Source organism: Halichoerus grypus, chromosome 1 (assembly GCF_964656455.1).
Source record: "Halichoerus grypus chromosome 1, mHalGry1.hap1.1, whole genome shotgun sequence".
NCBI lineage: Eukaryota > Metazoa > Chordata > Mammalia > Carnivora > Phocidae > Halichoerus > Halichoerus grypus.
This window is the reverse complement of record NC_135712.1, coordinates 40219340-40507697: the sequence shown is the minus strand read 5'-3', so window position 1 is coordinate 40507697 and position 288358 is coordinate 40219340. Positions and strand designations below refer to the sequence as shown.

At 36.1% G+C, this 288358-nt stretch overlaps 3 protein-coding genes and 1 long non-coding RNA gene across 15 annotated transcripts; 2 read left to right on the top strand and 2 right to left on the bottom strand.

Annotated features, from left to right (window-relative positions):
• Positions 1 to 149888: 149888 nt before the first annotated feature.
• Positions 149889 to 186806, bottom strand: C1H3orf38 (chromosome 1 C3orf38 homolog). Of its 4 annotated transcripts, XR_013443361.1 has the most exons (5): positions 186504 to 186806; positions 183704 to 183942; positions 181277 to 182209; positions 163778 to 163905; positions 149889 to 149995 (listed from the first exon to the last, which is right to left on the bottom strand). XR_013443361.1 is itself a non-coding variant. In XM_078060487.1 (3 exons), the coding sequence occupies exons 1-3, from the start codon at positions 186628 to 186630 to the stop codon at positions 181529 to 181531; spliced, it is 1047 nt and encodes a 348-aa protein (XP_077916613.1). In that variant the 5' UTR covers positions 186631 to 186806; the 3' UTR covers positions 173390 to 181528. The 4 variants fall into 4 exon arrangements, 2 of the variants coding, with proteins under 2 accessions (XP_077916613.1, XP_077916686.1); XR_013443366.1 differs by lacking the exon at positions 163778 to 163905; XM_078060487.1 differs by lacking the exons at positions 149889 to 149995; positions 163778 to 163905 and having other exon boundaries at positions 173390 to 182209.
• Positions 186807 to 186866: 60 nt separating this feature from the next.
• Positions 186867 to 246006, top strand: LOC118549906 (uncharacterized). Of its 3 annotated transcripts, XR_004924293.2 has the most exons (4): positions 186867 to 186999; positions 194877 to 194958; positions 233311 to 233515; positions 245898 to 246006. It is a non-coding gene; the product is annotated as an uncharacterized LOC118549906 (long non-coding RNA). The 3 variants fall into 3 exon arrangements; XR_004924290.2 differs by lacking the exon at positions 233311 to 233515; XR_004924291.2 differs by lacking the exon at positions 245898 to 246006 and having other exon boundaries at positions 233311 to 233651.
• Positions 191167 to 275495, bottom strand: ZNF654 (zinc finger protein 654). Of its 4 annotated transcripts, XM_036114499.2 has the most exons (9): positions 275204 to 275494; positions 250610 to 250755; positions 228277 to 228358; positions 213959 to 214094; positions 211150 to 211352; positions 210352 to 210491; positions 200866 to 201007; positions 194907 to 197253; positions 191167 to 194310 (listed from the first exon to the last, which is right to left on the bottom strand). In XM_036114499.2, exons 1-9 carry the CDS (start codon positions 275390 to 275392, stop codon positions 194303 to 194305), a joined length of 3393 nt encoding a protein of 1130 aa, XP_035970392.1. In that variant the 5' UTR covers positions 275393 to 275494; the 3' UTR covers positions 191167 to 194302. The 4 variants fall into 4 exon arrangements, with proteins under 4 accessions (XP_035970392.1, XP_077916531.1, XP_035970395.1 ...); XM_036114498.2 differs by lacking the exon at positions 191167 to 194310 and having other exon boundaries at positions 194324 to 197253; positions 275204 to 275495; XM_078060405.1 differs by lacking the exons at positions 191167 to 194310; positions 213959 to 214094; positions 250610 to 250755; positions 275204 to 275494 and having other exon boundaries at positions 194323 to 197253.
• Positions 275496 to 275693: 198 nt separating this feature from the next.
• Positions 275694 to 282346, top strand: CGGBP1 (CGG triplet repeat binding protein 1). Of its 4 annotated transcripts, XM_078060197.1 has the most exons (4): positions 275696 to 275896; positions 276502 to 276705; positions 278205 to 278548; positions 278700 to 282346. In XM_078060197.1, the coding sequence occupies exon 4, from the start codon at positions 278719 to 278721 to the stop codon at positions 279220 to 279222; it is 504 nt and encodes a 167-aa protein (XP_077916323.1). In that variant the 5' UTR covers positions 275696 to 275896; positions 276502 to 276705; positions 278205 to 278548; positions 278700 to 278718; the 3' UTR covers positions 279223 to 282346. The 4 variants fall into 4 exon arrangements, with proteins under 4 accessions (XP_035970400.1, XP_077916323.1, XP_035970398.1 ...); XM_036114507.2 differs by lacking the exon at positions 278205 to 278548 and having other exon boundaries at positions 275694 to 275794; XM_036114505.2 differs by lacking the exon at positions 278205 to 278548 and having other exon boundaries at positions 275698 to 275896.
• The last annotated feature ends 6012 nt before the right edge of the window (positions 282347 to 288358 follow it).

The following is a 288358-nucleotide window of genomic DNA, read 5'->3' as shown; positions in this document are numbered from 1 at the left end:
CAAAATGAAATAATGAATATGAGCTTATCACATAAAGGCTTATTTAAGAAAGTTATTATTTTCTATTTCTGCACCAATATCTACAGAGTCAAAAGCAAAGCTATAGCATGAGAAAAAACAGGTTTCCATGGGCTGTTCAAAATGATGAATAACTCCCAGGATAAAGCCTATGACTAAGCAAGCACAAGAAATACCATTTAGGCCATATGCTGGTGAGTAAACAGTAAAGTGGCTCCCTGAGTGTCCATCTGTAAAGGGAGCAAACAATAATGGAGAATTAACTGTGCACCAAACATTGTGCTGAGTATTTTGTCTGTATCACCCCCTTAGTACAACACTCTGAAGTATACATTGTCCACATCATTTTACTGCTAAAAATTCTGACCTCAGAAAGATAAGATATTGCCTAAGATTTCATAAATAGTGAATGATGGATCTTAGATTAGAAATATGTCTGCCCAGCTCCAAAGCCTATATTCTTTCTACAATATCACATAACCTCTTTTGTTTTCTATTTCAGTAAGTTTTAAAGTTAGTGTCCTCTGAATCTAAGAATTAAGGTATAGGCCGAAAAGAGACTTACAGGAGTCCTATTTTTAATGTCCTAAAGTACCTCCAAAAAAAAAAAAAATCTCCTGAGAGGAGAAAGAAGGGGAAGAAAAACACTTGAGATTAATTTTTTGTCCACAAAGGTAAGCTGTCATGCAATGCCACAAAGTTAGTTAATGGGAAAGTGTGAGAGTAGAAACCAGCTTCTAGACCTAACCTAGTATTCTCATCCAAATAACTCAATAATATAAACTAGAAATATACAGCTACATAATAGTGTAAAAATGAAAGATTAGGTTTTATTGGGCACAAGTGAACCAAATCAGCAACAGAATCTATTAAAAAAAATAAATGACTGATATCAGACCTCTTGGACATGAACTTTCAAGGCCCAGAACTGCTTTAACCATAGGGACAAAAATGCTCAGAGCATTGATGAGTCCATGATTTATTTCTCCTGGAATCTTCCATCTTAAGGTCTTCACAGCTGAACCCAGTACCCCTCTCCTACCCAACAATGGGTTCAGACTCATTCAGGAGTATTTTGTCAATGGACAGACTAAGAAGCTTCCAAAGGTTCCTGTAAGGTAGAAGCCACAACAACAAAAAGAGCAGCAACAAAATTAAGAAACAAAGAAGCTTAATAGGAAAAGTCAGAACTGTTTTAGAATTTTGTATATGTATTTTGCAGATTAATATATTTTGATTAAACATTCAGAAGTACCATAATATTCTCAGTGCTCAGGGGCTCTGGAAGTCTTAATTAAGCCCAATCTATTAGGAGCTTCTGCCTAGCTATCCCTAATCTGGTAAGGCTATAGTACCATCATCCTTCTGTATCTCTCAATTGTAAATTCATGGGGACAAGTTTACCCTTCAATTTTTCAATACTGATATCCTGACTACAGAGGATTGTACCAAGGATCAGTTCCTATCTCAAAGGCAGTCATCCTTCATGTAAGAAGCTAACTCTGATATTGCTTATTAGCACAAGAACCATATCCAATAGAAATGTGCTATACTGAGTAGTGACTAAACAAGTTAGATCCTCTCTCACAAAGTATCTGAATGAAAGGGGTACAGAGCAAGTCCTCATTTGGCAGGAAAATTGGGCGAAGAAGCAGGTGGAAAGAGAAACAAAGAGGACCAGAGTAAGGGAACTGTGACCACTTTTCTCAGAATGAGCAGAAAGCACTAATAGTTGATCCTTGGTTAGTACATGTTAGCTTTTTAGTTCTAATTGATTGATAGTTATTTCTATCATTATACCTGAACTTTTATGAAGTACCATGTATAATTTATCTCCTTTTACTTTTCTAACTCATTGTTTGAACCCCTATATACCTTATCAGAAGGAAGTCCAATTTCTTCCAACTATGACCCACTTTCGTGCAGGAATGCTAAGGGCCAAACCCAAAGAATGAAAGTCAACCCTCTTTGGAAATCAGGCTTATAGGACTCTCACATTTAATCCTTCCACTACTGACATTTTCCTCATTTTTTAAATTGTGCTACTGCTGAAGTTTACTTTTGCCCAATCTTACGGATGTTTATTCTCTCTGCCAATATAGCCACAGAGGGTCTCCATGCTGGAGTGTGAAGACACACCTCTCTTTGGAGTGACTCACATATTCTAGCAATTGTTCCCCACACAATAGTACCAAAGCTGGGCTTATGAGGGGCAACAACTCCATGTTGTATCCTAACCAGTAAAACCTCACCCCTCCCATAACAAGAACATAAATATTAGTTCATTGTATACCATCTAAAGAACCAGCCCATACTACTCCTGTCCTACAGGAAATTTTATTTCAGGGGTCTCATTGCCCTCCTCCTGCCACAAGGTCTTGGCCAGGACCATTCAGATCCATTCAACTTGGTCTCCTATACTAGGAGTTCCAAATAAGATTATTTAGAATATTTATCGGCATCTTCCCTTCCAGAAGGCCTCAGATCTTCATTTACAAACAGATATAACTCTCCCACAAGGAACACACTTCCTGACCAAGGACATTTGAGAGCGGTAGCCTTGATAAACAAAGTTTCTGCCACACCGTAACTTGTTGGTGGCTGGACCCTAGCCCTACCCCGACACACCTGCAGCACCACCGAGGTGTCTTTCCTCTGTATTAGAGGCTTCCTGTCTCCACCGGAACAATCAAGAGCCTGTCATTTTAAGTATCCTCTTCCATGGGGAACCTATTTAATCTCTACTTTGACTGACACCCTGTTTACACATCTATAAAGGAGATACTTTAAGCCCAAACTTTCTAATATCTAAGCTCCTTGGCAGGAATAAATTAAACACGAGCAGGAAGACATTAATTCTTAATGGCTCAACATGTGAAAGGAATAAAAATAAATCCATGAATACTTTGCCTTCTAAAAAATTTAGATGAGTCTACAACTAATTCATTTTCTTTTCCTAGCATAAAGCTCTTATTCATTTTTCTATTTCTTATAGTTATTATATTCCTTTCTTGCCTTAATTCTGAATCTATTTTAGAAATGTTAACCTCTTCATTCCCTTATACATGAGCATTGCCAGTCAACAAAAATATAACTTGAAAACCTTGTTTTCTAAGGGATGCTATTTAGAAATAGTTACTATTTTTCTAAATTGGTTTTATACTTTTTACTAGTGATATTTAGTTTTCTAAATAGTGCTATTGTCCCTAATGATTTTAATAAGTGATATAAAAATTAAGTGTAATACTTAAGAAAGACTTAACATGTAGCTTGATGCCTTTGCTACCAGATTCCTTCTGTAAGCTACTAGAATTTACTGACATAATGAAATATTCTTTCTGGCTAATTCTTTTGTCTCTTACAACATTGCAAACATTTGCTTTTTAGCATTACTAATTTGGTTGCCTTAGCCTACTGTATTGCGATTTTAATCTAAATAGAATTGTTTACATTTTTTAAGTTGAAAATTATTTTTGCTTTCCTTTTTAAATACATTTTTCTAATCTCCCATTTATTTGTATAGTCTTCCCTCAATAAATATTTATTACATAAATATAAATTTATTATATAAATATAATATTTATAATAATAATTTCATTAATAGTTTCCAGAGCATATATGTTTTCAAAATCCCTTTCACAAATTGATAGCCTAAAAATGTACTAATACATTTTAAGTTCATTGAAATGTTTTACAGACTAAAATGATATACTACAAATATAATATAATGTTTACATAGTAGCTATAATAAATGAACACCTAACATTAAATTGGATGATGAGAATCACTAGTGAAGATGTTAGATATCTACATGAGATAACCTTGGCATGCTAAAATAAAAAAATAAAAATAAATAAGTCTCCCTGGAAAATAAAAAATCATAGTCTGCATTTCTATCAGTAACAACAAACACAACTAGATTCTGAGGAAATTTTGAATACACACACATACACAAACTTTCAAATGTTCTTAAGGTCAGCCTAACAATGCCAGGGACTGCCCTCACAAATTTAGGGACAATAATTAAGGCGATCTCAAATCCAACCCTCTTTCCCTATTCTCTTTGAACTGAGTGAGATTGCACACTATCTTTTGTATTTTTCAACTATTAATTTACAGGACTGAAGGGGGGAAGACCTAGAGGATGAACTTGAAGATGATCCAAATAATTCAAACCGTACAAAGAAAAGTTTATCTGTCAATTTGAAAGAACTTTAAAGACATTGTGATATGAAGCAGAATTATCACTACTATTAATTGCACAGGCATATTAAAAGGACCCCAGAAAGTGACCTCCTCTAAAACAGAGAATGTATGTAGAAAATATGTCTTAATCTTCTATTATGTACTTAGATAAATGTCAAGTATATCTACAACCTCAATTAACCATAGGAAAAAAGCTGTCAAAATCTAATTCTTTTTTTTGACAAGGCGTTTATTCTGAAACCAGCAGAGGGAGAAGCAGGCACTTGCATTAGAAAGAGATGAGCGTCACAGGGGTCTGAGCCACATGGGGAGCTTTCCATGTGCAAAAGGCTGATTAGAACCATGGTGAATACAGGCAGACATGTTACAGGGTTTGTCGACTGAGCTACAGTAAATCTAGGGCTTTGCAGTCTGGTTGACCTTGAAATTGAGCTTGTTAATAGATGTTTTCATTTCTAGCAATGTCAGGAAAAAATAAGGATGAACTGATGAAATGAAAGCACTTTATATTAAAGAATCATATAAGCAATTGCAAAGATGAAGGCCAGTTGTTTATTATTATAAGCATTTATTTTACTTGTTATCTTGAAAAAATTAAATTACTGAACAGCTTTTGATATCATTAATACTAACACAATTAAACAAAGTTAACAGATGGTCGTCCATTCAGTCACATAACAAATACCTATTGTGTTCGTTTACACACAAAGAAATGTTCTAGATACATTAGAATACACACACAAAAATAAAATTCAGATTCTTCCTTCCAGGAAACTATAAACAATAAGATAATATAGTTATATGCTCCAGTAACATAAATTTTTTAAATATATTGGTCATTCAACAATACCAATGTATTGAATTGGCAGTTTAGAACTGTACTATCTATTACAGGAGCCATTAGCCATCTGTGGCTTTTTAAATTTAAATTTAAATTAATTAAAGTGAAATAAAACCAAACATTTAATTCCTCAGTCTCACTAGCCATATTTCAAGTGTTCAACAGCCATATGTCGTTAATGGTCACTGTATTGGAAATATATTTCCATCATGTAAAGAGGCTCATTAGAAAGCACTGGTTTAGAATATAGAAATATCCTATCCAGTTTCAGGAATCTATTAAAACCACTTAGTTGAATCTTCATTAAGTGGAAAGAATGGAACTAATTTTGACCTTCAGGGGCACCTATTTGACTAGTCAGAAGAACATGCAACTCTCGATCTTGGGATCTTGAGTTTGAGCCCCACACTGGATGTAGAGATTTACTAAAAAATAAAATAAAATAAATTTAACAATACATTCAAAAGTTCAGTTAATAGAGTATTAGAGATAAGGAAATGGCCTGAACAAAGTCAAGAAACCAGTAGTGGAATATATATAGGAAGAACTGCATTATTTATTTATTTATTTTTACCTGCAGGAGAATAAAGGGTAGAAGTGGGAAATAAAATTACATATTTAAGTTGGAATTGTCATCATTAAAAACGAGCGGTAAAAAAATTTGCATAACAGCATAATGATTTTAACTTTGTTTTGCAGGTAAGTATGTCCTAAAGTATGGTATGTAATATGATTTTAAGTGGTACATTGATGGCATTTTTTATTTTAACAGGTTTATATGTATTTTATGAGTATGTGAAAAAAATTATTAGCACAGAAAATCTGTTATATCACTGATAGTATTGCTTAAGACAAAAGTGAATTCTTTTCAGTTAAAACAGAGTGAATGGAATCAAATTCACAGATAGTCCTGGGTGGACAAAGAGTCTTCAAGTTTCATTGCTAAGGCCGTACATAGTGTGCTGGCTAAAATCATTAAATACCAGCCTTAACACTGTGTCACCATGGGCATATTACTTTTTCCTGTGTTTTAGTTTCCTCTTCTGAAGAAAGATATTAAGAATGGAGACATTAAGAGTATCTGGGTTACAATATTTGTGTAAGAAATAATTGAAAAGCATTTAAAGGAGTGGCCTAGCAAGTACTAAGCACTTAATAAGTTTTTGCTATTATTACTATTAATAGTGAAATTTGCAACATTATTAGATTGGTGTTTAGTAAAGTTAATCCATCTGCCAACTGCAAAATGGAGGAAAGAAGAAGACAATGCATCTGGAAATAACAGAATACAGAGTCAATCATTCAAAGGTCAAAGGAAGTGCTGTGCCTGAACAGAGTAGCGCCATTGAAAATGTAGAAAAGGGAAAAGTTTATAGATCTAACAGAGCTAGAATAAATAGAACTTGATAAATAGTTTAATAGGAAAATGAAGAAAGAGAGAGATCAAAGGAAATACCACAGTTCCAAGGTCTAGGTAGAGGGGCACCAATGCATAGTGAGAAGCAGATGTTTGGGAAGAATGATGATGGGTTTCATTTCAGAAATACTGACTTTGAGGTTATGGCAAGAACTTCAAGTCAAAGTATCCAAAAAGCAGTGAAAAAAAGGATCTGGAACTCTGCAAAAAAGCTCAAACTGCAGGTTTATAGCTATTGGCACATTGTTAATTATTAAAACCATGACACAAAATGAAGTTGCCAATGGAAAGAAGGTGGAAGAGAGGATCCTTAAAGAACATCTTCTCTTTGCAGGTAAAATGAGGAAACTCAGACAATGACTGAGATTGAGATGGAGAATTCAGAGAATGGGATGAGAATCAAAGGACAAAGGAGTTGCAAAAAGGAAAGGATAAACAAGAGTTATTAAGTGCTGCAGAGTGGCTGAAGAGGGGGAATTGAGAGAGGTCGCTGAGCTTAGTAACTAGGAATTATTGGTAAACTTAGAATAAAAATCTTGGTATAGGTCAGAATCAGTGCTTGAGCTTGACTTTAAGGTCCAATGTTGATACTCTTTCAATAAGTTTAGTCACAAAAGTAATGAGGGAAAGTATGTTAGCTTGAGGAAATGGCACGAACAAGGGAAAGTCTTTGCTTGTTACTGTTTCGAATGTTATCAGAAGGCTGAAAAAAGACGTGAATTAAAGGGTGACTGAAAACTAAAACAGAATTTAATTCAAAGTGCTAGCACGTGAAGGTAGTGAAATAGTGGATCAAGAAAACATCAGAAGAGTTAGTCTGGTGATGGGTATTAAAGAGGGCACGTTCTGCATGGAGCACTGGGTGTTATACACAAACAACGAGTCATGGAACACAACATCAAAAACTAATGATGTGATGTATGGTGATTAACATAACAAAAAAATTTAAAAAAAAAAGAAGAGCTCAGTCTTGGAGAGGGTAAAGAAATTCCTCATTGGGAAAAAAAGATAGATGAAGGTAGGTGAAAATGTATGGAAAGTCAAACTGAAATTAGTCATTTTAGGTAACTAAGATCAAAAGTCCTCGATACTCACTCACGTATTCAAAACACATTTGCTGAGCACCTATGACACCTAGACACTGTTCTAGAAGCTGCTGATACAGAAATGAACAATACAGGTAGTAAACTAAACTCACTGAGTTAATACATTCTAAAGTAAGAAGAAATACAATATAAAATAAAAGAAGGTTGAAGTCAGATCCTGGAGAAAACAAATATTTAGAAATAGGGGAAAAGAAGAAAAAAGAGGGAATAAAATGCCAATTAATAATCAAAAATTTTTAAATAGTGAAATGGTTTTAGAGAAAAGTAAATCAGACAATAGGATAGAAAGTGATGGAGTAGCTTTTTGGTCAGCAAGGGAAGACAGGGAGGCCTCTGTGAGTTTGGAATAACATGAACTGAATTCTGAATGTGATCAAATCTACTATATGGGGAGACCAGTGGAAGGAATGCTCCAGAAAGAGAAAATAGCAAATATAAAAGATCTAAAGTGGGAATGATTTTAGCCTGGAGAGATAGGAAAAGCAAAGGATGACCACTGCATAGTCAAAGTGAAGAAAAAAAGGATGGTGTCTTGAGTGAATATGGCTAGCAGAAGTAATTTTTGAGTGTGAAATAGAATTTCGGACGAGACATAAAGAAACAAAGAATATTGAATAGAGTCACACAATTTGCTGTCTTCTCTTGCTCACATCTGCTTCTAAAAGATGAGTAGACCTTAGCAATCTGTTCACCTCCATCTACATTCATTGCCTAGATGATCTCATCCAGTTCCTTAGCAAAATTTTCTAAATGCTGATGATTCCTAAATCCATGTATTCATCCACAATCTCTCCACTAAACACAAGATCCATTCCATCAACTATTCCCTTGGAAATCTCAGAAGCATCTCTAACAAAACACATACAAACTAGAATTCTTTGTTACCTTCTCACCCTCAAATGCACTTTTTTCAAATCTCCGGTATTGTAGTTAATAGCTCTCTCATGGACTTCATTGCTTGCAACAAAGACTAAGGAGGCAGTGATTATTCTCTAATATCCCACATCTATCAAAACTCAGTAAGTCCTACCTTTTTTTTTTACAAAATATATCCCCATTTAAACCACTCTCTCGAAGTCCACTGCCACAACTCAAATTTGATTAATCATCAATTTAATGTGTACTTTATAAACAAACTCCTACCAGTCTCCCTGTTTCAACTCTTGCTCCTCTACAGTCCATTCTCCAGCAGGCAGCCTATAAGGTAATCATTCTTAAAAGAATCTGCATAAATTGGTGGTACATATTTCTTAAATACTTGATAGAATTTGCCAGAGAAGCCAGATGGGCCTAGAATTCCTTAATGGAAAGATTTTAAATTATAAATATCAATGATCTATATTTATTGATATGAAGCCATTCAGGTTTTCTATTTCATCTTGAATCTTTTTCGGAATTTTTTATTTTTCAAGAATTTTGTCCACTTCATTAAGTTTGTGAAATTTATTGGCATTTAGTCATTCATAATAGTCTCATTTTTTTTATTCTTGATATCGGTAACCTGTGTCTTCTAACTTTTGCTTGATTAGTTGAACTAGTATCAAATTTTTTCTCTTTCAAAAATTCAACTTTTGCATTCATTAAGTTTCTCTATTTCATTCCTTTTTTTTTCTATTTTTATTTCAGTAATTTCCACTCTTACACTTACTATTTCCTTCTTTTGACTTACATTAGAGTTCATTTCCTCTTGTTTTTTGAGCCTCTTACTTAAGGTGGAAACTTAATTCTCATCCTGTCTTCTTTTGTAAGAAAAACATTTACTGTTACATTTCCCTACAAGCACCATGTTAGCTGCATCCCACAAATTTTGATATATTTTTATTCAGTTCAAGATATTTTCTCATTTCCTTTTATTTCCTTTTAACCTACAGGTTATTTAAAAGTATATTATTTAATTTTCAACTATATGGGGATTTTCCAGATACCTTTAATACTGATTTCTAATTTAGTTATATTATGGTCAGAGAATGTACTTTTTATGACTTTTAAATGTCCTTTTAAATGTATTGATACTATATTTTATTGCCCAGAATATGATCTACATTGCTAAATATTTCCTATAATTTTGAAAATAAATATTCTTCTGTTGTTGAGTAGAGTATTTTATAAATATCAATTAGGTCAAATGAGCTAAGGGTATTGTTTAATTCTTTCATATCTTTACTGAATTCCTGTCAAGTTAGTCTATCAATTACTGAGTGGTAATATAATCTCCACTGTAATTGTTAATTTGCCTATTATTCTTTGCAGTTAAGATTTTCTTTAAATTTTGGAATTCTGTTATTAGATGCATTCACATTTATAATTGTTATATCTTCCCATTGTATTGACCCTTTTATCATCATGAAATCTCTACCTTTGTCTCTAGTAATAATCCTTGTGTTAAGTCTACCAAATCTTATATTAATATAGTCACTTTAGCTTTCATATGCTTCTCTTCGCATGTTACACTTTTTCTATTATTTTATTTTCAAAGATACGTATATAAAAATATGAGGGTTGCTTTTTTATTTAGTGTAGTAATCTTTATTGACTGAAGTCCATTTACACTGAATGTAATTATCAGTGTGACTGGATCTCTTTGTGACATTTTACTATTCTTCTTTTGTTTACCTCACTTCCTCTGTTCTTTTCCACTTTCCTTTCTTTCTTTTCTTAATTTAAATTTTCTTTTACCTCTTTAGCTATAATTTTTACATTTTTAAATGGTCGCTTTAGGAATTAAAACATTAAACTTTAAATTATTTCAATCTATTTAAATATTGACATTTTTTGATGATATATGGGAAACATGCAACAGCGTAGTTTTCATTTAACACACTCCATCCTTTGGGCTCTCATTGTTATGCATAATACATCATCTATACAAGCCAAATAATACAGTGTTAAAAATTTCCTTTACATAATCATAGGTATTTTAGAGAAATTAGGAAATAAAACTATAAATAAATATTTTCTTACTTACAATTATTTATAATTTCTAGTCCTCCTTATTCCTTTTGTATAGTTGATTACCTTTCAACTTGAAGGCCTTCCTTTAGTGGTGTGACACATTCTCTCAATTTGTCTATTGGAAAATCTCTTTCACTTTTGAGGGACAGCTTGGCTGAAAATAGAAATCTTGGTTGATTTTTGGTTATTGTTGTACTTTCAGCACTCTGAATACGTCATTCTAATGTCTCCTGGTCTCCATTATTTCTAATAAGAAGTCAGCTTATAATTGTCTCATAACTGTAAGTAATGAGTCATCTCTCTCTTGCTGCCTTCAAGGTTTTCTTTTATCTTTGATTCCTAACATCTTAAACATGAGGGGTGTAGGTACAGCTTTTCTTTATTTTCCAATTTAGGGTCATTGAGCCTCTTGTATCTGTAAGTTAGTATTTGCCCTCAAATTTCAGAAGCATTTTGTTCATTTCTGGAAATATTTTTTCTGTCCCTTTCTCTTTCCTTTTGACTCTTGACACCAATTACACATAAGTTGGACCCCATGATACTCTGCACTGTTCTCTGAAGAAGCTTTGTTCATTTTTCTTTGATCTATTTTTATTTCTGCCCTTTGGAATCTATAGTTTCCAGCAAACTACATACAAGTTAACAGAGTCTTTATTATGCTATCTTCAGTCTGTTTTTGAGCTCACCTAGGGAATTTTTATTTTCAGTTATTATAATTTTCAGCTTTAGAATTTCCATTGGCTTATTTTTTAGTTTCCATTTGTCTGTTAAAAATTCAATAATTCAATTTGTGATAACACTTTTTTCTTTGAACATATTTTTCTTTTAATTCACTGAATGTAACACCTACTTTGACATTTGTGCTAATATCTTGACCCACTTGCAATCAGTTTGTATTAATATATTTTTCTTCCTGCATATGAGTTACATTTTCCAATTTATTTCCATGGCTAGTAACTTTTTGTTGCAAACTTGTCATAACAGATAATGTATTCGTTAGCTCAGTAGCTCAGACTGCCATAACAAAATACCTTAACTGGGTGGCTTAGACAACAGAAATGTACTTTCCAGTTCTCATAGTTCTGGTGGCTACAAGTCCAAGATCAAGGTTCAGTTGATGAGGAATCTCCTCCTGGCTTGAAGCAGCCATCTTCTCACTATGTTATCACATGGCTTTTCCTCAGTGCGTATGTGGCAGGAGGGGGCGGGGATCGTTTTCTAGTCTCTCTTATAAGAACACCAAGCCTTTTTGATCAGTTCTCCATCCTTATGACCTCATTTAACTTTAATTACTTCCTCAGAGACGCTATCTCCAAATACAGCTACAGTGAGGGGGTGAGGCCTTACATATGAATTGGGGGGAGATACATTCAGTCCAATATGTTGTAGTGACTCTGAAATCTCTTTTCTTCTTAGGATTATTGGGTTTTGGTTCCAGTAAGTCACTAACTTGCCTGGATCCAAACTAAAATTTGTCTTCCTCGTGGTCTGGAGAAGACAGTAACTCTGGCCAAGTTTTCTTGGCTTCCAGCTGCTGCTTTTAAGCCTAGCCTCCATGTTGGTCTCCACTGTGCCTATTTAGTTTAGATGTCTGCCAAGAAATTTAGCTGAGTCGATGCTCAGATTTGGGGGTTCACTCTTTTGGTGGTTTCTTGCCTCCAGGCCCCCCTTGTAAATTTCCAGTTGCTTTTCCATCTCAGAATTCTGCCTTCTGACAAGTCAATCTAATAAGATTTCTATTCTCTGCCGTCCAGGCTCTCTGTGGACTAGGGAATGCACTCAATAAGAGGCAAAACAAACTACAATATTTCCCCAGAGGCAATTCTGTCATTCAAGAGCAAACCCATCTCTATTTTCACCCTGCTTTTTCACCAACCTGCCTGGGGCCTTATTTTATTGATCATCCAGGAATTTGCAAAAATATTATACTCAGACTTCTAGATTTCAGACCTTTGTGGTGCTCCTGCTTCTACAATTTTCCCTGAAATTGAGTCATTTAGGCTGAGGTTTTCTAAAAAAGCCACCACATTGTACTTTCTACCTGATGTAGTAGCACTCTTTTAGTAGTAAACTCTTCTCAAGTTTCTACCTGCCTTTGGTCATTTTCCAGTATCTTCAAATTTTTGTTTTGATCATTTTCCAGTTACTATAATTGTTTTCTGTGGGAAGAACTGCCCGAACTTGCCACACCACCTTATTATCAATGTTCAATCTAACACATATATCAGATCATATCTCACACAAACATACACACACACACACACACACACACACACACACACACCAGTTTAAAAATCCAGAAATTGCTCTTCCCTTCAACTGGAGTAGAATGCAAACTCAATATCCTATAAGACTCTGCAAAATCTACCCTCTGCCTAAATGCCTGGCCTCATTTCTTTCCACTCTCCACTTTGTTTACTATAGCCTTAAGAGCTGTATCAGACAACCAATAGGTTGCCTAACCAACAGTTTGACCCAACCTCTTGGATTTTTTTTTTTTCATATTCTTCTTTCTTACATGCAAGCTACATATCTCAGGAATGTGGAAAGTACAGGGTTTCCCACATTCCCAGACATATCCAGAGGTGGGTCTGATTTACCTAAGGGTAATTCTATTCCCCTCACCAGTGATTAATTCAGCATTGATCATTTGGAAGATTTTGGTAGCATTTGAGGAAAGGTTGACAGAGCTTCTGAGAAATTTCTTCCCCTTTCTTCTAAGACAGAGTCAGGAATTAATTTTATTGCCCCCTGAACTTGAATGAGGAAGCTCTGACATGTATCCTATAGTCACAAAGTGAACTGACCTTCAAGAATACTGATCAAAGGTTAATGCAAACATGTCGAAGAGTAAGACAAAAAAAAGGAAAAAACTCTGGGTTTATGATGATGGGATCTATTGGTAAAGGCAATCTCATGCTTGCAGTCTTTCCACCTCATCAACTGCCTAAGGATGGGCCTTGGGCCTGGAATATTTCTTCACCAAGAGATCAGGAGTCCTCACAGTCTCTGCTGGGTTTATCACCTTGTGTGGGAATATCTTTCCCTGTTTCTGCTTAAGCATGTGCATCATACGGCACCTGGACAACCCCACTGTTGTATCTGCCCCCTTGCAGGCTGCAGCACAACAGGGGTGTACGCAGGCCAGTCACTCTCTATCAGCTGCCAAAAGGGACCAAGGAGAACCATTGCCACTAGAGAAACTCTCTTGCACTGTCTCTATGCTATAGGCAGTCCAGTGCTTGAATGTGTTGTGTTTTCCCTGATGACTCCATACCAAGATGTGGGGCACAGAAATGTTTGAACTTCTACTCCTGATAAAATAGGCAACAGATGTCATGTGGTTGACAAGATCAAACAATCTTGGAAACTACCTGACCTTTGAACTTCTGGCTATAAGAGGCAAAATGTGTTCTAATCATTTTTAACTACTGGAATTTTTTTTTTTCTCTCTTTCTTGTGAAAGAAAGCATACTGGCCTTCTTTCCATTCCACAAAAATGCCAAGCGTGTTCCTGTCTTCATGCTATTTTAATTATTATTCCTTGCTTTTTTAGGCCTCTTCCCCAGATCTTAATTTAACTGCATCCTTTTCATCATTCAGATCTGAATTCAAGTACAAACTTTTCAGATAGTCTTTCCCCAACCAGCCTAGCTAAAGTAGCCTCTCAATCACTACTTAGTCAAGGTTCCTATTTTATTTTATTTATTTATTTATTTATTTATTTTACTTGCAGAGATGGAATATATAGTTGGGGGAGAAATTTTCTTTTCCTTTTTTTTAAGTCTCTTTTCTTTTTTTTTATTATGTTTTGTTTTTATTTTTTTTTTAAGATTTTATTTATTATTTGACAGAGAGATAGAGAGCACAAGTAGGTAGAGCGGGCAGGGCGAGGCTCGATCCCAGGACCCCAGGATCATGACCCAAGCTGAAGGCAAACGCCCAACTGACTGAGTCACCCAGGCGCCCCTTTTATTATGTTATGTTAATCACCATACATTATATTATTAGTTTTTGATGTAGCGTTCCATGATTCATTTTTTGCGTATAACACCCAGTGCTCCATTCAATACATGCCCTCTTTAATACCCATCACCAGGCTAACCCATCCCCCCACCCCCCTCCCCTCTAGAACTCTCAGTTTCCTGAGAAACAAACTGAAGCTCGCTATTTTAATTTCTCCTTTCAACATATTATCACTATTTGATATACTGTTGTATTTTTCTTTTTATCTATTTTTCCCAGAAAGTACATCAATCTAGGAAAGCAAATATTATCTTGTTCACTACTGTATTTTTGGTGCCTAGAAGAGGATTGGGCAGCTAATAGACCATCAACAAATGGTTATTGACCGAAAAATAGCAGAAATGAGTCAATTTAGCTGGAAACAACTAACAATGAAACTCATTCATTAGAATAGAAACCTTTCAAATTTACATTATAAAACTGGTTTACTCATAAGAGAAAAATGTCAGTAATATCAGCTTAAGTCCATATGGTTTATCTCATAATTTTTTGCTCCCCATAATTCCTTGGAGATGTGTATTCTCCAAAATATTTGTATGTGAATTTTCACAATAGAACAGTCTCTTCCACTTGAAAACTAGGTTTAAAGGTCATTTTTCCATCACTCAAATTCCTGGAAACAAATCTGTTTACTTGGGAGAAGAACCAAATACTATAATCTTACCATTAGGCAAAAGACTTGCATTTTTTATTAAATGCTATCCAAGTGAGGTTTTTTTTTTCAACCAGCCTTTGCAAATTAGCATTAGTTCATATGCCCAGAGAACAAAACAAATAATTTAGATAACACCAAAATTCTTCATTACTTTAATATTCATCAGCATCAGAAGAACTATTCTTGAGTGTTGGAAAGGAAAGTGTGCATTTTGTTGGTGTGAAGGGTTTGCATTGACCTTTTCAAACTTAGGAATCTGTTTCCAAAACACTGTCTGCAACAAAGTTAAAGTCCAGTTTTGAAAACACAGATTTTCTGATAAGGAAATGTAAGTATAAAATGTGGGGTTCCCTTAGAATTTTTTGTTTTTAATCTCTAAAATCTTTGGAATTCTTTTTTTTAATCTTAATTACAAATACTACAGGGTAACAATGCATGAAATATAAAACTCATCATGTGCTAAGCCACTGTGCTCAAGCATTATCTTCCATGTAGCCTTCCCTGACTCCCTGCCTCTGTCCCTACATGACACTTTCTCTACCTCGACCTTAAACATCTAGTGCCCCATCACCGATTAAGACACACTCTAACTACAACTTTCATAAATGAAGCCTCAGTGTACTCAGCAACTATGTGACTCTTACATCACTTTGGTTTCCTTTTCTATTCCGTCCTGTGAATTAGAAAGCTCCTCTTGAGAATAGTAAGGGGTTAGGCTGAGACACAAGCTGTTTTTTGTTTTTCTTTTTATTTTTTTTTAAAGAACACTTTACTTACAGTATTAATTATATTTAAGAAACATTCTCTTGTTCCCTGCACTGGCTCCAATTACGCATTTCACCCTTACTTAACCTCTCTCTCCCCCTTCAATGACTACTACCTGTTTCTCTTTTTTAATCCTAGAAAATAGTGATCACTTTAACACTCTATTTAAATTATCCTGTATGTAGCCATTCTCTATTAAAATATAAACGTGATGGGGGACACAGAATTATTGCTTGAGGAAATAAAATATTTTGTTTTCAACTTTAAGACTCATTTACAAACCAAACTTTAAGACTTGCTGACATGAAAACTTCAAATCTCTTTTAGAAAAACAAATTTCTTTCCTAATTTGCCTTATAGGTTGATTTTATGCCTTCCCTGCCCCATTTGGTTTTTGGTCAACTCACTCTAGAACATGATGACAACATGATATCCACATACATCTGTGGCTTAACCATTACACAAACTGACGGCACTGGAATGCCAACATGCCTTGTCACTGATATGCTCTGAAGCATTTTAATCACAGAACTGGCCACAAATGGAAACTCATGACCTGGCACAGGTCTGTGGGTCTATGGGACCTCAAAGTGCTAGAGCTTAAAATCCACTGAGGACCAAATTCCTGCAGAGCAAGAAACCCACGCTAAACAAAATCAGGGGAAAGAGAGTATTGCCAAAATGCAATTACTTTTGGACTAATTTTCATATTATAATCTCATCAGGTATAGTACAGAATCCATAATGGTCTCCTTTCTCAGGCAGAAATTGGCACCAACTTTTCCTTCTCTCCAAGGAGAATTTATATAAAAAAAATAAGACTCGTAAAAGAGTTTGTTTTAAAAATATTAACAACAATAATGTTATATTAAAATAATACTATGAGTTAAGACAACATTGGAGAGCTAATACTCCATGAGATTACCTGACAAATATTAAATAAGCAGCCAAGAAACTGAGGGATTCTACAACTTTTGGCCCTTCAATATAGACTTATTCTGGTGAATTCCCCTATTACAGCAGGAAACTCCAGATGACCTTACTCCTAGGATGTACTGAAATTCCTCTCTGGCACTGATGAAGTACCTGAACAAGGGAGCCAAAAGGGCCACAGCATGGAGATTAAATCCCAAACAATGACATTAAGACCTTTCCTTGACTGAGGCCCAGATAACTTCAGAAGTTATGACAAGTAGTGGACACCAAAAAAGCAAATATACCTATTTATTAGATTGTCTGCTGGCAGGTTGAGGACTTGGGAACCTTTCCCTGACTGATTAAATACAGCGTCTGATGTTAGGGTTCCTCAACTTCTTGAATTTTCCTAAAGATTTAGAGAAATCCAGTCAGTATGACAGAATAGGAATATAAAATTTCATTAGTCTTACTTTCAACCTCAAATTCAGCCAGTATCATGGGTGATTTTAATATCCATGAACATGCATTACCCTGCCTAAACATTCTTAAATTACCTTAATTCTAATTACATTAACTTCAACTCTACTCCAGCCACCCACCTTAGATCCAACATCACCCAAAGCAGCTCTGTCTCCAACATCTTTAACATTAATATCCTGCTTTCTGACCACAATCCTCAATCCTTCCAGCTCTCTTGTGTATTTTAATTCATTTCCATTTTAACCTCATTGGCAATATAGTCAGTGGTTAAGTGTGTGGGCTCTTAAATCAGTCTACTTGGATTCTACTTGGATCCACATCCTGGATCAGTTGCTTCCTAGTTGTGTACACTTAGACAGGCCTCAATTTCCTCATCTAAAGAAAATGGAATTATGTTTAATCAAGCAGATACTCATGCCCACCTAATATAGTTTTTATGAAGATAAAATGAGATAACCTAGAACATTTAGCATAGTGTGTGAGGAACATAGTAGGTGATAAATAAATATTAGTTCTTTTTTACCCATTTATTTAGTCCTAAGTTTGTTATTTTTCACCTATTTTTTCATATCTGGCCTAAAATCTGTACTTCATTATTTTATTTTCGCCAAATAAGACACACGCAAATTTAGCCAACTAGCTGCTCTGCTCCACACCAAGACTGCTAAAAACTGATGGGAAAATATATACCTGGGTTTTAAGTATCAAAACTGTAAGACCCCCAAGAGCAATTGTGCTATCGTTATGGTTCAGTAAGCCTTCTACATGTCAACAAACAGCGACATCTCTAAATATTGACAACACTTTTTATAAATCACATTCTTCAAATATCCTATATTATCTATTTTCTATAAAACTTTTAGGAATAATACTTCCTTCCCTTTTGAGACCTTGCTATTACATCAATTATCCCTTTTTCCCATCTATTTTAAGTCTTTTTCCCAGATACACCATTATATTTGCTGAGTCCAGGGCAGTGGTACAATTGGAGGCCCATATACAATATTTTTAACTATTTCAAAGTTATGAATCAAGCTAACAGAGCCTTCTGATTCTACCCAAGGTAGAGTAGCAGCAACTAGATTTACTATCCCACCTAAAACAATCTTCCCTTTTAACAACTACAACAGACAAAACACATAAAACAATTTTTAAATACATAAAACAGTTTTTTAAGATTTTGGACACCAGTGAACAAATGACAGTGATCACTAACAGATGGGGAACAAATGAGGTGAGCTCTACATCTTTTCTAATTTACTGTCTTGAGAGAGGTCTCAGGCCATGATATGGGGAGGGAGAAGCCGGAGGACCCTAGCGGACCCCTTGAACTGAGGAGATGGCAAGAATAAGACAGGAAGAATACGGCTGCTGCAGTTCACTGGACAGAGTCCTAGAGAGGAGAGAATTTCACAGGGACAGAATCCTGGATGTCTGTAGAGGATCCCCTCAAGTATTCAGCAGAGAAATTATCAGTGCATGCACATGAGGAAATTACCCAAAACTAGGGAGAAAAAAACATCAGGAACAATGTCTGGAACTAACACAGGGTCAGAAAAAGGCCTTTTCACATCATCCAGACTAAGAAATCTCATCATTTACAGGTAAAGAGATGGACCACCCAGGAAGGTCTTCCTCAATGGTAAAGAAAAAAATTAACCCTACTTAACCCCAGCAAACAAGTATAAAAAGGAAAACCAGAGAGGATCAAACTATTTCAAAGAAACTTAACTGTATGCTGGAATAAAGTTCAAGAATAATTATAGGAATACATGGGCGCCTGGGTGGCTCAGTCGTTAAGCGTCTGCCTTCGGCTCAGGTCATGGTCCCAGAGTCCTGGGATCGAGCCCCGCATCGGGCTCCCTGCTCCGCGGTAAGCCTGCTTCTCCCTCTCCCACTACCCCTGCTTGTGTTCCTGCTCTCGCTATCTCTCTGTCAAATAAATAAATAAAATCTTTAAAAAAAAAAAAAAGAATAATTATAGGAATACAAAAGATATCTAACACTCAAAAATGTAAAATTCACAATGTATGTCAAAGATTACCAGGCTTGCACATAAGCAAGAAGGCATGCCTCATAAAGAGGAGGAGAATCAATAAAATGAAACTGACCCAGAACTAAACACACCCAGAACAGGTGTGTTAGAATTAATAGAGAAGGACAATAACATGGCTTTAATAACTGTGCTTGATACATTATAAAATTCAGTAGAAACATGAAAGATATGAAAAACCCGGATCTACTTTCTAGAGACAAGTACTAAAATGACTGAGATGAAAAATTCACAGAATAGAATTAAAGGCAGATTAAACAATGTAAAAGAAAAGCCTAGTAAAATTGAGAACACAATAGAACCATTAAAATGAAACAGAGAGAGGAAAAAAATAACATTAAAAAAATAAAAATCAATTTACTGTGGAACAACTTCAAGCAACCTAATATACAAACTTAAAAGATATGAAACACTCCATTCAACATCAAAATACACATTCTTTTCAAGAGCAAGACTATTTGCAAAGAAAAATCATAGTTTAGGCCATGAAACAAGTCTCGATAAATTCAAAAGCATTCAAGCCATAAGAATCTTCCCTGACCATAACTGAATTAAATTAGAAATTAATAAAGAACAATCTCTGGAAATCATCAAATATTTAAAAAAATATTAATATAATTCTGTATTATCCATGGATCAAAGAAGAAACTTAAAGAAAAATTAGAAAATATTTTAAACTAAGTAAATTTTTTTAAAAATATCAGAAAGCAGTATTAATGGGAAAATTTATAGCACTAAATGCTTATATTAGAAGTCAAATCAATGAATGACCTCAGTTTCCACCTTAAGAAACTAGAAAATCAAAAAAGCCCAAAGTAAGTAGAAGGAATAATAAAGACCAATATTCCTCATGAACATAGGTGCAAAAATTGTAAACAAAGTATTAAAAAATACAGAATATAAAGATTAATGTGTCATGACTAAATAGGGATTAATCCTAAAAAGGCAGGCTGTTGTAACCTTTGAAAATCAATGTAACTCATCATATCACCAAAATTTTAAAAAATTATAATCTCAGTAGTAGTAGTAAAAACTTTTGACAGAGTCTAATATTCATTCCTGATTTTTAAAAAGTACAGCTAACATAAATCCTGCACAAAAACTAAATACTTTTTAAGTTCAGTAACAAAACAAGCATGTCCACTCTTAACACATCTATTCACTATTGTACTGGAGTTTCCAACTACTGTAATTATTCACCTGAGAAAGGCATCTTTATGTAAAGAAATAAACTTGTCTATTTGCAGCTGATATTATCGTCTGGAAGAGAGTCTGATGGAATTTATCAAAAAGCAGCTAGTCATGATAAATTACTTACCAAACTGCCAGATACAAAATCAATATATAAAGTCAACTGTATTACTAAATACTAGTAATAAACAAGAGAAAACTAATTAAAAAAACTATTTACAATATTATCAAATGAAACTGATAAATCTGACAAAAGATGTGAACTGTACACTGAAAAAGCAAAATGGTACTGAGTAAATTATTAAAAGATCTAAAGAAATGGAGACATAAAAAGTTGTTCATGGATCAGAAGACTCAATATTGTTAAAATATCAATTTTCCCCAAATTGATCTATAGATTCAATGCAGTCACAATCAAAATTCCGTCAGGCATTTTAGTAGAAATTGAAAAGTCAATTCTAAAATTTATATAGAAATACAAAGGACCTATAATATCCACAACAATTTTTGAAATGCCAAAATAAATTTGGAAAGCTAACACTACTTGATCTCAAGACTTACAAAGCCATAGTATTCAAGATAGTGTGGTACTGGCTTCAAGATAGCCACATAGATCAATGAAACGGAATAGATCTCTGCAAATATCAAAAAAAAAAAAATGATTTTTTTTTTTGAGAAAAGTGTAATGCAATTCAATGGAAAGGGATTGTCTTTTCAAGAAATGGGACCAAAAATTTGAACCATTCCTGGTATCATGTATCAAAAAAACAAAAACAAAAATAAATTTAAAAAAACTCAAAATGGGTCATAAACCTAAATGTAAAGCCTAAAACCATAAAATTTCTAGGAGAAAACCTATTTGTGACCTTGGGTTAGGCCAACATTTCACAGATAGGACATCAAAAGCACCATTTCTTAAAAAAAAAAAATTTCTAAAAGAAAAAAATAAGTTGAGCTTTACTTGAGGGAAAAAAAAAAAACACCTTCTGCTCTTCAAATGACTATTAAGAAGATGAAAAGACATGCCACAGACTGGGAGAAAACATTTGCATAGCATATATCTAATAAAAGACTTTCAGCCACAATATATAAAAGAACTCTCGAAACTCAAGAAGAAAACAAACAACCCAATTAAATTATAAACAAAAGATTTGAATAGGCATTACCAAAGAATATATGTGTATGCCAAATAGTGAATGAAAAAAAATGCCCACATCATTAGTCATTAGGGAAATGCAAATTAAAACTATACTGAGATACTGTTACACAGCTATTATAATGCCTAAAATTAATGACTATACCAAACGTTGTTGAGCATGTGGAGAAACTGGATTTCTCATGTACTGCTGGTTAGAATATCAAATTTCCACTTTGGAAAACAGTTCAGTAGTTTTTTAAAAAGTTAAACATATATCATATAATCCAACCCTTTCCTTGCTAGTATTTATCTAAGAAAAAGAAAGAATACATCCACACAAAACCTTGTATGAGAATGTTCATAGCAGCTTTATTTTTTATAGGCAAAAACTGAGAACAAGTGCCCATCTGCAGGTTAATAGCTAAACAAATTATAATATATCCATATAAAAAAATACTACTCAGCAATAAAAAAGATAAAACATTAAAAAATCAACAACATGAATGAATCTTAAAATAATACTGCTGAGTAAAACTAGCTAGACCAAAAGCAAACAAACAAAAAAGAATGTGTGGTATATAAAACCCTAGAAAATGCAAACTAATCCAGAGTGACAGAAGCAAATAAGTACTTATCTGGGGACATGGCAAGCAGGCGGGCCTGGAGGGTGACATTATAAGGGGCACAGGGAAACTTTTGGAGATAATGGATTTGTTTACTATCTCGATTATGGTAATGTTTCATGGGTATATAAACATGTCAAAACATCAAACTGTACAATTTGAATATGTGCAGATTATTTTATGTTAACTATTAACCTCAAAGCTGTTAAAATACAAATCGATCCAGCTAACAAACCATTAAAATAAATTTTCTTATCTTGACAACTATAGCTCTGTAAAGACCTGGAAGGCCAGGTTTGAATTTAGAATTCCTCAACTCCTTGGAGTTCCCACCCACCCACCTCTCCACCTTCCCAGCAGCTATTCCATAGTCACCCCAGCCTCAGACCTAGCAGCCTATGATTGCAGGAGGACAAATTCAGGGAAGAGGTCTATGTAGCTTCTAGAAGTGTAATCAGAAACACTTGGGCCCAGAATTCTCCTCAATAGGGTGCTGAGGACTGCAGACTCCTTGCCCTGGGTAAAGATTTGGCCAATAGGACAGAGGGGTTCTTTTTAAAGTGAAGACCCTGGGCCTGAGCTCCATTTGCCTGGGTTTAAGAGGGATACTCCACAGTAAACATTTGTTGAAGTCTCTCTTATTTAAAAGAAACCAAAAAAACCTTTCTTCACTCTGTATGCCCACTTTCCCCCTATCATTCACAGCCAAACTTCTTGAATTATAGTCTATACTCCCCCACTCTACTTTTACACCCCCATCACCTAGTATCATTGGGCCAGTGTCACCCATTCTATACCAAATACAGATTTAGAAAATGATGATATTAGTAATAATTTAATAATAGGAGCTTTCTTTTCCTGAGTTTTATACAAAAGTCTACATTTAAATATGGTATTGTGTAAGAGCAATAAATTATCTGTCTGGAGAACTGCCTAATTTAAAGGCTCCCCATAAATGTCTATGGAACTCGGGAAGGTTATGTATCCTCTTAGTTCCACTATTTCTTTATTTATAAAAATAGAAGGACTATGTCAAATAATCTATAAAATCAACTTCATTGTTCTTTAAAAAAAGTTCTGATTGCCTACTTATAAAGTTTTTATCAAGTGTTAAAACAAAAAAATTCTCAAACACATATTTCCTAAATTCCCCTACCATCTCCTTTCCTACAACCTACATGCTTAAATATAAGGTAAATTTCTTTTCCTCAAAATGATCCCTGAAAAAAAATGAGGAGCACCTGGGTGGCTTCGTCGGTTAAGCATCCAACTCTTAATTTCGGCTCAGGTCATGATCTCAGGGTCATGACATCCAGCCCCGTGTCAGGCTCTGCACTGGGCATGCAGCCTGCTTAAGATTCTCTCTCTCCTTTTCCCTCTGTCCTGCCCCAAAAATGAGTTAGCTTAAAATCAATATTTCCAAATGGTGCTTTCTTAATTTGTCTTGAATAGCATTGCAGGAATTGGGAGAAGACATTAGCCCAAAATTGTCTTCATCAATGTTAGTTAGTTTATGTATATATTTAAATAGATGATGATAGATGGACGGACAGATAGATATAGAGAGACAGATATGATAGGGAGTTAACATGACTAAAACCAAGAAACAGAATTATAGAAAATTAACACATTGAATAGTTATTCCCAGAGTCCGACCACAATTCCAAGTGTTGATATTGTGGTAAACAAGATCACTTTTAAAAGCAATATGATAAATGATTATATGGTGGAGATTAACAAAAATACTATTAAGTCTTAATGTTATGTAAACGAATACTTATATCATGGGATAAAATTTCCAGTAACAGCATCATAAACTGATACAAAGTACAGATTATGGGCTCTAAAAAGCTGGTGACTCAAAAGAATGTCTCCAATGATGAAAAATTAATGGCATTTCATGAAATATAAGGTTTTTTAAAATTGGCATTTTAAAATGAATTTAGTATTTGCTAAAATATGTGATTTTAAGTGTCTTTGTAACTAAATAAATTGGCCTTCTAATAGGGCAAATGAGAACTACCTTACATTTAGTGTTGTTTTAAATTGGGCATTAAAGCTCTAGTATAATATTATTCTGACATGAAAAATGACTATATATTGTTAAGTAAAAAATTTTATTAAACAGCATAAATGTGATATCATTTTGTAAAAAAATAATGTCTATCGATACAAAACTACCTCTTGGTAAGATAATCACCAATATATTGACTGGGGTTATCACTTGGTGGTAGAATGAGAGTAAGTTTCTTATTTTGTGTTTTGCTCTCTGTCCAAATTTTCTATAATAAGCATTGTAATAATTTTGATATCAGAAAAATAAAAGACAAGAAATCAATATCTCTGAAGCCATGTCCATTTTGCCACTCATTTATTTGATGTCATAAGATGCTATTTATTTGTAATTTCAGTTTTGTATATTACTTTTAATTTACTCTACTCCATACTTTTTAATATAAATGATATTTATGTTGCTTCAAATTGGTTATTAAAGGATAAGAAAAATCCTATACTGTGTATGTTCAGGTTATAAAGATACGCTTAGTGAACCAAGGGAACCCAGTGATCAACATTTGTTTTCTAATATTAGATAAGTAACTCAGTTGTAGCTCTTACCTTATTTTTTTTTTTAAAGATTTTATTTATTTATTTGAGAGAGAGAATGAGACAGAGAGCATGAGAGAGGGGAGGGTCAGAGGGAGAAGCAGACTCCCCGCTGAGCAGGGAGCCCGATGCGGGACTCGATCCCGGGACTCCAGGATCATGACCTGAGCCGAAGGCAGCCGCTCAACCGACTGAGCCACCCAGGTGCCCGCTCTTACCTTATTTTTAATTCATCAGAATTAAAGGTGTTGTTAGTCCTTCAATGAGAATCCAGAGTTTTGTGTTAAGGATTTACAGGAGAAAGTATCAAACTGCATCCACTATCCTGATGCCCTGACTCACCCAAAATATAAAGCTTTGTTTCCTTCCTTGTATCCTGAAAATATAAGTGTGCCTGTCTACCGAGGGAAGGAGAGGGAAGTAAAGGACAGAGACCAGAAGATCCTGATGGGAGCAGGACATGCAGCAGCAGCCTTGAATTAAGAAGGGACACATTAACAATGGCTCCCTGGGTATGTCTTTTATTTTGAAATCTATAGCTCTGCATTCTGACTTAATATCCTCTATGGTTTCTTAATGTTTATCTTGGCTCTTTGTTGTAATTTGTCTCTAAGAGATGAAAGATGAAGATGGCTAGTCTGGTAAGATCCTCTTTCAACATCTGATGTTTACTACAGCTCTGTGAAGTTTACTTTTTTTTTTCTCTTTGAATTTAGTGTATTTGCTTCCTTAAGACCAACAATTTTATAGACATTGCAATAAAATAAAATATTCAATTCCCAAATTTTTTCTTTTACCCATCTCCTGTTTTTGCCCCCTGTCAATCCCAATAAACACAAACAGTCTTAGCAATGAATCCCTCAAAGAAGGCATGCGAATTGATCAACCAATGTATACTTTTCATTGAGTCACTCTGTGAATCAGACCTTATTTCACAAGATTAAGATCTTTATGAAAACTCAAAACTAGTTCAGAAAATACGGTATGAATCAAAACTGAATTGACAATTCAGACAGGGAAAAGTGAGAAAAGAAAAAAACCACATCATGATGAATCTGGCCTTTCAAGAAAGGTAAAGCGTTTAGTGAGAAAGCCACCAGAGCATCCTAGGCTGAAGGAAGAGCATGTAGGTGATGACAAAGGTGTGTATTTTGGCATGAAATGAATAATCCTGCCAGGTGGAGGCTGCGTTTAGTTACTGAAAGACATTATGAAAGCAAGATCATATCACTAGCTTTATTGAGGAGTAGTGAGAAGAAGATGCTTAGAGATTACGGGTGATCCTGAAGAACAGACCTAAAAGTATGGCTTTGTATAATAGACAATTTATATCTATCACAATATTTTAGGAAATAATGTGTCATAATAGCATTATTATTTTATATTAGATTGGCAGTGAATTGAAGAGAATGGAAAGGGGAGAGAAGAGTCAAGAAAATGTATTAGAAAACAACTGTAATAATCTGGGTATGAGGTAATGGAGCCTGGATTCCAGTGGTGATGATACATGGAGCAGAGAGAGTATGTAAAGAAAAAAAATCAAAAATAAAATTAATAACTGGTGACAGATTGGGTTAGGGGAATGGAAAAATTGTTAAGGAGTTGAAAATGTTCCTAAGGATAGAAGGGTAGTGGTACTAAGGACAGAAATGGAAACATTGGGATGGGACTCGCATCACAGGATTTGTGCCTACCCATATTTTTCTTGCTAATATTTGGTTCTCTAAGTAGCTGCCAGCTAATTCTAAAAAGGACTTTATTGTACTGACTTAGAAGTGGTCCCCCCCCCAAAAAAACCTGGCTATTCATTTATAAGAGAGTGTCTACACAAAAGAATACAAGAGAGTTTTCAGGAAACCTAAAAATTACATTTTCCAATACACAGTTGAATATTCCCATACCCTTTAGATATATCTGTCATGTCAAATGTTACCTTTTTGGTCTTATTTAGATGACATTAAAATTCATACGTTTCTAACAATTATTTTCACTTAACTTGAAATAATAAATTATGCCTATTTTCTATAGTTTCTTCTGGTTCTATATGCAGAGCCTGTGAGTTTTAACTGTCCTTTTGAAGTCTAAGTGAAAGAGGCAATACACTGTGTTCACCGATATCATTTTGAAACTGTCTGACCCATTATTACATAAAGATGAGCATTTCACTTAATAAAGCCTTAGAGTAACACAATTTGTTACACCATAATTAAAGATGGACACATCTGTTCCATTTTAATTCAAACCCCTTTGAACATAATTACATAAAGCTGCAAGAACAGAAATTCTCAGTCTTAGAAATTTACTATCAAAAAAAATCATTGTCTACAGAAACTACGTGGTCAAAGGACAATTTGTAAAATGAAGTCAAATAGATGTCTCTCACTTTGTATCAAAGCATGAAATAAAGCTAAGACCCCAGATTAAAGTACTGTCCCCAAATGAAAGCCAGAATTAGTTAAGGAAACCCAGGTGAAGGACAATCTTTATAGTAAGTACTAGAATTCCATCCCTGTGTAGCAGGTACTATCTTTTATTCTCTGAACCCATAGATAAATAACAAAGGAAGAAACACTCAGGGAGAATAGTTAAAGGGAAAAAAAAATAGGAGATATTCAACATTTATGCATCATCTTTAAGCCACCTACTAACTTCTAAATTTCCATTCAAAAATAGTGTATCTTTTTTATAAAGATCTAGTCATCATGACCAAAATAGTTCTTGGGTTAATAATAATCAGATGTATAAATAGAGAAAACAGAGGTAAAGGAAACCCTATAATTTCAGAATGAATTCCGAGAATTTAATAACATGAGTTAAATGGTAAACCATGCACACAAATATCCCTGAAATGTAGGCTGTTAGTCTGTTTTATTTATGTTTCCATATCCTGAAGATGGCTTAATGAGGAGATGCAATCAGGATTAGCTAAGCAGTGAGAACTTGGAGGGAACAGGGTGGCAGTAAGATTTATATAAATATTTGCAGAGACTGGGAAGAGCAGATGCTCATATAATCCAGACAATGTGTGTGCACTTCATTTTAAAATAAAATAAAACAGTTGAAAGCCAAAATATAATTAATCAGAGGAAACGCTTTAATCAACATCTTCCAAATCCTTAAGCACTGCTAAAAAGATTAAAGAAACATAAAAGAAATTAAAATATGATATTCAAAAGGAAACCAGAATTAATCTATTCCTGACATTCTCCTTTTATTTCAGATGTGGGATGGAGCATGCAATTAATATGCATTTCCAATTGCTGCCAACTAGTGAAATTTCCTAGGTGTTTAAGCTACTAAATAAATCACCTAAGACTTACTGTATAATTTACAGTGTAGTAATGATAGCTCTCTCTTCGTTATTAATTTATTAGGAGTAATGTGTATGCTTGCCCTTATATCCTGTAGTTCTAAACAGGGATCTTTTCAATAGAATAGGAGACAGCAAATTTAAATGAGTGTCAGTCAGTTTTATATTCATAGATTACCTACAAAGATAAAAAAGAAGTTACATATCAAGAAAGGAATTAGTATATCAAATCCATGTAGATATCCAAATTGGACATTTATTTAACTTTAAACTCGGTTTGGGGCTCAGTTCTTCCAAACTCAGAAACTCTCTTGCTATTATTTCTGTTCTTTTCTGCCCAAGATTTGATGAGCTGCTCTATATGAACCTATAATTATTACTAAAGCTCAAAGAACATTTTTAAACAGAGGATTTTAAAACAATGTCTCAAGGAAATAAAAAGCACATGCCTTCATGGCAAGTTCAAAATATACAAACATTTAAAGCTCAGAGCATTTTCCCTTTCCACAAACAAAATTTTATTGGTGACAGGAATTATTTCATATATATCACCAGAATATTATAAACCGTTTTTAACATAAGATGGGCCTGCCCCTACAGATAGTTAACAGTTTACTACTGTTCATTTCAAGAATACCTTTTCAATAGAACTTGAGCATAGTTCCAATTTCTAGCAGAAATATTATTAGTATCTACTAAAATTCTACCAAAAAGTCTTTAGCACTTGGGACTAGAAGTCATGAAATCTTAAAAATTTAATCCTGCAAAACACTGCCAAAATTATTCTTATTGAAATGCCAGGGATCAGAATTTCTTATTATGCGCCCTCCTATAAATAAATCTTAATAATAGAGAAGAATGATTGATTGACCTGGGAGATCCATTGTGAAATCTAAACTGGGAAAATGAAAACAATTATGTGGCAATTTCTTTTGTGTTCCATCAGAGTTAAGGTAACTTTGAAGTTCACATTGCCATTATTTGCTTCTTAGATGCTAGCTGCTTGATATGCTGTTCTAGCAAAAGAACAAAATATCAAGCAGCTAGTATATAACTGAAAAGAGGACATAAAGATTTCTGTCTCAGTCTCTAGATGGCTTTTGTCATTTGTTTAGTAATTTATGTGCAAAGGCCCTTTGATCCCCAAATTACTGACTCTGTGTACTTCATTGTAACATGAATTTGCTATTATTAAAATAGTCTATATTTTATTATCAGAAAATCCTGAAAAGTTGTCCACTTTTATACATCAATGTCATTCTTTATCAAATAAGATTTTGTTACTCAAATTAGTGACTTTCACGTAATGAACTCAGTTAATGATTTGTAACCAAGCCCAGGGATAATAATGCTTATTAAGAATATGGCCATTTCTGTCAACAGACTCACTGGAAAGATAAGAAGCAGAGTCTAGTTATAAAAATGTTCCCTTTATTCTGTCTCCTTTTTCTCATTTCTTATCAGCATGCCACAGAATGGGACATAGAGTTTAATTATTGTGGTTGTTGACGATCATTATCGCCATGTACCAAGTTTATCACTTGTCACAAGGAAATCAGAAATTAAGTTCTGTTGGGGATTCTGAGACTGGGATACAATACCTGGAGATCTGAGTCTCATCTCTGCCTTTATGCTGCTTTGCATTCTTCTGCATGGGCCATGTCTATAAGATGAGGAGACAGGTTTGGGATATGCCACCCAAGGCACTTCCTAGGCTGGGCATTGTCAACAGCAAGCCACGGCATAAATGTAACCACATATGAAAACTGCTCATGAATCTGGAACCGTGCTGTCTGATAAGGCGTCCCCTAGCTGCATGTGGCTGTTTAAATGTAAATATAAATAAATTAATAGTAAATAAAATTTATAATTCTATTTCTCAGTCACACAAGCCAAACTTCAAATGTTCATAGTTTCATGTGACTAGTGGCTACCAGTAGAAAAGAAAATTTCACATAAATGGCTGTATATATCCAACAATTCCTGGAACTGGGAATAATATACACCAAAATTATCAACTTGCAAAATTAATCAACCTGTATCCAAGAACTAATGGATGTAACAGAGTCATTTATATACAGTTTGGTTTTTTAAAAACTATGACTCTTACTCTCTTTATTTTCTAACAATGGGGGAAGATACATGCAAATGACTCTACTTCCTTTTTAATAAAAAAATTCTTTTATTAATTAAAAAAATTCTGAGTATAATATATACTTCCCAATTCTAAAGGATTTTTTAGTAGTCATGCAGAACCCTCAAATCATATATCTATACAACCTGTAGCAAAGATTTATTTCAAAGATTTTTTACTATGGTATATTAGTTGCTAATGCTCAAAAAAAAAAAAAAACAAAACATATAAATACACACACACCCCCCACATCTTTTCAAATAAAAACTATCAAACAATACTAACACCAAAACTTGCTTGGCTAGTATATAGGCAGGCAATCTGAGAATGATCTAAGTTTGGTGACTTAGATTTAATAATACCTATTTAATGACTTATATGATTTTACATAGTCTACTTAAGAGGCAGAATACAATGAATAAAAATATGCAATATATAACTAGCTATAGAACATCACCATTGTTTTCAAACATACCAAAATGTATACATTCAAAAATGGTACCTGCCTCAAGTAATTACTTTTCAGAAAAATGAATTACCTTCAGATTTTATGAAATATTCTTGTAAATAATATTAATGGTATCATATCTTAATACTTCAGGGACTTACTTTATTTTGGAAATAATTTAAAGTCATCTTAAGCCAAATCTGGATCATAATTTCTGGTTATAATCAAGCTGAAACTAAAAAGTAATAAGGCATTTCTTATGATAATGACAATAATAGTTATGTTAATGATAATAAGGTAGCATTTACTGACTGTCCATGAAATATTAAAGGAGAGGTGTTAAATACTTAAGATAATTATTGTAGTCTTCATAATTTTTTCCCATCTTACAGATAAGCAAACAACTATTATAAAAGTGTCATAACTTGCCAAATGTCACATGGCAGTCACACTGCAGAACAAGGATTGAGACTCAAATATCTAGCTGCAAATCCAGGATCCTAAGGTTAATTCTTAATGAGAAATTCCAAAAAACATTTTCTTATTTATATTGCTTTTTACTTCCACAGTTTCTCCGTTGTAACAATTTATATTATATCCTGATTTTGATCAATATATACTGTACATTTTATGTGATTTTTTTATTTTATTATTATGTTAATCACTATACATCACATCATTAGTTTTTGATGTAGTGTTCCATGATTCATTGTTTGCATATAACACCCAGTGCTCCATGCAGAACGTGCCCTCTTTAATACCCATCACCAGGCTAACCCATCCTCCCACCCCCCATCCCCTCTAGAACCCTCAGTTTGTTTTTCACAGTCCACCGTCTCTCATGGTTCGTCTCCCCCTCCGATTTCCCCCCCTTCATTCTTCCCCTCCTGCTTTCTTCTTTTTTTTTTTTAACATATATTGTATTATTTGTTTCAGAGGTACAAATCTGTACCTATGTGATTTTTTTAAAGGAAAATAAGCTATGAACCCAATTATTCCTCCAAATACATCTTATTTTTAATGTAGAAAATCAATAAAACCCTCCAATGAAAATTAAGTCTTCAAATAATTGTTCATTGTAATTAGATATTAGATCATTTGGTATGGTTTTCATAAGTTTAACATGGTTACTTTTATTTTAATTGAAATATAAATATGTATCCATATAAATTTGCAATGTGAAAAAATAGGAAAAATCATTTGACTGTGTAAGTTTTAGTATGTTTACAAGACTAACAAAATTTGATATGAAATATTAAATTTGCTTATCTATCATACAAACACTGATTCCAGAGTTTTAGTTTTTGAAGCTGGTACACAGCTTTAAAATATAACTTAGAATGATTATCTCATATACAGTTCAATACGACAAAGGCTCATATAAATATCATGTACCATCAAACACTATCAATTAAGTATATAAACCTAAGATAAAGCTGTTCAGGTGGCATACTAGACAAAGTGGAATTATTACAGACAGTTTGTATCAATTAAGAAAGTTCAAGCAGTTATTTAAATACTTGGGGCTATCCATTAGCCTTCAAAGCTCAAAGAAATCACCAAAACGTAATTATATCCAGCCTGGTGATTGGCACTTAAGTTTATAAGAGGTTATGAAAGCCCCACAGGTCATGATTGAATAAATAGCTCCTGATCACAGCACCAGTGATATCTTAGAAGAACAAGATTATAGAGAAGAGATCTTGATATTTAAGAATGTCTGTGCAGCTTTTGAAAAGAAAGATTTGAAATAGCAACTACTATTTTAGAAACAATGCCAATGAATCAGCATAAAATATATCATTTGTGAACAATTCAGTTTCTAAAAATGTGTACACAAACCATATACAACTTTTTTTAAAAATGGGGAATGCTATAAATCTTAAATTCAATCTCAGGAGCAGCATTAACCAGTACATCGCTTCTTACTTAGAGGTTTCCTTCCTACAGATGTCTTAACCCATTTAATCATGCTCCTCAGTACTACCTCGTGGCAGGCAATTAAGACTCTGTAAGTATTCAGACTATACCTCTGTGTACCCATTTCTTCTGAAACAAGAAAAGAAAATTACTTAGCTATAATTCTTACTCTCAGTGAATCGTAATTACAATGACTCTAAACCTTTTGAACTCAAGTGCTCCTCTAGTGCACCTGAGATGTGTGTGTGTCTGTGTGCGTGTGTGTATCCCAACCAGCAAGTCATTCGGTGTCCTCACAAATAGGCAAATACACCTCCAAATCTTAAAGTCCAAAGTATATCTAAAAACTATCAGCTTTACATCAAGATAGGCAGAAAACAGTTAATGGAGAGAGTTATAATGATGACTCAGAAGATCAAGAATAAAGTTTAAAAAAAAATTACTTCAATAGGTCTAAATAAAGTGTCTCTCCACTTAAGGACACAATCTTAAGTTTTCACCCCTGTAGTTGGGAGCTGTTCTAGTTAATATTCCTTTTACCTAAGAATTATATGGTTTATCAATGTTCAAAGATTTATAAGAGTACTGAATCTATGCTGAAAATAATTTAATTATGGGTGACTCAGAATTTCCTTCAGGATTTTTTCCCTGCCCTGAGCATCATCATTAAACACATACATCATTATCACTGCATAATCTTATAGGTGCAGAAAGCACAGGAAATGGAGTTTTCCTCCATATACTTTAAAATATATGTGGGAATAAATCTGCTTCTAGTTTCCTTAACGGACATGTCTCTCAACCATAAGAGCAAAGATGGGAACAAAAGTTTATTCATTGGCATTTTTTACAAGTTGCGTTTTCAGGTCAACAGGACTTCAGTATACACAGAATAACAGCATACACATGTGCGCGTGCACACACACACATGCACAGAAAGACTTTAACACACCCTTATATATATGGTATAAACAGCCATGTAACCAAGAACTCACCAACACACTCTAGCTGTTAAAACTTCCTTCTCGTCACTAATGCTGTAGTAACTCCTGGGTCTTCATTAATTTTCACTGGTGAGAAAATAAATGTCCAGGATCTCCATTACCCCATTGTTTGAATCCTTGGTGCCATGAGAACTTTGATGGCTTACCCTCACTGCTGGAAGATGAGGGTGGGGAGTGTGACGAGGAGGCTGTGTTTCCACTCCCACCTTTAAGTCCACTTCACAATGGAAGATGTGTTCCAGAATCTTGGGTTGAAAACTAGAATAAGTTTTTCCATAGAAATAAAAAGCTGAATAGCTGAGACTTCTCAGATAATGAGTATTACAACTCAGCTACTTCACAGGATTTTGTAGACTGGTCGGGATAAACTACCTCATATGACATCAATGTTATTAGAAAAATATACTCAGAGTTTTAAAATCACTTAAGAAATAATTTTTGAAATATATACTGCTCATATTTTGGGGAATGTCCACAATTAAAAACACAAAGAAATCAAAGTTACTATTTTATAAAATCATAGAACTTTACATAATTTTTAGTGGACATATTTTTCAAATATTTGCATTGACAAATGATTAAATTGTAAATAGTAAAGCCTGGGGAGCAACAAGCCTTGCCTAAGATAGAGGGGATAAGAGAATAAAGTCATATATTTATGCACATGATTTTTATTCCAACTCAACTGGCTATTTTTTTTTTCTTCTACAGACCTGTTAACACTGCACAGTTCTTTCCCTTTTTATCAAAATTATCACTTTTGTTTTACTTTTTACTGGATTATTCTAATTAGCATGTAACAAAACAAAACAAAACCTTCTCTTGACCCCAGTCTCCACATTAACTACTACTCCATTTCTTTTATATGCAGCAAAACTCTTTGAAAGTTGCCTATACTTATAATTTTCGATTCCTTTCCTCTCATTCTCTTAAACCCACTCCAATCAAGCCTTCAGCCCACTATTCTACCAAAACTATCCCTGTCAAAATTATTACTGACATCCTTGTTGTACAATCCAATGGTCGTTCTCTGCCCTTGACATAATAGAGCATTTGACACAGCTGACTACAGCCTCTTTCTCGAAACATTTTCCAGGATACTTCCCACTCAGTTTTCCTTCTTTCTTATCATTTCATCTAATTTCTTGCTTCCTCTTCTCTACTTCCTTAGTGATCCTATGTAGTTCCAGGACCTTATGTTAGCACTCTAAGGACATTGTTCCATCACTTTATGGTGTCTATAGTTTCTGATTAGAAGTTTGTGGTTTTACAAATCATTACTACCCTGTAGGTAATGAGTCATTTTTCTATTGCTGTTTTCAAGATTATCTCTTTACCTTTGGTTTTCAGATGTTCGACAATGATGACCATAGTTTGATTTATATTTACCTTTATCTGGCTTTGCTTAGCTTCTTGAATCTGTAGTATTGTATATTTCACCAACTTGGAGAAACTTTCAGCCATTTTTTCTTCAAATACTTTTTCTAGCCCATTCTCTTTCCTCTCTTCTGGGCTCCAATTACAATTGTGTTAGACATTTTGCTATTGCCCACAGATGCTTAAATCTCTGTTAAAATTTCTGATCTTTATTATTTCACTTTTTCAGATTGAATAATTTCTACTGCTCTTTCTTCAAGTTCATGGACTCTTTCCTTTGTCATCTCCATTCTGCTGTTAAACCCATCCAGGGAATTCTTTAATTCATAAACACTGTTTTTCAATTCTAGAATTTTCACTGGATTCTCTCTTCGTGTTTTTTTGTTTTTCTACTAAAATTTCCTATATTTTCATCCATTATAAACATCTTTACTTCACCTCACTGAGCACAGTTAAAATAGCTACTTTAAAATCCTTGCTTGTTAATTCTAGCATCTTCATTATCTGAGTTGGCCCCCACTGATTGTTATTTCTCTTTAAAATCGTCACATTTTCCTGATTCTTCATGTGTTAAATAATTTCAGATCGCATTTAGGTAAGGTACTGTAAATGCTAATTTGCGGAAACTCTATTATTTTATTCCTCCAAAAAGTAGAAAAATTTTTCATCAGAGAGTTAATTTAATTGGATTCAAAAGACAAACTATCTCCACCAAGGTAGCTCAAATGTCAGTTCATTTCTTTTGTCTTTAGCTGAAATCTTTTTCAATCATGCATGGTTCAAGTGTTAGCCAGAGATTTCATAGAGTTTGTACATGGAGAGTAGGGCTCCCCTTTTCTGTCTCTGTTTCCTCATTCACTCTTTACTCTGTGTGGTTGCCCCAAATTCTGTCTTCTAATTCTTCAGGACAGAAGAACTTAAGGTTTTCTATCACAGCTTAGAACAGGCCTTGCAGAAACCCTGAAGATGGTACTCAAGCTAAAAGCTATAAAAATGAGGAAACTCACCCAGTACCATTACTTCTTACAAGTTTCAATTTTCCTTCATAACCTGCCTGGTTTGTTAACTCCTCAGAACCTTTGTAGTAGTTGTTTTTAATATTTTATTTAGAATTTATAGCTGTTATTTGCAAGATGGAGATCTGTTAGAAGATTATTCAAACATATTATTGGGGAACCAGCCTTCAATTCAGCCTCATGACTTTAAATATTATCTCTATGTTGAAAGCTCCTTAATTAATATCTCTACTCAAGGTCCTTTCAGACTCACGTAGCTAACTGTATGCTCAAATTGCAATTGGCTGTCTGATAAACACTTCAAATTTAATATATCATATATCAAAGATCAATCTCCTGATCTCTCCTCCAAACTCAGCAGGTTGCAACTTCATCCTTCCAGTACCTCAAGACAGACATTGTTTTCTGCCAACCTTGTAGTTCTCTTGACTCCTTCCTTTCTCTCATATCCTTAATCTAGTCCAGTAGGAAATCCTGTTGGCTTCACCTTTAAAATACATTCAGAATCTAATCACTTGTGCTCAACTATCGTCCCTTGCCTGGATTACAGCAATAGCTTCCTAACTGCTTTCATTGTGACTATCCTTGACCCTTCAGTCAATATTTAGCATAGTTGGCAGAATGATCCTTTGAAAAGACAAAGGACTGCATTACTCCTCAACATTTTTACAGCATCCTGTTTAACTCAAAGTAAAAGACAATTCTATAAAATGAGTTGTAAGCCCTAGCTTACTATCTTCCTTTTTCTTCTGTTCTATTCCCTTCTACAGTTCAGAGGAGTTCTGGCAGGAGTAGGGGGACTTCTGAACTGGATAACAAATATTCATCCTAAATACTTCCTTCTTGTATAGGAAGTAAAGCTTTTGAGTTTAAAAGCCAAGGATTTGCTGCCTTTCTTTTTTTCTTCCAATCCTACAATGATAACATTCAATGACCAATTTCTGGATGTCTGCACTGGAATGAAGGGTCCTAAGGCCCAAGAAAAGGAAATCAAAGAAGTTTAAGTGTAGGGGAATGAAGTCAGGCAGAGAAGGAAATAAGTGATGTTAAGGAGGATATTTCAGTCAACACTTCAATATATTCACAAATATTAGCTCTAATTTTTATCAGTTGAAGAACTTATTATATCTGACTCAGTCTTTTGCTAAAAAATAACCATGCAGCAAAAAGAATAAAGGAAGATGAGAAAATGCAATTAATCTTTTCTCACAATATAGATTTCCACTGTAATGCTGAACTTACCTGGCGTTTTCATGAAACCAAAGATCATATACTAGCTCTGAGTCCTGATGAATTAAGAAAAAAATCAAATTGGATCAAAGCGTGAATGCTTCTCTGTCTGAGCCTAAGTATGGTTTAGAGATTGGGGAACACATAAACGAAGAAAGAAAAAGAATTATCCTCCTTTGACATAAAGTAATGAGAAACAACCTGACGTAACATATTAGCATCAAATAAAGCCAAAATCTAAATGAAGAAATTCTTAGCCTTAATGAAGGTCATATGTAAACATACAGAGAATTCCACACTAGCTTTAAAAGGAAACTTGGGAAATTAACTTCCATACATGATTAACTTTGAGGTTTTTAGAGGAAAGTAACTGCCTATATCCCAAGTAGTATTATTTAAAATTTAGTTTCTTTTATAATTAATGAAGCAATTGAAAGTGATTACCTTTTTATTGCAAGGGAGTAAAAATTTTTTTTAAAGCTAAGTCCTCAGGATATTTGTACAGTCTCTTCCCCTTGCCAGGCACAATCTTCCCAGCCCGGTCTCTGCCTCGGCCGAAACAGCACTTCCTCAGAGACTTTCCTGGACGTCCTGCTTAGGAAGGTCAATGCCATCTCATTTCTATTATTCACTAACTCTATAGTCTGTTTATATAATTTTGTAATTATATGCTTGTTTATATATTTATTCCTTTATCACCTGCATTCTACATCAGATTATAAACGCCACAAAACAAGCTGTATCTTTACTTAATTCCTCAAAGTGTATCAATCACTTAGCATAATGCTTAGTACAGAGCAGATGACCAATTAAATATTTGCTAAATGAATAAAAGAAAAAAAGCAATAAAATTTGCAGCTAACTACTCTGAGGATTTTTTAAGTGATTCATAGTTTTCTGAATGACAAATATACTCTATGTCATTAAGTACTTATTAAATATAACGATCTTTTCTGTTTCTATCTTCCTCCAGGACTCCACTGCTTCTGAAACTACTGTACAGGGCTGTTCTGGGAAATGCTTAAAAACGTGCTCTCTGCACGAAAAGTAACGCATGTGTATATATACATAATTTTATTTTAAATTTTACTGACATAAAAAATACATAGGATACAATTTACAAATAATAATGAAACATATAATATTCTTCATTGAAAATTCCATCTGGCCAATTGATTCTCACAGACGGATTTTGTTGATTTTTTCCCTAACTCTTGTATCCATAGCTAATCCATATTTGAGATTGACAAATGAGTGTAATTCCAATGTGGGTGTTGTTTGACATTTTTGTTAACGTTTTTGAGTACAATAAAAACAACAAAACAGAGACATACGTCAGAACTTCACACATTTGTCAACGGTGTTAGTAACTTTTTTGCTGACTCAGATAATAGTTTACAAATACTACAAGAATATTTTCTCAGATTCTTACGGTCTTCACACCGTAACACCTGTACACACAACACACTTTTAAATTTAATCTGCAGGGCGCCTGGGTGGCTCAGTCCTTAAGCGTCTGCCTTTGGCTCAGGTCACGATCCCAGCGTCCTGGGATCGAGCCCCGCATCGGGCTCCCTGCTCAGCGGGAAGCCTGCTTCTCCCTCTCCCACTCCCCCTGCTTGTGTTCCCTCTCTCGCTGTGTCTCTCCCTGTCAAATAAATAAATAAATTTAATCTGCATTATGCATACGTTCTCCATCACTTTCTTATGTGTAGACCAGCAATAGAAAACTTTCTCTGTAAGGGTCAGATACTAAATATTTTAGACTATGTGGGCCTTATACTCTTTGTGATAATTATTCCTATTTGCTATTGTAACACAAAAGCAGCCATAGACAGCACATAAACAAAAGACTATGCCTGTATTCCAATAAAACTTAGACTATGCACACTAGTCTAACTATGTGCAGATACTCTAGCAATGTACAAAAACAAGCAATAGGCTGAATATGGCCCGAGGGGTGTAGTTTGCCAATCTTTTGCCTAGATAATCAACAGAACTATAAACTGGGCCTAAATTTTAGCACTTGCCATTTTAATTGTTCACATCCTCCCTCATTGCTGATTTCAAGTTACCAATGTGATATCACTGCATGCTGAGTTGGGAAGAGATGGATAATAGAATAGAACACAATTAAATAGTATTTCTACCATATAGTTACCTATAATATATATAGATAACATAAAGAGTATAGATAACAGTGAAAGATACTAAAATAATTAGAAAGTGATAAGTTGTATTTATTAACTTTGCTTTTAATATATTTTGTTTAACTGAAGTTTATGTAATTTAATTTTTTTGAATGGCTGAGTTTAATAATTGAGCCATAAAATTCCCCCAAATTTAACAATCTACTTTCCTGAGCTGATAGGAATAGGCTTCTGACACTACAGCTCTATCTCATTCCTTCAAACTCTCTCTACACTCTGCATCTCCTACTTCAATCTGGTTCTCTTCTTTCTTTTTTGACTCTATTTATTGTCAGGTAGCTCCTTCTCCTACTCTCATTTCCAATTTATAGTGTTCAGTGTGACTCTGTCCTTCCATCTCTTCATAATCCTGTAGCATGCTCTCTTACCATAACTTCAACTACTCCTTCATTGTTGATTATGCTCAAAAATATATAGTTCGCTCTGTACTGTCATTCACATTTCTAAATGGACTGCTGTTATATATATTTCCATCTGGATGCTTTGATGCCCTAGGGTCATATCAAATTTAACAAAACTAAAATCAGTCATCAAATTTTCCAGTTCCCTCTCCCTCATGCCTTAGTCATTCAAGGTATTTCTGTCAGTGAGACCAGCTTGAGATTTCTAATTCACCTTCTCCTTGGCCTATATTCCTTCTTTAAAAAAAAAAAAAAAGATTTTATTTATTTATTTAAGAGAGAGAATGAGTGGGGGGGGCGGGCAGAAGGACAAGCAGACTCCCTACTGAGCAAGGACCCTGGGATCATGACCTGAGCCAAAGTCAGATGCTTAACCTATTAACCCCACCCAGGCACCCTGGCCTATATTCTTTCCTATCAGTATTTCCTGTGCGATATATTCTATCACATCTCTCTCTATTCACTTTTCCACCATACAGTTCACAAAAGAATTATAGTCTCTTGGTTGATCTCCCTGTCTTCAACTTTATCATCTGTTTAGGGTTTCTTATTGTGCAATGAGGCTCATTTATTCTAAATCCTGAGTTTATCATACTTAAACCCTTGATTAAGACTTAAAATATATCCGATTGCCTACCTCAATGATTTAAGCCTAAATTTCGTGCCTCTCAATTTCAAGAGCTTCATTATCTTCAACCAAATTTATCTTTACTAAGCAATGCCATTATTCAATATTTCCCCAAGTAAACAAAATTCTTAGATATTGTAACTTCATTTTCATATGGGTAGGCAGTAAATAACTTGTTGATTTATTTTTTATCTGTTAATGATTTTTAAATGAGTGGAGCTGCAAAGGGAAACTCAAAAGATATGCTTCCACTGGAACAATAAAGATACAATATATTAAGGAAGATACAGATACCCTAAAGATGTTTCATAAAGAAAAACTTACCATTCATCTATATTCAATAGACTGAATAAATAGGCTGAGTCCTATGAATTGTGCTATGCTAAGGACACTAGGATGAATAAGACACATTTTTTTGACTTCAGAAAGCTACAGTCTACTCAAGTAACAGTATGATCAACATATTTTTAAAAGAACATTGCCTCAGAAAGTCTACAAGTCTTGATGAAAAAGATATTAAAAGCTAAAAATCCATGTGTCATTTCAAGGGCTACATAAAGGGCTTACTGAAGATATCCCTTCATTAGGTAAATTAGATAAACTAACAAGATATTTTTTAAATTAACTTTTAAAATATATATTGAATTCCAGGCAATATTAAATATTATGTAGATAATTAAAAATATTTTATCCATTTCAAATTTTAATAGAGATTTTTATGGCCTAAACATTTGACTTAACCCATATTTTTATGAGAATTTCTTTAAAGATTTTATTTATTTATTTGAGAGAGCGAGAGAGAGCATGAGCGGGGGAGAGGTAGGGGGAGAGACAGAAGCAGACTCCCCACTGAGCTGGGAGCCCAAAGCGGGGCTCGATTCCAGGACCCTGAGATCATGACCTGAGCTGAAGGCAGACACTTAACCAACTGAGCCACCCAGGCGCCCGGAGAATTTTTACATTTCTGTATATTTTTGGATGTTTTAGAAAGCATGAGCAAGTTTGGGCTATAATGTGTTCTATCTAGTAAATCAATAATGCTCCATCTACAATAACATACATTCTTATATGTGGTGAAAAAGAATCTTTTGTTAATGACTACATAGTCCAGAAAAGGAAATTGAAGGGACACCTGGGTGGCTCAGTTGGTTAAGCGTCTGCCTGCAGCTCAGGTCCACGATCCCAGAGTCCTGGGATCAAGCCCCTAGTCAGGCTCCTTGCTCTGCAGGGAACCTGTTTCTCCCTCTGCCTGCCACTCCCCCTGCTTGTGCGTGCTCGCTCTCTCTAGCAAATAAATAAATAAAATCTTAAAAAAAAAAAAAAGAAATTGAGCATGTTTAAAAGCACTTCTTAAGCATTTTCGACCATCAGTAATCTCTTGAACAGTCACAAATATTACATAGGATGCTACAGAAATAAAAAATATTGTAACATTTAAAAATTATTACTTAGTTGGCATGTCTAAATAAAAGTATTTGCTACTTCCTTCCTCATTAATAAAATGGGACAACTGTATAGTATTGAGAGTGTTTCTCCTAATATAAATTCAGTAAAAATTCTTAGTCATAAGAAAATTAAAATTCCATTTTTTCCATTATAAACAACTTTCAAAATTTTAGAAGTGACTGTCCATTATAAAGATATTAAACAATACAAACATATTTAACTCAGCTATCAGGAAGCATAAAACATACAATCTTTCTGCATCATAAAAATCATAGTAATGAATAATGATTAAAATCCAAAGTATTTAAGTCCTCACTTACATTTTAAAGTGAAATTAAAACACACTTAAGAAAAGGTATGAAAAAGACATAATATAGATACTGTTTGTCCATCTGGATTTCATGAAATTCTTAATCTTCATTGTTATATGAAGCCTTATAAATTAGCTTTCCTTGGTTCAAGGAGATTAAGTAAAAATCTGTCTTCACTGTTCCATTAACTCTAATGGTGGACATTAAATCTCCTTCTTGGAATTAAATGTCTTAAGAATGTGTAAAGACGGAAAATGAATCTTTGTGGTGAACATTTTCTTGAATAACTTTGTGTTTCTAATGTGATAATCTGTATGTTATCTTTAAACCACACTTAAACCACTTAAAAGTAACTTTGAGCTGAGTAAGGAAGTTGGACAAAGATCTGTTTCAGCTCTGAAATGCTATGATCTCACACTATAAGCCTTTTTTTTAATTGCCTCAAAAGCTTATAACATTTTTTCTAAAGTCAACGTAGATGTCATATCTTTTATACATTAAGAATTTTTTAAATTACCCACTAGTTGTCCAGTACCAAACCTCATGATAATTGTCAGTGACCAAACCAGTGCCAATTTTAGACATGTATGATGTGACGAGACATAAAATAAAACTCTTCTTCTCATATGGCTCACTTTGAAGGCAAATGCCAAAAGGCATTCTAATTTGTTTTGTAAAAAGTAATACTATTAGAATATCTGCACAAAGCTATTACTTTAGAAACAAAAGATACCAGCTTAAATCTGTACATTATGTATATTTGTCAAAAAATCAATACCCCTACTTTGGAAAGAAGGTAGAAAGAGAAGGATACAGAGGGAGAGAAAAGAGGGAAACCTGCATTTAAAAAGCAACTCTGCAACTCAATTGCCTTACCTTCAAAAATTACTTACACATTTCAAGCATCATTTTTCTCATATGATTGCTATGAGAATAATTTATTGTATACTGGCTTCTTTTACCTTAAAACTGAAATAAAAAGTAATTTACTACCGATCCCTTTTTTACTGAAGTTTACTATATACAGGCAATTCTAAATTTTTAAATTATTTATAAAGAAGCTACATGATTCACTTGTTCAGCAGCAGGAACCCAGAAATTTGGCCATATACCTAGAGTGTGGGTTACTTTCTGGGCTAGTGAATCATAAATCTATATTAAAGTGAGCCCAAAGTGAAAAATTTCAGTATGAATACATTGGTTAAAGACACACAAAGTCTTTAAAAGAGCAGCAACGATACAGCTTGGATTCTCTACTTCTTTCTATGTCTCTCTGTGGGGCCTGCCCTTCTTGTCCTTCAAAATTCACCAAAGTGAGAATAAATACCCCTTCTGGAACAGCAAGATCACAGCATGCAGAATTCCTCTAGTGCCTTTGAAATAGATCAGTACCAAGGCATCTGAGACCACATGGGCATCTGGTCCAGTTTTCAGTCACCACAGATCTCTGTGGAGCTACCCATTGCTCCTGCTGCATGGCCCAGGCAGATCTAAAGGCTCTGCTGCCTCTAAGCCATGCTTAGGGGTCACAGGAAACTTTGTTGAAGCTGCCCATGCCCATGATCCCTCCTGCCAAGACTCCATAAGCCATTCTACCCTCAGATCTCACAGCCTCACCAGCAGTGCTACTGGATATAAGGAATGGTTGTTACTAATTTCAGGACCCAGAGATTTCCTCCTCAGCTCCTTCCCTGAACTTATAAAGCATGGAGAAATCTCGCCAAGTCTAGAGAGGAAATATCACTCTCCAATACAATATGTTCAAGACATTTTGTCTATACCCATGAACTTCATCCTTTTAACTCCTCCATTATCCCTCCAAATTTTTCTAAAGACTTAGGTTTTCAGAAAACAAAACCCAGACAGGCTTGCAACCTCCTTTCCATTCTACCCATGCCTGGTTTGATGACCATGGTAGAGAAATAATAACCTCCTTAAACGGACAAAAGAGGAAGAAAACCAGAATACAAGATAAAAAATACAGATTAACATTCCAAAATTTTATCAGTCCATTAGGGTATTACTTTACTTTTTTTTCACTGAAATAATTTAAAGTATATGAAGGGTCTTGTGAAAATTCTATTGCCCTACCCAGATTTATTGCTTTTTTTTAAGTAATTAATTTAGAACTCACCATGATATATTTTATATAGGAGAATGAAAGGGAGGTAGAGTCTTTGACAAAAAAAAAAAAAAAAAAAAAAGTCCTTTTTTCAGTTATTTTTACCTCCTCACCTTTCACATTATAGAAATCTGGGTAAAGAAGCAAGGAGGGCAGTAGATAAGGCCTACTATCTCCCTCAACTAATCTTACCTGAAAAGTGAATCCCAAAAGATGCTCAGTCTATTCCCTACTTCAGAAATGATACATAATTCCTACCTTTACTAGCCCATGGGTTTCATTATTTATTTCCATACATCTGTATGCCATTGCGTATTGTGACTTGTCCAGTATCCTCAACCTTTACCAGAGGTTAGCATTTGAACAAGATTAACTCCCTTCAATCTTGAATACATAAGGCTTCCCTCCACTGATAAGCCCTCAGTAAATTACCACTCCCCATCCTTCTTCAATCATCAGAGCCAAACTTGATTGAAATTATCTATAGTCAGTCTCCAATATCTCTCTCTCTTTCCTCAAACCACACAATGACTAACACTTTATTGAAGCAGCTCTCAGCGAAACTTTCTCCTCATTGCTATATCCAATAAGAATTTCTCAGTTCTTATTTCATTTCTGGTTTACTATTTTCTGGTCTGTGTCCCCCGTTCAACTATTATCTCTATGAGGGCACCTATGTATACTAACTAGCATATGACACCCACCCAAAAATCCATTGTCTAATGAATGAATAATAGGAAGGAATAGAAAGAAACAGTCCTACCTAACTTATAATTTCCAGCAAGGAAGACACGTTCTCTTGAAAAACAAAGATTTAGCCTTCAGTCTGAAACAAATTCAGATATGCCTTGGATTTTACTTTTGTGTTGTCTTTGTTATTTTGCTACTGCTGCTTGATCTTGCAATACATTTCCTTCACTGGATCTTAGGGAGGATTTTTTTTTAATATTCTCTTCAAACTGATTTTCCATCCACACTATTCTTGGGAATCAATTCCAAAGTAAGAACAGCAGACCGTATCAAGTATTTCAAAATATTTAGCTGTAATTAATCTCTCATAGGCTCATCATAAAACAAATCTTCATATTATAAGATTTCAAGCTATTTTTACCTTGGTGATTATATTACTTTTACATTTACAGTATAGAATTTTCATGGTAGGGAAACTGTTATATCTTATGTTCCATTTTATAATACAAGTGTCTTATTTTTGTAGTAATTCAATAGATATTACACAATTAATAGAACCAAATTAGCTTGTCTAAAGATAAACTTAAGAAAGTAATCTAAGACAAAAATTAATTTTTTCCAGTATCTGTGAAATATTACTCATATATTTCTTTTGTGATTATCCTTTCCACAAAGAAAACTTTCACTGTAACACCATTAACTTTATAATAATTCAAAAATCATTGAAAATAAAAAGAATAGCACATATGATATTCAGGAGGGAGGAAGACAATCTGAGAAGAGGGGTAATTTAAAATTCTGAAGAAAATAAAGAATGCATTTTTATTTTCTTCTGGTTTGGAAATATAGCAACCAAGGAACTCTAATGATCAGTTTTGCTTCCCAGATAAAAAGTTCTCCAAAAATGTATTTTAAAAAATAACATCAATAGTATTAAATATTTATTTTACACATAAATCAACTGCTTTGTTTAGCTTTTCTACCTCTAGCTAAACCACAATCCTCTACTGTCTCACAGGTGAGGGGTGGAGTGGACAGAGAGTGAGATGGTGTGAGAATTATCTACATCTGAGTAATCATAACAGACCTTAAAAAATGTGGCAGTAGAGACAGAGAAAGTGAAGGGAGAACATCCACATAATTCATGCAATTGACGCATGAATTCATTTAAAATTGTTGTTGAACTAGTAAGGAAAATCTGTGTCCTAAGATGGCCGACCAAGCCAGCGAGAGAGTCCCAGTCCTTGCCCTGGGGCTCTTCCGGGTTCTTCTCCCTGCACACATCAAAAGTGCCAAGTATGTGGAAGTAGAAGTGTATAAATTACCCCCTTTCTTTGTGCTCGGGGCTCAGACCTTTGGAGACCACTCTCCTCTGAGCCCACAGGCGTTAAATAAACCTCCTATCCTCCAAGGTCTCCGAGTGCCGCTTGGTTCTTCCATTGGGTGATCCAGTCCAGGTTCCATAACATTTGGTTCCCTGACCGGGAAACCCAACCACGCTGCCCCATTGTTGCCATCAGTTTGGGGCAACAGTGGGGTGGTGACGGAATGAGGGATCATAACAGAGAAGGCGCACCTGCCTAATTTTTGGCAGTCACCCACCCCGGTCACCTCGGGCTGGCCCTGCTCCGCTGTTCCCGCCAGACTCGAGGAGACTTGGCAGGTGAGGACCTGGTCCCCACATTGGATTCCAGTAAGGCCTGGGGCCCCAGGACCCAGACAGGCCCACCCCCATTGGGGTGGAAGGGGAGCCTGATCACCTCCCAGAGACCTCTTAGCCGTCTCACAGGTAGGGATTCCCAGGGAGGGAGTGTAATAACTTCTGGAGTGTAAATGTGTGAGTGAATGTGCAGTCCGACCTGGCTTGCTCAAGTGGACAGATTCTGTGACTCCACAGGCGGGCACCCTTAAGGTCCCCAGAAGCCTACAGAGTCTGAGTGGGCCTATCTGCAATTCCATGGTGAATGGCAAACAGTCTATGGCGGCACTGGAATAGATTCCAATCGTAAGTCACAACACTGAGATCGCTACGGCTAAGCCTCACCTAAGCTCCTTCAGGACACAGCCAGACGGGCATCTGACTGGTCTCCTCATCTCAGGAGGCACCCCCCTTTTGTCTGTCTGTGTGCTACCACACACGGGGACATCACCATGGGATCAGGGCAGAGTAAAGCTACGGTTCTAGAGACCATGATCAAAAATTTCAAGAAGGGGTTTTCGGGAGACTATGGAGTCAGGATGAACCCCAGCAAGTTGAGAACTCTATGTGAATTGGAATGGCCCACCTTTGATGTCGGGTGGCCTTCAGGAGGGACACTGGATGTCCCAACGAATCATCGAGTATGGCAAGTCGTAACAGGAGAACCAGGACACCCTTACCAGTTTCCATACATTGACTCCTGGCTAGGAATTGCTCAGACCCTTCCCTCCCATGGGTGTGATTCGCTTGCAATAGGCAGGGACAGGCCAGAGTCTTAATCTCCTTGTCCAAATGACCTAAAGAAAATCAGCAAAAGCCCCAGTCTCCACAAATCTTAGCCAGAGATCCCAAGGATGAACCGAACCTGCCCCCACCATACATACCCCCAAAACTGCCTACACCTGGCCCTTCAGCTCCAGACACTCCGCCGCCATCGGTTTCACCAGTGCCCCCTGGCCCAGAGTATCCACCAGCTCCCCCAGGCCCAGAGGATCCACCAGCGCCCCCAGGCCCGAAAGATCCACTTTCTCCAGGACCATCAGCCAGGCTGCGCCCCAGGCCAGGTGCAAGGGCCCTCCAAATGCCAGTATGAGAGACGCAGGAACCCAAGAGGCAAGATGAAGACGGGATGGTCCAACTCGGCCATTCCATGATGTATTATCAGCCCTTCTCCACCACCAACCTCCTCAACTGGAAACATAACACCCCATCCTATCCTGAGAAACCACAGGCCATGGTAGACCTCACAGAATCCCTCTTCCAGACTCATCGGACAACCTGGGAATACAGCCAACAGTTACTCCGCACCCGGTTTAACACAGAGGAAAGGAGGAAAATAAATCCACCCCTAGCGTCTGACTGCTGGATCTGTATAAAGCCTGGTCCCGTCCAATACCTAGATGTCATCTTCAACCAATTTACCGTGTCACCTCCCACCTCAGCACTGGGGACCTCAGATTATCCCCTTCTGGCTCCGGTACCGCTGTATGGCAACTCTTCCTCTCCCATCACGGGCCACAGTCGGGTCTGTGCGCCTAACAACACTTTTCTGGCTTGTGATCAAGGTGTACACATCTGCATCACCCCCTGCAATCAATCATGCACACTTGTCAGTCTCTTACCCGATCTTTCAGTCCTTCCCCGGGAGCGATGCCCCACTCATATGGAGACCTCCTAGGCACCCTTGATGCTCCCCCACAGCCATCCCTCTTATCATGAGCCTGCTGGCCATATCAGGTGTTGCCCTCGGTGCCACTGGCGTCGGGATGTCTCAGGTTCAATACCAGGGGTTAACTCAACAACTCACAGCGGATTTTTCCACCCTCACTCAGTCGGCCCTGGCCCTGCAGCGCCAACTCAATTCACTGGCCTCAGTGGTCCTCCAAAACAGGCATGGGCTCGACTTACAGCCGCGCAGGGTGGCCTCTGCCTCTTCTTACAGGAGGAATGTTGTTTCTATGCTAATGAGTCGGGGGTGGTCCAAGAAACTCTGGCCCAATTACAGGAACGAGTACATCGCCAGTGGGAAACACTCCAGTGGACAACTTGGTGGGATACCCTCTCTCAATGGTTCCCTTTGTTCGCCCCCCTCTTCGGCCCCTTCCTATTGCTTCTCCTCATAGTAGCATTTGGTCCTTGTATTCTAAATGGCCTTACTAGGTTTATCACTACTCAAATTGCTAAAATCAGACTCCAGTTACTCCTTACTCACTATTGCCCGTTAGAAGATGAAAATGATGCCCTCTAAACTAGGTGTTTAAAGGGGCATCAAAGGGGGGAATGATAAGGAAAATCTGTGTCCTAAGATGGCCGACCGAGCCAGCGAGAGAGTCTCAATCCTTGCCCAGGGCTCTTCCAGGTTCTTCTCCCTGCTCTGCTTCCCACGCGCCCCAATCCGGGTCCTTCTCCCTGCCCCGCTTCGCGCACGCGCCAAAAGTACCAAGTATGCAGAAGTAGAAGTGTTTAAATTGCCCCCTTTGTTTATGCTCGGGGCTCAGACCTTTGAAGACCACTCTCCTCTGAGCCCGCTGGCGTTAAACAAACCTCCTATCCTCCAAGATTTCCACGTGCGACTTGGTTCTTCCGTCGGGCAATCCAGTCCAGGTTCCGTAACAGAACAATTCCTTTTGATGGTTTTCATCTACAAAAAAATACACCTTTAATCATTTTACTTCTATCACTAATATCTCCACTATCTGTAAGGTTAACACTAATGCCTCCATTGTCTGTTAGGATACTCTGCTGGGAGCACAGAGCACAGCAGGGTCTGGTTTCTACCTGCCTCTCTTGCCATCCACACCCGCTACTATAGCAGTATTAAAACAATTTACCGGGGGCTCCTGGGTGGCTCAGTAGTTAAGCGTCTGCCTTCGGCTCAGGTCATGATCCCAGAGCTAGGATCGAGCCCCTCATTGGGCTCCCTGCTCTGCAGGAAGCCTGTTTCTCCCTCACCCACTCCCCCTGCTTGTGTTTCCTCTCTCGCTGTGTCTCTCTCTGTCAAATAAATTAAAAAAAAATCTTTAAATAAATAAATAAAACAATTTACCTGCTTTCTTCATGCTCTCTCACATTCCTCTGCTTTTCCATGAGCTAAAACCTATTCAAGACTGTTTAACATGTTAAAATGGCCAGATCAGACCCATAATGGAATCACTCGTGCTCAGCCCTTACATCTGCAAACCAAAACTTAACTACATTTCTATGTTAGGCTCTCCCAGAAAGGGAAGGCCTAGATTAACCAGTCAGTACTTGCTCACTGAGAACAAGTTACCTGACCAGCTTCAAGGCAGTCCTTTGCTCCACATAAGGAAAGTAACCCTGTTTTAACCAATCAGCAAATGCCAAATAGAACTTCCTTGTGCCTGCCCACTTCATTGTGGAAAAATCTGTCTCCTTGGACAGCTCTTTGGAGCACCATTCTGTCTACTAGATTGGATACTTCCTGATTCATGAATTGCTGAATAAAGCCAATAGGACCTTTAAAATTTACACAGGTGAATTTTTCTCTAATGAATGTTCACCTTTCCTAAGAAGGCTTCTCTTGCCCCCATAAGCACTCCTTCTCTGCACACTTTCCATACCTTTATTGTCCTACTGATCATGTCACAAGGCAAATGTTTATTTCTTTCCATTTTATTTCAGGCTGCAGAAGGAAAGTTTATTCTTCATCATCGGTGTTTCCTTGTGATCAACGGCAGCATCCTGTATACACCTCATAATATAAAGGGATGAAGATAGCAAATTTATGATCCACTTCACTTCACAATTATAGTGATATGGTCTAAATGAAACATTTATTAATAATTGAACTGTCAGTATTTGATGATATAAATAACACCCAAATGTGAAGTACAAATTATTGAGGGAGGCAGGTCATTGGCAGAGAGGGCAAAATGCTTCTCTTGCCCTTGAGTCCCCTATCCACTGTGATTTCCCACTTTGCTTTTTTGACTTCTCAGTCACCCCTCAGAACACGGGCAAACTGTTTTCAAATGTCCCTGAGGCCCCACTGAGCTCTCAGTGAGCACTCCGTAAGAAGGCTCTTCCTACACTGTCCTCGCACTGCTCTAAATTCGCCAGAGGAAAAAAAACACTTAGCACCAAAGACCCTGAGAGATAAGCCATGATAAAACCTTTCAGTTGTGTTCCAATGTTGAAGAAACCAAAAAATCTACAGTCTGAGAAAGTGGCCCCAGGATTTGGAGATTTTCATCCCTAGAATTAGAGAAGAATATACCATCCCTGAGCTTGCATAGTATAGAATCTGATGAGCAGATTCATAATCTGGTTCTCCATGCAGGAGCAGAACACAGCAAGGAGCCTCTATCTGGTAGCCTGATACCCATTTGATTACCTCTGTCCTCTAAATCTTACTTGTAGGTGTAAAGCCAAAGGCCTTATATTGTACTCAGGTATATACGTATCCAGATGTTCTCTGGCTGAATAAATTCTCTCCATCTGGTCCCAAACTCCTTCTCTTTACTGGCTATGTGATAGAAAAATTCAGCTTTATGTAAAGTGCCATGATAGGCCTAGTCCTGAAAACCCCACGTACAAAACCTCCTCTGAGAGTATGATCAAAGGGAATTTTAAAAGTTTGAATAATCTCTAGGCTCCCACACCCCCACCACAACAATGACCAGCCAAGGCTTTGTCATATATTTCCCAGACTCTTTAGCTCAGTCTTAGCTTCTCTCATCTGATCTCCATTAAGTCCACACCAGCTTGGACTGTTATCTGTACTTTGTATGTCTTCACTGTCTTTTTCTACTGCATGTCTTCACTGTCTTTTTTCTGCGTCACTTCTTTTTATCATTTCCATGGCCATCAAGCGACTCTCATCTTTCTCAATTCTCTGGAGGGGGAGGAGCATGGCCAATGACTTCCATCACCACCAAAAGCATTCACATCACACCTTGAGAACGCAAAACACACCTCACTTTGAAATTTACTCAGTCACCCTCCATTGTCTGAGCTTAAGGAAAATGCAGGGGTGAAGGGAGGGTTTTCCTTTATATAGTTCTTTCCTTTTCCATTTTTTTGTTTGTCCTTGTTTTGTTTTACTGTGGTAAAATATACATAACATAAAATTTACAATTTTAATTATTTTTAAATGGACAATTCAGTGACATTAAGTACATTCACATTGTCATGCAATCATCAGTACCACCCATTTCCAAAACTCTTATCATCTTTCCCAACTAAAACTTCATACCTACCTACTAAGCAGTAATTCCCTGTCCACCCCCTCTTCCCAGTCCCTGACAGCCATCATTATACTCTATGGCTCTTTGAATGTGACTACTTTAGGTACCACATATAAGTGGAGTTATACAGTATTTGTATGATTATTTCACTCAATCCAATGTCTTCCAGTTTTATCTATATTGTAGCATATATCAGAATCTCTTCCTTTTTAAGGCTGAATAATACTTCTTTGTATGTATATACCACATTTGGTTTATCCATTTATCTGTCAGTGGACACATGGGTTGTGTGTACCTTTTTGCTATTGTGAATACACTGCTATGAACATGAGTGTACAAATATCTGTTTGAGTCCCTGTCTTCAATTCTTTTGGACATATACCCAGAAGTGGAATTGTTGAGTCTTGTGGTAATTCTATGCTTAATTTTTTGAGGAACTCCGTACTGTTCACATTAGTTTTTATATCTACCATACCCTAAAATGTCTTCTCCTTAGGTCAAATATATACATTTGAATATAAACAATGAGGGAAAATGTATTAGTTATCTATTGCTATTTATCTATTTACACCTAAAGCTTAGCAACATAAAACAATAAATATTTATTATCTTACCATTTCTGTAGGTCAGGAATCTGTGTACCGTTTAGCTGGGATACCTTTGATTCAAGGTGTCCTACAGGCCACAGTCAAGATATTGGCAGGGGCTGTAGTCAACCAGAGGCTCAATTGGAGAAGGATCCACTTCCAAGTTCAGTCTATTTGGGAAGTCTCCAAAGATACACTTCCAGGGTCACTCCGATGGCTGCTGTCATGCACCAGGTCCTCACTAGCTACTGGAAAGAATTCTCAGTTCCTTGCCACATGGGCCTCTCCATAGTGCAACCTGCAGCCTGGAAGATTGCTTTTCCCAGAGTGTGGGCTCCTGGAGGGAAAGAGAAAGAGAGCCAGGAGAGAGTTTGAGTAAAACAGAAAGCAGTCTTTCTGTAACCTAATCTCAGGAATGACATCCCATTACTTTGGCCATAGTCTGTTCATTACAAGTGAATCATTAAGTCCAGCAAACACTCAAGGAAGGTAGTTATACAAGACTGTGAATATCAGGAGGCTGAGGTCATTGAGGGCCATTTAGAGGCTACTTACCACAGAGATGTGTTTTGGTTTGGTTTTCATTGCTGTAGCATGGAACAACTAGCATCTAGAAGACATTCAGAATATTTGTTCGATAAATGAATGAATATTAGTGGAAATGGAACATCTGCCTTTTCACACGTTTATATGGTATTTGAAATCTGAGAAAATTTTACGATGATTTTAACAACTAAAATATATTTTTACTTCTATTTTGTCATATTACATTAAAAAATCAGAATCAAATTCAGCATCTCTCTTGAAGACATTAGGAAAATAATACCACTTACTGACTCCTTTTGTATATTTCCTGGTATTCTGGTAGAAACTTAGTCATTTTATGACATATGGAAATAGATAATATGGTTGAAGATAATGTAGTCTATTTTAAGAATTTAACATCCGTTACTGAAAGGCTTTTATGCTTCAAGTTAAGGAAATCAAAGACTATTACAATGAAGATATGCATGCTATTTATTCTTGGGATTCTTTTTTTTTAATAGAATATTGATCTTCTAGAGGCTTCTTGTTTAAATTACAACAGTAATAAGGAAAAAAAATACATCTTTATTAAGAATGGACGAGCTGCTACATTGGGTACTAAAGGTATATCTAAATGTGCCCTCATTTTTTAGTATCTTTAAATAAAGTTAATTGGTTTTATTTCCTGGAGTAGGTAAGTTATACTGAGAATTTTAGGATTGTTGATCATTTTTAGGCTTCCTGAAAATTATTAGACATTTGAATAACCTCTAGCCTTTTAATATCTTTAAATAAAGTTAATTGGTTTTATTTCCTGGAGTAGGTAAGTTATTCTTACCAACAAACAGATAAATTTTTGGATTTATTCATAGGCCAGTTTAAGGAGAAAGTTGGAATATTTGGCACCAGTACACTGGGCAATCCCAGAGAAAAAGTTATACAATAAATACATGGCGAAATCTTCAAAGAAAGAAAGAGAAGAAAAGAAAAAAGAAAAGAGGAAGGAAGGAAGGAAGGAAGGAAGGAAAAGAAAAGAAAAGATAAAAGAAAAGAAAAGAAAAGAACTCTTAGCCAAGATTATAAACTATCTGGAGGGGGTTGTACTGCAAGAAGAAAATGATAAATAACTTTCACCTATTAGCCCACTCAGATTCATAGGAGGTGACTACTTAAGGAATGTGTTGTAAAGTATTTTGAGGCCACTCTCAGGGTTTAGCAGATATATGCAGTTTTCAGCTAGTGACTGCCAGTGGTGAGGGAGAAGAGAGCAGCGGCAAAATACTTCTGTATCATGCTGTTTGTTGTGATTATAATAAAATGGTGTCATGTATTTCTTTTACATTACATGGTGCTTAGCAAAGTTATTTTTGGATTTTTTTTATCTCAATATTGAGATGTCCTAAACAGTTGTTTATTGTACCTAACTTACAATGAAATAAACTCTAGTTCTTCTATCTCTAGAAGTTTACGATTCTACAGTAGCCATCTAGACTAATGTTATCTTAAGTATGTAGGAATATTTCTTTCATTTTTAACAATAAAATGGTATTATTGTATTTTATTTATTTTATAAACACAAATTCTGATTTTGCTGCTCATGTTTCAAAATTATTTTATAAACATATAAATGTTGTTTAGCTTCTTAAAAATTCCAAACTCAAGGGGTGTCTGGGTGGCTCAGTCAGGTAAGCATCTGCTGTCAGCTCAGGCCATGATCCTGGGGTCCTGGGATCGAGGCCCACATCAGGCTCTCTGTTCAGCTGGGAGTCTGCCCTCTCTCCCTCTGCTGCTCTCTGTCTCTCTCTCTGTCAAATAAGTAAAAACTAAAATCTTTAAAAAAAATTCCTAATGCACTACGACTTTTAAAAATTAATTTTTTAAACCATAAACTCCTAAAAATTAGAATTCTAAGTATGTTAGCTATATTCCAAAATTACATGATTACTAAAATTTCTTTAGAACTTTCCAACTTTGTTATAAAAACACGTAAGTATACCTAGAAGAGTCTAAATTCAATTTGTTCTGTTCATAGCAAATAAATTTTACTCTTCCTGTCTCAGAGGGTTTATAACCAATATTTCAGTTGAAATGTTTCAATTATTGTTTTAAATTTGGGAGCATTAATTTAAAAGTTGAATTTTTCACTTATAAATGATTAAAGATTAAAGGCTGAAAATAAAAACAGAATTGTGTTAGAAATAATATTATAAAAGGAATATAAAACAGTTATATAGCCAAGTAAAAACCACACCCTTCATTGTTGCTTACACCTAAAATGATAAGCAGACTCATAGTGCAATAAATAGACTTTGTCTTAACTCTAAGGTCAAGAACTTCTTAGCCTCAGGCAGGGATTTTGTACATTCAACAAACTTTTTTCACAGTCAATGCAAACTTCAGTTGCATTAACAATGCAATTTCTAATTGTATAATGAAAATTTACTTGATTACTATTAATTAACTTGCCAGAGAACAAGGTTCCCTGTGAATCTTAAAAAAAAAAAAAAATCCAAGTTTCTAATGTCTCTTTCTTGTATACGTGATAGGTAGCATTCTTTTCATATTGCAATTTTAAATTAATGTTTAAAGCCTAATGAGCCACAGAAATCCTGTTTTTGGTCATGTTATGAATATCTAAGTTCTCTAGAATCTCATAAGGCAGACCTGAAGTTCTTTATCTGATCCTTAAGTTCTTTCATGACAGATTTTCCATGTTAAGACTTTCTTACTATCAACACTTGAAGAGAAAATGAGAAGTATAAATTAAGGTATTATTTTCTATTGATTAAAAGAACCAACTATTGAAGTATTATCTATTTGTTAGAAAATGAATCATGTTTTATTTTGTATCATTTTATAATAAAAACTTTCACTATAAAGCATAATGTGATTATAAACCTGGAAGGGGCATTTTATAGGGGTTCTGAACCTAAAGTCCATAAGTGTCTGGGCTTCAGGGCATCTGTGAAACTCCTGAAATTATATGATATTTTATGTTGATGAATATGTTTCTCATTAGAGGATCCAGACAGAGAAGGAAAGACAATGCTGAAGGATGACTCAAAGGTCTGTGGCCCAAGAAACAGAAAGAAAGGAATATGTCATCAACTAGAAAAGGATGATTTCAAATGATCTGGGAACTTCAAATGGGGCTGAGATTGTGAGGGTCAAGCTTTCAGTTTTGTATGGGTTAACTCTGAGATGTCTATTAGGTAAATTAAGCCAACCTGAACCAACTGGACACAGGATGGCAAGACAAGTAAACAAGCAAGCAGAAAAATGTTCCAGTAAGTGTACAGGTAAGTAACAATGCTGTAAGAATATAGTACAAAAATCCATGGACACATTTCTCCTGAGGGCCATTTCCAGTTTTGTGCAAAAATCTGATTTTCCTCCCAAGTCCACTGAAAGGCAAAGATACCAGTTTTGCCTTTGAGAAAGAAACCATTTTCTTTCCATATGTATTTTTTGTTGTTGTACCAGTGATATATAGCTATTAAGTATGGTTATAAATATTCAAACTATTAATGGTTGTGTTACACATTATAAATAGCTTTATGAGCTCACCAAACCCTGTAAGTGATATACTCTAGTTCCCCAAGGAACTGTGGATAAAGTCACTGTCACGGTGTGGGACATAATATGCATTTACCAGTGACAAATGGGAGCCACGTCAGTAACAGATACTATGTTGAATTTATTTTGGTCAGTAAAATTGGTGGCAAAGACAGGATATTATGTAAACTGACCTCATCTAACTGATAGTACACTAAGACTGAGAAAAAAAGTTCAAATTCTTATGGAATTAACTTTACACCAGAGTAACAAAATACCAGTTTTTCAAATCCTATAATTAATGTAAAGAATGTATCAGTGGCGTTGGTTATTCAAGAATCCTACATACTGCATTCTGAATTTTTCTACTCTTATCTATTTCTTTCTCGTTTTTCTGCCCTCATTTTTCCCTTCTCTTTTCTCTGGGGGCATTTCTCCTGCTTATATTTAGGATCACTACTACAGGATAAAATTAATGAGTCATCTAGGTAGACAGCAATAGCAGAAGGTGCAGAAGGGCAGATGGGCCAATTTGACAGAGGTCCAGCTCCCCGGGCACAAGCTGTGCGGCCTTTCATGGGTTGATTACTTAATTTCTATGAGTCTTGATTGTGTTACACATATCCCATTACTCTAAGTCTTAGCTTTCTCATATGTAAAATAGAAATAAAACAGTTGTTGAGAAACCTATCAGTTGTTGTAAAATTAAATGAACAAATGTACAGAGTTGCTGCATGTAAAACAGTATATCCGTATAGTTACTGTAATAATCGAGATTTTCTAACGGACATAATATATGTAAAAGGACCATAAGCCACTTATATTATTTGACCTTCAATTATTGAGCTGACTATATGTCAGGCTCCTCCCTGGGTACTTATGGTGCCTTATCTGTAATCCTCACAGCAACCCTGAAAAGCATCAGTTCTCCATTCTGTAAGGCACTGAAACTGGTATTCAGGAAGGGATGTGCTCAAAGTCACACACGTGGAAAGTGACAAAGCCAGACGTTGGCCCCAGGCCAACTCTGCCTAATTCCAAACCCTGTACCCATTCCCTCATCCACAAAGACAGTGAAGAGGTGACCAGGGTGAGGCCCCAGCCAGAGCAGTGCGGACTCTACCGTCTGGTGCCCCAGGCAAATCCAGGGAATGTGTTTAAGCTCAGTGTTCTCATCCATAAAATTATACTAGCTGATCTTTAGGAACCCAGGAAAAGTAATTTCCCAGAAGAAGTGAAGATTCTGGGATCTGCATGTTTTTTAAAGCGTGGTTTGTTTTTGCAAAGTCAGCTACCTAATTAAATCTTTTGCTGTTCTCAGATTATTCTCATGCAAGTACTGACGTCAACACAGAGAAGGAATTTCCTTAGGTCTACAAAGGCAAGAGAAAGCTGTCTAGAATACAGCTGTGTTTGCTCTTTCATTTTGTTCACTATCTGCCTTAAATCTTCACCCAAAAGAATGAAATTACATGCTGCAACAAAGAGTGCAATACATTTTCAGGTACTTATATTTATTTCAGGTATTTTTTTAAGAATAGTAACTATTTTGAATAATAAGGAATTATTTTCAAGTTATAATTGCCCATTTCTATATTAAATGTGGATAAATACACTGGATTTAACTCTTAATTCCTGCCCAAAGAACATGAATGTCCTCTGGGTTTTAAGGAAATGAAAAAAAAATTATGGTTCTTACCTCGTTAATTATTCTGTATATCTCGGCTTAGAGTCAATATATCTGGATAATATCAAACCTCTTTCAGCCAATCTTAGCCTATCCCTATTAAACAGAAAAGTTGTCTAATATTACCTAAATGCCATATTACAAAATTCTTGCCATTTTTTATTAATGCAAAGCCACTTACTAGATTTTATGAAGAAACAGGGATAAATTCATTAAAACTCCGCCCTCAGATATTCTTAAAAAGAGATCAATAATACTTTTGGAAATGAAATATGATATTCAGAATTGAGGATGGCTAAGGAGACTCTAGCACAGATTATTTTTATGAGTATTTTTAATATGTAAAATTAAAATGGAAGTTGAGGTGAGAAGTTTTAATTCTTTTTGATTAAAAATGAAAAATGAATACAAATTAAACTCTAAATAAATAAATCAATATAATTCTCTGATCCCTACTGCATCTTCATAATTTATAAAATTTCTGCCGATTTTGTGATATAGTTGTAATTTCATAAGAACTCTCACATTAACTAAATTAGTATACTGCATTTGAAGTAACACATGAGATTCTGTACAATAAAACATTATATTGATTGACTGTGATACTTACCAAGGCTTAACACTTATTTAGCACTTTACATCCTCAAAGCACTTTACAAACATTAACTAATTAATCAGCATGTCACTGTGATGTCAGGAAGGCGGTAGAATTCCCATTTCTGAGATGAAGGAATTAAATAAAGTGGCTTATGGCAATGAAAGACTTTAAAAAGTCTAAATATCAATACCTCAGGAAAGTTTCAACTAAATTACTAGAGCAGTGAATTGACTATGTGCATATGATCTAAAGAAAGCTATGAAAGTTAATCTCCTATTACAATCCGAGCCACTTTTCAGCTATGGTGCTTAGAAGAACAGATAGCCATTGCCAGCAATCTAGATTTCCTTACTAACGTTTACTATTCCCAAGAGCTGTTATGTAATTAATTCTGCCTAGTATTTTACAATTTAAAAATATATCTTTTCATAATTAAAAACTCCCTGTGAACTAAAAAGAAAATGTTCAGGATTTCCAATTTCTCATCATTAATCATGTTCGAGAAAAAAATATCAACTACTAGAAATGTTTTTCTTTTAATCACTTAAAAACAACATTAACTAAGAAGTTTAGGTTATTCCCAAGTCAGAATGATTATTTTTTAAAATACTGATTTTCAAAAATACTATCTTGAAGAATGTTATGCAGAAATGTCACTATTTCAATTTTAAGATTTTTGTCACATGATACAGTACTACTGATCCTACTTACATTAAAATTCATGCTATGCGGACTCTAAAAGTATACAAATGTTTCATTGAAGTATACCACAGGTACGGAAAGCAATACAAATCATACAGTCCAACAAATTTTTATAAAGTAAGCACAACTGGGTAACCACCATAACTATCAAAGAACAAAACGTCAGACGTCCCCCCAAGCCCCCTACCCTATTCACTGCCTTCCAAAAGTAATCTCTACAATGACTCCTACCACCATCAATACTTTGAGTGCTTTTGAACTTTACATGAATGTAATTATGCAGTATGTACTATTTCTTACTATTTTATAACTGTTTTTTCCCAATATTTTTTGCAAGAATCATCCATGTTATTACAGGAGGCAGTATTTATTCATTTTCATTGTCTTGTAGTATTACATGACAGTGTATACGTGTGTGCCTGTATGTCTATAACATACCACAATTGATTGATTGATGATTCTACTGTTGAATTTTGTTCCAGTTCAAAGCTATTACATAGTGCTACTATGAACATTTTTATATGTGTGTTTTGGTGCATGTATTTATAAATTTCTATTTAAATCTAGGAGCAGAATTTCTGGATTATGGAAAATGCCAAACAATTCTTCAAAATTCTCATTCCATTTCATATTCCCACCAGTAGTATATGAGAATTCCCTGCTTCACAGTCTCTCCAAACTTTTGGAAATAAAACTTTATTAGAACACAGGCATACACATTACTTTACTATTGCCTACGGCTGATTATATGCTACAAATACAGTGTTAAATAGTTATGACAGAGATCATATGGCCCATTTCGTGGCTGCCATGACAAACTACCACAAACTGAATCACTTAAAACAGCATAAATTTATTCTGTCATAGTTCTGGAAGCCAGAAGTCTGAAATCAAAATGTTGACAGAGCTGTACTCCCTCTGGAGGCTCTAGGGGAGAATTTTTGGCATTCCTTAGCTTCCTTGGTTTGTGGCCACATTTCAATCTCTGTGTCCTTCTCCTCTAGTATGTCTGTTCTCTTCTATGTGTCTTTTAAAATACTTAATTGTATTTAGATTCACCTGGATAATCCAGAGTGGTCTCATTTTAAGATCTTTAATTATATCTGAAAAACACCCTTTTCCATGTCAGGTAATATTCACAAGTTTCACAAATTTGATATGGATATCTTTTGAGGGGGTATTTTTCAGTTACCACGGCCCATAGTATTTACTATCTGGCACTTTACAGCAGAAATTTATGTATCCCTGTATTAATGCATCTTTTTTATGTTTATTGGCCACTTGGATGGTTTCTTTTATGAAGGTCCTGTTCAAGTCTTTGCACATTTTTCTACACACACACACACAAATACAGCAAAATTTTCTCTCATTTTGTGGCCCAAGGCTTGCCTTTTTAACCTCTAATGTGTGTATTTTGATAAACAGAAGTTCTTTATTTTAATGTAGTCCAATTTACTATCATTTATTTTATGGTTAGTATTTTTTATGTCTTAAGAAATATTTGCCTACCTGAGGTCAAGAAAAGTGTTATTTTTTCTTGAAAATTTACTGCCTTACCTTTTATATTTAATTTTATGTTTTTTATATTTAATTTTAAAGTCAAAAATTATTTTTGTGTGACATGATTTAAAAATCATGATCAATTTTTCATATAGATATTCAATTAACCTAGCACCATTTATTTAATAGAACATCCTTTTCTCGTATCACTGAAATTAACTTCATCAAAATCAAGTGACCATGTGGTAAATGTTTATTATGGACTCTATTTTCTGCTTCATTTGTCTGTTTGTTTCTTTTTTTTTAAGATTTATTTATTTACTTTAGGGAGAGAGAGAGCAGAGGGGGGTACCACAGAGGGTGAGGGGGAGAGAAAATCTCAAGGAATCTCAAGCAGACTCCCCACTGAGCATGGAGCCCTATACAAGAGGCTCAATCTCATGACCCTAAGATCATGACCTGTGCTAAAATCAAGAGTCAGATGCTTAACCGACTGAGCCACCCAGGCACCTCTGTCTGTTTGTCTTTGTGCAATATCAGACTTTTTAAATTACTGTAGCTCTATAATATATAACATATAATATAAAATATATAATATAATCTTGGCAGTGCAAATCTCCCAGCTTTATTTTTATAATTCAAGATTTCTTTGGTAATTCTTGGCCCTTTGAACGTTCCATGCAGCTTTTAGAATTAGTATGTCAATTTACACACACACACAAACTTCCAGTTATTTAATTAAAATTGTTTTGAATACATAGGTCAATTTTTATCATATAGAGTCCTTCAATTCATGAACATGATGTGTTCATTTTATGTTTATTTAAATATTCTTTAATTTCTCACAATAATATTTGTAGTTTTCTGTATAAAGGTCTTGCACACTTCTTGTTAGATTTATTCCTAGGAATTTTTTTGATGCTTTGAAAATAGTATATTTCATTTTCTAATTGTTGCCAGTATATAAAAATAAAATTTACTAAAATTTACAATACACCTTTGTATATTGACCTTGAAATCTGTCAACTTGCTAAAACAGATACTCTCCTGAAATCACCACACATTTTGGGAAAAAAAAATCTATATATAAATATACAGATATATACACATACATCAATACACACAACACACACGCATATATACTGGTCCTCATCTAGACAACTGCAATCCAAATCAAAACATTTCCAAAGGTAAATTAAGATTTCAGTGACTGCTTTCTTGTGCAACCATTAAGTAGTCTTAGTTTCTGGGCTTTGAATGGACTGCTAACTCAGGGTATCAGCCAAATGAGCCCTAAGAGAGGTATTTAACCACCAGTACCACTGCAAAATGGATGCTGTCATCAACTCAGATGCAAGGTTTTTTTCAAATATCCTCTTTTGTAGGTTCATACTACTGGTCAGTTGGTTCCATATCCTAGCCAAATGCAGAACAAGAAGACAAAAGCAGTATTAACAGAATTTGGTTATTTTATTATACAACTAGAGAAGTCATCTAGATTCAAACTTTATCCTAAATTTTGGGGGCTTCATAATTGATTGTTTTTTCAGTCTTGTATATGTTTGACACCTTGAGAAATAGGGACTTCAAGGAAGAGGAAATGCAGATGGAGTACATGCAAACATTTGAAAGGTGTTCTGGCTCATTAGTATTTAAAGAAATAAAAAATCACATTATCATAAGACTGACAGAAATTAAGAATGATAATCAGGGATGATGAAGGTATAAGGAAATGGCTCTTCTTACAAACTCTTTATGGAACTGAAAGAAGTTCAACATTTTTGGAAGTGATACAAACAAATAAGCAAACAAAAACAAAAAAATAAACACACTAGCACAGAAGCATCTGTCCCAGGATTCCCACTGAAGCACTGTAACGGGAAAAACAAAAAACAAACAAAAGCCTCTGATTATATATCAATAAGGAAATAGTTGAATAAATTATGGTAACTTATTTTTTTACATGACTCCATTTTTGAAAAGTGTGTGAATACTTGTATATATGTATGTGTGGGTACTTTTTAATAAAATGAAGAAAAAATTTAAAACAGGTACTAAAATTTTAAGTAGTTACCTCCAGGGATTGGGATTTTAAGAACAGTGGGCAGAAGAGGCTATTCTCTTATTACTTTATTTAGTTTTGTCTTAGGATTATGGGTAATTTTTATTTGTTTTTTTATTAAATAATATTTTTAAGAAATTTTAGGATAGTTGGATATTCCTCTAGACTACACCATTATCTTTATAAGTTTGTTATCTGGGGGGTGCCTGGTAGCTCAGTGGGTTAAACTTCTGCCTTTGGCTCGGGTCATGATCCCAGGTTCCTGGGATCAAGTCCCGCGTAGGACTCCCTGCTCAGCAGGGAGCCTGCTTCTCCCTGTGCCTGCCACTCCCCCTACTTTGTGCTTTGTCTCCCTCTCTCTCTCTCTCTGACAAATAAAATCTTAAGATTTTATATATATATAAAATTATTTGGTCAAAAAATTTCTAAATAATCACACTGATTAATATTGCCTTTTATAAATGATAGAGGAAAAACAATCTGATGGTTAATCAAGAAAGTATAATTTGGGAATCTAGAAGCTAGCTGATACTTAGAAGCACCTCAAACTAAAATTTGTAGTAGGATGGGAAAACAGACCACTACTCTATTCATCTCACTAGAGTATTTCCCACATAAACCACATTTCAAAGACCATCTTGGTTTTATTATAATTTCTCACTTCCCACAGTAATAATTTTTTAATTGCATTTTAGTCATATATCAATATGATGATAAAGGGCCAGGTTGTCACGGAGCAAATATACCCCAGAGAACTAACTCTGAAAGGCAGAGAATGTTGACATAGCCTTATTTCTATGAATATCATGTCTATGTCAGTCCTGAATTTTGCAAAATTGAGCTCTAAAAGTCCTGTAAAAGCACTTGTTAAAAATCATTCATTTAATAGTTATGCTAAAATTTCTGTTCCTTTGATTTTCCAAATACCAAATAGCTTTTTCAATACCAAGGAATTTTAGTGATTTTTCAAACTCTATTATTTGTTTTAAATGTAAATATTTTAAACACATATACTTGGGCATATTCCATACCTGGGTCGGGCGGGGGTGGGGGAGGAAGGAGGGAAGAAGGAAGGGAGGACAAACAGATAAATTCACTGGAGCATAGCTCATCTGAAAATTTTCAGTTTCTTACTTTGCTCTCCCACATCTTCAGATATAAAATTGAGTTCTGAGATTTGAAATTTTTTTAATAAAAAAATAATTGTATCTTTTCAAATCAGTATTATGTTTCGCATCCCTGTGTTCATTGCAGCAGTATTTACAATAGCCAAGATATAGAAACAACCCAAGCATTCATCAACAGGGGAACGGATAAAGAAGATGTGATATAGATATATAGATATATGCAATGGAATATTACTTAGCCATAAGAAAGGAAGAAATCTTGCCATTTGCAACACTATGGATGACTAGAGGGTATTAAGCTAAGTAAAATGAGTTAGAGAAAGACGAATACCATATGATTTCACTGCTACATGGAATCTAAAATAAATAAATAAAAATAAACAAAAAGCAGAAACAGACCCATAAATACAGAGAAGAAACTGACAGTTGCCAGAGGGGAGTAGGGTAGAGGAATGGGCAAAATGGGTGAAGGAGGGTGGGAGATATAGGCTGCCAGTTGTGGAATGAATAAGTCATGGGGATAAAAAAAAATACAGCATAAGGAACAAAGTATTATATTAGAGTTCTATGGTGACAGACGGTGACAGACGGTAGCCACATTTGTGGTGAGCACAGCATAATGTATAGACTTGTCAAATCACTGTTATACATCTAAAACTAATGTAACATTGTGTGTCAAGTATACTTTAATTAAAATAATAACTAAGGTATACTCTAAATTCTGCTCAATAGCTATTCTTTATTATTAGATTCTAAGAGAAATTCTGAAAAAAATTCTTACAAACGTGTTGGGATGAACAGATTCCATAACTTAGAAAAATAAATCACTAGATATTTTGACGAAGGAAAACGGGAGTTTTTTTTGTTTTGTTTTTTTGTTTTTTTTTTTATGAAATGTCAGGAGGTTGTGTTTGTGTTAATGAGAAACATTATCTTACCAAAGAATCCTGGTATCCTCATTTCCATTTATATAGGAAATTGATTAATACTTAACTAATTGGCACATGCAAATGGGGATTAACTGAATTCACTTTTCTTCACAATTCAACGACTGTAATTTAGATCCTTACTTAGATTTAAATCTTTTATTATTTTTGAAGGTAATCATCTTCCTGTTGTTAGAAATAAAATATCAAAGCACCATACTAATTATAGCTTATTTGTGTCTCACAAATTAGCTAATTAACATTACTGAAAAGTAAATGTACAGTGAGCAAAGTTTAAACACCTGAATTGGAGTCAATCCTTTTATACAATGAGATATATGCTATCGAATGCCATTGGGTCAGATATACTTTGGAACTAATAACTATAGTTATTCCGTTTTACTTCAAAAGAATAGCTTTTCTGATGTTTCAATGCAATTACATTTGTGAACTTTTTGCAATTAGCTCTCCTAGATAGATAAGAGACATGAGAAGGTGGGAAAACAGAAAGATGTGCATGGCTAGGAAACCAATTTTTTAAGTAAAATCTCAAAAGGTTTACAGTATGCATGATTTGCTTGGGGGAAACGCTATAAAATCTGTATTCATAGCTTTGGGCTAGCTGACTAGTATATTTTGAAACCTAAGTTTCTGACAATAATTCCTTAGGTTCAGGGCAAGAATTTTGTTTACCAGTTTATAAAGAGAGAAATGGCTAAAAACCTATAATTTCTGAGAGGTCTAACTCCAATTCATTCAGATGCAAATTTAATATAAGATAGGATTATCCTATAAAATCAGAGACATGTTTTGAGGAACAACCCTTAGTCAACAGTGATATAGTCTTTATCAGAAGTATTGGGAACAGGACTTGCCCTTGGCTGTTTGCATATCAAATATTTATTGAGTAGCTACTATGTGTCAGGGACTATACTACAATCTCAATACAGAAGAGTAAAAAAGAATGGCAAGACTATCATCTCAAAAAGAACATATGGGTAGAGGAGACAGACAAAAGTTAATTGCATGCCATGACAAGTACCATAAACAAACAACAACAACAACAAATTGAGAGCTGGGATAGCACTAAAGTCAAAAGCTTGATAAATAGAAAGATCTGGTCATGGAAGAAATATAAAAAAGGTCATTTCAGGCAGATGTTCCAAGACGCAGAAGAGCCTCAAGTGACCAAGGAGCTGAAAGAAGATCATTATGCTTGGAGATAGTGAATAGTGAGTATGAGAGAGAGTGTTAAAATGAAACTCTAGAAATGGAGGCTGGGCCAGGTCACACCAGGCCTTGCAGACCTTGGTGAGAAGCTGATTTTATTTTAAATTCAACAGGAAGACACTGAAAATCTTTAATCTAAGGAATGATACAAACCCCATTCACATCTATCCTTGACTAGACTGTGGAAAAACAAGAGTGGAAGTTGGCAGACATATAAAGAGAGAATTCTATAATGTAATGTAGGTAAAAGATGTCAATATTCTTGTCTTGTGGGGCGCCTGGGTGGCTCAGTCGTTAAATGTCTGCCTTCGGCTCAGGTCATGATCCCAGGGTCCTGGGATCGAGCCCCGCATCGGGCTCCCTGCTCTGTGGGAAGCCCGCTTCTCCCTCTCACACTCCCCCTGCTTGTGTTCCCTCTCTCACTGTCTCTCTCTGTCAAATAAATAAATAAAATCTTTAAAAAAAAAAAAAATATTCTTGTCTTGTGGCAGTTGTGAAGACAAAGAATGGATTCAAGAGGTAGAGTCAGCAGAAATCCCCAATGGATTAGAAATAGGGGTGACCTTTAAGAAGTATCATACATAAGTAGCATAAACAGCTGGGTAAATCATAGTGTTACCTGATAAGAAAGGAAAATCTGAGTCCTAATCAGGGACACCAAAAAGCCCTCAGAGTGGGAAATCAAGCAGTCTTGGCCAATCCATGAGTATTACCTAATCCTAATTCCCACAGGCAGGAAGCTGAAGCTAATGCGGGGTACCAAAATGTACCACACTATAATATGTTTCTTTGGCATAAGGATTATTTTGAGCTAAAGGCCACTGAGAACCATCAGAGGCTGGAAAAGCTCTAAAAATAGGGCATAAGTGCTACCTTGGTAAAGGAAATTTGTTCGTAAAGGTGTCTCTCTCTCCAGCACAAGAAAGAGGTAGGACTTCTAACAACTCTGATCAATAAAGAAGGCACTGACTTAAATCTACACAGCAAACCTTATTAAAAAATCCTTGTTTACCATACTTTTCCTGGACACGTTCTCAAAACTTGCCTTCCTATCCCAGAAGCCCCATGCCCCTTTTATTTTAGCCTAAAATGGTATATAAGCCTAAATCTAATCATCCCTTTGAGTTACTCATCTCTAGGTACTCCCAAGTACATGCACATGTTAACAAATTTGTATTTGTTTTTCTCTTGTTATCTATCTTTGCCCTAATTTATAAGGCCTCAGCTGGAGAACCTAAGATAGGGGTAGAGGAAGAGATTTTTTTTTTCCTCCACTTACACTACTGTTATTCTGTTTGCTCAGAAATAGAATGAGTGGAGCAAGAAATGAGGGCAGGGGTAAGGAGAGATGGGGACCTTGGTAGAGGCACATGTGGGAAGTGCTTGGAAAGGGGAAAAGCTGGGCATACAAGGCAAAGGGCATATGAAACCAGACGTTCAAGACTACGCCCTGGCTCTAGCATACTCCATCAGGAAGACAATGTGACAAAAGTCTGATATTTACCTTAGTGTACCACAGGCCAGGCTGTATCTAAAGGATACACGCTTCAAAGATCCAGTCTTACTGAAATTCTAAACGGTGCTCCAGATTTTCTTTTGGGGGAATACAAAGGTCTTGAAATATTTAAGTTACTCCAACTTTGCATGATGTAGCCCCATGCCACATCTGAACTCTCGGAATCCCGGAAGTAGCTCTCTCGCAAGCCAAATGTCTTGGCGAGTTAGACACGGCTCACTCTAGGCAACCCCAGACAGGGTCTTCCGGTCAGAGAACAACACAAAGTTGTCATGTAGGCACTTTGTTTTGGGAGACCTCATCTTTCACATCTGTCTTTTCTCACTTATTAGTCTTCTCCCCCTTCACAAGGCATCCATTTGGCTGCCTCCAGTAAAGATCGTCCCCCTATTTTCCATCATCCAACTGGATAGTGCATCAAACTCCTCATTTACCCTTTCTCTCTCCCCTATAAAAATGTATGCATCCACTGTCCATCCCTTCATAGCTTTTCCAGATAATCAAATAAACTAATCTGTGTTCAAGCTCACAACAGCTTAAATCAGAGAAAGCATTAGTAGCAGCATTCTAGAGAAATCTGGTTTAACCAAAATGTTCAGGGCTAATTCTGGGAACAACAGCTCCTTGTAGTGGAAAACAAGCCCTCTACAGCCTTAAAATTAGACCAAATAAAGGATTGCCTCAGCCTGCTTTACAATGAGCTTCAGGTCTTGGAAGCTGGCTTCCTAAATTATGAAATGCTTGTTCTAAGAAAGAAGATTTGCCTCAAATAAAGAAAAGGGCTTCAAATCATCATGTGAATATGGAGGGGGAAAAAATTATTACTGGAAAGGGAACAAAACCTTTCGTCTTTGACCCAGTGTCCCACCAAGTGGTAAACATTTACTTTGAGATTCCACACACAGGTCAACGTACCACAGAAGCCAAGAGTGGTTTTTAAAAACAATAACACTAACCATAAGCCACCCAAGAATCAGAGACACTTTTATATAGACCAGTTTCTTCCTTCACATACTCATTTTCAAGGCCACATGGGTTGAGGAAAAATTGTGCATCCTGCTTAAGTGGTTTTCAGTGTGTATGTGAATGTGTTTTAGTCCTGACATATTTTCCTATCAGTAAGGGTAAAAAAAAAAAAAAAATGTTAAGGAAAAGAAAAGTTTTGCTGCAATTTAAATGTATAATGGAAATTTTCCACCACCTTCAAGCCTTTAGATAGAATGCTTATGGAGCAAGTTTTATTTTGGCATTTGCATTTTAAATCCTATTACCTACTGAACAGTATATAAAACATCCCAATATAAAAGATCAATTATGTACCTTACCTTTAATACTTGACTGCTTCTTAGCCAATGCATGGCATTCATTTTTTTCCAATCTTTGACTCCAAGAAGACTTCCCTGACCACCATAAGTCATCTGTTTTTGTTGCATTGCATCAATATGTAGCCTTATTTTCCAGTTGTTTGATTCTTTACATGCCCCAAGTCAACTTCTCATTCAATCTTTTACCTCTTTTATAGATTTTAACATAGTAACATGAAAAAATCTAATGAATGAACAAGCACATGTATGAAAAAAAATGAACGATAAATAAATGAACCAAGTCCATTTACTTCCATAAATTCAGAGAGTTTTTTATATGAATGTCATCCTTTGATTTAAGAACCACGTCATATGAAGGTAGAAATAAAATATCATAAGAAGAGTAAGTGACAGAATCAGTTTTTGCTGGGATCATTAGTTAATAACTCCTCTAGGTACATATTAAATCATTTGAAAAGTTTTCTGAGACTAGTAAGATACCTTTTGGTACAATAACCTACTCATTTACTAAATAATATCCTGTATGTGTGAAAAACCATGTAATTTGACTCTTTCATAATCAGAAGGCAGTTAAGTCTCTGGAGAGTAAAAACTGCCTTTCAGAACTATGGTAATCAGCAAAGAACTGCTTTTCCAATTTTGCAGATTCATAAGAGAAAAAGATTATCTTTTGTAAAAATATCAATAATGCTAAATGAACTTGTGTGGTTGGTACATTCAATGAAGCCTCCTTATTAATTCTCATTTTAATAACATGCTACCTTTGAAGGAGATATCAATAATTCCCTAATATTTTAAGTGATGTAAGCTGCATGTAATAAATTCTAGAATATTACTGGTATTAGTCTATTCAAAAAAGCATTATCTCATTTAATTCCCACAATAGGGGCTCCTGGGTGGTGCAATCAGCTAAGCCTCGGACTCTTAATTGCAGCTCAGGTTGTGATCTCAGGGTTGTGAGATCAAGCCTTGCATTGGGCTCCATGCTCAGCTCAGCGCAGAGTCTCCTAAAGTTTCTCTATCCCTCTACTCCCCCCGCCAAATAAATAAATCTTTAAAAATAAAATTTTAAAAAACAAAAAAAATTCTCACAATAAACCTAATATGAAGGTATTATAATTATCCCTAACATACACATGGGGAGAGTGAAGCATAGGGAGGAAAATTAACCAAAGCTAAGTGAGGTTAGAGCTGAAATTTGACCCCAATTTTGTTCAACTTCTGAACTTAAGCTTTTAGTCATTATGATATGTTCCTCTTCATCATGTATAGGCAGAGAATGTAAGCTCTAGGAGGGCAAATTTACTTATCTGTTTGGTACACTGATATCACAAGTGTTTAGTTCAATGGCTGTCTCACATAGTGGGATAAGATGATAGATGATAGATAGATAGATAGATAGATAGATACATAGATAGATACATAGATAGATGATAGATGATAGATAGATAGATAGTCACATATATATGATTAAAGGCATTTAAAGTAACAGAGGTACAGAAGAGCCTTCTTGGCCAGTTTATCTATGAATGCAGGAGGTCTGTTTCAGCAGGCCTTGAAGAATGTGCTAGATTTGAATGGGCAGAAAGCAGAAGAGGCTGTTTTATTTTATTTTTTTTTTTTAAAGATTTTATTTATTTATTTGAGAGAGAGAGAATGGGAGACAGATAGCAAGAGAGGGAAGAGAGTCAGAGGGAGAAGCAGACCCCCCGCCGAGCAGGGAGCCCGATGTGGGACTCGATCCCGGGACTCCGGGATCATGACCTGAGCCGAAGGCAGTCGCTTAACCAACTGAGCCACCCAGGCGCCCGAAGAGGCTGTTTTAAACAAGAGGAAAATAATTTTAAGTTTCAGGAGAAGAAAACAGATAAAATTGGATAAGTATTGCTAGGAAGATAGACTACAGACAACAGGAGAAAAATAATATTAGGGTCATCAAGGGCTGTTGATGAAAGAACTCCAAGGTCAAATAAATGAGTTAGTACTTTTTGAGAGAAGCTTTAAGACACATTAGGTTCTTTTTTTTTTTTTTTTTTTTTTTTTTTTAGCAAGAGAGAGAAAGTGCACTGTACACATGAGCAGGGGGTGGGGCGGGGGGCAAAGGGAGGGAGAGAGAGAGGATCCTAAGTAGGCTCCATGCCAGGCGCTGAGCCTGATGCAGAGCTCGATTCCATGACTGAGATCATGACCTCAGCCAAAATCAAGAGTCAGACACTTAACCAACTGAGCCACCCAGGCACCCCAAGACATGTTAGGTTCTTAATCATGGGAACAGCATGAGGAAAGTGATATTTGTCAGCAGTATTCACTTCTCATCTTTCCTCTCCATCTAAATTGTACCTTTTTTTCAAGGCAAAAACAAGACTACTTAGAGGTTATTGCAAGAGTCATTGTGAAGACAAAAATTTCCAAGAAACCAACAGCCAATAAAAATCTGAATTTAATTATATGAGGAAAAATCAAAACTTGTGTAAAACAAAAATAAATGTTACAACTGGCACACAGTAATATAGAAAAACTCACTAATGAAAAAGCACATTTTTTTTCAGGCAATAAAACTTAGGCAATACTTATGTGGTGGAAAATCCCAACCTACATCCACTCTGCCAGTATTATTGGATAGTTTTAATTATCAAGACCCCAGAGATTTCCCTCATGTAAGGAAAATATTACTTAAAGATATAGGATATCAACTTTCACCTTATATATTATAATATATAGATGTTATTTTCATAGGTTTTCATCATGGGAGAAAATCCTTTCAAACAAATTACTTTCCAGTTTAGAATATTTTTCTGTACATCGGGGGCCAACTCAATAATTCTGAATGCTTTGAGAAGTGAAGCACAGGAAATTCTTTCATCTTTGAGTTGGCATGTTTCCTCCTCTACACCATAATATTGCACTTAGTATTGGTTGGATAAGCCCAAGCTGCCTGCGCCTCTGCCCTCCACAAACCACAACCATGATCATATTTACCCTATTTGAAAGGCCAAGTTCAAGTAAAAGGTTCTCAGATCAGGGTCAAAGGCACTAGCAGGTTGGCAAGATTGATTGTGGTAAAACAGAAGTGCCCTTTGTAAAATAACAAAGAAGCAAAAATGTCCATTTACTCCGTGTTTTGGTTTAAAAATAATTTCCTACAGTATACCTGTTCCTTATTAAATACCAATAGCAGATTGTAAGTAAATTCACCAAATCAAACATTATTTGAATCCCTTAACTGTTTTCCATATTCTATTTCATTACCAAGTCAATAACCATTGCTTTATTGCACAGAATTTGAAAATCATATATTCTAAAAGTCTTTTGGACCTGAAGATGATTTTTGTCATAACTAATATTTAGATGGAATTATCCCTAGATGGAATATATTTGTTCTACTGATTAGTAAAATATTAAAATCCATTTAGGGTTGCATAAGAGTACACACTAGCTTGTACAAATAGTAAGCTTAGTAATTAAAGTACCAGAATGACACCATTAAAAAAAACAGTTTTATATTACATCATAGGGAACTGTACCTTACCTCATAGGATATAATTACTTATACATTTTTTATATATTATTTATTTTCAAAAATACTTATATTTATTTCAGAAACATGAATAAAAATAGAAATTCCATTGCCCATGTTAAATGGATCAGTTATAAGTTCAGGATATATTAGAAATAAAAACATTGTAGGGGCACCTGGGTGGTTCAGTTGGTTGAGCATCTGACTCTTGGTTTTGGCTCAGGTCATGATCTCATGATCTCACGAGCAGTGAGATAGAGCCCCACATGGGGCTCTGTGCTCAGCAGGGAGTCTTCTTGAAGATTCTCTCCCTCTGCCTCTCCCCAAACTCGCGCACACACACACACACGTGAGCTCTCTCTCTCTCTCTCTAAAATAAGTACATCTTTAAAAAATATTTAAAAATTAAAAAAAATAAAAACATTATAGATAAACAATTGTGGCCTATAATCACTTGAACATTTTGGTTTTTTTCTTATTCTAATGGAAATTTATACTTAACAATCAAAGATTATTGTAGAATGTATTCTAAAAATAGACTTCCCAACTCAAAAATAATAATTCAGAAACAGAAGCCCTCCTCAGTTTGACAAAAGTGATCACACACATATCCTGTTTCACTTTCAAGTTAGCTACATATTTTATTCAAAGATTAACAAGTCTCACTAGTATTCCTTGGGAGAATCATTAAATAAATGAATCTCAGGTACAGTTGCTAAATCACCTTGGCTATATTGGAGTTGCCCATTAGAAAAGCAGTACATTTGCAAATCGTTATCTGCAAATCAGGGCATCTGTCCTTGACATTTCCATAAAAGGCTCTGTTTGCTTTCTGTGTCCACCATATTTCAACATAGGCTTCTGCTATGGCCAGTCCCTTAAGATTTTTGTGGTACTTCAGCTTTAGCTGCCCTTATAGATTATAAGTACCATACAAACTTCATAGAAATATGCACACGAATCTTCTATTACGTGCCCTTGAGGAAATCCTGGGATAATTCTAGTGAAAACTACTGCTTTAGCATCTTCAATAAAAACCATTTGAACTAACAGTATGTTGAAAGCTATGAAAGAATATTATTTTTACAAAAAGACTTCTAAACAGTAATACTAGCAAAGAAAATATAAACAATTTATAATTATTAAGAACTATTTAATATATTTAAAAATAAATAAGACAAGGTTTTCTAGAGGATGGGGTCTATAAAATTTTTAAACTGACAGAAATGGTTGAGTGAATAAAGAGAGTGGGGGAAAAACAAGTTAAATTTGCCAATGAGGACAGGATTAACAACTTGAAAGAGAAACATTAGTAAGGATTTTTAAAAGATAAAAATCATGGGGCACCTGGGTGACTCAGTGGGTTAAGCATCCAACTCTTGATTTAGGCTCCAGTCATGATCTCAGGGTTGAGGGATCAAGCCCCACATGGGGCTCCTCACTCAGCAGTCTGCTAGAGATTCTTTTCTCTCCCTCTCCCTCTGCCCCTCCCCCTGCTCACATGCTGTAAATAAATAAATATATATATATATTTTTTTTTTTAAAAGAAAGGCAAAAATCACCAGATTTTTCTTTCTATATATAAGAGGTACCAGTGAATTTATCTACTTAAAGAACCATTATAAATTTGCAAGACAATATAAGTAAAAACTGTTTGGTGATAGAATCAACAGCTCTTCCCTTACATTCCTCCTGGAACCATGAGATACCCAGTTATTGAAGCCAGATCCCCAGAATTCATCCTAGAATCTTTCCCTCTCTCATCCCTGACATTTAATAAATTATCATTTTTTTCTAAATCTTTTCAATCTCTCATATCCCACACCCTCAAAGAATTCCACCAACTACCTATGTCATTAGTATTTCTCACTGCCCCGCCTCCTTTTTCTCAATGCACCTCCTTCTTTCAATAGAGTTTAATATTTTTTAAATTTCATATAAGATCCTGTATCTCATATGGAAAGAGCCTAGATGTCCATCAACAAATGAATGGATAAAGAAGATGTGGTGTGTGTGTGTGTGTGTGTGTGTATATATATATATACACACACACACACACACACACACATACACACACACACACAATGGAATATTAGGCAGCCATCAAAAAAATGAAATCTTGCCATTTGCAATGATGTGGATGGAACTAGAGGGTATTATGCTAAGCGAAATAAGTAAATCAGAGAAAGACAAGTATCATATGATCTCACTGACATGTGGGATTTGAGAAATAAGACAGAGGATCATAGGGGAAGGGAGGGAAAAATGAAACAAGACGAAACCAGAGAGGGAGACAAACCATAAGAGACTCTTAATCTCAGGAAACAAACTGAGGGTTGCTGGAGTGGAGGGGGGTGGGAGGGATGGAGTGGCTGGGTGATGGACATTGGGGAGGGTATGTGCTATGGTGAGTGCTGTGAATTGTGTAAGACTGATGAATCACAGACCTGTACCCCCGAAACAAATAATACATTATATATTAATTTAAAAAAAACAAAAGAAGGGAAAGAAAAAAAGATGTTGTCTCTCAGAAATCCATATTCTGGGGCACCTGTCTGGCTCATTTGGAAGAGCATGTGACTCTTGATCTCAGGGTCATGAGTACAAGCCCCACTTTGGGTATAGAGATTACTTAAATGAAGAGATGCAAAAACTTAAAAAAAAAAAAAAAGAGATCCATATCTTATAGTATAAAGTCTAATCTCTTTGCACTGGTGCCCTACATAGTCTGCCCCTTGCCTAAATCAATCTCATCCTCCATATCCCTTCTTAACACGTTAAGCTTGCAGTGGTCTCCCAAAGACACCATGCTTTTGTGTGTTTGGAAAAAAAAGAATTTTTTTCTGTCTTTCTTTTTTAACTGGCTAGCAAATCCCTACTGATAAACATGTAGCTCAATTGTCACCTCCTTTTTGAAGCCTCCTGACCCCACCTCATTCCAGACTTCTTGCTCTCTCCTCTATCAAAGCATGTATCACTCTGTAAGGACCTGTAAGGTGTTCTTCCCTCACCAGAACCTGAGTGCCTCAAAAGCAGGAATTATTTCTTATTCAATTTTGTACATGAATGCACAATGTCTGCAATCTGCAATAAGCATTCTAGAATTGAAGGAGTGAAATCAATGCTGTCCTAGATCCAGTTGCCTCAAGGCAGAGCATGGAATTGGTTTCCATGCAAGGGACTCACTGGGGCAGTGCTCTTGGAGAAACCTGTAGGGCCTTGGAGAAACAGGTCAAGAAAGAAGCTGAGCAAAGGTGTGGTTTTAGTTGAGTCCTAGCCTCAGCCTGATCCCATCAGAAGCTCGGGAGCATTAATGGCCTATCATAGTTGTGTCCCTTTAAGCCAACGGGGCAAAACTTTGGGACTTTTGTGTTAGCGATCGGTTGAGCTCTGCCAAGGGTTGAAGGCAGTGATGGTGGGAGATATAACCTCCCTCTCCATCTCCAGACAGCAACTATGGCAGCCCAGGGGGTAAAAGGAAATAACTGTGAGCCTCTAGTAGACAACACTTACTGCCTCTGAACCATGCATGCTTACACTTGGGAGGAATCTGGGTAAAACAGCACCAGCTTCTACTATAAACATCACCACAATTACACACATCAGCACTATCACCTTCTCAAAAAAATAGATTATCTAGAGATTTTTTTATTTCATACCTGATTGTTCTTCTATTCTAGTGAATTCATAGCTGCACACCCTGAGGAATTGGCTTTCTTAACCAGACATATCCGGGTGCCTTCTATTACCTGAAATATATGTAACTACTAACTGTGCAAAGCACACCAAGGACTTTAGTGAGCTACAGTGCAGTTACAGAGTAGCAGTGGTGTGGTAGTTCTTCCAAAGGAAACTTCTAAGCAAATTATATAGGAGAACTCTGTGTTTTGATATCTAGTGCTAACTACACATCAGTGTAATTGAAAAAGACACCACGTCCCCAGGAAATACTAAGAATATTTCTTTAGAACATTTACTCTTCCCACTTACCATAGTTACACTTTCTCTTTTATTGGTGGGGGGGGGAATCCTATGTGTTATATCTGAGATTTGTTCCTCATTAGCTTCACCATACATTAAAATAAAAAAAGGGCTGGACACAGAACATGCTAAAGACCTTATACGGCTAAGTCTGTGTGAGGCTTCATAATGTTTCCTAGACACTGGAAACTAAATAAATGATATATCATCATATGCTGGGCATGTATCTTAGTATAGAAGCATTTTAAAGGTTTGCAGCTCATGAAAACATTATTGTGAATAGACATTTATTAATATTCATGTAACATTTGTACAGGCCAGCCCACACAGACAAACAAAACAAATGAAAATGATCTTTCCAACACATTTTAATATCTTTTCAGAATTAGTGTATTATAGTAAATAACTATTCCAAATATTTTCTAAAATCAATGGTCTGGGGCATCAGAGAGCCCCAGAGTCCCCAAAGAAAATTGTTCTTCTAGATTACAAATCAACAGAGGAATTAAAAAATGAGACAGAAAATTCCTGCTACTACGCATGCCAATTTTAATCACTAGCAATGCAAAGACGTGGGCATCAATAAGAAGCTGCTGACCTTTTAAATTTTGATTTTGCACATCTTCTGTTTATCGTACTGGATTCTGACCACACATTCCTCTTAAGATCATCACATATTGATGAAAGGGAATCCGACTTGCTCAAAGCAAATTTGGAGAAATGTTTGTAGAAGTACGAGGGCATTGTGTGGCACGCAGGCAATGGGTATGAAAGGTGCGCGACAAATGTCAATGGCGCTCACGTGTAGCTGACGGCAGACAAGACTGTAGATTAATTCAGGAAGATCTGGCTCCACTCCAAGGATTTTTACAATCCCTAGACTATTTCTAAGAAATTCTCAAAATTGAATCACACATTTAAAATGGAAAAAAACAACTAACTGCATCCAATTCAGGTATGAAACTAAAGATAAGGAAATGCAGGCAGCCCTTTGGTGGTGTGGTTGCAGCAGATAAAAATGGAAAATGTCCAAACCCTCTGACTGTAGAAAAGTCTCAACATTTGCATTTTGTTTCATTTTATTCTTCAGGCAGTATATTAACGCACAGGGGATTCCTATTATAATTTTCTGTAACACTGAATGCTCTAGATTCCAGTTGAACACATAATATATTACTGAAACTTTGTTTCTAATTTTTAACAATTGAGAAAGCGATTATATCCTTCTCCCAAACAATTTTTAAAAGATCTTCTATTAAACCAAATATACAAAAAAGAAGCACTTTAGTAATAAGAACCAAAATCAGGCTGTTTCTACCCAGATGAAATGAGGAGGTGGGTAAAATGCATCAATAAAATTAGTTGGATAATTCCGACAAATAAATTTTGATTTACTGATATTAAGACAAATATCATAGTGGAGTGGATAGAGCTTAGAAAAGGGTTATTTAGGTAAATTAAGTTTCAGACAAATGAAGATTTGATACTTTAAGTTCTGGAACTTTCACTTTAATCAGCTTCTGAAAACATTTCTAAAATACTTTACACTATTCCTTATTATTGTATTAAAAGAAATCAAGTGTACTGATCTTTCCTAAATGGGTTACAATTATTTTACAGTTGTAAAATATTTTCATGTACTAAGGGAATCTCTAAATTTGTCTCTAGACTGATCAAATACTGCTATAGGATTCAGAAGTGGCCAAGACACATGCTCAAAATTATTGAAGTTAAGTATGAGTTTTCTCTTTAGCTACACGTCCCCGGAGCTTGGTATTTCTCTGGTCCATGTTCCTTCCTTCTTTAGACATGGGCAGCTTTTGCAGCCTTTGATCTTTTTCACAGTGGTTATCAGGGCTTCTTATCTCAGCTGCCACTTCTCTTGTCTGTCAGTTTCTTCCCTTCTACCCACATGGTGTTCTTCCTTATTTTCCTTTGTATTTCTTAAAAGTTCTCATGTCTTCACTTTTGTCTCATAAAAACCGATTTTGAAAGCCAGCACCATACACACGAATGCTGGTGGTTTTTTCTCCTGTAATGTTTGCATTGGTAACTTTTTTGGCAACTTTTGTTGATGTTTATGCTCAGGAGACCTATTTTCAAATTATTTCCGGGTTTTGATTAAGACAGCTCAGAATGCCAAACACCAGAGGGGCTCTGTCTACAGTGACTAATTCCTTACCTTTTGTAATACTGTAAATGTGTGCTTTCCTCCAAGGGCTTTAAAGTATTTCCCAAATTTTCCCCTAGATAATTAAGTTTCCTCTTGCTTTTTTTTAATAAATATCTCCATGACACTGATGCTTCATATCAAAATATAAAAATACTTATGGAAAATTCCTTTCCCTTAATTATATTGCTTGTGTCAGGAGACAATTATTCCTGAGAGACGTTTTGGGGGGGTTTGATATGACTAGGTCAGAAATACCATTTAAATTAACAGGAACTTATTACACATCAGCCACATCCTCAGAACGAAACTAGATGTTGTTTAAAAGCAGGGGAACGATGCAGGGCCATTGTTAGAGATTTTAAGAAATGCCAAAGTAAGATAATTTCCTTAGAAGCAATTTTTGCTTTAAAAAAGTTATATTCCAATGATTGATACTGGCTGATTAATTTATTGATTGAACTTCCAAAATGCTGTCAAAGACAGTCATTAGCTGTTAAAAGAAAATACAGCACTATACTCACATTATTGAGACTAAAATAGCATTCTTATTTAGGAACTATTAAAAGATAACCTGAGGCAGTCATGATCTCAGGGTGGAAGGATCGAGCCCCCAAGTCAGGCTCCGCGCTCAGCAGGGAGTCTGCTTGAAATTCTCTTCCTCTCTTTTGCCCTCTGCCCCTCCCCCACTTCCACCCGTGCTCTCTCTCTCTCTCTCTCTCAAATAAATAAATCTTAAAAAAAAAAAAAAAAAAGAGGGGCACCTGGGTGGCTCAGTCGTTAAGCGTCTGCCTTCGGCTCAGGTCATGATCCCAGGATCCTGGGATCGAGCCCCGCATCGGGCTCCCTGCTCAGCAGGGATCCTGCTTTTCCGTCTCGCTCTGCCTCTCCCATACGCTTGTTCTCTCTCTCAATAAAATCTTTAAAAAAAAAAAAAAGATAAACTCAGGCATATTAAAAATTTTCAGAGTTTATTTGAGCAAAAATCGATTAGAATTGGGCAGCACCAAATCAGAAGTGGTTAGAAACACTGCCAAAAGGCTCCAGGGAAAAGACTTACACAGAGAAAAGTGTAGAAGCAAAGAAAGGAAATTACTGGATTGGCTATAAAGCCTGGGTGGCTGTTTGTGACTGGTAGTCCTTGGTGTTTTGATTTTATAACCTTGAGGCACTTTCAGGCTTAGATTTTGGTTTGCTTATTTAGGCCACCTCAGTCTATTGGCCTCCCTGTTTAATTAATTTAACAACACTTAAGTATGTTGATACGTTGTTTCGATTCAGCAGTTCATGCCATAAAACCCAATCCTATCTGCTAATTTAAAAGGTCCTTTGAAGCTGTTTTCTCCATACCTGTCTGGGCTGACCTCTATCCCTATGCCCAGAATCACCTTCAGTTATCTCACCCTGACATACTTACTATCACTTGATTTCTCTCTACAATATTTCCCTCCCTTTGTTATCAATCTCCTACCACCTAATCTCTTAGGCTACCTTTGGCTCTTCAGGTCAAATTAGATGTTATTTCTCCAAGAAACCTTCCAGAGGCCCTCCTCCCCCACAAGTCCAGGCCAAAGTCCATAGCATAACCAGCCTTAGGACTGCATTACTATCTTGACTCTCTGTGCAGTTTCTTCATTTCATAGCCTGCACAACCAATCAAAATCGAGACCTTTCCTGAAAGGTTTACTAATGACAATTTACTTAGGAATAGATTTGGTTTCCTTAAAAGAAAAAGCCAGGCTAATATTTACGTCAGTTTCTTTCTATTTTATTGTAAAAGTTAATGAAACAATAGAATTTTGAGCACAGGGCAGAAGCTAACATTTATCAGTGAGGATCTTGCAAGAATAGGAATCAGAAAAAAAGAGGGTAGGGGCGTTAGATGGGGAGGGACAAGAGAGATACATGGGAAATACACTAATGAAGCGGCTTTTACCACATTCTGACTAAATGTAGTGGGAATACATTCCATTTTCAACTGAATCATTTATATGTTAATAAGGTATCCAGAGCAGTGATGTGGCTACCAATGGAATTAATCACATGTTTTCTATTTAATCCAAAGACACTATGGGATATGCAAATATTCAAATGTAATATTAATTGAAGCAAAATAATATGACTTTGGAAAAGTGGTCAACCAGAAATTAATGTTTATATATCCTAAAACTCCATTATTTGGAAAGAATATAGCAATGAGGAGAAAGGCAGAGACTTGATTCTACCACACACTTATGGATTAAAATCTGAAATTCTCTGAAGAAATACCCTGAAAAACACAATTGTGTCAAAAATAAATCAGAAAGTTGGAGCCTATAAAAAAGAAAAGTGAATATGATTTCCTACTAATGACTTATTAAATATGTAAATGAGGCTGACATGCATCGTGCATGCCATAGACCTAAATATCATGAATAAAGAATGAAAATCTTCATGGAAAAGGAGTCACTCATGTCTACATGGACAGCAATCTGCAAAATGAAGAACAGTTAATAGATATATTTCTTTCAGAAGTATCCTGGGATATTTTTAAACTTTGGATTAGGATCAGTCACTGTCCAGATAAATTAATGTCTGTTCTGTGAACTCTTAATCCCAGTCATCTGTCTCTTTTGACTTCCAGGACTCACTAGTAGCCATCAGTGTATCTCAGATTCCTTGGTCTATATTCCTCTTGTCAATGTACCAAACTAATAGGAATGCTGTTATCCACAGCTCATCTTTCCCACAATAGTCTCCGAAGAGTTTTTTTAACTTCAATCTTTCTTCTAAATTGTTTATAATACCTGCCACTATTAGTCCTTTGAAAATAAAAATAATGCCTGAGAGTTTATTACATGCCTGCCAATCTAAGGACTATTTTGAACCTATAACAAGTGATTTATAAATACTTATTGACAGATGCAGCTTGAAATTCTTCCTTAAGAATCTAGCCCAAACAAATAAAAACTATTAAGACGATTAAATTTAGCTATGACTTTTGATTTAATTATAAAACTAGTAATCCATAGCTATAATATTTTCAGAATTTTATGTTAAATATGAAGCCAGTAGAATCTGAACAGCATGCAGGAGTACTGGGGGTTGGAGGAAAAGGAAGGCAAGGCAGTGTTTGGGGGTGGGGAAGAAGGAAACTGCATAATAATGCATTTTGGGGAGTCTAAATTGAACTGTATCTTTGTGACAGTTATTTAGGAAATTCCAAGTTCTTCATGGTTTCCTTAAGTATGGGATCTGGCAATAAAAAAAATAATCTGGCATTTATCTTGTGGAATTCAGGCAGCCACAGAAGTCCAAATAAATCTAATTTCCATGATTCCCATGATTTTAATAACCACTTGCAGCATGGAAACTTGTGTGTTTGCTATTAAATTAAAACTATAAATATCATAAAATCTGCACACTATAAATATGTAATAATTATGAAATGATCGTGTGACTTCAATTGTTATAAATACAATCAAGGCTATGAATTCTCACTAGATTGAGGAATCTAATTTCAGAAGCTTAGAGTCAAATGTGGCAAAGGTAGTGATTTCTATACACCCTTCTCTCAGAGCTAATCCACACGCTTTTTAAAGTCAGGCAGAAAAATATAAGAATGTGACAAAATGTCACTTTTATTAAAAAGTTTAGGTTATGTTCCTAACTACATCTAATTTTTTTAATTAATGGACAGAGAAGTATGCCTGAAGTGGAAACACTGGGCAAAAATCTTAAGATTCCCTCCACATGTAAAACTCTAGAACTCATGATTAGTCTAGATGAACAGATTTCGAGCACATAGAAAGCTTCCATCCTGTACACTGACTGCCAGTTCCCTTCTCTTCCCAGAATGCTGATCTGCCAGTTTAGTGTGCTAAGACTCAGAGGAAATGATATCACAGAAAGACCCTCATTCTTTCACTGATAGAAATTCAGAAATATTAAAAAGGGCATAACCCAGGGGCGCCTGGGTGGCTCAGTCGTTAAGCGTCTGCCTTCGGCTCAGGTCATGATCCCAGGGTCCTGGGATCGAGCCCCGCATCAGGCTCTCTGCTCGGCGGGAAGACTGCTTCTCCCTCTCCCACTCCCCCTGCTTGTGTTCCCTCTCTCGCTGTGTCTCTCTCTCTGTCAAATAAATAAAATCTTAAAAAAAAAAAAAAAAAACGCATAACCCAGAGGCCACAAAGTTAAATCTGGTTTAGGGAGGTTTAAAAAAAAATGGGGGGAGGGTTTCCTGGCTATCTCAGTCGGTGGAGCATGGGACTCTTGATCTCAGGGTTGTGAGTTCGAGCCCCACGTCGGGTGTAGAGATTACTTAAAAATAAAAAATCTTGGGGCATGTGGGTGGCTCAGTTGGTTAAGCAGCTGCCTTTGGCTCAGGTCATGATCTCAGGGTCCTGGGATCGAGCCCCGCATCGGACTCCCTGCTCAGCAGGGAGCTTGCTTCTCCCTCTGCCTGCCGCTCCCCCTGCTTGTGCTCTCGCTCTCTCTCTCAAATAAATAAATAAAATATTTTAAACAATTAAAAATAAATAAAAAATCTTTTTTTAAACAAAACTTTTAATATTCATATAACACTTCTGCTATGGTCTGAATGTTTGTGTTCTCCCAAAATTTGTATGTTAAATCCTAACGTTAGAGACTTTGACATAGATGGAAGGATTAGAGTTTTATACTACAAGTTACATTAAGTTATAAAATGAAGTTAATAACTGTTCTTTGTTAACCATCTTCAGAACCAAAATAGCATTTAGAGTTTTGTTATCAGGCCACAAGCTTTTAGAGGGGGTAAAGAAAAGTAGATCCTACCCAGAGAAAGATCAGAGACCCCTGACATAATCTAACTCTCAAAATGAGAAAATACAAAGAGATTAAGTATCTTGCCCAAGGTCACAGTGCTAGTTGGTAAGAGAGCAAGATCCAGAAGCCAGACTTTGTGAAATGAAAGCCTCGCTTCTTAAAAAAACCATCTAAACATTATTATATCTATAGTTCAATGAACAATTTCCCAGTTGAAGTGCTACAGATATATATCTGCGACTTAATCAAATGCTTTTCTTACCTGCCCACTGCACATGAAAGGCAAGGTCAGAGTTCTCTTGGCCGTGGGTTAAAGCATAGTAATTTGCTGCCTGCTAATATTTATCTCCCATCTCATAACTCATATAAGGAGATATTGAAATGATGATTCATACAAGTTTTCAGATTTCCTAAAAATTAGTTTCTGTAGAACATTCCATATATCTTCATTTACTCCACCATCAACTTACTTTACAGTGGTAACTTTGAAAGTTAACTTGCCCACTTCCCTCATTCACATGCAGCCAAGCCTGAGAATCCAGAATATGCAAAATGACTTCAGAGGACTGCTCCCAGTATTCTCTGTGTTTCATGAATTGAGTGTAGAAATATATAGCGATAAGACATGCTCATACCTAAGCACATTTCTCTGAGTTCTTACCCAGATTTCAAGGTCTAATTCAAATGAAAACTATTTCCTGAAATCTTTTCCAGCAAATCCAACCACAGCGATTTTTCCCTACCAGGACATTCTACAGGGTTCGGTTTAAGAACTACATGTTCAGCATTTAGTGTGCCCTGTCTAAACACCTCAAGTGTGATCCTCGCTACACCACTTCTTCCTACCTCTGCTCTGCTGGGCAACTGGGACCCTCACACTGACCCTTTTGTTCTCCAAATTTAGACAGGGAGAAGCGGGAGAAATTTTTTCATCCCCTAATTCAGTTGAGATAAACTGGAATTTCCAAAAGGAGCTCTCCTAAAATGCTAAAGGAAAAACAAAATTGGAATAACAACAACAACCTAGTGACAAAATTATAGAAACAGTCCTATTCACGGTACACATTTTTAAACCATCACACAAATTTAGTCTAACCACAGACTGGCTTGGTTCGTTTAATTTCTGGGCATACAGGCCCTTGGTTCTTGTCCTCACCAACTCCGTCTACCCCAGATGCCATAACCCTAATTTGAACAGTATTCACACTAGAGACTTTGTGCTGGTCATCTCTCTGGGTACTGGGCGACCTCGACGCTCCCTTTGATGTCAGACTGCCCTTTCATCTGGGCAACTACTCCCGCATAAAAACCCAAGTCAACCTTCTGTGCCTTGAGAAAACCCTTTTACAAACCTTTGGCAAGGCACCTTGATTCTAACGACTCCCTACCAAACTTCCTCTCAAAAGTCGAACATATTCACTTATCAGATCCTAAGAGAAACCAAACACTTACAAAAAGAATATACAAGCTCTCTCCAGGCACTCACAGACCCCTAAAGCTCATGTTGAGAAACTGTATTTTAGAATCTAGTGATTACACCGCCTTAGACAGGGAGCACCATTTCCCAGAAGTCTCTTTCCTTATGTGATTCTCCGCTCGCTTCCCCTACATCCCTGCTTCTCTACCCAACACTGACAGCAGATTTCTTAAACTATTCACCCTCGTCTGGCTTTGTCACTGACTTCCTCTCTGTAAAAAATACTTTCAATTTTCTGTTAATTTGTGAAGCAGAGAAGACTGACATCCCTAGCCCTTTTTTCTTTAAAGATTTTATTTGTTTGATAGAGAGAGCACAAGCAGGGGGAGTGGCAGGCAGAGGGAGCGGGAGAAGTAGGCTCCCCGCTAAGCAAGGAGCCTGATGCGGATGGGGCTTGATCCCAGGATCCCCAGATCAGGACCTGGGCCGAAGGCAGATGCTTAACTGACTGAGCCACCCAGGCGCCCTCTAGCCCCTCTTTGATAAGGCTGTCAATTCTTCCCCCTTTCTCAGATCCTCCAAGTGGCCTCCTCCAGGGGCCTTACAAAAATCTACACACGCTATAATCAGGCAGGGTTAAAATGCACTTACCAAAAAACAAACACAAAAACAAAAACAAATTTAAAAACACATCCAGAAAGAAAAGGTCATTCTCTTACACTTTCTATTATTTTTTAGTCATTAATCAAATAAAGTTATTTAAGATATTAAATTTTTTTTCAATATATTTCTCCTTTCTCTTCCCTCCATTTACAGAGGACAACAGCCTCTGTGACTCATTGCTTCAGGGAAGGCAAACTAAGAAGTAGTATGAATGTTTTTCTTACTTTGGAATTTCAGAAACCAAAACCCAATGGACAACTTAGAGAGTTCACGAACATAAACAGAGCTTTGAAGAAGCATGAAGGGAAAATGATTCACCCCAGACTAAGGATATATCCTGAGCAAGGCGATCAAGGCAACATCCACAATTCTTCAGAGCGCACGGGTCCCTGAAGGCACCTGGCAAAACTCAAAAACCTGGAAAGTGTTGCCTGGGTGGTAGATGTCACAGATGGGTACAGGCAGCTTTGGAGAAGTTTTCCATGTCCCAAACATGACAAGGAAGCAGCAGACCAGCACAGGATCTGAGGAAGCCGTGCAGGGTGGAACCCTGAATTTCTTAACTATTAAACATCTGACCTGATAACTGCATACCACAGTCTCCCCCAGCTGAACATGTAAAGACCCCCACAACTGTGTGTGGCACAACTCGGGAGAAGGATAGGGAACCCCTACAGTAACCGAGATCAAATTTTTCATATTAAATTTACTTTTCAGGAAACAAAATTTGCCTTATTTTTTGTACGGTTGAGTTTGTGAAATGGGATTTACACTTTTTCATTTACTCCTATATCTTGTTTTTCCAATTACTTTTATGATCCTTGAAGACAAAGATCGGTCTTAAACTCCTGTATCACTAGAATTTTTCAGAGTGCCATAATTTAATTAGCACTCAGTGTTAATAAATTCTGTTTGATTAACATTATCAAATCATAAGATCTTTTAACTGGATGCATTAGAAAATCTTTTATTCCAATCTCTTGATAAGAAAACTAAAGCCCAGGGAATTAAATTTTCCAGGTCATACATAAAGCCTCATGTTTGTTTTCCTTCCAGAATAAGTTTAATCTTCTAAAGTTTGAGGGCTGTATTGTCAGGTGTCTTCTTGAAGACCAGGCCTTATTAACTGACACCCAGTAAAGCCAACATAAATGGATAATGCACATTTAAATTGTCCACTCAAATCCCCCACCCCCCCAGTGTTCAGACTCCTTTTAGAAATACTAAGACATTGGTCCAGTTTGGTCTTCTACACTTCCCAGGCCTATAAGAATGTCCCCTTTCTTTGGAACACTGGTTGATGAGCCACTGTGTGTGACTGCCTCTTTAATCCTCCCCTCCATCTTCAGAAAAAACATCAAGAGCATCATTATTGCCAGGGTGCATTCCACTCAGGGATATCCTTAGGGGGCAGTAAAACCAGAAGATTGAGAAAGGTCCCAGGCCTTGAGGGAGAAGATGCAGCTTTGCCAGATGGTGCTAAATGAAAGCCTGAATTGTTATACAACCCCTTTGACAGAGTTCAAGTGCATAGACTCATCCCATTTTTAACCAGCATCACTTTGTCTTCTGAATGCTTGCTAGTTTGTTTTTTTGTTTGTTTGTTTTTTGGGTTTTTTTTTTTTTTATTTTCTTCTCTCACGGCTGTGCCTGGCTTTGTTTTAATTTCATTTAACCTATATGAAATATCTGAGGAGGTAAAAGACTAAAATGCCATGAGTTGGGGACTCTTATTATTTCCTTTTCCCTTCTCCCCTCTCCTCTTGGGCTTGTTTCTACTATAAGGAAGTTTCCCTAAATTTTCCAGTCTTCAATAGTCGTCTTTTTTTTTTTTTTTTTTTTTTTTTTTTTGTATCTGCATAAAATAGCAAGAGTCCAGCATGGGAAGAAAGGGAAGGATGAATAGGTTGAGCACAGAGGACTTTTAGGACAGTGAATGTTCCTGTAGGATATTATAATGATAGATACATGTCCCTATACTTTTGTCCAAACCTACAGAATGTACAACACTAAGAGTGAACCCTAAGGTACACTGTGGACTTTGGGTGACTGTGATCTGTCAGCATAGGTTCATCCTAGGTAACCAATGCTCCACTCTGGTGGGGAATGTTGATAATGGGGGAGGCCAGGCATGTGTGAGGGTAGAGGGTGTATGAGAAATCTCTGTACTTGTCTCTCACTTTTGTTATAAACCTGAAACTGCTATTAAAAAAAAGCTTTTAAAAATAATAAAAAGTAAATTTTAAAATCCTTCAGCCCCATGAGCATAGTACAGTAGAATACGCAGCATCTCTGCAATATTCCTTAGACTACTGACTCCAGCTTCAAATTTTTAGGCCAGATTTAGGTCCTTATCTCCCACCCCACTGTCACGCACACTGCAGCTTCCATCCTTGGTACACAGCCCAAACAAAGATAGAGCTTCTCCTCCTGCATTTCCAAGAGCACTATTAACTCAAGGCTATTGCATCTATTTTACTAAAGGTACGGGAATAAATGAGGGAGATTATGGCACAGGACCAAATAAGAAATTAAGATGAATATTTAGACATCATTTTTCTTTGAGAATTCCTTAGTTATCACCACCATGGGGAATTTCTCCATAGTCACTTGTGTTTTTGCCCTTGTCCAATAAAATTTGCTGGGTCCCATTCCCACCTTCTGTCCTAATACTTGTCTCCTCTCTGCTATCTATTTCTAGACCCCTTCAACCTATCACCCCTTCCAGACCCCATATTAGAATCCCCATCTTCCTCTTACTTAATCATGTAGCATAGTTTAGTTCACATTTGTTTTATTCTCTACTCCAGACTTAAGTTCTAAGCCTATTTTCATACAGCCAAAAGTCTTGCCATGAAATTTCTTAAGTAAAAAGCCACATACCTCCAAGATTAATTATCATTTCCTATGTGATGTAGAAGCAGCAACCTCATTTCTCTTTTTATTAGCAACTATTTTTGCCAAATGTGAAAACTTGGGAGCCTTTGTGTGTCCAAGGGAAGCAGAGTCATTCTAGGAAGATTTGCAAGTGGAAATACCTTCATTTGAGCCTTGTATTTCTGTTTAGGAATGTCAAACCATCCTGAAGAATCTCCACTGTGGTCTAGTTACAACTGTGCCTCCTAAATCAAATCCTGCATGGTAGACCATAGTTCAAAACAGATGCCTCAGATAACTTTAAAAGCCATTATTTTGATTTAAAATTTCCCCCCATCTTAGAAATTTTGAGGCAGCTTATCAGACATCCACAATATAACCTTTAAAAAATGTGTCCTCAAGCCAAGGCCTACAGTGGCAAGATAGTAGACAGTGATTAGCATGAGCCAGGCAACACTAGCTGCCCTAGGAAGCAAGCTCCTAACATTGTTGGATGAGAGGCAGGCAATCTCTATCAGGAAGCTGTCCTAAAAAATGGTCTTGTGTGATCAGAGGTGGTATTGGGGCATTTGGGTGGCTCAGTTGGTTAAGCGTCTGACTCGGTTTTGGCTCAGGTCAGGATCTCAGGGTCCCGAGATCGAGCCCATAACTGGCTCCCCACTCAGCAGGGAGTCTGCTTCCCCTCTCTCTCTCCCTCTTCCCCTCCCCGCCACTCGTGCACACATTCTCTCTTTCTCAAATAAATAAATAAATCTTTAAAAAAAAAAGGTGATGGTATCATTATACCCAAGAGCAACTCCAGATCTTCCCAGTTACCTGCAGCAATAATCTAAGGAAATCTTTGCTTCAATTTTAATGCTGTTCTGAGTGATCACAGACAAGTGCATTCTGAGTCTGTTTTCACTTCCAATACTTCTTGTTGCGAAAGAAATTATCTGCCCATTAAGTTTATCTCTTTTATGAGGTAATTTGGAGCATTCTATGCACGTGGAAACCAAATAAGGAAATATTCTGAGTGGCGTTGTCAAATGAGCTAGCTCCAATGGTAATGTTTCAATGTAGACATGCATTGACATTGTGTCTCCTCCCTTGTCTTTCCTTAGGTTTTTGGTGAAAGGTTCTCTTCCTCCTCCCTGGCACAATGTCTCTCACAGAGTAAGACTGTTTTCATCAAAAGAATGACCTACTGGATTGGATTTTCTTATCAGAAGAATGATCACCAGGCAGCGGCTGTACTTGAGCTAGTTAACAGACCCAAGAACATGGTTAGTTATATAAATCATTTTAATATTTTTCTTCATAGAAAAGTTATTTCATAGTTTATTTAACTGTCCAAAAGACACATTGATCATGAAAGAGAATTTCAATTCAGAAGACTGAGTCAGTTATTTTCCAATTTTCTTCTGTGATTTAAACTTATATCTAAATCAGTGATGAATCACTAAATTCTTCTCCAGAAACTAATACTACACTATATGTTAACTAACTAGAATCTAAATAAAAACTTGAAGCATTATAAAAATAAACATATCTAAATCAGTCATGAGTATCACTAAAACAGTATTTGAAAGCAGCTCACTTTCTAAATTAAAATTTCCTAGAAGTTCCTTTCTAATAGGAAGAAGAAGGAGGAGGAGGAGGAAGAAGAAAAAGGAGAAAGAGAAAGAGGAGGAGAAGGAGAGGAAGAAGAAGAATTTGTTGTTGTTTTTCTTTTGATTTTAAAAAATCCTAAAAGCTAATAGTTGACAAAGTCAGAAATCAATTCCAGGATCTTTACTATGCTCTGTTGGGTACCTTTCTTTCATCCATTCATCTGTTCACTCACACTTATTGATACTTATTGAGGTCCTGCTACAAACAGGGTATAACAAAGTGATTATGACAACTGAGTAGAGCAATTTACTTCTGCAGTGATGGTCATATGACTGCTCCTTCCAGACTTCAAAAGAACAACTTTCTTTCCCAAATCTAAGTTTGAATGCATTAATTATACTGATGTAACTAGGGTTAGTTATTGAATCAGAGCAGTGGGAAACAAAAGAAAGAAGGAGGAAAATTTGTTGCTTGCATTGACCTTATTGACATGAAGTCAATAATGAAACTTAAACACATTGAGAAATTTCTTAATAGTTTCACCCCACTTCCCACTGAAAGCCTGAGGAATAAACCTTTTGGTAGTTATTTTTTACCTAGACAAGTAGAAACCAACATGGTGGCAAACTTAAAAAGCAATGTATTAGTGCACTGATTTAGAGAACCCAGAGTTTAGAGGACATTACTCTGGAAGGGACATAGGGACCAGGGACAGAAAGAACCCAAAATTAAATAAATGATAAAAGTTAATGTTCTCGGGCACCTGGGTGGCTCAGTTGGTTAAGCGACTGCCTTCGGCTCAGGTCATGATCCTGGAGTCCCAGGATCGAGTCCCGCATCAGGCTCCCTGCTCGGCAGGGCATCTGCTTCTCCCTCTGACCCTAACCCCTCTGATGTGCTCTCTCTCATTCTCTCTCTCTCTCAAATAAATAAATAAAATCTTTAAAAAAAAAAAAAAGTTAATGTTCTCAAATGAAAGTTTTCATCACTTCAGTTTGTGAGATAAAATCACAATTTTTTAACACACTGGATATACACACATGAGGAAAATTGCATAGTATAAAAAGTCCACATCACTTACAAACCAGAACTGATTGTTTATACACTTGTGTGAAAACATGATTTGGCACTACTGCCACTGAATGGCTCTACCCTAATCTGTAATTGAATTTAGACTAGGACATGTGGTATAAGCATCATGGTTAAGTCAAGTTCTGCTTGAATTAATACTCAATACTTCAAGCCTGGACTGTTATAACCTCCTGATTGTCTTTCAGTCTCTCCACTACAATAGGTCCTCAGCCAGACTCATCTAACTGAAACAATGCTTACTCTCAAGTATGCCCACTGAATGGCTCCCCATTGTCTAATAAATAAAGTAAGAAATTTTCATCCTGGCATTTGAGGTTCTCCGCAATACGACACCGATCTAACTTTCTATCTGATATGTGAGCCCCTCCACTCCAGCTGCACCGGGTTTTTCACTGTTCCCCAAATAAACAATGCTGATTCCCTTCTCCGTAACCTTGTTTATGCTGTGTTTCTCCAGATGTAACCACGTTAGAAGTTCATGGAAAAACACAGTTCCTTGGTGAAACTTTCCTATCTTTCCTTCCCACAATGGTTTTCCCTCTAAATTTCTAAAGCCATTTCTCAATCTCAACACTATTAATATTGTCCATGTAAGTTTTGTGTGGGAGGCTGTCCTGTACACTGCAGAATGTTTAGGAGCATTCTTGGCTTCCACTCTATTGTTGACTCTAGCAGTAGGAGTCACCATCCCCCTAGTCAGGACGAGCAAAAGCATCTCCAGAAATGTCAAATGTTCCTTAGAGAGACAAAATCATTCCCAGTTGTCCCAGATCATTATTGTCTGTATCACTCATACTGGTATTTTAAAATATTCCCCATGTTTATTGCCCCCTAAACTAGACTGTTTGGGTATAGGTATTGTGTCTTACCTTATTCTGAATTACTAATAGAGCACTGTAGTGAATACTCAATAAATATTTAAAATTTGAATTTAGTAATTAAAAGTTAGAAGCAAACTGAAAGATCTTTTGACCTAACTGCAGGTTTTTAAATGTGGAAACTGAAAACCAGAAAATGAAGCTATTTGCCCAAAACAAATGTGTGTTGGTAGAATAGCTCTCCTCTTCCCAATCAGTAGTATTAACATTATGTACATTTTTTCATTGAATCTATAATTAAAGACTTAGTTAATTTTACAACAGCATGAGCAAACTATAGTCTGTAGTTTTACTGAGGGTTCTTTATTCTACTTGGCCTTAATAAAACGCATATATTGTATTGATATATTTTTATATTTAATGAAAAAAGTTCTGAAGTGTTATGGTATAAGCGTTAATGGTATAATAGGAGGGGGAGATGAACCATGAGAGACTATGGACTCTGAGAAACAAACTGAGGGTTCTAGAGGGGAGGGGGGTGGGGGGATGGGTTAGCCTGGTGATGGGTGTTAAAGAGGGCATGTAGTGAATGGAGCACTGGGTGTTATAGGCAAACAATGAATCATGGAACACTACATCAAAAACTAATGATGTAATGTGTGGTGATTAATATAACATAATAAAATTAAATTAAATTAAAAAAAAGAAAGAAAGAGACCATGAAATTGTGGTTGAAAGATTAGGGTTTACCATGTGTAGGTGTGTGATCTTCAGTGAAACACTTAACTTCGTTTTGTCTCCACATCTCATCTTTAAAATTCTTATTCCACTAAAAATAAAAAAAAATAAACTCCTTGACAGAGGGGACATTATTTCTTTGCTAGCATATCCCCAGTACCTGGCACAAAGTATGGCATTCACCAAATATTTGCTAAATAACTGACTGCTCAACAGAGGATGTATTAAGGGCTTGCTTCAACTTAACCTGAAATAAAATGAGGTAAAAAAAAAATTTTTTAACCTGGAAAATGTAAAGTGTTAAACAAATTCAAGATACTATTGTGCTTTAAAATGCCTAAGAAACTTAATATGTTTAAAAAATAGTGAAGTGAGATATCAAAATTAAAATTTGTGATATGTCTCCAAAACAGTACTTCAGGGGAAGTTTTCAGCATTAAATGCCTGGATTAGAAAAGAAGAATGATCTTGAATCAGTGAACTCAGCTTCCACCTTAAGAGCCTAGAAAAAGAGGGGTGCCTAGCTGGCTTAGTCAGTAAAGCATGCACCTCTTGATCTCCAGGTTGTGAGTTTGAGCCCTGCACTGGACATAGAGATTACTTAAAGATTTTAAAAAATCTTCAAAAAAAAGAACCTAGGAAAAGAACAACAAAATCCAAAGTAAGAAGAAAGGAAATAATAAAGATCAAAGCAGAAATCAATAAAATTTTTTAAAAATACAGAAAATCAGGAGAGAAAATTAATGAAATCAAAAGCTGGTTCTTAGAAAGATGCTTCACATCACATGTCATTGAGGAAATGCAAACTAAAACAACAATGAGATACCACTACACACCTATTAGAATGGCCCAGATATAGAACACTGACACCAATTCTCATTCATTATTGGTAGAAATGAAAAATGGTATGGCCACTTTGGAAGACAGTTTCAGTTTCTTAAAACTACTAAACATTGGGGTGCCTGGGTGGCTCAGTCGTTAAGCGTCTGCCTTCAGCTCAGGTCATGATCCCAGAGTCCTGGGATCGAACCCCACATCGGACTCCCTGCTCGGCAGGAAGCCTGCTTCTCCCTCTCCCTCTCCCCCTGCTTGTGTTCCCTCTCTCGCTGTCTCTCTCTCTGTCAAATAAATAAATAAAATCTTTAAAAAATATTTTCTTTGAAAAAATTTATAAAAATAATTTAAAAAATTTTTAAATGCCAATATGTATCAGTAACTTCAAATATATTCATGCATCTGCCACAGACTTTATATTTTGGGGATCTATTCCAGTAAAATATGGCTGACTGAAGGCACATTTACTCTATTCCTTAACTACACTTTACTGTAAGTATAGTTACGACATTTTAAGGGCATGGCAAAGGGTGGAGATCCCAAGGAAAAGAAAATTGGAGAAAAGACAACCAGCAAAATTTTGAAATCTGGAAATAGGTGAGTTGAGACTGATATAGCGCATCAGAGAAGGAAAAGAAATGCCAAGATGCCACTGCATGGAGGTGGTCTTAGAATGCCAGCTGATTAACTGAACAGAACCCCAGGAAGTCCCAGGAGTTGGGGGCACTAGGTGGTTCAAAAAAGAGATGGGTAGACCAAACCCATCAGACCTCCCAATCCCTTTCCTTATACCCACTGCATGCAGCTGAGTGACTGATCTTCCAGCTTCTTCCACCATAAAAGTCATAGAAGTATTCTATGGAGAAGCTGAAGCAGATTACTCAGGGACACTAAACACAGCTGAGGGTGTGCTATGGACCAAATGTCTGCATTACCTCCACATTCATATGTTGAAGCCTGATCCTCAGTGTGCTAGTATTTGGGGGTGGGGCCTTTCTGAGGTAATAGATCATGAGAGTAGAGCCCTTATGAATGGAATTAGTGCCCCTCTAAAAAGAGATAAGAAAGAGATGCACCCCCTCTCTCCCCTCACTCCTTGCTCCCTGCTCTCTCCTTCCCTCCCTCTTTCTTTTTCCCTGCCCCTCCCTCTCTCTCTCTCCTTCTCCCTCTCTCATCCACTCCACCCCCACCATGAGGATACAGTGAGAAGACAGCTATCTATAAGCCAGAAAATGAGCCCTCACCAGACACCAGATCTGCCAGGGCTTTGATCCTGGACTTCCCAGCCTCTAGACTGTGAGAAATAAATGTTATTTAAGCCACCCAGTCTATGGTATTTTTGTTTTAGCAGCCTGAATGGACTAAGACAAGGTGAAAATGGGATGATCAAGTGAAAGTTAATATGAAGGGATGACTTGCAAACCCCTTTCTCCCACTTTGCACTGAGAACAATGAAAGCCAGCCTTATATACTCCTCAGATATTACACTGAAGGATTCCTCTCTGAGAAAAGTACTGATCTCAAAAAGAAGAACAAAAAACAAAAACCTTCTGATGAAACAAATTCAGTGAAATAGACCAAGCTGAGCCCACTATTTTGAAGCCCATTACTCAATAAACTCTGTCTTTGATACAACATACACACACACATACACACATGCGTACACACACACACAAACACACACAAAAAGCTTCCAGTCAGCTTTTTACTGCCTTACTCTCAAATATGAACAGATAGCCAAAGATCACCAGACATTGAGGAAAACCCTCTAACAAATAAAAGCAGAGACTGGAGACAAGGCAGAAAGCAGAGAAAACTTAAGTAAACTATACTGAATATTCTCAGAGATCGAAGAGAAGATCCCTAAAGAAAAAAATTTAGAGAAAAAAGAAATAAAACTAAATTTTAAAAAACTGTCATTGAAATAATAGGATGTTAAAAATAAAATATTCAAAATATACAATAAAACAAAGTTTAAGTTGCTCAAAAAATATACAGGGGAAATGATGGAAATAAGGAAAAGGAGAAACAAATAGTAGATGAATATGAGGAATTCAACAGATAGTAAGAGTTCCAGAAAGAAAAATCAGAAACCTGAAGACAAGGGGATTTTAAAAAAAGTATATTTCCCCAAACTGAGGGATTTTAGTTGGAAATTGAAAGTGCTACCTAGTGATCACACCAATGAGTGAAATAAAAGGGCAACACTTATAATTGTGGACTTTGATAATATAGGAACACAGTAATGCAAAGAATACATTTAACGATGTGACCAAGTATAACAAGACATCACACTGGGTACCAGCAGATACATAAAAGCAAGCTAAAGTTCATCCTTATTGCCAAAGGTCAAAAAGACTTTGAATAATACCGGTAGGACATCTGCCACTACATTTTCCTCTTATTTTGGTTCCTATCTTCAGATTTTTTTGTTTTTAAACAAGAGCCACTTGGGAATGCCTCTGTCTACACATTCAGCATGGGCACTGGGTGAAGAAAGCCAGTCCTTTTTTCTTCTGAGCCCTCTGCACAGGCACACACATCCTCACACACAGACCCGCACATACCCCTACAGAGACATGGTCCACATGTTTTTACACCCTCACACGTTTATGGACACATTCACACACACCCACACGTGCACGGCTCGGTTCCTGGTGAACAACCGATTCAAGCAATCAGGAACAAAGACCTAACTTGTTGGTTTTCAGAGTAGAAGAGGACCTGGCCACCTGAGATTAGAAAGGAGGTATGTAATTTATTCTCTGACTTCCTAGCTCCTCCTTTATTTTGCTAGCATTTTAAACTTTTACTTTTTATCCTCATTGTTTTCATACACCACTTCTTTGGCAGTTTGTAAGTTTTTCCCAAGGATCCTTCTAGTAGCTTTTCAGCAACCAGCCGTTCAGTGTTTTTTTAAAAAGGCAGCAGGGTGTCATGGACTTGGGCATGACCAGAGCTGGGTTCCAGGCCTGTCTTAGCTACTCAGTTGCTGGTTCGAAGCCTCAGTTTCCTCAGATGCATTTTCTATCAACAAGAAATTGTATCCACTGACCTCCAAGATTCCATCCCATCTTGAAATTCAGTAATTCTATATTCTGAACATATACTCTGACACCTCAACCACCAAGAACAAGCTTTGTTTTTTTTTAAAGAATAAATATTGTATTTTAAATATCCATACAACATGTCCACATATATAATTTCAAGAAAAATGCAAATAATTTCAGCTAGTTAAATTTAGAATGCTTATATTAAAACCAATTCAACAATACACTCTGGCACTATTCCCAGAACATTTTCATTTGATTGGGAATTGTTTAAATTTTAATCCATTTTAAACCCTTCTCTCTCCCAATTGTGCTCCTCTTAGAATGTCACATTTGAGATATTGACTGCAATTACACTGACTCTCTTATTAAATCATGTATCTCAGCAGTGTTATCGCTACCCATGTGGATGTTTTTCGGGCCCTGTGTAGAACGTGTGGCGGGTGGTGAGCATGCATTTATATAATTATGAGTGTGTTCTGTGGATGCCCTTTTCCTTCCAAGAGCACCTGCCAGCAGGCCACTTCTCTCCCATGTCAGTAACAATACTACTACTATGCTCTTACTCCTCTCATCTTTCCCCTTTCCTCTTAAAACATTTAAGGTAATAGCAAAACTGTCCCTCTTAAGTACTTCTGCCAGCATAAACTCTAGAAAAACAGACAAAAAAAACAAATCAAATTGTGCAGAGTCCCTAGTCAAACAAGTTCATCTTTTATAAATTAATAATTGCACTGCTTTTCCTCACTGATGTTTCACTGCTATCCCCAAATTTTATTTAGGCTGGATCCCAATCTCCATTGGCCTTGGCAAGAGCAAGTGGAAATGTGGCAGTAGAGGGCAGGAGAAGGGCTTCAGGCAGGACCCTCAGTGGATGATCATGCCCCATCTTGCAGACAGAACCCGCCCCGGTCTTTACGATGGGCTTTTATACTCAATGCAAACTCTTTCTCTCCAGCCACTGACCCAACCGCTGCCAAAGACAGAGCCCCACCCTTTCATTAGAAGAGCTATCATACTTTAAGCAACCACTGCGGGTCGGGCACTGAGTTACCCATTTCGCATAAATTGCATCCCTTAATCCTTACACGATCTTACAAGTCAGGAATTAGCTTGTTTGTTTTAAAACTAGGGAATCTGAGGCTCAGAGAGGTTAAATAACTTACACAGTATCCACAGACAGTAAGGAGGTGAGCCTAGATGTGTACCCAGGTTTGTCTCACTGTTTAAAATATGTATTTGTTTGAAAGTAATCATAACCAGAAGGTAGTGTTGGATGAGCATAAAAGTGGTCAAGCCTATACAGATATCCCTTTAATGTGGGAAACAAAGGCAAAAGAAAAATTATTAAATTTCCTCCCTACTTACAGCCTTTTGATAAGTCCTTGAAACGGGCAGAGTGACATTCCTCTAGGGACTCAGCGGCCTCGATGTTGACACGTTGCTAAGGGCAAAAGGCAATCTTAGCCCAACCCCAGGACCCTGTAAGTGTACTTTAACACATAAAAATTCCTTTGGAAACTCCCTTTATCTCTACCCCCCACCAAGATATATGTTGCCAATCATCCCCCAAGCATATGACCCACTGATATACATCTGAAGGGTCTCATGACTCAAGTTTTATTAGACAGTAATAAATGACCTTTTCCCAACAACAGCTAGCCCCCTCAAGATCCTGGAAACCTTGCTTCCAAAATTCCTTAGAGACTTACACTATCCCTAACCCCCTCCCAACTTGAAAATATACAATGGGCTACTCTTCATGACCCCAATGCCGCTCTTCCTGCCCACAGGTCCTGTCCCCGTGCTTTAATAAAACCACCTTTTTGCACCAAAGACATCTCAAGAATTCTTTCTTGGCTGTCGGCTTCGAATCCTAACGTCTTTCCTACATCACCTTGCTTTTCCAAAGTTGGCATTAGACCACTTTGCTTAATGAAAGACCTACATCAGTATCTGTTTTTGCTAACCAAGAAAAATCTAAAGAGGATTTTCGCTTTTGTGAAAAATGTGAAAGCGAAACTAGCATTCAGCATTCGTTTTGCAGCAAGCAGTGAGAGCGAGCAGCCCTGCCAGGCTCCTTCCCCTGGAACTACACTCAGCATCTCAGCATCAGGCTGCCATGACTTTGAACTGTGTCTGTGAGCACCTGCACTTCATCCCAATTTATTGTGTATACCCACTAGCAAGATGTGTCCTAAGGCATTTATTTTAGGGGTCTGGGAATGCTCAAAAAATGTCATATAAATATAAATTAATAGTAATTGCGTCTTTGCTTCATGCCATTTCGGCTTACAAAAGGTTTTATAGGGTTCACTCTACTATAGTAGTACACTAACAGTGTATCTCAATTTAGACAAGCCACATTTCAAGTGCTCATTACACAGACATGGCTAGTGCCTACCATGTTAAACTATACATAAGAAAAATGGCTGCTGGGGTTAGATTCCTAGTTCACAGGGCTTTTCTATCATATTTAACACCTCAGGTTCACAAAATGGTTACCAAATACCAGACATTATATCAGTATTGAAAGCAAGAACAGGAAAAAGCTACCACCAGTAAAACCCCTACTTACATCTATGAACTGTGTCCCAAAGTGACCCTTAATCATAAGATGGACTGGGAAAGTGAGAAATTAGGTTCTGATTCCCTGTGAAACTATAAGAAGGGGACTGGATATAGAAATCTATTTGTTAACTGGCTAGGCCGGCCACAGACACTGATTTATAAAAACAGGGAAAAAATTTTTTCATTTAAAAAGAAAAAATTAGAAAAAAACAGGAAAGAATATATTATAAACCAATGAAAATTCCAGGAATCATAGAAACATGCCCTTACTTCATTTTATAATATTTATATAATTTTAACTAAATAATAAATAGGTTTTTCTTTCAGAATAATATTTATCTAGCTCATTCGCCAGCTAATATCTTTGGAAGGAGAGAGAGCAGGAATATCAGGAATGAAGAGTCTGAGGAGAAATGTGGTCCGAAGACAAGGATCTCAACCTCATTTTCTCCACAGATCTTTCTGTGGAAAGCCCTCTAAGAATATATGAGTAAACATACTGAACACCAAATATAACACTATTTGCTCAAATTCCTATTAAACTAATGTCAATGTTCATTTTAATACATCACAAGGTCAATATATGCTTCGCTTTAACAGTTTACAACCCTTCCTGGCTGTCTCTTTCCAAAACCAAATCATAGCAATAAATAGATCTAAAAAAATAATGCAATCTTATCAACAAAATTCTGTAGTTATCTTGATGGAAAGGGAAAAGATCTTTAGTTTCAGAAAAATGAGTAATATATAGCTTTGATGTAATAAGCATTGGATTTGATTAGCAAAATGGAAATAAATTATGTAATAATTTATACTGTAGATAGCTTGAATCCCTCTGTACAATTGTACAGATACTAAACGTTATGGTAAACTTAAGTGTTATACTCTAAAGTATTTTCATGTGTTCTCTTTTCTCACAAAAATCCTCAACATATTTTCAGTTATCTTAAACCATGATAAGACATAGCATATTTTATTTAGTAGTAGAAAACTAATCTATAACGAAGTCATTCTGTATAATGTAAATTAAAGCTGGCACTTCGTTAGCCCAGTTTTAAATACGTGTACACACATGTGTATGCAGGCATTCACATAACTAATGCTCTAATTATTCAAACTGCCCAACAGGTCATTTAATGGGATTGTGTGAAGCAAAGTTGCCATGAACTAGAATATAGGGCACACTGCATGAGCTTACAATTACAAGCATAAAATTCCTCAGATGAAAACATGAGTGAATTTAAACCATCAAAGAAATTAAGTCAATAACATAGTCTATAATGGTAATCTCCTGAGATTTGCATTTTGAAAAGGAGTAGAAATCCTTGGATTCTGCATGACAAAGAGTAATCCCGTTATAACTTCACTGCACTGTAGCAATTGAGCCGAACTTCATACCACATTATATGAAGGATACATGTTGACCTCACCACAACTAAGCCCAGTTTCAAGACATTTTATGATTGTTGCTTAATACATGAAAAAACAAATAAAAGAACAGTTTGTGCAATCTAATATTACCACTAATGCCATTAATAACACTTGAAATCCTCTTTTCTTTTTAAATGCTTGATGGCATGTCAAATGGTTCTATAGCCCCTATACGAATATGGATGCCTGACTTCTATAGTCTGTGACACAGGATAGCAATAGTGTACACTATGAATCAGTTGATGACTCATTAGTGACATAAAGTCAGTGTATGAATTGCCAATGGATCATACTTTCCTGTCAGTAGAGCATGGAGTAAATAGGCACTCAGGGCTGTTAACACCACTCTGAGCTTTGACACGCACACCACCAATGCAGGGTGCTAATGACCAGCTACAGGAACGCTATGTATAGATCTACAGTATTGCCATTGCCAGGCCTCCCTTAGAAACCCTAAAATGATGCTTGGGTCACTTGAAAATGACGTAAGAGCAAAGTGTTCTATTTGGGAATACTGTCAAATTGATGATCATTTTAAAATTTAAGAGATTAGAAAAATGAGAATACTTTAATTCTAATTAATTAAAAAGAATAAGGGAACTAATTTAAATTCAAACAATAACTATGACTTCACCTCCAGCCTTCCTGATTTATACACGCAAGCAAAAAAGATTGTTGGTACTACAGACTTTGATGAAAGCATGGAGGAGAGGAAGAAGTTATACTTTGAAGCATCAAAAATTCTAAACTTAATGTTAGATCCTTATTCCTAAGTGCCCTTCATGCACCCCATCATGTGACTCAACCATCCTCTCTGCTGTCTGTTCTCCCCCCTCACCCTCTCTGCTCTTCCCTTTGCCCTCCTACCTTCCTAAAGAGTAATTCAGCCATTACCAACCTTGTACCCAAACTGAGCGAAGCAATACCTTTTGCCTATCCAAAGTCATATAAATGAGCTATGCTCACTTTCACTTTATATCAATATTTGCTGAAATAAAAGTACAGTGATTTTATATCCTCACTGATATGACCTCTAACATCATCCCCTGGAAAGCAGAGGTTGATGGGGGTTTTTTTGGTTGTTTGTTTCAATATATTTTTCTATTATAAATGAATCAAATGTTTAAACAATCTAAAATCTAATTTCTTGTAATTTGAGTTGTATTCATGTAAAACATATACTGGTCTAAAATGTAAGTCAACAACTGTGTCACTTAAAAACAAACCTAAACAAGTCTGAAAAATAAATGTCTACAATCTGAGGTATTTTTAAAAGTCAAAATTAGAATAAAGCAACTGATTTTTATACATCAATCTAGAGAAAACAATTTACTCAGTCCTTCTCCCTTAATTGAGATGTCAAATTGAAATAATACTTAGAAACATATGAGAATGGAGATCTATGGAAACTTCAAAACCTAAACTATGTATGACACTTTCATAGTCTACATTGAGTTTATTATATATAAAAGTAGACAATTTTATAACTAGCCCTACAGTCCAGACTCTGATAGAATTTAAAAATTATTAGCCAGATGAATGTTTCAACAAACATTTATCTCTATTGATTTCTAGCTTCTGTCTCTAAATGCCTTGTACTTTTTGATCTAAGACATGTCCACAGGTTTCACATTTGTTTTATGAGAGAAATAAAAATAAATCACCTAATAGAATTTCACTTCCTCTGATTCCTAAGATATTGAAAACCAAATTAATCACATGGGAAATAAGTCATTTTGGGGTAGGTGGTACTTACGGCAACCAACCCTGAATTAGTCACTTTTCTGTAAAGACCCAGAAGGAAAAATAATATCATTTTATTTAAACTATACACATATGTGGCAAACAGAAGGAACTGTTAAAATCAAAAGAAGATGCAAACATGCATAATAAGTTTGATAATCTGCAACAGATAAAATCCATTTACATACAAAAATCCCTGTTTATAAAAGTAGCTAAATCTTATTAAAAATTATGAATAAGCATTATATGCATCAGGAGACAGTAAGTTATCTTGGGATTTAGAAATTATAGGGTCATTATCAACTAATACTTCAACCAGAGTTTAGTGAGCTACCTAAAATGGAGATCATTCTAGCAATCTAATAATAACATTGATCTTTTCAAAGAGTTTTTTGTTTTTGTTTTTGTTTTTTTTTACTTATTTGACAGAGACACAGCGAGCGAGGGAACACAAGCAGGGGCAGAGGGAGAGGGAGAAGCAGGCTTCCCGCTCCGGAGCGGGGAGCCCATGTGGGGGTTAGAAACGCCAAATCACTTGACTGCACCAAAATCTAATGTGTTCTACATATTGTTAAAGACCTAACTAGCAATCCATAAAGATAATTATGCATATATTACACAATTGAACAATCATATGAATTGAATCTTTCATATTTCCCAACACTGGTGTGTCTACATTTGAAAGTTGAAAGAATTTAACATTTAATTCTGTGACTTGAAAGAAAGTAAGCTAAAATACATCTACAAACACTAATGAAATTGCAACAACAAACTCAAGCATTAAGAGAGCCATTAAGGATAAGTTCATAAATAATGAAGCAAAAGTGTGTTCTTTATTTATTACTAAATTTTAGTTAAGAACTTTAGCAATTACTCTGTTACATGCAACTACATATAATTTTATTTAATTATTAAAATAGCCCCATATGTTAAGTACCCTTATCTCCATGAGGTTACTGACACTCAGAAAGTTTAGGCAACTTTCCCACATTCATGTAGCAAGCCACAGTGGGAAGTCAGGAGATTGATTCCAATACTGATGTTCTTAGTCACCCTTCTAGAATCCTTCCATTAAAATTTTGAGAAACAGAAGCTTAAAATAGCTGCTCTAAAGGTAACACTTTCTGAATACACACACACACACACACACAGCAAATAGCAATCCAAGTTCTCAGTAACTTCCTATCACCAGAAGAAATGCATAGTATAATTTACGAATTGATAAATTAGATCGATCAGATATCTTTGATTCTACAACATATGCTTTTAAGTTCCAGCATTTTCTGAATTTTGTCTTGTGATCAAAGTCAAAGAAAACTTCCTGTTTCCAGGCAGAGTTTCAAGAGCTTTTGAGAACTTATCCAGTATAAGAGGCATATATTCATCTGATTATTGTCTTGATAGCTCAACTTGTGGTTCCATTTTAACTAAAACTTGCACTACTAATTATGAGATCAAATATCCCAAGAATATTTCATTTTCATTAAAATGCAGCTTTGAAATAAAAAATCATCTTGGTTTCCTCACCTATGAAAAGGTTATAGGGCAGTTTTCATCAGATTTCTGTAAAGATTAAGTGTGAAGTCTCAGACTGGTGCTGGGCATGTAACAGGTACTCCAAAAATGTTTGCCATCAACAACGCTAATTATGAAGAAGAGGAAGATGCAGAAAAGCATGAAAAACAGAGCTACAGGTTGTAAACTCATAAAAAAGAAGAAAGTATATTTCAACAGAGGAATAACCTGCTTAATTTCTTGTATGGCAATAACCCAGAGCTTTACAGGACCTAGAAATGGGTGATATTTCCAAGGAAATAAAGTTGTTTCATACTGCCATTGAAACATATCCAAAAATGTCACCTCAAACACAAGTAGTTTAAAGTACAACTCACATTTTCTCCTCACAAAGATCTCCCACTTACTCCCTTTTTCTCAAAGAGCATGTTACTGTTACCTACACATTCCCTGTGCTGTTACCACATACCGTATATCCACCTGAGAGTGTGACCTTATTGGAAAGGGTCTTTGCAGATGAAATTGGTTAAGATGAGACCAACCTGGATTTGCAGGGGCCCTAAATCCAGTGACTGGTGCCTTTACAAGAGGAGAGGACACAACACACAGAGGCACAGGACAGAAGGCCATGTGAAGATGGACACAGAGATTTGAGACATGCAGCTACAAGCCGAGGACCACCAAGAAATGCCAGAAGCCCCCAGAAGCTAGGAAAAGGCAAGGAAGGATTCTTCCTTAGAACTTCCAGAGGGAACATGACCCTGGCCACAACTTGATTTCAGACATTTAGCCTCCTCTATCATGAAAGAATAAATTTCTGCTATTTTAAGCCACCAAGTTTGTGGCATTTTGTTAAAGCATCCCTAGAAAACTAATATACCACCTCTGCCTATTCACTCTCAATGGTAAGCTGCCTGAATCTCTCTCTCTTTGGCCCCAGCTGACCCATCCAACTCCTCTTGGAATCTCAGTGCAGATGTCATTGATTCCTCCTGATCTCATTAGTCATCTCTCTTCTCAGCGTCAAAATCTATGAATCCACTCCTCACAGCTTAGCAACAAGTTGTCAGATCTTTAAAGGTAGAGCCATGGCTCACATTTGTTTAGCCCCACAGTGTCCAGCACTTAGTAAGATGCTCAACCAAAGTGCATAGGTGACTAAGTCCAGGGCACAAGCTCTCAATAAATTTTTTTTACAGTCTCTGGAACCAGTGAGAATTCAGATCTCAGCTTTGCTGATTACAAGGCTATAATGTTGAACAACATTACAGAGGCCACTTTTAGCTGAACAGGCTTGAGCAATGGAATGGAGAAAGGGCCCACAGTGACCACCTGGCTGAATAGAGGCAGGCCCATCAGGTGACGCACCTCAAAATGTCCATAGACCCTAAGTGACCAATGAGCTACTTACAACTAAGCACAGTTACCACAAAAGGGAAACTTCCATATGTCCCCATATCTCCTCACCTTCCCCCTTTAAAAACAGCCCCAGGGTGGCCTGGGTGGCTTAGTGGGTTAAGCATCCAACTCCTGATTTCGGCTCAGGGTTGTGAGATCAAGCCCCCGCGTGGAGTCTGCTTAAGATTCTCTCTCTCCCTCTGTTCCTCCCCCCATCTCTCTTTCTCTCTTTAGAAATAAATAAATACATACATACAAAAACAGCCCTTACCCACTGCCTCATTGTAGACAGCCTCTCCTCTTGCTGTCTTGCCTGCCGTTCCCTTGTGGTATATTCAATAAACTTCTATCTCCTTTGTTCTGCCTTGGGTGAATCCTTTCATTGCTCACGTCACTGGATTCCACCTGATCATTGCCCTACATTTGGGGATCACCCTACATCGGACAGACACCCCATTTAGACACCACAAACATCTCATGTATCTCTCTGTGCCTCACTCTGCCTTATGTATAAAATAGAGATAATAGTAGCACTTATGGTGTAAGGTTCTTCTAAGAGAGTTAACAGCTATAAAGCATGTAGAACAGCTCCTAGCACCTAGTGAGCCCTTGAAGCTGTTGTCACTTTTATTTTAATTATTACTATATCCAGAGAAAATACATATTAAAATACATCTGTTTAAGACTGAGTATGGACAGATGGCTAGAACGGAGCCAAAAATGAACAAAGAATTAGTCAAAACTCCCAATTATTTCCTGTATAATAATCAGAAAAGGCATTGCTTTTGGAGGAATCAAATATTTCTTTTCCTAGGAGTTTCATGGTTAATTGCAGGTGTCAACTTGACAAGGTTAAAGGGTGCCCACACATCTGATAAAACATTATTTGTGGGTATATCTGTCACGGTGTTTCTGGAAAAGATTAGCATTTGAGTGATAGACTGAGTAAAGATCCCCTCACCAATAAGTGTAAACTTCATCCAATTGAATAAAAAGGTGGAGGAAGGCCAGATTTGCTCTCTATGCTTGCGCTAGGATATCTATCTTCTCCTGCCCATATTGGCACTGCTGGTTCTTGGGCCTTCAGGTTGGGACAAGGATTTACACTATTGGCACCCTGGTTCGTAGGCCTTTCAATCTGAACGAAATTATACCCCCAGTTCTTCTAGTTCTCCAGCTTGCGTACAGCACATAGGGGTACTTCCCGGCCTCCATAATCACACGAAACAATTCCTATAATAAATATCCTGCTAGATAGAGAGAGAGAGAGATAACTACTGGTTCTGTTTCTCTGGAGAACCCTGATTAATATAAGGAATGAACTTGCCTTTCTCAGAAGATACCAGCCAAAATTCCAAATATCCTCACATGTCTTGTTAATCCCAAGGCCCCTTTTCTCTAGAAAAAGAAATTTTCCTTTTTTACAATATCTTCTCTCTTTTCTCCAGGCAAATCCCTCTCATTCTTTTAAGCCCAAACTCCCACCTGGGGCATGATTACTTTCTCAGTTACTGAAGCCCACCCTAACCCTTTCTTCCTGTGAAGACTTTTAATACAGCACAACACAAAATTCTGCACACAAAGACTGATAATTTGCCATTTTTCATGGACATATATTATTTTTCCACCAAACTGTAAGTTTAAGAGGAGAATCAGCAATTTAACAACAGATTGATTCCAAAGTCCATTCTCTTGATTATACTTATGTGTTTAAATCTGTATTTCTTACATAATTGTAAACCCTTTAATACAATCAAAACATCCTAGACATTATAATATCCCTGCCAGGCCACTTTACAAAAAAAAAAAAAAAAAATACAAGTGGAGGTATAATTTATCTGCTGTATTTGGCCCAAATAAAATTTGTTTTGTCATATATACAGGGTGATATTGTGCTATTAGATAGTTAACGGTTATAGAAAAGTAGTGAGAAAGAAAAAATTGAGAGAAAGGGCCCAAAAGGAAAGTTTCAGAGAAATAAAATTATATAGACTAAAGAAAGGAAGTCAGATGGATGAAATAAATGTTATAGTTGACCAAAACCTGAGTTTAAATTTCTACAGAAAAGAGCCAGATGATATATACGAAAAAAATCTGATAAAAGTGTAAATTTATAAAACATAAAACCATCAGCAAAAGAGGCAAAGATTCTCCTCATTTAAAAACTACTGAAGAGAATAACTATCTATCTGAGCAAGATTGTTTCCTGTCTGCCTAAAAGCCTGGTGATGGATAAGAAGGTCTACTTCATAAATCGTGAAATCTGCTTAAAAGAAATATATATTAAACATGTTTGGTTCAAAAAAGAAAAACTATCATCTGTAATTTTATTCCTGCTGCTTTTCCTCAGAGAGTGATGATTACAATCAATTCTTTAACCTTTTAAATTATAGGAAAATGGGCAGCTTAATTACACATCATGGGGTAAAGTACAGTGGGAAAGTGGCTGCAGTGGTTGGAATTCAGGCAAAAGGGCAATAAAGAAAAGAAAAAAGAAAAATACTCATCAAACTAAATAAATAAACCAAAAGAAAAGACAATTGGACAAGTGGAAAAGGATAATATCCATCTATATTTGTCTAATCTGATATTTGAATTAATTAACACACTTAGAGAAAGACTCAAAATATCTCAAAACCTGTCAACTAAATTTTGAATAGAATAATGCTTCATTTCACTAGCATGCAAACTTTTGGACAACAGGGATACTGTCGTGTGATCTGTTCTCCCTTCATCCCCTAGCACAGCCCTTGGAACCTTTGTTAAAACTAACGTGAATTCATGCATATGGCAGCCACATCCAACCTGCACCCAGAGAAGGCCCACGGAAGCCCCAGCGCAGTGATATAGAGGTCACAGAAACAACAAGCTAAAATTCAGCCTTTTACCCATTAGACAGCCTCTGAATCTCTATCAACTGAGGAAAGAATGGCACTCATTTGTAAGTATTTCTTGCAAATGCATTATGCATGAAGCACAGCCCACGTACCAGGGAACCCCAGTGCACGAGTGGCAAGGGCTGGCCTTAGGTAGGAGCACAAAGCACTCATCCATAGGAGCAACAGGGAGAGCAAAGTTGATGGGTACAGATGCAAGCCGGCTGGTTGATTCGGCGGTGTAGAGATGAGGAATTTCTCTTTAATTTGCTCCTATTTTCTCAGTGAAATAGAAGGCAGACTTGTCAGCTGAGAGAACACGAGAGAAGGAAATATGGAAGGTTTGAGGGAAGAGGAGAAAGCGTGAAATAGACATTTCAGACAGTGGGTGAGTCACTGCCGAGGAAATGAAGTCCAACTGCAGGCAGGCCCGGGAGCCTGCATAGTCATGAATTAATGAGAAATCAGTGAGCACCGTTGGGCACTTTCCTCCAGCCACATTCAGTTGTGCAGGGCAGGCATGGAGAGCCAAACAGTCAGACTGAACCAGAACTTTGGTTTCACCAGACAAGTACCACACTTGGAGAGAGGAGTAAGAAGTCCATGTGAAACAGAAGTGCCCATTAAATAGAAAGGGAGAGCTCTAAATTGTGTAAATTCACTCAACAATAAAAATGTATTAAAATCAGTTTATTTCTATTTTTATTTAAATATTTAAAGCAACTACCATTTGGGGGAGAAATTAAGAAAAGTTTAAGTCCTGTGTGATTCAAGAGCACACCTGGGAGAGGGCAAGGTGACCTCTCATCAAAGTTAGTATGGGCAGGAAGTCAGGGCCAGAAGTGGATTTGATAATTTACAAAACTTTGGGCACACCAATAGTCTTTCTACAAAGAGTGAAATGACAGTTTATGTTTATCTTATATGAATCCTAACACCTAGGATGTCGTTATTTTTCCCTGGAGTTACGGGTTTAGCATTTATGAAACTGGTTTTTTACCCATGCAATGAAGGTTATTAAATGAGATATCAAGGTCCACTTTCAGCTCTAACAGTCTGTGAAACTAAGGTTATCCAGGAAAAAGCACATAAATTAACCCTTGTCCCCTTACCCCCAACATAAAAGCAACAAACTGAATATAACCCAACTTGAGTTTATTACTACATCCTTAACTGTTCCCTGTTCCCACTGGGATATATGTCTTAATGGAGAAAGGGCAAGCCTCCGTCTGTTCTCATAAGCTGGTTTAAAGTGATTATCACTGAGTGAAAGGGGCATCAGGAGGCAATCTCATGGATGGTGGCTCTCCAAAAGACAGGGCTCACTGAACAGTCATATGCCTATGTGAACAGTACTCCCTGCTGGCCCTAACCAGTTATTTCTGCCTTGTAAGTATAATTTTCATGACTTGAGTAATTAAATGAATATGAACACCACTTTCTAAAAGGTTAATTGTATGGTACAGGAAGTAAACATTATATCCCTGGTTTTTTGTTTATCTTGGAATTTTAACACCATTTCTTAAAAATGCAATGCTGCATATTTTCCACTACTAATTAACAAAGAAGTTGATTAAAAGTTATGCATTTCATCTACTAGATGCAGCATCTGGGTGAAGGATTTAAGAATTAAAATAGTTTCCAGGTGAAATAAAACAGATTCTTTAAGGGAAAGAATCTTATACAGCCACAATATTTACAACACTTTTATCAAGACATTAAAACAGAAGCAGATGCTTCTCTATAATTCTAAAATATTAGTTACACATGGTATAATGCATTGCAGAAAACATAATAATAATGGATGATAGTAGAAGGACAGAGCAGTTTTCTTCTAGAGTTGGATACAGAACAGATCCCAAATATTTTTGAAGTTAAACTTAATACAGATGGGACAGTCCCAAATGCATTGCAAAGTAAGTATCACACTAGAGAGATAAGAGAAAATATCAGTTCTTTTACAAATATCAATGTTGAGGGGGGTGGTGTAACACATATATCATTCTTAATAAGTATGAATTATTTAAAGCACCAATCATGTAACTATACTTAAAATATTCTTGGTGAGGGATGCCTCGGTGGCTCAGTGGGTTAAGCATCTGACTCTTGATTTTGGCTCAGGTCATGATCTCAGGGTCATGAGATCGAGCCCCACCTAAGGCTCTGCGTTGGGCTCTGCACTGGGCATGGAACCTGCTTAAGATTCTCTCCCTCTCCCTCTGCCTTTTCCCCCTGCTCTCCCACTCAAATATATATATATATTCTTGGTGATATGATTATACTTATACTTTAGCCTATTCTAAATCTGTTTTGTGGGTTCATGAAATAGAATAGCCTTATAGCTATGACTGGATTAAGTAAGTGTGGGCTCCATACTTTAAGCACTTGCCCTCAGTGCTTATTATTCATGCAACTCAAATTGAAAAACTATTTTGTGCCAGGCACTGTGCTAAGTAGAAGGAATACAAACACACAATAAACTTTTGTCCTGTGCCCCGTGTAATTCGGGAGAGAACACATGAGAGGGCAAGGTGATCTCCCATCAAACTCAGAATGGCAAGAAATTGAGACCAGAAGTAAACTGGAAAATTTACAGAAATCTTGGCCACATCAACAGTCTTTCCACAAAGAATGAAATGCCAATTTGTGGTATTTATTGTCTAGTGGGGAAAACAGCTGTAGATAAGAATAAGCACACATAATGTGATAAGGACCTTGTTTTCTGTATATGTAAGGCACCTTGGGGGCAGAGACAAAACGAGTAAGGCCTACTGGGGCTGCATACAGCTTTACCAAGAACGGAGTGACATTCAAATTGTACTTGGAAAGATGAGGAAGGAAGGCATCCTAGAAAAAGGGGACAGCGCCGTAAGAAAAAGCACAGCTTGAAAGAGTCGGATATCGTCCACTTCATAAAACCTTCCAAAGCTGTAATTTACCCATCTAAAGCAAAGCAACAAGAGAAAAAGAAAAAAAGGCTTGACATGCACAAAACATGACTAATACATATCAAATATCATGCAGAATTTACAAAGAATACATAAGATGGTTTCAAGATATTGCTCTATTCCTGAAAAAGTCTGCAAAGCTCTGCTCCTGCATGATTAAGTTTTGTTCTAGAAAACGTAAGTATCTTTGTTTTCTGACTCCAAAAACAAGAAACTTCTTTTTTTTTTAAGATTTTATTTATTTATTTGACACAGAGAGAGAGCACAAGCAGGGGGAGCGGCAGGCAGAGAGAGAAGCAGACTCCCCGCTGAGCAGGGAGCCCTATGCGGGGCTCGATCCCAGGACCCCGGGATCATGACCTGAGCCGAAGGCAGACGTTTAACCGACTAAACCACCCAGGCGCCCCAGGAAACGTTTATTTTAAAAAATATTCATGAGACACAGGAAAATATGAAGAAGAAAATTAAATCTAACCTCCCAGAGGCAAACACTACTTACATATTGGCATATAATGTTTTAATGTTTTTAAGTGTATGTGTGAATGTATGTCCATGCTTGAGTGTAGCCTCAAACTTCTACAGAAAAAGTACTGTTCAGAGTAATCTATATTTGGAGAAAGGCAGTCTCATGAATATAGTCTTTGACCCCACTGGGTCCCATAAGAATGGACATTGGGCCTGGAACACTTCCTTACCAAGAGATAAAGAGCCTCACAGCCTGTGCTGATCACCCTGCGCAGACATAGCTTTCCCTATTTAAGCTCAATATATGCCCCTTTGTTCTGTTTAAATGTTGCATCATATTGTACCTAGCCAACCCGACTGCTACGTCTGTCCTACAGGTTAAGAGGGGTGCATTGTAGATACATTGCCTGCAGTAGCTGCCTAGAGACCCATTGGCCTTGGGGGACTAATGTCCACCACTGACGCTGATCTTGCTCTATGTCTTCTCTCTGTAAGTAAAATGTTGCTCCACTGCATTGTGTTTTCCCTGGCAACTCCAATACCAAGATGTAATGGGCAGAAGTGTTTGAACGTCTATTCCTGGTGGTTGGCATATCTTTGCTATCTTCCATGTAGTTGGAGTCTTCCCCTGGCAATGGTAACTGATGCATATGGTGTTGTCCGGTTAATACTATATATCACAGAGCGTGGCAGCTAATGATTCCTTGCCCCATAAGACCTAAATAACATTGCCTCAAACCTTAAGTCCACACCCTATAGATGAACCTGGTACAGAAGCCTCCCTGGATTTCCCAGTTGTTCTCCTAAGTACTTTGCCTCCAGCCTCCAGCTTTTATATATTCTCTTCCGTGTCTCATATCAAACTCAGACCATTCTTTGATTTCCACAAAATCAAAAGCCCACTTTACACAAGCATCTGGAAGTACAGTAGACTTTTACTGAAGATTCAGACAAAAACAAGTCTACATCACAGTAATACCAACATTTAAATCACACATCAGACATCCAAGTTCCCAAATGGACCTTCAGTAAACCCACTGCTGAAGAATTTGCACTGGCCCTGAATTGTTAAGCAATCCCTGTTCCACAACTCACTGAACCTTTTGTCTTCTCACTCACTTCATTTTCTCTACTCCCATGATGTCATGCAGGGCAGATGAAACTGGTCTTTTGATTCTTCAGTTCTCTCCATTCATGCCACCAGTTCTCACTTTCTAACCTAAATGTTCTCACAAAGACAGTTACTTTCCAACAGCACAACTGATGTGAAGTATCAGTACACGTTAATTTCATTTATAGGTTTGATTAACACCACATCATGTCATAGTTAGAGATCAACACATCATTTTCAATGACTGTGTAGTATTCCACAATTATTTATTTAACCGATCACTTTCAATAGCTATATAATTTGTTTTCAATCTGACCCTACTTCAATTAACACCTCTGCATAAATATTGGAAGAATTTTCTTAGGTTATTTGGAAAGTAGATGAACATTCTTACTGATAAATCCTTGTCTAAAATAGAGTAGGCCAGACGTTTATTCCTCCAAATAAAATTATCCCGTCACTTCTGCCCACTGATTTTAAAATGGACACTTCCTCCCTCCTTCTTCCCAATTTAAGTCAGTTTATTGACTCCCTAGGCCAAACCAACAATCTGTGACGTTATGACATCAGGTTTTTAACCGATGTAGCAATACTACCAAATACTACCAATAGTTCCATTGAAACTTGGTGATACATATTTCTACAATTCTTCATTTTTTCTTTGAAAATGTGAAACTTTAATAACACAGACATTTAAATACTAACCATTAAATTTGTTCAAATGAAATGGAATCACTTCTCTTCAGAATGGTAAATGATCTGTAAATTCCAACTATTGTCAATCACTGTTTAGTCTAGGCTTGGGTTTCCCAAGGTCTAAGTTGTAAACTTGTCTTCACCTTTTTTCAAAAACACACAACTTTCTGGGCCAACCTTAGCATTTTTATTAAATGACCTGAGTTAGTCAGGGTTCTCCAGAAAAACAAAACTAATAGGAGATAGATAGGTACATAGATACATAGATAGAATATATATATATAGGACCCTATATATATGCAATCATAGATCCCATCTCCACTTCTCCATATCTAGTTTTGTTATTTAAGAGCATTCACTTTTCACATTCCTCTTTAGTGCAAATTTAAAAGTCAAAACTCATCACAGTTAATAAATACTGATTATATATGTTTCTTTAATTCCAACACAAAAACGTCAGAAAAAAAACTAAGATTTGATAGATTTAATAAGTTTGTTCCTTTCTTCTACATTTTAGGTATCAGTTGAGTTTGACATTTAATGTTATACCAGCCAGCCTCCCAGTTCTTTCTGATTCTGAAACATGCCAATCTCATAAAGATGTTCTACAGGAAAACACTGAATCTGTTTTAAATCTTTGTAATTTTTGTAAACCAAATGTCTCAAAGAAGTTTGCTAGAAACTGTTTATGTAAATATGATTTTCCAAGTTACCACACCCCAAAAGTCAAAAGAAGAATCCCTTTGCCAATTACTCATAATTAGTTCCAGGACCCACAATAATCTCAAATCTAACATGGCTGAAATTAAATCAATTTCTCCCCTTCTCATCCCATGTTCCCTTATCTACAAAATGTACCACCACATTGTGTTTGACCAAGATGGAAAACCAGAAATTGCTCTGGATTCTGCCTCTTCCCTACCACCATATTCGAACACTCACCAATAAATACTGATTACAAAAATTGGGGTCTGCATTACCTTTCACCTGTTTTTTAACACCAGCCTCCATGCCTCTAATACTGAAGCACTTTCCTCATCTCATCCCCTAGCCATTCTCCATCCAATAGCAAAGGCTATTTTTTTCAACAAAATCAGAAACAAAAGAACAAAGGATACCGCTGGGTCATGCAAATTTATTTAAAATTCTTGAAATGTTCTCTTTTCCCCAGAATCAAGTCCAAGTTCCTCAGCATAAAAACTCCATTATAGGGGTGCCTGGGTGGCTCAGTCAGTTAAGTGTCTGACTCTTGGTTTCACCTCAGGTCATGAGGTCATGGGTAATGAGATCAAACTCCAGGTCGAGCCCCGGTCAGGCTGCACGTTCAGCAAGGAGTTCACTTGAAGATTCTCTTCCTCTGCCCCTCCCCCAATTCACACATGTGTGTGCACACATGCAGGCGCTCCCCCCCTCTCTAAAATAAATGAATCTTAAAAAAAAAAAAGAGAGAAACCTCCCCGGGGCACCTGGGTGGTACAGTCAGTTAAGCATTGGACTTTTGGCTTCACCTCAGGTCCTGATCTCATAGTCATGAGATGGAAGCCTGCACTGGGCTCCCTGCTCAGCATGGAGTCGGCTTGAGATCCTCTCTCCCTCGTCGCTCCTCCCCCCGGCTCTTTTTCTCTCTCTCTCAAAATAAATAAATGGATCTCGGAAGGCAAAAAAAAAAACCTCCCTTATAACTTAGTCACTATGACATCTTCAGTCTCAACATTATTATCCCTTCCTATTTTTTATCTGCCATTGTAGGGAAATCTGTGACCAAAGCTCAGGAATGACTCCTTTATCCTTTCAGACTCTAAAATAATCAATTGATCTCATTTACTTGCAAAAAATTTAAATGTGTGTATCGGTAAAAAAAAAAAAAAATTGCCAACCAAGCCCCTTTCATTTTATATGCAAGATAGCCTCAAGTAATGAGTTTCATGTTATTGCTTTCTCAGCCTATTTATTCATAATGTTTCTTTCCTTAAATTATTTCGGAAGTCAAAAGTTCAAAAGCCAAAAGCGACATTATCATCCCCTCTTGCCTCATCTCAAAAGAAACGGACTAGGAATATTGGTTCACAACTGTCGAGTTTCCCGGGTGGAATCCGAAACTGGCGCACAGAGCGCGAGGAAAGACTGAATAAAGCGGCTACTCCAGGTTGGCAGGTAGGTGGCAGTTTTAACAAGCAGGGGAACTTACTTTCGAGACTTCTCTTCAGCAGCTGCAGGACAAGCAGATCTCCACGCCTATCCACCAGAATCTTAAAAGTTTACATAGAGGCCTTAATTGGGTTCAGTCAGGGATGCAGACGTTGGCAATACCATATTGCTTTCTCAAGGCTGAGTCATTGAAAATGGCGCCCACAGCGGAAGTAGTGGGCGGAACATATAGTCCACGGACAGGGAGTGGGGAGCAGCCTCTGACTGCCGGGATCCAGCGCTAGGGTCCACCAGAGGTCCGGTCCTCTGATGACCTCCTACAACAGAGATATTATGAAACCTCTTAAAAGCATAAAGTTAAACAAAAATCAAAATGGCTGCACTACTTCAGCAGAGCTCAATTTTAAACCAAGTAACCTTATTCCTCTCTTCTGCAAGCTCCCCTCCTCCCTTCTTAGCCTTTTGTTTCAGAAACCCAATACCACCCTGAAGACATGACAAATGAGGCTGGCAGCATATACACAATTCTGTCAAAGCCAGCTAGATCCTGTATTTCCCTATAAAACCTCCCAGCTCCTTCCTCTGGGTGGGCTTGCCGTTTTGAAGGCGTTAGGCTGGTGCAGCCTCCTTTGCCCAGCAAAGCGATGACGTTATTGTTCCTCTTTATCCCAAGCTCTGTCTCTGTGTTATATTTGGCTCTGAAGCATGGAGGTCAGTTTTCAACAACAATTCTTCACCTGGGTATTGCCCCCGAAAACGTCTTAAATTATTTTCTCCATGTAATATTCCAATTCTCTTGCAGGTATGTCTGGGATGAGAGAGTGTCTGCGTTGCGTGAATGGAGGTCTTGGTCCTTGGATTCCCCAAGGGAAGGTTTACCTGGGGATCTGCGCGCAAATAAAGACAGCCAGAAGCAAAGTAGCAAGCACAAAGCAGTTTATTAAAGCAAAAGTACACTCACTCTCAAGGCGGGAGAGCAGGTAGGTTCCCAGGTGAGGGGGCGGGGGGGGGGGAATAATTACCTGCTTTCTCCCTCTGCTCACTTAAGCATTAAAATCCAGTCTCCATCTTCTCCGCGGAAGGGGATGGATAGAACTGACATTTGTAAGTCAAAAGAATCATTACAAAATACATAATCCCCATGCATCTTCACTATACAACAGAATCAATGTAGTTAGGCTAAATCCATTGCTTTTGACTAAAAAATAAAAGTCTTTTTAAATGAATAGCATCAACATCTTGAAGAAGTTCTATAGTGATCTGTTGCATGCCTTAATTTTAATTAAAAAAAAATGAATAGCATAATCGAGGCAAAGAATCAACATTAATCTTTAAATCAAAAGGATTTACAATGAGATTATAATTAATTACATGCCAAAAAATATGTTACTGAATAGGGTGGTGACCTCAGTTACTTTGTTTAATCACTAAAACAATTCAATCTCCAAATAAGAATTTGGACTGATTCCAAATATATCCAATTAAGATTATCAATTCACTAAGAACAGTGACAATAAACCTCAAAAATAAACTCTTTAAAAACTTTTTCTTTTTGATTAATGTATCTGCACTAATTTTTATTAGTACTTAGGTCCTTCAGAAAAATAATCTTGGCAAGAGGACCCTGCTGTCCCCAGAATGCCTGGGGGGCAAACATTTACATAAATAATTGATTTTCTGTTCTATTACTGAGCACATCAGTTGTCACCCGTTAGCCCCATTTGCAACAGACCAAAACCAAAGAATGTTATTCTTGTTATCTCGAATACATTCTGGAAAGCAACAGATTGACAGATTTTTCTCCTATGGATTTAAAAAAAGCCTTTAGAATTTTTATATTTACCTACACACATGATTAGATGTTTCTAACTCAGACAATGTTTATCTCTCAGGTTACACAACAAAACCATGAGGGTGTTCTAGACAATACTTGTATTGCTAAAAGATTATAATTCCTTTCTCTGAATACCTACAGGACAGTTACATAGAGATGATTCAGAAACCGAAAATTAAAATGAATCATTTCTGGCATCTTACAAATGAAAATATGTTTTCATTTACCACATTTAGCAAGTTTCCCCTAACATTTTAGTGACCTTGAACCATTGAGAAGACATTTTATTTTTCCAAATGTTATCTTTTTTCGCATGAAATGACAAGTGCTTCTTTAGTATTCTAATTGTTACAAAATGCTGAATCGATTATGAAAGTTTCCAAGGAGCCCCTTTCAATGAACTTCAGAGGAAAACTAAAACAAGCCTTCTCTAAACAAGATTGGGGTTAAGGAAGCCAGTCCATTTTCCTTAACTTTTTTATGTGCTGATACATGTTATATATCTTTGAGTCTGCACCTGTTTTTTGTAAATCATAATTAATATCTTCAACTAGTCAGAAAGTGAATATTTCTTGAGATCCCCCCCAATGCACAGCACTCTCAAGATGCACTGACATTCAGCTTCTCCCCAGAATTCTGCCAAAATCTTCTCTTTGACTTTAGCTTCAGCCTTGGCATTTGGACCGTCATAGAACTAACAAACTGTCGGCCTTCCTGAAGTTGTGTATAATCAGTGACAGGTGTTTGATGAGTTACCAACGTATCTAATCAGTATAGCAATGTCAGTAATACAAACATGACATGTCATTCAGATTTATTGTCATATGAAAATTTACATTCAAATATAGATAAAAGCATACTAGATACAGCCTGGGCAAAAAAAAATGGTACGCACCTTATGTGCGGAGATTCTGACACTCAGCTGAAGTATAATCCATTATTACCAAAATTAATTGCAAAAATAATAATCAGTGATAACAGATGATAAATTCGTTTTAAAAAAATTAAGAAATTCCCAATGGTTGAATAAAAAATAGGCCAACAGGTACATCAGTATTAGGAGAGACTACGTGAACGAGATAAATTTAGGAAAAACACAATCTTATGGCAACAAGATATGCTTATAAAAATACAAATAATAATACAAAGATTATTAACAAAGCCTAGAACATTATTACATCAGTCTGAGTTTGATCGTAAGAAGAGAGTCACTGTAAGAATTATGAAAGCAATGAGTGTGATGCAGGAGTTAGGGCTTATATGATTGAAGTAGGAGCTGGGAAATAAAGGTCTAGGAACATGAAGCCAAGAGATCGGGAGCAGCTACTAATGATGTCGGCCTCAAACACTGGCATATGGAGAAGCTGCCACTTGCAGGGAAGTTTGAGAACCACTACCACTGGCGCCTTAGGTGAGAATGCCTAAAGCGGTCTGTGAAGTCACCGCGTCTTAACACCATGTTATCTCAAGAACGGGGCTCCCCCTTACCTTCATCTTCCCCATCTCACACAAATTGTGCTCAACAAGAATCTCTAACAGAACCTCACAGCAAAGAGGATTCTGAAAAGCTTGGTTCTCAGACTTGGGTGAGAGGGTCTTGGGGCCAGGTTAAGGATAGACAACCCATCACTGTCAGACTCCAATCATAGTGGAATTGCTTATTCTGTGAGCAGTTAAAACATGAAAGAAAATAATCTATGAGAATTGTGTTTCGTTATCAGTTACCTGATCCCATAGAAGTTTTAAAACTTTCAAGAAAAAGATTCTGTTAAGGAATTTTCACAGTTAATGAGGATAACTTTAAAATCAGAATATCAATTTTGCCACCTTAACATTTCACAAAGAGAAAAATATTCAAAACTCTATATAACAACTTTCATAATAAATCATCTTCAAGCTGGACATAATAAAGAATATAAATATAAACAAAAGAAGAAACTGTTAAAGAAAAATAGGCTTCCCAAATTATATTTTGTTCTCACTAATCAAACTTCAAAATAATAATTTTGTAAGAATGCTTTAAGATTTCTCTATGAGGTTTAAAATTAAACAAAAACTAATTCTAATGATTGTTATACACTTATTGAAGATAAAGGCTATTTAAGATTTGTCTCAAATTCGTTTTATAAAATGTAACTAAAAAACATTTTCCTGAATTACACTCTGCATAAAATTACTAATGATACTACTAAATATGCCAGGTGAAAGCAAGTATGTATTTAGTACCTCAAACATGTGGCCAGAATGACTAAATGAGGCATCCAGTAGCTAAGAGGTTAGAGAAATTACCATTCCAAGTCCACAGGGTCAAACTTTTTTTTTTTAAGATTTTATTTTTTAAGTAATCTCTACACCCAACGTGAGGCTTGAACTTGTGAACCTGAGACCAAGAGTCGCATGCTCTACTAAATGAGCCAGCCAGAGGCCACCACAATGTCAAACTTTTAATATTTGACTCCCCAGAAGTCTAATAATCATGATATTAAACAATTTTTAAATAAAATTGAAATTTTATTTTATTTCAGGTCTAATCTTGTATTTCATAAGTTCATTCTATTTGGTGATATTTGCATTTGGCCTTGACTTTGGGAAATTATTTGTCTAATCACTCCATCACTGAGCGTTTGGCAAAAAAAAACAAAAAAAAACCATTGCATTTTAGGGAATATCTCTAAAATCATATCAACACAGTTCAGTTAGATTGTTTGGGTGCTTTGTTTAGATATAAATGTCCTACTCTCTTTTTAAAGCAGAATTATTTTTTTAAGGCCACTACCTTCATGACATATTCCCCTTGATCATATTAGCCAAAACTTCCTACTTTCAGAATTCTCTCTTCTGTTGTAATTATTCATGCCTATCTTCTCATCTCTCCTACTAATCTGACAGTGATTTAATGGCAAGAACATCTGTTTTTGTCTTTTTTTCATTCCCCAACAGGAGTCATGAATCAGCAACCTGCATGGCAAATTCAGTCTGCAAATACACTTGGTTTGGTTGGCATGTGTGTGTGTTCACGTTCCTCACAGAGTTCTTCCTTATGTATATTCAAGACATTGTGTAACCATCATCAAGATCTAATTTTAGAACAATTTCATCAACCAAAAAAAGTCTGTACCCATCAGCAGATACTCTCTACCCCTCCTCCACAGCCCTAAGCAAACATCAATCTATTTTCAATCTCTATAGATTTGACTACTCTGATTATTTCATAAAATGGAATTCTACCATATGGATTCATCTGTTACTGACTTCTTTCACTGAGTATAATGTTTTCAAGATCCACCCATGTTGCATCATATATCAGTACTTTATTAATTTATATTGCAAAATAATATCCTGCTTATTGATAGACCACTTTTTATCTATCAGTTCATCATGTAATGGACATTGGGTTATTCCCACTTTTTGGCTCTTATCAATAATGTTGCTATGAACATCTGTGTACAAATTCTTGTGTGGACATATGTTTTCATTTCTCTTGGGTATGTACCTAAGAGTGAAACACTGAGTCACATGGTAACTCTATGTTTAACCTTTCCAGAAACAGCCAGACTAATTTACAAAGTGGTTGCACCATTTTGCATTCTCACGACCAGTGTATGAGGGTTCCAATTTCTCCAAGTCTTCATCAACTTTTGTTATTGTCTGACTTTTTTTATTCTAGCTATCCTAGTGCATGTGAAATGGTATCTCACTATAATTTTGATTTTCAGCTCCCTAATGATTAATAATGTTAAGCATTTTTGTGCTTATTGGCCATTTATAATTTTTTTTTTTGGAAATTCAGGTTCTTTGATTTTTTTTTCTTTTTTCTTCTTTGTCTGATTTTTAATTGGATTGTCTATCTTCTTTCAGTACTGAGTTGTAACAATTCTGTATGTATTTTGAATACATGTTCCTTACCAGGTACATGATTTGCAACTATTTTCTCCTATTCTGCAGGTTGTCCTTTCACTTTTTTGGTGGTATTGTTCGCAACACAATTTTTTTTTTAATTTTGATGAGGTCCAATGTATCTGTTTTTTTTTCTTTTGTCACTTATACTTTTGGTGTCATGCCTGAGAAAATATTATCTAACCCAAGGCCACAAATATTTACTCATATATTTCCTCCTAAGAGTTTTAAAAGTTTTAACTCTCATTTAGGTCTATGATCCAATGAGAGTTAATTTTTGTGTGTGATGTGAGATAGGAGTCTAATGTCATTCTTTTGTATGTAAATATCTAGTTAGTTGTCCCCAGCACCATCTGTTGAAAGATTACTCTTTCCCTATTGAATTGTCTTGGCACCCTTGTCAAAAATTAATTGACCAAAATGTGACAAATTATTTCTGTACTTATGCTAGTATAATACTGTCCTGAGTACCATACCTTTGCAGTACGTTTTGAAATCAGAAATGTGAGTCCTCAAACTTCGTTATTCTTTTTCAAGATTGTGTGGGCTATTCTGGATACTTTGCATTAACATAGGAATTTTAGGATTAGTTTGTCATGTTTATAAAGAAGTCAGCTGGAATTTTGGGGAGTATTGCCATCTTAGAGTATTGTCTTCCAGTACATTAACATGTGATATCTTTCCATTATTTAGGACTTCTTTTATTTTCTTTCAATGATGTTTTTTAGTTCTCATGTCCAAGTCTTGAACTTCTTTTGTTAAATTTATTTCTACATATTTATCCTTTTGGATGGTATTGTAAATAGAATCATTTTCTTAATTCCATTTTCAGATTGTCCATTATGAGTGTACATAAATACAATTGATTTTTTTATATTGATTTGACATTCTGTAACTTTGCTGAAGACCCATTTATTAATCCTAATAGTCTTATTTTTAGTGGATTCCTTAGGATTTTCTGTATAAAAGATTGTGTCATTTGCAAATAGAGATAGTTTACTTCTTTTTTTCCAGTCTGACTGCCTTTTATTTCTTTTTCTTGCCTAATTACCTTGGCTCAAACCACCAGTATAATGTTGAATGAAATGACATACTATTTCACACCCCCAAAATATCTGAAATTTCATATTCTTTTGAAATCCAGAATACCTGGAAACTATTGGACTTAACAGGAGCTGAGTAGTGGCTGCCCATTTAGGTGAGACTTGTCCTTCCCACCTGACCAAGTCCCCACCACTCTCTATTGCCTAATAGTTGGCCAACTTCACTAACCTGTTCATTGCCTTATCCTGGAGGCATTTGAGTTCATAAATCCTGCCTTGTAAAGATTAACATGGTACCTCAATCATATTAGACATTTAGTGTATATTTATTAACTGAGGCGCAGGAAGATTGTCATGAATGAATGAACAAATGAATTTTTTTATCTGAGCATAAGTCCCATTTCTCCTAACTGCTGTCTCCCAAGCAACTAGATCCTCAGTTCTCATTCTACAATACATTTCTTATCAGATTCATAAGTTAACATCAGTCCATTATGACAGTTTTCATTAGTATCTTCTCTTTGTTCATAACTTACTATATGTTATATTTTAACATAAACTTCTTTTTATTTTGAAATTGAAACAGTGGAATGAAGTGGTTTGAGGCTGAAACAACCTTCATGGGAAAGAAAACTGAAGTGCTCATTCATCAAAAGAAAAATCTCTGAAAGTCTGAGCCAGCTGCCCAATCTCCTCAGAACAAAGCAAAGAACAGATTAAGGTAGGAGGAAGGGTCCAATCAAATTGAGATGCTGATGGCTGGTGAATTTCCAGTAAAGTACAATTTTCAAAGTTGCCACGATCACAAAGTAGTAAACCATTTAACTTTAAAAACAATTACAACGAGGGTGCATGGGTGGCTCAGTCATTAAGCATCTGCCTTCTGCTCAGGTCATGATCCCAGGGTCCTGGAATTGAGCCCCATATCGAGCCCCCCATCGGACTCCCTGCTTCTCCCTCTTCCACTCCCCCTGCTTGTGTTCCCTCTCTCGCTGTCTTTCTCTCTGTCAAATAAATAAATAAAATCTTAAAAAAAAAAAAATCACAACAAGGATTATTCCCTCCAGCCCTCACCCCAATTCCCGCTCTTAAAAATAAATTTTTCACTATCTTGAATAAGTGATGTATCAGGACTGAATACTAATTCATTTTGCTTCAAGGGAGGGACTCCTTTGACTTATTTCTAGGATCAGGATTGAGGAAAAGGGGCGAATTCAAATGGTGGTACAGGATGTTTATTTATTATTGCTAACTCATTACTTGCTGGAATTCATGTCAAATATCTTTACGTAGCAGTGGGTTATATCAAATTTGCACAGAAATGTTACAAGTGGTCCTTCAACCCACAAAGGGGAAAATGGTGAGTCAAAATTTAAGCACCCCCAACACACACACAGTCTTGGGTTTTTGTTGGGGGGGTGATTGAGGTCGCTGGCTGGGGAGGGTAAAGGGGCGAGAAGCACATTGCCAAGAATGGGGTTGAGGGTGAGGCAAGCTGGGGACAGACTCTGAAAGTTGTACCTGTTAGAATGGCACATTACCTCAAACAAGTGAAGAAAATTGCCAATGAGTGAAATGTATTTATGGGGGTGGACGGGGGAGTGGAAGAGAAATTTTAAGAAATTAAAACAATACAGCGGTCACTAAATAATTTCTCTATCCTTTAAAAAAAAAATCCAAAATGTCGAAGGTAATTTTTTTCCTTTGGAAAAAGAGGTCATTCCCTGCCCCCTACCCCCACCTAAGCAAGGGAAGTTGCCACTACTTGATGTCTCTCTTGTTTCACCTAAAGATAGATAAACTGTAATAGGGCTTCTAGGAGAAGGTCCATTAGCGGCTGGGGAGGGGCCGAGCTCACCCAGTGGAATTCCCCAACTACAAAGATGGCCTGAGCGAGTCCAGAGGGCCAGGCCTTTGAACTCTCTCAGGCAGAGTCTTGCTCCACCTCTTCTTCTAGAGGCACTGTCCCCTTGAAGACTGAGATGGGGATACAGCGGAGGTGGAACATCTCAAACATGGTCTTAGCTCTGAACTTCCCAGGCTTTCTGACTTTGTGGCTGAGTAGTGAGTTCCAGGCAAACCCCCAGATTTCACCTCCAACCAACACCTCCCTCCCCAGCCCCAGTACAAGAATAGAGGAAATTCCTTTCCTCACCCTCTGGTCCAACAAAGCTATAGTTGGAGAGAGAGGGACAAACTGGAGGGAAAGAAGTAAAACTTGAGACCCCAGGGCAAGAAAGGCACAAAGGGAGGACCTAAGTCCTGTCCAGCCCAAGTAATACGAGTGAGGAATCCTGTGAGGACTGCCCGTTCCCTAAAGACAAACTTTTCGTGGCACGAGTCTCAATCACGTCTCGTCCTGGCTGGGATTCACACTTCCATGCAGGAGTTCCTGCCCTTGGTTCTAATCTCATTATAAGAATTGAGGTAGTAGGGGCGCCTGGGTGGCTCAGTTGGTTAAGCAACTGCCTTCGGCTCAGGTCATGATCCTGGAGTCCCGGGATCGAGTCCCACATCAGGCTCCCTCCTCAGCAGGGAGTCTGCTTCTCCCTCTGACCCTCCCCCCTCTCATGCTCTCTGTCTGTCATTCTCTCTCTCGCAAATAAATAAAATCTTAAAAAAAAAAAAAAAAAAAGAATTGAGGTAGTTAATTCATTTATACTAGTAGCATCCATCACCTGTGGTGGTTCAAAACACATGCTCCCAAGGAGCTTCCAGCTATTTCATTAAAGAAAAAAAAAATCTTTCTTTTCTTTCTTTCCTGTGAGTCCAGATTCAAACATATTAGGGAGCCATAATGGCACCATCACATTGTGCACCAAGGAGGTACACAAGCTCGGGTCGGGATGTTTACCCTCACTCTCTAAATCCCCCTTCAGCCATTATTACCCACTCCCTCTCCTGCACCCCATCAGAGAAGCCTTATGTATACAGAGGAAAGAAACTGAAGTTTTCAGCTGATGTTACTCTAAATCTAAATATAAGAGAAATGTTTTGTATCTAAATCATCAACATATTTGGAAGGGAAATAGCTTTTATGTCCTCTGGCATTGATACAGATTTTTTTTTCAGTCATCTTATAATTACTGTGTCAGGCTGTGCTGTTTCCCTTCTACCAGTTTTCAACAAATAGGCAAACAGTTGCATGGTTTCAATGTCAAAGCCACTAGAATTTCCTCATAACCACTTCAGGGGAAAGAAAGGAGATTCCCCCACCCCTAGATGAGAGGAGGAAGGAGACCGTTGACTCCAGGCGCCAGCTTCTCTTGTGAATCAGGAAGCTCAAGTCGTCCCTCTGGGGCTCTGTGAGGTAGTTACACAGTGCTGCTGGTTCTTCATTTTGGTAGGGGATGGTCTGGGGTGGGAGGAGGGGAAGGCACCTTTGAGAGCTAATCCATGCCTCTCCTCACTGGTGTACCATTTTACCATCTGAGCAGAATCTTGCTGGTAAGACTACAAACGAATACTGTTTTCTTAAACAAGTTACTATGACAATCTTCATATTGCCTTCACTGACCGGTTACCAAGACATGTGTTTGAAATTATTGTTTCATTCCTTGGGGATAGGACAAATTGTTCACTGTAGATTAGATACTTAAAACACATTTGTTTTACCTGAGTCACATCTTTATGGAAATTTTCCCAGGATTGAATTTACAAGAATCCATGACTGGCATTTATCATAGTTATTAAGCATAATGAAATCCAAACCAATACGAGTTCATCTCCTCTATCAGCCTCAAGGGCTCCATTTCATATTCTGAAGGTCCAGGTTGTGAATACTGCTTATAGCAGCAACCCAGTTACTATCAGAGATTCCAGCTGAGGGAAGTCAGTTAAGTTTCTTTCAAAGCTTTTTAGGTTCAATTGGTCAGTTTCTACTTCATTTAAAATATCTCCAAAACCATTTAATCTTAAATCTTTAAAGATTTTACTTTCAAGGAAAGAAAATGATCAATGCTATATTTAATAAAAATTATTGTCATTCCAAAACATATTAGAGAATTATATTTCAGATGGGGAATTGGATGAAAATGGTCAAAAAGTACAAACTTCCAGTTTTAAGACAAAGTACTAGTTGTAATGTACAACATGATGACTAGAATTACCACTGTTGTGTGGTATGTTTGGAAAGTTGTTAAGAGACTAGATCCTAAGAGGTCTCATCACAAGAAAAAAAAAAAACTTTTTTTTTTCTTTCTGTCTTGTATCTATAATGAGATCATGGGTATTAACTAAACTTCTTGTGATAATCATTTCACAATATATGTGAGTCAAATCATTATGCTGTACACCTGAAACTTACATACAGTTTTTTGTATCAATTATATGTCAATAAAAATGGGAAGTGGAAGAATTATACTTCACTATTTAGGCATAATCTTATCAAGGAATGGAAACCCAAACATCTGAGCCAGGCCAAAACTAGATACACGCTAAAGCAGGGTTTCTCAATATTACATTATTAACATTTGGGGCCAAATGATTCTGTGTTGCGAGGGACTGTCCTGTGCATTGTAGATGTTTAGCAGCAGCACCGACCTCTAGCCACTGGATGCCAATAACACTCCCTGTCCAGTGTGACAACTAGAAATGTCTCCAGACATTGGCAAATGTCCATGCATGGTTAAAACCCACAATGGAGACCTCTGTCTAAAGAACGAATAATACCAAGATTATCTCAGGGTAGAAGTCAGATCATATGCATGAACAATGTCCCAGGTAAAATGCCTATTCTGCAATAAATCCTATAGCAGACACGTCCAACAGAGATGGGGCACTTGTCTAATCTGGACTGATCCTCCCGAGTCCAACTTCATCTTCCACTAACTCTCCCACTAGAGTGGTATGAACTCTAGGAAGATGATGTAGTTCCAATATCCTTGCATCCAAGGGAATCAACAGACCTCAGGAAAAGTTAGAGAATATTGACCAAGATAAGTATACTCATTTCTTCTGATGAAAGTTATTCCCCGGACCAGAAGTTGTTCTCGCACTTAGGGTTAATGGGCAAAAAAGTGTATATTCATTATGTGACCTAAAACTGGGTCCTACATTATGAATCTTTTTATTCATCCCACAGATATAGTTATTCACAGTGTTTTTTCAGGTGTCCTGCACTATACAGTGTGCCCACAACCACGAAATAAAGCATAGAAAAATTGTCACCACCTTCAGGGAGCTCATAATCAACTGATGAACTGGTCTAGTTTCCTTTCAGCATTACGGCAGCTAACCTCCACCCTCCACTGCCCTTCTGTGATCGATCCTGGCCTCACGCAGGGGAGCACACGTATTGCTGCGGCAGTTGTCTGTTTATTCTCAAAGACGAAATTTGTTTTTCCAATGTCTAAGTCTTGCTTGAATTGACCCCCCAGATTCCTTAATCTCACTCAGCTATTCTGATCATGCACGTATTTCAACACTTTTCATCACTAACGAATGATTCCCTCACTTTGTACCAATTTTTTGGTTTATGCTCTTATGTAACTGTGAGCATAGACAGCATTTACAAAAAGTTATAAAAGGACTGTTCACAATAGTGAGAATGGAGCCTTAGATTGTAAGTTCATGTACTGAACAGTTAAATGTTAATAGCTACCTAGAGTGCTCTGTTGAAAAGGATTCTCTGGTGGAATGAAATGACATGTATAGGATGCTACGGGAACTCACAAGAGGGAGTTCTTGTCTCTGCAGGAGATGTAAGGGACAGTCTTCTAAAACCATGACATGTCAAAAAGTTCCAATTCTCTATTTGGGACTGGAGAAGATTGCAGGCAGAAGGATATGCATTTGCAACAAGTTCCAGCAAGTTCAAGCAGTAATTCAAGGCATGTAGGTTTGGTTTAGGGGCAGGCTGAAAATACTGTGGAAAATAGGGCTGGAAAGTTAGAAATTAAAAAGGAGAAAATCCAGACTTTTTGTATGTATCACTCTGGCAACAGTGTCAAGAATAAAATGGAGAGATTTTTTTTTTCCCTATAATGACCATGTTACTCACCTTTTCTTTTTAAGATTTATTTTTGAGAAAGAGCACGTGCACAAGTGGGGGGGGCAGAGGGAGAGAATCCTCAAGCAGACTCCCACTGAATGCAGAGCCCCGACGCTGGACTCTAACCCCCGACCCATGAGATCATGACCTGAACCAAAACCAAGAGTTGGACGCTCATCCGACTGAGCGCCCCTGGTAGTCACCTTCTTAAAGAGAGTCCACCTGGGAGAATATTGTAATAGACTCAGAAATTGAAGATCAGAATTTCAACAGCATCTAAATTGATATAATTTCTCATTTACATATAAAAGAGATAACTCCACAAACCTAGCTCGGATGGCAAGAGCTGGGTGTGAGGGTGGTGCTAATTATGAACATGATGAAGAATCACAGATAAAATTTATTTGAACTCTCACTAAATGCCATCACTGACGCTAAGCACTTCATCTCAGCACTACTGTCATCTTCATCCTCATGCGGCAAATTGCAAAAAGGCACAAATTCCACCCATCCTTGAAATATGCTCCTCTGTGATATGAATTTCCGCTCTTCCTATCAAGGGGTAGAGCCTAAATCTCTATCCTTTCAATCTGGGCTTGACTATGTGATTTGCTTTAGTCAAGAAGCATTAGCAAACATGATGCAAGCACAGCCTTGAAAACAGACTTACTCTTTTTAGCTGCCCCGCCAGCACCATGTGAAGAAGCATGAGTCAGCCTGTTGGATGGTGAGAGACATATTGCCCATCCGGCAGATGATATCCACCCATCTGGCAGACCTGAGGCGAGGCCTCCCTAGACCAACTAGCCTGCCAACCACTGACATGTAAATAAAAACATTCTAAACAGCCCTTCTCTAGCCACCCTCCCCAGATCAGAAAGAACCCTATAGCCAATCCCTAGAGTTATAGAAATACTAACTGTTTATTGCATTGAGCCACTAAGTTTGGGGGGTTTGTTACACACTAAAAGTTTAGTAACAGATCTCAGTGCAATCTTAGGAGATGGATACTTATATTATTTCCAAAATGGGGAAAAAATGAGACATTTAAGACTAAGTAACTTGCCCATGGCTATAGAGATAACAAATGATAAAGATCAGAATTTGAACCCAGGCTCTTGATTGGTGCTTTTTTTTTTTTTTTTTTTTGGCATTTTGGTGTTTTCTTTTCTTAGCTAGAAGAATCTGCACAGTGTTTTCTCAATTAAAGAAACTAAGTTTTACTAATACCTTAAAAGAAAATGAGGGTGGAGAAGACATATAAGAACAAGAAATCCTGGGAAAAAATAATTCACCAGGTTTGTCACCAAGGAATACACAGGTTAAAGAGAAGAATGATAATTATGTTTTGCAGTGATTGTCAAAACCAGTAACTCACAGCCTATCAGTCAACTACAAGACTCAGTAGTCTGCAGGGTCTTCTAGGTGGTCTACCTGCTGGTCTGTGGACCTAATAACATGTGTGATATTACAAGCAGGCATGGACACATTTTTTATATGCCTCCATGAAATGTTATCAAAATGCCTCATGGTTTTCATATTCATTCTCTCTTTCTTACTTCATCATGGCAAGAGAGAGGGATTTATTACCATGTCATGGTCCCTAGACCCAGAATGTTTGAAACCCACTACAATCAAGCACACAGCCAAGTCCCCCCCCAAAAAAAACATCCCAAGCTGGTGGAACAGGAAAAGAGAAGGTCCATGATAATTAAAAAGATAACAGTAGGAATGCTCACAGAGAGGCACTACATAGAATGCAGAGTTATATTGTAAAGGTAAAATGGAGGAAATTTTGATTTATTGAGCTGTAATTCCATCGAGGGTTTCTGGTGACTCCAGCTTCACACTTGTGGTTGTAATATTCCCAGAACCCCTCAATGGAGTGATTTCCTGAAATGCACAGCTGCCTCTTATTTATTTTATTAACTTTACATAAAAACCATGGGAGCACAGCTTTTACGGTATTTGACTATGATTGGCCTTGTCTTTTCAAGTTTGGGATGGAAGGGGAAAAAACGTAAAATGAAAGGAGAACACCATTTAAAAACTAAAACTTTCAAAGGAGTGATAAGTAGAAAGACTTTTTGCTTGGGGTTATAATTTAGCAATGAAATTTCCTCAAACTAATATATGATAATTGATTATATTTCAAAACAGATCAAAATCCAGATTTTATACCATGAAGGATGGTTGTGTAATATGCAAACACCAGTCTAAAATACAGGAAAATTGCTGAACTTCTTGGTTATAACTTTTTTATTAAGAAATAAGGCAGTGTAATTTGTTGTAGGATCTATTATGATCCATTCTTAATTTTCTTCAAGTGTCTTGAGAACATCTAAAAAGATCCTTTGAAATAATCTCCATTACTCAAAAATGTCATTGCAAAGACTATTATCTCTAAAATAAAAGCTATTAGAGTCTGATCTAAGATTCTAGAGCTAAAATAGGACACTAGAATGGAAAAATCAGTTCACTGAGAAAAATTTAATTTAAAAATATATAAGCTCAGTAACTAATGACACTTTTATAATTGGGGGATAGATTTTTTTATCTTTTAATAAATTCCTAACAAAGCTCCATTGGATGAGTTAACCACCCAATACAATTTAAAATATTAAGTGCAAATAAACCACAACGTAGTGTTAATGCCAAAGCATTTTCTTACTTAATTGAACAAGGGTATAATCAGAACTTCTGCAGAAAGTCCAACATATGGAGCTTATAGCTCTTCAATTATGTCAACATTTATTAGTTAAATAGAAATCACAAATCTTCTTTAAGGAAGTGAGCCCAGATGCCTGCAATTAATATTTCTCAGCCCCACAAAAGATACTATAACTTAATTCCCAGTGTCTTTACTTTCAAGGGCTAAAAGCTCACAAATTATATCACAAGAAACAGCAATGGCTAACTAGAGGTTTGTTGTAATGTATTTTCGTAAGCTGAGGCTAATTAGAGCCAAATGAGTAGAGCGATGTTGTAAGAGCACGTAGAGGAATCCTGAGTCTTTAGGAACTGAAATGAATGAGGATAATCACCAGTGTATGCAGAATACACGGCACTCAATTAATATAAATAGGATAGCCGTCAGCTGGGAAGTGCCACAGATCATGATGAGTTCTGGTGGGCAGCAGATGTCTTATTACACTGTATAAACACAAGCAACATGCCAGACTGAACCAGATCAAATAACTGGAAATCAGGGAACCAGGAGCTCAAAGGGAGATCTTTGCAAATTTCTGTGGTGCAGTTTTACCGAGAATGGTCTGGTCTAGGTTGTCAATTTGTGTGTGTTGGGTGGAAGGAGGTAGGTAAGATGCACAGAGATTTTTTTGCAAAGACAAAAAAATGTAGTCGGAGCAAGATAAAACTACTACCATACTTCAACCATGACAACAATTCTTTTTACCCACACACCCATTATAATAAGCATAAAAATTATTTGAAGCTTGTATCCGATGTTTATAATAAATTTTGATCTCAAAAGTAACAATGCTGAGAAGACTCTTGATATATTGACATTCCATTCTTAAAGAATAAAGGTTACAGCTTGAATTTTGCTAGCATGAGATCTTCTGTCAGATTCTCTTTTTATAATGGACAGTGTTGATAAGTTCCCCTTTCAAAATGAAATAACATTAAATGCACAACTTGAAGCTATCCTGAGCACAGCATATTTTAATTTGTCACACATATCAGAATTTTGGCTTTTTCTTTCATTTTAAATATTCTGATTTAGAGATGGTAACTCTGTCGTCACACTTAAGCATGTGTATATTAGGTATGAATGTTTTCCAACAGCCACTGAAGCAAACCAAAGGAATTTCAAACAAATTCATATTCTCATCATAAGAGGCATTGTACGGTGAGAATCTCGGACTTACCACCAACTCTGTGACATCTTATGTTGCCTTGATTGAGTGTCAGCCTCTCTGGGTTTCAGTTTACTCTCCTTAAGATGAGGGACTGGTGTGGATAAAGGTTTTTCCAGCTCTTGGAGTCTGTGTAAACTGAGAACCAGTCAAACTGTATGAAACCACTAATAATTCAGACAGAATGACCTTTTTATTATAATATTTATGGCTACGGATATTTCTGAGGCTTCTGAAGTTCTAATCATGAGTCATTACAGGAAGTTGTGTAGGAGTTATAGAACAAGCCAAATTACATACAATTAGAGAAAAATTACAAAATACAGGCAAGAAGAGAGAAGAAAATATAAACCAGCTATAATCTTAACTCCAAGATGTAACATAGTTAAGACTTTAGTGGATAGTAGAGGGAGGAGGGTAAGAGAGGGATGCAGGAGATAGTGGGGGGGAAGAAGGGACAGATGGTGAGGATGATAAATCTCATAAATGATGTAGCTGTTACGGATGTGGATATACTTATGGCATATGTAGACACGCATGACCTAAGATGATGTAGATATAGCATACCACTCTCATTTGGAACTTGACCTGACACTAAAGATAAATATTTTCTTAGATGATCAAATATTTCACAAGAGCAACATGATAAGGACGGGTAAATATATATATGCTAAATACAGATATATTCCATGTATCTGTATATATATTGACTTGTAATTTTATAATTATACCCTACAGCTAAAATTTTATATACAGCCATAATTTTCAGGGTCAGTTCCTAGACATAAAAAAATAATATGGGAGCACAGTGCAAAAATGTTTAATTAGGATAAAGTTATGTTGTCCCTAGCACAAGGGGAAGTGGGAAATGAGGAAGCCTCTTGTTCTATCTTGACCTTAATGATTTTAAGACTAGAGGTCTGTCTCCTGAAGAGAGACTCGGGATTGGCCGTGCTGAGGTGTGAAAAGTCAAGATCACTCGTGAAGTGTCCTGATGAGGGCGACAGCAGCAGTCCTCATTTAATCCATCACCATTCAGATAGAGATAGACGTGAGGCAGGTCAAGTAGAACGGGGCCACAGAGACCAATCATCAATGTTATCTTAGGAGTTCTTCATTTCCCTCCAAAGAAGTAAGCAACAAAGGTAACAGAAGCAAGGACTCTGCAAGAATGTAGACCAGCTCTCAATAAATTCACAAAAGGAAGCCACCCTCTTCATTTTTAATTTTCAGGCTCCTTGCCCCCATTGTAAAATAAATAGCTTCTCAAACTCAGCTCTTGAGTTTTGTGTTTTATCTTTGGAGGTTTCTATGACTTTCAAAAAGGTACAATCACTGACATTTATTTTTCTGATTTTTTTAATAAAATCAAATATCAGACATTTTCTGAACAGCAGGTCATCAGTTATGACAGTAATGCACGGCAGGGTTGAGAATGGAAATGTCAAGGATACCATTCACCTGGGGGGGGGCTTGTTGAGGGTTCTGGTTTCTGGGCTCACAACCTTATGTTGAGGGGCTCCTTACCCTCACACCCCATGAGATATGTAGGGTCTCACCTTCATTTTTTTAGACTAACAAGTGTCCTTCAGCATTGTGGGGGAATCGCATTGAAGGTGAGCAATAAGAGGAAGTCCAGATATTTCTGCTACTCTTCTTCTGCCCCTCAAACCTTATCTAAGTCCTGAATCCTATTTCTTCTGAAATGAACACCAACAGTTAACTTTAGTCTGAGGCTTCCTTTCCCGTAAGGCAGTGATGGACTTCAGTAGTAGCCAGACCGCCTAGGTCACTCCATGAGAAAGCATGTATGTCATTATCCACTAGAAGAGGTGTGCAGTCCACCAGGTCTGTCCAGGAAGGATTCGGGATGCTGGGTCTCCCAAAGCCTAGAACGGAAACAGCACTTGAAAGGAATGCTGGTGAGCCACTTTGTGAAGAAAAGAAGAGAACGAAAGAACCAGCTCATGGAGATCTTGGCATGAAGAGACAGCACAGAAACAATTGGATGCATTTTCCTATGCATGGGAGGGAGGGTGAGGTAGACAGGTGGGGCGGGATGTGTGAGTTATTTGAAGACATTTTTTCTTCTATGGAAAGAGTTCTAATCACTGGTTCCAATGGGGTGGGGCTTGTGATACCTAGAGTGCTGGACATATTTCTGGCAGAAACCTATGAGAAGTCACAGGAGGCAAAGGAAACTCCAGTAACCACACATTGAAAAAAAAAAAAGAGCAAAGTTGGTGGTAGAGAGACAGGGTGATAAGCAGAGCACACTCACAAAAGCCATGTGGCCAATTTCTTCCTTGAAGCCCATCCCACTCTGGAAAGACCTCCTTTTAATTGAGGATGAAATTCGTATTCACGGGCAGTGTGAGATGGTACACTTGAGGGTCCTGATTTTTTTTTTCTTGCCCATGAATATTATCAATTCCAAATATAGGCTTACATGGAAGCATTATATCCAGCATTATATCCGGCCATAGAGAAGCTGGAAATCTGCTGAAGGGTCTCTTTTCCAGGAAAAGATCATTCTAGGTTTCTGATATTTAGGGGATGTTTCAGCCTCCAAAAAAATAACACACAGGGCCCCCATATCAATGACTTCTTTTGCCATAAAGACTGATAGAAATTCAACAAAATCAGAAAGGAAAACTAATTTTTTAAATGCCTATGTAATTTAATGACATAAGGGACTTGAATATATGTAGCAGTGAAAGGAAACTAAGGATGTTATGGGTTGTAACCGTGAGTTTGTTAAGCAAGATGGGTAATACAGCCTAATGACAAATAGTCCATGTCATCACCTAGGATTACTAAGAGACAATGTGACTGCTTTAAAAAAAAAAAAAAAAAAAACTTTAGAATAATTATGACTTTAACATTATACATCTTTGTGTACAGTTTTGTGCTGCAAGTAATTGAAACCTCAACCAAGAGTAGTTTAAATGTGAGTGTATGTATTTTTACCCCACTTTACGTAAGTCTGCCAGTAGGACTGTACCAGGGTTGGTTAACTCAATAGCAGAGCTATGGCATCAAAAATTCAGGATCTTTCCATTTGTCTCTTTCCATTGGCCAAAGATGACTGCTAAAATTCCACGGGTTGCGTGTATTAACATTCTGAGACCGAAAAATGCAAGGTAAACTCATTCATTGATTTTTATGATTTTTCTATCCCAGAAACCCCCTCTAGCAGCCTGGATCTAATCAGGACATAGAAATCTCACAGTAGATTTAACATGGGAACGTTAATAGCTTTATTAGCTACAATTATTAGCTACAATAAAACAGTAACTATAAGATGTAAGGAACCTGTATATGGGACGCTAGGGCTAATGGAGGGTATGCAAGGAAAGACAAACTTGGAAGCATTTCAGGCCTTGCAGAAGATGCCTTTAAGCCACCGCATAGCAAGGAGGTTGGCTTGTTTAACCGGGCCTGCTGGAGTCTGTACCTGCTGGGCAAACCATAGGCAGCCCCCTACCCAGTGGAGGTGCGGGAGCAGAGGGGTCAGCTACCTTGGCGTGGGCGTCCCGTGGAAGTCTAGGCTCGCTTTGGGCGAGGGGAGGGGGAGCGCCTTCAGAGCCTGAGGGCTGGCAGGGAGTGGCTTGGAGCAGGAGCTGTCTCTCTGTGCAGATTCCCCCCCTCCCACACCCCCACGCCTCGGGTCACAGGTAGCTGCACGTTGGCCAGCCAGGTTATTGCTAGGCCAAGGTCACAAAGAGATCGCGTTCAGGACCCGAGGCAAGTTCCACCCCGTGTCCTCACACCCGCAGCTCAGGCTGCAAATTGCTGGAAGCCAATCCCTCTTGCAGTGTCTCTCTAGCGCCCTCTACTGAAAATCTTAACATACTTACTTAAAAGGGAAATGGTGATAGAAAGTCCGTTATCAAAGAGCATGTATGGAAAGGTGTGTTCAGAGCTCAGAGGCAATAAATTAAGAACTGACACAGCCCCGGATGACTTTCTTTAATATCCCCTTGACCAGGAGTGCGTGACATGCACACGCCTAAATCAATAACTAGATGGAATTAATCACCATATTTGGCTTAAGCTAATCAAGATTTACCCCAGGGCTGAAATGGAGCTCTTTCCAGGAAACACAGCCCACAAGGCCAACCAGGGTTGTGCCATCAGGCAGAAGCCTGGGAATGCACGTGAGCAGACAACTAACAGTGTGTGCTACCCCGTGCCTTCTGTTTCCGTGGTTGGGGATACCCCCAGTCAGAAAATTAACGGCAAACACCTAGAGGCCATTTTCTCCTAAAGATTTTTTTTAATTGTTTTTGAAACAATAGCTTTAGCAAAAGCATCTGAGAGCAGATAATACCAGAGAGTAGAATCTTATACTGTATAAGTAGCTGAGTTAGAAGACTATGTAAATTTTTAATGATATGAAACTTACTGTCTAGAAACTAAAGTTTGGTTTTTTTTTTAAGAAGTGAAAATTTTAATCTTTGCTTGGTATGAAAAGAGAGTGGGAGAAAACTTTAAATACTTATCAATAAAAATTTCTCTAATCCTTACTTACAGAATCTCCAGATACTATATCCTTACCTCACCACCATCATCCCAGTTTCCTGATAAAACCTGGCTTTTCCTTTTATGACTTGCTCATCTCCCTGCTCACTTGCCTACATGCTCATATTGGGTGGCCTCATCTTCCTCTTCATCGCTCTCCTTCCTCCATATGATAAATTCACATTTGCCACCATACACTTTTATAGCAATACCTGCTGTGCCCAAAGAGTTACAATACAGGTATACTTGATGGTGAAGTGCTGTTGATCACAAATGTTGTTATTTAAGAAATTACATTTGTTTAATCTGAAACATTATTTGAAAACATTATTTGGTGAAGGAGTGCCCTTACCTGCATAAATAAGTAAATGTATGAAAGAACAGGCCTTATATTCTGCATACAGTTTTATTATTAAAAAGATATTTTAATTTCATATAATATCACTTTAGGATAAAGTCAACCTAAAATCAGAAAATTTCAAGTTGCTTTTCCTGCTAAAGAATTATCACCGACCAACTCAATCAGTAGTCACCTCTAACACGTACTGCTTCTCCTGATGAGAATAATCCATTTAAAGAAAGTCACAAGAATTCACCACTGAGAGTCATATTTCTGGGTAACACATAACAAAGCTTTGGTAACAGTCCAGTGTCATTTCCTTGAAGGTCGATGTGGGATATTGTTGCTGAGGAAGGTCAAAAGCTGCCAAGACCTTCCTGAAGAACACTATAGCATCTATATGTCAGTGATTATACCTACTTTGAAAGAAGTATTTATATGCAATGCTGCAAAGCTTAACAATTAATTTCTACTTAGCTGTGTGACTTAACATTCAGGCTTCACATAGCATAGCTAAAATGTATAGGAAACTCTAAGTAAAATTGCTCTCAGAGATTTTATACTGGAGCAGATATGGTATCTTAAATGCATATTAAAACTGACTCCGGCTCAGAATATCAATCCTCCAGGAAATAAGAAGAGGTGAGGGTTGCACCTAGTCTGAGATATGAAAGGGGAAGTTTCCTTGGTTCATCCTTCCCATGGAATGGGATCCAACCATGGGGTTCATCCCAACCATGTCCTTCCCCTTAGGATCTCACTATTATAACCAGGCTGTGAAGGGCTCCTAGTTCCAGAATTTGCCTTCACTTCCTCCCATCTTGATAATCAAGCATTACATTCAACCTATTCTTTCTCAACCAGATGTCCAGAGGAAAGGACCCAAACAAAATGTGTGTTGAGTGGAGGGAGGGGGGGAAGCAGTCCTGTCACCACTTTAAGGAAATCAAGGGCCTTTGTCATGTCACTAAGTAGTTAAAACTACAAGCTCTGGAACCCCTGTGACTGCTTGGACTCAGATCCCTGTTTGGTCAGGTATTACCTGTACAACTTTGATGATGTTACTGAACTTCTTCGTGCTTCAGGCTGCTCTTCTATAAAATGCAGATAAAAATCATACTTATCTGGCACGGTTGTTCGTAGGCTAAATGGTTTGATACACATGAAGCACTTAGAATAATGCCTGGGAGTGAGTGTGTATCAAGTCAATGCAGCGCCTTTCTCAAAATTTGGGAATAAAAAAAGCTGCTTGAAATATGCATGAAATTCAAATAATTTGAGTATAAATCATTTATGAATATAAAAATTTTCACTAATGTTCACTAGTAAGGTAAATGCTCAATTAAACAAATGATTGAAATGCTGAATTGTATATTATATTAAGAATGACTATGTATGAGGTTGTTCCAGTTATCCATTATTGTAGAAAAGAAAAAAACTCTCCAACACTTAGTGACACAAAACAGTAACCGTTTTATTATGCTTATTATATTGTGGATCAGGAATTCGGGCAGAGCACAGTGGTAATGGCTTTTCTCTCCTCCATAGTAACTGAGGTCTCAGCTGGGTTGAGATGGTTTGAGAGCTCAACTGAGGCCATATGCCTGGAGCCTCATTAATGGCTGTTGAGTGGGCTTCTTGATTCTTCTCCACATTCCATCTGCTGACGTTGCAATATTCAAGATGGCTTCTTCACTCAAGGCCTGTTGCCTACACTGGGTGGCTGGAACACATGGGGCTCTTCAGGTAGTCTCTCTATGTGACTAGCGTAGGCTTCTTCAAAGCATGGCCTTCTCAGTTCTCAGACTTTTCATATGATGGTTCATGGCTCCAAGAGCAAGTACCCAGGAAACCCACTAGAAGATGCAAGGTTTTAATGACTTACCCTTAGAAGCCCTAGAACATCACATTTGCCACATTCTAATGGTCAGTAAATCACTAAAGTCAGCCCAAAATCAAGTGGAGGAGAACTAGAAACTGCTTTTCAATTGGAGAAGTAACCAATAATTTGTGTCCTTTCATCTACTTAAGTCCACTAAGTCATTGACTTTATATCCCTTTCTAACTACTGCTCTTGACAGTCAGCCTTCTCAAAAGAATTGTCCACCCGAGCTGTGTCCACTTACTTCTTAACTGCCTCTCTAATATGGCATTAGCTCTTGTTATTCCACTAAAACTCTTCTTGCAAAAGCCATTAATGACATCCACGTTAGCAAATATAATGGAAAATGTTAGGTATCCTTTTTCTTTATTTCTAAGGAGTTTTTGACATAATTGAAAACTTTCTTTAAACATGCTCTCCCCTAAGCTTTTTGACACCATACTCCAGTTTTTCTCCTCTCTGGCTATTTCTTCTTAGTCTTCTTTACTTCCTCCCTTTTTTTCACCCACATCCCTCTCCTTCATCACCAACCATCTCCAAACACCCTCATCAGTTGTTACTTCTGTTTTCACCAGTACTCAATGTCATTCATTTATCCTTATTTCTACTGCTACTAACCTAGTCAAAGCCAAAACTCTCATACCAGATCTCCTGCAGTAGTACCCTAATTAGTCTCCCCACAAAGCCCTCTTTCCCCTTCTAATCTGTTCTTCAAATTATGCCCTTAAAAATGGTTTAAAGATTGAAAATCCTTGGGTTGTTTTCCAATGAACTTCAAATAAAACTTAACCTTACCTGCCTTCCCCTATTTCATGCCATTCTCCCCTTTGCTGACTTTCCTTCAGTTCCTCAATGTACCATGCTCTTTCCACCTGAGGACCTTTCTCCATACTCATCTCCCCAGATGGAAGTGCCTTCTCTCCTTCCTTCCCATTTGTGTTCTACCTCACTCCCACTCACTCTACTTAGTCTCAGCTCAAATACCATTGTCTCAGAGACAACCTCTCTCACCTCTCTACCTAAATTAGGCCTTCCCAGAATTCTTTATCATGTTTCTTCATTGAAAATATATTGCTAATTGTAATTATATATTTCCTTGTTATTTATTTAATGTTGTCTCTAGTAAGCAGGATGTACATTTGATGAAGGTAGGGACACTGTATTTTTCTTTCACTGTTGTTAGTATAATGGTGATAATTTTTCCCTCTGGGGTCAGATTACCTGATGTATATTCTGGACCTAGAACTAGCTGTGACTTTGGGCAAGTGATTTAATCACATATGCTTTAGTCCTCTTATCACAAAAATGTAGGTAATAATAACACCTGTCTAATAGGATTGTGGTAAGGACTTAATGTAATAATGCATGTTAAGAGTTTAGCAAATGAGGGTGCCTGGGTGGCTCAGTTGGTTGGGCGACTGCCTTCGGCTCAGGTCATGATCCTGGAGTCCCGGGATCGAGTCCCGCATCGGGCTCCCTGCTCAGCAGGGAGTCTGCTTCTCCCTCTGACTCTCCCCCCTCTCATGTGCTCTCTCTCTCATTCTCTCTCTCAAATAAATAAATAAAATCTTAAAAAAAAAAAAAAAGAGTTTAGCAAATGATCTGGCACACAACAGCTACTCAATAAATACTTTCTATTGGTATTTCTATTATTATTACCTCCTGCACAGTGCCCGGAAGATAGCTGGTGCTCAATAAATATTTAATGATTGGATGAATGAATGATGAAAGTTAAACACTGCTTTAGTGAAAGGTTATATATTTCTATGTGGTGTTCTATGTTGCTTTGCAACGGTCTATATTTTATATATTTTAAAAGACATATTTTGAAAGATAAGATACAAAATATGAAAACACTAAGGAAAAAATATTCTTTTTATATCAGGCTAAACATTTCCCTTGCCTCAATGCTTGTTCTACATAAAAATAAAATACGTCTTAATTACGTCTTTACAGATCATACAAAGGTTAGTTCCAATTAGGTCCAAGTTGAATATTTACACATTTTGAGTTAACAACATCCTGATTAATGAGTTTTTCTGTACTTAAGATTTGTTCTAAACTAGAAGTAAATTATACATGCTGATAAATCATTAAATTTGATTCATATGAGCATTTTTAAATGAGGAAATTAAATAAAATTTCTCATGAATAAGAACATAGTCATGGTATTATATACTACAATAAGAAAAAACTGACTGTGAAATTAAAAGAAAAGACTTATCTCTGTAAGAATGAAAAGGGGAAAGAAGGAAAAGGATTCTATTTCTCCATGGCATAATTAATGGTACCAATTTATAACATAATTAGGCTTTGGCTTTACCATTCTAGGAAAAGATTAACAGATAATAATCAGACTAGATTTGTCTGGACCAGTATAATAACAATATTAAATTTCAAAAAGCAAAAAGCTCTAATACTTTTATAATATTCCTTAAAATTAATAAATCAAATCTCATTAAAGTTAGCTTATCTTATATTACAGTCACATGTGACACACATTAAAATAAGTCTCTTCCAATAATCCACAATTTTCCAAACCCTTATAACTTTTCAATAACTTTTGTCCTTTTCCCTTAACCACCAAATTTCCTAAGAGAAAATGGAGATGGGAATTCCCATAATTTCAGCTCAATATCTTAAAATTTTTCAAATTAATTATTTGTCCATTGCTAAGCAGAAAAAATAATATTCCTATTTATGGTTCAATCCAAAAACACAGTTACTCATTTTTTTTTAGTAATTCAATTTTATATTTTCTCTCAGAATGAAACATCCATTAACATTCCCAAAGGTTATATTCATGGGATCAAATCATTATGTGTGTGCATTTAAATGTGACTTATATGAAACTTTCTTAAATTATAATTGCTATATATCTAACTATAATCTACCCAAATTTTTTGGCAAAAAAATTCTTCCTATGAGTTTTTAAGAGCATTCATAAGGGCACAAATATGGGGGTCGGAGGCAGTAGTATGTATACATGTTGCTAAGAAAAATCTTAGGAAAAAGCCACTAATCTTATTGAGAAGTGTTTTCTTACCAAAGCAATATTTTCCAATTCACAATTTCTTTTAAGCCAAAAAAATTATGGCAATCCAGGATTTCATTCATCACTCAGGTGTGACAGACAAGATTTCTAAAATCCATCCCCTTCAATAAAGATGTATGTCTCCCTCAAACCATGTGAGTATCATCTCTGTGATTATATTATGCTCTGTGGCACAGTGGACCTTAAGGTTGGGGAGATTATCCAGGTGGGCCTGATTCTGATCACATGAGCCTTTAAAAACAGAGAGCTTTCTCCAACTGATGGCAGAAGAGGGAGTCAGAGCGACCTGAAGCAGGAGAAGGACTCACTGCTATGAGCATGGAAGGAGCCACTTAAGGAGAAATGCAGATGGTAAGAGCAGCCACCTGCTGATGCCAACAAGGAAATGGGTACCTCTCTACAACAACTGCAAGGATCTGAATTTTGCCCATAACAGGAATCATGGGGATTCCTGTTCTCATCTTGGCATCCAGATGAGAACAAAGCCAGCCAAATACCCTGCATTCAGCCTTGTGAGACCCTAAGCAGAGGACCCAGCCATGTCATCCCAGACTTCTGGTTTACAGAATTATGAGTAATAAATGGGTTTTTAAAGCTGCTAAGTTTGTGGTAGTCTGTTATACAGCAATAAAAACTAACACAACAGGGGACAATTCTAGCATCCACTGAGTGATTCACTGAACTTACATTATGATGTAGATCTTAAACAAAGTACTTAAATTTGCCCTATCTTGATAACCAAACCACTGAGCCACTATGCATATTAATACAACCATAGATTGCATTGGTCTCTTAAGCTTCCTTTTTGGTAACAATAAAAACTGTACCATTATTTGAAAAAAATGAACAAATCTCCAATGTTATATTTCAACAACTAAACAATTTGCTAATAATATGTCTGAAGATTGACAAAACATTGACTGAAGCTACTTTCTCAATTCATTTCCACTCCAGATAGATACATCTTTGGCATCATTTTTTATAGTTTGATAATTCTGCTTGTCAGCAACAGTATACATTCTTGTTCTAAAATGCACCCCGATCATCCAAAATACTATTCATGATTACCCACATATGCCTGCCACACATCTGTTTTTAGCTTTTCTATCCCTACTCCTGGATTCTACTCTAGCTTTTCAATGCATTGATTTCTTAAAATTTCATCAACCACAAATTAACTACTCTACCACCCCCACCTCTCATTTCCAAATGATTATCCACACCAGAAGAATTTACAACTTCACAGCACTCCTCCGCTTGCCTGGCATTTTTTAAGGACTATTTTCAAAAAAATCCCAACATCTTAAAACAATTTTTTAAATGGATATGAATGTGAATGACTTATTAGCAGTAGAGTTGAAAGAAATTAACAATTGATTTAATATGGAAGATGAATAGAGGGAAAAATAAAAAATAACACCAGAATGACAAGATTAGATGATTTGAAGGAAAATCAAGCCAGTAACAACAACAAAAAAAGAAATACAGAAGAAGAAGGGAATCTGGACAGAAATGATGAACTGATTTTAGACACACTGAGATGTTTATTCAAATGCTAAAAAGAGAAATTTGTACCACAACATTCAAAATATAACCTTATTTTACAACTTTATACTAAATCCTAATCTCTTCTACTGAATTTTGGATTCTTCAATCCTTCATTATTAAATAAATCTGTATTTTTTTCTTTATGTCTTGAAACTTATTTTCATTTGTACATAATAAACTATTCTTAAACTTTTTAATGTGAATATAAGCCCCTACTCTCATTTCTAAAAATCTTCTATTATGTTTCTCTTTGTAATTCAGGGAGTAACAATCTTCTTTAGAAGATATTCTTCCAAACTTTATAGCTAGTTTGCTATTATGACCAAGCAAGGAAATTTCACTTCCAAGTGTAACCACAAAACCAGCTACTTTCCTCTGTAAACTATTGTTCCAACATACTTCAGCCTGAAATTTTCCAGCTGTGCTCAAGGGCTTCTTGCAACCACATGGAAACTATTTCTTGGGGCTTATTTTTAATTATAACCTTTAGTCTCCTTTGGTTCTTCAGATATTTCTGCTCCCAAGGTTACATGATGCTCCAGAGACATAACATTTGTGACACCACCACTGTATGATATCCTACAATAATGAATATCATAGGACAGATGGAAGCATTACCACAGAATTTAGATTTGTTTTTGTAGTTTATTCAGAAAGATGTACATACTACCATTAATGTGTGTGCTTTGAACTCATCAGATGTTATTCATCCAGTTAGATGCCTATAAATATACCACACAACTAGGATCCCACAAAATGTCATGCTAAGCAAGATCCATGCCCTTAATGACAGAAGTGGTAACATACATTACACATCCTTCCAGCAGGAAAATGCAGTAAAGAACATTGTGTAACATGTCTATCTTGAGAAACAACCTCCTAATGACTGACGCATCTTACTGGAAAAAGCTTTCAAACAAAGTCTCAAGTGAAGTCATGTTCATTTCTCATAAATGAACAAAAGAAAACCAGAAAGTCCAATAAGGTAGATATAAATGTTTTCAGTTTAGTCTGAAATAATATGATGGATATATTCATAATTCTGCCTCAAGTTATTAGAATCTCAAAATTCTGGTTAATTCTAAAGTAAACCCAGATTTTGCATATTCTAAGAAGGGGTTAAAGAGACCTGAGATGTAATCTATCCAACCAGAAGTCAGGGCCCACTGTACTTTTTAGGAACTATTCCAAAATTGACCAAGAAGATTAGAAGGATTATTATGCTTCAGTTTCCCTGATAAAAGGTCCTCCAGGGACTTTTGCCTTAATTGTTTAGAGCCATTTTAGTAAAAAAGAGTCCATACACTATTGTCCATATGAGGAAAGAAGTGGAGTAAAAGTGGTATTTATCATTGAAAATTAATTAACTAAAGTGTGTTACTTATGTAAGGTAGCTAGCTAATCATATATTATAATTCCCTCTCTACAGATGATGAATCAGAGATTCAGAGACACAAAATGATTTGCTAGTAAGGGTTGAGCAAGAGCTGAACCAACATTTTTGTTTTGTGTTCAGTTTAATTCCAGTTCCTGTACTTCTTTGACTACACCACATGGTCATCTCAAATTTATCATATTATATATAAATAAAATCATTTGCTTTAAAAATTACTATTGCCATAGTTAAACAACACAACTATGCTATCGAACCGTGATTCTCAAGGCATGATTCAAAGACTAGCAGCAACTGTGTCACCTGGGAAAGTGTTAGAAATGCACATTCTTAGGCTCTGGGCAGGCCTAATGAATCAAAGTCTCAGGGAGTGAGCCTTGGCAATCTGCTTTAACAAGACCACCAGCCAATTCTGATGCATGCTCACATTTGAGCTCTAGAAGAGTAATTCTCAGCATGTTATGTGCATCATTATCACCTGTATAACTTTGTAAACTCAGGTGCACTCCCTACACTTGCATTCATGTAATTCTCACTTGTGCAGAAAGTTGAGTGACATTGCTATAAAATGTTCACAAGATCAGTGATATTCAATTGTTTAGAAGCTTCATTATTTTCACATTTGGTCAATCTAAGGATATATTACAGCAATGGTTCTCAACTGGGGGCAAAATTTCCACAATATATTCCACAATATTTTCACTAAGTGAAATTGAATTTTATTTGATAAGGATTTCATGTAGCATTCTAACTGAATGTAATTTTTAGGTTTTGGGAGGCTGTGATTGGAACCATGGTATGATCTAATATATCTAGATTGACAAGATAGATAATATCCTACCTTCTAGATACATCGAAGCTATCTATCTGTTATCTATCTATCTATCTATCTTTTAGATAAATCTAGAAAATAAGTCTGTTAATATTATCATTTATTTGTGAAAAAAATTAAGTAGTCATAAGTCTTTAATTTTATAAATGCAAAATAAAAGAACTTCTTATTCAGCCCATGAAGGAGTAACTGCTATGAGATGTGAATTCTTGCCAGAAACAAAGAAAACACTATAAAAATATATAACTCTTTTCAGACATTGGACAATTGGCAGAAGAGAATTGTAAACCCTGAGAGGAGAGGAACCAATGTGAGTCCTAGATCTATGCCAAGATCAATGCCAGCTTTCTGCCTGCAGGCAATCTCCAAGTGCAGCACAGAGAGGGGAACACAAAGTGTGTTAGTCTCATTGAGGTGAGAAAATAAAGACTAGTGTTCAAGGATGCTAAGAAACCTAGGATTTATATAAAGAAGAGGATAAAATAGAAGAAAGAGCTCCATAAATCTCCATAAGGGTTTCCTAAAGTCTTTGAATAAAGAACAATATGAGCCTTGTAAAGTGAAACCCCACAAAGCTACCCCCCCAAAAAAAGACCTGAAGGAAAAGAATAATTACTGGATACCCATAAGACAAAGCAGTTTTGACAGCTCATATAGGTCTGAGTATTATTCACTGAGGTTCCCATTAGCCAGAGTGAAGAAACCTTATTGTATATGCTGGGTGTTATGGACTGAATTGTGTCCTCCTAGTATTCATATGTTGAAGCCCTAAGCCCCAGTGTGACTATATGTGGAGATAGGACCTTTAAGGAAATGATTAAGGTTAAATAAGATCATAAGGGCAGTTAAGGTTAAATAAAATCATAACGTTAAATTAGATCATAAGATCTAACCCAATAGGCCTGGTATCCTTCCATGTAAGAAAAGGAAGACACCCCAGGTCACCTAGGTGGCTCAGTCGGTTAAATGTCTGCCTTCAGCTCAGGTCATGATCCCAGGGTCCTGGGATCGAGTCCTGTGTTCGGCTCCCTGTGCTCCCCCTCCTTGTGCTCTCTCTCTCTGTCAAATAAATAAATAAAATCTTAAAAAAAAAAAAAAAAAAAGAAGAGGAAGATACACCAAAGAGTTTAATCTCTCTCAGCTCATGCATAGAGAAAAGGCCATATGAGGACACAGTGCAAAGGTGTTCATCTGCAAGCAAAGAGAGGTTTACCAGAAAACAACTCTGCCAGCACGTTGATCTTGAACTTCTAGGCTCCAAAACTGTGAGAAAATACGTATCTGTTATTTAAGAGCCACCTAGTTTATGGTATTCTGTAATGACAGTCTGTAGAGTCCCCAGGAAAGACTACCTTTTATACTGGAAATGAACTAGTCCTAGAGAATAGCTAAATTTACCTACCCAAACATAGTTTAAAAGCAAGCCTTGAATGGATCACTCTCATTTGTAAGTAATGTAAATGCCTTCCAGAACAAAGTATAGAACTTATTAAAGGAATTCAACAAAATCCACTCAACAATGAGAAATTTACAATGTCTAGCATCCAATCCAAACTTACTAGATGTGCCAAGAACAGGAAAATATAAACCTTAAATGTGGCAAAAAATTAATCAATATAAAGTGACCAAGGAATGACAGAGATAATGGAATTAGTGAACAAAGACTATAAAAGTCATGATAAATATTGAAAATATGCTCAGATTTTAAATGTAATGATAAATACAATGAGGAAGGCATAAAAAATAATCCAATGAAACTTCCAGAAATGAACAATTCATTATCTGTCATGAAAATTTCACTGGGTGGGGTTGAGAGCAAACTAAATACTTCAGAGGGAAGAAAAGAAGTAAGCTGGAAGACACATAAATAGAAATTATAAATTGTCCAAAATAAAGCACAGAAAAAAATAAAATAAATTAACATAGCCCCATTGTCCTGTGGGACAATATCAAAAGCCTAACAAATATGTCTTGTGGAGTCTTGAAAAAAAAGGTGGGAGTATAGGGCAGAATAGAAAAAATCTTTAAAGAAATGACAGGAGAAATTTTTCTAGACTCAATAAAAACTGTAAACTCATAAACTCAGAAAGCTTAACCAATCCCAAGCAAGATAAAAAAAAAAAACAAAAAAAAACTACACTGAGAATATCATAATTAAATTACTGCAAAGAAGTGATAAAAAGAAAATCTTAAAATTAGCCAGAGAGGGGAGGAGGAGTGAAGATAGATTATGTATGGAGGGCAAAGATAAGAATGACTTCAAGCTTTCCATTGTCAGAAATAAGGGAATGGGACCATATCTTTAAAATGCAGACACATAAAGTTGAGTGGAAGGGAGGTGGGTGAGGGGATGGGGTAACTGGGTGATGGGCATTAAGGAGGGCACTCGATGTAATGAGCACTGGGTGTTACATGCAACTGATGCATCACTAAACTCTATCTCTGAAACTAATAATATACTATATGTTAATTAACCTAATTTAAATAAATAAATAAATAAATAAATAAATAAAATGCAGACACAAAGCAAAAAGTCAACAAGTCAACCTAGAATTGTGTACCCAGAGTAAATAGGTTTCAAAGCTGCAAATGAAAGTGAATTGAAGAACTTCTCAAAAAAAGCTGAGAAAATTCATAGCTAACAGACCTAGACTAGAAAAAAAAGATAAAGGAAGTTCTACAGGCAGAAGAAAAATGATATCAGATGAAAACTTGAATCTACACAAGGGAAAGAGCATCAAAAATGGTATGTGGACAAATACAAAAGAACTTCATTTCCAATTTAAGTTCTTTGAAATGTCACTTTAGGGGCACCTGGGTGGCTCAGTCAGTTAAGCATCTGACTTGATTTTGGCTCAGGTCATGATCTCAGGGTTGGGAGATTAAGACCCAAGTCAGGCTCCATGCTGGGCATGGGGCCTGCTTAAGATTTTCTTTCTCCCTCTCCTTCTGCCCCATCCCCCCTAAAAAAAAATGTCACTTTAAAAACATTAATCAGATGAATCCCACCAAACTTGTATATTCTTTTTTTTTTTAAGATTTTATTTATTTGAGAGAGAGAGAGGCCAGAGAGAGAGCACATGTGGAGGGCAGGGGAGGGGGAGGGGGGAGGGGAGGGGCCGAGGCAGAAGCAGACTCCCCACTAAACAGGGAGCCTGATGCGGGCCTCAATCCCAGGACCCTGAGATCATGACCTGAGCTGAAGGCAGATGCTTAATCGACTGAGCCACCCAGGCACCCCCAAACTTGTATACTCTTGACATACATTTCCCATGCATCTATTTCTGTAAGTATTCCTTCTGTCCTGAGGGTGGGTTACAAGTGGAGTCAACCTGAGAAAACTCCGTATCTTAATTTCATCCCTATAATTATTATCCACTCCTCATCATTCTGTTTCTTTTTCCTTTATTGTGCAGCTTTTCAGCTGGTCTGTGTGGACAATATCTAACTTATTAAAATAACTTATAACCAATTCTGATACACCTTCAACCACTTCAGCATGTACCATTCACTCTCCAACACGTACTGTGTAGAAATGTAGGTGCTGGAATTCTCAGAGAGTGCAAAAGAATGGTAAATAGTTTGCAATAGAGTAACGGAGCAAATTCATTTAACAGGGAAGAAGTAGGCTTCCTTAACTGCCTGCCAAAATATACTCAGGTCAACTTAAAGGATCTACTTGCCTTCAAATGATGTATTGTACACAATCTTTGAGATTCGTTTCCCTTTCCCTTTCTTTTCTTCTCTTTTTCTTTTCTTTTCTTCTCCTTTTCTTTTTTCTTTTCTTTTCTTTCTTTTCTTTCCTTCTTTCTTTCTTTTTTTCTTTTCTTTTCTTTTTTTTGGCTTTTTTCCCCCTGAATAATAAATTCAACAAGCATTGCTAAAATATAGTTTAGTAGTTTAATGATCCAATTTTTTTCAAATAAAGATAAATTCCTTTCACCTATCAAATTACACAAACCCATTGCTGCCTGGAGAATTATGTTGCAATGTAAAAGTATAATATTGTCAGCAAAATCAAGATAATTTCAAAGGGATATTTTTTCTTACCCAAAAAGCTTAAACCTTAAACTTCAATTATCTCCTGTCTAAAGTATTTTCTGGCAAAAGAAATGTAAAAGAACAGAAGAAAAAATGAAAGCTAGTAAAAAAAAATCCTTAAAAAATCTTAATTTTTAGTGTTGGAATTTACACAGTATAGCAGAAAGCAAAAAGCAAATCTTCCTGCTCTCTTGCAAATCCTCCAAAGGCTTCCCACAGAACACAGAATATAATGCACAGTCCTTGTCATTTCACTCACCTGAATGTTCTGGCCCCTGACTTGGCAGATCACCTCCTTCCATTCTCATTCCATCCTCCTCAACAAGCTCAAGCCCTATTAACCTAGTAACGTTGCTTTAGTTTGTTTCCCTATTAACCTAGTAACGTTGCTTTAGTTTGTTGACCTTGCCAAACTATTCTCCACCTTGACCTCCCCAAATGCTGTTCCCTCTACCTGGGAACACTTCCTACCTGGCTAACTTATCACCTCCCTCCTTCCTTTCTTCCATCTGCATTAGCTTACTTCATTATATTTTTTATTTTCCCTTCAGTACATTTATCTTGCAAGATAATATGTATTCATATATCTTTTAAATGTCACTGTATCCCAGTAAGTAGGTGTCAGGTCATTTTGCCTCTCTGTGCTTGTCCAGGAGGAGTGCCTGGCATGGAGCATAGAGCAGGCACTTGGTGTTGGTGGCCTGAAGGAACAGCTACATTGGCACATGAATTCATGAATGGTTTTTACAACAGATTTCATCCTTACATGGAACCCGCAAACTGTGGTGGTATTTGCTATTATTTTACATGCTCTAATGGGTTTTTCAAGAGCACTACCTATATTGAAATTGGTTCGTTTAGCATTACATGGATTCCTAGTTGTAGTAAGGAGGATCAGTTAAAAGCATCTTATTACGTGTGAATCTTTAAGGGTACCAGATGCACAGAAATTCTAATGTTCCCACCAAAGAGGTGGGCCACCACACTTATGAACTTAGACTGGAAAATGGAAGCACTTGTTTATGATAAGATGCTCTAAAATGAAAAGGAAAATTCATTCAGGCAGTGGAAAGCCATGTTCCTCTATGAGAGCTCAGCATTTCTCTGGTATGGCAAGGTGATTCTGTGTTGCAACATCTCCACACTGTGGCCAGATCAAGAATAGCTTACTACTATGTGGGAGTGCCCGCCTTTCAGGTCTTCAGGAAGGGTGATGTACTCAAGTGTGCATTCAACACTAAATGGAACTAACTTGAATAGTTTCCTGAAAGTTAATCTTAGTCCAGAATTTTATTAGTATCCCTTAATCAGCATGGTTTAATGTCACACTGACACAGTTAACTGTGATTGCTTTCTAATGGTTCACTCCTCTCTTTCATGCTACACATGTCCCAAAGCAATTAAAAAAAAACAAAACAAAACCTCAAATATATGATTTAGAAGGAAAACTAGAAATTACGCTATACCTTTATCTATGTTAGTAGTAAGTTCCTTTATTAATCATTACCCCTTTCCCCAAAATTTATCTAATATACAACCTGAGCTGCTAACCTGAGTTAAGCTTAAATTTTATGTTTTTTTTTTTAAATTCTGTGCCATTACATTATTTAAGATATACTGTTTTCATATCTACTCATTTCAAAGTGCCTTTGTGTACCACCCTCTCTTTCTAGTATTGAATGACAGTAAAAAATATTTCCCAAAGGAAGGAAAAAGGGAGAAAAATCTAGCTAAATTTCCCAATCCTCTTTGGTCAAGCCTTTTTGACAACAACAAAAAAATTTTTTTTTTTTGGTTGAGTAAACCCTCAAAGCAACTGGCCCTTGATAATGCGTTTGACTGCTCTGTTAAAAAATATATATTAATCTATAAAATGCCTCGATTGGCTTATCTGTTAGTAATTTTACCATGGAATCGAGAAAAGGCATTTTGTCAACTGATATCATTCATTTTTTCTTCATCCAACACCGACAACTTTCTATTTTAGATTCTGTAGAAGGCACAGCAAAGATTTTCCCCAAGTAGGTACTTCCTAGAAGAAAGGAACAGTCTTATCACCTCCTTTTGTTTTTTCATTAGCTCCTAATATAGCTTGATGTCCATAGTGGACATCTAGTAATATTTAGAATGACTGAAATATGCAAGTAATTTTTTATCATTTTATTATGTCTTGGTCCTTGTAACTGCATAATTCTGAATCGTGTATGATCTGTTAACATGCCATGTGACTCTTACCTAGTCTCCTAATTTTTCTGGGCTTTTCATTACTCATGTATCAAATGATGGAGGTTAATTTTTTTTTTAATGTTTTATTTATTTATTCATGAGAGTCAGAGAGAGAGAGAGAGAGAGGCAGAGGCAGAGGGAGAAGCAGGCTCCCCGCCTAGCAGGGAGCCCGATGTGGGACTCGATCCCAGGACCCTGGGATCATGACCTGAGCCGAAGGCAGACGCTTAACCATCTGAGCCACCCAGGCGCCCAATGGAGGTTAATTTTATCTAAGGCCTTTTCCACGTTTAAAATTCTATGATGACTCTGCATTTGAAAATAGTAATTGAACAAATATAAATTTTTAAACCAGATGCCAAATATTTAGGATTTACTATGATTTTTTTAGAGAAATACTTTAAGGAGAAAGCAATTGTTGAGTCTGTAAAAATATGAATTAGGCCATACAAATATTCTAGATAAAAGGCTTGAGAACATGGAGTTTCAAAATTATATTTTTGTATCTGAGGGATGGGATATAATGTGAACATAATAAGCATTATCACTGAAATCACTAAGACAAGCCATTTTTAAAACTTTAGGGCTTTGGAAGATGCCTCTGTCATTGGGAAAAATGAACCTAGACTGTTTCACTACACTTCATTTGTCCTATAACTATTTCTAAAAACTATTGTTGGTAAATGCCCTGAAGATGAGAAAATCCCTAGAAGAGTGATAAATAGGAAGGAAAGTAAGAAATAATCAAAGAATTGGAACCAAATGTCAAAATCCATTAAAATAGCATTAGAAATTTTATGTGTTTAAAATTAAGTTATAATTAGAACTTCATTAGAGTTTTTTTCCTATACATAAATTTCCTTTTTTATTGAAGTACAGTTGACATACAAGGTTATATTAGTTTCAGATGTATGACATAGTGATTTGACGATTCTATACATTACACAATGTTCACCATGGTAAGTATAGTTACCATCTGTCACCATACAAAGTTATTACAATACTATTGACTACATTCCCTATGCTGTACTTTTCATCTCTGTGACTTGTTCATTTTATAACTGGAAATTTGTGCCTCTTAGCCTCTTCACCTATTTTGCCCATACCCTTACCCTCCTCCTCTCTGGAAACGACCAATTTGTCCTCTGCATTTATGAGTATGTTCCTGTTTTTGTTTGTTTGTTTTGTTTTTTAGATTCTACATGTAAGTGAAATCATATAGTATTTCTCTGTCTGATTTATTTCACTTAGCATAATATGCAATAGGTCCATTCATGTTGTGAATGGCAAGATTTCTTTTTTTTTTATGGCTGAGTAATATTCCATTGTATATATATACCACATCTTTACTCATTCATCTATCGATAGACACTTAGGTTGATTTAGTGTCCTGGCTATTGTAAATAATGCTGTGATAAACATAGGGATGCCTGTTATCTTTTTGAATTAATGTTTTCATTTTCTTTAGGTAAATACCCAGCAGTGGAATTACTGGATCATATAATATTTCTATTTTTAATCTTTTGAGGAACTTCCATACTATTTTGGCTGCACCAATTTACGTTCCCACCAACAGTACCTAGGGTTCCCTTTTCTCCACATTCTCACCAACACTTGTTATTTCTTATCTTTTTGATACAAGCCATTCTGACAGGTGTGAGGTGATATCTCATTGAGGTTTTGATTTGCATTGATGATTAGTGAAGTTGAACACATTTTCATGTGTCTGTTGGCCAACTCTATGTCTTCTTCGGACAAATGTCTATTCAGTTCCTCTGCCCATTTTTAAATCAGAGTATTTGGGGCTTTTCTGGTGTGGAGTTGTAGGAGTTCTTTATATATTTTGGATATTAACTGCTTATCAGATATTCACAAATATCATCTCCCATTCAGTAGGTCGCCTTTTCATTTTGTTGATGGTTTCCTTCACCGTGCAAAAGCTTTATAGTTTGGGGGTGCCTGGGTGGCTCAGTCGGTTAAGCGTCTGCCTTCAGCTCAGGTCGTGATCCTGGGGGTCCTGGGATCAAGCCCCACATTGGGTTCCTTGCTCAGTGGGGAGTCTGCTTCTCCCTCTCCCTCTGCCCCTCCCCCCACTTATGCTCTCTCTCTCTCATGCTCTCTCTCTCTCAAATAAATAAAATCTTTTTTAAAAAGAGTTTTATAGTTTGATGTGGTCCCAATAGTTTATTTTTGCTTTTGTGTTTCCTTTGCAGGAGCATATCTAGTAAAAAGGCAGATGTCCAAGAGATTACTGCCTATGTTTTAGGAGCTTTACGGTTTCAGGTCTTATATTTAGGTCTTTAATTCATCATACTTTTGTATATGGAGTGAGAAAATAGTCCAGTTTCATTTCACGTGTACATATCTGTCCAGTTTTTCCAACACCATTCATGGAAGAGACTATCTTTTCCCCATTGTATATTCTGCCTCCTTTGTCACAGATTAATTGACCATATAATTTTAGGTTTATCTGAACTTTCTATTATGTTCTATTGATCTATGTGTCTATTTTTGTGTCAGTACCATACTGTATTGATTATTATAGCTTTGTAGTATAGCTTGAAATCTGGGATTGTGAGACCTCCAGCTTTGTTCTTCTTTTCTCAAGATTGTTTTGACCATTTGGTATCTTATGTGGTTCTATGCAAATTTGGGATTATTTGTTCTAGTTCTGTAAAATATACTATTGGTATTTATCTTGATAGAGATTGCATTGAATCTATAGATGCTTTGGGTGATACATGAACATTTTAACAACATTAATTCTTCCAATCCATGAACTTGGTGTATCTTTCCATTTGTTTTTGTTGTCTTCAATTTCCTTCTTCAATGTACAGGTCTTTCACCTTGCTTAAACTTACTCCAGATACTTTATTCTTTTTTTTTTTTTTTGGTACTTTTTTTTTAATGAAATTGTAGATGATATCATTTTCTTAATTTCTCCTTCTGCTACTTTTTTATTAGTGTATAAAAACAGAACAGATTACTGTATATTAATTTTGTATCCTACAACTTTGCCAAATTCATTTATTAGTTCTAAGTTTTTTGGTGGAGTCCGTAGGGTTTTCTACATATGTTATCACGTCATCTGCAAATAGTGACAGTTTATCTCTTCCTTACTGATTTGTATGCTTTTTATTTCTTTGTCTCATCTGATTGCTATGAGTAGGACTTCCAGCAGTATATTGAATAAAGGTGATGAGAGTGGACATCCTTGTTTTGTTCCTGATCTTAGAGGAATAACTTTCAGTTTTTCACCATTTATTTTTAAACGATGTTAAAGCAAATTGTTTTTAAACAACACATTACATTTGTAGTCATTTTTTAAATGCATTTTCTCAATAGACACAAGTGACCTTTGAATCATCTAATTCAGTTCTAGTTCCCTCACCACACTTCAACATGATACTGTGACCATCTACTTTTTTTAGCACTCATTACACAACTCTTCCTAGTTCTCTTCTAGCTCCTAAAAATAGTCATTCCAGAAGATTGTTTCCACCAATACTTTCTTTGTTTCTTTTGGATAGAATCATAACTTCATGTCTTCTAATGTCATCATGGAGCAGATACATGCTTAGGGTGCTTAGCTGCCTTCTCAGTATCTCTATAGGAAATACATAAAATTCAATGTATTTAAAACTGAACTTTATTTTCAAAACCAGTACATTCTTCTGATATTTCTATTTCTATTCATGCCATAACAATACCTCCATCTAGCATCAAAAGATTGCAGTTATCTGTGAATCTTCCATGGCATCTCCACACCCCATGCTCCATCAGACTCTGAATCTCTTAATTCTCGTCTCAATATTCTTTTTCATACCCATCTTTTCTTTCCCACTTCAAGTGCCACTGTCATAGCTACAGGTACATCTCCATCATGTCTTGCCTGGAATACTGCAGTGGTCTCTTAAATATGCCTCACCTATCAGATTCATCATTTTTACATTCTCAGTCTTGATTTATTATGGGCCATTTTAGTATTTCTAAAGCACACACCAAATTTACAGTTCCCTGCTTAAAAGCTATAAATATCTTCCCATTGTATATGAACAAAATAGAAACTCTAATGGTCAAAGATTTTTCCTGAAGCATCCTAAGTTACATTTCCTTCTGGTGTCTGTTTCCATGTTCAAGTGGAATCAAGCCATCCTCAGTTCTCTGAGTTTGCTCCCAGTTTCAGGACAGAAGCTCTCGGTGTTATCCTCCTCTGTGGTGCCCTCTTCACTTCCATCTCTGACTTTCATCCCTTTGCTTCTTTGGCTAGCTTGTTACCTTCCTTGATTGCCTCCTAGCAAAATTTTTAGTCCTTCAAAAAACACATATTTTTAAAATATTTCAAAATATAAGAAGGTATAGAGAGGAATGTAACAAATAAAAAATTAAAAACATGCTTGAAGACCTCAATGTACCCTTCCCAATGGAATTCTCCCTCTTTCACAGAGGTAATAAGAGGTAATCATGACCATAATTTTGTTACTTTTCATTCGTGTGCATTTTTTTCAAGATTTTATTTATTTATTTGAGAGAGAGAGAGCAGAGTGAGAGAGCAAGAGAGAGAGCACAAGCAGGGGCAGGCAGAGGGAGAAGCAGACCCCCCGCTGAGCACGGATCCCAATGTGGGGCTCGATCCCAGGACCAGGGATCATGACGTGAGCCAAAGGCAGACCCTTAAGCGACTGAGCCACCCAGGTACCCTATTCATGTGCATTCTTTATAATTTTTCTATATATGTTTGTAATTCTAAACAATATATAATATAGATTTCATTTTTCAAAATGTACTGAAATGATGTCATGCTGAATATCTTATCCTTTGACTTAAGAGTATTTGGGTGGAACATTTGCAATAACATGGTTGGAGTTAGAGAGTATGACACCAAGTGAAATAAGTCAGTCAGAAAAAGACAAATACCATATGATTTCACTCATAATGGAATTTAAGAAACAAAACAAACAAGTAAAGGGAAAAGAGAAAGAGAGAAATCAAGAAACAGGCTCTTAATTATAGAGAACAAACTGATGGTTACCAGAAAGGAGGGGGGTGGGATATGTAAATAGATGATGGGGATTAAGGAGTGCACTTGTGATGAACACCGGGTGAGTTACAGAACTGTTGAATCACTATACTGTACACCTGAAATTAATATTATATGGTATGTGAACTAATTGGAATTAAAATAAAAACTTTAAAAAAATTTTTTTTAAAAAGTATTTGGATGAGGGTGCTCAATATTTAGCCTTGCTGATACATATAATCCTAATTAATTTATTTTTACTGATTCGAATATTCCATGATAATATACAATTTTTAATCTATTCTACATGGTGATAGACATTTAAATTGCTTCCACTTCTTTATACTATTACAATGATGTCACTAAAACCACTTCCTTATACCTATATTTGAATCTTTTCTGAATTTATGTATCTAGAAGTTAAATTACAGAGTAGTAGAATTTGTTCCAATATTTACTCCCAGCATTGTACCCATTGCTCCACATTCTCACTGAAACTTGGTATGTTCAGGGCTTTTTAATTTTTGTTAAGCTGAGAGATATGACTTGTTTCTTATTGTAGTTTTAATTTGTACTCTCCAGATTATATATGAACTTAAGTTTACTAGTCACTTGTCTTTCTTCTCCTAAAAATTGCCTATTCAACTATTTTACCAATTTTTTAATTAAATTGTCTCTTCCTTACATATATTTTAATATACATTTTTAAATTCTGTATGCTAGATTTAATCACTCCTATACTTTCAAATATCTTTGCTCAATTTTGTCTTATCTTTCTAGGTTTTCTTAATGTTTTCATTAGACAAACAGAATTGTTTTCCTCATTTTGTTTATTAAACCACATGGAAGTGACTTCTGCAGGAGGTAGAATGGTCATTTGTTTCCATATGGATCACCAGTAGTACTAATAGCTAAAAAAGTTTTTTTTTTTTATCAAGTCTCACCATCTTTTTCTTTTAATTGGCAATTTAATCCATTTACATTTACTATGGCTACTAATATATTTGGACTTATTCCTAACATTTTATTTTAATTTTCTAATTGTCCTGCTTTTAAAATGAATTTAACTTCATTTTTCTCTTAACTTCATGTTTCCCCTTCATTTTACTGTCTAAAAATTGTAAAATTAATTGATTTTAGTGGTCACCTTTAAAATTGTAACATACATGACTGCATAAATTCTAAAGTTAATATCTCTACCCTGCTCCTAAGCAATTAAAGAATTTTAAATGTCTTGTTGGCCATATTTCCAGAAAAGAAACTCTAAATAGTACTTGCTACTTCTTTTGTAGTTTCTACCTTAAACTTCCTAATAGTATGGTTATTTGATTACATAGTATCCAATAGATTGTAAATTCTTTTAGAATATATATATATCTCCCTCATTTTTTCTCCCCCATAGTGCCTTTGAAGAATGCTTGCATAAAGAAAGTGTCCATAACACATGGCTGTTGAAGACTTATGGCTGGCTGTCCTAATTTCTCCAGGAGGACGACAAATCTGTAAAGTATCAAGCTTTGGGTGATATGAAAATAAAAGGGATTAAACAGATTAGGTTGCTGTCATTAAGATATTATTTATTATAGTTACCTAGAGTAAAAGAAGTAGGAGAGTAGGATGCCATAGACTTCAAGGGAATTAAAGGTTCATGGAAATTTGTGAAAAGATATAATAAGAGGAAAAAAAACTCAACTTTTTTTTTAAATTACAGTTAAAATGGCCACTGATGACCTTGTGAGAGGAATTTTTGGTGGAATAGTTTGAGCAGAAGACAACTTGTACTAGGTTGAGAAGTAAATAGGAGATAAGGGAGAAAAGGAAACAGATACAGAATGGTTTCTAGAAGTTTGGGTGTGACAGGAAAGAAATAAGGAGGTGGAATTGACAATATCTAATAGCTTTATTTTTGGATGTTGAACACATCAAGTTTAGTAATCAGCATCTTTTATGGAATTCTCTGAGCAGAGAAGATAATTTGAAGTTACTTATATGCATATTATATCTGGCTTACTTGCTGTTACCATGAAAGTCATGTCTTTTCATCTTTGCAGACTCCATATATCTAACACTGATAATGTTCTATTATGTATTTGATGAGGGAACCTAGCTAGGAGGACAGTGACCTCCCTCTTACCAAATATATTCTGAGAAATGTGAGTGACAACCTGTAATTTCTGCATTACTTTTTAGGGTGGAATGCATAATCTTTAAGATCTCTCCAAACTCTAAACCATATAATTATATGATGAAATGCATTATTTATATTCAATGGAATTTTAATTAAAGATGTTTAAATTACCAAGATAAATTTCTCACTGAAGTCACAAGTAGTAGAAAAACATAAACAAATATCTATTCATATGTAAATGCTAGACATAAATAATGTCATTAACTAAAGTCTATTTATATACTACAATTATTATATTAGAAATACAGGTTTCAAATTATTAAACCAAATCTTATAATCACTATAGTCACCACAGAGGATTTACTGCACAAATAATCATCTTTCAATATCAGAAGCACTATATACCTGCATTACAAACTGTTGAAAAATATATCCCACATTCACGGAACACAATAAAATTCATAGTGAAAACATAAAATAAATGTTATTGAATAAATCGACGATATTTACAAATGCCCACTTTGTGGTTCAAGGACGTGACTCTCTTTAAAGAACATAACAAGGATATTGCATTTCCCATGAAGCACAGAAAACATCTAGACCCGAGATGATGGTTGGATTTTACCTGTTTTTCTAATGCCAATTGATTAGGAATGGTGCCTGGAAAAATGTATTCAAGAATGTGTGACCTCCTTTGAGCTCAGTGGGAAAGAATGAGAAGATTGATTGCTGGTGTCTGCGATGGTTTGGTGGTGAAGGACAGAGGAGGAGCTGGGAATCAAGTATTTGCCATTGCTTTTTAGACCTTTAAACATTTACATTCTGCAAACCTTTTCCCCCCACTTCCACCATCTTGACTAGCTAGAAAATCGCTACTCGTTCTTATTTAAATTGCTAGCCATTCTTCCAGAATACATCCTCTTCCAGCCAAGTAATGCTTATTTTGGGTGGGCAAAATCACTTCTGTTCAGATTTGCGTAAGACAGTGTGGCATTCCAGAACTCCTTCCACAGAGAGCCATCATCCATCATCAGTAGAATATTAATGAAGAGGGAATGCAAGGTCAACCCAGAAAATATTTATTTGGAAAAGAGAAACCAGAATAATGTGAATAACAACAGTGCCGAAAAGGAAAAAAAAAGACAGAAAGAAAAAGAAAGAAAGAAAAAAGAAATGCTGATTCAGTGTCCCTTCCCCGTCTGGGTCTAATGCTGCCCTCCTGAGTGGTGGCTAAAACTCTCCTTGCGGCAGTCATCAGCACAGCTGTTAACTCCAGGTGCTGGCATCCACCCCCCTACCCCCCTAGTCCTTGAACACTCCCCCCTGCTGGCAGTGATGATCCCCCCATCACAATCATAGTCATTCCTCACGGTGGATCTATCAGTCAAAAGAGAACATGGGAAATCTGGTTCAGAAAGACATGGCACTTTATGGAAAGATTTACCACTGTGCTTCTTTAAATAAATAGATTCCTCTAGTGCACTCAACATCTTATTTTAGGGGCGCCTGGGTGGTTCATTCGGTTAAGCATCTGCCTTCAGCTCAGGTCATGATCCCAGGGTCCTGGGATCGAGCCCCGCATCGGGCTCCTTGCCCAGCGGGAAACCTGCTTCTCCCTTTCCCTCTGGCTGCTGCTCCTTCTGCTTGTGCTCTCTCTCTCTCTCTGTCAAATAAATTAATAAAATCTTTTTTAAAAAATCTTCTTTTATTTACTAATCATACAAAATTCCCAGGAACTCACATTGATAAACGAGAAATCAGGCAATAAGGCAATTCTTAGATAATTGTAAAAGCAAGGCCAAGGCTTTCCAAATTAAGGTTGACTAATCCCTCAAGGCCCGTGAAGCTCTTTGTATTTAGGTAAATAGAACATCCTCTTTTGTAATTGTCCCATTGGGCCTGTGCTATGAATGTTCTCTCTTCACTTTCTTGTTTGGAGTCTAACCTGAGGATTTTGCTTTCTCTGCAGCCTCCTCAAATAGAAGCCGTTTCCTCTCTCACACTTCTCTTACCAGTCGGCATGAAGGTGACCATTCTCCCTCACTCCTTCCTGAAAATACTCGGCTCTGAATCTCCTGTCATCGGATGATGCCAACCAACACCATCCTTGTTGCAAGTATCGACAGGTCCTAGGTCACTTGGTTTCTTTAGGGATTTTAAATCCTAGTTCACAGTTATTTCACTAACATCGCTCCTGTGATTTCATAGATGATCACTTCGATAACCAAGAGCCTTGTTCTCCTCTACTCTGGGGACTGGATCCCACCCTCTCTCCTCATCTGCTATGGGCTGAGGTGTGTCCCCCACAAATTCATATGCTGAAGCACTATCCCTAAGGTGATGGTGGTATTTGGAGATGAGTCATTTAGGAGGTTATAAGGTTTAGATGAGGTCACGAAGGTGCCGCCCCATGATGGGATGGGTGCCTTTATAAGAAGACACCAGAAAGCTTGCTTCTTCTCTTTCTCCACCCACATGCATCAAGGAAAGGCTGTGTGAGGACACAGCAAGAAGGTGGCCATCTGCCCTGACCCTGCTGGTACTTTGGTCTTGGACTTCCAGTTTCCAGAACTATGAGAAACAAATTTCTGCTGTTGAAGCCCCCTGAGCTGCAGTATTTTGTTATGGCGGCCGGAGCTAAGACATCATCCGCTCCCATCAGCACTTTATTACCTAGGACTACATCCACTGCTTAATAACAATTTCGGGTATCCCATTTTCCAACTACTGCCTCTTATATTTCTAACTCACTCCCTTCAATGCTGCGATTCCCCAAATCCTTAGGCCTATAGTCCATAAATCCTACAGCCTTTTCACTGTCACACAAAGTTTGGTTTTTAGTCCCTTATTTCCTTCCTTGAAACTAATCGAATGTCCATTGTCTGTCACGATATAATCACTCTCTTGTGTAAATCAAGTCTCTTACCTTTCCCTTCACTGTACAGTTCTAGCAAAACCCCAACCCCAATTAAATTCAACTCTATGAGCATACTCTTCACCTGCACTCAAGAAGAGGAACATGGAAGGAGTAAAGTACCACCATCTCTCACTTTGAATTTCTCTTCATGAACCTCAAGTGGGCATAAAATGTTACCAAGAAATTCTACTGCATTTCCCTAATCCAGGTACATTTCTGCTCTTCCAGGCAACTATCCCACATCTCTTCTTCCCTCTTTTCAAAGACCTAACACTGACTTCCCTCCTCACTCCCAACTGACGACCTTGCTTCCTATTTTAATAAAAGATAAATAAATGAATAAAAGCAATCAGAAAAGAGTATCTTCATTCTCCCACTACCACCACACCCCCCCATCCTTCCGCACCTACACACTCGTACCTTCCTTCCTCTTGCTAGGACGCCAATAACCGCCATCTACGTAGCCCTGACTGGTCGCTAGAAATTATCGTAAGCACTTTACATAAACCAACCCATGTAATCTCCATGACAACCCTATAAGCCAGGGACCATCGTTACCCTCATTTCACAAATGAGAGACCCAAGGCAGAGAGAGGTAAAGCAACTCGGCCCCTGGTCACAAAGCCAGTGACTGGGCAAGCTTGTTCTCTCGTGGCCTTCACTGTGTTGCTTCCCACGCTGCTGCATTTGTACGAATGAGTGGTCTGTGCTCCCATCTAAGACCGAGCCTGCTCCTGTGCTGCAGATTCCATCCCCACTTGCCTATTCGGGGACATCACACCAGGAGTTAACCCCAATCTCCTGATGGCCCCTAGATCATTACCAGAAGGAGAGAAATTTTCTCTCATCTTTACAAACCCTCCCATGACCCCACATCACTCTCAAACTACTACCTCATGTCTGTGCTCCCTTTTAGACCATAATTCTTGTAAAAGACTGTTCATTGCTCCAATATCTTGCATTCTCTGTTGAACTCATACAATTCCGGCTCCTACCCCATCACTAAGACTAAAAGTGGCCCTAGTCGATGACTTACCATTTAAACATTCGCTCACTCCTTCCTCCTTGAAACATTTCTTTAAGGGGCTTTAGAACATCACCCTCCTTTGGTTTTCCTAGCATTTAACTGGCCACTGTTTCTCTATTTCTCTTACTGACTCCTCATTTCTCTAACCTCTTAACATTGGAGGGACCCAGAAGTCAGCCCTCAGACTTCCTCAGGACCTAAGTTCATGCCCTGATGGTCTCAGCCATTATCATGGTACTAGATAACATCTTTATGCCAATGATTTCCAAATGTATACCTTTGGTTGGAGTCTGTTCCCCAAACACAGACCTTAGGCCTTCTTGACAGCTTTCAGATGCTACTTGAGAAACTCAAGGGATATCATTATTTCATTGTCAACTGCAAACTTGGTATCTCCACGTAGATCTGTAATAAACAGCTCAAATTAGCACATCCAAACACAAACTCCTAGTCTTTCTCCACATCACTCCTACCCCAGTTGTGCTCCTCTTGCAATTTCTTGCGTCTTAATTCATTGTAACTGCATCCTTCCAGGTGCTCAGGCCAGAAACTCTGGAGCCACCATTCTCTCTTCTCTTTGCCTTGCCGTCAGGAAATTCTATCAGCTCTCCCTTCCCACAAGACCTTGAGTCTGACTGGTTCTTACAAGCCCCACTGCTGCCACCCTGGTTTAAGCTTCCATCTTCTCTCACCTGGTTTCCTGCAAAGAGCTTCCTAACTGGTCTCACTGCCTCTACCCACCCTTGTGTCCCCGCTCTTTCTCATGGCCAGGATCCTTTCAAAAATCAGATCATACTACTCTGTTCAGAATCCTCCAATGGCTTCATATTGTAATTAGTGTATAAACCGTGGTTCTTATAATGAACTAGAAGGCCCTGGCTTTGTGCCCCCTGCTACTCTATTTTCCACTGCTCTGCCTCTCGCTCACTGATTCATTCTGGCTCTGTTGGTCTCCCTGATGTTCCTCAAACCTACTAATCACATTTCCACTCAAGACTTTCATACTTGGTGTTCTCTCTACCCAGATAGCCCCATGGGTCACTCCTGCACCGCTTCCTACTCTGCTTAAATGTTGCCTTCTTGGGGAAGTTTTCCCCCACCATTCTAGACAAAAAAATAATTTATTTTTTAATAAGCTCTCCCCTTTACAGCTTACCTTTCTTGCCTGTTTTATATTTCTTTTTTTTCCAATAGCACTTACTACCATCTAATCTTGTTATAGTTTACATGTTTCTTCCTTTACTTTCCCTACTAGAATGTAAGCTTCATGAGGACAGAAATGTTTTTGTCTCTTTTGTTCACTGCTCTTTCATTCACCAAGAATAGCGCTTAGAAAAAAGTAGGCACAGAATAAATTTTTAGTGAATAAAATGATTTAATAGATGAGTAAGTTAACAACATTGCATTCCAGAGGGGATTTTGTGGTTGGTTGATTAATTTCACATTCGGAGTAGCATCTTTTTTGGGGGGGGTTATTTATTTATTTTTTGAGGGGTGAGTCGAGCAGGAGGAGCCCAGAGAGAGGGAGAGAGAGTCTCAAGCAGACTCCCCGTGGAGTCTGACTCAGGGCTCAATCTCATGACCCTGAGATCACGACCTGAGCCAAAACCAAGAGTCGGACGCTTCACCGACTGAGCCATCCAGGCGCCCCGGGAGTAGCATCTTATTATGCACATGATTCTGTATAACATTCTGGCGTCAAATCATGTTTACTGACCCTGGAATAAAGTTCAGATTAAAAGATCTTTTAAAGTCATATTGGTATTATTAATAAATATTAGAGTTAATGTTTTTTGTTCCTTTCTTTTCATTCCTAAGTCACTGCTGAGCAGGAGATACATGCTGCCTTATATATTTACCATTGCTATAATCTTCTAACTTGCTTCTCTCCCTGAGTTATTAATACTGCATTCTAATCTACTTTACATATGGCTGCCAAATTAATCTTTATCTAAAGAGCAACATAACGATCATTCCCTGGCTCAGAAAATTGCTGTGGCATCTCAACGTCTGATGTAAAATCTCTCAAGCTGGCCCTAACTCATTTCTACTGACTCTTCTACTACTTCTACTTCATCACCCTGCACTCCCACCACTGAGCCTTTGTGGGCATCACCAGTCCTGCCTGTAAAGTTGCTCTTTATCAGAGACAGGCAAACTTTTTGGGTTAAAGATCAGGTAACAAGGGGAAGCTAGGAGGCTCAGTTAGTTAAGCGTCTGCCTTCAGCTCAGGTCATGAACCCAGGGCCCTCCCAGGCAGGGAGCCTGCTTCTCCCTCTCCTCCCCACTTATGCTCTCTCTTGCTATCTCTGTTGCTTTCTCTTTTTCTCTCTCAAATAAATAAATAAAATCTTTAAAAGAAAAAAAAAGATCAGGTAACAAATATTTTAGGCTTTGCAAGCGTAGGGGAAGAAAACCTTTCTTTCTAGGTACTTTTGGCTGGTCTATTAATTAAATGAACATAAGATAAACAGGAGAAAAACAAATTTAATTGTGTATGTATGAGAGCTCCGTAAGAGAAGGAGACCCACAGGCACTAAAGCAATTGAGGTTTATGCGCCATCCTGGGCTCAGGAGCAGGGGGTAGAGGTCTGAGACTTCAAAGGGGAAGAGCAAATGTTTGGTAAACAACTGTGTGCCCTGCTGTGCAGAGACAGTGGGACACAGGAGAGGAAGTTGATCTCTAGGCCCTGCAGAGTTTTCCCCCAGCTTACCACACATAGCCCAAATTCTTTATAGTTATCTCTGGTGACAGTTCTCTTCCTGGACCAGGGCTTCTGAGGTAGGGAAACTGAAGGACTCCATACAAACCTGCTTTTTTTCCTTTTCCTGCTTCTGTTCTTGCTAGGACCTGCATCCCCACCTTACACATGCCTTGTAGTATGTCTTACTGGTGTAAGTCAAGGAGTTAATGATTTCTTTAGAGTCTTCCAGCACAGCACACTAGATAACATCGAAGGAAGGACTGGGTGAGAATGACCTGTCGAGGCCTTCCTGTGGGTATTCCAAACTAGTGGTGCTAGACATCTCGACGCCAAGACCCCTGGCTCCAAGGAATAAGTGACTTACGGAAGACACCTGGACATGTGTCCTCGTTCTGACTGGTTCCTGGATACCCGAGAGGACACATACACCAGCCCACCATCCCCAATAAAAACTCCAGACCGCAGGCAAGGACAAGACTCTCCTTTCCTTTCTGAGGCTCCCAGACGCTCTCTATACCTTAAACAAACTCTGCTCTCATTCCTGCTGGCTTGCATTTGATTTCTATCCTGCACAGAGCCAAGGACCCCTTCTTGGTCCTCTGACCTGGCATGCCTACATCACTTCCAAGTTCTTTCAGGCACTGAAGGGGGAGGTAAAAATCTCTTCCTGAGTCTTTTGGGCCTTGGTTCACTTCAGCTCAATGTATACATGCTAAAGTGGGACATTTTGGGGTGGCTTGTTCTGAACCCCTTCACAGCCCATATGGTCTCTGTCATAACTACTCAACTCAGCCCTGGAGAGCAAGATCAGCTCTCTGTTTTGCACGGACCTAAGTCCTGCTCTTCGTTTATAGCTCAGGCTGTTCTGGGATCTGTGAATGCTTCCACACTGATAGTACCAACTGTGCTGTCTTCTCATTATTAAACTTTCTTGTTTACCTTAAAAAAAAAAAAATTGGTCATAGTCCATACTTCTGTGTAATGTCAGTGCCCAGCACAATGTCATGCAGTAACAGACACTCAGCATTCGTTGTCTGTGGTCACTGACGATAATAATACTGATGAATGTTAGGCGCATCACATTAAACCTCGCCACATAAGAAGAACAATGTAGAACAACCCGCTGTATGTATGTAGCTTATTTCTTCAATCTTAAAACACTTCCTCATTCCCCCCACCCCACATACTCTTTATTTTAACATTTCTGACATTGGCTTTGTTTTCTTTACCTCTATATATCCATTGAATATGATGCGAATTTTTAGCACCAAAAAGTAATTGAATCAGTGGTGCAGCCTATAACCAATGGAATAATTTTAAAAAATATTATCACTTATCTAAAGCGCAAGTAAAAGTGATTTTCCTCCCATTTATGTGGTTCATGGAACTGAAGGCCAAGTTAAATGATATAAAGTCCTGCTTTTCAAACTAGTTTTGCTTACATATTCCATAAAAGAATGTTTACAAACCATATGCCTTCACAAATGTTGAGTCAACACATCTGAAATATTTCATTATGTTATTAAATAGTTGAAAAGAAGTAATCTCGGGTGGGGGCATGGGGTAACTGGGTGATGGGCACTAAGGGAGGGCACATGATGTAATGAGCACTGGATGTTATATATAACTGATGAATTACTGAACTCTACATCTGAAACTAATGATGTATTATATGTTGGCTAATTGAATTTAAATAAACAGACACACAAGTAATCTCCATTTTTTAAAATAAAAGCATTAAATAACTCTTTAAAATGTGAGCAACTTCACTGAATTCTATACCCACAGATATCTAATTAAATATTTACAAACAAGCTCCTGTTTATAGTTAGAAATTTTACTTGTACTTCTCTGATTTGTACTTTATTCCAGTTGCCTCACAGAATTTTACCCCAATGTGATACATTTTGTGCTTAAAAGACTGACTGATCACTGTAAACACTTCTATGCGACAAAAATATGATCATAATTGTTTTTAAATTTCCCTACAATGTTTTAAGTGCTAACATTTCTTCTGGGTTGAATTACCATAATTTTTAGTATTATAAAATTGATCAAAACAACACAACTAACTCACACATTTTACTGGAGACCCACAATTTAATGAGAGGGGTTTACTGCTTGTATAAGTCAGAGTTCATCCTCAATTCTATTTTTTTTTTTCAGCATATAAGCATGAGAAATCATGAATATATTAACAAATAGAGAGGAATGAAATTATAGTATCAGCCAATATTTTGAACATATTCCTAAGTAAGATTTGCACATTTTAGTGTATGTAAATTTTATATCAAAAGGGAAAAAAATCAGATAGTGATTTATTGCCAACACTTATTCTTACTAAATGACCACATAAAAACTTAATTTGGTTTTCCTTTTAATTTTGTTGAAACCAAATAATTTTAGAGAAAGTTTAACAGCCACCTGACTTGCAAAACTTTTTGAAGTCTCTAGCATATTTACTTGTACAAAGTGTAAACAACATGCATACAGAGTGGCCACAGGTTTGAAACAAAGACCTTGGTGATGTAGGGCTGTTGATCAAATTTAAATAGCAAGTTTGTTGTTGCCATTGAATCAATCCAGAACTCTTTTTCAGGCTCAAAGGTGACAAGTAATGATATCAAACAAATGCTAGAGAGCATTAACAAAGTTTTTCAGATTCTTGGTCATAAAGATCTTATGGTCCACAAGGAATCTGAGATTTGACATTTTTGATTACTCAGCTACCTCCGAGCAAACTGAAAACTGTCCAGCAGATCCTGAATTCCACAGTGCCTCCAGCTGGGTCTTTTCTTTCAACTTTTGCACCATCTGACTTACAAAACTTTTGTTGATAAATCATTGTGGTGATTCCCTTTTCCTACACCTATTCCTTATGTGAATAATTCAAAATTCTCTGTGTTTAGTACCCAGAGGTTTTGATACCATAGGGCAGTGCAACATAATGAGGTTCAGGAGGGCTGAGAAATAGATTTTACTCTTGTGAAGTGAAAGAATGGTAACTGTAAAAAAAAAAAAAAAAAAAAATTTGAAAAAAGGGAAGTGGTCTACTGCTCAGACCCAGAGCCACACTCAAGTTAGTGGAGAGAGGGCAGGAGATTGAGGATAAGGAAATAGATTGCCTTAAAAGTCTTCAAGCCAGCTTAAGTTTTTCTGAGTCTTCAGGTATGTTCAGAAGTACATGTTTTCCAGCTGGAAGTCCGCTAGTACAAAGCCGATTCTATGACAGACTCGAAGAAAAGCCTTAGCCACAAGATGTCACTAAAATTCCATGTTACACCTTAAGATGCTATTGCAAGCTTCTTTCCATCTAAAAAATTAGCAGCAGCATTTGAGATCTAAATAAAAGAAGGATAAAGTCTCTTTGATTCCTTAATTTTAAAAGAAAAAATGTGATGGGGAAAGAAAGGATGATGAAGGGCAAGGTAGTTTGGCCAATATTATCTCACGCTATCTGGGCCTTCACAAATTTGTTTCTAGCAAAATGTAACCCAATAAACATGTTTAAATGGAATTAACATTCAATAATTTAAAGTAGGTATTCTAAAATGGAACAACTTGTAAAAAACATTTTGTTAAAATCCTTGGAAAATACATTTTGTGAATAAAAAAAATTTATCTATTAAAACAAATTTACCTTAGAAAATGAAATGTACCCAAAAAAAGGTACCTGTTCATTCATCCACGTAGTTCTATGCAGCCTCTAAAATTTTTATAATTCAAGTTCACTTAGTCTTGAAGAAATTAGCTAGTTCTTATTCAAAAGTGATAATTAAAAAAAAGAGTGGTATATATTTATAGTACTCACTATATTTTATGTATCTTGAGAATTTGTTTATTGGCATGCTACATTTATTATAGGTAAAAGTTAAAAACATCACTATGTAAAGTTAAGCAATTGGGACCAGAAGTATTTTAAAGGCACTTGTGTACAACTCTTGGGACTTTCCCTTATGCGCAAATCCAAGAACTTCGGAAGTTCCAGCTTTACAAAGACTAACCTATAAAATAAAGACATCACAGCAAGCCAACTGAATTTAAGTATAGAAATAAGACATATTTACCCATTTAATAATTATGATAATGAACAAAGGCTTTATTTTGGCCAGAAATAACAAAGAATATAAAAATCATTTGATGAAAATCTCGCCTCCCTCCAATATATTGTGCAAAAACATGTTCGTGCTCTACATGCTTCTGACAGACTGTCTACTGATAAATGACATGTCTTCTTGAAAATGTAATTTATAGAACGTGAACAAAAGAAAATAGTTTCAAGTTTTTTCACTCCAGTACTGAAAATGTTTCCAACTAAGCCTTATTTGGGTGGAGAGTAAAAGGAGATAGTGGAATGATCTCTAACAAATTGCCAGAATACCAGGATTAGGAAAGGACAGAAAATAAGGGCATTGAATGGCTGCTAAAAATTAAAATCAAGGGGATGATATCAGTTAAATTGTTTGAGTGAAAAGGTGATTATTGCTTAAAAACAAAAAAACAGTAAAGTCAGATCAGCACAAACTTTTAGTGTACAATGTGTACACTACATTTGTACACTCTGTAATAATGATATATATTCTAGCCGTTTTATTTTTTCCCACAATTCTGTTCTACATTCCTATGGTCATATAGAGAGGAAGCTTATCACTATTCTAGTATTCTAAGAATAGGTATGTGATTTAAAAAACTTGTTTTTCTTACTGATCCACATATAAAATTCTTTTTTAGTCATATACTATCACAATAATCTTCTCACCTAGAGCCACCAAAAGAACAATCTACCTGTAGATGGTGTTAAAGGGGTTTCTCATCTGTCCTTTGCGTTCAGCTCAGGAAAGTGTTCTTTCATGTTATGTTGCAGTATTTGGACATGGTTTTAAATATGTACCCAAACATGTTTCTGCAGTAAGCCAGGAATATAAGATTGTGGTGGGAGTGGGGATGAAGCTCTTCAGAACTGAGCCATTCACACAAGTTGTGTAATCTTAACATAATGTGAACTCCTTGCCATTATAATTCACATTATGAATCTGGAGGGATGTCTTTTCAAGACAGTGGGTAGACTGGTTGATATGCCACTTAAGGAAGGCACCTAAAATCAAAGAAATGCCCTTTCCTGACATTAACAATATCTCAAAGAAATGTTTTTAATTTCTGTTCTTATCTCAAAACCTCATGTGAACACCTTTCCTCCACACAGGAAGTATCAGAAGAAAAAAGTTTTGCAACTTCCTGCTCAGTTTTTCATACAGTATTATAAAAACAGTATAGACTGAAGCATTAAAATTTGTATTTTCTACTCCCTTCAACACTGAATCAGCATATTGATGGTTTACTGTTGATAACTAACTGCTCTCTTAAGAAAGTTGATTGGCTTTTTTACAACCCTTTTATTCACCTAACACCTTCATTGCTGCCCAAATAGCTAGTGTACATTCCATCATTAAAGATTGTAATACATCCTGTCTAGTTCTCACCAAAGCTTATTGCCCAGTGTAATCTTGTTTTCCATACTGATGAATTTTCAGGGATGAATAGAACAAGAAGTTGCTAAGGACTTCTCACTCTTATATGTAACACACATATATGCCAAATGATTCAGACACTGCACATTAGTGGTTCTGTCTGCAAAATACGATATCCTCTAAACACATGATGGGAAGTTGCTCTTCCATGCTGTCCCTGAATTATGAGATTTTCTTTTTGACAGAATTTTTCCAATTGCTCGTTTTATAATCTCTGATTATATTATTAATATGAGACTGTTTTTACCAGCTACTCAGCAACAACGCCTTTTTTAAAATTATTACTTCCTGTTAGATTTGTTTGATATTTGAACCGAGACTCCAAGTTCAGACCCACAGGTAACGACAGTTCTACGGTTGTCAGAGGCTGGCGAGCATTATTTCCAAGGATTATGTCCAATGACACAATGCAGAAAATAAGTGGAAAAATGGATATAATCATTAAGACAAGAGATGTTAAAATATGGCTTAGTGTCCAAGTAACAGACCTAAGGCAGGACTCTACTAACGGAGGAACTCTGGTGACAATCTAAAGTGAGCTGGCTTTCTGCCACAAGCACTGAGTGGGCTGTGTGTGCCAGGTGTCTGGGACAAAAACTTGCTTTCATTTTAAGAAATGCAACTCTGAATGATACTTCTGTAATTCTGAACTCTTCATCTTGAATGACAAATTTTAAACTGGGATGTTATTTTATACCTGTTCAGGAAAAATAAAATTACCCAAATTCATTTACCAGAGAAACCAATGCGCCTCAAAATAAATGACGTGAGACTTTTGATGGTGATGCAAATATTTGACTGGCCATGTACTATTAACCAGTGGTGAATGGACTGCAGGCCACATTTCATATTCATAATTGTCCTTTCTTGTATAGTTCAGCTGAAATTTTAAAAACATCATACTCACAGAATCTCTTGCATAACACATAGATTCTGATTCTGCATTCACATTATGACATTACGGTATTTGTTACTATTTTCATCACTTTTCAATGAGTCATTTTGTGAATCGGAGATAAAAGAGTACCAACCATAAAATGCAAATTTAACAAGCATTAAAATTCACAGGTAAGTACATTAGTAAAAATACACTATTGACTTCATGTTGCCTGTGATAAACTGACGAACATAGTCTGTTATTACATATGCATCTAATGATTGTATACTAAGAACATAATACTATTAAAAACTAAATGAGATTTGAGGCGCCTGGGTGGCTCAGTCGTTAAGCATCTGCCTTCGGCTCAGGTTATGATCCCAGGGTCCTGGGATTGAGCCCCGCATCTGGCTCCCTGCTCAGCGGGAAGCCTGCTTCTCCCTCTCCCACTCCCCCTGCTTGTGTTCCCTCTCTCGCTGTGTCTCTATCAAATAAATAAATAAAATATTTAAAAAAAAACTAAATGAGATTTTAATTTACCTATAAAACTTGCTAAATATGTGAATTATGTGCATAAAATTTTCCAAAATATATGTGAAATGGAAAAAAAAGTTTCAGTGCATTTTTTTTCCCCTGTGAAACTGCCAAACTAGTTACCAAGGATCACCATCCTTTTGGGGTATTGTTCTAATCCAAAGGTTAGGGCTTTACCTACAATTCAGAATAAGGACCAAAAAAAGACAATGGTTAAAGCAGCAAGTAGGGCATCAATGAGAGAGCAGAGGGAAGCACTTTCTAATAAACTTTTATTACACAGTAAATGTTATTTGATGCAAGTTAAAATGAGAAAAGCATTAAGAAACTAGAACAAATATTTTAAGTACCAAGTGTCTTCCATTAGGGTACCTGGTACATAGTAAGTGCTTTGTAAGTGGTTTACCAAATTAAGAGAAGACTGTTTAAGGGAAAACACTAATACATTATTTAAAATCAACTTTTTTCTCAGTCCTAAACTCTTGCTCTAGCTTAAGGTTGATTTAGAATTAAAATTATGGCTTATTCTGCAATTATCTTAGTTCCTATGAGTTGAATTTTATGATTGTTCTACTACTAGTTCCAGCATTAAAGCCCCTGACACGCTTGACTTTTCTATTGCTATCTTGTTTCTGTACTCTAAGCTCGTTCTATCGCAAAGCTAATCTACTCCAATCAGTACAGTCAGAACAGCAAAACCTCCTGTCTTTGCTAAACAAGTATTTTCCATTAAACTTCCTAGAATAACTTTTAATGACCTTATGAGTACACCCACCCAGGGTCATGCTTCCTACAGAAAAATCCTATCCCAAATCCGCCACTTGTCTCCAATGTCACTCTTAAATATATGTCAACTCCTATTACTCAGTCTCTTTGAAGGAATCATCTATCTAGTACTTGATTATTTTATTAACATCTAAATTTTTACTACAGGTTTTTGGCAGTCTATAATTTAGCCTTCTGTCAACCAATTGCACTTTTCAACTAAAACATGAAAATATATTTTGAACAAATGTAACAAAGCAAAAAAGTTTTACACAACAGTAGTTCAAACAACTTCAGAATTTCTAGTGATTAGAAAATGGGAAACAGGGGCGCCTGGGTGGCTTAGTCGTTAAGCATCTGCCTTAGGCTCAGGTCATGATCCCAGGGTCCTGGGATCGAGCCCCGCATCTGGCTCCCTGCTTGGTGGGAAGCCTGCTTCTCCCTCTCCCACTCCCCCTGCTTGTGTTCCCTCTCTCACTGTGTCTCTGTCAAATAAATAAATAAAAGCTTTAAAAAAAAAAAAATAGAAAATAGGAAACTATTTTGAAGGCTTCATACTTTTTTCTAGAAATGTGTAATATTTTATCCTCTTGTTTTTCCCTCTGTAAATAGAAATACACACACTACACACATATTTATAAATGTGTATTTGTTAAAAAAAACAAAGAATAAAAAGTGTTTTTCAATGAGCATAATTTATAAGGAAGCAAAATAACTTCTTCAACTTCAATGAACTACAAATTCCTTTAAAATATTCTTGAGTTGCTAAGAAAGCGTACACTCACAAAACCATGTAACTTCAAAATAGCAGTTTAGAAATCATCAAATTGTTTATTTTTACATGTGAAGAAAATGAGAATTAGAGTTTAAATTCTTTCACTATAAGGTAGTAGCAGTAGTCAGATTAGAAATGAAGTGCAAGAAAAAAACAGGCTTTGTAGTTGAAATATTAAATCATCCCTCCACCCACGCACCGCCCCCCTCCCCCCGCACGCAAAATAAAAACAGGAAAAAAATCCCCATAACAAAATTTTGTGAACTTCAGCACATTACTTAACTTTTGGGGCCTCAGTTTCTTCATCTTTTATAAAAGCATAATAAAACTTCAATAATTCTATCTAGCAGATTATTGTTGATTGTATTAGAGCTCATATATTAATATTCAGGAAGATAACTTTGGCTTTATTCATTAAGCAAATATTTATGAGCACCTAATACATACACTAAGCGTTGTCTTTAGCAGACAGGCAAAGGGCTAGGAATATAAAAGGCTCTGAAAAAGTATCATGTGTTCCCTTATTTATATCTTTAATAAATATCAACTTGAATACCTAGTCTCTGTGCAAAGCAATGGAAAAAAATGAAAGCCAAACAGCTATAGTCTCTGGTCTCAGTTTAAAATCTAGTGGGGGAGATTAACAAGTTAGTAAATTAATATTTAAAGTGCTAGGGCTGAAATAAACAGGAGCTCTGATAAATATTAAAAACGGGATCCACTTACAGAGGGAAAACATTTAAGACAAATCCTAAAAGATAAAGATTAAGCAGCCATGCAAAAAGCTAGGAAAATTTTAGACAGATAATATACACAAAACACCTCAAGAGAAAAAATGCTTGACTTAAAGAAATTTCCAGTTTTTAAACCATTTCAATCATAGCCCTTTTAATTCTATATTATCAGACTGCAACAACAAAAAATTAAATTTCACTATTTTGTACACAGACCCACATTGACTTACATGGGGCTACATCCCAATAAACCCAACAGAAGTTGAAAATATCATTAGGTTGAAAATGCATTTAATAGGTTAGGACCTATTGAATACCTTATCTTTGCCTAGTCTACCTTAAATGTGTTCAGAACACTTATATTAGCCTACAGTAGGGCAAAATCATCTAATACAAAACCTATTTTATAATAAATAAGGTGTCAAATATTTCATGTAACTTACTGAATACTGTAATGAAAGTGAAAAACAGAATGAACATATGGATACCAAATGATTTTAAGTATACAGGTTGTTTACCCTTGTGACTACATGGCTGACTGGGACATGGGGCAACCTGCTGCTGACCAGCACCGAGAAGACCAAAATTCAAAGTACCGTTTCTACTGGGACGCCTGGCTGGCTCAGTCGGAGCGTATGACTCCTGATGTTGGGGTCGTGAGTTCAAGCCCTACGTGGGGTGTAGGGATTACTTAAAACAACAACAAGTATGGTTTCTACTGAATGCATTTCAATTTCATGCCTTTGTAAAGTTGAAAAATCCTAAATTGAACCACTGTTAAGTCAGCGACTGTCTATACTTGCCAATAAAGGCAGAGGGCTAAGTAAGCACACGATAAATACTAAGACTACTTAATAGTAGATGCTGGCTGGACCAAACAATGCATGAAAACGAGTGAAATCAAACCTAGATGGTGATGAAAACCAGATTATAAAACCTGGACTTTATTTTGGAGGTAATGGAATACACCACTGAAAGTTCTGAGCATGGAAGATATGATGAAAGCTGTACTTTAAGGAAATTTTAATGTTACAAATATGTAAAAAATATTAAAGCAAAGAAATAAATTATTGAGTCAATGTTTAGGTAAAGAAATTCTAATTATAGTAGCAGCTGAAATAGAAAGCAATACTGGAGATATGTTGCATTTAGACATGGAAAGAAATTAAATGTGTGAAACTCACTGTTTCTGAGGCTGAAAGTACAACAGGAAAGGAAGAGGACTCGAGATTGTGATGAGACACTGAGTTCAAGAAATTTCATGTAAATTTTTACATATATTTTTATATATCCCAATTACCTATATTCCTTTTTATATCATACATGACCATTCTATATCTTTTCAAGTGGTTTTAAATCACCAAGCAACTTAAGTATAATTACAAGAGGATACAGCATGCACTAACACTCCTACTCTGTATTTAGAGAAACAATAGAGATTAAAGGCATCTTTACTTTGGAAATCAGAGCCAGCAAATGACCTCATACTGAAGACAGTCAAAAGGATTCATCAAAAACTGGATGGGAGAAATAGGTGAAGGGGATTAAGAGTACACTTATTGGGATGAGCACTGAGTAATGTATAGAACTGTCGAATCACTATATTGTATATCTGAAACTAATGTAACACTGTATGTTAATTATACTACAATTAAAAAAAAATTCTTTTAGAAAAGAATCACCAGGTCAAGTAATTTACCATCTACTTAGGGAGGCAGTAGTAACTTACATGTAACAATTTGAGAATTAAACAGAATACTAACCATCAGTATTTTAAGAGATGGAAAAGATTAACACAAACTTGTGAAACTAAATACTTCAAGAAAAAAGGCTTTCCTAAGTAGTTAACTAATTTTAATTTTTGTTCAGAAAACATCAGATAAATAACACAGTTGGCACTGTGCAGCAGGGGATTCTTTCAATTCTTTATTCATTAATTCAAATGTAACTAATTTCATACTTGAAATTTAGGGTGTCTAAAAACTGAAGATGAAAACTGCTAGCCAAAGAACCCTCAGTCAATGACTCACTATGAAGGGCAATACTGGGCAGTACTAGGAATAGAAATTAGGAGGTACCAAATTCTAGGCCAGTGATTCTATTAACACTTCATGTCTAACACATTTCTGGAGTTTATGGTTTAATACATTGAAGTACATTCTATCTCACAGTAAATAATACTCCATTTTAATATTGTTTTACTGAAGGACTACTGGAAAAGGTTCAAACTAGAAAAAAATAAAGCTAAAAAGATTTAGTGCACTCTAATACAGTTCTGAAATATTTTCCTTCTAACTCTAAATGAAGTGGTCTGTCAAAATATCTTATATTCTGCATTGATACGATCAATATGGCACAGCCAGGGCCACAGAGCTATTTAAAATTTCAATTAAGTGTTCTTTTTTCCTGACCCATACAAAAAGATATAACCATACCTAAAAAAAAAGGGCCTAAAGCAGTTCTCACCATAAGACATCTAAACTAGGAAACTGAAACTTAACATAGGAAATTTAGGTAAATAACCTATTGATGTATTATTTTATCTTGTGCTTGATTCAGTGACTTAAATTGTAGACGCTGCATAAATATATGCCAAATAAACTTGAAGAGAACCCAGATGCAGAAAGTCTTATTTCCCAGCACTTGCAGGTGTGCTATCTGCATTCAAACTTGAGGATATACAAACGTTATAAATAGGGTGGGAGCGAGGGGAGTGAGAGGGAATGGTGTGAGATCACATATACACGCCCTTCAGAGGAAATGATCCTATGTTTAAATCCTTCAAAAAAATTAGCAGTATACAATCATTACTAAATAAACATCTCAGGATAAAGTTTTTGTAAAGATCTAGAGTTTTTTTTTAAAGATTTTACTTGAGAGAGCAAGGGGGGTGCCGCAGGGGCAGAGGGGGAGGGAGAAAACAGGCTCCCTGCTGAGCAGGCAGACCAACGGGCTCATTTCCAGGGTCCTGGGATCATGACCTAGGAGAAGGCAGAAGCGTAACCAACTGAGCCACCCAGGCACCCTGAGAATTTTTTTGAATACTTTTTCTTTTCAGACTTTTCCCTCACACTTTCTCTAACGCATGTTATTGTTCATTAAATTTATCTTGCCAAAATAAAATGAATTTGGAATATTTTTGTTTCACGTAACAGTACTTCAGGTTTTGTCTTAGTATCTGATGTCTTTTGAAAAACAAAATCGACAAATTAACAACTGTCATAAACGAACAGATTTCCTATCCTTTCATTCATAAGGAAGATTTAGTCCTCTAGCTTAGGGACTCCAGCAAGGGCACAAAATTTTCTAAAAATAATTTTAATATCGAAGAGTAGTTTGGAGGAAATATAACTATTATGGCAGGATTTTAACATGAAGTATAAGGATCCTTATAGGAGTCACAGACGTGCTTTAGGGAAGTCCATAAGCTCACTGAAATAATGCAAAAATTGTAATACTATATGCAAACACATTCTTTTCTGGGGAGAGAACACAGCTCTCATTTTTCAAAAAATCCATGACCACTCCCCACAGCCCAAATTAAGAACCATGAAGAAAAAGCATCTAAATTTGTGAATATGGATACTAATAAAAACATTAGAGTATGGTTTTTGTTCATGTTTATCATCTAGTTAGCCATAATAGCCATTTTGTTAAAACACAAAATTGCTGATTTTTTAAATTAAGCCACTATTCTTTAAACCTTTTTTTCTGGTGCTATTACAATTTCTTACAGGCACTGGGTAACTAGCTTCCTTTAGCTTAAGAAAACACAGGAACGAAGTTTTCCTGTGTTGGCCATTTGCAAGCTGATTTTATAAAACAGAGATGGCTTTTTTTCTATTATTTGGTATTTTAGTAAGACTCATGAAATTTGTTTTTGGCATTCTAGATACTAATAAAACATCCCAATGTAACTATTACTTTAAGGTATTTTTATTTTAATGAGAACAGATACTTCATGTATGCTCTTTTATTAGGCTATCACAAATCAGTCTACAGTAAATAAAGCCCAGTTGCCCCCCTGGTTTGACCATTCATTCAATCACTATGAATTATGTGTAGTGCTGTATTCTTTACTACTTGACTCCAACAACTTTAAAATACCAGTTGAGGGTGAAATGAAGCAAAAGAGACCTAAAGCTGGGGTCTCTGCCATTCCCTAACATATACAAAACAAAGGGATGGTAGCAAAAGAAGAGTTAATCTGCAGTGTGCTTCTGGACCTTCTCAAAGACCTGACCAAGCTTTAAACTTCATGAATAAATTTCAATTCCTCCAGGTCTTCTTTCTCTGAACAGAAAAATATACACTTCCCCTAAAGTGATTAGAGCCTTCCAGTTTATCCCATTCTGACCCTTGGGCTTTTTAAATTTAGTAAATTTTAAAAGAAGGTTAAATTTGTTAGCTTGGAGCCTAAAAGTTTCTGTGTATCCATGTATGAAATTCAAACAAATGAAATAATCAAAAAAAAAACCATCACTAGTAAGAACCAAAGACAAAATCTAGATGCAGAAAAGTCTTTTATACAGTATGTAAACTTCTTTTGCTCATACCTTAACCCATTTAGTTAAACATTAGGTCTTACTGTGTGGCCCAGCTATAGGGATTCACAGTAAATAAAACATAGTTTCAATTCTCGAGAGAGTCTATCAGGAAGATTTCAAATTTCTAACGCTGATTAAAAGAACATGCAAAGATTGCAGCCTTACTTGAGCGTTACACAAATTCAAAAAGCCAATACTGAAGGTAGCCAGAGGCAATTTCTGCCCACCCTGAGCATCTGTAGTAATATTTCTGCAGTACTCATCATCAATAGCACAAAGGAAACAGATGGGAATAGTTTTTAATTTTATCCTTTACTCAGGATATTTATTGAGTACATGTTATAATGATACTCTCTATACTTAAAAGAAAAAATGATAACTTGCTTTAAATCTAAACAATATACTATTCTTATAGCAGACAGTAGGAATTTCCCTCCTTTATTAAGTTCTTATTTTAGGATGTATCAATTTGTACTCCTCATAAAAGGCATGGCATTAAAATACAAAAAAGATGAGGTTTTTACTCCTGCTTCCAAAATTCTTGTTACCCTAGATGATCACGAGAAGAGTTAAAGGTAAAAAATTAACATGTACAACACATCATCACAACAATTCCCAGCTGAATTTTTTCCATAGGGCATTTTTGTAAATTAAAATTACTAACTAAATCAAAGATCAGCAAGTAGTTGCCAAGTGAAGAATTTAAACCCTAAAGCAACTATGTAATTAATCTGGAAACTTAACTTTGTAATTCAAACCTAGTAGAACAATTTAGAGGTGAGAAATCCTAATAATTTTAATTTATGATGTGGGAGTATATCTATATTTGTATATAGATATGACATTATAAATTTGTGTGTGTGTTTTGGGGTTTTTTTTTGGTCACCTCTTCCAAGATCAATCAAGAGGAAAATAGTAATTCATTTAAGTTAGAACTGGGCACACCTTTAAAAAAATTTCAACAGTATGTTTCCTTTATATGGTATTACAATAAATGTTCTATAAAACTTAGCTGAAGGCTTAGATAAGAATAAGGTCTGTTTTGAGAATAGCACTTATCATTGCCCACGAGTTCAGAAAATGTTGCAGATTTTAAGATATTTAGCTTGGACTACGATAGATAACTTCGAAAAATGTTCCTCATTTTAAAAAGGCAAGGTAAATTTTCCCCACCCGCTAAATTATTGGACTTTTTGCATGAGAATGTCATTAAGTTTTCTAAAATGGTAACTCTGAGTTTACATTAAACCCTTCCAACATGAAAAGTACAGATATTAGCAGAATATTCACTAAGTAAAATGAAAATATTACCTGGTTTCTAAGGCACACCATTAGTTATACCATCTAAAGTGGGATTTATTTGATGAACTGCATTAGCTCTCAGAACATTTGCTGCAACTCAGGTAGAAAGAGGCAAGTATTCACATAATATGTTAGTCTGTCGTCAAGAAAGATATTTCAACTAAAATATGTCAATCCTCGCATCTGAAATCACTTAGACATTACTGATGTGATATCTGGAAGAGTTTCTGTATAGAAGGTTTTTTAGACTGACAAACATGTTCAGTGCTTTAGAGGGCTGGGTAAACTCAGTTCTCTTTTGTTCAACAATGCTTCATCTCCACTGCATAAAGCTTGGTCTCCAGTTCCACTATCCAATGCCTGCCCTACATTAAGTTGTACTTCGTTGGTACTGCATAAAGTAACAGTGTTATAAAAGGCATCTAGATCACAAGGTTCAAATGTAATAGCTGGTTTCATTAATGTTCCAGGAGCAAGAGAACCCTCTCCAATAATTCTCAGGTTGATAAACTTGATTTTCCACGTATTTTCCACAAAAGGGCAGCGTATGAGTCCAAAAATTTGTTCAAAAATGCCCAAACAAGTATTCCCTCGGTGGACAGTCCCAGCAACTCCAACCATAACCAGACCATGCGGAGAAGAAGCACATTTCAGTCCACGGGAATCTAGGTTGGGACTGAGAAAAAGATACTCTTCTTTCACTAGGGACAGCAGACGAAGGCTCACAATTTCTGCTCCATAGTAGTCTATCACATTTTGTTCAGAGGTGTTGTAATAAAACCTAAGCTTGACATCGTGCCAGAAGTGCTGTGGCCCCCATTCATCTTGAGGTGGTCCCAGAAAAGGATTCTGAGAATTAAGAAGTTCAAAGAACCAGTGACAAAATTCTTCTCCTAATCGACGAAAATCAACCTTTTCAGCTTTTTTATCTTCTTTTTCCTGCTGATTAAGATAAATAAAATATAAAATATAACCAAGGTCAGTTCTCTTATCTTTTTTTCTACCTAGTCTGTTTTAGAGCTAAGTTTTCATATGCTGAGTATAGCAGAAGCTAAATAAACTACAAGTGAACTCACTGAACCCATCACGCACAAACTGTTTTTCCAAAAAGCGGAAAATCATTTTAGAATTTCCCACCTTAAACATCTGAAAATTCAGCTAAGAAATTAAGGTTTAACAAGGCCTCTCAAAGTATCAGCATGAACAGTCAACAATGATTTACATAAGTATTTTCTCTTGATTGTGTCAGTGGTTTCACGATGTCTGTCAAAACCTTCAAACTGTATGCTTTAAATGGATACACTTCGTTGCATATAAACTACACTAAAATAAAGTTGGTAATAAATAAGAATTTTTTACTATCTTTAAACAGAGTTCTAATACGATTGAAATACATTACTTTTTATGATTGGGATTATTTTTATACTGTTATTTCTCTTTTTTACAAAGGGTAATGTTATTGCAAAAATATACCTGACAAGCTTGATTTTATTCATCTATGTGAATAGATGAGAATATTCCAGAGCACAGTACCTCATTTTGATGGTAAGAATCTTTTATTGACAGAGCACCCATGATTGAGTATGTCTGGCTCTGTGCTTGGGACTTATGGACTATTTCCTTCTATCTTCACAAGCCTAATTACACAGATACTATCATTATTATGCCTGCTTTATAGATAAAGTAAACAGGGCTCAGGAAAGTCAAGTTACTTGCTCAAGTTCACGCCTAGCACAGGGCAGGACCTATTTGAAGTCACATCTGTATGATTTCAGAGTCAACATTCTCTTTAGCATATTAAGAAAGCTCTTAGAAGATCCTTTCCTAATGTGAAAGCAAATGCCTCTTACTGTAAAACCTCACAAATTCAATGTATGTAGTTTAAAATTTGCAAATTCATGGAAGGGGCTTCTGGAGTGGGTGGCAAATTTCTATTTCCTGACCAGCGTGGTCATTACAAATGTTTTTGCTTTATGGACGTTTATTAAGCTATATATTTGATCTGAAAAAGGGGTTGTCTTTCTGTGCTGTGTTTAAAAAAAATAAAATAAATAAAATAAAAAAAATAAAATTTGCAAATTACCTAGAGTTCATACAGTCAATATTTAAATATTCACACAGTATCTAAAATGTCCAGTGGATACAAAGAAATAGGAACAGACAATGTCAGCTGGAGGAAATTATTACAAGAGGATTTTTCCTAGCTTAAAAAAAAAAAAAAATCAAATGTAAAAATTACTTAAGTTTCTCATAGAATTTTTACAATTTAATACCTTTACTGGTCTGCTTTACTGGTCTTCCTTTAGAATGCAAAGGATATGATGTGAAGCTAAATTATAAAAGCCAAAATATTAGCCCTGTTTCCACAGATCTAGGATTATCTAAAGAGTTTAGACAGAACTATGATTTAGGGTATAAATATAAGATCTATTTTACCTGTTGAAATAGTCTAATGTCCTCTGTCTTAACTGGCTCAGGTGTTTCCTTCAATTTCAGATGTAACTGCTTTTTCCAGTAATCCTTTGCATGCTGAATAAGATTGTGCTTTTCAGTAGCTGGAGGTATAATAACCCCCTGTGTTGCCAAGTACTTAAATATGACTTCTCGGTGGACTTTCTTACGCTTCAAAAGTTCTTCTACACTTTGACTGTACAATAATATTGCACGAATGGCATCTAGAAGGAAATTATAAAGATTAGTAGAAAATCACAAGTCACTTATAAATCTGTCCAGGGTCAGCAGAAACCCTATCAAATGATATTTATAAATTCTTGTCATGGCATTACTCCTTTTTCATGAGATGGTAATTTTTAAAAAACCACAAAGTGGGTTGTCAGATTTTGGGTTTAAAAAATTTTTTCTTTATGCTTTAAACTTCCCTACCTAAACTTACTTACCTCTTCCTTTCACTTCTCATAAGATAGTAAAAGTTTTGCATTTTTTTTAAAGAATGACATGTTTTAAGAAAAAAATCTGAGCCAGAGAAAAAAATTTTTTTCTAAGAAGGCCAATGGACCTAAATTCATTTATAATGCCTAACATAGGTAAAATTACGGTTATTTTAGATGTGCAAGGACTTTTAAACTCCTTACTCTATAGACAATGAAAGTTGAGGATATATGAGGTACCAACAATCATGCTTCTAAGAAGTGGCAGAACTAAGACCTGTATTCTTTTTTTAATTTAAAAAAATGTTATATTAAACAGATCAAAGATTATTTTTTTACATGTATAAAGAATACAGAATAGCAAAAAAATGAACTCCCATGTATACACAACATAAGACATAAGATATTACTAGTATCTTTGAGGCCCTCATTTTACCCCTCCCTACTTAATACTATTCCCTCTCTCTACTCACCCACCTTAGAGGTAGCTGCTATCCTAAATGTTGTTTATCAATACCTTGCTTTTCTTTATAGTTGTACAGCATAACTATGAACTCCTAAACAGTACAGTTTGGTATTTTTGGAACACACTATAAATCCAATCCATATATATACATACGCACACACACACACATAGTCTTTCATATTCAGCTTTTCACTTAATGTCGTTTCTGACATTAATCTGTGGATATATGTAGCTCTAGCTAATTTTTTGACTGTTAATTCATTTAACTGTACCACAGTAAATTATATGACTACATCACAAGGTTATCTATCCTTCTGTTCATAGATTTTTACTGGGTGTGTCCAATTACAAACACCATCACTTTGAACATTTTCATAAATGTCTCCCAGTGCATAGAGGGGCAAGCAGCATGAGGATCATCTGGGAGCTGAAGAAATGCTGAATTTCTGCTCACTCCAAAACTACTGAATCAGAATCTGCATTTTTCACAAGAGTCCTGAGGGATTGATTCACAGGCACATTCAAGCTTGAGAAGCTCAGGTCCAGAATATGAGCCCAGAAGTAAGCAAATAATTCCACTTAGAGATGATGTCAAACTTGTTTTCCAAAGTTCTAATTTACACTCCTCCAATTGTCAAAGAGCTGCTTTGCATGATCACCACGTTTAGTTTTTTGCCAATATGGCAGACAGGAAAACACTGTGTTTTGGTTTTCATTTCATTGCTTTTTAAAGAGATTATCTTTTCATAATAAACAAACAAACAAAGAGATGATCTTTTCATATGCTTATTATTTTCTTCCTCTCTGAGAAATTATCTCTCCAAATCATTTAACATTTCTGTACTGGGAAGTTTCTTTTTATTTGCTTTTAGACCCACCATCAATTAAATCCAACATTTTTATCTATTACAATTTTAAACTCACACTCACAAGGACTGTTAGGTGGTGATTAGCATGTGAAATAGATAAATGCTTAAGAACTATATTAAGTCTAAAACTATTTGCATTCTAAATTCTTAGGAATTTCTTCTTTTAATGTTTGAGGAAACATTAAGTTTGAAGTTTCAAATGAATGATTTTCTTAAATGGCAAAAACGTAAATCCAATTTAAAACCAGAGAAATACAGATTATGCTTTTGTAGTTATTTAAGTCATACTAACATAGAAGTCTGGAGTTTTCACATTTTAAAGTAAGACTGTCCCGATGATATGCCAAGTGAAATACACACACAGGCTTCTTGATTACATTTTTATATGGAGTAGCTACAATCAATATTGATTGAATATTAATAACCCTTTAAATCTACTCTACAGAAATGTTCATTTGGCTCTGAAAGCAACGTATTCCTACTACACAAAACCATCTCAGAAAAAAATTAGATCCCCAAAGAGACATGGATTCAAACTATCTGCTCTTTTATTACAGTAGTTTTAACTACAAGGCTGAAAGTGTTTATGATATCCTCCCAGAGGCCTGAAGAAGAAAACTTGAGTCAGCAGCTGACTCCTCAGATCAGCCGAAAATGAAAATGAAAAACACCCTGGAAATTCTGAAATCACTATTCACGTACTCTAAATTCTCGAAAAAAAATAAGCATTTGCCCATACATCCAGCAGGTAAAACCTGGAAGCAGCGCCGTTTCCAGTGCCACCACTTCTCCCGGGGATGTGGCGCTTCAGGGCCGCCTGAAGGCGCACGGCGGTTCCGAGGCCGGGAGGCAGCGGCGGCGGCAGGGACTCTCGAGAGTTCCGCCGCAGCACCGTCGGACCCCGTTGCGGGGCGAGGTCTCGCACCTCCTCTACTCCCACGTTCTGGCAACCCGGGGCCCGAGTGAGGTCTTGGGAGGGGCGTCCGCCCCTGGGGAGAAAAGTCAACACTTACCTTGGCGGTCCTCAGGCTGCACCAGGCGGTTGGTGATGGTGTCGCACAGGGCCATGATATCATCGTTGTCTAGTAGGCCGAGGAGGTTACGGCAGCCCTCCATCTCTGGAGAGCTGAGCCCCGACATCTCGACCCCCAAAAGGCGGGGGGAAGAGGACGACCTAGTAATGCCGTCCCTGCAGGCGCAACAGCCCGGCGCCTAGGCAACATACACCGGAAGTGCCTTTCCTGTTGTTCGCCGCCAAAGGGCCTCGGGTATTCCAAACCCCTGGGCGGAAGTGATTGCCAACAAGGTCAATCAGGAAATGCGGTGCTCCGACTTGTCGTTCCGGGCTGGACAGGACGGAGGGGAATCAACGGATCTCATTTTAGGAACTACCGCGTTTGCACCGAGAACAGCGATCTTCCACAAGGAACCTGGTTCCGGAAAGCGATGCCCTTTACTCTGAGGAGTCCAACCTCCAAAAATGCGCCTGGGAGGGCTGCGCAGGTGCAGGTGCGTGGAAAGCGGGTGGCGGTTCCTGCGCACGGCGAGCTCCCGTGATGCCGCGGGGCCGGCCAATGGAGGCGCCTGCTCCCCGCCCGTGGGCCTGACCCCCGGGAGCGCTTGAACGTCCTCTGCGGCCAGTTCTGAGTTGGGTGCACCTGTAGTTTGATGTTCTTAAATTACGTAGTACAGTGTTAAAATAATTTGGTTCTGTTTAGCAATAGACTATGAAAGGTTAAAAAAAAAAAAAGTCACCTATCACATGCCATGCCTTCTTGCTTTCATCTGTAACGGATCGGCTGTTGCTTGATTCCGGTCCTCGCCGGCTTGGTTTTAGACGATGCTGTATCGCGAGCAATTTAGGGCTGGGGACTCTGGAAGCCAGATTACCAGGGTTTTACTCCGCCACCATTCACTAACTGTGACCGTGGACATGCTTCTTAGCCTTTTTGTCCCTCAGTTTCCTATCTCGAAATGGACCTAGTAGAGTTAGCTACGTCATAGGGTTGCAGGGGCGGGGGTGCGGGGCGGGGTGAAGGACAGTGCCTGGCACCTAGAAGGAACTCAGTGCGTGTTAGCTGCTGCTGTTAGTGTGGCAGCAACTCGTATTCACCAATGGAAAAGTCATGCTGGGCTCGACCGAGAGCGATGAAGAATCAGGCTTAAACATCGTTACTTGCCTCTGGGCTCTTCCACAGTTTAGGCATATTTTTTATTTGTTAACATTCAATTAGGGTATTGCCATTTTGTAGCTGAAATGTACACTTCTGCAGATTCAGGTGAGCAAATTTAACGTTTTAAAAAATATCACAGCTAAATGACAGTTTTAAAATAAATTGTAAATGTAGCGCAGGCATTCAAAGCATGGTTATACTAATTTGCCAGTGGATGTTATTTGGGGTATCATTTACTCAACAGATAAAAATCCTTCATTTTTCGGGGCGTCTAGGTGGCTCAGGTCATGATCCCAGGGTCCTGGGATCGAGCCCCGCATGGGGCTCCAGCCCCGCATCGCATCAGGCTCCCTGCTCAGAGGGAAGCCTCCCACTCCCCCTGCTTGTATTCCTTCTCTCGCTGTTTCTCTCTGTGTCCAATAAATAAATAAAATCTTTTTTAAAAAAATCCTTCATTTTTCATTAAGTATTAATGAGTATGTACTATGCTAGGTATTGAAGATTCAGAGAAATGACACAGACCCTCCTTTCAAGGATCTTTTGAGAGTGCTGCAAGGGCTAGCAAGTGCTCATCATGCTGGTGTGGGACCATATAGAAGGCATACCCAACCTTTTCTTTCATTCATTTCTTCATTTAAAAAGAGAAAAAAAAGTATTTATTGAGCACCTATTTGCCAGACATTGTTCTTTGTGTTGGAACAAATACAGTTTCTTTGGAACTTTCAGTCTAGTGGGAAGAAATAGACAGTAAACATATAAGAAACTATATACTATGCCAGGAAATGCTATGGAGAAAAATAAATCAAAAGGAGGGGGATGGAGCGGATGTTGCGTTTTTATACAGACTGTCAAGAGAGACTTCTCTAAGTAATATTGAAAGAAAGACCTGAGGAAAGTGAGTGAAGCACAGAAGAGTGTTGTAGGAAGAAACAATAGTAGAGGTTCCAAGGAAGAAGCAGAGTGCTTGGCAATGTAGGAAGGAGGCCAGAGCAGCCTGTTCAAGGAGGAGGCAGTGAGGTTAGAGTTGCAGTCAAGATTGATCCAGAGCAGGGTTTCTCAGTCGAGGCACTATTAACATTTTGGGCAGGATAATTCCTTGTTTGGGGGCTGTTCTATGCCTTGTAGGATGTTTAACAGCATCCCTTGCCTCTACCCACTAGATGCCAGTAGCACCTCCTCCCCCAAGTTGTGGCTACCAAAAATACCTCCCAATTTACCACATGTCCCCGGGAGGCAAAATCATCCCCAGTTGAGAACCACTGATACAGAACCACCTGTCCAAAAGTACTTTGAGATAATGAAAATGTTCTGTATCTGTGTTGTTCAGTATAGTAACCATGAGCCACGTGTAGCTGTTGAGCAGTTGTAATGTGGCTAGTACAATCAAGGAACCGACTTTTAAGTTTTATTTGAATTTTAGTTAAATTTTAATAGCCACATGTGGCTAGTGGCTACTGTATTGGATATTGCAGATCTAGAGCCTTGCAGGCCATTGTGAAGACTTTGGCTCTTTTATTCTGTTATTCTCTCAGTCTCTTACTCCAGACTAGTCACAGGGGTCCCCTTGCTATTTGTTCCTTAAACTTGCCTCTTGCTTTTATTTAGTTGAGAGAGGAGCAAGCAAGAGAGAGAGCACGAGTGGGGGTGGGGGGAGGGGAGAGGGAGAGAAGCAGATTCCCCTCTGAGCAGGGAGCCCAAGAACAGGGGCTCCATCCCAGGACTCTAGGATCATGACCTGTGCCGAAGGCAGACGCTTAACTGACTGAGCCACCCAGGCACCCCCTGAAATTTAGAATTTCTAAGAAGTTCTTAGGGGGCACCTGGGTGGCTCAGTCGTTAAGTGTCTGCCTTCAGCTCAGGTCATGATCCCAGGGTCCTGGGATCGAGCCCCACATCAGGCTCTCTGCTCCGCGGGAAGCCTGCTTCTCCCTCTCCCACTCCCCCTGTTTGTGTTCCCTCTCTCGCTGTTTCTCTGTCAAATAAATAAAAATCTTTAAAAAAAAAAAAAAAAAAGTAGTAGTTCTTAGGTGATGCTAATTTTGCTGCTCCAGGGACCACACTGTAAGAATCACTGCTAATAGAAGAAAGTGAAACATCAGCCACCTACTCCTACCAGACTTCATCCTTTGTCTCTGAAATCATTGATCCTCAGGCAGGTCTGACTCTATTTGGATATATCATAGCCACTCATGCTCTGTATTTGCAGGGAAAACTGCATGGTAGAATGAAAACTGCTTGGCATTATGGTTTTAGGAGGACACATCTGATTTTTCAATCCCACCTCTCCTGCGTGACTTCAGTCAAGTTATTTAATGTTTTTGAGCCTTGGTTTCTAAAACGCAGTGTTCCTATCTGTCTTTGAGTTTTAACAATTAGGGGTAACGTATATAAATTAGCTAGTATATAGTAATTTAGTAAAACAGGAGACATTTCTTCTCCAGTGTGTAGCACTCATAAATAAGGCATGAACCTCTCCCCTACTTTTAGTTTTAATTCCACATAATACTGGATTGCCGCTCCATTTGACATCTTCATATACAGCCAAAACTCCTGACCCTTTTATTAGTTGATTCTTGAAGCTGGTATGAAATTTATATTAAGCTCTGAAAAGCAACCTCTTTTGTTTATCTTGGAAGCATACTTAGTAATATTGCTTTCCAGAATGCCTCAAGTCTCAGGAAAAAAAAAAGTCTAGGTAACTCCAATACCTTTATCTAAATACCTCAGTACATTTAATAGTCTAAAATCATATGACCAAAAGCATAGATTGAGAATTCCAGATCTCAGCTCTAGAATGCTTGAATAACTTTCCCAGTGTTTTTCAAAGCATGTTTGCAGTATGTGCAAATCACTGGACATAGCACCGTCCTTTTATTTGCATTGCTATCATCGCATCGAACAGGGTCTTTTTCTACTTCAGCCCTCATTTTTTTCTAGTTGCAAGTTATAGCAAAGGGTATAGGGTGTTTTCCTTTGTTAGTCAACCAAAAAAGTAGGAGCCCTCATGCCCAAGGACTCACTTTTAGCTACAGATTAATTGGTTTACATGTTTTCCCCCTGAAATGCTTTTTAGGAAGTCATTTTCATCAATATTTACACCTTATTTCAAAGTGACTTCCCAGTGTTTTTTTTTTTTTTTTGAGTTCCACCAGATGCTCTTCATCTTTTGAAGATTTACCAACACACTTTCACTTAGAGAGTTGTGATATTTGTCTACCTACTAAGTTTGCAGAGTGTACCCAAAATAACTTTAATAACCAGCATTCTGTCAACTTGTAATTCCTGCATGTAGACGTTAGTTAAAATAATGTCTAAAATGTTTTATGTAAACTTCTAGATTTTTCTATTTTAAAATGTTTTTAAAAATTAATCATCTGAATATGGTAATATTAACTGAAATAATTCATTCTCTTATGAGACATAATAGAAACTTTCTTATTTACTACATACCTTAAGCCTAATTCCTTTTGAAGCAGTGTGCTACATAAAACTGAACACTTCATTACCAACAAGGACAATGTTTTATTGAACAAGTCTATGTACAGTACAAAAAATTTCTTGAAATGAGACGCTATTGTTGAATTATTGCAGTTCAATGGCTCAGTTTTAATTTGTACTCTTATAAAATGCAAAGTAAAATAATTTAATGTTCAACAAGGAAGCACAAATTTCCTTTCTTGCTGAATCTGTAATATCTTTCACATATTAACAATTCCAAAATGCATATGCAGCATTTAGGCATTCTGAAAAGGTGTTTTACAGTACCAAATAAATTAAAAGATAAACACTATCATCCCTTTTAGGTTTTTCATCCATACAACAGTTTAAACCAAACATGAAAGGAGTACGGCTGAACCTTCAAGTGTGATTTGAAAAGAATCACAAGTTCAATGTTATAAGTTATCTACTCATTATATAATCGGTGGTTTAAAAAAATGAATATGGCTAAAGCCCAAAGTACCAGTGTCCTTGTCCACGGAGATCCCTCTTTTCTGTAATATCTAAGCAGCAAAAATTCAGATTTGCTATTTTCTTGACCTTACTGAAATAGCAGAAAGTTTATAGTTAATGTTTTGAAGGAAATTTTTATTAAAAAAATAAGAATTGAAACTTGGTCCATGTAAGATAAGCATATCCTCAAAACAGAAGGAATAGAAAGTAAAAGAGAAGAATCTGAAGAATAAGAAAGCTTCCTTTTCTTCTGAATCCTAAATTAGAACTGTTGGAAGTTTATGCACCCCACCGAAGCAAAATGATAGAAGGTTATGCTTTATAAGACATAAATAATGAAATGTATACATACGTTCAATAGCAATTATTTGAGAAGTATATAAAGAGGTTTAGAACAGCATGGCCAAGTAGATTTTTATAAAACATTCCTTGATTTAATTATGTATAAACCGATTTGATCTAAGTGTTTCAGAAAGTTTTCCCTTAGCAACACAAAAGTAGAAATAAAACCTCAAATTAAAGACAAAATTAACAAGTGGAATATGCTTAAAACATCTTGGTACGAACTGCAGAATGAATGAAAATAATTTGCAGAGGTGGATTTGTCAATAGATACAACTTAAAAAAAATAAAGTTAAAAAATGTGATAAAATGTTAAGTTGTAATTTTAAACTTCTGGAAAATGTACAAAGCAGAAATTATATTTCAAAAAAACTTCATTGTCCAAATGAACTAGTTTCCAAACACACTCTTTATTACATGATGTATTTTATACTGAACTGAAATAGAACTCAAGTATTATATTTTCAGAATCAGGAAGTACAGAAGGTGTTTTTTTCTGTTTGTTTTTTTTTGAGTTGACCCTAAGGGATTTAAAAATCTGATTGTTTACTTATCTGTTATTTAAATGTAAATTCCACAGCCTAATGTAGGCTACACAAACAAAACAAAAACCTTAATTTGATTGAAACGGGCTTGTGACTATCGATTGCATAGTAGTGAATGAATAAATAAACTAATAAAATTGGGCTTTTTTTTTTTTTTTGAGATCTTTCATGACCTAGAAATCCCGATTTAATAAAGTCTGGATGCTACCTTGAAAGGAATGTCCCCTTCCTTAGTGACTTCATTCAAGAAGCTTAATATCCAAAAATTTCTAATAGTAGAATCCAGTAAGATTATCTGCTTTGAACAAAAATGTATCAGTTGGAATAACTGGAATATATTTGGTTGACCATGGTACATTAGTAGCTCCACCTTTTAAGAATTTGCCTTTGCATTTTTGTTCATTTTATCCCTGCTATAGATTAACACACTAACAGGTAAAAGAAGGTCTTTAAGCTTCCTCTTTTAGAGAATGTACAAGTGGAACATATCTGAGGGGGTATTTTAAAAAGCATTTTGTGTTTTAACAATTCATTGCCTAATAAGTTAAAATCTTCCTTAGGAAAATTACTGGTCATCAAGGAAAATAAAAGCATCAATATATCTTAACTGTGTTCCTGCTGTGCAAATTTTTGTGTAAATATTTCCTTTTATATATAAAAATTACTATTCAGACCAAATTCATAACTAATAAATAAGAAAGCATGAGTAGTAGTATGGCTTATTTTAGAATTAACTCTCCTAACTGAATAAAACCAATGAATTCTTGACCTGATTTTAGCTGACATTTTTTTTTTTTTTTACAGCCAGTTATTTTTATAGGACTGTACTTAGATAACTCACATTAATGTCTAAAAGGACCTTACTATGAATCATCAAGCAATGTCCTAACACTACTCTATATACAAATAGAAATATCCCAGTGTGCTTATACCATTATTCACATTGAGTTATTTGCAATTCAGTGTTTTCCTTCCATTAGATAGCCTTTATGGTCTTAGATTCCTCCCATCTCTCCCCAAAGTTACTGATGGTACTTTTTCTATTTAATGGACACTGCTGCCTTTAAATACAATTCACTCGTATTACAAAAATGGAAAGTGTAAAGTTCTATTAAGAGCTTATTAGCAAAGTATTGTTTTGTTTTCTTTTGTTTTTTAATTTCCAATGCTGGCATAACATTCATTGAACTCTGTCCTGTCTAATCAATCATCTTGGAAACAAGTTACAATCTTTTATGGATAGCATGGTGATAAATCAAGTTTTATTTTCACGTATCAATTTCTAAATTATAATAAACCAAATAGCAATAGTTCTTTAAACCATGTTTGAAGAGAAGGGAGGACATAATCTGATTATGCATGACAAGAAAACAAATCTCATTTGTAGAATACTTCAAGTTGTTTATTGTAAACAATAAACCCCTCCCCTTTTTTTAATAATGGATTAACTTTTCCCTTTCTGTAAGGCCATAGCTGGTTTTTCTTTCTGACTGGTTGCCTGAACATGTTTCTCACATAAGTGAAACTGAACATGCTGCATTAAGTCATCAACTTTTTAAAGAAATGTGGTTTTCTGGATAACTGGTACTTTGGGAGTTTTGTAATAACCCTTTTGGAGTCTAAACCAGCACATCTCCTCTCTGAGTTCATTCTAGAAAATGTGCTTTGTCTTTATCTTTAGTAATCCAAGACCGCTTGAAAATTAAGGCCATCAGGAAAATAGCAAACTGATGATGCAATTTCTTGCAGTGCTTTTTTCGCACTACTGCTTGATCGACAGATCTTTCTGAAACATTTTTATCAGGCACCTGTAAAACAGAACATGTCTGTTAATTCAAATTTTATAGTTCAACTGAAATTCTAAGTCAGATTCCTGTTTATACTCTTACTCATTCAAAAAATATTGATATTAGTAGAAAGGCAAGATCTTCTTTTGCTCAATTTTGTCTTTCAATTATTTTCTGGTTCTTTTTCACTTCTGTTTCTGTAAAAGCAGCTCAACTTCACTTGATTTATATTCTGGCATGCAAATGAAAAACATGTCCATCACAATTACTTTGTTTCTGAAACTTTTATTACATGAAACTTATAATGAAGAAATGCCTCAGACACAGTGAATGAGTATGATCAAAGAGTATGAAAAACTGTGTCCAAGTTCTGACTTCCACAAGTTCATAGGCTATACCTATGCAAATTACTTAACTTGTGAAATTTCAGCTGCTTGACCTATAAAACAGGAGTAGTAACATCACCTTAAATAGTGTCTATATGGATTAAAAGAAATAATGTATGGGGTGGTGCTTTATTATCTGTGCTATACAAATGTTAACTTTCTTAACCTCATAAAGATCTATGGCATTTTCTATTTCTACAGACAGACCTATTGAGAAGATAGAAGACTTACTTTCATCATCTGAATCAAATCCAAAGAGTGTCTGACATTTCTTTTGTGCAAGGTGAGCCTCAAGTGCTTCTGCATTACAGTAGGTGGTCAGGCATTTGCCACATCTTAATCTTTTCACGGATTTTTTACAAACGTTATCTTGATCAGAACAGGCATCTACTCTATCAGTCAGAAATTTTCTGCGTTTTGGCATACTAAGGTACCGTTCATCAAGGTAACTGGGAGGCAGTGGTCTGACATATGGCTTTGTTAAAATTAAGCCATATGAAGTATGTTCACTCGTCAGATTTGGTTTGGAAGGTGCCTGAGATACTGGCAGGGTATTATGTTCTTGTGGTACAACACTAGGTAAAATGGAACCGTTTTCTGTCCTGATTCTATTTGCATCAGTTTTCAAAGCAGGATCTGACGAAACTAAAGGTGTCTGCTCTATTCCACTGTGTCCATTGACTAAATCACTAATACTACAATTATTTTCAGAATTTGGCTCTATGTCAGGCATCTTTTGGTCTGTCAAGCTTATATCGGAAACAGTGTCATCAGAATGTTCATTTCCATTCTGAACTAAACCATCTGTTTTCTTTTCCATACTTTCTGTACATGTCTTTGGTTCTGTGGAATCTTTCCTTGATTTGCTAGTAGAAACTGGCAGACTAATAGTTTGTTTCTCATTACTAGATGAGTCTTTCTCCTGATGAGTAGGATTTGAGTCTGTAAGAACATCCCAAAGAATTGTTTCACTTGGTTGTGCAGATGATTCTGGTGTTTTACTTAAATAGTGCTGAGCCTCATGTTCATATAGCAGAGGAAGATCTTCAAAAAGCTCATGGCATTCTGGAAAACTACACTGAGCTTGAAATATCCTGTGACTTTTTGTGTGCTGAGCAAGCTGGAATGGCAACTTAAACGACTCATTGCAATTAAAATGCAAACAAAAGTACACATTTGGATAGCTGTGTCTATTAAGGTGATCTATAAAATGTTGAGAATCTTCAAATTGCCTCTGACAGAATTTGCATTTTCCTTTGCTCCACTTCATTACTGTTTGCCGCACGTTTAAGTCAGTTGGATGTACAGTCCTTGCGTGTTTATTTAGAAATCCAATTCTTTTAAATATCCTGACACAACCAAGAGCAGGGCACTTAAAGTTTCCTTCTTGATCTGTAGCATATATGTCTTTTGGATGGCACACAGTTCCATTGATTTTATGAAGTACTGAAGTTTCTTGATTCAGGTCATAATCGTCGTCTTCGTAATCACCTTCTTCATCCTCTTCCTCCTCGTAGTCATCCTCACATACAGGCAAAGGCTCTGAGACATTATTTAAAGAAGTATCAGGACTTCCATTTTCAATCATGTTTTCAATAACATCTTCCGATACACTTACAGGAATTTCAATGAATTCAGCCACATGGGCAGGGATGACTTCTTTGTTTCCATCACTGGAAGCAGTAATTGTCTCTATTTCCAAATCTTTATTACCAGAATTCCCATTTTCAAATGAAATGAAAGTATCAGAACAATTTATTTCTTCCAAAGCAGGGATTTCCTGATCCTCTTGTTGAGCTGCAGCAATTTGCTGTCTTTGTATTTTCTTAACATGATTCTTTAAATGCTTCTGCATAAGTCCTCTGTTTCTAAATTTCCTACCACATATTACACATGAAAAACTACCCTTTTTCTGATGAGCCTGGGCATGCCTTACAATGTGACCACCTAGAAATTCCTTGTTACATAACATACACCGATGCCTTGGGACATTGTGATCTACTCTGGAAACATTAAGAGCCATAAGATTTTTCTTTGTATTAATGTGACCCTTAGGCTGCACTCTAGATATATCATCAGGATCAAGCTCTCCAGTGCTCTGATCTGTAAGAGAGTCCAGCCCTTCATCTAAACCTTGCTGTTCCACTGCCTTTTTTAGATTACCTGTAGAATTTTCCAGTGTACTTTCATTTAGAAATCTGACTGCTGATTTATCACTCAATAATGCTACACAGTTTTTCTTAATCATTACGAAGTTCCAGAATTCGGGATCAAAAAACAATCCCTTTTTCAAAATTGGAAGTAATTCAAAACGAACACGATTTTGAACACTACTTGTGCCTTCGTTATATTCCTCATCTGGACGTTTGTAAAGCTCTTCAACAGTATGATAAGCTTCCAAGGAGCGCTCAAGAAAAAATATTGAGAGTGCACAAATCCTGAGGATCTCCAAATCATTTGGCAAAAAATGTGCAATTGTTTTATAAATTAAACATTTAGTTTTGGGATCATCATGAAGATCGAGTTGTAGAGCACAACCACATATTTCAACACAAATTTGTAGGCCGTCTTCTTCAACCTGGAAAAGGAAAATATTACTACTAAATACCTTTTAAAAAAAATACTATTATACTTTTATCGTTTTAAAATACAACTCTGGGACGTCTGGGTGGCTCAGTCGGTTAAGCGTCTGCCTTTGGCTCAGGTCATGTTCTCAGGGTCTTGGGATCGAGTCCCACATCAGGCTCCTTGCTCAGAGGGGAGCCTGCTTCTCCCTCTGCCTGCCGCTCCCCCTGCTTGTGCTCTCTCTCTTTCTCTCTCTGACAAATACATACATAAAATCTTTAAAACATAAATAAAATAAAATACAACTCTGAAATGAAAGCTGAATAAACATAGTATTCCAAATGTGCAGTTTTCTTCAACAGGTAGCCTTAACTCTTTTCTAATAATAAGTAAATCTTTCTTTTTTAACTTGAGAATAATCTGGAAGAGATAGCATTTTAGCTTCCAATTTATTTAATTTTCAAATTTGACAATTCCTAGTAACCATAATACAAAATGCCTCATAACCTTATGGTGATTAAGGTTTCTTACAAATCCAGCCCCATTTATTTTAGGTACCAATCTCACATTCTGAGGCAGAAAGTTAAATGTATTTAAAGCATTTATCAATTTTAACATTTATCAATATTAAAAAAGAACTATATATTTTTAAAAAAACTGCTTACAGAAACTCATAAATCTGCACTAAAAATATTACTTATTAAGTAATATTATTTATCCAAGTAAGAGGAAAAGTATGGCCCACATGAAGAAGGCAATTACAATCTTTCCAAATCTAATAAAAATCAGAATAATGAAACTACCTGAAAATTATTCAAGCTTTGAAACTTGTACTGATGACTCAGAGATAACTGCAGTTGGGAATTTATTGTCCACCCACCTTAACTCAAATGATAAATAGATTTGGAATGATATAAATGCTTGTTTGAATAGAAAAAGACGCAATAATAATATGTCTTTAAAAGTGTGCGTGCGTGCGTGTGTGTGTGTGTGTGTGTGTGTGTGTGTGTGTGTACTGCCTGCATCTCGTATACTGTAGATGACAGGAAGGATCACTACCTTGCCAGCCTCATGGCTTCATCGTCCCTTACATGCTGTCTAACCCTACTTAATTACTTACAGTTCTACAAGCAGACCTTAATTTTGCACATCATAATCCCACTTTATCTAGCTAGTAAACTCCTATCTATTTCCTATTCATTCTTTGAGAATCAGTTTTACTCTGAAAGTTTTTCTCCCCATTCATTCTGGCCCTAGCCCTGGGGCAGAGATAAACACTCCCTATTCTTTCCACTGAGAATAGTTTATACTTATTTATAAAAAGCACATACATAATTGTTTTGTAACTGTGTATGCCCCTACCCCCTGACTTTGAATTCTTTTTTTTTTTTTTAAAGATTTTATTTATTTATTTGACACAGAGAAAGAGATAGCGAGAGCAGGGACACAAGCAGGGGGAGTGGGAGAGGGAGAAGCAGGCTTCCCGTGGAGCAGGGAGCCCGATGTGGGACTCGATCCCAGGACCCTGGGATCATGACCTGAGCTGAAGGCAGACGCTTAACGACTGAGCCACCCAGGCGCCCCCTGACTTTGAATTCTTAAATCACAGGGACAGTATCTCATTTTTTGTATCCTCCTATCATAAGCAGAGAAGTTGGCATATAGTGGCCTTTGCAAATGTGAATGGGATCAGATCTATTCTACTGACTTTAACTTTCTCCTGTAAATCCATCATTTCAGCTTGGAATCCTTTTCTGAATTCCTATTTCTTATTTCTGATTATCTGTTACAATTAGTATTTCCACCTAGATTTTCCAGATATAGTGAATTCAAAATCCACTGCTTCAAAACAGAATTCCTTCTTTCTCCTAAGTTCTATCTACATCCTCTGTGTTAACTCATGAAATTATCATGTACCCAGTTGTCCAAGTCTAAAAATTTTAAGATCATCACAAAAGCTACTTTCTTAACTGAAATCCTTCAATAATTCCAGTATATTTATAGAGTGAAGTTCTAATTTTCAGTGCAGCATGCAAGCCCCTTAAGGATTTCCAACAACCACCCCCCACTCTGTAACTTCCTGCAGTCTCTTCAGTTAGCTTCATCTCCCACATACCTCCCCATATTTCTCCTACCCTATTAATGCCAACGGACAGTTGTGAGAAAAACAAGTAATATATATTGTGAGGCAAAAATGCTCTGTAAACTACAAAATCCTCTACATGTTAGTATTATCCTCCTCTATCATTCAAACCTAGCTTAAAGCATCTTCCTCTGTGAAGCTTTTTCAGATATGCCATCTGTAATGTCTCATTCTTCTGAACAGCACTGTTTGTGCAGCTTTTCACAGTACTGGGGCACATAAATGATCTACTCCATCAGTAAAGATGTTTTTAGTAGAGTATAAATAGTTAAGCACATTTTTAATATTTATTTCATCTTTGAATTTTCCTCGTATACTCTCAGGTTGACTAGATGTGAAAATAAGAAAGCTTTATGTTAACTGTGTGAACTTCACCTATACTGTAAACTTTTTATAACAAAAATCCTTCAACTTGTGGTTCAAATAAGAATCCTATGTAAAAAGTATATATGGATACTTTTTTTTTCTTTTTAAGTTTTACCGGTGATTCTGATGCACTTCAAATGTTGAAAAGGATTCTACAGCATAGTTTGTTTTTTTTTCCCTTTTTGAGGGGGGTAGAGGTTAACTTTGACAATGCATTTGAATACATTTCACTATTTAATAATGAAGGTATGAATGCAGTTAGTAAAATAAATAGGAAATTTATAAAACTCTCTGAATACAATGCTAACTTTATATTATAGGGATATAATCACTACATGGTCATGTATCTAATGAGTGACATGATGTGATAAATGCATAAATATATAAGAAAAATTAAAATATATTATTTAATGGATGCCTCCTGTATATTTAAAAGTAACCCACATAAAGATTCAGCTAAATGGAGCTACCTAAAGTATAGGGTAGCTTTATCTTTCTTATCTTTGTATTCAAAGTTCTGTTAATATTTGAGGGGAAAACGTTAAAGGATCTGCAGGATCCCATTTCATGTCTATGTAAGACACTTATGTAGAACTGTACCCACTTTTAAGTGACCCATGAAAAACTTACTTCAGAACTATTTTTAAAAACAGGTAATGGATTTCACTATTACTTTAAATAAATACTCTAAAAATTTGTCTGGTTTCAAAAATGCCTCAAAATTCATTGTTCCTTTTTACCTGAACACCAGACTTAAAACTATGAACTATATTTTTCTGTGAAAGTGAGCAGTATCACCTATGGATATACAAAATTCATTTGCAAATAAGATTCTACAAACAGGAGTTAGGATAGTGTTAAATGTGACAAGCTTATTAAATTTTAAGTAACACCAAACTGGCAGCTTTTCTGTCTTTTTTCAGTAATTTTCACTTACGTATACCCTTAGTACCATGTTGGGAGTTTGAGGTTGGTGGGGAGGGAGATAATATATGGAGAATGTGGCCTTAAAAATCCTCCTTCCCTTCAAATAAATTTTATCATAAAAGGTTCAAGTTTTGGTGAACTGTCATTTAAACTTCATTTAAAATTAAGGGATAAAGATATCCTATTTACCTCATCTTTAATGATTTTCATGAAAGGAAATATGACTCTCACATTAGTTGCTGTTCTTAAGAGCTGGTAGCATTGATCTACAAAAACTTGTTTTGAAGGATTAGACTTAAGCTGAAGTTTACTCCATATGAAAATCAACTCCCTGTAAATGAGAAAAAAAAGAGAAATATCAAAAATACAATTTATTCAAATACAGATATTAGCTGTCTTTTGCTGATTCTTTAAGTACCCTGGCTGGGGTGTATACAAAGTGGGTGTAAATGGATATTATGTTAACCTCCAAGCTACTTCTGCTATCTGTGTGGGACTGACAGAAGCTGAAGAGAAAAGAGAGATCAGAAACTAATCTTACAGTGGTAAGGAATGAATTCCAATCATATGCTGACAAACCTAGGCACCTATAGTACATGATAACAAATTCTAATCCCTATGTACCAATATTAATGATATTACTTTAAAAAAAAATAAACTGTGGTCTTTAATACCTACTTGTAAATTTAGAAATCAGTTTTGTACACTTTCTGCAAAGAAACGTTTATTATTTTTTCATTTTCAATCTATTAAGATACCCAAAGTACTACAGATTAAAAGTGTAAGATATAGTATGGATTCTAAAATTTTATATTTAAGATCATCTGCTCATTCATTAAGATGGAGTACTTTTAAACAGACAAGCTATGGACCATCTAAAGTATTTCACAGGTAGATTCTCTTCTAAAATATGGCTAACGTTATTAGACAAGGGAGGAGCAGGGGCTTTTGAGACAAAGGAAATCATAAGATATAACTGATATATTTAGATATCATATGCTAGTAAATTATAACTCTTTAAAATGTGTCAAGTGACATAAAGCACCGTAATCTAAAAAGTATTAAAATAATTGATGCATTTTTTTTAAGTGATTGACTGAGTATGTACTTTGAGCCCAACACATACAGCTATTAAGTCTAAGGACAGCTTGACTACTATCATGAAGGTGCACATAGTCTACTTAGAGAGACAATACAGAAAACACAAAAGAGAAAATGATAGCAAGCAACATAGAAGAAATAAAACCAAAATTCTACTTCCATCTCCTTCTAGCTGTGTATGGGTGTTCGTAAGTTTCAATCCACAACCCCACTTTTTTTGCATATATAAAAGCTCACCAGGTTTCACACCTTGCTTCCAAATCTCTAGCTCTGACTTCTTTCCAATTTCTATGCCTGGATATTTCAATTTAGATTGCTGTCTACCACCAGAATCCACTTAGAACAAAATACTCTTGCAAAACTGACTATCTTTTCCTAGGTCAGTGAATGACACTAAACATACCTCAAACCTGTTTGGTTCTAATCCGTTTATTTCCCACAGCCTATGTATTTCAATTATATTTTTGCCCACAACCATACCATGCTTTCTCAGTACTACTACGTTAAGTCTTCTAATCTTACATATGTACTTCTACAGGGGTTGCTAAGCTGATCTGTTTCCAGACTTTCAAATCATTTCATTCAGTGTATTTCATATGTCACACAGTATTAATAGCAACAAAAACATGGGTTTTGGGGTCAGAAGGATAGGATTTTAATCCTGTGCACTCTTCGAGGCTAATTAGTTAATGTGCTTTGTTTATTCCCATTTTGTTTATGCTAATTTACTGTACTTGGAAAGTACCTCATTTCTAAGATGAGCTTATTATCAAGTACCTTCTTCATGAATGCCTTCATGAATACCCTAAACTAAAGTGATAACTACTTTAGAACAGATCTTATCCCTCTTGTTGATTTCATGCCTTTCATGTATTTCCTTGTTGATATTTTCTAATTTTGTAGGTCCTGTCCCCCCAACTATTACTACATTGTAAATCTCAGTGACACATTATATAGGCGAAGTAGTGGCAAGAAGAACATGAGACTGGGAATAAGAGATTTCTCAATAGGTGTGATATTACCCAGTTCACACTGAGCCACCTTTCTCTGGAAGTAGCCCTACTACACAAGGTTGGAACACCAATGGCCATGTTTCCTATATGAACCTCCTCACCATCCTTAAGATATGAAGTCAGGGGTATAAAACTGACCCCAGTTAGGCCAGAGTCCCTGGAATGTTCTCAACTCTAAACTATGAAGGCTGGAGACTGTTGACATTCCTTCTGATCTGCAACAGGAGAGAATGAAGTCAACTGGCAGAAAAGAGAAATCAGTGTCCCTGGTAGCAGTTGTATTTGGGTACCTACTATATCCCTGCCCCCTTTTTTTTTTGTCATACCCCAGTATTTTTTCCATGCACAATACCTTTTCCCTAAACTAATTAGACATAGGGTGCTACCACTTGCAAATTGACTAGTATAAATCCCAACTCCATTTTGTTACTACCTATGTGGCTTTTCTCTTTTATCCAGTTTTCTTATACATAAAAAGAATTGAGAGAGGTAAGTGAAAACACCTAGGTGAAATGTCTAGTATTAAACCAATGTTTAATAAATCACTAATTTCCTATATTCTTTCCTTATCTTTACAGTCTTAATAGTACCAAGCAGTGAGATTTATTCAATAAATATTTGGTAGTTAATAAATTGGTAAAAGAAAAAAAAAATGTATTCCTAAATGCGAAGACATTTAGGAGGAGTCTCTTGAGGAAATACATTAAGGGAAATCGTAGACAGAATGATATAAAGATGATGGCGGACATTCTAAATAAGGGTTATTTTATGAACAAAGGGATGAAGTAGAAGGCAAGCAGATTAACTGTTTAAGAAGACATGCCATATCTCTGCAACAGATTTAAAGAGGAAAAAGTAAAAAATGATAGTTGGAAGTTATGGGAGAGTATTTCATTGCATTTAATTTTACACAGATGAACATTTAACACATTAGAAATGTATATATTTATTCTCCAACTTGCTCCAAAAAATAAGTTGAGACTCTTAAGACTCCTTAGAATACAATATTATTATTATTATTCTTTTTTGAAGAGAGAGATCTTATTTCCCTTTGTTTCTCTTAATTCAGGATGAAACTTGGTGAACAAAATGTAATCTCAAGATCCTGATAAATTTACCAGAAAAGGGCTACCAATATGGATTTTAGCTTTCTAGCAAGCAAAGCAGAAATCTCAGGATATGGTTATGAAGCTCCATTGTGACTGAATTTACAAAAGGGTCTAAGGTTTTACTTATACAATGGATTTTGATTGTATAAACACCCTGAAAACCAGTGATAGTCGTCTTTGCTTATGTGCAAGCACTGTTTATGAAGCTTACATTTTCTTTTTAAACAGAGGGTCCTTCAGAAAACACAGCACCTATATGGTGTACAAACACATTTCCCAGGTAGCTAACGACTAATAAAATCATCAAGTTGCAGAGAGTGCAGGTCTATGTATAATAAGTAGTATTTAACAGCAGAGGCTCTGAGTCAGGCTGCCTGGATATGAATCCTGGCTTCATTATTTACTAGTTGCATGGTTTAGGCATAATAGTATCTATCCCATAAGATTATTGGAATAAATAAGAGAATGCATATACAAAGTATAGACTATAGAAAGCACTCAGTAGATATTAGTAGCTGCTATTATTATTACTAGTAGTTGTTGTTAGCAATGGTTGAGAGAAATGGGGTTGGTAACTTGCTCCACTGGCTTCAGATAGAGCAAAACTGAACTGTGGATCAGGTTCTATCCACAGAGAGGGGAGACGAGGTTAAGCTGGTTCATAAGGAAGGCCAAAATGAAATAGACAACACAGACCTTATAGGCTGGAAAGAATCCTGCTCTTCAGTTATGGTGAAAATCAATATTTAGAAGCAAGAAAAAAGGATCCCAGCAATTCAGAAATATAGAGAGTTAGAAGAAATAAAAGAGCAGGCAATCGGAACTCCGCCTACCCAGAAGGAAGGATAAAGAACAGTTAGGCAGCTGGGAGCTGCATACCCAGCTTCTCTTCTTAGAGGGTGCCAGCGGCTGGGGGCAGGGAAGACAGGCACTCTTCTATTTTTAAGGTCCCTCCCTAAAGAGTTAAATGGTTAGTCAAAAGAAGAAAATAGAATGTATTCTTGGTCTTTTTGTTTGTTTGTTTATACTTGAGATTCCAATTTACTTATGAGTATATTAAAATGAAAAGGCTAAAGATACCCTGTTTAAATAGCTTAATATAGCCGAAGTCAGAACATTCCTTTCCTCCTTTCCCCATAGGAAAAGATCTACTATAGTAGTCATGACTATATTCTAACTACATATCAAGAAATGATAATACTTTAGGGGCACCTGGGTGGCTCAGTCAGTTAAGCACCCAACTCTTGATTTTGGCCCAGGTCATGATTTCAGGGTTGTGAGATTGAGGCATGAGTTGGTGTGGAGCCTGCTTGAGATTCTCTCTCTCCCTCTCCTTCTGCCCCTCCCACGTCCCCCCACTCTTAAAAAAAAAAAAAAAAAAAAAAGAAATGATAATATTTTAAAAACTATTTAAAATTATATGTCTGACCACTGTTTCCTGATCCCCTCTATTTGAAATTCCAATTTACACGGTAAACTTTTTAATACAGATTTGCATAATCTAACTAAAAGTATACTCCCTTAGAAGCCCACTAGTTTCTAGACCCAGCTCTGCTACTAATTAGCTATTTGACTATATCTCTGAGTCTGAAGATTTTAATCTCTAAAATAAGAATATTAAATCATTAAATCCGTCTTCAAGCTGCTGTTTTAAATATTTAAGAATTTAGGTCCAAGATAGTAACATAGGGAGACCCTGAACTCAGCTTCTCCAGGGACACACCAAATCTATAACCATTTATAGAGTAGTTCCTCCTGAAGAACTAAGGACTGACTGAACAACTTCTGCACAACAAAAGATAGGGAGACCACATAGAGAACAACAAGAAAGATGGAGACACGGTAATGAAGGGAACCCCCACTCCCAACACTGTGCACTGCAGTGGGAGGGGTAGTACTGAGGGTCTGCAAGCAGATTCATCTGTCCTGAGACATGCACACGCACACACACCCACACCCACGTGCAGACACACACACACACACACACACACAAAGCTGCAGTTTAAAAGGGCAACTAGAATATAAGGAATCTGGCCCTAGAACTCCGCCAAACGTCAGAGAGACTGCTGGAACTCTCATTCTACGTCAGTGGGGCTATCAAGCACCACAGTTTACATTCCCCATCCACCTTGACAGCATGGACAGGAGCATGGTCCGGGCACCGTACCGCCTCAGTGATCCCTGGTCCTCTACCCATACCAGCCCCAACTGTCCCACTGGCAGCCCCTGTGTAGTGCCCACCAGGACACCTGTAGTCAGTGTTCACTATAGCTCCAGACTACCTGACAAGGTAACACAGGCAGAAAGCACCCTGAAATACTCCAGGCCCACACCACTTCAGCTCCAGACAACTTGCCAGAGTACCCCTGGAGCAGAGCATCCCAGGGTACCATAGTCCATACCTGCTTCTGCTCCGCCTGCCCCATGAGGGCAACCCCCTACACAGAGTATCCCAGGACATCCCAGCCTGTACCCACTTTACCATCTGCTGTCACCCTCAACACAGGAGAGCCCTGGGACCACCCTGCACCCACTTCAGCTTCAGCTGTTCTGTGCCAGTGTACCTTCTGTGCAGAGAACCCCAGCACCACCCCAGCCTACATCCACTTCAGCTCCGGCCTTCCCACCAGCATGGCCCCAGTACATAGTGGGCCAGCCACAGCTTGAGCTAGCTAGCCAAAGTCACCAGGCACACACAGTTTATACAGGAGATGACCATACACAAGATCATTCCTTCAGGTGCAGAAACAGCTGTTCCACCTAATTCATAGAAACAAAAACAGAAAGTCAAGCAAATGAGGAGACAGAGGAATATGCTCCAAATGAAAGAACAAGGAAAAAACCTCAGAAAAAGAACTAAATGAAACAGGTAAGTGGGTAAGTGATCCACCTGATAAAAAGTTCAAAGTGGATGAACTCAGTGAGAATTTCATCAAAGATATAGAAAATATAAAAAAGAACCACCAGAGTTGACAAGTGCAAAAACTGAAGTGAAAAATACATTAAAGGGAACCAATAGATGAGTGAATGCAGAACTGATCAGCGGTCTGAAAGGGTAATGGAAAGCACCCAAGCTGAACAGCAAAAAGAAAAAAGAATTGTAAAAAGTGAGGATGGGTTAAGGGATTTCTTAGATAACACCAAGCAAACAAACATTTACATTATAGGGGTCCTAGAAGGTGGAGAGAGAGAGAGAAAGGGGCAGAGAACTTACATGAAGAAATAATAGCTGACAACATCCAGGTTTAGGAGGCACAGAGAGTTTGAAACAAGATGAACCCACGGAGGTCCACGCCACTACACATAATAATTAAAATGTCGAAGAGGAAAGATAAAAAAGTACAGTTCCTTACCCAGAACTATGCAATTAAAAGCTCTAAGAGTAGGCATGAAAACCTGCATTAAATAACAAGCCCTGTGTGTGACTGAATTCATGCTTACTAAAGTTTTTAAAGAGCTACTTGATACTAGAATGACAGATTTTAAATTCCTTAAGGTTGCTTAATGCATGTAACAATTTATAATTGTGTGTGTAAATGGTGGGGTTGGGGAGCGATGGATGGGGTAGAAGAGTGCTAAAGTATGACAGACCTAACAGTCTGGGAACTAGTTATGAAATGACAGTTTTCTTGAGGTAGAGAGTGTGGCTATCAGGACAGTACAGAGAAGATATATGAACAAGCACTGGTGACTGAAATGTCTTGTTTATGGTGCTTGGTGGCTGTGGTTCACTACTTAAGTCCCTCTGGGAAATAAACCCTGTTATGGTGATAGTTTTCAAAAACTATTACGAGAAATAAACTAGACTGAAGCATATAATGTAAAACGTGTTTAAATTTGACTGATTCCTAAAGGATAAAAATTGCTGTTTTTAGGAGTGTGGTATCCTTTTAAAGCCCAAATATATCTTGACTCATTATTCTGGATAATTTTTATCACTACCAATCACTCAAACCAACATATAACTTTTAACTTAACAAGCTGTAACAACCAGGTTAAACAATTTTAAAAAACTAGCAGTTTATTTTATTTCTTATATTTCTTATCTTCAGGGACATTAGTCCTCAGAAAAATTCCTCTTCAGAAAAATAAACTTTAAATATAGACAATATATAGTGAAGGCTTTCTACTCTATTAAAACTTGCCACTGATGTTAAGCTTATCTATTAAAGAGAAAGTTTGTGAAAAATACATATTTCAGAATTTAAAATTCAAAAGTATTGATTAAAAAATGCCTATACCTGGGGTGCCTGGGTGGCTCAGTAAGGGTCTGACTCTTGATTTTGGCTCAGGTCATGATCTCAGGGTTGTGAGAAGAAAACTACAAAACTAATGAATGAAATCAAAGAACTAAATAAATGGAGAAATATTCCATGTTTCCATGGATAGGAAAACAATGTTGTCATGATGTCAGTTCTTCCCAACTTGATCTACAAATTCAATGCAATCCCAATCAAAACCCCACGAGGTTATTTTATGGATATCAACAAACTGATTCTAAGGTTTATATTGAGGCAAAAGACCCAGAATAGCCAACAGAATATTGAAGAACAAAGTTGGAAGACTGATGAGACCCCACTTTGAGACGTATTTATAAAGCTAAAGTAATAAAGACAATGTTGTATTGGTGAAAAGACAGATATATCAAGAGGACAGAACAGAGAGCCCAGAAATAGACCCACATAAATATAGTCAACTGATCTTTGATAAAGGAGCCAAGGCAATACAATGGAGTAAAGGCAGTCTCATCAACAAATGGTGCTGGAACAACGGGACATCCACATGCAAAAAAAAAATTGAATCTAGATACACACTTTATACCTTTCACAAAGATTAACTCAAAATGGATCACAGACCTAAACATAAAATGCAAAACTATAAAACTCCTAGAAGATAACATAGGAGAATACCTAGATGATCCTGGATATGGTGATGTCTTTTTAAAACACCATAATCATGATCCATGAAAGAAATAATTGAGAAGCTAGACTTTGTTTAAAAATTAAAAACTCTGCTCTGTGAAAGACAGTATCAAGAGAATTAAAAGACAAACCACAGATTGGGAGAAAATATTTGTAAAAGACACATCTGATAAAGGGCTACTATACATAATATACAAAGACCTTTCAAAACTCAAAAAGAAAACTAATAATCTGATTTAAAAAGGGCCAAAAAACTTAACCAACACCTCACCAAAGAAGATATAAAAACAAGCATATGAAAAGATGCTCCACATCATACATTATCAGGGAAATGCAAATTAGAACAGGATACCACTACACACCTATTAGAATGGCCAAATTATGAACACTGACAACAGCAAATGCTGGTGAGGATGAACAACAAGAACTCTCATACATTGCTGGTGGGAATAAAAAACGGTACAGCCACTTTGGAAGACAAGTTTGGCAGTTTCTTACAAAACTAAACCTACTCTTACCATACATTTCAGTAATCGTGCTTCTTGGTATTTACCCAAAGGATTTGAAAACTTACGTCCACCCAAAAACCTGCACAAGGATGTTCATAGCAGCGTTATTCGTAGTTGCCAAAACTTGGAAGCAACCAAGATGTCCTTCAGTAGTTGAATGTATAAATAAACTGGTACATCCAGACAATGGAATATTATTCAACACTAAAAAGAAATGAGCTATCAAGCTACAAAAAGACATGGTGGAACCTTAAATGCATATTACTAAGTGAAAAAAGCCAATCTGAAAAGGCTATACACTGTATAATTCCAACTATATGATATTGTGGAAAAGGCAAAACAATGACAATAGTAAAAAGGTCAGTAGTTTCCAGAGGTGAGGGAGAGGAGAGGGAGATAAGAAATGAATAGGTGGAGCACAGAGGACTTTTGGGGTAGTGAAAATACTCTGTATGATATTACAATGATGTATTTCATTATACATTTATCCAAACCCATAGATTATACAACACCAATGGTGAACCCTAGGATAAACTATGGACTTTGGGTGGTTATGATATACCACTTAGGTTCATCCTTGGTTTAAAAAAAAAAAAAATTACCGTTCTGTTGAGTAATGTTTTTTGTTTTGTTTTTGAGTACTGCTGATAATGGGGGAAGCTATGCATCTTTGGGGATGGGGATATAATGGGAAATGTCTGTACTTCCCTCTCAATCTTGCTGTAAACCTAAAACGGCTCTGAAAAATAAAGTCTTAAAAAACTAACACTCCACATTTAATTTAAAATACAATTGTTTCATTATAATACATACTTTAAACATTTACACTGTCAATTACTGGTACATGGTCACTGACTTTTTTACATCTTACAACTTACTGTTGTTTCTTGCACAATAAATTTTTAAAAAGCGATTTAACATTTTCACATAACTTTTTGAAAAACAAAGTCCAGACTCTGCTGACCAATTCTCCTTCTGTTCCCCATCTTATCATTTCAGTTTCTGTATTGGGAACACTTACCAGATACAGTACATATCTCCATTCTGGAGCTGTGGAATAAGAAAGGATTCACAGAGTTGCAGGGCTAACATAGTCTTGCCTTCTTTTTCAGTGTTACAGATGATATCAATTCCACTCTTACAATCAGTTTTCAATAAATGCTATAAAAGGAAAAGAAAAATCAGTCCATATCATTAAAAATACCTAAAAAGCTAATTCCATTAAATGTGTAGAGTTAACATTCAGGAAAAAAATTAGATTTCTGGTTTTCTTCTACAAAGACAATGATGAATTATACAGAAATATTTCCATAGTTTCACTATATAAAACCTACAGTTTTATGACTACTTTTAATCTCATTAATGTCCACACCTTGTAGATAAATAGGTTCTATTAGGAAAAGATTAATTCTTTCATCTTAAAAAAAAAAAGCAAAATAACAAACATGAGCATTTAATTTCTTAGTATTTTATTTAAAAGGCAAAATACTTTATACAAATGTATTTTAAAAAGTGCTGAATAATTAATTGAAATTTTTATTTAAAATGCTTCTCAGTTTTTATTTAACCTCTTATCTGTCACAAGAAGCTCAAGATGAATAATGCTATTGATGAATGTTTTGTTAATTTCATCATTTGTTAGTATCAGATTGTCTAATTGAACAGGAGCTTAAAGAATGGTGCCAATGAGAACACATCTAGATAATGTAATCTTAAAACTTTTGGTGTTACAGTAAAAGGAATTTTACAAGAATGGGCAACTTTTTTTATTTTTGGTAAGGTTAAAATAGTAATAGGCAAACATAATCTTAAACAATACCTCCCGGAATAGCTGATCTTCTACAGGTGACATAAACAGACATGTGAAGAGCGCTTGATGGAAGTACAAGTCTTTGCTGATTTCTGGGTGATTTATACAAGATTTAATAAGAGCCATTGCTTCAGGTATGCGTTCACAAGCAATTAGGTATCTGGCACGCAGTTCAAAGAACAGTGGATTTTCAGAACTTAAATATTTGTTCACTATATTAAAAAGAAAACAGACTCTTATTACTCTTAAGAAAAGATTCTCAAAGTTGTTTGAAACATTACCACTAAACATGTGGTACACCTAAGGAGATTAAGTAGTTATTAAATAGCATTTTCCTTAGTAGGAGTTTATTTGTGCAAAGAATACTCAGTTATATGATTGGAAAAATGGAAATAAGAGCAACACCAAAACAGTGCTCAAGAATTACTGATTTCTTTTCAGTCTAAAAAGTGAAAAATAATTTAAAAAGAAAATAAAATGAAATATTCTCTTTTCAGTTCACTAATATGGTAGAATGTTTCAGATAACATGGGGTCTGGAATTTCTATGTACTTTATTTCTTTACTGCCCAATCTTTTCATTACTATAGGATTAAAAGGCTGACTCCTAATTTGTCACTAAAACCACATTGATTTAGATTAATTATAGAGAAAAGTAATTTGAATTAATGAAAACGTAATATATTTTATTACTTTTTAACAAAAAATTAAGTTGAAAGTAGTACCAAATAGGATTGCTTATTAATATATGCTCATGTGTCACTAAGAATAATTACTAATTAATACATGTTTTTACACAATTTAAAAATATATAAATACCTTTTATCTACATAAGTTTATTTAGACCTAACAACAACCTATGATAGGTATCATAGTACTTCTTTCACAGATCACAAAACTGAGTCTCAGAGAGGTCAAATGACTTGCCCAAGGACAAAGAATAAGTGGTAGAACACGAACAGGGACCCATATTTCAAATCCAAATTGTTTTTATTAGTTGTGTATGTTTAATCAGTAGCTCCTAAAATGCCTACGAGTGTTTTATTTGGGCTTCAACATTTGCCTTGCAGTTCTGTTTACTGTATACGATAAGCAGACAGTGATTTGTATAGTTAATGCAAAGATAAACTTCAGACTGGTCTTTACCCTAAAAGTTACCAACTAGAGGAGAGTCATCCACATTAATCAGACTCTAGAGCAGCTTTTCCCAAAGTGAGGTATGCTAGTGGAATATGAAATGAGTATGTACATAAGGACTAGAAAGAGAAAGAGAGAGAGAGATGCCATCAGCCCTCACACCAACCAACAACAGATTTGTTCTAGCTCCTAGTCAGAGAAGCTTCAAAGCTCCCCTAAAAGTCCAAACTTTCTTCTCCTCTGTTCTCACTCCTTTTGAAACTCTTTGTCTCGCTCCTGTCTGCTCTGGCCACACTCCCCAGTCTCCTCATAGTTTTCTTCAGTTTGTCACCCTTGCCTTCCCTGTATGGGCTCTTAATACTTTTCCTCAATGATCCAACTCTTTCTCTTCAGTTCCAACTTCCTCCCTCTTCAGTTTTTATTCCTTTCTGAAACCCTCACATCAACTTCCAGTCTCCTTTGTATCCCCTGGGTGTTTAACACTAAACCACTGTGATATATACTGTAGCCTTCTCATCCTATCACTTTGCACTACTTCTCCTGGTCTTCTCTATTTCTTCATCTTCTCTCACATCTCCGTCACAGTCCTCCACATTTGTATCTGGGGTTGACTTACTCTTAAGCTGGAGAAGCATAGCCCCTTCTCCACTCAGCTCTAACCAAAGCCCACCCGCAACCCTTAACCTGAGACAAATGGAAAGATCCTAATCTGCTCAGCATAATATGTGGTATGAAGTATCCTCACCAGACCAAGGTCTGAATGGTTCCAAGGCTAGGAAGTCTTGTCTTTTCCCTCTGGCCATCTTATAATTGCACTTCATGGGCTCTCCATGCTTTCAAATGTTTTCCATACTTTTTTGCTTATACTACTGCTGAGTTTACATTCTAAGTTTAATGATCCAAAATGTTCTGGGGCTCAGGAATAACAGGGCAAATATTTTTAAAAAGAATTAACTAGAAGTAATTGACAGAGCCTTTTGCCTCAAAAGGAAATTTTGGCCCACAGGAAACACTGTGGATCTAGGTTGAAGAGGAAGTAATGTCAAAGAAGTACACAGGGCATTAAAGGGGAACGTCTATTAATGGATGAAGTTTGGGAAATACTGCTCCAGAGTATTTGGAATTGAAATTTACTTATTCATTCGACTAGTCACTCATTCATTTAACACATTCATCATGTGGTCATTCATTCAGTTAACAAATACTTATATTGAGCACCTACTCTGTCCTAGGCACTGGGCTGGGTATAGGATATGCAGTAGTGGTGATAAAAACTGGCAGAGTTCCAGCCCTCACAGAGTTTCCTGTATAAGGGAGATTCCATGTGCTTAAGCAGGGCATTTTTTTAAGGGTGTTTGTTCCTACTTAAATAGATTTTTAAAACATAACAAGTGGCAAAAACAAACTCTCTGTAAGTAACGTCTAGATAGTAAAAGTGTTAACACTCTGAATTCCCATTAGAATAAATGGGAAATTACTGGAAATAAATGTACCTAGTCTGGTGTCAAAAGTCATTCTTGGGCCAGGTTAGTATAACAATTTAAACACACTTCATGTGAAAATACATTACTCTTATTCAGTATTAGAAGATAAAGAAAAATCACTATTACTGCTCTAATTAGAAATGAAATTGCGCTTGCTTCTCACAAATGTTGGTTTTGATTTTGAGTCTCCTGAAGTACCTATCTCCTGAGATGCTGGCTGGGCTTTAAGAACAGCTTGCAACACTGGATCTTCCCATGGGCCACCATCTCTAATGATTCGAGTCACCAGTTCCAGATTCACATTTCCATATCTGCGGAGGTGATTCTGGCATTCCTAGGAGAGAAAAATCATTTTGGCTTTGTGAATTTAAAGGGGTTAAAAACTAAACTTGATCATCCTTGTCAATAAAATGACTGGTGGTCAATGAGGCAGCTATTAAATTATAAAAGAGAAAGGGTTGCTACAGTAACCTAAGTAGGGTGTCAAAACCCCATCAGTACACAAATAGGCTTTAATGCCAAAGGTTACTTAGAAAATCCAATTATAATAGGGATGAAGTGTAACCCAAGGGAAAAACTTAAGGGATGCATCATTTCTAGGAAAAGAACCAGGTTGCAAAACCTAAAGGAAAAACTTACAGGATGCATCATTTCTAGGAAAAGAACCAGGTTGCAAAAATGTAAAACTTAAATGTTGAGTTAAATTTATTTGAGGGCTCATAAAACTTCTGTTAACAATGGCAAGCAAGAGCCTGACTATAAAAAGGAGGTAGAGGGGGTCCCTGTGCAATACAACTGTGGTTGGCAGATAGACACAGGTCCCTTGCTCTGATCCCAAATGTATACTCTTGGGTTATGCTGGAAGGCTGGAAGATGGAAATTCTATTGCATTTTATTGTGTTAGCAGATTTGTAGTCTTGGGATGAAGAAATGGCAGACTGAAGGAATGAATCCAACCTATAATACGAAAACTTTGCATTCGTTTTAAGATATAGATGTACTGATAAGTTGGGCATTAACTGATAATTTGTCTATGCATTTTCTGGGATTTTTTTTTTAAAGATGTTTGAAATGTTTTTTAGAGAATCTGTTATATTAGACTCGTGATAGTAATATGAATTATGTAACAAGTTGTTTGTAAACAAATCTTAATATTCAGGAGAACTTGGCCGGCTGAATTTAAAAATATTATTTATTAGATTTAGATTTATAAAATTTAATTGTTTGATTATGCTTTTTTAATTCATTATACACCTTGGTTGTTGTTTTGAAAATGATTCCATGAATTTAATTCAATAATTTTAAAAGATTAACTGAAGGCCTAGTGAAGAGTATGACTAGATATATTTTTTTAAATGCATACACTGAGCTTACAGCCTTAAGAAAAAAATAAGATATTGAAATTGGCAATCTTAAAAATTTGAATAAATTGCACATCAATTAAAAACAATTGCCAAAATTTCTTTGTGCTCAAAAAATCCCTCAGACATTAAAAACATAGTAACAGTTGCAAAGCAAAGCTTCAGTATAAAACAATACATTATTACAAACCTTACTTATGACATAAATCATCAGGCTACATATTCAAAGTGGCAATAAACACTTTGCTTTTATAGGTCATGTTCTTTCATCATCTGAATGTTAAAAGTGGTTATCGATATGCCACTTTTTATTCCTTGTTTAAACTACATAAAAAGCGGTTTTATTTGTTTTGTAAGAGAACAAGGCAGTAGAAGTATCAAGTTTTAAGATAAAGAATCATTTAGTCAAAGAAGTCAAAGGATCATTAAGTCATAACATGAAAATAATATCTTCTAAAAGTTAGAGTATTCCAAATTAAAATGAGCAAGCAAGCAAACAAACAAACAAAAACTATATAAGTAATGGGCAAGTTACTTAACCTCTCTGTGCTCCTTCAGTTAACTCATCTGCAGAATAGATACTAAGAACACCTACTTCACAGGATTGTTGTGAGGTTTAAATATACAGTATTGAAAAGTGCTTAGTACAGTGCCTGGCACATAGTAAGCACTTAATATTTCTTCTAGTATTTTTTAACAATTTGGATAAATAAGTTTATCTTAGCATACCCAAATGCCTTAGCATAAAATTAATTAATTTCTACATTTCCATGTGTCAGCATGTTATAGCATTCATAAAAATAAGGTATAAAGTTTTTGATCAGCCATGATATGTTTTAAACACATGGAACATAGTAACAATCTGTGGTAACAATTTATGATTTAAAACAATCATCAATTTCAAACCTAAAGGTAAACAAACTTCTAAATTACTCTAGACACACATACCGCTACCCCTAAAATTCAACTACTGTAAGCTGGCTTTTGGTCCAATAAAAGCACAAAAGACAAGGTGAGCTGGTTGCTAGCCCCTGAATCACTGGTGAGCTTTAGCTTTGCTTCTGAGCTCTTGGACAACCCATCTTTCTAGCTGTCTTACAGTAGGTAAGGTACCAATCATACAGCCATTAGCATTGTGGGACCTATAACTGGACTTAGGCCTAAGTCAGGATATGGTGCAATGAGTCTATTGCTAATTTCCTAAATATGGCTGAAAAGTAAGAAATACTTGGAGGTCTTGTTAAAAAACAGATTCCCAGGCACCAATTCAAACATACTAAATCAAAATTTCTAGAGGAAAGCCCTGATAAACTGTATATTTAATAACCCCCACCCCACAGTCAACTTTGGCATACTTTTTAATTGTACCTTCTACATTTAGAGTGTACTTTCATAAATGCTAATACTAGAAATTTTATACTTGTACTCCTATCAATCCTTCTATTAAAAATTAGTCAATTAGCTTAAGTTCATTTTTCTAAGATAAAGATTATAAGGCAGAGTTTTGTTTTTTTGTGTATGTGCACTTCTTGAATCAAGTGCACCATATTTTGGAGACCACTTTTATGGGAAATAGCTCTGGACAGGAAATAGAGATGAAATGAAGATTTCATTTTGGTCTATTTAAAAAGACAAGGGATGAAAGAGAACAAATCTGTCTGTAAATATCTTTTGGCTCCCCACTCCTATGGATGATATGCAATTTAAAAGCCTTGAAAGTGAAAAAGGAAGCACTTAAACCACTGTAGAATTCACAACTTATCTTTCCTATATATACATATTATATATTTTTTAGAATGTTTACTTAATTAGAAACTTGGACCTATTTATTAACTTAATCTTTTATTAAGTCATCTGTCTACTATAGTTGATACCCACCACACTGTGCTAAACATAATTCCCTCAGAAATTTCCATTCAACCTTGTGTTTTTGGCAAAGGTAGAGAAAACACAACTCCTTCCCTCACTCTTCGTTCAGAATCTATTGTGGTATGGACTTACTGTTTTGTTCAGAAGAATTTTCTTCCCTGAACCTGTTGCCTCTTTAGAACTGGCACCTATAACATGTCTGCAAAACTGCAGACCAGTTTTCTGGCCATTCTATATACTTCTTTGGCAGCTTATAGAATGAATTTTTTTTTTTAAGATTTTATTTATTTATTTGACAGAAGAGACACAGCGAGAGAGGGAACACAAGCAGGGGTAGTGGGAGAGGGAGAAGAAGCAGGCTTCCCGCCGAGCAGGGAGCCCAATGTGGGGCTCAATCCCAGGACCCTAGGACCATGACCTGAGCCGAAGGCAGACGCTTAACAACTGAGCCACCCAGGCGCCCCATATATTTTTTTTTTAATAGCATAAAATTCTTAATGCCCCAACTTCATATTTAAGGACCTCTGGATGTACCTTCCTAACTCATTCACCTATTGTACAGGAATCCTTTCCTCCAACCTCATCTCTTCCATGTCTCTTAGATTCATCATGTACTATCTTGCTTACGCTTTTCTCATTATTACTCTCTTTCTCCTTCAACTTCCTATAAACCTATCTAAACCTTCCCATAAACCATTCTAAATCCTTTCCTATCTTTTCATAGTCCTACTTTTCCCTGAGAAACCTCTACTAGCTACCTCAATCCATAATAAACTTAATTCCTTCTCCTGCAGTACTGAAAATGAGTACCAGTCTACTCTTCTGGTATTTATCATATAAGAGGAGGCCTTGTATTAAGGGTTGACATCTTACTTTTAGGTAATTAAAAGCTTCTTCAAACAGAGCCAAGAAAGGAAAGGTATACCAGAGAAGATAAATTCTCAATAATTAACTTTTTAATTAAAATAGGGTTTTATGGAAATCCATGTAATCAGAAGCACTATGCAGTGTCTGTCTTATTTTGAATGAAATGCAGGTTCCACAGTAAAATTATAGAATACCATGTCAAATTCATTCATAAAACAAGCTATTATAGCAAATCAAATTAAAAATATTTTAAAAAGGTCTTCAATGTGGTCAATGTTCTAGAAACAGAGCTTTTAAAATACAGTAAAATCTTCTTAACAATACTTTGAAATAAGATATGATCATACCTTTTATTTATCACACTTTCTCATTGGTTATCTTATGGCAAAGCATTTCAAAAAGTTGTAAAATATAAAGATGTTACATAGTTTTCTTTTAAAAAAAGACAACATCACACATTTGCTGTTCTTTTCTGTGGTAAGTTCCTAAGGAATATTTACCTAATGTTTTTAAAAAAATAAGCATTCTGAGTTTGTCCATATAAAGAAAACAGTGTAACAGTGAAAAGGTTACTGCTTTTCAAAACAAAGTTCATATGGAGAAAATGATTTAAAATGAATGTGTGGAAGCGTTTGCATTTTTACATGTTTGCTGTTGCCAAAAGTCAGCATGTCACCTATAATGTTTGTATCTGTGCCCTTAAAAAAATTAAATTAGAACTTTTTTATTGAAAAACCTTTCAACTGCAGCATTTTAATAGGTTTTCAATTCATATGTTAAAAATGCTTAGTATCAAGAAAACACTGCTTTCAGTAACAACAGAAATTTAGTGGTCAAATTTCAACAACTCTAAATTTGGTGGAAGGAATTTAAAACTGAGTATCACAGTTTAGAAGATTTTTCATTTGGATCTACCAAAGGTGTCTTTTTCACCTATGACAGCTATTAAAACCAAGTATCAAAGTAAACTGAACCTAAAATCAGACTATGAATTACTATATGACCAAGTGTTAAAATTTTTCAAAATAAAACATACTCAGTCACACTGCTGTCATTAGTCCTTACACTGTTAAAACATTTTACTTTTATCTTTTTAAAATTTTTTTATGTTTTATAATGTATATATTAGTACATGTACATAAATAACAAATATACGTGTATTGATATGTATGTATTTTTTTAAAACCTGAATGGTTGTCCTATCAGAAGTAGAGATTCCTGGTTTTAGGTATTATTTGTTTTTACACTGGGTTTGGAATCAAATATAAAACTCACCGTCTTCTATTGATCCCAATATTACGTCAACTTTCTTTATTATTTGATGTGCTTCTTCCTGTTACTTCTACTGTTTACACTCTAGTGTAGGCCTTCATCTGCTATCATTTAGATAACCACCTTAATTTCTTCTTCCTCTCTCCCCCAATAAGTCTTTGGAAGGCCTCAAAATGTTAGATCACAAAGCATTTTATTAATAGCAGTATAAATAAAACATTTCTTTAGGGGCCCATGGCTGGCTCAGTTGGAAGAGTTACTGTAACCCTTGATCTCAGGGTCATGAGTTCAAGCCCCTCTTGGGTCTAGAGATTACTTAAATAAAACTTAAAAAAAAATTTCTTTAAACCTATTGTTTTGACATCTACATTACTCTGCAAACACGTGATTATATCAATTCGTAGAATAGATTAAGTGTAATACTGGTTGAAGGTAAGACTTAGGCCCTTGTCCTACTTCTATAAACCTCAACTCCATCAGAGCTTAATTTTCTGATCTGTAAAATAAGGGATTATTGGATTAAACAATTATCTCAAAATTATAAAAATCCATGAATGCCTATTAATTACATAAATTTGATTTTTAAAAATAACTAGTATCATGTACTTAGTGAGCTATTTAAGATGCCTCATTTGGGGACTTTAGAAAAAAATGGCTATTTAAATGTAAGCAATTGTTCCCTGTTTAATAAACATGACTATATTTTTATACATTTTAAAAATCTTAAGTAGTAAATGTAAATGTTACTTAAATTAGCAATTGGAGTTTTATCTGAAGGGGAAGTCAATCATAAGTACAGCAAAACCTTCAACTGAGAGCATAACCAAATTTCAGAATCGGTGACTGCCATGCTAATGAAAGCACAACCCTACCAGTAACATTTTTAAATTGGTAAGGAAATAACATGGCCAACAGAGAAGTGCTATTGTTATGATTCTAACCTATAAGACAGACCCTGACGCAGAATTAAGGTGTGTGCTAGATTTACTTGAATACAGGTTCCCATACAAAGAAATAAATATAAAATCTGATTCAGTGGAAAGAGCAATAGTTAGTCAAGACAACAGGTCACAGTACTGGCAATGCTACAAACTGGGCAAGTTAATCTCCCCATAAATATTATTGAATGGACGAATGAATGAATTTCCATGTCCTTGGTTTCATCATGTATTAAAGTTAGACTGGATTTAATGACCTTTACAGTGCTTTACAGCTAAATTTTTTATGATCTAGTATATTATCTGGGAAAACATAAACTACTTCAAGCACTAATATGCTCATAATTCTAGTTATTAGGACACTATAGAATCATCTTTCAGTGATCAACGAATGCCTCAATGACCCTGATGCGCTTTCAGAGCTATTTTCAAAGTATTAATCTTACCATTGATTTTGAAGGCACTTCCATGCCTGCTCCTGACAACACAAAATTGTAAGATGCTCAGAATATAAGATCTTTGTTTATAGTTGGATACTATGGTATGAATAACTATCAATGCACAATGTTTAGTACCTGCTTTTGAGATGACTGCCGTTCCATGTGTCAGGGTATACCGGCCTTTCCTGAGATACACAACTTATTGATGCTGACAGCCTTATCTTTTGGAGGCTTGTCTTGGTCCCTTGAGCTTAACTGTCTCAAGTTTATTTTTTTTATTTTTATTTTTTTTAAAGATTTATTTTTTGACAGAGAGAGAGAGACAGCGAGAGAGGGAACACAAGCAGGGGGAGTGGGAGAGGGAGAAGCAGGCCTCCCGCTGAGCAGGGAGCCCGATGCGGGGCTCAATCCTAGGACCCTGAGATCATGACCTGAGCCAAAGGCAGATGCCTAACGACTGAGCCACCCAGGTGCCCCAACTGTCTCAAGTTTATTAATTATATTCTGCTTGAAATAACTCTGGCTCTTAAATCTCTTCAAAGTGATTACAGAACTTCAACAGTTGAGGTAAAATATTTCCTTCTCAGATTTTTAAAAAAAGTAATAGAGAAAGTGAAAACATTCCTGAGGTGGTAATATACAAGAATTATTAATAGGAGTAACAAGTTCAGACATATAAATGACAGTGAAAAAATATCAAAGCTTTACCCATTTCAACCTAAGATTTATCTAAGGAATACAATTTTTATAAAATGATTTCAGAATCTGAAATTTTAATTTTAACATCAGTCTTTTTCATTCCCAATGCTAAATATGTGGCATACTTGTTGAGCATGTTTCTTTCATAGATAGTGAAATCTCTTCCCTTATACCTTTTTCACAATTAAGCAGACTTCAATTTCTCTTTTTTCTACACGCTGCCAAAGTAGAATCCACAAATAAATATTCAGTGGTTTCATCCCCTGAATGCATTTGTTGATCTGTCCCCCATCTCACTGTACAGTAGTAACGAGTGGTCCATGAGGTAAATTTCAGAAAATGTACCTCACTGTTTCTTGTTTTTTAGAGTTCAGCAATGATTATACATCTCTAAGAGGGATTTTTTTTTTTTTTTTTTAAAGAAAGAAATGCCTATGGACTTATTTATCCTTCATTTGTGTTGGCAAACATACCAATACTAGGGGCTAAGACTATTAAGTGCTGGAGACACAGGGATGAAAGTAGCTTCTGCCCATGAGCTCTAACAGCATAGCTGGAGAGGCTTATCAAGCCACAGACAGAACACAGAGGGATTAGTGTTTCAGTAACAGTAGAAAAGCTTGTGGTGGGGCGAGTGGGGTGGCATCATATGCAGTCAAAATGGAATTAAGCAGAGACAAGAGAGAACTTCTATTAGAGAAGAAAAGAATATGTGAACACAAATTTTGAAACTGCTCCTCAAAATTTCTTGATAATATTAAGTTGGTATTATCATATTCTCTACAAGCATTTTAACCAGTACTACAAAGGTGGTTTGAATACCAAGATTAGGATTTTACCAAATTAAGTCTTTAGGCAGCTTACTGCAAGTAGTCTAGGAAGGTAACACAGTCCAGAAGGTTTTAGTAGAAAGTAGGTTCTTCATATTAGGGGTGCCTGGGTGGCTCAGTCGGTTAAGTGTCCAACTCTTTATTTTAGCTCAGGTCATGATCTCAGAGTAGTGAGATCAAGCCCCGCCACTGGGCTCCACGCTCAGTGTTCAGTGGGGAGTCTGCTTGATATTCTCTCTCTCCCTCTCCCTTTGTTCCTCTCCCCCATGTGCACGCTCTCTCACACACGCACTCTCTCTCTCAAATAAAATAAATAAATCTTTTAAATCATATTAGCTAAAAATAAAATCTGGGAGGTATGCTGGGTTATAATGCCACTGACTTCCATTAGGGAAAATCAACATTTGCCCCAGTGAAATAGGATGGGCATAACAATTTAAATTCCTCTCTTGTGGCTGGTTCTTTTACTTTTGATTCTTTTTGCTCTTCTTTTACGATGCTATCGCAATAAAATAGTGTTGGGCCTCCTCCTGTTTGGGAGGTTGTATCCCCTATCTTCTCCCATCTGCTTCCCCCAATTATCCAAAGAAGGACAAGCAGATTGAAAAATAGGGTAGAGTCTCAGGAAAGAAAGTAGTTTAACTAAGACCTGCTTCTATTCTGAACAAAAAAGATCTTTGTGACTTATACATTGACCCCAAGGGATGAGGACAGAATTTTCACTGAGGTCAGGGCAGGCTTACTAAAACAACTGCAGAGCTCTAGCAGTAAGGCTTTTAGATTATTGGTTAGCATTTTGCTGACTACTCCAGGGTCTTTTTTTTTCCCCCTAAATTGGGGCTGGGGAGGCTTTATAACATCTATTTTTCTCTTGATTTATAAAAGTAATACATGTTCTTGGTTAAAAAAAAAAAAAGGCAAGAAAGATACAAATATAGACCCATCAATCTAACCATCACTGGGCATTAGTACTTGGATGTTCCAAAGATATTTAAAACTCTGTCTAGAATGGAAGTTATCTTCTTTCTATATCCTGTTCTTCCCCCTATAATCACTGCTCTTCACCCTATAATCACTGCTCACTTAGTGAATGGCACTACTGTATATGGTTACATCAGCTTAAATGCGCCCAAAATATACCTGATTCTTCCCTATCTTCCTTACCTCCATCCAATCAATACCATAATCTGAGATTTTAGTTCCATATCATTATGTGTGGGCTTGTATTTTCTTTTCCCAGAATCATTTCTAACATTAAAAAATTTTCATTACAGCCATATTAATAACAAGTCTAATTTTTACTTGTTTCCTCATATCAGTCCTATTTTTTAATTCTATAACAACTCTATTTGCAAATTCTTTGTTTTGACCATTTCTAAATCAGCTGGCATACTTCTGGGTTTTTTTTCTGATAAAAGACTTATAGTTGCTTTGTTTTTCTAGTATTTGGACTATTTCTTTCTGTTGCCCTCTCTCATAAACTATAGGGCTTGGCAGCTATATTATTAAATAACATCTTTTTCCCTTAAAAAACTCCATAGACATTATTTATTTATTCTGGTATTTGTTACAGTGGAGAAGTTCACTGCCAGCCTGATTTTATTTTTACCTTTGTGAGAATCCTGTTTTACATGAGTCCTGCATTTGTAGGAACTTTCCTTTATCCTGAAAATTGAAGACTACAATAAGATATGGCTGCATATTAACTATGAAAATACTATGTAACAATAAGATATGGCTGCATGTAACTATTGAAAATACATTTTTAGAGATCTGTTTCCTTCACTGATTTTTTTCTGGAGCTAATCTGCTATTGATCACCTACTTTTAATTTAGTAGTTTCATCTCCATACAATATTTTAACTCCATACATTCTCTGGGATGGTCCCTTCTTTACAATTTCACTTCCAATTTCATGGAGGATACCCTGAACTCAACCACAGAAAGAACAAAACTGATCCTTTTTTTTTTTTTTTTTTAACTGTCTTACCTTAACCATGTAACTGATAGTAACTGGCATTAATCTCTTTATTCATCTTTACCTAGAATATCTAGAAAGAGAGCTGTTTTACTAATGGGTAAATAAGTCTCTCTGACTCCTTTAAGCTCAACCAAGACAGAAGGGAAAAGGTTCTAAGTTTATTTTGTTAGATCAATGGCCCATGAGGCAATAAAGAGGAAGCTACAGTGGGAGACAACCACACCTCTTTGCAAAACTTTCTAACCTCTGGGTATTGGGGTAGGCTGCATTTAGTTTGGGTCATACTCTCATTTTCTCAATGGAAGGAATGCTTTCATGAAGAGCCATACATCCCATTTTTAATATTGATAGCTTAGTCATATCAGTATTCCTGTTCTGTGGGCTTGGAGGCACACCTGGTGCACTTTCAAGAAGCACCAACAAGAATGAGATTGGCCATACACCTAATGCCCCACCATCTGGAATTTTTTCCAGTCCCCACCGTTACAAGCTGATAGGGGTAGTGGGCATTACTGGATAGCATTTGGAAGGCCTTCCCTCTCTTTCCCCTATTTAATCACATTCCGTTAATCAAGTATTGTTTGGCCTATCACTTGAGATGGATTCATCCCTGAGGGCGTGATATAGATCCTGATCCTAGTTTCCAACATTCATAAGGAATTTTGTTCTCTTGTTATTTTTATCATTTCATTGGGAATCTAAATTTAATTACATTAATGGGTTTTGGAGACCCAGTGTATGAATTCAATCACAAGCCTATGGAAAGCTTACCAATGAACAGATTAAAAATAATAATGAGGTAGGCTCATCATATAAGAAATGTGTCGTCATCTTTTTTTGAGGTAAAGAAAAATTATCGAAAGACAAAAATTAAGAAAGCAAGCTTTTAGAAGCCAGCAAATAGAACATCTGGCTCTAAGAATGAAATTTCCTCTCAGAATAAGGTAGAGGAAAAATTACAGTCAGTCAATAACAAGATTTAAAATTTCTACTTGGGCAGCTCAGATTTTAGGAGATCAGAAATTCATTGAAGAAAAGAGTAACTTAAGAATAAACTTAAGGGCCAGGTTTTGGTCTTACTGTGAAAACAGAAATCCAGGTAGGAGGACTTCAGAGCCCACACGCCAAAAGGAGAGATAATTAACTCAAATCCAGCAAAGAAAGTTAATCCCTTGTTAACTCAAATTGTGGTCCAGGGACAAGCACCATAGCCATCACTTCTGAGCTTGATAGAAATGTAGACTCTCAGGCCCCCACCCCAGAACTACTGAATCAATATCTGTATTTTAACAAGATTCCCAGGTACATTAAAGTATGAGCAACATTAATTTCGTCCTACTTATGGTAGAGGAGAAAGCGCAAGATCTTAAGCTGGTACAAATCTTTATGAAAGATGAATAGTAATGAACCACTTGGGGAAACAGGGTTTGCATTAGAAAATATAAAAACATTCCAAAAAGTGACACTGGGATTATCACTGGACTATCAAAGATAAGTCAAAAGCCTGGGGAATTTACAAAGCTTAGCAAATGCAAGAGTTTAGGGAAGTGTACATGATGGACTACATGTTGGCCCTTTGTGGGTCCCTAAGGGCACAGGCCTGAAAGCAGCAAATAGCAGCAGCTCAGTTCAGAAAATGGAGGACAAAAGGTGGTGAAATCTCTCCTAGGAGGCAGGAGTTAGAGGCTTGAGAAAATTCAGAATAGGAAGAAAGAAGTTGGAAGTAGGAAGAAGCCATAGCAACAAAAGTGGCAGAAGTGGCAGAGAGATTTTAAAAACAAAAGAGAACAAAAGGAGGGTTGGGCTTTAGAAATTGAGCAGAAGATAGTAAAGGGTACAAAACCAAGAACTCTTCCCTGAGGAATTATTTTGAAAACTGAATGGAAACCCTGCTCAAAAAAAAAAAAAAAAAGAAAAAAGAAATTTTTATCCCTTCACAGATGTTATGATTTCACACATTTAAAACATAATTCAAATATCGTCTCTCATCTACTCTACAAACACTTCAGCGGTTCTCATTATCAGTGCTCAGTTAACATCTTCATGAGGCATTTCCTGACTATCTCATTTAAAACTGAAATTTCTTTCCCCAATACCACCATGCCAGCACTCCCTAGTTCCTTGGCCTGCTTCATTTTCCTGAATCATTTGTCACTTTCTAAAATACTCTTAAATTTACAAAGATTTGATTTATTGTCTATCTTTTTACTAGAATTAAACTCCACAATAGGAGGGTTCTTTTGGTTTTGCTTACTACTGTTTTTCCCAGAGCTTAGTGCCTAGCATATACTGGAGACTTAACAAATATTTGCCTAGTAAAAATTCAAAAATGGAATGCGAAGAACACAAGTGTCAAAGAAAAATGTAATGGAAAATTACAAAGTTTTCTGAATATAGACTTTAATTAGAGTGTAAGCTCCATAATGGGGCACCTGGCTGGTTCAGTTGGAAAAGCATAGGACTCTTGATCTCGGGGTCATGAGTTCAAGCCCCACAAAGGGTGTAGAGATTACTAATAAATAAATAAATAAATAAACTTAAAAAAAATGTAAGCAAGTAGAATGTTTAATATAATATACCTAGTTTTACTGATTCTAAGATGCATTTTTTTCCTATTTTTACAACTCTAAAATCAGAGTATGTTTTATAGTCAACGCTATCTTAGAATCCAAGCCAGCCTGGTCATGATCACAATGTAGTTGTCATTCTGTATTCATGGACATTCGAAGAGACAGCATGAAAACTTGCAAAAAGGTATATTGGTGACTCTGAATAAAATCCAAGAGACTAGCAGAGCACTCTTTTAACTTGTGGGAGGCAAATGGTATGGGGAGGGCATAGGGCAATTAATGTAATTTAACAATACTCTGAAGCAGGAGTCAAAAGCTGGCTGGTTAAACAGAACCATAAAACCAGCTTAAGCTTTGGGTGCCTGGGTGGCTCAGTCGTTAAACGTCTGTCTTCGGCTCAGGTCATGATCCCAGGGTCCTGGGATTGAGTCCCACATTAGGCTCCCTGTTTCCTGGGAGGAAGCAAGAAGCCTATTTCTCCCTCTCCCACTCCCCCTGCTTGTGTTCCTGCTGTCGCTATCTCTGTCTCTGTCAAATAAATAAATAAAATCTTTAAAAAAAAAAAAAAAAGCTTAAGCTTTCAAAAGCCCAGTGCCAATGGCTTTTAGCTCTTTTATCAACTATTTTAGGAAATGCTACCTTTTGATGCCACTGAAGACAAAATGGTATAGAAAAACAGACAGTGACTGAGTGGAAAAACAAATCTAGAGTCAGATTCTAAATGTGAAGAAGTTCTAGATATATCTTAGCCAATTAAGTCTGCTTCTAATTTTCCTATGTCTATGTATGCACCAGAGTGAGCAATCATAAAAATCTATTTTAATTCAGTCTAAAAGATCTCTTTCAATAAATACAAAATAAAAATTCCAGATGAAAGCAATGCATGACGTTTCTGTTACTATGCTGATCTCCTTCCTTAAGATGGACAGCAACACTCCTCGTTGACCATAAGCCTCTCTTAATAACACATAATAGGAATAAATGTAAGATGTCTGAACACTTTACCCCTAGAGGGAGCTCAAAGTACATCTTCCTTTATTCCACCCTAGAGAATAATGATGAGATGACAAGGACATATTAGTGAGCCATAGTACTAGGTACTGCTTCCCAAGCAAATGGTAAAAAGATCAAATGATCAAATGTTCTTGTGTCTACAGATCTTTGGATCTTTGTCATTCCCTTCTGGATTTACTTTCTCCTCTCATATAGCACGTGCCAAAAAAAAAAAAAAAATTGCTTCCTATCTTGGGAAGGCTATTGAGAAAATAAATGAGAAAATCAGGATATAGCCAAGGGAAAAAAGTGACATGGGACAGACAGCCTGCTTTTAGGCTAGGCAAGAAGAGTCCTTCTTGAGTTCTACATGGGGCTTTGAAACCAAAGCCTATCGCAATAAAAAGTGTGAGTATATGTGCAAGATGTGCTTAGGAATCTACAAGGGTGGTAGCAGCAAGCTCTGGTCTAGCAAATGTGGAACTGGAATGTTAATTTGAACTGCTTTTAGTAATATAGCTAAAAGTTAATTTTAAGAACCTTATTTTTCTGCTAGTAAAATATATAGGATCCTAACCATTGCCGTCTTAGTAAATATAAAAACCTAAAGCAATAAACAATCAATATATCATTTTTAGGGGGAGAATAAGGCATGTGTTAAATGTAGACAAAATGTGAAGGAGTAAACTGTTTTACCTGGAATGATCCAAGAATATCCTTTAAGGGCTCTTCATAAAACTCATCTCTTCCAAAGAACAGCAGCAACTCAAAGAAGCTCCTAGAAAGAATAAGTGAATAACTTTCAATGCTTCTTTAATTTTTTTTTGCCCCAATTTAAAATATTCTCAAGAGATAAAAGCTATGTAATATCAGATATTTAGTTTTAAAATAGCCAGATTTGAATCATTACATTGATCATTTAAGATTCATGTTACGTTTTCAGTAAAATTTTAATAGAAGTGTCTTCAAAGAAAATACAAAGAAATATACTGAAGTTCTAGAACTATAGAATGAACAATTACATTACTCATGCCTACCCGTGTTCACAATGCAAAAAAAACCCAAACAAACAAACAAACAAAAAAACACAGTGGTATACCAGGTGGCAAAAATTTTGCTACACGTGTCAAGATGATTTAAAATGGGTCCAGCTTCACCCTTGTAAAATGGGCTCCTTAGAATATTCAAAAACTAATTTTCTTCAGATGGATATAAAGGATGGATAAAATTAACACAAAAGTATAAGAAAATTAGAGAGTCACTGTGAAACTCTCAGCCAACATTTATGTTATAGTAGTACCACCAATTAGGTATCTAATAAACGATACATGGGTTCTCAAACTCTGGGCTTACCTTGATTTTCCCACTCATGACAGACAGCCCAAAAGTCTGTGGTTCCTCCTTTTTAAATAATTGTTTTTGGAAAATATTGTTACTAAATACTTTATGTGTCTTTAATAATTCATAATTTCATATAGGAAGAAATATGACTTATTTCCTAATCATGAGCATGAAAAACTATGAAAATTATTTAATATTACTTAGCAGTCCTAAAGTAGAGCAAATGACAAATACCACAGAATCTTTAGATTTTAATTCACCTACAAGATCCTCAACTAGGAATACCCAAAGTTGTATTTTTTAATCATTTTTTGCCTTTAATCCAAATTAATCTCTAAGAATGAAGTTTTTAGAATGCAAACATAACTATGAGACTATGTACTTTTAAAAAAAATTATATAAAAGACCCAAGTATTACACAATAATTAAATACTTCTAAATAACCATGCCCCATAACATATTTTATAAAACTTTAACTACTTAAAGTAGTTAAAAACAATTTTTAAATGTCAACAGACCAAAATATATAAAAGTAATCAAAGAAAATGATACATAAAGAATCTTTGTTGATTTCCTTAATTAAAAAGCTTAAACAAGTAATTTTTTTTTTTTTAAAGTAGGATCCACCCTGGGCATGGAGCCCAATGCAGGGCTTGAACTCATGACCCTGAGATCAAGACCTGAGCTAAGATCAAGAGTCATACACAACCCAATGAGCCACCCAGACACCCCTGAAGAAAAAGTTAACAACCTGGTAAAACACTGGAAGAGGACTACCTCACAGAAAAGAAACACAAGTGAATTTTTTTTCAAATATGAAAAATGTTCTACTTTACTCAAAGAAGTAAAAATTTATGAAGATGAAAATTTATGAAGATATTTATGATAGGAATGAAAATGCTGACATATTTCTACGATGGCTCTGATGTAGAGAAATAAGCTCTGGTATCTTGTTGGAGGTATGGTAAGAGGTACTACCTCTTTTAAAGGGCAACACAGTAATAGTCATCAGAAAATTTACAATATGCACATAATCATTTGACTTAGCAATTCCACTTATAGAACTAAATCAGCCAAATATACACACATTAGCTCAAAGACTATATAGGGATATGCATCCACAAATGATTTGTAACAGCAAAAGAATAGAAACATACTAAATGTCTACCACAGGGGGCTGGGAAAATGAATTACAATACACCCATACAATGAAATATAATACAAATATTAATGAGAATATTAGTGAGAATACACTTAAATCTATATGAATAGACAAGGGGAAAATTCCAAGATATACGGTTAAGAAAAGATGCAGAAATATATTAATTACATTATCATTTGTGTGAAGGGAGGGAGGGGATAGAGGGCACATGAATACCAATGCATATTGTCAAAGTATCTAGAGGGATATGCAACAAACTGGTAAAAGCAGTTGACTCCACGTAAGTAAAACAGAATTTGGGGGCCAGAAATGTAAAGAATTGTCATTATTAACCCTTTTGCAATTATTTATTTTACTATTGATGAATATGAAAAAAGCCCCATCAATGTACCCCTGGAATCTTCTCTATCCCTATACCATTAATTCACATCTACATCATCTTTAAATTTCTAATAGACCTTTCCTATGCTATTCCACACTCACTCACTCATAAGTACATGTTTAATATAGCTGCCGCCATTGTTATCATCCTAAAACACAGAATGATTTGACTACTTAACAGACTTTACAAACTGCTGTTTGGATTGTACCATCTAAAAGCAAAGACATTCAGCTGACACACTTATTTTGTATGGATAAAATATTTTTTAAAAATATTTTAGTTGCTAATACTTAAAAACTTTGCTACTTCAGACTAAATCTAGATTTCTCTGAGCTCCTATGAAACAGGAACCCCTATAACACAGGGTTTGCATCTCTCTATGACAAAATAAGCTGAGCAGCTACTACCTTTAGACAGAACATGAACCTCCTTTCCAATTTGCCAGTCTCCGTCTACCTCTCCAACATACTAGCTGCTTAACTGATTTTTTTACTAACATTCCCTTCCCCTTCTATGTAGATATTTGAGATCATTAATCTACAGCAGGAAATACAAATTCCTTATCTTGATATAAAAACTTTTATGTCTGATTCAAAACTATATTTACACACATAACTTTTATCAGAAATTTCATGCTCTCCAATCACAGCAAGCTTCTCCCCATTTCCTTAACTCCTATGCTCTTATGGTCTTTGGATCTATTTTGCTTCCTCAAGACCTATTTACATAATTTTACATAGGAATCTGGTCTAAAATTCCCTTCCTTCTCTCCAAATATATAGCTGATTCTGTACTATCATAGTATTGTACTTTACGTATATATTATAACCTGTTGAAACAGAGGCATTAAGTTTGCACTAAGTAGAAGGGAAAGGGATTGCATCATTATGTTGAGCAGATAGTATTGACTGGTAGGGCAATTAACTGTATTAAAAGAGGGAGAGAGATAGCAAAGGTTTTTAGTAGAAATAAAATGTGCTATGGAGTATATTTAGATATGAGTATGCAAACGCATGTGACCTTGTACAGAATCCAACAAAATATGCAGAATTATATAATGTCTGAATTATGTGAAAATGAAAGGGGAGCCAACATAACAAAAGATAGAGATCTGTGCAGGCCCCACTATCGGCTACCTCAATAACAAGGCCCAACTCCATGATAATGATATTAAAATGTTAAAACTACATGCAAAGTAAGAGTAAATAAAAACAAAAGAGTAAATAAAAACAAATCTAGCTAGCTCTGTCTTAGGGTTTCAGGGAAGTAAACGAGTATTTATGTGGTAGTGAAATCACTAGGGGAAAAATCTAGATTATATATAGAAGTAGAAACTTCAGGTTCCAAACCTGTTGTATTTCCTATTGACTGGTATAAAGGATCAACTAAATGTTTAGAGATCAAGTTACCTAGCCCTCATGGAAGTAAACTCTATATGATGGAGGGTGAGTCCAGACTACAACAAAGTAGGACCCCCAAAATATATGTAGCAATCTAGAGCAGGGCTGGCAGACTACTATCCACAGGCTAAATCTGACCCAATGATAGCCTGTTGAATAATTCATGATAAGAATAGTTAGCCATATTTAAATTGTTAAAAGAAGAAGAAGAAGAAGAAGAAGAAAAGAAAAACCTGGACTAACTTTTCCTGACAGGTAAAAATGATCTGAAATTCAAATATTCTGTCAATAAATGAGGTATTATAAGAAAACAACCATACCCATCCATTTACATATTGGCTATGGCTGCTTGCACACTACAATGACAGAACTGAGTAGTGGTAACAGAAACCTTAAGAGCTAAGCCTGAAATATCTACTGTCTGGCCCTTTACTCACCCATGGTCTACAGCCACAGTGTTTGGGTTTCAATCTCAGCTCCACCACTTTCTTGATATGTAACCCTGGGCAAGTCACTTAATAGCTCTATGCCTCAGTTTATTTGTTTATAAAATAGAAACAATAACTACCTTTTGTAAAGCACTTAGAACAATCAATCCCTGGTTGTGCTACTGATGCTTGCTAATAATAAAAGTACTGTTAATTTTTATTATTAACATTGCCATCAAAGTTCCTCCTTCAATAATCTAAGAGGAAACACAGATCTTCATAGATTTGTTCTTCTCTGCTGTGTACTGTCAATTTTGTTGAAACATAAGACATCAATTTTTCTTCACTTACATTATGAAGCTTTTTAAGATATCTGACTAAATTCATCAAAGGGTTTCTAAAAATTTATTAGTGTATGTTTATATCAGTTTTTAATTTTGAATATGTTTAATATAATGTTTAATGTTTGTATAATGTACATTTAATACAATATTTAATATTACCAGTCGATATACTAATCAATTTATAATTAACCTTAGTCCAAGTTATGAGTTAACTAAAGTTCATTTACATAAATTGAAATATTTATTCAAAATAGAATTACTTAAAATGACTTCTATGAAAACAAATTATTTATAGTGGGACATATACATGATAAATAGCATGCCTTTGGATTTAAAAATAGAATTATACCATATATAATCATACTTACTTGACTTGCGTCAATCAGTATATTGCTATGAGTTATGCAAGTTTAAATAAGTATAGAGTACTGGTACAGTCCCTATTTATGAAACAAACTACACGCCGCCATCAGGATTCTTGGAAGTCAGACTATATTTTCTCATCTATTACAAATGGTAATAAAGTATCAGACTTCCTTAAAATAAGACACACATAGTAGATTGTTTGGTAGTTACAACGAGAATTACTATTCTTTTTTTGGGTCTCTGTAGCATATAGGTAATTTTCACCCTGAAATACAAGAATGTGAATTTGTGTATTTATCCACCATAGGAGAATTCCACTGAAGTATGATGCTTATTAACTATCCAAATGCAAGAAATCCACTTACTAATATACAATACAACAGAGAAAGACAAACAGAAAACACAAGCAAGAACTGGAGATACAGGGAATGGAGTGTACATGTCTAAGATGTCTAATTATACTTGCACAAAAAAAAAAAGAGAGAGAGAGATGAGGTAAAGACAAAAACAAGGTAAGACTTTGTCATAATTGATGAAAAATACCAACCCTCAGATCTAGGAAGCCCAGGAAACCCATTAAGGATTAATAAAAATAAGTCTAAACCTAGCTAATCACAGTAAACTATAAAACATCAAATACAAAAAAAATGTATAAACAACCACAGAAAAATAGAAACTGTTTTCAAATAGATAGGAAATTAAATTAGCAAGAAGGATCTAAGATGCAAATTAGTGAATATATAGGCTACAAATTTTGACACCCTTCATGAAGAAATAATCTCATCTGGGCTTTAAAATACAGCAAAAATACATGACATAAATAGCATTTAAGTTGGAAGGAGAAATTTTAGCATTATTGTTCCAGTGTCCTTAGACTGGAGGAAGGTAATTTAAAATTTACATACAAATGAAAGTACTTGCAAGTTTTTGTGGAGGTAGGGGAGTTGATTATCTAGAAAGCTGAATATCTAGAAAAACCATGAAACAGAGCAATGAAAAGGAGCAAGCCAATATTAAAACATTTTGTAAAGCCTCTATAATTGAACCACCACTGTATTGGCAGATGAACAAATAGCCTAATGAAATGAAAAATCCAAAAATAGACCAACTGATGTGAGAAGTGCATATATGACAAAAGCAGCATCTCAAATCAGTAGGGAAAAAGTTGACTTCTTTGTATAGGATAGTCAAATGTTATAAGACAAAACTGATTCACTCTAGGTTCCAAACAAGAAAAAATTCAAAGTGAATCAAAAACTTAAATATAAAAAATTAGACATTACAAATATCAGAAAAAAAATCCCATATAACCTGGTTATAGACAAATCATTTTTCTTTAAATCATTCTTAACTATGATTCAAGATGCAAGAGCAATAGAGGAATACTGACATATTTTAATTACATTTTAAAATGTCTAAAAATACAAACAAAATAAGCAAAATCAAAAGATAAATGAAAAAATAATGGTTTGTAAGGATATGCAAAAAGATGTTCAACTTCACTCACAATAAGAAAAATATAAATTAAGGGGCGCCTGGATGGCTCAGTTGGTTAAGCATCCGACTCTTGGTTTTGGCTCAGCTCATGATCTCAGGGTTGTGAGATGGAGCCCCATGTCAGGCTCTGCTCAGCGTGGAGTCTGCTTGTCCCTCTCCCTCTGTTCCTCCCTCCATTCTTGCTCTCTTGCTCTCTCAAATAAATAAAAAATCTTAAAAAAAAAAAAAAAGAAAAGAAAGGAAAATACATATTAAAAATACAAATTAAAACTACATTGAAGGGTGTCTGGGTGGTACAGTTGGTTGAGCAGCCAACTCTTGATTTTGGCTCAGGTCCTGATCTCAGGGTCATAAGATGGGGCCCTGCATCGGGCTCTGCACTCAGCATGGAGTTTGCTAAGAATTCTCTCTCCCTCCCTCTCTGCCCCTCCTGCTTGTGCTCTCTCTCTTTCTCTCTAAAATAAATAAATCTTTTTTAAAAAATACACTAAAATGCCATTACTCCTCTGTTAGATTAGCAAAAAAATCAAAAGTCTGATAACACAAAATTGGTAAAGTTGAATGTAAACAAGGACTAATTTTGTGGGTGAGAATGCAAGATGGTATGAGCTGTTATAAAGAAAACTTTGGACTACTTAGCAAAATTACATATCTATTCATTCTTTGACACAGATTCTAGGAACCCACCCTAAAAATCTACTGGCAAAAACAAAAAAATGCATGCAAAAGGATATTAATCATAGCACTATTTATAATAGGAAAATAATAGAAACAATCCAAATATATATCATTAGCAGATATGATGGAATAAATTGGTAATCTACACAATAGAATACTATGAGGTATAAACAGGGACTTGGACTAAATCTTTATCTCCAAGGAGTACTCTCTAACATATAATATTAAGTTAAAAAAAAAAAAAAAGTGTGTATCTGTACATAAAAAGGGCATAGGGGTATGGTTATATATGTTAGTGGATCTTGTTTTTCTATCCAACTAACCAACTTTTGTCTTTTTTAATAGGTTTAGACCATTTACATGTAATATAATTTTTGATGTGCTTAGATTAAAACCTATTCTCTTAATAGCTGTTTTCTATTTGTTCTATCTGGTTCACTATTGCACTTGACCTCTTCTTCCACCTATTTTTGGATTAAGTAACTTTATAATTCCATTTTATCTCCACTTGGGCTTAATATATCCACCTCTGTATTCAATGTTTTTAGTGATTACCCTAGAATTTACAATATATATCTTTAACAAATCCCGGCATGCCTTCAAATATTATGCTGCTTTAGGTATAAGAATCTTTGTGCTATTCTTGTCATTCATTTTCATTTTAAATATGCTACAAACCAACAGTGCTTCACTACAATTCTTGTTGTAATCTCAGCATTTAGAAAATATGACCCACAGGCTGGCTGCCAGTTTTTGTAAAAGTTTTATTGAGACACAGCTACATGCATTCATTTGTGTATTGTCTATGGCTGCCTTGGTGCTACAAGAGCAGAGTTGAGTAGTTACAACACCCTATAGTCTGCAGGTCTAAAAAAACCTGGCCCTTTAAAACAGTATTTGCCAACTTCTGCTTTAGGCAGTTATGTTTCACAGTGATTAAAAACAAGAAAATTCTATTTTATATTTATCTTCAGTCTTTATCATTACCAGCTCTCTTCATTACTTTGGGTAGATTTTCTGTCTGGCATCATATTAGTATGGTATCTTTTGTAGTCCACATCTTCTGGGAATGAATAATTTCAGCTTCTGATTCCCTGAAAACATCTTTAATTTCCTTCTGGTTGGAGAGTTATTATTTTTTTTTTCTTTCAGCACTTTAAAGATGTCACTTCACTGTGTTCTGACTGGCATAGTTTCTGAGAAGTCTGCCGTATTTCTTTAATCTTCTAAATTAGGTAATGCCTTACTCTGGTGGCCTTTAAGATTTCCTCTCTGATTTTCAGAGTTTGAATGTGATGGATCTAGGTGATCTAGGTGGTAGGTCAGGGTGTATATGTTTGAAATTATCCTGCTCCTGTGTTTCCTGGATCTGTGGTTGGATGTCTTTCTTTATAGTTGGAAAATTCATGGCCATCACTTTAGCAGTATTTCTTCAGCCTCATTTTTCTTCTCCTTCTAGGATTCTAGTAGACATATATTATACAGTTTCATATTTCCCTAAAGCTCTTTTTTAAGTGCTCTGTTTTTTCTTCTCTTTTTCTCTTTTACTTTTAGTCTGGGTAATTTCTATTGACTTATATTCAAGTTCGTTCATTCTTTCTTCAACTGTGTCAACTCTACTGATACGCCCATCAAAGGCATTCATCATCTATTACTGTGTTTTCCATTTCCAGCATTTCCATTTGAATCTTTCTTAAAGTGTCCCATCTCTCTGCTAAAATCCCCAATGCTTAACCATGTTATCAACCTTTTCCACTAAAGCATTTATACCTGAATTTAGTTCTTCTAATTGATTTTCTCTTGATAGTGTCAATAATTTTTAGCTGAAAGCTGGATTTCATGATATACAACAGCATAGACTGATGTTAATAGTATTTATACCAGGGGATAGACATGCCTTTTCTTCCATTAGGCCTTTATTATGGAAATTTAAGTAAATCTAGTCATGAATTAAGTGGGTTTGAGTTATGTTGTTGCTATCATGACCTTCAGTGTACCACCAGTTTCAAATTCCTTTACTGTTTTTTTAAAGATTTCATTTATTTGACAGAGAGAGAGAGAGAGAGAGCACAAGCAGGGAGGGAGCAGCAGAGGGAGAAGCTGGCTCTCCACTGAGCAGGGAGCCTGACACGGGGCTTGATCCCAGGACCCTGGGATCATGACCTGAGCTGAAGGCAGACGCTTAACTGACTGAGCCACCAAGGTGCCCCTCCTCTACTGTTATATTTAGGGTGGAGCCTGGGTTGCCAGATATTTTAGGTTTGGGAGGTCATGAGTTCAAGCCCTGAGTCTGGCTCCATGGTTAATAGAGAGTCTGCTTTAGATTCTTTTTCTCCCTCTCCTTCTGCCCCTCCCTCTGCGTGCTCTCTCTCTATCTCTCAAATAAAATAAATCTTAGGGCACCTGGGTGGCTCAGTTGGTTAAGCGACTGCCTTCAGCTCAGGTCATGATCCCAGGGCCCTGGGATGGAGTCCCACATCGGGCTCCCTGCTCGACAGGGGGCCTGTTTCTCCCTCTCCCACTGCTTGTGCTCCCTGTTCTCTCTTTGCCAAATAAATAAATAAAATCTTTAAAAATAAATTAAATAAATAATAAAATAAATAAATCTTTAAAAATACAAAGACTATTCTTAGCTTGGAAACCATATTAAAAGGGGGGGGGCGTGGGCAGCATTTGACCCATGGGCCATAGTTTGCCAACTCCTAAGGTAAAGAATAACCACGTTAAGAAAGATATAAACGACCCAAATAAAACTTTTATACATCAAAAAATACAATATCTGAGATGAAAAATACATTACATGGGATTAATGTCAAATCAGATACTGCAGAAGATAACATCAGTGAAAACAAGAGAGAGCATTATTAAAATAAAACACACCAAAAGAAAAGAAAGGGACTGATAAAAATGAACAGAACCATCAGTAAACTGTGGGTCATCTGTGGATTCTCTTCAAGTGTCATCCCTTAAGAAAACATAATGATGCTTTCTAAAATAATTTTTGAGGGTGCCTGGCTGGCTCAGTCAGTAGAGCATGCAATTCTTGATCTTAGGATTGTGGTTTGAGCCCCACGTTGGGTATAAAGATTACTCAAAAATAAAAATCTTTTTATTTTTATAAAATTTCCCAAATTTGGTTAAAATTTTAAGTCCAAAGACCCAAGAAGCTTAAGATCAAGAAACATAAAGGAAACTACACAAGGCAAATTACAATCAAATTTCTTAAAACCAGGAATAAACTTCAAAAGATACCAATAAGAAAATGAAGAGAGGCTAGAGTGGAAGTATTTACTAATCACTTATCTGATACTGAATATATAAACAGAATATATAAAAAAAGTCCTACAACTCAATAAGGCAAACAATCCAACCAAAAAATGAGCAGAAGATTTGAATAGATACAGTACCAAAAGAAGACATGCTATAGCAAGTACACAAAAAGATGGTTGCCATCAACAGCACTGAGGAAATGCATATTAAAGCCAAAATGAGATACCACCACATAACTACTAGAATGGCTATTATAAAAAAGACAAATAATATAAAAAATGTTACTGATGTGGAGAAACTAACCCCCCCTCCCCAGACAGCTGGTTAGAACTTTTTTACTTTGGACACAGTTTGGCAGTTCTGTGTTGAACAAATGTTAAACATGACATATAACATCCATTCCTAGGTAGCTACTCAAGAGAAATAAAAACATTTGTCCATACAAGACTTAATAATACACAAATGTTCAAAGCCAAAAATTGGAAGCAATCCAAATATCCATTAATTGCTGAATGCATAAACAAAATGTACTATATCCATATAATGGAATACTATTCAGCACAAAAAGGAATGAGCTCCTGGTAAGTGTTACAACATGGATGAACCTCAAAAACATTATTTTAATGAAAAGAAATCATATCTAAAAGCCTATATATTGTGTTATATATTGTTTGTATGAAATGTCCAGAAATTAACAACTCTATTGAGATAGAAAATAGATCAGGGGTTGCCTTGGGCTGAGGAGGGACTGGGGATTGGCTGTAAATGAGCATGAGGGAGCTTTTCGGTGTGATGAAAATGTAAACTGGATTGTGATGATAGCTGCACAACTCTACACATTTACTAAAAATTATCAAATTATACACCTGCAAAGCACGAATAATACGAAATTTTTACCTCAATAAAGCTGTAAATTAAAAAACAAACAAACCTAGAAGTGGGTAAGGAGTGGGAATGTACAGAGAAAACAAAATTGTTATGCTGATAAATGTTGAAGCTGGTGATGGGTAGGGCAGTTCATTATAATATTCCTTCTACTTTTGAATAGGTTTGACAACTGTCATAATTTAAAAAATTTTAAAACACAAGTATTGACAAAGGTATAGGGAAACAGGTACTCTTACACTGCTGGCAGCAAATGAAACAGTTGACAAAACCAAAAGACAGCCTACAGAATGGGAGAAGATATTTACAAATGTCTTATCAGATAGAGGGCTAGTATCCAAAATCTATAAAGAACTTATTAAACTCAACACCCTTTCTCTAACTTCTTTCACTTAGGAAAATGCCTTCAAGGTCCACCATGTTGTCACAAATAACATGATACCTTCTTTTGTGTGATATATATATATATGAGATATATACACATTTTATGTGAGAGGGATGTATCACATTTTCTTTACCCATTTATCCATCAATGGGTGCTGAGGTTCTTTCCATGTCTTAGCTATTGTAAATAATACTATAATAAACATAGGAGTAACAATATCTTTGCAAGATAATGGTTTTGTTTTCTTTGGATAAATACCAAGAATTATTGGATTATATAATAGTTCTACTTTCAATTCTTTGAGGGTACTCCACACCTTTTTTCATAGTGGCTGCAACAATTTACATTCCCACCAACAGGGCACAAGATTTCCATTTTCTCACATCCTTGCCAACACATTATTTCTTGTATTTTTGATACTAGCCATTCTAACAGGTGTGAGGTGGTAACTCACTGTGATTTGATTTGCATTTCCCTGATTATTAGTGATGAGCACCTTTTCATATACCTGTTGGCCAACTGCATATCTTATTTGGGAAAATGTCCATTCAGATCTTCTGACCATTTTTTAATTAGATTGTTTGGGTTTTTACTATTGAGTTATAGGAGTTCTTTGTATCTTTGGGATATTAACCACCTCATCAGATGTATGATTTGCAAATATTTTCTCCCATCTAGTAGGCTGCTTTTCGTTTTGTTGATGGTTTCCTTTGCTGTGCACAAGCTTTTTAGTTTGATGTAAGCCCCCTTGTTTATTGTGCTTTTGATGCCTTTGCTTTGGGTGTCAAATCCAAAAATTTCACTGCCAAGACTAACGTCAAGGACCTTATCACCTATGTTTTCTTCTGGGAGTTTTATGGTTTCAAGTCTTAAGTTCAAGTCTTCAACCCATTTTGAGTTGATTTTTGTGTATGGTGTAAGACGTGGTCTAGTTCCATTCCTTTGCATGTGGCTATCCAGTTTTCCCAGCACCATTTACTAAAGAGACGGTCCATTCCCCAATATATATTCTTGACTCCTTTGATATAAATTAGCTGACCACATATGCGTGAATTTATTTTTGGGCTCTCTATTCTGTTATGTTAATCTATGTGTCTGTTTCTATGCTAATACCATACTATTTTGATTCCTACAACTTTGTAACATAGTTTGAATTCAGGTCATATGATGCCTCCAGCTTTGTTCTTCCTTCGTTAATTCAAATCGTAGGAATTATTTGTTCTATTTCTGTGAAAAATGCCATTGGATTTTTGATAGAGACTGCACTGAATCTGTAGATTGCTTTGGGTGGTACGAACATTTTAACAACATTAATTCTTCCAATCCATGAGTATGGAATATCTTTCCATTTATTTGTGTCTTCTTCAATTTCTTTTCATTAGTGCCACATAGTTTTCAGTGTACAGGTCTTTCACTTCCTTGATGAAATTTATTTCTAGATATTTTATTCTTTTTGATACAGTTGTAAATAGGACTGTTTTCTTCATTTCTCTGTCAGTTCATTATTAGTACACAGAAATGCAACATTTTTGTACACTGATTTTGCATCTTGCAAATTTATTAACTTTTTTTTATTAGTTCTAACAGTTTTCTTCATAGTTTCCTATGCATAGTATCACATCATCTGCCAACAGAGACAGTTTTACTTCTTTTCTGATTTGGATGACTTTTTTTTTTTTTTTTTTGCATGATTGCTCTGGCAAAGACTTCCACTACTATGTGAATGAAAGTGGCAAGAATGGGCATCCTTGTCTTATTAGAGGGAAAACGTTCAGCTTTTCACCACTGAGTATGAGTTAGCTATGGGCTTGTGATATATGTGGCCTTTATGATGTTGATGTATGTTCCCTTATACCCACTTCGTTGAGAGTTTTTATCATAAATGGATATTCAATTTTCTTAAATGATTTTCTGCATCTATTGAGAGAATCATAATGATTTTTATCCTTTATTTTATTAATGCACTATATCACATTGATTTGTGAATGCTTGAACCATCCTTGCATCCCCTGGGGAAAAAAACCCCACTTAATCATGGTGTGTGATCCTTTTAATAGGCTGTTGTATTCAGTTTGCTGATATTTTGTTGACTATTTTTGTAACTATGCTCCTCAGGGATACTGACCTGTAATTTTTCTTTTATTGTGGTATCCCTTTCTGGTTTTGGTATCCAGGTAATGCTGGCCTTGTAAAATGAGTTTGGAAGTGTTCCTGCCTCTTCAGTTTTTTGAAGGAGTTTGATATTAATTCTTTTTTGAATATTGGATGGAATTCACCAGTGAAGTCGTCTGGTCCTGGACTTTTGTTTGTTGGGAGGTTTCTCATTACTGATTTAATCTCCTTTCTAGTAATTAGTCTGTTCAGATTTCTATTTCTTCATGATGCAGTCTGGTAGATCATGCGCTTCTAGGAATTTATCCGTTTCTTCTAGGTTGTCAAATTTGTTGGTGTATAACTGTTCACAGTAGTCTCTTATCCTTTGTATTTCTGGTATCACTTGTCTATCTTCTCTTTCATTTCTGATTTTGAGTCTTCTCTTTTTGTTGATGAATCTAGATAAAGGTTTCTCAATTTTGCTTCTCTTTTCAAAGAATCAGCTCTTAGTTTCATCGATCTTTTCTTTTGGTTAGTCTCTCATTTCCATTCTGATCTTTGTTATTTATTTCCTTCTATCAACTTTGGGCTTCATTTGTTCTTTTTTTCCTAGTTCCTTGCAATGTACAGTTAGGTTATTTATTTGAGCTCTTTCTTGCTTCTTAAAGTAGGCATTTATCTTTATGAACTTCCCTTTTAGCACTGCTTTTGCTGCATCCTGTAAGTTTTGGTATGTTGTACATATATCTATTTTCATTTGTCTCAAGGTATTTTTTGGTTTCTCTTTGACTTCTTTTTTGACCCATTTGTTCAATAGAATGCTGTTTAATCTTCACATATTGGTAGTTTTTCCAGTTTTCTTCTTGTAATTGATTTGTTTTTATACCTCTGTGGTCAGAAAAGATGCTTAATACGATTTCATTCTTCTTAAACATATTAAGACCTTTTTGTGGCCTAATAAATGATCTATCCTGTGCACATGAAAAGAAGGTATATTCTATTTCTTTTGGATAGAATATTCTGTATATGTCTGTTTAGTCCGTCAGGTCTAATGTGTTGTTTAAAGCCAATGTTTCCTTATTTTTTATCTGCATGATCTAACCATTGATGAAAGTAGGATATTAAAGTTTCCTACCATTATTATATTACTGTCTATTTGTCCCTTTAGATCTCTTAATATTTGCTTTTATGTAATTTAGGTGCATCTAAGAGAATGTTTTTAAGATTTCTGTATAAGGAGCAATGGGCAAAACTCTGTCATCTTTTCAACAATTTCAGAAGCATTTCTTTTTTTCTTCTTCTTCTTGTTTTATTCCACAGTGAAAGCTGACAGTATGATGTTGTGGTCCAGTTCTACAAACCAAAGCTATTAGGAGGAAGGGAGGAAAAGTTAAAAGGTTCAAATCTGTAGTTTTTCAGGAATCTGGCTTAGCCCAAAATAAAGACATTCAAATTCAGAAAAATTCAAACATGTATTTACACAATTCATAATGACTCTATACATCTTCTTCTAAAGAATAATCTTCCTAATAGCAGTGAAAATAGTAACAGCTTTTAGTCTACTGCTTTTTCACTCTAGTTTTTGTGTATCTCCACTGACCAAGAATTATCAAGCCTTCCTTCAATTATATTAGAAAAGCAGTAAATACCATTTTATAAAACTATGCATGTATATACCTCTAGGTTCTGATATATATCAACATGGATGGGAATAGGGTATGTCATCACCTGATCACTTTTCATCTCTGTCAACACAAATATACCAGTTAATAATCCCTCTCTATCTCTTTGCCAATAAAATGACTATTAAATGCCAATAAAATGAAGTCTCAATTGCTTCACCCCAAAATTAACAAGTGGAACAATAAAGGCCAAAATTATAAGGAAAAAAATTCTAGGCATTACTAGCACCAAATGAAATGCTGAGTTTCTAAACATAGCCAGTATAAACAAATGCATGCAAGTTTGTCTAATGTTGACTTTAGCTACAACAAATCCTGAAAACAAAATATTCTAATTCAATGGTAAAGAAAAACAAAGCAATGCTGAGAGAATTTAATATGGGAATTAAATTAAGATCACCAATCACCTCGAAAAGGAAATCATTTCTTTTTTTAAATTAATTAATTAAGGTTTAAGTAGGCTCCATGCCCAATGTGGGGCTTGAACTCATGACCCCGAGACTGAGTCACATCCTCTACCAACTGAGCCAGCCAGGCGCTCCAGAAATCATTTCTTTAAAGAGAGAAAACAAAGAAATAGCAGGCTAGACAGCCTAGATTTCTCTGTAAAATAAATGAGATCACCTGCCACAAATGATTAGTAAAGATAATAGATATAAAATTGGAGAAGGTTTTGAATATGTGTTGGTCAAAAAATTAAAAAATCAAGAAGCAGTAAGTGCTACATGTTGCAGAGAAAGGACATACAGATTGGGGCCATAAGACATACACCTTTAGTGGGGCCTGGCCCCACCCCAAAAACAGCCCTTTATAATTATCCTTTCTTCCTTTAATTTGTAAGCTATTTCCTAAGTTAGTTGAAGCCTAGACCTAAGTTATAAATACAACCAAATAAAACTTGGTTGAATAGAAGTTAGGTACAAAATATGTTTAAAATGTAATTCCATTTAGCAACATAGTCAGAAAGGGTTACTGATCTATCATTACATGTGTGGCCTAACACATGAATGTCTAGCCAATCTAAATAAGACACTGATTATACCCATTTAATTCCATGAAAGAGACGGCCTTTTGGTCTTTTCTTCTAGGCAATTTGGCATATTAGGGTATACATTTTTAGTATTTGCCACTACATATAATAAATACTACTAGCTGAACTAGTTCCCTCTCCAGTGGATCATATAGATCTTTGTGGACCTTAAATGGCTGCCAGGCAAATAGGTACTGTCCATCATGGAACCCTGTGTGGAATGCTAAAATCTATGAACATTTACTTTCTGTTGGGCTAAAGGTGGCTGGGAAGGCAGCATTAAAGTTTGCTTTTATTTTATATAAAATTGGTGAAGTCTAACTTCTCTGCCTAAAGATCCACTTAATTTCAGGGTGTTTGGCTCTGTAAAACAGAAATCAGTGTTTAACCAATCTAAAACAAGAAAACAATAGGAAACAAAACAAAACAAAACAAACAAAAAACACTTAACTCAGTCTTGCAAAAGTCCCCTACACTTCTCAGGCCTAAGTTTTCTTATCTATAGAAGAGATTTAACCTGAAGTCCTTTTTAGTGCAAATACATACATACATACACACACAGCTAAATCTTCATTTCTTTAGAAAATACACTTACTAAACGAGTCAACCTAGGTAAAATCATAGTCAATTTAAGACAATTCTCTACATGACTATATTCATTGCCACAAAATTAAAAAAAAAAAAAACAAACTCAAGTATGAATAAAAACAGAATCCATCTTCCTTCCCTGTAAAGAAGACCTTCACAAAACTGTAGTTTTTGTAGTCTCCCAGTCTATAGAAGGCCCATCTTCACATATGTATAATTTACAAGATGGAACAGGCTTTTATGAAGGTGGACATATGGACCAGATAATACTGCCACAGAATAAAGTAACTTATATGTTTAACATATATTATATATATACATACTTATATATATATTTATATAAAACAAAATCTCATAGATATTACTTAACTCTTTAGCTCACCTATAATTTTTTAGTATGTCAAGTGAGTAAGAAACGTTAAGTACATGATATGGACCACAAACAAGAATTCAACAAACAGATATGAATTATAATGAAATCCATTAATATCCTGACATCCTATCCAGTCACCTTGCACATTCTATTTGCCATCCCTGGGAGGCTCTTCTGCTCCTTCATCTAATTAACTGTTATCATTCATTCAGAGCTCAGCTCAAGTGTTAGCTCACCAGCAAATTTTCCCTGACCTCCCAGACCAAGTCAAGTCCCCTGTTATACTCTCTAATGGTACCCTGTAATTCTTTCATAATTATAATTACATAATACTGTGACTGCTTATTTAATATGTTTTAGCTTTGTAAGGTCTTTGAGAACAAGGACTTATCTCTCTTATTTTCTATTTTAGCCTAGAACCAAGCACAAGAGATTCACTGAATGAATGAATGAATGATTATGGAATTAGAAGAATTTTCTGGTTTATATATTTATTAAAATAAACTGAACACTGTTACAGACTCTTTAGTCTTTTAATAGTATCACCATGTTGCTATTTCCTCATTTTTCTTCTGGTATTAAAAATACAATTAACTTTTCTGTTAAAGTAAATTCAAATAATGCAGGAAGTTTTCCTTATAAGAAACATTACTCTTTGACAAACCACTGAGATAGTTTACTTTCTTTTGCCTAACACTCTGCAAAAATTTGCTTCTGCTTAATACATTATTTTTTTCATTAGCAGTAGTAAAAAAGATAGCAAGCAATGAAACAGAAACTAACAAATGAGTTAAATTAAAAAAAAAAAAAAGTACTTCTGACAACCTTAAAAGCATTTCCCATTATAACACGAATGTTAACAAAGATTATATAGGTGAAAGGTGGGGGAAAAATCCAAACAGGCACTGAAACAAGAATAATACTTCTTGCTTACAAATAATGTATTTCTTTTGATACTTATTTTCTTTTCCTCAGAAATCAGTAGAAAAGAACTAAAACTGTTTCAGTAGTTTTCAAAATGACACATAAAATTATTCTTTGTAGTGGACATCTGTTATGTTTGTTTACCTAGCAGCTCTCTTTCACACTCCCTCATTTACTTCTTGAGGGAACTTGCTTACCCCTCCAACATTTCTATGGTTCTGATTGGCCTGTAAATGTAGTATCCTCGTTCCCCCAGCCATGGGGTGAGCTGATCATCAGACTGAGCCAAAAATCTTACTATACTCTCCTAAACACAGCTAGTAGTCAAAGCAGGAGGCACATAAGTTGGCTGGGCTCAAGTTCCCAAAAATATTTTGAGGATTACAAATGGGTGGGGGGAGGTTCTTCTCTCTTGGTTAATAAACTAAGCTTAATCGCAGAACTGTCAGGAACCCTGAGTGAATGAAGACAAAAAAGGGAAGACAGAAAGGGGGAGAACAGTTCTAGATGATATTTTATTCTCTGGATTCAGAAAATCCTGAAACTAGTTCTAGTCCTTGCTTTTCCATGGTGTAGTCATCTAATAAATCCCCTTACACCCTTCTTTTTTTGCTTAAGCTAGCTTGAGTACGTTTGTCAATTATAATCAGAAAGTCCTAATACATCTCCCATATTCATTTGGGCATCATAAAAATAAATAAATAAAAGAAATATATATTTTTAAATAATATAGTTTTCTTTACACTGCATTGCTCTTACAAATCTATAAGGTTATATTCTAAACTCTTTCCTCCTACAATTTTTTTTTCAGCTTCATTGGGGTATAATTGACAAACAGAAATTATATATATTTAAGGTATACAACTTGATGTTTTGATATACATATACACAGTGAAATTATCACCATAATCAAGCTAGTTAACATATCCATCACCTCACACAGTTCTCATATAATTTTAAATATCTACAAATAAACTTTTAAAGAAACACAATGTACATGTACTCTTAAATTTTATATACATACATAAAGCAAAAAAAACATATACTTCATATATATGAAATTAATACATCTTCAAGATTTAAAAATGCTAACTGTACAGAAAGAATTCAGTCTTCTCTCTCACTAGTCCAATGCCCTAGAATTAACAACTTTCAAAATTTTTAATAGCTGTTGATAATAAGCTCTGTCAGTATTTCTTTATTTACCAATTTTAAATATTACCTCTTGATTTTCTACTGTGGGAGAAGAGAATTTAACTCCTCACACAACCAATTCCACATTCCCATTAGTTATTATTTCTTCTATTATTGATCTTCATAACTTTACTTACACATTTATTTATGGTTTCATGTACTACTGATACTCCGTTTTGTAAAATAAGAATCAAAGGATATTTTTTAGTGCCCTTATTCTTCACTTTCAACTTGTAACTTCCATCAAATAATCTTATATTGAATGGTTAATAATTTCCTTCTGTTCTGTAACTGTAATTATTTTTGTACTCTATAAAAGTTTAAAGTCAGTAAACATCATTTACATTAAGAAAACTAAGTAGGGGTGCCTGGGTGGCTCAGTCGTTAAGCGTCTGCCTTTAGCTCAGGTCATGATCCCAGGATCCTAGGATCGAGCCCTGCATCAGGCTCCCTGCTCTGCGGGAAGCCTGCTTCTCCCTCTCCCACTCCCTCTGCTTGTGTTCCCTCTCTTGCTGTGTCTTTCTCTGTTAAATAAATAAAATCTTTAAAAAAAAAAAAAAGAAAACTATGTAAATAACATTCAGTACATATTGAAGTAGTTTGCTATTAATTCTGTGTTTTTTCCTGTTCAGATTATTTTTAATTTTGCTGGAGTATCTAATTCCCTTTTTATTTTCTTGCCTTTTTTTTTTATCACTACCTTAAATGGTTCTAAATTCTCAAGATTACTCTCAAATCTCCAGTTTTACTGAATATTACCTATTCAAGGTGATCTATGAGACCTACTACTCAACAGTGATCCTAGGACTTCTCTTCCCTCTATCTCAAGTAAAAAAACCACTATTTTCTAGATCCACTGTCATTTTCTGGAATACATTCTCTAATAACTTCCTAAAAGAAAGGGTATGTCGACAAGTCAATCTTCTACATCCTTACATACCTGGAAATGTTCTTTCTAACTCTCACACTTCACTTACAGTTTGGATGAGTATAAAATCCTACATTGAAAATAATTTCTCCTCAAATTTTTCAAGACACTGATTCATTATAGTCTACCACCCATTGTTAGTTGTATGAGTTGTACGAAGACTGATACCAACTTGATGTTTGTTCCTTTGTAGGTAACCTAGTTTTTCCTCTCTATAAGATGTTCAAATCTGTTTTTTCATTCTTGGTATTTTGAAATCACAAATGGTGTAATTAACAGAGTATCTCTTATATTTACTGTCCTAAGCACTTCTTGAGTTCTTTCAGTCTGGAAGTTCATGACTTTCAGTTCTGGAAAATTCTTTTATTTTTTCTTTAAAATTTTCCTCCAATATATTTTCTTTAAGTTCTTTTTCTGGAACTCCAACTAGCTAGATAATGAACCTCCTGCATAAAGGCACCATATCATTTTTTTTTTTCCTCTGACACATTCCTTCTCTTTGGTACTGTTTTACATCCTGGATTATTTCTCCAACTTCACCCTCCAAATTTCCTCCTACAGAACTTTAAATTTTAACCATCATTAGATTTCCTTAATTTAAACAGACTCATTTTTGGTATCGCATTATTCCATTCACACAGCATGATATGTTGATGTTTTGATGTTACACATATCATCTTAACTCTCTCTGAAAATATACATTATAGATTTTATATTTTTCTTTATTTTTTATTTTCTTTCGAAGTTTTTGTTTTTCACTGTATTTTTTTCATGTTGAAGGCATTCCTCAACTGTCTGAGGATTCCTGAATCCCCATTAATATTTAAGAATAAGGCCATAAACAGATTAATTGGGAGCTCTATGAGCATGTCTAGACTTTGGTAACTGACAAGTTTTTCTTTAGGGTAGTTAAGTGATTAGCTAGTTGTCTCAAAGAGGAAACTTTAACTTCCAGAATGCAAAGGTCATTACTCCAAAGTCATTTAATTCTTTAGAGGGGGGAAAAAAAAAGTAGCAACTCTGTTTCCCTACCCCAACTTGGCCCTAAGATTTGGTGATTGGCCTGAATGGAAAAACTGCAATTAACTCCTTTATCTGCATTCTCCCAAAGTATCTCATTCCCTACTCTCTATTTCACACCTTGCATATTCAAATTCTACACCTCTCTAGGATTCTGGGGGGAGGGAGGCAAGACAAGCTAGACCTTCTATAAGGCAGAAGATAATTCTGTTTTAACTGCTACAGTTTTTTAAAATGTTTTACAAATAATCAAGTATACACACATACATAAAAATAAATATATAAAACAAGAATGTCACTAAATAGTACTGATCCTACAAGACATTCTCTGGTATTTTCTCTTGTATTTTCTAATGTTGATAAATGATTTTACAACGTGTTACTGTGATGTGTGATCTGAGGCGCGCACATGCGCAAAACAGAAAATGAAGTTGTGACTTGTTTCTGTCATGAACACTCTTCTCTGTTCTCTCCCCTAGAAAATTTTTGAAATCTTTCATTCACTGATGGCTCTTCTCTACTTTCTTTTTACTGTATTTCTCTCTTTTACATCTTTACTATAACTTTAGTAGGATCTACCGGAGCAAAAAGAATAAACACAAGTGCTCAGGTTTGTGATCTTTAACTTGAATTCCTCTACAAGAATTTTTAAAAACCAGGAGTTTCCTAAGCTCTTTCTGGCCTGATTTAAGATCCCTCTGCTAACTATGATGGCCTCAATTGCTGTATTTGGGGACTTACCATTAGTGCTAGGGAATTAAAAAAGGAAAGTGATGGCAGTGACCATAAGAATCTATGCAAAAATTCCAATTAACTCTAAAACTAAAAGTAAAATTATGGCTATATGTTCAAAGTTAAACCTAAATACTTATTGAAGAAATGGAAATTTCTTTTCTTTTCTTTCTTCTTTTTTTTTTTTTTTACAGTCCAGGGTTTTGGAAATTTCTTTTTGAGGGAAGACTTTAGGAAAGGCTACTTCCACAGAGAAAATAATCAAAACCCAATTCTCAGATATGTCAAGAAAAATAATACTTTTATAAGAAGTAAAGCGTACTTACAAAGCAAGGCTACTCAAAACATACTGTACGTGCTCACATTCATCTGGGAATGACGCACTGGCTGATGTAAAACAGCAAAGTGCAGTCTGAAGAACCTGAAGCTGTGGCAAAGGGACCTGCCATCTTCCAGCATAATCTTCAACCACCTGATAGAGAAATAATCCAAAAAGTACATTATTATAGAAAATGTTCTCAACATCTTGAGTTTAAAAATTATGATGAAACTACTAGATAAATTAAAGCATTAGTTCAGCATGAATACAAATGATTTAGGGGGAAAAAGATTATTGTTTATTTTCATAGTGTACATCTGAAAATAAAATTAACTAATTATCTTTGAAAATGTGGAAAAGAAATATAGTATACGAATAATTATACTGTCCAACTGCCAAATCTTTAATAAACTCTAACAAATGTCCTTCACCTCCCATATCCAGCCTTTGTCAAAACATCAATTATCAAAGATTAAAATAGCTAGACAGTAGAATGTAGTAATAAGGAAAATTAGAAATGAACATGATCATTATCATTACTATTTATTAAAGACTAAATTCTAAGCATTCTGGCACCAATGGGTATTAAAAAGATATAGTGGCATGATGCTCCGATTATAAAAGTTTAAGCTGTACAATAAGATGGAGAAGAGTCCAGAATATATTTAGTCTTGGCTCTGTCACTTTACTAGCTTTATGAATTTGGATAGGTCATCTTCCTTCTCTAGGCATTAGTTTCCTCACTATAAAATAGAGATAATAACACTTATCTTGCAGGTTTACTGTGAAGCTAAATTAGGATAATTTATGAGAAAGCATTTTAAGAACTATCAATTGCTATAAAATGTTAATTATGATTTCTCATATATAAGACTGCTATACTAAAACAATGTATTATATTTTTAAAATACATCATATAATACAGGTTGGCAAACTATGGCCTGCAGGCCAAATGTGGCCTGCCACCTGTTTTTGTATGACCCACAAGCTAAGAATGGATGTTACATTTTTAAATGGTTGAAAAAAATATTTTGTGATGTCTAAAAATCATATGAAATTCAAATTTCAATGTCCATAGAGCTTTACTGGAACATAACCAGATTCATCCATTTACATACTCTCTATGGCTACTTTCCTGCTATAACAACCAGTTATATAGTTATGACAGAAATCATATGGCTCACAAAGCCTAAAATATTTTTTTTTTTAAAGATTTTATTTATTTATTTGACAGAGAGAGACACAGAGAGAGAGCGAACACAAGCAGGCAGAGTGGGAAAGGGAGAAGCAGGCTTCCCATGGAGCAGAGAGCCTGATGCGGGGCTCGATCCCAGGACCTGGAATCGTGACCTGAGCCGAAGGCAGATGCTTAACGACTGAGCCACCCAGGTGCCCCACAAAGCCTAAAATATTTAATATCTGCCCCACTACAGAGAAAGTTTGCCAACTCTGTTTTAAAAGCTGGAAAAAACAGAACAGAGTACAAAAGCCAAGAACACTCAGAGCTCAAGGACTTTTCACACTCATCACTTCCTCTTAGGAGACAATTTTCCATGGGTCTCTTGTATTTCTACAGTTTTTCAAAAAAGGGCCCAACTGCCTTCATCTTTTCAAAGATATTCATAGGCAACAGCCTTGAAAAATAGAGATGATGTCTCCCTCCACAGCAGTGAGCCTGTTTACTATTTAGCATAATTACAATGTCATCTCTCTCTGGAGCAAGAGCCAGGCAGACACACTTGTAGACCATTATAAAAGATTAGGGTTTCCTAAGCTTGGGGCTCCTCAGCTATGATGAAAACTCACTGCGAGTGCAGGATCCACCTATGCCACTTACATCACCTTTATGAACATTGAGGGGCAAGGGGAACCACCATGAGCATGAAGCTCATGCTGCTTGCTGTGCCATGAGTAATAAAGTCCATTATCTCTGACCCAGGAGTTTCATGTTTTCTGCCAGTATCCATGAAACTGTGGCAGGCTAACTTAGATAAAATCTTACACCCTTCATGGTTCTCTGACAATTCCAAATTGCACTACCAGAAAGTTAACTGGGAAGTAAAAATTACTACTATGATGACCCCAAATAGGACACACTTTTCTAAACTACCAAAGGCAAAAAAAGAAAAAAAAAAAAGTTGGATAAACTGTGGTTACCCGCCTTTAAATTTTCTCTTCACTAGAGTGTTTGACCAGTTTTATTAACCTCTTTTTGGCCGCCATAACCCATTCCGATGCCACATTAAATAAAGGTACCTGAGAGTCTCATATTTTCCTGTCCTCCATCCCAAACAGTTTGCCCTAATCCTTATCTACTTATAACCTTATTCACTTCCTATTTATGGGATGAGTTTATCTCCTTAAAAGAGAAACTTTCTATTTTCTCAGCTTCTATTCTTATTATAGCTTCCCTCATTCAGCAAGATTCTGCTACTAATATACTGCCTGATCTAGCTGAGCCCAAACCTAACACAATAAAAGTCCTTGTGGGCAACACCTCCAATAGGTTTGTTAGAATACCTATGAAGGGACAGAAACAAAATTACTGAAATTTACTATCATTCTTATACTATTTAATATCATGCCAGACACTGCTAATACATTGTAACATTAACCTAACACTTTAAGACTTACTATAACACTATTTCTCTTTTAAATATTTTCCTTAAAACATGTGAAATTGTACATTTCCCTTTTATTGGAAATTTTTCTCCTGTGCTATCATAAGCACTCAGCTAATGAAAGTGGACAACATAACATCATAATCTGAAAGTGCTCTACCAGACCAAAGTACCAGACCATTTTTCTTTTTCTTTTGCATTCTAATAAGTCACAGTCTCAACATAATGGCCAGAATAATGTTGAAGCTGCTGCAAACAAAGGAAAAGTATTTACCTGAATCTTTAAAATCAACCATTGCTATACTTCTAAATTCTTCAAGAAAGTGGTCTAAGAAACAGGATCAAGATCAATAGTCCATTAGAGACTGGTAAAAACTTTCTTTTTTTCATTTTGAAGAGCATAACAAACATACTGCAATGCAATTTACTGTAATTTATAGAAACTATATGAATACTGCTGAAAGAAGTTAAAGCTAAAGCCAAAGCATGCCGTGATATAAGGGGAGTTCAAAAGATGGGCAGAGCTACTGCCAAAGAAAGATGCTGGAATTGTGCAATGATCCTGCAGCACTTTCTCAGCACTCCCATTTACAGGAGCATATATCCTGATCTAAAAGGGATATAGTATATGCCATATACTGCCATATCTTAATTTACCAAGGCAAATTATTGTGAGAATGAGCACAGATTCATTCTCTGGCAAAATTGTCAAAAGACAGACTTATTGTAAACCCATTCAGTTAAAATTACATTCATTATTTAAGAACATTAAGATACATCATCCAATCACTATGGACGAAAAAGTGTCCCCCTATAATTCATATGCAATCGATGCTCTGAATGAATTTGCTAACTTTCTAAATACCTAAATTTTCCCCACCGCCTTCAGTATGATTATGTTATTCATTTGTAACATAGCTACTATATATATAAATAATCCCCTAGCTCTGTCTACTGAGAGGGCGTAAGAGCAGTAACACCCCAGTAGCAATATATACACTTAGGGACCAAATCTTGGTTTCTAAACACTATTCTCCAAAAAAGAAACTTGGACTCCTCAAGGCCTCCTCCAGCAGGCCTAAAGCAGGGAAAACACAAGATGAGACTAGAACATTTTGTGGTGACAGAAAGTAATGAAATGCTGAAAAAATGATGGGGTATAAAAACACAGGAGCCAACCTGAAAGAGCGCCTAAGTGCTAAAGTTGGAACAATTTAAGCAACAAAATAAACGATAGTATTAGACTTTAATCCATAGAACAAGATAAATATCCAGGAGTCCACAGTGATACAAATAATCAGATAAATAAATGTTAGAGATGAGACAGCACTTCCTCACAGTAAAATCCCAATTAAACACAGAAGAAAAGAGAGATATAGAGAATCAGCATTAGGCAAATACACAGTAATGAATGCTGCAGACAAGATCCATAGATCAATGCTAGTATTTGTGGGTAAAAGTTTGAGGCAAGGGCATTGGGCGGCTCAGTCGGTTAAGCAGCTGCCTTTGGCTCAGGTCATGATGCCAGAGTCTTGGGATGGAGCCCCACATGGGGCTCCCTGCTTCTCCCTCTCCCTCTGCTCCTCCCCCAGGCTCATGTGCTCTCTCGTTCTCGCTCACTCTCTATAATAAATAAAATCTTAAAAAAAAAAAAAAAGTTTGAGGCAATGCAGGATTTGCAGACTCAAATTATCTCCCCCAAGACATATATCAACTAAAAATAAAAAGATAGTAACTTAAGAGTGTAGAAACCCCACAGACACAAACTTAACCAAATCATCAAAGTAAATATCACCAGTAAGTAATACAACATATCATTATCATAAATCTCTTCATATGGCATACCAAGAAAGAAACAATGGCATTTTTGTGGTACTTTTGCCAAAAATGTCTAACCTCATTCCAATCATGAAAAATCATCAGACAAACCCAAACTGAGGGTTGTTTTACAAAAAAACTAATCAGTATTCTTCAAATGTGTCAAGGTCATGAAAGATAAGAAAAAACTGAAGAACTGTTACACACTGGAAGAGACTAAGGGTAAATAATAACTAAATACAATGTGAGATCCAGAAATAACATCCTGGAATAGAAAAATTATCAGTGGAAAAACTGTTAAATTTCTAATAAGGTCTGTAACTTAGTGATTATTACACCAATATTACTTTTCTGTTCCTGATAATTATACTATATTTTCAATAAGTATAAAGTAAGTTCAGCTTTTAAAACTTTAAAAAGTTTTTTCTGTTTTCACCTTTTCCCTCAAATTTCAATATTCTAATTTATTTTCTAGAGGCTATTTTATAACATAAGTACAATTATACATTTACTTTCCCTACTTTGTTACCTAACTACACATCAAGATTTACCCTTGCCTATGGGTATTTTTTTAGGGTCAGATGGAAAAATAGGTAGATTGGCAGCACTGTAGAAAGAGTATAGGTTTTAGAATCAGATAGACCTGGCTTTGTCATTTATTAGCTGTGTAAACTTAGCAAAATTATTATACTTCTCAGTCTAAGTTTCCTATAAAATGAATTTAGTATCACCTTAATCACAGGGCGATGAGAGAAGTAAGATAATATATTAAAATCTAGGATAATTCCTGGCACATACCAGTACACTCTAAGAAAATAGCAAAGCTAAGCTTACTTTTCGACTATTTCATTGCATCAATGTTAACTGATTATAGGTTTCCAAGTATGATGAATTACAACAAATTTTATGCACTTTAAGCAAGCAGACAGGCCACTCCCAAATAAAATCTAGTCAAAAGCTACTGCTGAGTTTCAACTATTTAGTTCAATACTCATTGACAAAGAGATGCATATCCTAGGTATAGCAATACAAATAAAATGCTTCATTCCTGAACAGATACCTGAGGATTCTTTTTTATTTTTTTACCAGTTTTCCATTGAGAATAAAAAAGATGAAGAAAAGTTCTATTCAAAACAAGAGTCACTGTCATTTGACTTTTTCTATCAGGATAATCACGTAAAGAAAATCTAAAATTAACGTCATATTTTAAAAACCCACCAAAATGGTTTAGAAATAGATCCTAATAAGTTAAAAGTTGTTTGGAATCTACAAAGGACATAATCTTCAGTAACAGACAACCTAAAACCCAGTTCTTTTGGGTGCTCAATTAAGCACAGTTTATTCAGCTCACCACTCCTTAAATAGGTATTTGTGCAACATTAAGATCTTAAATAGTGAAATGTGATTAAGAATCAACTGTTTACAAAACGGAAAATGGAGTAAGCACCTCTAAATCTTAATGTCCCATACAATCTTTTTTTTAAGATGTATTTGGGAGAGAGAGAGAGAGAGAGAGTGTGTGTGTGTGTGTGTGTGTGTGTGCATGTGCATATGGGGGATAGGGGCAGAGGGGAAGGGGGAGAGGGAATCTCAAGCAGACTCCACGCTGAGCACTGAGCCCAATGTGGGGCCCAATCTCAGAACCCAGAGATCATGACCTGAACCGAAATCAAGAGTCAGATGCTCAACCAACTGAGTACCCCTTAATATTCCACACAATCTTACTATTAAGAGGAATCTTCATGATTAGCTAGTCAAAGCTACAAACCAAAGCAAGAATATCCATTACAATATCACTCCCAGAAGGCTCTCATCTCCTTCTTGAGTTTTCCGCTTCCATATCATGAGACAAGCCAGAGTCCTCCATGTGGTTGCCTGAATATCTGCTTAAAGACCCAACTTTCCAAAAAAAATAAATAAATAAAGACCCAACTTTTCTCTTATGTTGACCCAAAAAAGAAATAGGTTCATTTTAAATATTCTAGACAAATTTTGATCCCTGTCAATTTTTCATTTGATTCCAAACTCACTAGGAAGAATAATATACTGAATGCTCCCTCATAAACATTAAAACTGTCAAATAAACAAGTGAACCCCAAAATATATGCACACGCAAATGTATATGAATATCAAATCAGAATGTAGGATGCCAGTGGTATACACAGATGTGTGTGCACATAATAATGACTTAACTAGCTTGGGCTAAGCAGAGCTCTGCATCTGACTTCAATTCAGCATGACCTAGCCAGAGACAGTATTGCAGGTATGGCTGAGGCCCTGATTTTATTATTGCTTTTTTTTTTAAATGTCCTTTAGTCATATAGGGGTTTTAGACATTAATAGGTGAAAATGAAAAAGAATGAAATCTTACTATCTGCAATGACATGGATGGAGCTAGAGAGTATAATGCCAAGCAAAATCAGTCAGTCAGAGAAAGATAAATACCATATGATTTCATTCATATGTAGAATTTAAGAAACAAAAAAAATGCACAAAGGGAAAAAAGAGAGAGGAAAAAAAAATCAAGGAACAGACTATTATAAAGAACAAACTGATGGTTACCAAAGGGCTGGAAGGATGGGTTAAATAGGTGATGGGGATTAAAGCATGCACTTGCTGTGATGAGCACCAGGTGAGGTATGGAACTGTCAAATCATATATATTGTACATCTGAAACTAATATAACTAATGTAACACTGTATGTTAAAAAAATGGAAATTTCTTAATTTGATAAAAACTGAAAAATAAATAGTTAGTCCTAGATCAGCTGAACTAAACTCTGTCCCTCTCCCTCTTAATTTTGTTCTCAAAGAACAGCTCTTAGATTCATGTGACTTGTCCAAAGGCTTCTAAACTCAGTGTCACAACATGGTCTCGAGTAGCTTCTGGAATTTATAAGTTCATAAATCTAATCAAGGCTGTAGATGTGAAGATTTTATCTGAGTTCAACACAGATGGCTAGTAGATTTTATCAAGTGAACAGATGAAGAAGAGTAAGATTCCTTATTATATAGGACATAAATGACTTTTTTAGGCTGGGATAGAAAAAAAAAATTCAATGGAATTATTACAAATTCAGAGGCCAAAAGAGAAACTTAAAAGGTCCATGCATCAGACACTAACTTTAGGTACCAGGTTTGCTCAGTCTCAAGAACTAAATTTGTTTAAAAATGATACACTTATAATTAAAATAACAGTGGGAGAGTTAAAAAATAAAAGGAGGTCATGTTGATAAAGATGAAAGAGAGGTACTACCTTAAGAATAAGTTTACCCTTAGAATTAAGGATAGATAGGGGCACCTGGGTGGCTCAGTCGGGTAAGTCTGACTCTTGATTTCTGCTCAGGTCATGATCTCAGTTATGAGACTGAGCCCCGCGTTAGGCTCTGTGCTCAGTGGAGAGTCTGTTTGAGATTCTCTCCCTCCCCTTGTCCCTCTGCCCCTCCCCCTGCTCCCCCTCTCTCTTTCTCAAATAAATAAAACTTTAAAAAAAAAAAAAGAAGACTAGACAGATTGGAAAAAAGAAAAAGGAAATACATATATATCAGAACTATGTGCTCTTAAAAGTGGAATTAAGGGGAAAAGGTATTTTAGTTGTTCCTCATTAGAAAGGAAGGGTGACTAGTTCCAAAGGTACGTAACAGAGGAATGGTAGGTAACCCTGGATGGAAATCTCAGAGTGAACCAGACTAGAAATCCAACTATGGTAAGATGTTCTTTTAAAGAAATAGAAAGTCCATAATAAGAGCAAGTGAAAAACCACGTCTTGAAGACCATTATATAAGGTAACAGAAAATCTGTACAGATTTGAAGCTTAAAAAAAAAAAAAAAAAAAGCTGGGAGATTACCTTAAAATACCAGAAGCATTTCATGGACATTTCAAATTACTCGTTATTATGGAGGGTAATGTATGGTATGGCATGGTGCCACAATGGAAAGTGCACGAGGAACTCAAAGTTAGGCATCAGAGAGTGAATAAGTAAAACAACACTGAAGAAAAAGTAAGAGGTCAGTCCTAGGTCTGAGGTTGAGCTGATAAAATTTTCTTTAAGTCAGGGAGATGAGAGTGGGCAAAATCTGTTTGATAATGAATGCTTTTTAATGAGCTCAGAATTCCTTGACTTTCATCTATGACATTATGGGAGATCTTACAAGAGGTAAATTGTAGAACATTCAAACCTGGGCCCAAAGGCAAAGAGAAAGGAAAAGAAAGACAAGAGAAGCCAACTTAAAAACAGGCTAAAATGTAAACAAAAACAAAAACCAGCTATGTTTATCTGAAATAGCATAACCTACTATTGCCGAAAGGAATGTGAAAAAAAGGAATGTTTACACTACCAATGAGGTAGAACAAATGATGCATGGCCCAGAACAGTTAAAGCAGAGTAAAGAAAAGGTCTAGAGGAACAAGTGGCAAAAGAGATATTGTCTTCACTGGGCTCCTTCAAGCACAGACATCAGAAACATCAAAGCAGCTTCATTTCTGGTACCTGTTTATGGTTATTATCCAAATAATACAAATAGGGGCACAACAGGAGTTCTTTTATGGTTTTAGCTCAACAGGCCTAAGAATTTCAGGAAAGATGGCAATAGCCAAGGTAGCACAGGACTAAAAATATCCTGGCACAAGGTTGGGGACAAAGAAATCCAGAGATAAGGATAGGACACTGGGGCTTTGGAAACTGCAGGGCTGGAGTCTTGTGGAGATCGTGCCTTGAACTTTACACACTACAAATAAGTGATACACTATTTTCAAGAGATGGTATAGAAGCTGTGCCACTAAACAGAATGCACACTTATTACAGCACAGGAATACCAGGACTACACAGAAGAAATGGAAATTAAAAGTTTTTAATATGAAAAAAATCTAAAGGAGAAAACATCAAACACATTCTAGTGCCCTGGGCTGCCTTCCACAGAAATTTGCAAGTCAGAAATTCAGATACACTTTCAAGGAAGTAGAAGTGTTCAGATTAAGTGCTCCCACTGCCCCCTAAAATATGGTAAACATACAGTGGCACAATCAATCACTTGATGAATTTTCCCAGTAAAACTTAGGTACACGTTCTAGACTCTGGCAGTTGGCACAACTGACTGGCACCCTAGTGAGGTTGAAACCAAAAATGACTTGATATCCTGTTTTCTGTGCACCCATCTTCCCTGTGATATCACTAAAGTCTACTGACAAAAGTAATGCGAATCAACTGGACTATGTACTAAGTTGAAGGAATTACTGTTCTAATTTTAATGGGTATTGGACTGGGTAGAGTAATAAATTTTTGCCCTACTGACCTTCTGGATTCTTTAAAAAGTTAAGACACAAAAGAAATTGGGAGTTAAATAATTCTCTTTTGGAGAATTGAAAAGAGCTACTCCCAATCAGAGAAAGACAACCCAAGCTACAGCTCTTGAAAAAGCCCCACCTCTAACCATAGGGGCACCTGAAAGACCCACTGGCTCCGACTAAGCAAAATTCTGGAAGGGAAGAATTTGGGATCTTACCCTCTTTGGATTCTTTGTGAACCTGATGATGGGAGACAAATCATTTCATCTAATTTATTAGATGTGTTGACATTTGGTCCCCTGTCCCCAAATTAAAACCTGAAAGGAAATTTTAAACTTAAAAACAATCACAGGTAAGTTAACTCTCAAACACAGAAGGCTCTTCTTTTAAAAAGCCTTTACTCCAAGTACTAAAGTATTACTAAAAAGAGAAAAGAAATTTTATCGGTTACCTGAAAATGCCTTGTTCTTAAATGGAAATGCGTATCCTCAACATTAAAAAAAATGTCCATTCAGCCTAGGGATTCACAATTTATTTTCCTTTTTTTTTTTTTTATAGAATGCACTAACTCTTCAAACCCAGTAGTCAAACTGTACTGTTCATTCAGATCCCTTAATTTTTCCTTCTACCATTTACCATTAATGCTACCACCATATTCCTAGACATTTCAACTAGAAACCCAATGCAAATTCATAAAATTCTTTGTTCCTGTCTCCACATTTAACCAGATGCTAAATACTTTATTTCCATATTTCCTGAAATTGTTCCTGTCTCTCCATTTTCATTGCCACTATCCAGTCAGTCCTTCAATCACTCCTTTTCCAAAATACTCCAATAGCTTCCTTTTGACTAGGCTTTCATTCATTACTTATCAAGTCTGTTTTAAAACAATATTTTAAGATTAATAATGGTACTGTTGTGCCTTTAAACCTAAAATTCAAATTCCTAAGCAAAGATCTAGACCAATCCATGTTTTCCAATCTTAATATGTACCAATACTTTTCTGAATATATGTTCTAGTCCAGTGGTTCTCAAACTTTAGTATGCATCAGAATCATCTGGAGGCTTGTGAAAAACACAGACTGCTGGGCCCCAGCCCAAGTTTCAAGATTCTGCAGGTCTGGGGTGCGGCCGAGAATTTGCATTGCTAATAGTGTTCACATTCTATTGCAGGTCTGGGGAATCACACTTTTAAGAACCACAGCCCTACACAATTAACTACCCCCATTCATAAATACATCGTATCATCTACCTTTCACAAATTATCTGCTCTATTTATAATTTCCTCCTACTCATACCACTTCCTTTCTCATGTCTACATTTTAATAGTAACAATTTTTTAAGACTCAATTCAAGTGTTATCTCGTCCACTAAAACTTTCTCAAATTACGACTATTAGAAATAGTCTCTCCAGTATACGTTGTGTTAGTGGGACTAGCCACTATTTCACTGTTTTACGTTTATATTTACTCATTCATTTATTCTAAGCTTATTGAGTGCTTACTGTGTACCAAGTACCCTAATGCTTTCATTTTTAGTGGAAGGAAAATTGGTACACAAATATATGTTAGATAGTGTTAAGTACCTTGGAAAACAAAACACAAGGTAAACAGAAAAGAGAATGCTAGAGATGTGATGCTACTTTATACTTTATGTGGGATGTTCACGGAAGGCTTCCATCTCTCTTATAAAAGGATATTTGAGCCGGGTCCTAGAGCAAACCATATAGAAATCCAAATGAAAAGTGTTTCTGGCAGACAAAACAAAAGCCAAGTGCAAAGGCTAAGGGCAGGGGCACAGAAGTTGAAGGAAGGGCAAAAATGCTAGTGCAGCTGAAGGTAATTAGTGGAGGCAAAGAGTATTTTAAGACTAATCAAAGAGGTAGACAAGAGCCTTATCATGAAGCACTATAGTCCACTGTAAGAATTCTGGCTTTGATTCTGAGAAAGAAAAGCATGGAAGGTTTAGAAGAGATCTCACATGTCTTTAAAAGGATCACTTTGGCTGTATGGAGAATAAACAGAAAAACTGAAAGCAGAGAGATAAAATAATCCAGGGAAAAGATAACTGTGGTTTGGATCAAGGTCATAACAGTGCATGCAGTAGTCAGATACGTCTTTTCTCTCTTACCAGATGATTCAGTTCCTTGAAGGCAGAAGTTGTGACTTTTTCCTCCTTAAATCCTCTATAATCATTAAAATGAAGCTTTTCACATAGTTTACAGCCAATTTTTTTTCTTTTAGGAATACTTTCTACAACACTTTTATGGTACTTTATGTATCTAGAGCTATGCCTAAAATAATTAAGGATAATTCAAGTGATACTAAGAAAAAGTTAAGTTATATACTGTTGGACAGACACATATGTAGCATTTTAAGAGCACCTATTAAGTTATGAGCATTTAATACTTGAAGGTAACTTCAAAGTATAAAAGAGAGAACAAAGAATCTCAAGAGCTTAAGAACAAAATGACTTCAGTTAATATAGCAAATTAAGAAACTATAAATACAATAATTTTTTTCATAAAATCAAGAAGTTAAGGAGTTGCGTATTAAGAGTTAAGTGCCAAGAAGGGAATTCCATATCTACTCTAAGTATATAAACACAGGATGACACATAGGAAATCAAAATAATAAAAGGATAAATGAATTTTAAGATTCTCACAACTTAGTTCTACCTATTTTTTTTACAACTTTCTCCTCTCTAGATCAGAAGTTATATATGCTAACTGTAGTAAATTTGGATTATATATGAAAACAAAATCATCCATCATTGTACTTGCCCAAATATAACCACTGTTAACATCTTGCTATATTTCCCTTTTCAAGCTGTGTGACTTGGGGTTAGTTGCTTAACCTCTCTGAGTCTCAGCTGCACTATTCATAAAATGAAGATAAAAATAGTATCTATCTCACAGGGTTGTTGCAAAGAATAAATGAGAATCTAGGACAGGGGCTGACATACTTTTTCTTAAAGAGCCAAAAAGCAGCTTATGGACCATACATCCTTTATCCCAACTACTCAACCCTGACTTTGTATCATGAAAGCAGCCATAGAAAATGTAAAAATGAATGTGCATACTCCAATAAAGTTTTATTTATAAAAGCAGGCAATACTGCTTATGTCACAATGGCTTACAGTAAATGTTCATAACTTTTTGGTGTGTTTGGAATGTTGTTGGGTTGTATTTGTTTTTTTAGCAAGTTTTGAAATTCTTCCTCTTTTTTTTTAAGATTTTATTTATTTATTCATGAGAGCCAGAGAGAGAGGCAGAGGCAGAGGGAGAAGCAGGCTCCCCACTGAGCAGGGAGCCCGATGAGGAACTCGATCTCAGGACCCCGGGATCATGACCTGAGCCGAAGGCAGAGATGCTTAACCATCTGAGCCACCCAGGTGCCTAAGTTTTGAAATTCTTAAAGAGAATCTGACAAAAACAAAAACAGACCAAAAAAACCTCAGACCTATTCAACAAGGAAATGGCAAATACAACTTTTTGCAAATAATTTCAGAGAGTTCACAGACTCTGAAGCATACGAATGGCTCCTATATTCTACCATCAAAAAATCCGATTTCTAATGAAGTGGCTCACGTGACTTATCTTCACACTTTCCTTCTCTAAAATCCACATGTGAGCACAGTGAGACTACACCAGCCTACGTTCAAACTATATAATCCTGCTACCAATTTTCCACCTCAATTTTTTTGTATTATTAGATTTTCCTAAGTAATTACATAGTCATTGAACACATCATTTTTTAAGGCTAAATAATAGTTTATGAGGGTTGAGAAGTTTTCAACTATTTTAGATGTTCCGGTTGCTTTTCCATTTTCAACCTATTCCTTTCATTAATTAAAATTAATGTTATGATGAATAGCTTTCTATCCAAATTTACACTTCCTCAAAAGTTAATGCTTTAAGGAAAATTACTAAGCCGAAAGGTAAAAATTATTTTTAATGTTTGTCATATATTTTGATGAATAGTGGTCCAGAAAGGTTGTGGTGATTTTTACTCCCACCAGCTGAAAATGAGCTATCCATTTCACTACACCCTCCTGAGCATAGAATATAAATTTAGACTTTACTTTTACCTGAGAGATCTTTAGGCAAGAATTTTTCAAAGCATGGTAAAAGGATAGATAATTAAGTCGAAAAATGCATATCCACTATACCCTGGATTAGTAAGAATTCCACATCTATGCAAGGTTATATCTAAGTAATATGGAAAGAAACTTTAAAAATTAATCATTTAAGATAAATATCTAAAACATATCCCATACTCTCCTGCCTTCAAAACACAGTAACATAAAATAACTTCTCCTAGTTTGCAATCATCACAACTCTTGCATTTTAAAAATAAACACTACAGTGAGCCACTGCTTCTGAGAGAAGTATATCCCATTTAGGTGGGTTGATAGAAAAAAAAAATAAGAGGGTTAAGAATCACTTCTTAGAGGAAATTTCTGATAGCTTAAGTTTGACTTTTTTTCTCTCTTTTACATTCATGAACATCTTTAGTTTCTGCTGCCTTGAGTCTTTTTTAATCACTATTTCTACTCCGTCCACAACTGCTTTATCAAATACATATTCACAAATGCTACAATAGATACCAAATGCATATTCCTAGGTACAGTATAATGTATGTGTATACTGAAATGACTAAGTACACACACAGGCTCTTGACAGTCAGGCTGGCCAGATTCCAATCCAACAATCACATACTAGCTACAGAGCCTCAGTCAAGCCATTTACTCTCTTGGTCTTAGTTTCCTGATCTATAAAACGGAAACAGTGGCACATAACCTGTAGGGTAATGGATTAAGTGATAAAACACATGAAAGAACTTATTGCAACACCTGATACTTGGAAAACACCCAAAATATGACTTATATATACATATATAGAACATTCCAAAAAAATAAACCTTTCAGATATTAAAAATATAAAATACATCTAATCAGTTACAATAGTGATTAGTGAGTATTTAGAACATTTCAATTTCAAAATAGACAATGGTTAGTTTTAGTAAACTCCAGTTACAGAAATATATATTAATAAACTGAGTATACATTTTATTGAAACATTATATATACCCACTTATATACATATACATATTCTCATTGTATATAGAGCAATGTTGTGCACCTATTAATATCTATAGTAGTCCCCCCTTATCTTCAGGGGATACATTCCAAGTCCTCCAGTGGATACCTGAAACCACAGATGGTACCAAACCCTATATATACTATGTTTCTTCCTATACATATCTATAATGAAGTTTATTTTATAAACCAGGCACAAAAAGGGGTTAACAATAATAACTAATTATAACACAGAACAATTATAACAATTTCCTAAAACAAAAGTTATGAGAATGTGGTATCTCTCTCTCTCAAAAATACCTTATTGTACTGTGCTCACCCTTCTTCTAATGATGATGTGAGACGATAAAATGCCTACATCATGAAATGAAGTGAGATGAATGACATAGGCAATGTGACATAGTGTTAGACTACTACTGACCTTTTGACACTATGTCAAAAGGAGGATCATCTGCTTCTGGACCACAGATGACCTCAGGTAACTGAAATCGCAGAAAACGAAACCGTGGACAAAGGGGCTACTGTACTGACATAACCGCTTCTCTTACCTTCTCTCTTTCCTCCTTTCACTTCTCTGTACCATGTTTTACCACAAATGGAGCCAGAAAATAAGCTTGTGCCCTTCTTTCTCAAAGTTAATTAACTGATCAATTACAACATAATTAATTATCTAATCATATAACTAATCATGCCTTTACCTATGCAGATAAACACTGCTGAACAAAAGTACAGACTAGTGGTCACTCCACATTCATTATCAGCAAATTCAAATGGTTCTGTAGGTCAATTCAATCAACCTCTCTAAGAAGCTACCATTTTAGATCTCCATTTACCTTCAATCTCCAACCAGCGTCATGTACTCTCAACAGATGAACTTTCCTGTTACCCCAAAGCTCCTATATAAAGCAACCCCTCCATTTGTGCTTTGAATCTTAACCCTCCTTCCCTTTTTGGCATCCTATATTATAGATTATCCCTTCTTTCTTTTGTAGATTTACGTCATCCGTTCAAATGAATCATTTTCATCAGATTTTAAACATGCCAAATTCTCACCGCTCTATTTTTTTAAATACTCACCTTTAATCCACAAGCTCTCCAGCTTCTACCCATATCATTTCCTCTCCTTTATAAGTTATCTATACTTACTGTCTCTCTTTCTTTGCCTCTCACTCCTCAAACTACTCCAGTCTGACTCCTGCTCCCATCACTACATCAAAACAGCTCTGCTTAAAGTCACCAAAGACCTCTCCATGTTAATTCAATGGTTGGATCTCAATAGTTTTCAATGTCAAGTATCATTCACTCCATCCTGAAACATTCTCTTCCATTGACTTCTATGACACCATAGTTACTTGGTATTCTCCAACCTCTTTAACTAATCCTTCTCAGATTTCATTTGAAGACTCAATCTTTTCTATCAGGAAATTTAACTATGGAGTTGCTAAAGTTTCATTTCTAAGTCCTCCTTCTTTTCCCATTCCATATTATCTCCCTATGTTAGCTTATTCATACACACGGCTTCAAATACCAGCCATCCACACGGCTAGGATGACCAGACCTCACTTCTACACTCTGGATTCTGTAAATCCAGTATCTTCAAGATCTCTCCTTGGCTGAGGAAAGGCATCTTAAATTTAACATGTTCAAACTAAACCAAAAAATCTCAGCAGACTTCAACTTGCCCAAGAATCCAAAAATAGGCAAGCCTCTTATTAGGCCCTATTTTTACAGTATTGTATACCTATTCTTCATAGAACTTATCAAAGTTATAACTGTACACAAAAACAAGGACAATGTTTGCTTACTACTAAATACCCAGTGCCTTATATAACTGACAAGCTTCAACTATAATATCAATGTCTTTTTTTCCTACTGCCTAGATGGAAAGCCTTTCAGCTATTTTCATATTCACCTCTGCTTTGAAGAGTTGAGTGTACCCAGTGCTTGGTACAGAGTGTCACTGTACTAGACTTTAGGATCTTATGTAACAAATTATACAGACAGAACTCCTCTCATGTTGAGTTTGCCGCCAGTATTCCACCATGACTCTAACCAGGTGACATTGATTGGGCCTCATACTAGGAACAGACCCACAGTGAATACAGTATACTGCTGAAATAATGAGCTGACCTGTCAGAGAAATAGGGAGCTAAGAAATCAATGTGATATATACTATATGAAAGCTAAAGGTTACCTATCTAGAATTAGATTTATTGGAAATTATGAAACTTAAAAATAATCTCTAATTTAGACTAGGTACTACTATAAATGATTTACAATGTAATGAGAATTAATATTTAGCTAAGTAAATTACCTTAGATTTTAAATGTTCCACTATCCTTACCATTAGATATTAATATACATTTAAAATGGTATACCAATTAACCATATTTAACTGATCTTATTTAAGTTTTCAAATAACTTACCAGACACCGATTTTACCATAGCTTTCTTAAATTTCATTTAAAGTTCTTTTTTCTGCTTTTGTTTGTAATTACTAAGGTATAGTTTAGTACTTTTTGGCAGAAAAATCAAGATTCAGTGCCAACAATAATAGTACAACTGGTGCCTTACTTCTGTTTGGCAGAACTGCAAAATGATGGTATCATTAAAATACTTAAAAGCAATGAACTTCACTTAAAAATATTTTCTGCTACAATTTTATCGACAAAATTAAAATTGAGATTGATTTTTTTTTAAGCTAGTATGATGGGTGGTTATTAGAAAGCAATATGGACATATTTTTAATGCAAGATTGTGTATAAAGAAGTTATTTAAATTTAGGGTTTCATTGGTTAACCTAAAATGACCTTTATAAGTTCACTTAACCAATTCATTTTTTAAAAATTTACATATTCTTAGGAAACAAGGAGTTAACATTTTATCATACTCAAGTAATCTGGCATTTACTGCATTTATTCACAGAAAATAAGATAGGAAGGTAGGAAGAGTAAAAAATAAAATGTTTTTTATACTTTATTTTTCCTCTGATTAGAAAGGTAGTTGGTTTAATCCAGAAAATATAAAAAAATTAGTAAGTGTAAAGAAAATAATCAAATTCAGCTATAAACTTATCACTAAGAAGTTATCCACTATTAACAATTTGGTATATTTCTTTTCAGTCTTTTTTATTTACAAAAATTACCTGCTTCCTGTTTCTTTTCAGTAGATATTATACCATGAACAGTTTTCCATATGAACAAATATTTAAAAATATGACTGTTAGGAGAACATAGTATTCTACTATATGTAACAACTCCCCTAACTTTGGTCATTAAGGTTGTTTTCAAGGATTTGCTATCACAAATAATGTCATAAGGAACAATTAGTACCATTCAATTCTGAAAGTCAACCTAAAATGCATTAAACAACATCAACAAAGCATTTAGCTCCCCAAATATAGCCATCAAGATCTAGGGTTCATTTTATTTTGTTGTTCCTAATTATAATAAATTAATGTGTTTCCATGGAAATCACCTTTTATGAACACTGGAAATGTGCCAAATGTGTCAAATTTTGAAAACCATTTTTAAAAAGCTAAAATTTTAATTTGCAATTTAGTAATAAAAATTATTTTGCCAGAAGGAACAAAGTAAATCTGTGTGATGAAATTATTTCTAGCTCTGAATATTCACTACAGAGTACATCAAGAAGTAGGATATTCTTTTTCAAAAGTAAATAAATCACTCTGAATTAGTTTCAGTTCTTTTCCTTTTCATCATCTTTCATGTCTATTATTCTTTATTGAGCTGAAAAACTAATCTAAGACTTCTAGTTAAATGTGGCAGATTGAACACACATTTATTTCTGCTCCCACTTGAAAACTCCACTGAAATAACAGTAAAAATATTTTTGTTTTAAAAGACCTAAACCCACAAGGAGGAAAACAGTGAAAAGAGAGAGATGACAACATTCAGATAGCTATTATTTAGAAAGGGGGGAGAATTCGGGAACAAGTTAATTTGTACTGAAGAACACCAGAAAATCTCAGGAATCTGAAACACCACATATCTCCAAAAGTGGAGGTGAGAGTGAGAAACAGATCTGTTCAAAGTCTCCCCTAGATCCCTTCAACTCCTAGATCAATGGAAACTCTGGATTCTCTGAAGAGGCTGAACTGTAAGAGACTCAGAAATGACAGGGCAGTGGAGGAAGGGGTTAGAAGGAAGGGAAGCAATATAGAGGAAAGCAGGGAGGGGTGGTAAAATCAAAGTGTACACACTGAACAGTGAGTAGTAAAGTACTCCCTACTTCCTCCATCAACTAGGCTAACTGATCATATCTATAACGAGAAAAAAAAATTATAAACATAGAGGTAAAAATCATAAGCGCTATAAGAGTTGCAAGTGATTGCCTCCAGGGAATATGTGGGTTAAGAATGGGACAGAGCATGACTGCTGCTTTTTATGATAAGCTGTCGGGGGGATAAAAAGAAAAAAACTGGTTGCCTCTCTAACATCTCTTCTTGCTTTCTTCTCCCTTACTAGCAGAATCACAGACATGTGTTTATCAGGAAAAATAATACAAAAAAAAAAACAATACAAAAAAGTCCTAACATTGTTTTTCAGATGGGGATAGCTAACAAGATGGAAATGGAAGTCACTGAGTAGGATTTGGGCAATATATGTTTGGCTTACCCCAGACACACCCTGTTCCTGCTACTTAGAACTCCCGATGTGATGGCTGGAACTCCAGAAACTATCTTGAGTCATGAGGCAAACTTGAGATAAGACAAGGATGACTGATAAGAAAAAGCAAATGATGGTACTATGATGATAAAGCCACCATATCATTCCAATACTACTCATTCAAGACTTTTCACAATAAAAATAAATGTATACAACTGTTTAAGCTCTTTAAGTCAGGTCTCTATTAGAAGCAAAATGCAATTCCTGATATTTAAGTCCTGTAGGATATTTTAAAAGAAATACATATGAAACATTTATAAAAATTCAAATAAATTAAAAAATAATTCCAATTAATAGCAAGAATTGTTAATAATGTACTCTTATACCCCAAGAAACTACTCAAAGAACTATAAAAACTATGTAAATTCTATATTAAGACTAAAAAATAAAGACTATATTTTCCAAAAACAATTAAATTTTAATTTCTCTAGGGGCACCTGGCTGGCTCAGTTGGAAGAGCATGTAATCCTTGATCTCAGCGTCATGAGTTCAAGCCCCATGTTGGGTGTAGAGATTACTTAAATAAATAAAACTTAAAAAAAAAAAAGCTTAAATTTTAATTTCTCTAAAGTAAGAGACATTAGCATGTATTTTAAAAAATACATGTTTGCCATTTGTATCAGTATTACAGACATAAAGTATCGACTGAGTTCCAAAGTAAGGGTATAGTGGGGTTTCTCAACTTTGGCACTATTGGTATTTTGGGCCAGATAATTGTTGTTGGGACTGCCCTGTGCATGTTCAACAGCCTTCCTGGCCTCTACCCACAATATGCCAATAGCAACCCCAAATGAAGACAATCAAAAATATCTCCAGACTTACTGAAGGTCCCCTGAAGGAAACAAAATCTCTGAGAAATGTAGTTGTTTTTGCACATCATTTAGTACTTCATCAGGGTCTTCTATTAAATAACAGAATTTTATTTATTTTTTATTTTTTTATTTTATTTTTTTATTATTTTTTTAAATTTTTTTTTAAAGATTTTATTTATCCATTCATGAGAGACAGAGAGAGAGATGCAGAGGCAGAGGGAGAAGCAGGCTCCCTGTGGAGCAGGGAGCCCGATGCGGGACTTGATCCCAGGACCCTGGGATCATGACCTGAGCCAAAGGCAGACGCTTAACCGACTGAGCCACCCAGGCGTCCCTAAATAACAGAATTTTAGAAATATAACATTCCTAAATTTTCTCTAAATTTTATTATGGGATAAAAACTATAAGTGACCTACAGATTAGATTATCTCTAGTGTGCGTCTTAAACCTTCAGAGGATTTCACACGACAGAAATATTAATAGCTTCTATCTATTTAATCTTACCTATGTGCTAGGTATAGTACTGAGCACTTCAGGTTCATGGTCTCCTTTTCTACTCATGACATCCTTATGGGATGGCTATTAACCATATTGTAGTAAAAAACAATTTAAAATCTATTTTAATCAACATATCAAAATATTTCCAGAAATACTTATCACTCACTATATTCTTTCTGACACTAAACTAAGACAAAGTACCTTAACTTGCTAGCATACAATTTATTATGAAAACATTTCAATATACCTAGCAGCAAGGTAAGTTGAATTATTACAACCTTGAAGTATTGGACAAATAGTTCACAGTACCAAAGAAGTCAGAGAAATAATAATTATCTGACTATTTCTTGAAATATTTTTTATACTGTGGCATAATGAAAGAGTACTTTTAAAATTTTTCATCCATGATTCCCTGAGTACTTCCAGTAACTACTTTTCCCTTTTACACAACTTGCCAGAAAAAGTTCATTTTATAATTATTTGAGGATTTTTTTTTTAAGATTTTATTTACTTATTTGACAGAGAGAGAGCACAAGCAGGGGGAGCAGCAGTGGGAGAGGGAGAAGCTGAGCAGGGAGCCTGATGCAGGGCTCGGTCATGACCTGAGCCAAAAGCAGACGCTTAAGCAACTGAGCCACCAAGGCTCCCCTAATTATTTGAGGATTTATTTGTAATTTCAATCTGCCTTTCAGTAGAAATTGAAGGCTGGGTTCAAATCCCAGCTTGCCCACCTACTGAAACTGAAGACAAGTTAACTTTTTCAGGCCTCAACTTCAATTATGTAACTTGCATAATAAGACCAATTTGAAGGCCTTAATAGTTAGTAGGCCCTCAATAAAAATTATTTTTCCCCCTCCTTTCCTCCTTAAAGCAAATGAAATGTCAGTTAAGGGCCAATTCTATTTAAGCATTTGTTCAGAGTCTACTAATAAGAGCCAAGGGAGGATGTAACAGAAGCAGTTAGTCCAACATTAGACCATGTAACCAACACTTTCAATCTCTCAAATTCATCATCTCAAAAATTAGCTGAAACCTCAGGGGCTATTCCCTTAGTTTAAGATTTTTATAATTACTGGTATTGCTTCTCAAATAGAAAAGTATATCATCAAAGTATTGAGTGTAGGCATAATTTATTACATACATTACCTACTGTCTTCTGTTTTACTTTTCCTTGTGGTAAAAGACACAAGAAGCTCTCTTCAAGTGTTCCTTCCTCTTTCCCTTCCCCACACAACTAACTGCCAAGAAATTTTGATTCATATTTCTAAAAGGAAGATAAATAGGAGCCTTTCTTCTCAACACCACAAGGCTCTGTGTATAATTCATATATTTGGTTAACTGTCACACACCCAAGTGTATATTATCCATTTTATAGATAACCCATGATTAAGTAATTTACTAATGAATATACATTACTTAATATTATTCTTAGTAAATATCAGGAGACCAAATGCTTAAAAAAAAACAATCTTTGGGAATTAGTTATATGAGCCAATGCTTCCCTTACTGGCAAATAAAACAGAACTACTATACTAGAATTATATTAAACAATGGATAAAATTCAACTTAATAAAGATAATCCTTTATTCCATCTTAAAGTTTTAATACAAAAAAGAACTTCACAAAGCTCACCTGCAAGGCAGAACTAGGACAGGAACCCTAAGAACAGATCTACTGGTAATCTAGAGTACTATAAAATATGTAATGAGGTTTCAGGTAAAAGTTGGTAACATGAAAGTATGTCAGTATAACTTAACTCATAACTTAGCAATATAAAATAAAAGTTCGTTAAGTATTTCCTGTTTAGTTTATTTTCTTGGATATTTAGGAGGTAGTGGAGTTTTACAGAACCATCAACTTCATTTGTTCTTAAAATAATTTACTGTCACTGTTCAGATGCTGTATTTCACAAGCTAAATTTACTCATTTGTTCTTAAAACTGATTTCAAGATGTAGAAGAGTAGTTAAAAGTTCTACAAAAATGTTCTGGCCCTCAAAATTTCAAATTCTACAGCAGTTAACAGTTATCTGATCAAGTAAATTAACAAAGCTAAATGTAACCAAAACCAAGTTGCTCATTAATGATATAAAAGGCAAAACATAGAAAAAATGAAAACATTTTCTGCCATTGACTATATTAAAGAAATCAACTGTAACCTTATTTTCAGAAATTAAAAATTACCGTAGATACAAAGTCTACCTATAACATGGTTTCTACATATAAAACATAGTTAGAAGATAAGTACTATAAAGACACTGAATCACTAAATCCAGTGAATGCCAATACCAAAAAAAATTTTTTTTTTCATGAAAGTCACTTAACAGAGAGCAATGCCAAAGAAAACTGACACACTTTATACCAGGACAATTTCCACCTTCAAACCAACTTATCTATGGAAGTGGGAGGAGGGAGTTAAAAAACAATTTATTTAACCTAAAGTGTTAAAAACTTACCTGAAAATGTCAACTCCATCCTTTTTCTTTCAATGCTTGCAAAGGCATAAAATCAAATTTCAGGAAACACAATGCTCACTTCTTGTTAACTTTATTCCTACTTGTTACCACAATGAAATTAATAGCTAAGTTCAATTAATATGTAAAAGATTCAAATCCTTTACATATTCTCTCATTTAATTACTCTCCCTATTTGGCAGAAGAGGAAACGAAGGCACAAAGAGATTAAGTAACTTGTAGGTTACTTAGGTTACAAAGTAACACAACTAGCAAGTGGTGGAGCCATGATTTGAACCCTATACGTCCAAGATAACAAACAAATAAAAAAAGGAACGGAGTGTTAAAGGAGTGTTAAAAAAAAAAAAATCCAAAACAGTTCTCAAAACAAGAGTGTTGTGAATGAGAACGAAATGTTTAAACTATAAATACATGTAGATGTGAATGTAAATTACACAAATTTTACCCCTAGACAAGTACTTTGTTGCCCTAATTGATTATGGTCAAATACTTTAAACTACATCAAATCGTAGTGGCAGACGACCAAGTAAATAATTTACCGTCACCGTTCGGACACTGTATTTTACAGTCTACATAAAATACACTGTAATTTAAAACATGGAAGGGGGTGGTGAGGTAACAGAGCAATAGTTTAAGGAAAACTACTTTCTCCATCAGCAGTTCATTAGAAAAGACAGTACGTGTGTCGAGGAACCAGGGTATGAAAAGGAAAGATGACAATCACACTGCCTTAACGCCACCTCCCAAAAAAGTAACTGGAGAACTGGCCCACTGGGATCTCATGAGGGGATGACAGGAGACCCTAGCAGAGGGGGAGGGGTGGCGATGACAGGAGAGGGGGCGGTAGAGAGAGGGCATGCCACCCATCTCCGAAAAGGGGGAGAATACGGGGGGCAAGGGGCGGAGAAGGGAAGGCAGGAAATGTTGCCAGAGATTCCAAATGAGGTGAGAAGAAACAGGGGAGGAAACCCAAGAAGGCGGGACCCTCGGGCAGTAAGGGGTCTGTTTGGAGGAGAGGAGGCATGTCAGTACACAGCCTTCCTGCCAGCTGACCCTCCTTCCCTCCAGCCCCTCCACCCCTGACAAACTCTCACTTTCTCAGCAACCCTAAACCCGCGGGTCATCCCAGTCCCGCTCCCTGCCCCCCACCCCAAGCGGGATAGGTGGAGAAGGGAGCTTCACTCTCTCTCCTTGTTGGGCTGGGGGAGCGAACACCGGACACAGCCCTGATTCGAGAACGAGAAGGCCAGGAGACGCAGGGAGGCCCAAGACCCGGGTGACAAGTCCGGGAGGCCGACGGGCGCCTCACCTGACAGAAGCGTCGGCAGTAATCCCGACTGCTGATCCCAAAGCCGCCGACACCGCAGCTGCCGCCGCCAGCGCCACCTCTGCCGTCGCCCGCAGCTCTAAACCCAACAGGGCCTGGCGGGGACTCCACAATGGCCACGAGCTCTTCTCCGAGGCGTTCGGCCTCTTGATCGCTCTCTTCCTCCGCCATGAGGCTCTCGCCGCCCAGCGCGTACCAGCCCCTACGCCGCCGCCGCTGTAGCTGCCTCGGCTAACCTCCTCCTCCTCTAGTTCCCTCCCCCTTCCCTCCGCCCCAGCCGGACAGGGGCCTCTCGGCTGGCTCTACTTCCGGCTCCGCCCACCCACGCCCCCAGTTTTCATTGGAGAAGTCTAGCCGCCAATCATACACATGCCCACCCTCCCACTCCAATTGGCCAAATCAGCCGTCTGTTTGATAGACTCGCGGTCTGTTGGTCAATGCTGCTCGGCGGTTGCTGGGGACCGCCTACGAGCTTTGCCGTAGGCGGCGCAAGAGGACGGGGCGCGGCGGGGGACACGGCGGCCGCCGCGGGGCTCGATCGGGCAACGGCGACGACGGCGGCGGCGGCGACGGGTCTTCCTCCTCCCTCATCCCCTTGCTCCTTTTTTTCTTCCTCCTCCTTTCCCTTCCGACCGGGTCTCGTCCACTTCCCCTAACGGCGGCCCCGACCCTACGGTACCGAGGAGCTAGGGAGGCCGAGGGTGGGCCCGGCCGTTGGTGCGGGCTTTGGGCCCGGGGCCTTCCGTCCTGAAGCGGGAGCCGGGGGCGGGGCCGGGGCGCCGTTGTCGGCGGGAGGAAGAGGGAGGAGACGGGAAGCCTGACAGCAGACGCCTCCGCCAGGCGCCTGCCGCCTCCTCCCCTGAGACTGCCGCCAACTCTGCTGTCGAGTTCCCGGGCCCACGGCCGGCAGCTGGGTCTCGGCCCTGCCCAGCTAGCGGGGCAGGGGTTGTGGGGCGCCAGCGTGCTGAGCTTGACGCGGGAGGAGGGAGTCTAGACGCCGGGAACGTCCCGCGCCCCGCCTTTCCCTCCCCCTCCCGAACCCTGGGGCCTGGGGCGCGCGAGGAGGTGCAAAGCGGGGCGGACAACTGAGAAAGGACTGGGTTGAGGAGTGTTGAGGTAAACGTTGGGATCCGGATTTGTTGTGTGGAGTTAACCTAAAGGGAGCGGTTTTAAAGACACCTCCGTGGTGGCTGTGTCGTTCTTGTTCGTCTTTTTATCTTCCCTTCGTTCCCTCCCCCTCCCCCATTTTTTCTTTCCATTTTTTTTTTCATGTTTTACAGTAAAGGCATGACTTCCCGGCACCGCAGGGAAAATAGGGTGCAAGCCCAGAAACTATTTCCCCATCACCACTTGTTGAAAAACTGATTTGAAGGCATCTCCGGGTTTGAACAAACGAAAGTGCCAGGATTTCAAGCGTCTTTGGTTTTGCGCTGGAGACCCTTCACTACTAAGTATCAAGACGAAAAAAACTGGAAAGTGATCGGGTAAACACTTAAACTTGAAAACTTCTGAGTTTTATTTCAATAAGATCTAGTAGATAATTTGCTGCTTCGCTTTTGTTGGCTAATTCCTGCTCTTAACTTTTTAACTTCTTCGTTTAAAATATCTTTACCTTCTGTTGAAAACACTTTTGTTATTCGGGTCTCTGTAAAGTCGAGCATCCTCTACTGGGTGGATATTTGCCTCTACAGTAACACAAACAGATTTTTTTTTTTTTTTTTTGAAAGTTACAAGACATTGGAATGTTTAGGCCTTTCACATTAGCACAAACGATTGAGCATTTTACGCTTCAGAGAATAATGAACATGTTTATTGTTTTAAAGCTTGAAATCCAAATATTTAAAGACAGAAGACTTTCACAGCGAAAGATTTAGGTATTCCTGGGCACAGATATTTAATGTTTTTCATAACTAGCTTAGAACAAAATAATCACAATTTTGACTGATTTTCTATAGGAGTAAAAAATACGTACCATTGACTTAAAGTACCAACATGTGTAATGGAATTCATTGCTAACTGTTTTGGGGCAAGAATCCTGTCTGTCTTGTCTGCCATTGAAAACCTATAGCCTAATACAGTATTTGGCACATGAGAGTCAAGCATTGAACAGTTTGTTAACGGAAAGAAAATAGAATCAAATGTATTAAAACCTAAACTTTATCATACTTTGCAGAATTTCTGTGAAACGTTAAGTCTGTCTCTCAGTTTATGTCCACAGGTGTCTAACACATTGGCAATTTAGAGTTCTTTTGAGAAAGATTTTCTGTAACCCAATTATGAATTCTCTAGTATGGGTTAAGAGAATACTCCATTATTGCTGATTACACTTTTAAAGCATTGTTGTTGAGAATGTACTTAGGAATTTTTCTCTAACGTATTTATAGAGAACAGAATTCCATCTTGAATTGTATCAAATTAATTTTAATTTCTTATATATAAGCTAATGTCAGAGCTTGGCCCAAAGGCATGGCTCCAGAGAACAAATGGTTGTCACTGACAACATTTGTTCAGTATGTCAAGTTTTTAGTGTCCATAATGTAATGTCATGATTTTGGCAAAGATCATAAAAATTTGTTACTAGGGTAAATTGAGAAATTATTAAGCTGCTTCTGAGTTAAATACTTGGAAAAATAGGAAAGATAATCATTTACTTATTCCATCAACAAATTGTGATTGAGCACTTATCATATTTACTAGGCACTGTGTTAACTTCTTAGATTTGTTCTAACTTACTAGTTAATAAGTGAAATAAATAATTAACAAACGTATTAGTCTTTAATGGAAAAAAGGGGGAAAGTGTTAGAAAAAGCACTTTGCATATCTTGATTATCACGCTCTAGAAAACTCAGTGGAGGTATATATGCATTAAAAAATGACCGACTTTGAGCTCTGTACCTTGGCTTTAACATTTAATGTCATTGTTGCTGCTGTTAATTGCAGTTGGTCTGTGTTCTTTTTCAGTTTTTGCTTTTTTTCTTCTCAGAACAAATCTTCATATAGAAGTAGGCCAGTTTAGTGGCCCACCTGTTTGAACAAACTTTGTACACAATTGCCTACAATTGTGTTCCTAAAATCAGTTGTCCCAGAACTGTGAAGGTAAAAGAAGCTCTTTTAAACTTCAGTACACATCTAAATTGAATGAGAGTAACATAATTAATACCCTAAATATTGACATCAGATTAGGTTTTCCTAAAAGATAGTGACATCTGGGTTAGTTGGAGTTCTTTTTTCATAGTTCTAATTTATTTGAATTTCATCAAATTCAAGGAATGGACCCAGTTGTTACTAGTAACTTGCTCTGGTTTTGCCTTTCCTTACACGTTTCAGGTAAGACTTAATGGACACACAGTCTATTAATTTAAATTAAGTTTTCTGAAGTCTTTAAGTCTTGAAATGTTTATACCTGCTTTTTATTGTTAATTACTTCCCGAATGAGCTGTTGTTGTAACAGTTATTTTTGTTTCTCTTGTCTTGAAAGAACCTTATTCAGAGTCAGAATGGAAAGATTTGTAGTGACAGCACCACCTGCCCGAAACCGTTCTAAGACTGCTTTGTATGTGACTCCCCTGGATCGAGTCACTGAGTTTGGAGGTGAGCTGCACGAAGATGGAGGAAAACTCTTCTGCACTTCTTGCAATGTGGTTCTGAATCATGTTCGCAAGTCTGCCATTAGTGACCACCTTAAGTCAAAGACTCATACCAAGAGGAAGGCAGAATTTGAAGAGCAGAATGTGAGAAAGAAGCAGAGGCCCCTAACTGCATCCCTTCAGTGCAACAGTACTGCGCAAACAGAGAAAGTCAGTGTTATCCAGGACTTTGTGAAAATGTGCCTGGAAGCCAACATCCCACTTGAGAAGGCTGATCATCCAGCAGTCCGTGCTTTCCTGTCTCGCCATGTGAAGAATGGAGGCTCCATACCTAAGTCAGACCAGCTGAGGAGAGCATATCTTCCTGATGGATATGAAAATGAGAATCAACTCCTCAACTCACAAGATTGTTGACAAGGAGGTTACCACCATTGTGATCAAGATAAATGTGGAGTATTAAAGTTATGTGTTGATTGTGTGGTTCATTTTTATATTTATTTCATTTAAAATCATGTGATGCAGAATAGTTTTGCAATGTGTATATAGTTGCAGGCAAAAAAAACAAACAAAAAAAAACAAAAAAAAACCTCACTGCAAAACTTGTTAATTTTAGTCACCAATGGTGTAAAGCAAAACTTAGGGTTTAGAGTGTGCTAGGATACCTGAAACCTGATGGTTATCTTTAAAATTGATGGTTTTTCTCCTGAAATGTTTGTGCATGGAAGAACTGCCCTGCTTTTTTACCCTGTTGCCATATATGATTATTCCTTGTGAGATTACTTAATTACTTGGATTGAACACTAGCCTAGGAAATTGAAGCTGCTGCCAGGCAACACCACTCATAGTAACTTAAAGGAATTATTTCTGATTAGAGGATCCTCTTCAAAAAGGAAGGGATGGTGGGAAATTGTTCTTATATCTTCAGATCCCTCAAAGAAATGACTGTCTTTATTTCAAACTATGCGTGTATATGATGTAGTTACCTTATCTTTCATTCAGTTCCTCACTGTCTTTTTTCACCCTTTTTAAAAAGGCTTAATGTATTTAGTAGCAGCTTCAAGTGACCAAAAGACTAAAATCTTTCAGTGTCAGTGCCAAAAGCCATGGGGAATTTTGCAGTGACATGATTTTAGTCTCTTACTATAAACAAATTTTTGAACCATAACTTTCATTTCAAGCATCCCCTTGAATTTGCAAGCTTTTTTTTTTTTTAATGTCTTGATGTTAAAAGATTTCAAGATTGGCATTTTAATTTAAACACGTTTTATGATTGAGTTTCCTGTTTTTACAGAAAACTAGTAATTACTTTTTGGCTGACAGATCAGATAATAAAGAAATTACTTTATATACATTAATTTTTCCATATGATTTATAAGACTTTAGGTAAATAGACTGGAAAGAAGTTTACTTATTTTCACTTTTATGTGCTTTGCCTCTGGTGGTACAAGGTTTTTAAACATGGATGGTAAACAATTGTCTAGAAAGACTGGCAAGATTTTTGTAGTGGAGATGTGGCAGTATCCTGCATAACTGTTTGGGTGAGGAAATAATCAGTTCTGTTAAAGGTCAACCATGTTCAGGAAATGATCTCTCTGTGAACCTCACTATCCTGTAATGTCATCAAAGTAGCTTAGCCCAGTTATGTCCTCTCCATTGGAGACCCAAATTATATTTTTTAAAAACTGAACAGCTGAAGACTTGGACTAGAGCTTTAAAAAAGAATCTTAAATTCCTTGAAAACATTCAAGTTTAAAATACTTATAAAATATATTTCTATTACAAAGCACTGACATGAATGCCCTATGTGACTTGGAATTTTCTTTGAGGTCATTTTACCACAAATCTTCATTAAAAAAAAAAAAAGCCAAAGTGAATAAGAAAAGGTTCTATTTTTCAGAAACAGCTTCCCATGTCTAAGTTTCTTTCATAGACTTAAGTTCCTAGTTCAGGTTGTTAAAATGCCCATCTGATTTTTAGATTTTAAGTGGGTTTTTGTTTTGTTTTCATTTTAAAATAAGCCTGCCACCAAAAAAAAAAAAAAAAATTTCTTGTCAAAATTTGAACTATGAGTTTTTCTCATATTTAGTTATGTAAACTAGCACAATAAATGCCTGGAGTAGTGCTGTCATTGCTAAAGCACATACATGAGACCAGCAGCAAAACCAAAATGTACTTTGCTTTTACTTCCCCTAGTAAAGAATTTGCAGGCAACCATGTTTAATTTGAATTATCTAAGATGGTAGAAGATCTAAGAAGCCAGGAAAATAATTGAGTTTTATAGCATTTTCAGAATACAAAAATAAGGTTAGATATACAATCATTCTAATTTTTCAAAATTCCATGTGATTCAGACTGCTCCCTATTTCAATATTAATTTGCACTAACAGCAAACATGTAGTGGCAGAACAGTTTTGAGTAGTCCTAAGCAGTAAACTGGATGATGTTGCACAAGAAAAGTCAATAATTCACATTTGAGTTTCTAGTACTTATTACTGATTTGATCATTTAGGTCCCATATGTCTTAATGTATTTCTCCAGGCTCCTAACTATTCCCACGTACACTTTATCTAGGGGCATAATCCATCCTCCTGTTAGGATTATATCATGTCCTTAGAAGCATTTTCCATCCTGTTGTGGAGGTTTAATATGTTTGTTTACTGATTATGAAACTTTTTGTTCCCTGAAACTGGTTAACTTTGTCTCATAGTCAATTGATAAGGCAGAATGATTGTTTTAGCCTGCTCGAACTGGTACAAATCCGTGAAACCATGGTTGGCATATGTTGGATAACAAATGAAAATGTCTAAGGCGTATGCTGCTGTGGAGGTGTAGTGGATGTGTGTACAGAAGCTTTCAATCTTAACTATATAGTGTTAGTGTGATGCTATACTATTGGAAAAATAGCAATTTTTTCTATTTTATAAGTTGTATGCATAAACATAAGATTTGTAATGTTTCATTTATAAACTGCCTTCTTCAACACATGCTTACCTGTTAATAGTGTTTTTCTTGAAGTATGGTAGTATGTCTTCCAGAACTTCACTATATGCTTACAGTAAATAGTTACTAGCTTGTTGAAATGTTAAATTCCTTGTTTTGTTTTGTTTTGTTTTATTCTGTGGGGCATATAGCAAACCTGAAGGACATTGTAATCATTTCTTACAGGGTGAAAATTTAGAAAGATTGTGTATGAGAGTCTAAATAGTTATTTTATTCATTATCATCGTTAAGACTTTTTTTTTTAAAACAAATGCTACTTCCAGTTAATGCATTTGGCCCTACTGAATTTTGGGGGACCAGAAAACTTTGAAGAAAAAGCTCTGCATCTTACAATTGTAACCAATTAAGTATCCGCTTGGGATTGTTCTGAAGTATTCATTGCTTAAAAACTATTGTAAGTAACAGTTGGCAAGATCTCCAAGCAGAAAGTTCCATGTTAAAACTTTTGCCTGAAAGAATTTGTATGTGAATGTTAATGGAAAACACATTTAAACAAAATAAAATTTAAAGTGGCCCAAAATGAAAGCCACAAACATTTTGTCATTTGGTGCTTAGTCTTTGTGAGGGCTCTCTGTGGTTTGACTTGCCCCAGCTGCCTTTAAATGAGTGCAGATCACCTTAAAACATATTCATTAAATAGAAGATTCATCCTATAATTTCACTGAAAATCTTAACCTAAAATATAAATTGCTTTAGTTTCTGGTCAGCACTGATTAACTTGTGAATAGTGAAGTGGCTGTCCTAAACCATTTATCTCAATACATACTACCCTAGACTTCTAAGGTAAATACAGTTCTTACTTAGTGGTATTCTACTTGTATCCACAATACTGTATTCATTAAAATTTTACTATGTTTCTTTTTGTATTCCCGTGCTTACTTTTTTTTTTTGCTCACGCATGTATCCTTAGTAAAAATGTGTCACGTTTAAAGTTTTGTCTCTGTGACTTTTAGAAATAAATTTCAAAAAGAAATTGTTTCAGAAGTTTTGAAAGCATTTTGTGAGTCAGTAACATCTATATATTTTTTAATTATTTATTTATTTTAAGTAATCTCTGCACCCAACGTGAGGCTCAAACTCATGATCCCAAGATCAAGAGTCACATGCTCTACCAACTGAGCCAGCCAAGCGCCCTGTATTTTATTTTTTTAAGTAACATATTTTGTAGTTCCAAAATAGCAACAGAATTTTACTAATTAGAGTTTTATTTTTCTCCTACTTATATCTCTATAGGATTATTAGCCCTTATGGCCAATGTAAAAAGCATATATTTTGTCAAATCAGATACACATCATGGCTACAAATAGCTCTTTTCCTTAAAAATTACATAGGTAATAGTTAAATTAACCTAATAAGCACTTTTAATTGGAAACATTTTAATTTTCTACTTCTAGAAATATTATTTATGAAAGACAAGGGCCTAATTTGCACTTCATATGTTTTATTGGGTTTTTCAAAGATTTGTTATATTCTTACCACTGGGGGTAAAAAAAAAATGCAAAAAAGTTGAAAATTATCTTGCCTTTTAGTAGTTTCACATAGTTTTGAGGGCATATATTTCTCCTATTCACTTCTGTCTGACAAAAAATTATTGAATTTATAAAGTATATTTCCTGGGATCAAAATGGTAGAAAGGACCTTAAAAAATCAGTCAATACTTCTGCTTCCAGTTTAATATCAACAAACCATGAAAGATCTGTCTTCACTTTTCCTAAAGAATCTTATCAAAACTTTTATCAAATCTAAACCAATTGAATATATGTGCCTCTGGGTCTCATGACAGTTCCTATATTTTTTTCTGTCTATGTATAAGTTGAGTTGTATTACGTACCTGTAATAAAGTATGTCATCACGCAAAGATGCTCCTGGGATCGGAGCAACTAACCTAGCCCTGTGAAAGCTAAAACTAGGTGGTAGAATAGGACTACTTGTGATCTGATGCATTTGATAATGTAGGGCATGATTTCCATCTGACTACCTCTCAGTATGTTACTTTATTTCAATTGTTTTATATGCATACTATGTACAGTCAATGTCTCTTACCTCTCTCGTTTAAATGTTGGAATCAGATCACTTAAAAGCCTATGTCCTAAAGTTCTTGGTTAAATTTGAATAATATGCAATCAACTAGTATTTATTGAGTCCCTATCCTATACCTAATTACTACCCTAGCTACTGGGGACACATCAGAGAAAATAAATCTATGCCTTCAAGCAGCATACATTCTAGTGATAATACAGTATCATAATTCATTGTCATAACACTGTGATGGGGGCGGAGGGGACATATTGTTGTCTTTTCTAAGCAGCTCCTTTAAGCATTTGTCATAAGACTAGTTAGCCAAACTGTCATCACTGGTTTTGTTTTGATTCTCAAAGTCTTATTTTGTACAAGAAGAGCAGTAAAAACTGAAAATTTGTGTACTAAATGGTCTGCATATCCTTTGAAAATCTGGTAATTTTTGTAATCCACAAAATACATATTTTCAGATTAAAATCTATTAAGCAATGGAATTGACCAATTTAAAGACCAGTAAAATACAAACCTGCCACACATTGTAATGCAATGTGCATGGTAAATTAAGAGGTCCGTTGAATATTGGATATCGATAATCAGTGGAATTAGTTAATCCAATGCCCTGCCTGGGCTGATATATATATTAGATGACAGATTCTCCAAACTTTTCTTTTTAAGCATCAAATGAATCAATGTGTAATGGAGGACATTGTTTTTATATTCATTTTTCCTCTCTGAATTTTTTCTTATGTTGCTCATATAGTACCTATTCAATAATAATAATTTTAGGTATTCTTTTTAATCAAGCAAATTCTACTTTTATGAATATATCCTATGGAACAAAATAATCCATATGTAAAGGTATATGAAAAGGAAGTTAATTTTAACATTATAATAGTAAACAACTGCAAATACTACGAATGTCCAGCAATAGGGGAATGGTCCAAAAATCATGACACATCCATATTACAGAGCTATTCAAGTGACCTAAAAGTATGGATCAGAAGAGAGATCCACAATATTAACTAAAAAATATAAAGTGTATTTTCTCACTTCTGAGAAAAAAAACAAAACACTGCTGTAGAAGTGCACTATGTATGAGTTGATCGGCACGCACCATATGCCAAGATTACTGACGTGGTGATACTGAATGCAGTGAGAGAGAATACTTGCTTTTTGTACATCCCTGTGTATTGACTTATTTACAACAAGCAAAGTTATCTTTGTCACACACATATATGTGTGTAGAAATATGAAGTAGACTTTTATTGAAACCTGCAAACACAGTAGTTATATCCAACTGTAGAGAATAGCAATATCACATGATTCATTTACACTCATTTATTAATGAGAATATTGAATAAATATTTTAAAACATCTTTTTTGTTTAATTCTTTAAAATTTACTTTCATAACATTTAGTTGCACATTTACAAAGTTAAGTCATCTTTCTTTTTCCCAAGTTATTCATTACTAAGTACATACTGGGGAATTAATTTCAAAGCTACAACTTTAATATCCCTGTATTCTTCTTCTATAAATAGCCTAAACTTCTGTTGTTCACAGAAGTTGTATACATTACTCCACTGTGTTTCAATAATGCCTATAATAAATTTAATCACTGCTCAAACCCCATCAATGTGTTTCAAAATCTGTCAGTTAATGGGAATAAGATGAATGTCATAATATATCATCAGGTAGTTCTTTATAACTTATAATGTCTGCGAAACGCTTTAATTTTCTATTTCAGAAAACCAGCACTAAATCAGGATTGAAACTCCATGTCTGGTAATTGTCATTTAACTCTATTCCTCTCCATGGAGGTAACTATTCTGGAATCCACAGTCTTTTGAAAACTCTTTCTAGCGGGGGATTGCCTAGCATCCCCTTGCTTAGTGGCACAACAGTAATTTCTTTACTATGCAGTATCACGGTGACATAGAACAATCAAGGTGCAATCTTCCCATATACCAATGGCCATCTGTTCTTAATCTTTCTGTCTTATCAGATTTCCTTCTTTCTTCTCTAATGCTTCTTAATCTCTTCCTCTTGTAGATTCTGAATGCTGCACCTTTGGCTAATACAAAATATTATCAACTTGCTTACATCACAAGAGTTTTAAGTAGGAAATTCAGGTCTACAATCCATGTAGTTATTAATCCACATTTTTAGGTATCCCCATAAGATGGAGCAGATTTTTGTAATTCAAATTGCAAATACTGGGGCACCTGGCTGGCTCACTTGGTAGAGCATGTGACTCTTGTTCTCAGGGTCATGAGTACAAGCCCCATGTTGGGTGGAGATTATAAATAAATAAACTTTAAAAAATGGTTAAAATGGTAAATTAAAAAAAAAAAACTGCGAATATTGCCAGAATGCTGCAACCAGTATCTGCATGGAGTTATACATAAACATGACTAGGTTCTACATTTCTATAGGTTTTACAATAAAATTCTCTGCCTTTGCAATTAACCTTAAACTCATTAGGTGTATGTAAATGTGCCCATCATGTTGACTTTTGTGTTTGTTAACTTGTGTCAACAATGAAGCTAATAATATATATATCCGATCAACCTAATTGTTTTCTTAGAGCTGTAGGTAGAGTACCAGTCATCATACCACATCTGGGAAAGACATAACATGTACAAATATGTTTTCAAATTATGATCAGCATATTTTGGTATTTCTTTGCTTCTGTATTCTTTTTTTTTTAATTTGTTATTTTCTTCAAAATAACGCATACATATAGATTTAAAACTCCAATAATGTAAATGATTTATAATCAGTAATCCCTGCTTCATCCTCTCACCCTTGCCTATTCTTCACTTCTCCCATCACCTGCCTTGAACTCGTTTACCTGTTTCTTCTTCTACTTTCAATATAATATGCTTATGCTACAATTTTGATTTATCAATTTTAGGCATGATGCTTAAAAATGAACATTTTGTTGTTTTCCACTATCATCATTCCACACTTTCTCTCACCATAGGATTTTTATGTAGTTAAAATTAACAAAAAAAGTTTCCATTTTTATGCCCATGTAAATGACTGTTCACCACTGAACTGAATAGTGTACTGTGATTATTTCCTTTCTCAAACAATTTTTTTATTTTTTAAAAATTTTTCATTTTATATCATTTTTCCTTTTGCTTATGTTCCCTTTTTTCCCAAATGCACCAAGAGATATGGCGAATACTCATATACTTATTTATAGCAGATACCTTTATAATGCAAAAATATGTCAAATAAACTATTAATCCTATTTATTTTCCCAGAGAACTTTCTTCTCAGCCTTGTTTCCCCCTGCTCAAATTTGAATCTGCTTTTTTTTTTAAGATTTTATTTATTTATTTAATTGACAGAGAGAGAGAGAGACAGCGAGAGAGGGAACACAAGCAGGTGGAGTGGGAGAGGGGGAGAAGCAGGCTTCCCGCGGAGCAGGGAGCCCAATGAGGGGCTCGATGCAGGGCTCGATGCGGGGCTCAATCCCAGGACCCTAGGATCATGACCTGAGCCGAAGGCAGTTGCTTAAGCAACTGAGCCACCCAGGCGCCCCTGAATTTACTTTTTTTTTTTTTTAGGTCCAAAACAGTGGTCATCCTGAAATGTCTCTTTGCTTTGCTGCTTGTCTGGCTAGATTCTTCCTTTCTTGTAGTCCACACCTATGCTTTGCATAATCCATTACTTGGCTTAAGCATGATGATCCAAAAGATTCCCAAGAAAGAATGTATAGAAGATTTATTTCTTGATATGTTGTGTGACTAAAAATAACTTTATCATTGCCTCACAATTAAAATTTTGGCCAAGAAGATTGAAAATAATTTTCTTTGATAATTTGAAGTCATTGCTTCCTTGTCTTTTATTCGTAAGTCTAGAGCTTTTTCAAACTTGTTTCTTAGTTTATAAGGTGGTTTTACGTTATTTTTAGATTGTAAATACTTATTTCCAGAAAAGCAGTGAAGAGACATCCCAGGATGACTACTCTATTGGACCTGGAGAAACACAGGTTGAGAGTAGAGCAAGAGGAAAAAGGGTTGAGAAGGAAGGTCTCCAGGGAAATAAATGGAATATATGTATAATTCACATATAATTCATGTATATGTATTTTCATATATTCATACATATGTTTCATTGTATATATTTCATATTATATTTTTATTATTTCTTTGATAATCTACTCTCCTTCATTTATTCTACCCTGTTTTTGATTTCTAAGACCTCTTTCTTTTTTTTGTAAACCTTTCCTTTTCATCGCATCCCATTAATAAATTTATGATTGCAGGGGCTCCTCCTAGCTGGTTCAGTTGGTAGCGCATATGACTCTTGATCTCAGGGTCATGCATTTGAATCCCATATTAGGGTAGAGTTTACTTTAAAAAAAAAAAAAAGATAAATTTATGATTGCAGTATTTTATCCCTCTGTGATAATTTTTTTAAAAAGCTTTCTTCTGATCCTGCATTGTGTCTGTTTCCTCCAGGCCTTTCTATTTCTGACTGTTTCAATCTGTCTCTTCCTTATTGGAAACATTATTTAG

Bases quoted from the DNA above. Each gene is read 5' to 3' on its own strand.
- C1H3orf38 (XM_078060487.1), bottom strand. From the start codon at position 186,630: ATGTCGGGGCTCAGCTCTCCAGAGATGGAGGGCTGCCGTAACCTCCTC. The intron at 183,943-186,503 runs GTAAGTGTTGAC...ATTTCCTTCTAG, and splicing joins GCAGCCTGAGGACCGCCAAG to ATGCCATTCGTGCAATATTA. The intron at 182,210-183,703 runs GTAAAATAGATC...TATCTTAATCAG, and splicing joins ACATTAGACTATTTCAACAG to CAGGAAAAAGAAGATAAAAA.
- ZNF654 (XM_036114498.2), bottom strand. From the start codon at position 275,392: ATGGCGGAGGAAGAGAGCGATCAAGAGGCCGAACGCCTCGGAGAAGAG. The intron at 228,359-250,609 runs GTAAGTACGCTT...TATTCTTTCTAG, and splicing joins GTTTTGAGTAGCCTTGCTTT to GAGCTTCTTTGAGTTGCTGC. The intron at 201,008-210,351 runs GTAAGTGTTCCC...TCTCATTTACAG, and splicing joins GGAGATATGTACTGTATCTG to GGAGTTGATTTTCATATGGA.
- CGGBP1 (XM_036114507.2), top strand. From the start codon at position 278,719: ATGGAAAGATTTGTAGTGACAGCACCACCTGCCCGAAACCGTTCTAAG.